Here is a 288358-nt window from a genome sequence, read left to right as displayed (position 1 = left end):
TGGACAAAGCCCTGTGTGGATAGAGCCAAGATACTTCCAGGTGCTATTCTGGTTCCTTCTGATCAAAGTTAATAGCAATGAATCTATAAAGAAACAGACACTGAGCTAAGTGTACACCCTGGATGATCTCATTTAATCCTCACAACTTTATGGGGTAAATACCTCTTGTCTCCACTGTACAGGTGAAAAACCGGAATTTTAGGGAAGGAAAGGACAAATTTGCATTGCAAGTATCCTTTGGTGTGTATGGGATTTGTCCCTTGAGACCCACAGTTTTGCAAACTGGTATCTTCATAAGAGCTTCTGTTTTGTTTTATTTTGTTTTTGCCCCTATGCCTTGGAAAGGGCTAATGGAGTTAGTTACCTGCAGGCATCAGGCCACCCTGGGTGATGGAGACATGAGCTTCTTTAGGTTTTGGACTCAAGAGCTGTCATTCTGCTTGTCTGCAACAAAGCTGCATTTATTCCTTCTAAGTCACAGCATACCTGAAAGCTTTGATCAGAGGCAATGTGTTACAAAAAGGAAACTAAGGCAGAATAAGATTAGTGGTCAGAATTGAGGCCTTCCTTATGATGGGAAGGAAATAAATATTTGTTAAAAAAACAACAAAATTGAATGAATGGAAGAATTTACTTGAGGTTAGGTGAGTCAATGGAGCTTATTATGTACGTTAGTGTATGTTTGTGAATTACTGATCAATTCCTGTTTTTCCAGAAACTGCAAGAGAAATCAAGAGAAAAGGCTGACATCAAGGAAGTATTTGATTTAAGCTATCCCTTTGATTGCATGTATTCATTTATTTATTCATTTGACAAGTCTTTTAAGTAACATCTTCCTCTGTTCAGGCTGATAGAACAATGTATTATTTCTCTCAGTACTAGAGGCTGGTGAACCCAAGGCCAGGGTGCTGGCTGGGTCACTTCCTGATGAGGACTCTCTTCTCGGCTCTCAGATGCCCACATTCCATGTCTTCCTATGGCGGAGAGACAAAGAGACTGATAGATAGAAACATAGAGAGATGGTAGACAGAGACAGAGAAACAGAGAAACAGAGAAAGAGACCTGCACAAACTCCCTTATCTTTTCTTATAAGGTCCCTAATCCTGTCATGGGGACCCCACCTCATAGTCTCATCTCAATCTCAAAGACCCCATTTCCACATACCATCTTATTGGGTGCTAGGGCTTCAGCATGAATTTTGGGGGAACATGATTTGGTATATCCCAAGTACCCACTCGGTGCTAGGCACAGCTCTAGAAATATATCAATATATAAAACAGATATAAAAATCTCTGCAGTCAGGAAGTTTTATCTGTGTGTGTGTTTGTGGTGTGAGTGTGGTGTAGCAGGGAGAGGAGCAACAACACAAATAGACATAATAAAAAAATACGTATTTCAAAAAATAAGAACGGTCAAGAATGAAACTGTGAATAAGGATGATGGTGTGGCACTATTTTGTATTGAAAGCCTGGTCGGGGAGGGCTTGCTGAGAAGGATACCTTATAGCAGAGATGCTAAGGAAGGGAAGGTGTGTACCACACAGCCATTTAGGGGGAAAGTGTCCCAGGCAGAGGGAGCAGCCTGTGATGGGGATGGGGAGATGCCTGGGTATTTTGGTGAGGAGCCAGTGTGGCAGAGAGGAGTGGACAACCAGTGGATTAAGAGACCAGTCAGAAAGGTGATGGAGCAGCATCATAAAGTCTTCTTTGGCCACTGTAAGCATGCTGGCATTTCCTCTGAGTGATCTGGAGCTTGTGGAGGGTTATGTAATGAGGAAAGAGGCGATCTAATGTTTTAGAAGGACCCCTTGGCTGTTGCATTGAGACAGGTGGTAGGGAGTGCATGACATGTGGGTACCACTGTCCATCCTGCAGCTAATCCCCGGTCAGAGAGGAAGGCCCTGCTCCTTGGCTCTGCAAATGTTTGGCCTCAAGAGATTCCAGGCTGTCCTGCAGGTATGGGGGCTCTGGGCCATGCTGCATCTGTGGGGATGACCTGCCCTCTCCCCACCTTCTGGAGGGGATCAGATCTCAGCCTATGAAACAAGACTGCATGGCTGGACCTCATCCCCCGTGGACTCAGGAGCGGGCCTCGCCTCAGGGGCACACGGCGGCTTCCCTGGGTCCTCCCCCCCTTCATTATAGTACTCTTTACACTAAAGTATACTTTGTGATGATCCTGGCGTTTTTGTCTGTTTTCTAAACTGATTCCGCAGAATTGGAAACTTCCTCATTCTTATTTTAATCTCAAGTACCCAGCAGAGTGCCTTACATAAGTAGGGTTTCATTACACATTTGATAAATGAAAGAATGAATGCATAGGGCCTTTCTTAGTCTGCTCATGTTCCTATAGCAAAATACCCTAGGCTGGGTGGCTTCAACAACAGAAAGTTATTTTTTCACAGTTCTGGAGGCTCAGCAATCCAAGATCAAGGTGCCAGTAAGGTAAACTTCATTCTGAGGCCTTATCTCTTGCCTTGTAGGTGACACGGACTCACTTGGGCTCCTATGACCTCTTCCGTGTGCATGTGAGGAGAGAGCAGACTCTCTGATTTCTCGTCTGTAAGGGCACTCATCCCATATGGGGGCCCCAACCTCCCGACCTCACCTAACCCTAATTACCTCCTAAAGGCCCCATCTCCAAATGTCATCACATTGGGTATTAAGCCTTCAACATATGAATTTGGGGTGGTGGGGGTAGGGAGGTACGATTCACTCCATGGCCAGACCAATGGATGAACATTACAGGAAATACCAGTCTATTAAAAAAAGTTCTAGCAGTCAGATCTGTCCAGCAATGGAAGAGACCACCTCCTAAAATAGAGAACAGCCCACCACCATGAAGGTCCAAGCAGGACTAGGTAACAGTTGGGCAGGGCTATTAAAAGTAATCCAGTGAAAAAAAAAAAAAAAGTAATCCAGTGAAGGTTGAGTTAGATCAGGAATGCCATTCATTAATGATGTTTAGTAGGCTTCATTTTAAGGATGCAGGAAAAATACAATGTTTCATCTGTGTGCTCAGAGAGGAACTTCAGGGGTTTGGAATATTCCATTTGGTAGTGAAAATTTGGGGGTAATACTAATGCCACCTATCTTCTTACTGTGAGTCAGATCATTTAAGAAAGCAACTAGAGTGAAACATAGAGATACAAAAATTAGTGTCAAGCTGATTGGAGAAAACCAGCTTTGGATCTTTACCAAATTGACACCTTAATTCCTCCCCTCTGAACTGAACTTCCCCACCCAGTTCTGGGAAGAGGTGGATGGACAATTGCAGGAGGGATCCCCTATTTCATCTGCTCCTAAAAAGTAAAGGATGAGGAAGGAGGTACTGGCATTCTGCCCTTAAGCATTGTGAACGCAACTAGATAGCAAATCAGGCTCTAAAAAGGGCATCCTTTGCTGGCGCACTTGCCCTTAGGTGGCTGAGTCCTGTGAAGGGTTAAAAGCAAGAACTGTGGCTCCCTTGATGGAGAGGGAAGGACTCCTACCACTGAAGCTTTTACTTTAAGACACAATAACAGCCATGCTGCTGTGTAAGCATTGTTCCTGGCGGTAGTCATTCCAGTTATTTTTTATGTGTTCTCCTTAAATGAGAAACATATCAGACACTAACTCAAACACAGAGATACCTATTTATGCTTCAGAACAAACAGTTTAAGGGCATTATATACAGATGTCTAAATATTTAGAAAGTGTCTGTTTATGGGAGGAAAATGAAAAATACCTGTTTTCATTTGAAGGATTTTATGTGAAATTTGCATGGAAAAAGGCAGCCCCAGTGGCAAAGGGGTGTTAGAGAAGAGAAGTGTGTAGGCACGGTGCCAGGGGGAGGGGCCAAGGTGGGATTGTGGGGTGGGGGCTGCCCTCAGTGGCCACAGGCCCTGCACTGGCCCAGAGCTGGAGGGAACCGGCAAATGAAGGCTGGGTTTAGAGTGGGGGCAGGAATGAATACCTTAAAGACATCAGGGTGTTTCAGTGATCCCATTCACAATGTTGTCTTATTATCAGACACTCTACCCTCAAAGGGACATTTAAAGAAAAATGGGATTCTGATTGCTTTGGAAGAGGGTAGTAAACTGGGAGATTACTGGTCTACCTGGGGGTGCTCTGGATGCTCCCAGAGCTGGGGCGTTATGAAAGTACAGATGAAAGAGCTGAGAGATAGTGTGACACTTTATCTTACAAAGAGGCAGGTTTCAGCTCAATTTTAGAGAGAATATAATATTTGAAGACAATGTGTAGTGTAAGGCTTTGTTAGGTGAGGTCTACGTTGCCAGTGGTATTCTAAACTATGATGGACCCTTATAACAGGTGTTTTAGGGGATAGCTGGACGACAATGTATCCTGGTCCTTTTGGGTCTCAAGGTTCTCAGACTGTGTGATTCAGGGTGGTCCAATCCCCTCCTCTGGGACATCAGTTCCCAGAGGCATCCTGCCAGCCCTGGGGCTCCCTGAGCTGGGCCGTTGTCAGCACCTGGCTGGGCCCAGGACTAGCTGGGAAAGCCAGAGCCGTTCGACAAAGGCTCCCTGTGCTGTGGTCCCAGATCCAAAGGTCTGCATTTCCTTCAAAGTGGACTTCCAAGCTCCTGCTTGACTTAGGGGATAGTGTCAGACCTGCTTCCCCTTCTCGAGAGGCAGTGGGATCTTGTTTACAGCGTTCTTAGCAGAACCGTTTGCTTCAGTGTCCTGTGAGATCACAGGAGGTCCTGTGAAGCCTGGGGAGGAGGCAGGATTTCTGGACCTCCTTCTGTTCTGTGACCCATCTCAGAATGTATTAATGAGATAGAGTTGCTCCCCCGGGCATGAGATGGCAATGGGGAAGTGCTGAGTGTCACCACAGCCTTCTCCTGACACCTTCTTCCCAGTCATCACAGCATGACAGTTTAGAGAAAGGCAAGGGGGGCAGCCAAATTGGATGCAGGTGATAAAGGCAGAGGTTCTACATATCAAACAGGCAAATGCCCTGTGCTGCAGCCCCTTCTAGTTCTGGTTGTGAACTGAGCCCTAGGGACTCAGTATAAATGGCTGGGGTATCTTCCCAAGGGCTCTGCCAGTGAGGGCAGGATCTAAGGACGAGGTTCCAGAACCCACCAGATGGGGACATGCCTCTTCAATGCCAGATCCATCCACACAAGTCTTGTATCAGAAAGGACTGGCCTACCTGGGAGAGGCAAGAAAATAGTTGGAGTTGGAAGTAAGGGGTGGTGTAATGGAGAGCGAGGGCTTAGGCTGAGGTGGAAATTGTTAGCATCAGCAATAGGAGCTGATTAGATAGAGCAGAGAATAAGAGACAAAATGGGATTTCAGTCTAAAATCACAAAATCTGTGTTCCCTCTGGTTCCCTTATCCTGCAGAAGATGAACACGGGAGCTAGGCATCCAGCCTTTCTTTTATTCATTCAATGTATTTTCTTTCAGTGGCCCTGTCTGTGTTCTGGAATGAAGTCCCTGTCCTCGAGAGGATTTAGTGGTGGCTGCAGCTGCCAAATCCCAGTGGGGATTTTATACTCAATTTGTCAAAGCCAGAGGTGGCTGGCCTCAGGGAGCAGGCCCCAGAGACCAGGTGGGAATTAGGAGCAGAGCTGCAGGAACTGCGGAGGGCACTGGCAGAAACAAAGCTGGACCCCTCCTTAGAGGAAACTGGAGACTGGAGAAGCCACCAGAACTTGGGACCAAACAGGCAGGTCCAATTTCAGCAGCACCTAGCAAGAAGGCCCAGCTCAGATGCCGAGTTTTACGGAGGTGCCCTAGATGGCAGGAGGCATAAGGGAGGCAGCCCAGAATCCAGCAGGTAACACAGATCACCTCCCAGGCTAGACGAAGGGGGCAGCTCAGTAGAAACAGTGGAATCCTGAACTGAGTGCTGGGGAAATGACTCACAGATGAGACCGATAAACAGGGTGAATGAATGCTAGGCCCCACTGGACTGGATTTTGCAGATGCTTAAGAACATCCTGCCTTGGTTGGATTTGAAGGAACTGGGACAGGGCCAGGCCTGCAGGTGGGAGCAGCATCAGCTGGGGCTGTGGGTCCCTTTTGGCCTTTCTCTCTCAGCCATGGAGCTGGTCACATAAGCTGTCAGCTGCTGTTGGTAGGGAGGCTGAATTCAACTGACATTGACATGTGCTTGTCCTCACACCCACAGGTAGCGATGAGACAGCCTCTGTCCTGGAAGACCCACCATCTCATGGGGGAGGAGGCCTCCTCAACAGCCAGTTGCAGCCCAGTGTGATGAGGGCCTTAGATGGATTTGGATAAAGAGCTTGGGGACCACAGAGAGGGAGGAGTGCCATGGGCACCCATCCAATACTCAATGGATGAATTAACAATTTATTATTAGCATTATTATTATCATCATCTTTAGTCATTTCTGTTTTTAACTTTTGGTCAGGGGAAAGATGGATTAAGAAGAGTGTCATAAAGAAGGTAAAATTTGACCCTGGCCTTGAACAATGAGTAGGTGAAGAAGACAATCCCAGAGGGAGGGAACTCCTCCCACAGTGCTCTTGGGAAGAGGGGAGTTTTTTAGTGTGGTTAGAAGGAAATGAGGCTAGAGAGGGAGGGGAAGGTCAGACCAAACAGGTATCTTGATGGCAGTATTAGTCAGCTTTTGCTATGTAACAGACAAGCACATAAAAAAATTAGCAGTGATTTCTGGCACATGCATCTTTAGGTCTCAGGGATGGCTCTGCTCCACGCTGAGGGGCAAGTTCAGGTCTGCCACATACATCATAGTGTGGGCCCAGGCCACTGGGCAGCAGCTATCGGAGGGTTTCTTCTCATGGAGCAAAGCTCTCAAAAGATTTATTGGAAATACACAGTGCTTCTCAAAGCCTACACTCAGGAATTGAATACTGTCCCTTCTACCAAAGCAAGTCATGTGGCCTTGTCCAACATGAGTGGGGAAAGAAGAGCTTTTTCCCATACAGGATGGTGACAGGAGTGAGTTATTAGCTGTTTAACTATTCTCTAACCTGTCACGAATAGCATACAATTTTGCTTTGATTCTGGGGAAAGTGAGGGGCTGTTGCTGGTTCCCCTATTTAGATGGGAGAATCCCTTTTAATAGGAGTGTCCAGGGACTTGCCATAATGCAAAGGGACACTTTGTTCATACCTGTATGTAGTTGGCATTAACTATTGTTTATGTTTCTTTCTGAAAAACAGGGACTCTGAGTCATTTATTTTGGTAGCCTCAGTGCCCAGCACAGAGTAAGTGCTCATAATAGTAGTTGAATGAATAAATAGCCCCATGGCATCCTCAGTGGGTGGTCAAAATTTAACAGGAAATGCAGATTTCTCTGCCCAATTGACAGTTCAAGGTAAGGGTGGGGTGATGAGTGAAGAGCAGAGATAATCCTCTCAGAGGTGAGAATAAAAATGCTAAGCACAGAAGCCAACAGAGGCAGAAAGCAGGTGGCCCCAACTCCAGCCGCTATAGTCAAAGGACCATTTGATAATAAGAGCCAAGAGAACTTCTGAAGAGTGGACTTCTTCCAGGTAACCGTCAACTTGAAAGATATAGATTTCTAATGATAATGGCTAACATATATTGAAAGCCTCCTCTGTGCCTGACACAATCCTAATACATTTTATATATTATTTCATTTAATTGAATCCTCCCTTGGAGCACAGTTGTTAATAGGGGGCATCACTGAAGAGAACAGTCCGTTGCCATCATGCTGGACTTGCATTTTCACGTGCAGAGTTCAGGGCAAACAAGGAGAGAAGAGCAATGTACATAACAGCCAAGCAGTGAAGCACAGCTGATGAAGTCAGGCAATGATGAAAGCAAAGGTGGAGCGATTGCAGATGAAAGACTGTGAACACATTGCAAATAGTTTCAGCTCTCAGCAAAACTACAGCCAGGTCAGTGGACAACAGAGGATGAGTATAAAAGAATGAAGCGACCGGAAGATTCCCTCGCAGTCACTTCTGATTCAGAATTCCATCCCTGCTCCAGCCAGGAGAGACGGACATCCCAGGAAAGCCCTGCTGTTGCAGTATATCTGATGTCACGTCCCTGGCAGGCAGTGATGCCCCAGAGCACTGCCCTGTGCTTGGCAGATAATCCAAACGCTATGCATTTACAGAATCTGAACGCTGGCCTATCCTAGGATGGAAGAGGCTTAAGAAAACTACCAGCCTCTCAACTAAGTGTGGGTAGACAATGCTATTCCTGTGCCCCCTTCGGTTCTCTCTTTCATAAGTTTTCCTCCAGCCCTGTACCTGCTCCTCACTTCTGGCCCAAGGAAACAGCTGGCTGGCAGAGGCCCCTGGGAAAGGCCTCTCATGTGCTCAGTAGTGCTGGACTGTGGGCACATACATCGGAGGCTGTCGTGAGAATGGCATGAAGAAACACAAAGCCAGTTCTCTGTCTTGCAATGGCTGAATGGTACAGATGCTCAGGGCATCCCAAGAAAAGGTATGTGGTTCTCTTAAGCCATCAGAAATACAGATGTTGCAAACAATTTTTTAAAAACTCTTCTCCTAGATCTTCTAGTTCTACCTAGTTCACCTCAAAAGGAACCCTTGAGATATCCCCGTCCACCTTAGTCTCCCTTCCTCCTCCTTTTCTCCTTGTCTGGTGAAGGGTCTGGGCTTGACTCTTGTGCTCCAATCCACACCTTCTGCTCTCCGATCCACATGTTCTGTCTGAGCTGTTGCCCCTTGACACGAAGTTGGCAAGTCCTATATATTTTTTAATGTAAACACAGAGGGGACTTATTAGACTGTATCAGGTAGCTCACACTTTGAATGAGGAGGACAGAGAGCAGGAGGCTCAGGCAGGAACAGGAGAGGATGGGTACACCAAAGCCCCTCCCCAGGAAGGGCTGGCTCAGAACCAGCTCTGGGCTGCTTCCCAGCACGCGCACTGTGCTGCCGCCCTGGACGCGCACTGCTGCAGCTGGAAGCGATCTCTAAAAGCAAGGACTTTTTCCTTTTTCATCTCACAGTTTTCAGAGAATCTTACATGAGGCTAAAACCTTTCAAAATAGGGATCATCTGGTTCGCAGTAACTTGATGTATTAAAGTGACATAAAACCACTCCCTCCCAGAGGGGGCTGTGGAGGGGGCTTGTAGGCAGCACTCAAGGATGGAGTAAAGGGCGGAGTACCCGCTCTCCTCCTCTCATAAAGCATCCATCACATAGTAGGAGGCCAGAGATGAAGGTGCCTTTCTTTGCTTACAACCTGCGCCGAATGACTCTCCTGGGGGAAAATGGCCCTGTGGGTTTGGATTTTGACCACACTGATCTATCCTTGGCAGATGAGGCTGGTTGTATTAAGCAAGCTGAGCACAGTCTTACATTTAAAATGCTTTTGCTCCTTGGAGCTGCATGTTAGGAAATATCACAGAAGGGGAGATCAAGAAACAACACAGAGCAAGGTGGAAATTGCTCCATGCCTGCTGTGATGTTGAGGCCATGGTGATGGAAGGCCAGCACCTCAGTCCCAGCAATGCTCCTCATTCCTTTATCCACTCACTTACTTCATATCTTTGAATATCTATATTATGTGAAGGATACTGTGAAAAGTCCAGAAAATATAAATAAGACATATAAGTATACATATGTATAAGTAAGAGCCAAGAGGGTAAATCACCCACGGCTGTGTGATGTATTGGGGTATAGACTCCAGAGCCTCATGCATGCACAAAGGAAGGGGTGTAGGATTCGGCACAGTCTTCGGAGAAGAGGTGCCCATTGAGCCCAGTTTAAAAGCAAATGCCCACATTCAACAATTGGACAAGAGTATGAATTGCATTCTGGGTGGAATGAAGAGCAGTTAAAAGGTTATGAAGGGATAAAAATGTCATAGTCAGGGAACTCGGAGTATTTCTGTTTAGCTGGACTGCATGGTCTCCCCATGGAGGAATAGCAGGAGACAAGACTGGAAAGAAAGATAGGCAGAGTCACTCTATAATTTGGGCAAATCATGTGCCACTTAGCACCTTCAGGCAGTTCATTTTATATAATTAGGCTAGAGTTCCTGCCCTACCTAAGTCATAGGGCTTGGCTTTTGAATTCTAAAGGGGATTTAAAAGTGATCTAGTCCAGAGATTGTCAAACTGTTCCCAGTGCTTCCCTCGGGACCTGGGGGTCAGCTGCATTTGGGAAGGGGACCTCAAGGTTCGCTGCATAGGTAGATACCTCTATCGCCAGTTTCAGGCAGAGTAGCTGTGCTTTGCTCTGAGTATTGGGCTTCCCAGTGTGAATTAAGCATTAAAAAGGTAAAAGTTCTGCTGCTAAAAGGGGAAGTTTGGAAATCTCTGGTCTTGTTCAATCTTTCCACTTGTTAGATGTGCTCCACTTAGGAGCAAAAGAAATATCGATGAGGAAAACTGAGAGACAGGAAGTGCAAAGGAAGGGCTGAAGCAGTGGGCTTGGAGAAGAGACTGGGTTTCTTGGTATTGAAGCCACAGGCTTACACTCATTTTCTTAGCCTCCAGCTAACAAGTCCTTCCACAACACTTAAAAGACAAAAGATCAAAGTGGAAAAACAAATGCTAATGCCCCAACCCTGCTGCCTACCTGCTGGGCCCCAGAGGTTCAAAGCTGGCAGACCTGGGAGGGAAAGCCCAGCTCCCTCCCAGCCCCTGGGCTCCCTGCTGCTTCTCTGCCCACCACCCCAACCCCTCCTCCATGTGGCTGTCCGAGCTGCCCAGGTACTGACACACTTGGACTAAAGAGGCTCCCAGCCTGCTCTGTCCCCTGAATGATCCCCCTTACGTCAGGGACTCTGTGTGTGCCCTCGAGTAAGGGCGGCGGATAACTCTTCCAACTGTTCAAGTGTGTTTACAAGGTGTAGGCAGAGAAAAGGACTGCGAAGTATACATACTTCTCGCTGCTGAAGAATCAGTTACAGCGTTCTGTGTGTTTTTAGGCCGCCCGCTTCCGTTTTCTGGGTCTCAGCTCTCCACTTTTAGCAATGAGCAGCTGGAGGAGTTATTTCCAAAGTTCTTATCAGCTGAGGAATGCAGCTCAGCCTTGTTCTTTTCTGTTCTCTTAAGGCCTTCTTTGAAGAGAGTTTTCCCACAAGGAAAGTGCTTCAAAGGGGAAAATATGTCAGGTATGTGTTACCCATGGTTACCTTTAGGACAGTTTAGAGCGAAAGAAATTGTGAAAGATGGAAAAGGGGGAGAGGAAGAGTCGCGGTGAGTCTGTAGGGGGAACCGTCTGCTCCTTTTGGGAGTGAAAAGACCTCTGTAGGGAGAGCTGGGCTCCGAGCCCCCTAAGGAGGTCATGGAGGCCCAGAGGTGGCTTGATGTGCTCAGGGTTCCAATTCCTCCAGCCCAGCCCCTGGTAACTGACACTGGACTTGAGCGACCTTAGCAGAGGGCTGCATCCCGAGATTAAGTAGCAAGGAAGGCAAAGTAAAAATCAGTGAGAGGCCACCCACTAAATGCCTTGTGCTTTTGTAATTCCTGCTTTGGACATTCTCTTTTAATGTTCATTAAAAAATTCAGGTTAGTAACTTTTTTATGCTGTTATTTTAAAAAGCCTCCTCCAAGTAAGGCCAGTGTACACGGGTCCACACAGGTAGGGCCAAATGGGTTATTTGCACCCAATTTCTGATCTAAGTAGTCAGTCCTTATGTGATGCTGGATTGTTATATGTTTTTAATATCATTAGAACCTCCATGACTTTTTAACGTGGAGTGTTGGAGGGAGAGAGTAGTGGATACAAAAATCCTCAGGAAGACTTCTTTTACAACACCCACATTTACGAAGGACCTACTGTGTGTCAGGTCTTTAGATGTGCCTGCCATCCCTAAACATCAGGTCTTCTGCAGTGTGGGGCTGTCAGGCAGGAACTATGATTCCTGGGTATCACCAAATCTTGTAGAGGGCTCCATATGAAAAAAGACTGCAGAAGTAACCCTGGCCAAATCCTAGAATTCCTCATGCTAAACTATTGCTTCTTCTCCACTGCCTTCTGGGTGGAGTCCCCTGGGCGCTAGTCCACCAAAGTGTCTGCAATTCCCTGAAAACTAAGGGGATTGTAAGAGCAGGGAACTGAATCCTCCTAACTGTTGTTTACTCAGAATCCCCTTTGTCACTTATTTTTGGGGAGGGATGTTACCTTTTCTTCAAAGTTTTTGTTTTCATATCTTTATTTAGAATTGATTCCAATCTTTTTCATACTTCTACTGTATTAGTACATCAGCAATTACAATCTCCATAACACTTTCCTATATTTATCTGCTCAAAATGTCTTCCCCAACCAGACTGGATCTCCTCTAAGAGGGATTGAGACTTATTTGTCTTTGCCTTCCCATGCCTAATAGTGCCTGGCACATATTGGGGCTTAAAAAATACTGTTAAATGCAAAACTGAATGACAAAATAAATATAAATGAATGAATAAACAAATCCATTCTTAATCTCCTGCTTCCTGAAGGCAACACTAAGTTGGGTTGCCTAACTGGCTCCTGGTGGCATTTGTGTTCCAGACCCCTGCTGTAGGTGATAATTCATTAGGGTTGGCATCAGCTGGTATGTCACAAAACCCTTGAAATAGCAGTGGCTTATTCAGGATAGTTTCTTTCTCTCCCGTGGGAATGTTTGGGAGAAAAAGGCAGGGATTCTTTGGTGACTCATAGTATATTTCTGTCTTACTGTGTGACCTCCATTGCCAAGGTCACTGTATAGCCCAGGATGGTTACTCTAGCTCCAGCCATCACATTTGTATTCCATCTTGCAAGAAGGAAGAAAGTATGATGAAAAGCATCTTACTTTCCTTTAAGGACACTGCTTAAAGTTGCACACACCATTTCTAGGTAAATCTCATTGGTCAGACCTGAGTCACCTGACCAAACCTTACGGCAAAGGGGGTTGGGAAATGTAGTCTTTATTCAAGTAGCCTCCTAAAACGTATTACTGAAGAAGACTGAAGATTGAAGAGCAACACACAATTTCTGTTACAGAATCATTTAAGGTTTTCTATTTGTTTTTGTTTTTTGGTAAAGGAGTAATTGGATCAAGGCAGTAATTTAGGAATAATAATATGATACTAGGAAAGGAGAAGGGAACAGAGAAAGGAGACTGTAGGCAAGGAGCCCAGGTAGATGTACAAGTACAAGTTGTACAAGAAGAGATGAGGAGGATGTGAACTAGGTCAGTAGCAAGGAGGTGGAAAGAAGGAGATGGATTTGGGAAGCAGTTTGGTCATAAAATAGGTATTACCTGGTGACTATGACTGTGGAGTGAGGAAAAAGGAGTCTAGAATTTGCCCCCGGTTTCTAACCTAGGACCCTTGGGAATGTGGCAGTTATTTACTGATTTGGGGGAATGCAGGAGGGCCTCTGGGTGAGCACTGCGCTGAGAGCACTGATTTTGATTTGGGACTCTGGAAGGGCTGGGCTCCTCCCCCAGAGGAAACTCTAGGGCTTACCTGGAGCAGTCAGCAAGGGATGGGCAGTTAGTCTATTGAAATGAGTCTACTGGAGCAGGAAGCCCAGTGGAGGGTCAGAGCCCTGCCCTCTCCCTGGTACTGTGGTCACCATCCTGTCAGTGAACCCTCATTGTCTCATAGGCTGCCAACCAGTTCTCCAGAGATCAAGACAGAAGTAAGGTCAAATTCCCTCTAATTAAAAGGAGCATATCAGTGAGTGCATGGAGTCCTGCTACTGTGGAGAGGGGAAGAGGCTTCCCCAATCCAGAGCCAAGCCTCTAGGCAGCATCCTGATCCAGAGGGAGGAGCTGGGTGGCTGGGGAGGGGCAGCCACGTGCCAGCTGGCCGTGCCAAGTGTAGGAGCAGCATGCCTGGGGTTCTGCCATGTGTTTGTTTATTTGGTTTGGCTGATGTAAAACATATACACACAGATTCACAGCCTCGGGGCCCATGTGCAGAGCCCACGTTCAATCCTCAACTAAAATCAGAAACAGTACAGGAAATAAAGGAAGCCAAAAGAGGAGAATACAACTGGGTAAACGAGTTCATTCACTTGTTTGTTCACTCATTCATTCGTTCACTCAGCAAATGAATACGAGACACTATGCAAGGTACTGGAGCTATAAAATTCAGTCCCTGAGGAGCCCAAACACAGGATGGGGGACAGAGACAAGGGAAGAGGCCATTTCAGCGTAAAGTGAGAGGTGCTTGATACAAATCATTGTACATCTCTGATCCAGTCATTTCCTGGATTAAAATATGAGCAGGGTTTCCCTCATATCTAACCAGACTTTCACAGGCCCAACAATCCCCCCACCCTCACCTCTCACCCTTGCTTCAAGCTCAGGGAATTCCAAGCAGCTCCAGGATCCCCCTCTTTCTCAGGTCTCCATCCCTCTACACATTCTGTTCCCCTGATGGCAGGTTCTTCCCTCTGTTCTCTGCCACTTCCCACTTAGCCTGGAAGGCCCAGTGCAATCACCTCCTGGGGTAGCCTTCACAGACCATCCTCTGGGTCCTCATTGTGTTTCCTTATCGCTGGCACTTCTCAACTGCTATTTTCATTGTTCACCTGCCCATTTCCCCTGTGGTCTGTGAGCCATTCAAGCAGAGACAGATCTTGTTCACATCTCTATCCTGGCAGTTAATCGATGCCTGGCACAGAAACACTCTTAATAAATGTCTGTCCAAATAAACGGACGTAATTTAGTGCCACTGTGGATCTCCTCAATGTGCCACAATTAAAATGCACTTGGGTGGTGGAGTCAAACCCTCTGCATAGTAACCTCTGACTAACCAAGTCCCCTCTCTGAGTCTCCACTTGCTTATTCCTAAGCTGAAGCCGATGTTACTCCATGAGTGTGACTTATGCGAAAAGCCTTCTATTATGTGAGTTTACCTTTCTTTCTTCAATGTATGTGGAGAGTTTGTTTATTACTTTTATTATTATCATGACCAGAAGACAAGGCTCTAATGAGTGAGGGCACAAATCTGGTAGGGAGGAGAAATCCTGAGTTCAAATTCTCCAGAAGTGCCCTCCTAGGCATCCCAGAGTGCCCGTCTCCAGGGAACTGCCTCTGTCCTTCTATGCATTTCCTACAGGTCCAGCTGTCCTGAGTGCTCCCAAGCTGGCCATCTCCTCTGACCACTGTTCTTGGTAAGCAGAGGTGCAAAGCGGTTAAGATCAGAGACTCTGGAACCAGACGACTTGGGTTCAGATCGCCCTTCCCCTTGACAGGCGTCTCTCTCCCAGTTGAAGTGCTTTCGCATATCTGGACTTGGGTGCAATGCCATGTCACAAGCATGGGATTTGGTTTCCCAGAAGTACTGTCCTCAGACTGAGGGGCAAGGGGATGTGTCAATCTCATCTTCTTGTAGACTATGCTATGGGCATCTGGGACTCCATAACTCCTTGCCTAAATGATGCAGAGTCTGTGTCTAGGCCTACAGTGGCGTATACTCCTTGAGAGGGACCCCAGCTTCAGTGTGCACAGTCCTAGGCCTGAAGGGTTGCCAAGGGTTGGCTGTTCTGGGAGTTATGAGCAGAATTGAGTTCCCATACATGACTGTGAGGCTGACCATGGTGTAAGATCAAAACAGGGCAGGGAAAACAAGGGAGAAGCCCTAGGCTGGGGGCCAGAGGAAGAGCTCTACCCTACCCAACCAGGCATGGCACAGAATCCTGAGAATTCTAAATTCTAATGTGATCTTTCAGGTTTATAAAGGTGCATGTGACAAGATAGAAATATTGTAATTATCAGTTTGATTTCTCGATGTGTAACTTTCAAATGTTTAGATCTATGGTATGTAGGCCTCTGTATTAGTCAGCTGAGGCTGCCATAACAGCTACCATAGACTAAGTGGCTTGAATAGCAGACATTTATTTCTCATAATTCTGGAGGCTGGTAAATCCAAAACTAAGGTGCTGACCAATTTGGCTCCTCATAAGGGATCCTTTCCTGGTTTACAGAAGGCTATGCTCTCACTGTGTCCTCACATGGCAAAGATACAGATTGAGATCTCTCTCCTATCTCTTCTTATAAGGGCACTAATCCTATGATGAGGGTCCCACCTAATGACCTAATTACCTCTCAAAGGCCCCATCTCCAAATACCACCACTTGAAGGTTAGGGCTTCAGCATATGAATAGGTGGCAGGGCAAGACAATTCAGTCCATAGCATAGCAGCCTCCTTTTGTACTCCTGCTCTAGGTCCCTGTGGGTAAAACTGCAATATTTCCAGAATCTCTCACCTGGCTTTAGTACATCTGCAAATTAATAGGTGTTTCCAAGGGGTGGAGAGATGTAGTAATAGGTATTTCAAGGGGTGGAGAAAAGTGGTTCATCTACATATCAATAGGTAATTACAAGGCCCTGGAAGGGTTTTTCTGGACCAGAGAGGTTGGGTGGAGCTCTCTCTGCTGCTGCAGCTTGGTCAAGAGAGAGACAGGATGACTGCTTGTAAGAAATAAATGGGTTACTTAAACTTTATTTCTCCCTTAGACTGATTTCAGTTTCAGAGATATTTTGCCCTGGGATTTTCCCCCGGAGTTACAGTCCCACAAATAGTAGGGAGGCCTGGGGTAATGTAGTCTGCAAGCACAGGGGAGTTAGCTTTCTGTGAGGTGATCCCTGATCGATGGACAAAGGGAATGAGAGCAGCCAAACACATAAACACCCCTTCCCTTCTCCCCTCTGCAGACCACTCCTAGAAGTGGTTTCTCTGAAATGATCCAGGGAAATTCCAAGTGCTGGAATCTACCTTTCAAGCAAGCTTCTGTGACTCAGAGAGGTTCAGGTGAAGAGCTGGCCAGTGGGTTTGTATCACCTCATATCTTCCCTTTCTCACTTCCAGCCCCTGGGCTTACCCTCCATATTCTGGTTTTGTTCCTCCTCCAGTCAGCACTTTAACTCGGGCATGGGTTCTGCTTCCTAGAGGACTCTGGGTAGACTCTGCTATGTAGACTTTGAAGCAGGTTACTTAACTTCTCTTTGCCCCAGCTTTCTCCATGTACACCAGGGATAAATCCTCAGTGTAAACCAGAGATAAATAATAGTAGCCCCCATGGAGCATTCTTGTGGAGAAAAGACTCAATGAGTTAATAAATGTCAATTAACTGCCCTATAACTGTTAGCTCTTGTTACTGCTTTTTCTTCAAGGACATTATTAGTTTGCTTGGACAGCCATAACAAAACACCACAGACTGGGTGGCTTAAGCAACAGAAATTTATTTTCTCATAGTCCCAGAGACTAGAAGTCCAAGAGTAAGGTGTCAGCTGGACTGGTTTCATCTGTGGCCTCTCTGCTTGGTTTGGGAATGGCTGCTTTCTTGCTGTGTCTACACATGGTCTTTTCTTTGTGAGCATGTGTCCCTGCTGTTTCTTTGTGTCCAAATTTACTCTTCTTATAAGGACACAGTCAGATTGGATTCACCCTCCCACATCCAGAGCACCATTTTAACTTAATCACCCCTTCAAATCCTCTCTCTAAATACAGTCAGGTTTTGAGGCAGTAACTAGGATTTCAACACTGGAATTTTGGACAGACACAATTCAGCCCCTAATAGCCATTCTCAAGTGCTTACTCTTTGTAGGGTGACCAACTCATCCAGGTTTGCCTGAGATTTTCCTGGTTTTAGCACTGAAATTCCCACATCCCAGGAAAGCCCTCAGTCCTGGGCAGACTGTAAAGATCGGCGACTCTGGCTCGTCCACAGCCTCACCTGAGTCTCTCCCGATATGTAAGGACTAGAAGGACTAGACAAATCCAAATTCATCCAGAAGTCGTACTTCCTGAAGAACTTTGACATCCATCAACTTGCTCAGCCCTCACTTCAGGCTTGTAGGGTAGATGGGGCAGGAAGTAGGATGCCAGTTACACAGAAGGGGAAATAGGCTCAAACAGGTTCATCTTTGCCCTACCACCGTGTTTCTTTCATTACCAGGCACTTCCTAACCAGAAAACCAAGCAATCACAGGGAATGCCTCATTTCAGCCCTGCCCAAGGGCCCAGGGACAAGTAAGTACCCGAATGAATCAATGTGTGAGTACTCAAATTTCTCTATTCATTTGGATTAAAGAAATCAGACAGATCACCACCCCTGCAGCACTTAGGAGGAAGGTGATAGGTGGGCCACAGGCTGGACCTTGTAGAGCAAAAGCCTCTAACTGGAGAACAGGGATGGGAGAGAGAAGCAGGGAGGAACACTGTGTTTGACGCTCTGCTCTGAAGGCGAGAAGTGAAGCCACTGATTAGTGAGCTTTGTTGGATCTGCCCAAGGATCAAAGGGACAAGCACCATGTGTGAGGTGAAAGTTGACCTGGAAACCCTGTACCCAACCCGCTGGGATGCCAGGCTGCTCTGGGCCCACGGGTCACAGAAGACTCACAGGAACCGTGGGCAGGCCTGCAGGCCCACATCTTCCTCAGCTTGACCCCTGACTCTTTCCCTGCCATTATCTTTCAGAAGGGCTTCCTCTTGCCCCTTGGGCCCTCTCTAGGGTAAGGGGTACAAAGGTCACAAGGGGCTCCAGGGTTATGACTGCAGGGATAGAGGGTGACTTCTGGCCTTTGAAGAACATGGACAAATGATGTGATCATGTGTGATGAACATTATGATCAGGCTGAGCTTGGAGGACTGAGGGTAGACCACCAAGAAACCCCTAAAGTTACCCTGAGGGGCACAGAAGAAGATAGTTCAGCTGTAGATTCAAGGAATAAAGTGATAGCTGAAAGAGTTTCCTGCTTTTCCTTTGGGAGGTAGGAGAAGAGAAGTACATGGCAAAAGTCAGGAAGGTGATAGACACCACAGCACATTAGGGACTAGCCCGTACTAACTGAACCCCAAGTCTATGGCAGGATCTATACTCTCTCGGAGAATCCTAATGGCACCCAATGAGGTAGGCCCTGAGATATGCAATTTCATAAGGGAGGAAGCTGAAGCTCTAAAAGATTGAGTACTTTGCCTAAGGACAGTTGGCATCTAGCAGAATGAGGATTGGAACCCAGATCTGCCTTCTTGACAACCTGGCTTCTCACCTGCAAAGGCATGGTCACTGCCACGTTTAATAATCATCCCTCTGGTCCTCGTGTAGACTGGAGCCGTGGAAATAGAAACTGGGAGACCAGTTAGGACACTATTGCAGCAGTGTTAGACAGCTGGTAAAATCTCGCAAGCCACTAAATGGGGTGTGCAAAAAAAAAAAAAAGGTTAATTTTCTATAAACTTGAATCTAAATCCACTCTTGGCGGAAGTTTCTCCTTATCTCAGGCACCCCTCCCTCTTTTCCTTTTCTCCTTGGTTGCATTAAGTTCTGTGTGGGGAAGGGTGACGCAGCACCAAGCTATGGGGAAGGACAGCACAGGAATGGGGGGCAGCAGCTATCACCTGTTCATGCTGGCAGCTGCAGGGTCATCCAGCCTCCTGTCTGACCTAGGTCACTGATTCACACAGGTCATTGTGTGGCCTTGCCGTCTTCTAGAAAGCAAGGGATATTTGGTCCACAGCTTCTAGACTTTTCTTTTGGAACCTCTTTTGCCACAATCTGTGGGAAATCGTAATAGGTCTGAGTTGGGCCTTATGCCTGGACATCCTAAGTAATTACACCAACCCTTCTGTTTCCTGGTGTATCACAGGAGGACTCCTGAGGTCACATCTTCTCAGGCTGAAGATGGGAAGTGGGGCATAAGCCCTCCTTGTTCTCAGACTCCAGAACTAAAGGGGAGAACTGCCACCCCCTACTCCTGGGCTCCACTTAGGCAGGCAGGACTCAGTGACCCATACAGGCATCTACTTTATTAATTTCCTCTGTGACTCTGCCATTCTCTCAATGCAAGTAAACTTTATACTTTCTGGAAACATTTTTTTCCAGTATTGTTTGGGCTGGGATTGGCTGTTCAACCAATATTAACTTACTTATTTCTGTTTGCATTTCTGCTAGACTACTTCTCTTTGAAGCAATGGATGCTTAGGCTTTATGTTCTCATCTTAATGGCAGGAAAGACCATGGGATGTATAGATATAATAATGAGAACAAAAAACACTGGGATTAATATTTCAAATTAGTGTTCTGTTAACACATAGAAGAGATTTGAGGGCCTGAATTATGACAGTGGCAGTGGGGAAAACAATGAGGGGATGGGTTAGAGAGAGCTTTAAGGATCAGAATCCAAATGTTCTGATGACTGGTTAGATGTGGAGCAAGAGGGAGAGGGGTGGTTTCTGTGTCTCATTCAGTTGTCACTTCGTCCTTTATGAGTTTTCTCAGAATGCCTGAAATCAACCAGGTGCTGGGCTAGGCTGTGCTGAGTTACATTATATAAAGCCAAATCAAGAGTACTGAATTATTGAGGACTTGCCCGATACTCGATTTCTGCTATTTACTTAGCGCCCTGCCTTTTCCTGAGATGGACAGACCCTGCAGTCTGCTGCAAACAATCAAGTTGGTTCAGCCTAGAGTCCATTTCAAGTCCAGGGCTCTAGAAGACCTGTAACGGGGGAAGGACACAGACTGGCCCCCATCCAAGCCACTGCATGCTCAATTCTGCAGTGAGGGTGGTGCTCAGCTGGGGCTGATGAGGGCCTGGAAGAAGAAAAGGTGTATCTAAGCATGGTGGGGAAGCTGTTGAATGGGTGAGGGTAGTAGAGATAATGACTGTGTTCAGAAGAATCTAGATCCCCACATCTGGACCTCCACTGGAGCCTCAGAGGAGCAAGTACCAAGGAGCTTGCCACAGAGCCCAAGGAGACAATTGTCAAGACACATCATAGAAACATGCATGCAGGATAACAACTCCAGTGCATGCAGTGGGCCATGTTCATCTTAAGTCATTGTCAGTGAGACAAGGATCCTGTCAGCCTTCACACCCTCGATGATGCCCCCAAGCTGGAACAGTGGCCAGAAAAGTTGGATTTAGTGACTAACCACAGATTCTACCGACCAGATCTTGTAATGTGAGAGCAGAAATTTGGAGTCGGGGTATCTTTCTAGCTCACAGACTTTGTGTGGCTGGCCGAATGTGTGAATGGATTTGTGACACCCCCCACCCAAAGCACTCTTCTTGGGGGACAAGCCAGCAAGCCACAAGAGAGGAGAGCATTGGAACACTGGCTGAAGTCTAAGGGGCTCTATTTCACACAAAATGTAATTTGTATCACCACCATCTCCCCACTTTCAAAGCACTGCTGATTTTTCTAAGACTGAATTTCTATGCCAACTCCTTGCCTATAGTACTTGACTAATAAATGCTAGTTTCTGAATCCCTCTTTTGTTCTAGAATTAGGAAGTTTTTTCTTCCCATTTCACTACTTTCTTTGCTATCATGGTATTATTTTTACAGTAGAAACATTTGCTGGGTGATTGAAGAGAAGATCTGAAATCTATGGCTTTGAGTAGTCTGGAGATCTTGTTTGTTTGCTGATTTCTCTTCCTGCAGGCCCAATGTTAGTAATTAGAACATGTGGCATGGACATGGCACCCTTGGCTGCTTAGAAGTGCCTTTGAGCTTGCTATAGTATAATGCTAACTTCTAACAACAATCTCTCGAGGTCAGAGGCGGTAATATTATCTTCATTTTACATAGGAGAACAGAGTCTCAAAGAGGCAAAATGTTGCTCGCTGGAGGCCACATCATTAGCCACAGTTATTTATTAATTCATTAATATCAAATATTATATGTCTAACCTACCAAGTGCCAGGCACTAAACTAGGTACTCACCATACTGAAATAAAGAAGATTCAGAAGTGAACACAGGATGTTCACAGTCTAATGGAGGAGAGAGACATGGAAAAGATGATTATAAACCAATTACTTTACTCAACAGGTATTTACTGAGAGTTCCCTAGGTTCCTATGTTGGAGATACAGCAGCAAGCATGTCAAAGCCCGTGCTGTCATGTTGTGAAGACACAGGTTATAAATATAATAAGCTAAGTGGTGATGAGTGCTATGAAGAAATGCCAGAAAGAAAAGGATGCACAGTTTGGCAGATGGGAGAAGATGGCCTTTAAAAGAGGATAGGAGAAGACCTCTCAGTTAAGGTAGCATTTAGGAAACAACCAAATGAAGGGAAGGAATAAGTCCCAGGAGTCCTTATTGAAGGAGGACCATCAAGTCCAAAGATCCTGTGGTAGAAGCAGGCTTGAAGTGTTCAAGGAGCAACAGGAAAGGCAGTGGCGCTGGAGAAAAATGGACAGAGAGGAGGAGGCAAGAGATGACGGCACAGTTGGAACAGAGGAGCCAGGCTGCGGAGGTAGTGCAGGCAAGGTAAGGACTCTGGATTTTTAATTTTTATTATTTTTGGAAAGTCAATGGGGAAGTCAATGGAGAGTTTTGAACAAACAAATGACATGACTGAATCCTGTTTGACAGGATTACTCTCATTAGTGTGGAATAGATGGTGGAAGTCAAGTGCAGAAGTTATGATGACCAGTTTAGAGACTGGTCCAAATGCCATACGGGTCAAAGGGGAGATAATGGTGACTTATACCAGAGTGGTGGCCATGAAGGTGATGAGAAGAGATGAGATTTGGGCAATATTTCTAACAAACTTGCTGATGCTTGGGCATGGGCTGTGAGAGAAAGAGAGGAGTACACAGGGACATGGAACCACTGAGGAAAGATGTTTCCACTGGTCAAGTTTGCTGGGAGACATATTCTGAGTCTTTGAGATTTGGCTGTAGGATGCATTGGGGAATGCTTTCAGGAACAATATCTGTGGGAGAGTGAAGGGATCTGGGGACTGGAGGAGTTACACTATCATGCAGTTGCAACTGAGGCTTCAGCTAATCCCATGGGAAGTTCTAGATCTGGGATAACCCTATATTATTGTCCCATTTGAGGCAAAGGGCCTGGACCTTTATACATTCACATCAACTAGTAATTGGATGGTTATCCAATAACATAACCACTGGTCTGGTGGCTTCCTTCTGTTGAGGGCAATTCCTAGAGAGAGATTCTGCTGTGAGATGTCAGCAGCCAGCACTCCCAGCGGCTTGGCTCGGGCGTGGGTGCCTCCCAGTGGGAAGGCACTCCTGGAAGGGAATCCCCAGTGACAACTACACCATTTACAGGTGCCGCTTCAGTTGGTGGGAGGAGGTCAGGGAGGGCTTCCCAGAGACAATAATAACTGGTTCTAAAGGACCCCATGCTACTTTTTCTTAGTCATGTGATTTTGATATGAAAGAGAGGGTGTTTGAACAAGACTCAAATTCAGGTACCAAAACTACTCTACCTACTTATTTGTTAAATACTCTATGCTGAACTCTGGTGCTGTCTTTTAAGCTAAAGTGTTTTTAGCTCCTCAAATTATAATAAAACCTTCTGATTTATATCTAGGCCATTATGTACATATATATATATTTTAAATCTAATTCAAAGCACATAACTATTTTCTGAAGCAAAATTGATATTTCAACTGGTTCAGATTTCTGGCAGCCAAATATTTCTTAGTGAACAGAATTCTGACGTGCTGATATTTTTAATAGTTCTTCAGCACAGGCAGGCCCTTCCAGCAGCTGACGTAAATCCTGTTTCAATAATTTTGGACATTTACTTCATAGTTTTCTACAGAGATGTTGGAGAAGAGCTGGCATCAAGATCTGTGCAGTAGGCTATTTCTGCACTTAAAGCCTACTTATGAAGATGATTCTCACCCTTCTGATAGGAAAATAACAGATTCAGGCCCAGGTAGCTGGCAGAATATATTATAAAGAGATCATGCTCCTATATGAGTAAGCATGTATACATATATGGTTATGTACATGCATCTGAGGTATGTGTGTGGCTGTGCACATGTGTGCACATGTGTATGTATGCATGTATGACAAGTATGAGGGAGCATGTGTGTATGAATAGAAATATTTCTATTTGTTTCAGTGTGTGTGAGAATCTGCATGGATGGAATCTGTTTATGATGCCTGTTTGTGCAGGTGGGTAATTCAGGTGTGTACATCTTTAGGTGTGCGTGTGTGTGTATGTGTGTGTATATATAAGAGTAAGCGTGAACCTGTGTGGGCATGTCAACAATTCTCCCAGTCACATGAGGTACTCAGACCTCATGACTCCATGTCAGGAATATAAATGCCAAGGTTGGGTTTTCTGCCTGCAGCAACATTCCTCTAGTCATCCTGCTACAAACATTGTCCTTAGGGGCCTCTCCAGTCCTCCCCTCTCTCCTGCCAGGGGTCAATGCCCAGAGAGGCCACAGGCAGCTTCCTGGCCCTTAGAGCTGCCTCTCTGATGTCTGCCCCAGGAGCCTTGGCTGTGGCACTCCTGTCATGTTGGGCCCTCTGCTTGTCTGCCAAAGTGACAGTTGATGATCAGAGCTGGAGCTGCCCAGAAACCCAACTTCTGCAGAGCCCTTTGATGTGCCCAGCCTTGGAGTAGAACCAAGCCTGGCACAGGTACCTTTGATGGGCCTCCCAATGAGGGGGCTGCAGGCTGGCCCACCCCGTCCCCACGGCCTTTGATACTCATCCTGCCCTAAAAGGGTCAGGCTGCAGAAGCAGTAAGTTGGAGTAGGAGGCAGCCATGCTACTCCTTGTACCTCAGCCTCTTGGAAAGACACCGTCTAGGTGCTTGGTCAGGAAACTTGCATCTTGGGAGGCAGAAGCCAGTTCTTAGAAATATTGCCTTTTTTCAGCCACCCATGTATGGATTCAGCTAGTATTTATGGAGCACTTGCAGAGTGGTCAGGACAAAGTCATTACACACAAGGCCCTGTCAAGTCAGACAGCTTGGATTAAATCTGGTTATTAGTTGTTCCAACTTGGGCAAGTTCAGTGATTGCATGTGCCCCTCTGTCTCCATTTTATCATCTCTTATGTGGTTGTTGTAATGACCAAACCAGACAGTACAAACGAAGAGCCTGATACTTAGTAAGCCCTCGCCGGTGTTACATGTACTGTTGTAGGGAAGCTGCAAGGCCGAGTGGTGAAAGGTACATCAGCTCTGAGATTGCATGACCTGTGTTCGAATTCTAGCACTAGGTCCCAGCCCAATCACGCTCATGCTCTATTAACTTACCTCACAGGATTATCATGAGGATTAAATAAACTAATACACGAAAGGGCATAGAATAGCATCTGGTACTGAGGATGTGCTCCATAGAAGTTAGTTTTTAATAATTTGGTGTAAGCCCAGCCTGGGCAGGATACTGTGAAGTTTTTTGTCAACCTCTGGAATAAATCTTCCATCTTCAATATTTTTTCCTTATTTGTTTTTTTTTTTTTACGTGAGAGGTTGCATCCGCTGCTATGGTTTTAACTGCCACTCCCTGACTTCCAAATCCCCGATTCCATCATGTCACTCCTCTGCTTACATTCCTTTAATGGATTCCATTGTCCAGAGAATAGTCCCTCCACTTAACATGGTATTCCAGGCTCCCTAGTACCTGTCCTGTGTTTAGCTCCTCAGTGTCATAACTCCCAACCCCTCCTCTCACGTCTTTCCATGGCCCAGGTCAAGAGGCATGCTGGGCTAATTGCAGACCATAGGAATGCAGGTTTGTATGTCCCTTTATGTGCTCGCCTTTGCTGTCCTTCTGCCTGTGTGCCCTTTCCTGCACTGTTGGCCTATGCACACCTACTATTCCTTTGGGACTTACATCTCAGATCCCTCCTATTCAAAGCCTTCTTTGCTCATTGCAGTAGAGCTGAGTTGGGCACACAGTAGAGCTGGCCATCATTTTTTCTATGCTCTCCCCTAGACCCAGGACATGCATTGGCGGTTACGACATGGCCCACTCCTCTTGTAGACTGCATGCTTCTTGAGTGGGACCCTGAGCTATCCCCCTCTGGATCACCAGCACTGGGCACAATGCCTGCCATGGATGTCTGCTCAGTGGATGAATTCAGTCTCTTTGTCCTACCTCTCAGGTCCACTGACCTCCTGGACATCTTCCCCATGGAGTCCCGTGGGCCTCAAGCTCAGCTGATTTGTGATAATCTATGCCATCCTCCTTCAAACTGCTCCTCCTTAATTCAATGAATGCCACCATCCGTCTACCCAATCATCCAATATGGAAGCTGGAGAGTCATTCCTGAAGCCCTTGCTCATAGTCACTATACACACATCCCAAATGATCATGAGGATTTAGAATTTGACCCTTTAAACATTTCTTCCATTTGTCCCCTCCTCTCCCTTGTTATTTCCATTCCAATGCAGATATGCATATGTAAATCTTACTACATTCCTCCTGAACTTAAAGCATTTCCCATCATTTCTGGGGTAGCACCCAACCTCCTTGGCATTGCCCACAGGGCCCACCAGGATCTGACCCAGCCTTTCTCCACCTACTAGCTACCCTAGGGCAAGTTATTGAGCCTATTTCTACCTGTTCTCTTGTCTATAGAGGTAGTATCAGTACCGATCTCATAAGGCTGTTGTGGGGATTACATTAGATAATGCAAAAGAGACCAGCATTTGGCATTATAGTGAGGGTTAAATAAATGTTAGTTAGCTCTTTTGATTAGTTGCTTGCAGGCTACCCCACCCGCCTACTCCTGAAGACAATGAGGACAAAAAGTGTCTTTGCAGATGAAATTAAGTTAAGGATGTTGAGTTGGGATGATTACCCTGGATTATCCAGCTGGGCCCTAAGTGCCATCACAAGTATTCTCTTAAGAGAGAGGCAGGGGGAGAAGAGCTACACGCAGAAGAGAAAGCAATGAGAGGATGGAGGCAGAGTTTGTAAGATGTGGACATCAGCCAGGGATTGCTGGCAGCCACCAGAAGCTGGGAGAGGCAAGAAATGATTCACCCTAGAGTCCCAGGAGGGAGCACAACCTGCCAACACTTTGACTTTGGCCCATTGATACTGATTTTAGATTTCTAGCCTATAGAACTGTGAGAGAAAAAATATTTGTTATTTTAAGTCACCCACTTTATGGCACTTTGTTATAGCAGCCACAGGAAATGAATATAGGGAAAAAGCACTATATATCACTCCTTGGTTTATTCTTATACCACATACTGGAAAAGAACAACCTACCCCTGCAGCATTGCCCCCAAACTGGTGCCTAGCTGAGTTTTTAATGCACCATTCTATTATTCCATCAGACGTGCAGTCTCTGATTCATTACCAATAATTGTTGGAAAATAATATTTATAGACATTTAGGGAGTAGCATTTCTGAGCTCAACAGATCTGAAGCTAGGAGAACTGATGGGAGTTTACCTAAGGAACCTGGTCCCCCAGGTGCAGAATGCCTTCCCTTAGGCTACAGGTAGACAAAGGGCAAAGAGGCCAGAATTTATCTCCTACTTCTTTTACTTTCTCTTTAGAAGAATGCTCAGATGGAGTGTATTTCTCATTTTTAGCTATAAAAACATACCTGATGGTAGCTGCTTTAGTTATAGAAGTTTACACTTTGCATATGCTCTATTTTCTATGCATGTGTCTTGCTGAATTAAGAAGTAAAAAACATTTGAACCTCAGGAGGACCCTTTGTTTTCCCCTTTTCTTTCCCTCTTTTTTTCCCTCAGTGCAGAAGGATCATTATGGCCTAAACCTTCATCTGCAAAGCAAACTCGGTCAATTTATTCTCCTAGCTGACAGACCCTGGGCCTGCCTTCCTCTCTGGAGCACAGAGCGCATGTCCTCCTTGGCCAGGAGAGAAAGAAAGGCTATTGAGTACATTTTTCCCCATCCGTTTGATAAAAAAGCATGTTTGTTTTTGTTCATAGATTTAAAGCCCAAAATGGGCCAGTATTGTAAATAAAACATGCGCTTTCATTTGAAAAATTTATTACAAGGAATTTTGTTTATGATTTCATCTTCTCCAGTAATAATTAATTGGAGGTCTTCTGTGGTCCCCACAGACCAACAATCATTCAGACTGTGCAAAAGGATGATCCAGCGTAGCCTCTCTTCCGTCTCTCACCCACAGCCAAAGGAGCCATCTTTGGGTGTGCTTCCATGTTGGCCTACATCGGAGGAGGCAAATAGACTTCGTCGGGTCAAATGTTTGAGGCTATTTACTAGGGCAGAGCACACTTTCCAGGATTCCTTAGATAAGGAAACTAGGAAACTCTTCCTTTAAACTGTTCTGGTAGCTGAGAACCACACCCCACTTCACTTTTCTTGTGCTGAAAATGTTGGGTTACTCAAGCAGTTTTGATTTAACAAAGGAAAACACACACACACACCCATATCCACACAGTCACAAGTGATAATAACTGATACTGAGTGAGTGCATTCAGTGTGTTGGGTGCTATTCAAAGAGCTCTTCACATGAAAGATCTCAATCCCTAAACTGCTTCAGTCAGGACAGGTGGGTTATGCTGTGGTTTACAATGATAAGACTTATTTGTCTCTCTTGCTACATATCCATGTGGGTTTGTGGGGGCTCTGCTCCACATGGCCCACATTCTGGAATCCCAGCAGCCAATATCTGGAATGTGCCCATTGTAGCAGAGGACCAGAAAATCCCAGAGGATCTCACATTAGCAATTAAGTGACAGCACATCACTTCTGTTCACAACTTTTGTCCAGAACTAATCTCATGTCACTTCCCACTCACAAAAGGGTCAGAAGGTACAAACCTATGTGTGTCCCAAAAGTGGGGGGTGTGGCAACTGGAAATATTTACTGAAATATAGTCAGTTACCAAAATCACATAACAAACTTACAAGGTAGGTACTTTAATTTTTTTTTCCATTTTATAGACTTACAGATTACAGATTTAGAAACTGAAACTCTTCTTCCCAGAGTACAGAGCAGGATGAAAAGGGGAGAGAGGACAAAAGAGTTTAATGGAAGGATATGTAACTTGCCCTTGGTCATGATCTAATAAGTGGGAGGGCCCAGATTCAGACTCAGGTAATCTGACATCCTACTTCCCTACCCCCAACATGTACACTCACATGTGTGCATGCACACACTTACACACACACACACACACACACACACACACACACACACACACACACACTGAGGTGCTAGTTACTTGAGCCAAGGACAGATTGGTCGGTGTATCCTACAAATGCATCCAGAAGTAGAAATAGAGTGGGGAGTGTGAGCCAACATCCTTAGAGAGAACTGAAGGCCAAAGCAGGAAAACTATGTTTAGTCACTAAGTCCGAAAGGCAGGATCAAGGCCAAGGAGGAAAGAGAAAGAAACTAAAAGCCAAAGGTCAAGAAATGGACACACTGAAAGGGGCCTATGGTTGGCATCCCAGCGAGGATGGCCCAGGGCTGGATGCTGACTGCGAGAGAGGCTTTTGTGTCTCTGTAGTGCTGGCAGACTTGGCTGGGCTCAAGGGCGGAAGCAGAGCATGACAAACACTCTCTCAAGGCTGATCTTCTCACCCAATCCCCACTTTCACTGGGGGAGTGTGTCCTCCCAGCTTGGCTGGGAAGAACCCAAAGATGCTGATATCATCTTCTTTGGAAGCCAGACTTAGCCAATGCTGATGCTCTGGGAAGTTGATTTAGGGGTCAGCCCTTCATCCAGGACCGGGCTGACCCCTTGGCATAGGGTGGTGCTGGCAGGAACACTGCTCCTCTTCCCTGGCTCTACCTCCTTGGCCTCTCATTCTTGCTGCTTGTCAAGTACTTTCTGAGATGTGTCTGACAGGGGTCCTTCCTGCCTGAGAAGGATGATCAAAGAGTTTAATGGAAGGACTCTTTACAAAGGACTAGACAGGATTAAGGCAACTAACAAGAGTGCTCATGCACCCTGAAGCTAGCACCAGTGGGTTGTGTTTTCCTACCCCTAGTGGAAGGGGCAAGGGGAAGAAGAGGAGAACTATGGCTGCAGGAGAGACCTCCTAGAAGGCAGAGGCATCCAGTAGAGGAACAGGGCAAGGAGGGAACTGGGGGAATAAGCACCCCAGCTTCTCTCTTCTTCTACTTTCTAATCTACTCATGAAGCCTCCTACTGGCTGAACTCAACCAGAAGCCAAAAGGCAAGGGAATCTAGGTAATAAGTCTGTAAAGCTCATCTCCCCAGAGTACAGAGCAGGATGAAAAGGGGAGAGAGGACAAATATCTCCAGCATTTTCTGGGCTTTCTGTCTTGATGCTTCTGATGAGCCTCTTCCCATCGACTCACACCCTTGCCACCATCCCCTGTGGAGCCCTCATAGCAGGGTTCCCGGTGATGGCGGCTGTGGTCCTTTGGTGGCCACGCTTGGGCCTGTCTCTTTTTCATCTATTGAGAAAGTTATCCAAAAAAAATGTTAACACCACCTGTGAGCCAGGCCCTGTTCTAGATTCTCAGGATCCGGTAGTGAACAGAACCAAGTGACTGCCCTCACGGAACTGATTTTCTGGTGAGAAAACCTGCCATTTCACACAGAGCTGTATTAGAGAATGCCAGCTGGGAAAACCAGGCAAGGCACGAGGCCAAGAGTGATGGGCGCTGCTGCTCCTAAACAGGGCTATCAGGAGTGTCTCCTCAGCGGGGGGCATGCCAAGGCCCCACACACCATGCACACAGGAGCACAATGGTGCGTCATGCATACACCGTCTTTATCACTTAAGAACTTTCAGTGCCTCAGGGAATAAGCTATTACATAAAAACATTTGAATGGGAAAAAGTTAACTAATAATTCAAAAGAGATACTTCACAAGTTAAGAGAGTGAGGCATTCTTGAGACTTTTGAGTTCAAATGAAGGAAAACTCACTGCCCTAGAGATCAAAGAAGGTTTCCTGAAGGAAGCAATGCCCAGAAGTTCCTTGATGGATGAGGACACTGGTGAGGCAGCAAGGAGCAGGGAGGACTTACTGGTGGCTGGCGAGCCAGTGTCAGCAGAGCTGCAGAGGTGACAATGAATTAGCAACAATGGTGGAGCATGTAAGAGAGCTAATGAGTTTTTCAGGCTGCAGGCAAGGAGTCTACATATGCTTTGAATTACCCTCAAGCCAACTGGCACCAAAATGTGTTAGGGTAGCGGCTGCTTTAGTAGCAGGTTCAGGCCTAGGTTGCAATTTTCTTGCTGCCCATAATGAGCTGTGTAACTTCATGCAAGTTTCTCGGCTTCCTCTTGAACTTCAGTTTGCTCATCACTAAAGTGGAGAGAAAGACCTAATTGGGATGTTTATTGCTATGACTGGAGGTGGAACATTTGGCACAGAATTTGGCAAATGGTAGGCACTAGAAGACTATTATGCTTCTTCTTCTTGGCTTAAGAAATGAACAATAAAAGGCAAGCTGCCTGTTTGAACAAAAAAAGAGCAATTAAGTTTTAGGTAGGGAGCCAACCATCATGGCAGCACTAAAGCACAGACTCTGGAGTCGAATTGTCTGGATTCTAAACTGGGTGTCTCCATTTTTGAGTGAGTGAACTGGGTAAATGGTAAGCAACCTCTTTGGAGCTCAGTTTTTTAATCTGTAAAACAGGATACATGTAGTAAGTATTATGCCTTGTTATGAGAAGTCAATAGAGTGCTGAGGAGTTTAGCAAGGTCACTGGCACAGGGCAAGTGTAGCAATAGTGTCTTTATTGTGATAACTATCATTTTTGACCCAGAGCAATCCCTGCAGGGCTCTGATTCCCATCTGCACTGGCAGAGAACTTCCACCCTGAGTGGTGGCTATGGGGAGGATGGCAGATGTACAGCTCTCACTGAGGAGATGCGAGAAAGACCCTCTTACATGCAGGGTATAGAAGGGTCTGTGAGTGTGTGGTAAGCACGCATCCAGCCAGTGCACAAGCAGCCCCACTCTGCCTTAACTGTTACTGAGCCAATGAATTACAGAGCTGGATGCGCTCTTGGAAACCACTTATTCACATCACATTCACACCCACTTAAAGATGGGACAGCTAACATCTAAAGGTGGGCAATGACAGATGGCCCCTGATTCCAACTAGCCCGGACACTTTGCTGGGATTGTAGGACATGAGGAGGGGTGCATGGCAGAATCAGGGTCAGATTCAGACCCACCGAGCCTCTAGGCTATTCTTTTTTCCACTAGCATTCATCCCTTTGCTCATCTAAAAACCAAATAAATGAATGTACAAGCAAACAAACAAACACAATGGAAATAAACTAATCAATACGGAAAACTAACTGGTGGTTGCCAGAGGGGAGGGAGTTGGCAGGATGGGCAAAACAGGTGAAAAGTATAGAGGTACAAACTTCCAGTTATAAACTAAGTAAGTCACAGGGATGAAAGGTACATCATAGGGAAGTCCCAGGGCGTGCATCACAGCTTGATCTCTCCTTCTCTCAATATTGCTTTCTTCTCCTATCTTCCACCAGGAATGGCTCTGAAGGCAATAAATAATACATGTCCTGTACACTAGAGTGAGGTCTGAAGAGAGCTGTGGAGAGAGAGAGAGCACTGTTTCTGGCTCTCAGGCCATCCTTTCCAGCCCATTTAATAAGTTGTTCACCCATGTGATAGCAGTGACATGTAGTGAGGGCTTGCTATTTATGAGGCACTGCGCTGAGCATTTTTTGTGTTATCTCATTTACCCCTCATAACAGACCTATGATCCACAAGGCAGGTCAAGTTTCTTCCATTTTACAATGTGGAAAGTGAAGCTCAGAAAAGTTAAGCAGCTTACTCAGTTTCATAAAGATAATTATTGGTGCAGCCAGATCCAAACCCAGCCCTGTCTTGTCCCAAAGCCTTTGCTCTTAGCTTATGCTACCCAGGGCTGGGCAATCTCAGCTATGGGAAAATTCCATCCCCCCTTACTTCACCTACAACTTCGGGAGACACAGAAGCAGGATTCAGAATTCTAATACAGCAAGTTTGGGTAAACAGAGGCATGCCTGGTAAACACATTGACGTGATAAAATTGCCCCATGTCCCTTTCCACGCAGTCCTTGCCACCCGTATCCCCAAAAGATAACCACTGCTCTGACTTCTATCACTATGGATTAATTTTGTTTGTTCTTGACTGTCCTATAAATAGAGTCACACTATATGTATTCTGTAAGTTTGGCTTCTTTTACAAAAAATGATGCTTTTGAGATTCATTTATGTTGTAAGAAATGTAAGCTATCAGTAGTTTACTACAATTTTTTATTGTGTGTATCCATTGTAAATGCACACTATTTTTTCAACCTTTGATTAACACTTAGATGATTTCCATTGTTGGATTATTATGTATTAGGCTGCTATGCATATTATTAAAAAAGTCTTTGTGGACATATGCTTTCATTGCTCTTGGATAAATATCTCAGAGTGGAGTTGGAGTAGGTGAATTATATGGTAGGTGTACATTTAACTTTATCAGAGACCAGAAAACTGTTCTCCAAAGTGGTACCATTTTATACTCCCACCAGCAAAGTCTGAGAGCTGCAGATGCTGCACACCCTCAGCATTGACTGATATTGCCAGTCATTTTTTACTCACTCTAGTGAGTGGGTAGTGATAGCTCATTATGGTTTAAAATTTCAATTTGTTATTTATTTTTATTTGTTGAATATCTTTCTATATACTTATGTACCAACCATATGCCATCTTTTGTGTAGATGTTTAAATATTTTGCCATACTTTCATTGGATTATTTACCTTATTACTGCATTGTAGGGTTTTTAAAATACATTCCAGATACCTGTCCTTTATCTGATAAATATATTAGAAATATTTTCCCCCAGGCTCTAGCTAGCCTTTTCATTTTCTCCATAGTATCCTTCAAAGAACAGACATATTAATATTGGATGAAGTCCAAGTTACCAATATTTTTTTCCTCTTGTGGTTCATATATATTACATCTTACCTAAGACATACGTTTCCATTCCAAGGCTTTGAATATTTTTCTCCTAAAATTTCTTCTAAAATTTTAACTGTTTTACTTCTAAGTTTGGGTCGGTGATTAATTTCAAATTAGCCTTTGTGTATTGATTAGGCTGGGAGTTGAGGTTCATTTATATCTATATTGATATCTAGTTGTTACAGCAACTAGATTTGTAAACAAATAAACCAAACATAAACATGCTTTTCTTCCCCATTGAATTTTACTTAGAAGTTTTGTTGAAATCAATTGACATTGAAGTGTTGGCCTATTTCTGGACTCTATATTTTGTTACTATAAGTTTAAAAATCAGCTAGTGTAAGTCCTTAAAATTTGTTTTTCCTTTTTTAAGATTGTTTTGGCTATTCCAGATCCTTTGAATATTTCTATATTAATAATAGAATCCCCTTGTCAATTTCTTTTAAAATGTCTGCTCAGATTTTAAATACGATTACATTAAATCTAAAGACCAATCTGAGGATTGTAAACACCTTAACAATATTATAATTTCCGATCCATGAACATGGTATATATGTATATATGTATTTATTTATTAATTCTGTCATAAATTTCTTGTAGTTTTCAATATAGAGGTCTTACATGCTTTTTTGGAATTTTTCACTAGAAATATTTAATTTTGATTCAATTTTCTAATTTTATGTTGAGGATTTTGCATCTGTGCCCATGATGGCAATTGGTTTTGAGTTTCTTTTCTTGTAAATACCTTTGTCTGATTTTGGTTTCAGGGAAATGTGGGCCTCATAAAATGAATTAAAAATCTTCCCTCCTCTTCTCTTTTCTGGAAGAGAGAATACAGAATTGATGCTATTTATTTTTTAAATATTTGTTGGATTTGCCAGTGAAATCATGTATGCATCCTCATTAGAAGATGCAGATATTATTTACCTAATAGGCATGTGGAACATGTTAAATGGCGTAAGTGATACAAAGTACCTAGTGCCTAGTCAAGTTGACAGCATATTGGAATAGCTCAATTACTCTTAAAAAATTCCAGTAGAAGAGGACTAGTTTGCCAGCAGGTAAAATTTAAGGCCTAGGTCTGTCTAAACTAAATTTTTACTGTTGCCTTTTATTATGGCTATTGTTAGAATCATAAAGGATCCCAATCTTTGGGCTCCCCCTTCTATTAGCCCAAATCCTAGCCAGAGACTAGAACATGCAAATGTTGTTCAGGGACCAGGACTGTCATTAGATCCAGGAGGCAAACACTGCTTCATAGAGTTGTGGTGGGAACTATGCTCTATATCCATGTCAGGTAGCCCTCTACCTCTCTTTGTATATAAAGCTGAGCCCTTTATATACAGCTTTGGGGAGTCCTTTGGAGCATCTTTACTTCTAAATACAGAGATGATGAATTCAGTCAGTGTGGTAAAGTCATATGGAAGCCATTCAGGTCATAAGAACAAAAAAATATTAATAACTCAGAGGTTTTGTAAGGCTGAAGAAGAGCTAGAGGGATAAGATGAGATGAAAGAGGTGCACGTGTGGTCCTTGTCCTGACTAATGAGTTGGCAGTCCCATAGAGAAGTGACTCAGGGCAGACCAAACACTGTTGCAACTAGAGAGTTTCTAGGTAATGATAACCACATTATATACTTAGAGACTCAGAAATAGAAGAGTCAGAAACATCCATACTCTATACTAATCAGTCTTCCTCTTTGAGCCTGTTCATAGCCTCAGAAAACACAACACAGCCAACAGAGATGGGATTGAGAAGAAAGTTATCATTCTGGACCCAAACCAATCCTCCAGCAAGAGGGAAGCAACATTGGGACTGGCATCTAAAGTCTGATTCCTAGTCTGCTGCTCTTTTGCTTGCATCACATTGTCTTTTTGTTCCTAAAAATCATAAATAATGGTGGTAATCCTAATATTGATAGGCACTATATATCCTCTAAAGGAATTAAGGATAAGTTTCAACTCTTCCTCAAAGACCTGTAGGGAAGACAAGGAGACCCTAACCCAAGTGAGGAAAAACACCTTGTGTTAGTTTCCTGTTCCAGGAGGACTTTCTGAAGCATTGAAGAAGACACAGACCCTGATAAGAGATTATTTTTATGTGCCATAGTAACTCTTATGTAACTTGCATAGCCCAGAAAGTAACTGAACTTAATTTTTTATGTGTCAGCATATGTTTTTAATATAAGTATGTGTGAGTGCCCATGAGAATCCATGGCTCTGTACATGTATTATGCCCATGACTCCTGCCCAGTGTGATAAATGTAGGGGCTGTGCTCCCAGGAGTGTATGAGGGCATGAGGGTTGGTATATATGTGTGTATGTGTGTGAATGTATGTGGATTTGACCCATCACGTCTGTCTCCAAAGCTTTAGGTATTGGAAGTGCTGTGGCAGATGCCACCACATTGCTTCTTGGCTGCCTCCCCAGTCCTCATTAACACCCACAATTGCTCCACATCCTTCCCATCACTAAGCTGTCCCAGCAGCTGGATGTCTGCCAGTGAGAAGCTGAAACTCCTGACATTATCCTGGGGATCCACAGGTCTTTCCCTGTCAGCCCTGGGTTCATCTGAGGACCAGAAAAACTCTCTTGAGTCAGCAAGAGAGAATTCTCAGAGCTCAGTTAGTGCCACGTTGGAAATGTCTCTCCTGCCAGGCCTTTTATTTGTGTGCCTGCTAGCCCTCAGGCTTTTGTGCCTGCTATCTTAGCCCTTTACTAAACCTGCACTAAGACTAGACCAGACTATGAATTTCAGCCCATAGTGTGCAAAACCTGTCCTAGAGTATGGGCCCTACCGCCCATGGATACGTAAGAGTCATTCTTGATTTGGAGAGAAGCTGAGAAGGAATTTCTTGTCCAAGAGGGCCTTTTCTCTCACTATAATTTCTAGTGCCTAACACATAATTAATTCTCAATATATGTTGAATAAATTACTGACTGACTGGCTATGTATAGGTAATTTAAGCTGCAATAAAAGTTGGGGTACTGTTTAGGAGCACGGCTGTTACCTCTTTGAGCTGCATGTTCTACTTGAGGCTGGTATATTTGGAGTTAAAAATGAATGGCTTTGGAGAATATATTTGTAAACGACATATCCGACAAAGGGTTAACATCCAAAATATATAAAGAACTCACACACCTCAACACCCAAAAAGCAAATAACCCTATTAAAAAATGGGCAGAGGGTGCTTGCTTCGGCAGCACATATACTAAAAAAAATGGGTGGAGGATATGAACAGACACTTCTCCAAAGAAGAAATTCAGATGGCCAACAGGCACATGAAAATATGCTCCACAGCGCTAATTATCAGAGAAATGCAAATTAAAATCACAATGAGGTATCACCTCACACCAGTTTGGATGGCCAACATCGAAAAGACTAGGAACAGCAAATGCTGGCAAGGATGCAGAGAAAGAGGAACCCCCCTATACTGCTGGTGGGAATGAAAATTAGTTCAACCATTGTGGAAAGCAATATGGAGGTTCCTCAAAAAACTAAAAATAGAAATAACATTTGACCCAGGAATCCCTCTCCTAGAATTTACCCAAAGAAAACAGGTTCTCAGAGTCAAAAAGACATATGCACCCCTATGTTTACTGCAGCACTATTTACAATAGCCAAGATATGGAAGCAACCTAAGTGTCTTTCGTAGATGAATGGATAAAGAAGAGGTGGTACATATACACAATGGAATACTATTTAGCCATAAGAAAGTAACAAATCCTACCATTTGCAATAACATGGATGGAGCTAGAGGGTATTATGCTCAGTGAAATAAGCCAGGCAGAAAAAGACAAGTACCAAATGATTTCACTCGTCTGTGGAGTATAAGAACAAAACAAAAACTGAAGGAACAGAACAGCAGCAGACTCACAGAACCCAAGAATGGACTAACAGTTGCCAAAGGGAAAGGGACTGGGGTGGGTGGGAGGGCAGGGAGGGAGGGAGAAGGGGAATGAGGGGCATTATGATTAGTATACATGGTGTGGGAGGGTTCATGGGGAAGACAGCGTAGCACAGAGAAGACAAGTAGTGACTCTGTGGCATCTTACTACACTGATGGACAGTGACTGCAATGGGGTATTGGGGAGACTCAATAATATGGGTGAATGTAGTAACCACATTGTTTTTCATGTGAAACCTTCATAAGAGTGTATATCAATGATACCTTAGTAAAAAAAAAAAATGGCTATTACACTGAGGTTAGCATTTACTAAGCACCTACCATTGTCAAGCTCTGTGCCACACACTCAAGAGTTACTTCAAAGAATATCACACTTTTGGGGGGTGATTGCTATATTTGTTTGCTGCCATAGTCAAGTACCACTTTCAGTGGCCTATACAACAGAACTTTCTCATAGCTCTGGAGGCTGGAAATCTGCAATGAAGGTGCAGCAAGGTTGGTTCCGTCTAAGGGCTGTGAGGAAATGCTCTCTGCTAGGCCTTGGTCCTTGGCTCATAGGTGGCCATCTTTTCCTTGTGTCTTCACATCATCTCCCCTTCGTATGTGTCTGTCTAAACTTCCTCTTCTTAAGAAGCTACCAGTCATATTGGATTAGGGCCTCGTCTTAACGACCTCATTTTAATTTAATGATTCCTTTAAACACCCTAGCTCCAAATCCAGATACATTCTGAGATTCTGAAGGTTATGACTTTGACATACAAATTTTTTGTTGGGCGGGGAGGACACAATTTAGCCTATAACATAAACACAGATCACTTATTTATTAAATATCACTTTCCCCATGAGGAGTCCTTGGGCTTTCTTCAATAGAATTTGATAGTACCCCTCTGAGCTACTATAACAACTACTGTTTGAATTTTGTCTTGAGTGTTATATGTTTAGACTACTGTCTTCCTTCTAGTTTGAGGACATAGGAGTTGGACTTCAGGGATTTATACTCTATTTCTAGCATCTAGCTTAACACTTGGCACCTAGAAGTGAAGTAATACTTGTTATATGGATGGATGGAGGGAGGGAGGGAGGGAGGGAGGGATGGATGGAAAGATGGATGGATAGATAAAGCTGATAAAAACTGAACAAGAGAAGGAAATCACTAAGAAACGCTTTTGTTCAGTCCTGCTGGTAAGTCTCAGGGAACAGAGGAAAGTTGGACAGGCCTCTCAGAGAGGAACTACTATACCAGACTCTGTCCACAAATTTAACCCTGTCTGGCAAAGTGGTCAATAGGAAGAAAGTGCTCCCAGACCAGGGATCGCCCCTCCAATAGAGACTGCTTTGTCATGGACTTCTTTAGTCAAAATAGTGGGATTGGTCTGATGGCCCATGGCTCTGCAGGTCACCTGGCAGGACAAAGAGACTCTGTGTCATCTTTTGTCCTGTCCCACCCACCCATCCCCAGCTCTAGTTGCCACATCCCTTTCCTGGAACCAGCATGGGGGCAGTGAGACAGATTTTTTCACCTGAAAAATCCCAGAATGGAGGCTGAAAAGAGTCAGTGGTGCTCCCTTCCCCAGGACTGAAGCCCTAAATATGTCAGGGTCATTAATGGGTGGTAGCCCCCATTCTCCCACCCCTGGTCCAGAACACTTCTCTGTCCCACCAGGCTGTCTCTCCACCCCCACTGCCTAGCCCCCCATGTTTCTGGGGTTGTTCTCTTCACTCTGTTCCCTCCTCCAAGGAAGCCCCAAAATCTATGGCACAAGTCCTTCTGAACCCACCCCCTGTCCTGGTGCTATTTTCCCCAACTCTTCCCAGCCTTATTATCAGGGCCTAGTCCTACTCTTTTGTGCTTGTTGCCGTCCCTCTGGCTGGGATGCCCAGAAAGACTGGACACCATTCAATGTCCTCTGCCCCACCTCCGACGAAGCTGTACCCTCATCCCCCACCCCCCACCCCCACTCCTGGGGCGCTTCCCTCTGGGATGCCCAGCCTAGAATGGGACTGGAGCTGCCTCTTTCCAGTTTGGAGTCTCATTTGATTGTTGACTCTCTGCAAACGTCCCTCTCCTGCTCTTCCTGCTCCCACCTCCCTGAGGCCTGGGCCTGCTAGAGCCTGAGATCAAGGGAAGGAGAGGACCGGCAGTCACGGACTGTGACTTCAGGTGCCTCTAAAAACGTAAAGGCACTGGGATCCCCCTGGCGTCTCTCTCAGCCCTGCCCCGGGACCTCACTCCAGTAAGCAGGACTCTGGTCCTGACAAAAGCCATTAGACATCAAGACAGCATCCATACTCTGCCATGTTCCTGGCATAAAGGGCCCGGCTAAATACCTTTGCAAAGCTCTTATTGTGCTGCATCCTGCGCCGCCTTCCCAGCCATCCCTGCACTATCAAATCTTTCTAGGGCCCTTTGTTGTTGAACCAAATATAGCACTACATTGTCTGGCCTTCCACCCATTCTGGTTGGATAAAGGGGCCCAGTCCCTAGACTGGGGGCGCACGGCTCCAGGCGGCCTCCTCAATGCTATCTCACCGCCACAGCCCCACGCCGGGAGTCTGCAGCTCCCCCACCCACCCGCTCTGCTCCTGCGCCCGTGGCTGCGCCATTGATACAGTGCATATTCTTTTCCATAGGTTCCCACGAGCATGTCACTAACCATTTCCTGGGCCTTATCACCGGGAGGAAAAAAAGGAGTGCCTTTGAAAAGTGGAAACAAAACATCAGGCTCCATTGTTGTGTGACTTCCCCAGCCACAATCTAGGCTCTCCATCACTCGACACACGGAGACTACAAACACAGCCTAATGTACAGATACTCCAATGGGCAATTTGACCAGGACATTTATTGTTCTGTATCTGCAATCTCTGCTCCGCGTGTTTGTGGCTTTTAAATCATCCTTTTCATTTCTCTCTTGACTTGCTCAGAGCAAGTCAAAAGCCTCTGCTGGTGGTTGTCACTGAGAGAAGCAACTGAGTCAGTGTGCTGTGCACTCACACACGCCTTCCTGTCCACGGGGAACGCACAGTGGAGGCAGCCTTGCCCGCCTCTTCCACTCCATCCACTTTCTCGTTCCTCTGCTTTGCCTCCTCCTCCTTTCTTCCTCACTTTACTTTTCATGCTTTCTCTTTCTTCCAGTCTGACTCAGTGTCCCTCTCTGACTCCTTTGTCAGCTCTTGCTGTACCCCTAACTCATTGGCTAGAAGTGGCTGTTTAGGGTGAATTTGTGGGAATGACTTTATTTAATATTGTTCCATAGAGCTGCACATATTATGGAGTATTAAATTTGAGGAAACTTCCAAGATGAATCAATCTAACCCTTACTTTTACAGAGGAAGAGGCAGCAGAGGCTCTGGGAGCGAAGTGGCCAGCCCGATGTCACACAGTGAGTTGGTGGTGGCCAGGTCTAGAAGCCAGGACTACCTACTTCCTGACCATACAGGAAATGCTATATCCTAGCTGTGTCTTAAGATTCTGAGAATCCCAATAAAACGTCCCTATTTTAGGTGTCTAACCAAGATGGAGGTCTAAAATTCACCTGTCAGTCATCTTTTATTTTAAAGAATACCAAGAAACTCTTCCTGGCATGGCACAAAGTGGTTAAGAGCACAGACTACGGATACAGAAAATCCAGGGTAGAATATTGGCTCTGTCATTTATTAGCTGTGTGCCCTTGAGTAAGTCACTAAACCCCTCTGTGTCTAATTTCTCATTTTTGAAATGAGTACCATACCAAAGTTGAAGCTACTTCCTATGGACTTTGTGAGGATTCATATACGGGAATGATTCAAGAATGTCCCCAACCTGAGCATCCAGGCTAACAGAGGCCCCTTTAACCCAGAATGGGGATACTGAAGAAAGCTCTGGAGATCAAGAGCTTTAGTTGTGTTTGAGACGTCAAGAAGACAGTACAATAGTTGGATCTGGAGTTTGGAGTGGCAGTCCAAGCTAGAGATGTACATCTGGCTGGTAATAGCATTTTATGTGCTATGAATTTATGCATGAATGAATGAAGTGACACTAAGATTTGAACCCTTATTTATCTCACTGAAAAGTTAATATTTTATATACTATTCGGTCATCTTCCAGTACACTAAATTCAGTAAAATGACTGTTTCAGCATCGAGAGACTGTTTAGTTCAGAACAAAATGCAGTGACCCACAGGGTGAACTGAACAGCCTGGGTTCTCAGGAGGACCCTTGCGAACTGGCAGGACTCCAGACTGTCTCTGGAGCTAGGGAGTCTAGAGATACTCAGATACTCAGGAAGAAATGGAATCCTGGGGGACGGAGGAATCCCATTACATCCCCAAACTGCCCTGGGCCAGAACTCTCCAGATAGTCATAGATTGTTTTGAGATCATGTATAAGAAAGAACCTAGTGCGGTCATGGGCACATAAAGGGTGCATCAATCAGGGGAGGCTAAACTAGATGGCAAGAACAATCCCCAAACCTCAGTAATATAACTCAGCTGAGTGCCACAGGGTCAGGTAGCAGTGGAGGCACTTTTCCAGTGGGGCTATTTCCACCTTTTGTCACTAACATCTTGACGCTCTCCACTTTCTGCACCGTGGAAGGGCAAGAGAGCATGAAGAACTCACACTTGTTCCTAACAGCTTTGTACTGGAAGCAGTACAAATGAATTCCAGTCCCAGTCTATGGACCTGGCTTGCGTCCCTACCCTGGCTGCAGAGGAGACCAGGAAGTGAATGGAGAGGGGCACATAGAGATTTAGTGATGATGGACTGTCACTGCCCACTCAGCAAATGCCATGTACTCTCCTTCTTCTTATGGGAGAACTGAAGTGGGGAAGACAGTTAGAAGGTCCTGGTGGGAGATGATTAGAGACAGTCAAGGCTGGGGAAGATGTGGTTCTATCAACCTTTGACTCTAAGTGCTAGGACCAGAAATCTGCGCTGGAAACTTGTCTGTTTCTATGCACATGAATCCATTTCTCCTGCCCTCTGCATATGCTACTCACTGGAAAATGCTTCTGCAGCTGTGACCTGGAGAAGACACTGAAGTGATTTGCTCTGTCACAGTGTGAGGCCTGTGCCCTCTTGTGCCTGCCACCACCCAGGGTCCACACAGAGGGTTTTTCTAGGAGAGTGGACCGAAATTGCCCTGCTGGAGCAGGATCCTAAGAGTCCACATGCGGTGGGTGGGGGGACTCTCCAGGGGCCCCACCTGCAGCAAAGAAACCTTCCCAAGCCAGTCTCATTGTCTCTGCCTTCAGCGGAGCCTGCCTGTGAGTTTCTGTGTCCTTCCAGCATAGTGATCTTATCAAAGCAGATTAAAAATGAGAATGGGCCCATAAACATATGTTATGGTCTCTTGCAGCCTCATAAAACCAGATAAATGCCCTGCTCCAGAGGCCCCTAGCTGGAGTTTACACCTCTCTCCCTCTCCATAATGCAATCGTCAACAGCAGATAATTGAAGTTAAAACAAATCAGTAAAGTTCAACTTGGTGGGCTGACTGTTCTGCCTGGAGTACAAGCCAATCTTGCTGGAGGACACACACCTCACCTGGACCCTGCATAACTCCTCCACGTGTCCCATGAGGCTGGGGGCAAAGGCACAGAAAGAAACCTCACATTGTTCTCCGTTTCTGGGTGGTTCCGTTCTGTTTTTCCACTTCCCTACTGGTACCTGTGTCCCCAGCCTCAAGGCACAGTATTTTAATTCAGATAGATACCAGGCTTCTTATGAATCTAACTCCAGGATTTTAGACACCCTCCTGGGAACTGGCCTTGACTGGAAGAAGGAGGGCTGGTAATCATGCAGCAGGTTATCTGTTCCTGTAGCTCCAACTACCACCAGCTGAGGCTAAATTACCCACACACTGCATCTCAGCTTTGCCCTCCTGTCTCAAGCAGGGAGGATTGAAGGCACTGGCACTGAACAATGAGCTTGGCCTTTGGCGTACTCTGACTTTGACCAAGATGCCACCTTGTGCCCAGGCTTGGCGGCAGCTCCACTCCGGTTTCCCCTACATCGGAGCCCTTGACTTGATACTGTGTCCTCTGAGTGAGGAGGGTGTCCCAGGGATGGGAATCCTGTGGGGCTTAATCCAACCCAGCCATTGGGACTTCCTCCTAGTCCAACTCCTTAACAGAAGCTCACTTTCTGGGAGTCTGGCTTTCCTATTGTTGGAATAAATCCATCCACCAATCCCCCTCTCTGTGCTGATCTAGGTCCTGCCCTGCCTTGCCCCTTGACCTCCAGAGCTCTGAGACCCCATTATGGCAGGCACAGTGAAAGAAGAAAGGCACTGCCTGGGAGGGCCTTGGGCCCAGATTCTGGGGTTCCCCTTGGACCACAGATGGTAGTTCAGCCAACATAGATGTCAGCCCAAGTTTTCTTTACCAGACCAGACTAGAAAAAGGTATATTCTTCAACTACTTGGGCCCTCTTTACTGAATCTCTGACATCTTGACTCTGGAGATGGGCTGGCCTCTTTTCTCATGTACCTTGTTCTCGGCCCAGAACTGAAGCTTAGACATCTGTGCAGTGTCCTGCAGGCCTGCATCCAAGCACAGCCACAATCTCCAGCTCGGCCCTTAATCCAAGCACAGCCACAATCTCCAGCTTGGCCCTTAGTTCTGCAGCACTTCATACTGACCACAGATTTATCCCCAGTTATTCTTTGTTTTAAGTGTTTGCTTGCACATCTGCCTCCTGACTAAACCATGGGGATGTGGAAGGCAAGGGCCAGCTTTGACTTAGTGTTGTATCTCCAGAGCCTTACACAATGCCTGGCACATGGTATGTGCTCAATAAATATTTGTGGAATGAGTCAACATTTTAATTGTGTCTTCTGAGTCCGATTTTAATCAGGCAAGAACTTTTGCAATATGTTGAGACTATTTGCCCATAAACTACAGAGGGAGGCTCACCGATTCCGTGACCTCCTGGGATGGGCTCTAAAACACAACTGAGACAGAATAAATGTCTGGCTGTTCTGTTTTGACTGGTGACAAGAGTTGCAAGCTGATTAATACATTTAAAGTGGTGATCAATTTGTCTTATTCATATCCTCTTATCCTGATTGTAATGAGTAGATCTTTTAACATAATGAAAACTGCATATTTCACTCAAATTCACAGTTTTGCATTCCAGAAGAGATGAAATGTTGTTTTTATTTCACATTAAAATGAGGTGTAAGCTCTTGTCTTGGGAGGCCAGGAAAGGTGACAGGCAGCCTCTCTCCTTGAAGGCAAGTGATGGGGCATCTTCTAGGACCTTGAAGTTGACTATAATGTCCCCAAACTGTGGAATGGGTTGACACCTTTACAGTTACCTTGTTGGTATCCTGTCCAGTTTAGGAGTGCCTATAAACCAGCCCTGACTGGAGGTTATCTAATTTGGGCTTGAATAGTCTCCCACGATGGAAAGCTCAGTCCTGTCCATTGCATTTTTGAAGCCTCCAAGTGTAAAAATAATTCTTATATTGGTCCAAAACTGACCTCTTCATCATTTCTATTTCTGTGCACTTTCCTTTTTCTCTGGTTCCCTCTCTCTCTTCTTCCTTTTCTAACTTCTTGTTAGTTTTCTCTAGAAATGTCTAATATAATATGCTCTTATAATTTCTTAAAGGCATAGAGCTTTCACTGTGCTTTGTGCCCGGCCTTGCTGAGCTGGATGAGGGAGTGGCTTTCTAGTGATTCCTCCGCTCACACTGCTTCTCTTGGAACAGCCGGTCCTCACTGATGAGAGTGGCTTCTCTGATCCACACACCTTTCTGCCTCATTCTCTGCGGTATTTTCAGCACCCAGAAAGTGACAGGCACACGGTGGGCTCTCAGCCAATGGTTGTTGAATGAATGAGTGTGTCCATGAATGATGAAGCGGTGGTGCCTGGAAGGTGCCTTATCAAATGTGGCCCTGTGCTCCTTCCGTGGTTGGTTGTCTGACAGGCACTTCGCCACTAAGCAGTCAGGATCACACAGGGGAAAAATGGAGACGGGGACACAAAGGGATGATCACATTCTCTTCGGTGGCTGCACTCATGTCTGGAAAGGTCAGGAACTGTGAGGAGGCCCTGCTTTTGTCATGGAGACCTAAGAAGGAATGGAACAGCAGGTGCACGCAGAGAAGAGCAGAGGTGAGAGGCAGCAAGTGGGCTGAGAGCTGACCAGCCCTGGCTCCCAGCTGCTCCTGAGGCCCAGCCAGGTCCCCTGCAGGCTTCAGCACATGATCCATCCCCTTATCCAAATCCCCCTTTATTGCTCAAAACCATGTCCTTTACCTGCAACCAAGCATGTCCACCTACACAAAGGTGGACATAGAGACGTCTGTTTCGTAGCCTTGGAAGGGAGGCTAGAGAAGGTAAGAAACTCTCCCAAGGCCACACAAACAGGAGGAGCAGAGTCGGGGCCAGCCGGGGCCGAGTCTCAAGCCAGTCCCTCTGCCTGAGCTTAGTTCTGTGCAGTCACTGAAGCGCATCCCTGTCCTCTGCTTGAGCTCTCTGCCTGCATCTAGCTTTTAACAGGAGTCATTCCTGGAGCAGCCAGATGTAGCCAAGCAGTGGGAACCCAAACCAAGAGGAATTCGCTCTCCATAAATTATACTTTAATAGATGTCAATTATTAATTCCTAAATAAATATTTGTTAATATTCAAAAGAGTTTGCCTACTAAGAAAAACTCAGGCTACACAGAATAATTAGTGTTTCTCACTGCGCGACGGCTGTGGCCCATAATGATTTTTTTTCCCTGTTCTGCATTTTTATTTTTTCTAAAGTGTGAATGCCTGGCTGTGTCAGGTTTCCTGGTGGGGGGTGGGGATGGGGGTGGGGTGTTGGCTGGCCCTGTGTGCAGGGAAGGATGCAAAGAGCTGATATTCCCATAGATGGCTCCATACTGGCCAGTGGGTGTTTTCTCTCTCTTTCTTTTTTGTGGAGCAAGATTTTGTGAAAAGCTGAAGCTGTCACATTTCTAAGGAAACTGTAGATCCAGCCAAAAGCTGGAAAAATGCAGTTAAATTTAAGTACCACCCCATGTACTGTATCCTAGTATCATGTACTGTGTTAGGACTGGGTGAGCAGGCGTGATTTGCGGGGGTTACAGACAGACAGATGGGTCTCCAGGGTTCAGGGTATGTGCAAACTAGTGTGTGAGAGGGTGCTTCTTTTTAAATTCTTAACACAGGGGCAAGCGATAGCAGTCCATGAGAGAGTGTTCAACAAAATGCCAGGGGAACTTGGAGAAGCTGGAAACATATCAAGTTGGGGGTAATGGAAGCAACAGATTCATGAAGCAAGTAGCATCTAAGACAGACCTTCAAAACCAGATAGGATTTTGATGGGCAAAAATTGGCTTAGCATTTGAGTTTGAGCGGGCATTCATTCATTTTCTCACCCATTTAGGATACATTTATTTGGAGCAATTGGTAGGTGCTAAGCCCTGAGCGGGGTATTGGAGATGAAAAAGAAATCAAACTGGGTCACTGAACTTAGAGTTAATAGTCCAGTGACATAGAATAATACATATAATGTCACCTAATAATATTACATATATATAAAAATAGTTGCACTACAGTGAGATGTGGATACAGCAGAATGACCACCTCCAGCAGGGGGTCAGAGAAGCTTCAAGAAGTACAGACTCTGGATCTAGATCTTGAAGAATTCATTCATTCAATTATTCATTCACAGCAAACACATTTACTGAGTGCCTACCTGTATGAGGAACTCAAAGTGTGTTAGGATAGTGCAATGTACAAAGTCAACTAAGCCTTTCCTCGTGGTATTTACATCCTAACGATTCAACAAATTCAGGAGGAAGGGCATTCCTCTCAGAAAGAGTAGGACAGGTGAGCCCTAGAGCTGTGATGTCGTGGGATGCAACAGCTAAGGGTGCAGAGAGGAGGGGACTGTCAGGAGGTGAGACTGGAGAAGAAATCAGGGGCCATATTTGGAAGGACCTTGCAAACTGCACTAAACACTTAGAACTCTCTCGGGAGACAAGGCAAAGCTAAGAAAGCCTGTTACAGCAGAGTTAGAGAAAGGTGATCCTGAGCATTCTGTGGAAGCTGGACTAGAGGAGGATGAGATTGGAAATGACTGAAACAGCCCAGGATACCCATAAGAACCTGAGCAGGGCCACAGTGGTGGGGATGGAGAAGGGATGTGTTTGAATCAGAAGAATGGTTCTTCACCTTGTGTGTACGTGTGTGTATCTAAACTCTTTGGGAATCTGATGAAAGCTTCTTGCCCAGAAAAGTGCTCATACTCACCTACATATATTACTTTGGAAAGAATTTTAAAGGGCAAATTCCAGATGGAGAACCCCTGAGTTATGGGAAACACCAGGGGTGAATGGGGTCCAGGTGAACACAAAGTGGGAGGTTGCAGCAGTGATTTGGGAGTGGATCTGGCACTCTTCTAATTCTCTTTCAGGGCCTGCCTTCACAAGCCCTTCCTCTGACTGTCTGGCACCCCATTCCTTCAGTGGGCTCAGTCCACAGGACCCTGCAGCTGCCCCAAGGACTTACATGTCCTTCATTCCTACTAGATCTGGCTTGTGCCTGTCTCAGTCACTCAGACACCCACCTGAGCCAAGTGCCAGGGGGGCAACTTCCTGCCCTTCTCATTCTGGGGAAAAGTTAGAGTATTTCCCCAGTGGATATACCCCCAGGACCTCAGGGTCCAGATTGCAGAGCACCTCCTCACAGATGCCAGAACACTAGAGCTGGGAAGGCTAGTAGACATCAACACACCCTATTCCCCCATTGCACAGATAGGAAAGTTAAGGGCTAGAGAGGGAAGAATTTTCTAAGGCCACACAGAACCACAAGCGGCCAAGCTGAAACCAGAACTCCCACCTGTTACTATGTCCCATCCTTTGCCCCTCCCAGGAGGCAATGGCCCCCTTCTCTGTGCTTCAGTACAGTAGCATGTTTCTTGCTAATGGCACCAATCACGTCCAGCCCCTGCACCAAGACCACTAGACAGCGAGCCCCGTGAGTGTGCCCACACCTAGTGCAGGTGCTCCGGGAGTGTGAGGCATAGACCGTGAGAGGGGAGGGGTTTGGGCTGCCCTTGAATGCTCACCAGCTGCTTCTTCCTGCCTTGCCATCCTGTGCCAGAGAAACAGCAGCTCTCACTGTTAACGTCCCTGAGGGTGGAGACTCCTCGCAGAACATGAGAGTGATGATGCCCACTTCCCAGAGGTGTTGTGCGTATAAAGGGGAAAGAGCAGTGCACGGCCTCACACAGTACAATCAGGAAGTGCGCTTTCCTGCCGTTCTTCTTGGCACTTCTTCCCGCACTCCCACTGAGCAGTGCTGTGGGAAGAGCTGGAGTGGGGAAGGCTGGGTCTGTGGCTAGAGAAGAAGGCAGAAGCTTAGTTCTGCCTTTGCTGTGGGCTGAGGCAATAGAGTTTTCCATCTGTTATATTTCCACCCCGATACCTTTAATAGGGTGCTCAGAACCGAAGTCAAAAAGAGCAGTAAGTGCTAGAACGGAGCTGGGGTGTCCTAGGCATAATCCAGAGGAATGCTGAAGCCTGTGGGCTTGCTAAGCTTGGGCTTATCAGACAGTGTAAAGAAAATCACGACCCTGCTGGACTGGGTGGGTAACCTCCACCTGCACAGCCTGCACCCCTTCTGAGGGATCTCACAGGTTCGTGGATAGCCCTGCTGGTGGGCAGGAACAAGAACAGAGACCAGCGTGAGAAGGTGGGTCAAGAGAGGCAGGATCTGGAGCCAAATCAAAGGGAATTGTAACAATTGGTTGCCCCAGGTGATCCTGATCTTTGATTCTGGAGCACAGACATAAAGAAAGAGGACTGGGGAAATAGTCTGCTGGTCAGATACCAGCCAATCCCCTGGTAGCCATGGGCACGTTCCTCAGCCTCTCTAAGCATCAGTTTCTCCAGTTTCCCCATCCATGGGGTAGGGATAATAATAGGAGCCACCTCCATGCTGAGTGGGGGATTAAGTGAGATAAAGCCTGGGACATTGCTGCCACATTAGGTAATGGTCAAAAAATCTGCCAAGGCACCAAAAAGAACTGGAAGGCAGAGTGCTGGCCCTCCCGCAGCCAGCTGGTGTTACCTCTGCCCCAACAGCTGCCTGAGTCCTTCTGCGGCCTTCTTGTTTTCAGCTAAAGTTCTTAAAAAAAGAAAATATACATATAGAAAAATGTGCAACTCATAAGTTGAGATTTTTCTCAAAGTGCACACACACTCATGAAACTGGTCCCAGATCAGGAAGCATCCCTTGTGTGACTTAAGGTCAAAACCTCATCTGCTTTGGCTAGGGGAACCCATTCTGACTTCTAACACCATTGTTCAGTAGTGTTTGTCTTTGGATTTTTTACACATGGAATCATACAATGTGTGCCTTTTTGAGTTTGGCCTCTTACAGTCAGCATTGTGTTTGAGATCCACCCAAGCTGTTGGGTGTCTTTGTAACTTGTTTATTCTCATTGTATGCACTATTCTAATATACGAACAAGCCAGAACTTATTTATCTGTTCTGTGGTTGATGGGCTTTTGTGTAGTGTCCAATGTCTGATTATTATAAATGGTGCTCCTTGACTTTTTATATGACTTTTGATGAGTATATGTATGCATTTCTGTTAGTTGAATCATTTAAATTTCCACTTTTATAGACCAAAATGGTCAAACTGGTAGTTTCATATGGTTCAAACTAGCATTTAGATGTGGAAATATTGGTTCATACGACACGTATACTCAACTTTAGTAGGCACTGCCAAATAGTTTTTCGAAGTGGCTATATCATCTTACACTCCCATCAGTACTGTGTACATTTCCAATTTCTATAGCCTTTTAAACCAAGCTACCCAGGTCCCTCTGCTCAGTCTAGCTCCCAATATCTTCTGTTCTTACAGGCTTTCTTGTGTTATGAATTCTCAGTATTCTCTGCATTTGCTTTCTCCTTTGGAAGATCTTTTTGACAGTTCTAACCCTGATTGAGCCATGTTTTACTGTGTGAAAAATGTGGCATCACACAGGACTAAAGTGACGGTGGCAGACGGGATCAAACCATGAGGAGGAGGAGCAAAAGTCACCCCCCTTCGAACGATAACTTTGGTGAGCCTCAGTTTGACTGGTATTAAGGAATGTGACATCATTTTGCACCAGTGATTTTCAGTCTGTCTGCAGACAGGAAATGGGAAATGAGAGGAGAAGGAAGGAAGAGCTTTAGCTCTTTCCCCTTGTCCAGATCCAAAGAAGCTAGATATTTTCAGGGTGTTGGGATTGAAGACTGGTGTCCAACCACCAAATGAGGCAGAGCAGGGGGCTCTCTTTACCTTGGGCTTCATCTTTGGGCCAATTTGTCTGTTAGCCAGAGTAGGCTCAGTGCTCAGGGTCCACTATACGGTAAGGGTATCATGAAAACATTTACTTTCTTTTAAAATCAGAAAAAAAAAAAACTTTAAGGTCAAAGAAAATGCTCTATTTGATAATATTTTCTTTATAGGAATGTAGTCATAGAATATAATTTAATTTTTTTAGTTTTTAAATATTTTTTTTTCTTTGGAGGAAGGAGTCCCCACAAGTCATAAGGAGGCTCTGGGGCCTGGATCAGAGAACCAGCTCAGCTCTGCAAGGTGGACTACCCACATTCGCGGCCCTCTGTTCTTAGTTCCCCTTGGGAATGACTTTGATAGTTGTAGCCCTGTCTCAGTCTTGCCTCAGATACAAGGAAGAGAGAACCATGTCTGCATTTGAGCCAAACACAGAAAGTGGCACATTGGGGAGGCCTTTATTTCACTTTATGGACAAGAATAGGGTAGGGTCTAAAGTCCCTTAGTCCTGCCTCTGGAGTTGAAGTGAAATCTGAATCTTTAGGCAGCACGAATACAGCTTCCTTGAGGGTGAAAGAGAGGGGAGGGGGCTTTGACAAGGACAGGATTGTGGTCTCTGGCTCCCAAGAGGATGCGAGTGTGGGCATCTCGGGCCCTGGTGATGGCTCGCCCTCAGGCCTGCCTTAGCTCCTTTGGTTTCCTCTTTGTTCTTCCTCCCCAAAAACATACACACGCAGAGACTAGTTTAGGGGCTGGAGTCTGAGACATCCAGATCTTGTTTCTTACAAACACATGTCTCTGTTGGGCTGGCCTTCAAGGAAATAGTGAATGATGCATAGCTGTTGGCCGGCTGGACGACTTTGGAAATGACAAGCTACTTAAAGCCTGTGAAGAACAACATATACTGTATATATACTGTGGGAATATATTTTGTATGGAGAAGACAAAAAAGACATTTTGCAAAACAATACCTATTATTTAAAATATGTCCAGTATGAATCTGATCTATTTTATTTTTATATTTCTATTTGAATTAAAGTAGGAGAGAGATGGACAGGGCAACCAACAATAGAGTGAAAAAGAAGAGAGCAGAGGGATGAAGGCAATCAACAAGTCAGGGTTCTCCATGCAGCTTTGCCACAAATTTGCTGTGTGATCCATAAAAAATCACACAACCTCTCAGAACCTCAGTTCCTCCATCTGCAAAGTAATCCTAAAAATCTCCTCCAGCTGTCACAGGTAGCCCATAGTAAGTATTCCATCAGTAATTATGAGGGAGTGAGACAGCGGGTGTTTATAATGGACCTGATAGCATACACAAGTGAATTCAGGATGGACGTGGCAAGCACATCAACGATAGTGGTGAGGATGGGAAGCTGAGCCCATCTGTAGACAGCATTTGTATTGCTATAAAAATAGCATAACAAGATTATATTGAAATATCCCACTATTTAACTTAACAATTTAAATGTTTGCCTAATGAGGTGGACTTGATTGGATTAGGGCATTCACAATTAATTTTGATAGATCATTTTACACATTGGAGGTGCATTCTTCTAAATCAGGAGGTGGAACGGAAGTGCAAAATGTTTACGTTCAAACAAGCATGTGATTTTGCAGAAAACATTAATCCCAGATCATGCACACTAAGTCAATTTCAGAAATGACTTCTAGATACATTATTAGAAATTGCTCTTCAAATATAAAAAGCTTGTAATAGAGTTCTGTCCATTTTTCCTTTGGCTGATGGAAGTTGTTTTATAAATATGCCTATGATATGATGTTTTCTTCATCCAAGCTTTTCGGTACTAATTGCAACTTTTTAAACAGTGTAAGTAGTAGCTGTCACGAACACTTTGAATCCTATTACAAATACTTTCTGAACAATTTCATGTTTAGGGGTGCATTCTTCAAATATTTTAAACTATTTTCTCCCTATTTTTTCTAAAAAGCATGTCATTTGGAAACTGTGGACCCCTACCCCCCATTTTTTTTCCTTTTTGGTTAAGAGAATGATTTTATTATGTAATAGGAAAAACTGCCATGTCCCTATCTCTATCCCCTCAAAAATCAAAGGGCCAGGAGTGGTCACCTCTGCCCTTGGAGTCAAAGGAATGAGCAAAGGCAAATGGCTTCTGAAAAGACAGACGGGAATCAGGTCATCAGTTCTGTCCCAGAGCTCCAGAAAAACATGTTCTCCAGCACCACTGCTGTCAGATCAGAACTGCATCTGTTTTCTATCAGAAAGTTATCCAATGGACGGTATCCATGGGCAAGATGCTTCTTGGAGAACTCTCTGTGTCTCGGTATTCTCCTCTGAAGAATGGACATAAGCTGCTCATACTGCAAACCAGTGAGGGTTGGGGGTCCCGGACATGACAGTGCTTGGTCAGAGAGCATGCAGTGGTAGAGCCCTGCTTTGGGACCTGCTGACCATGGATCAAATCCTGGCTCTGCTCTTAACTAGCTGGTAACATTGGGAAAGCCACTGACCCTTTCTGAGACTCAAATGCATCATTTGGTAAATGGCGACCATCACACCTAATTGAGAGCATTATGAGGACTAAATGTCACATCCCTGATGCATGGTGGTAGCTCACTAATTTTTGTTTCCTTCTTCTGGGTTCCTTCTCTGGAGCAAAGTTACAAATTCAAGGCACCATTACCATTTGGATTTCTCATGGGCTCCGTGGCAGACTATGGCACTTCATACAGGAGGGCTCTGGTCTTCCTGGTCTTGGCGGGCACATGAGGTTTTGCCCTAGAGGCTTCAAGCCTCCTTTGTTGTCTGAAGCACCTGCATTGGCCTTGCACTTCTGAGGTTTAAACTTTGAAATGGGAATTTCATTAAACTCAATTTTTGGTTTCAGTGACCTTCATAATAAGGCCCAATGCTTTTGCATAGCATCCAAGGACCTTAAGAGCCTGCCCTCTGCTTGCCCCTCTAGCCTGTTTTCTCATTCCCACATTGTCATTCCCTTTATTAACCCACAAACTATAATTCCTCTCCACTCACTATATTCTGAACACACCAACTTTTTTCAACCCCAGGCCCTTTGCTTACATTGACTGCACCCTCATCCTGGGATGCTCTTTCTTGTATTCTTCAAATGAGAAGGGCCTCCTATGTTAAAGGTCTAAAATGCCACCTCCTCTCATATGTCTTCTAGGATATAGCCAGCATGATTTAATCAGATCCTCTTTGGATTCATAATTTGTCCTTGGCAAATAGGTATTATTCTGCAGATACTAAGATGTGACAGGATCCCTCAGGAAACTTCAATGTCTCTTCATTTTTGTGCCCCTAGCTTCCTTGGAAACCAAGCTAAATATAAAACTCTTAAAATCCTCCCAACAACCAGTTGAAGTTTTTTCTCTTGCTACTAGTTGAGAAGCCTCTCCATGGTCTCCTTTAATCTATAAGGTGGGAAGGAAAGCTGTCACTATTGCTTCTTTACAGGTGAGGAAACTGAGGCTTCCACAGCAGCAGTCACTTCCCCAGGCCACATGACTAGACACTGGTGCGGCTGATGAAAGTCGCCAGCTACTGATTCTGAGTGTGGCCTCTGCACAGCTGCAGGCGACCCACTTGCTGTCAGCAGTCCAGGACTCACCTGCCAGAGAGAGTGGGTCAAAACAGAGAACAGGGACCTGGTTTTCGCAGCACCTGCTAAATTCATGTGCCTCTCAGGGCCCTGCTGAACCCCTAACCACAGATGTGACGAATAAGTGACAAGGGGCATCTCTGCTCCCAAGGGATTCCAGTCACGCGAAATCTTCCAATTAAGGCTGGAACGATGTCATCTCCTGAAATAGCATTTTAATGAGTGATGGCTCTGCGATAAATTGTCATCTTGTGATCCCTCGTTAGAGAACTTAATTAGATCCATCATAAAACATATTGATCGATGGCACTGAGCAGGTCCACAGGACATTTGCCATCCACTGGAACGTTCCTGCCCACTGCCTGGTAGAGCCTGTCTCAAGCCTCTGGAAGCTACTGAGGCACAGGTCCTTTCTGAGCACCATTCCCCAGCTACTTTCCTCCCTCCCTTCTTTCCTTTCACAAATATTTATTTAGCACCAACTATATACTAGGCACTGTGTTGATCTCTGATGCTTTAACTCATTTTGTCTTCATAAAAAGCTGTAATTTCCTTATTTTGCAAATGGTAAAACCTAGGCTTAGAACCCCAAGCTGCCACCAGGTGCAACCGAAGCCAACTGAGTTATCTTCCAGGCAATTTCTAGGGGAGTGGCTGGCATAGAAGGACAAGAGAGAATGGAAGGAAAAAATGCTCTGTATTAAACTCCTAATGAGTGCCTGGCACTTTGCTGGGCACATTATTTTATGTATATATATATATATATTTTTTTCTCTTTTAATCTTCATAGTAACCCCAATGGTGGGAATTTTAATCATTTTATAGTTGAGGAAATTTAGTCTCATAATTGTAACTTTCTCAAAGTCACTTAGCCAATGACTCTCAGAGCTGAGACTAGAACATGACTTTGAGGAACCGCAAATCCATCATACATTAGCTGTATAATTTGGGACAAATTACACAAACCTTCCGAATACCAGTCACCACATCTGATACATTGGGAGTAATAACTGGACCCACCTCATAGAGGCATTGTGGGGACTAAATGAAATAATGCTTATCCAGCATTTAGAGAGTATCTGACCCATGGAATGTGCATAATGAATAATATTTTTCAGTGAATAGCACAACTGTTTTCTCTTGGAAAGAGGCTACTTGTTTCCTCATGTATAAAATGAGTATAGGAACCCCTGCCCTGAAACAGTTCATAGGGAACATTTTTTTTAAGAGGTTAAGCACTCAAAGCACACTTATTGATCACCTTCTGTATACCTGTGTGTTGGCCAAAAGCTTGAAATAACTACCTACTTCTGGTCTTCCAGAGATGCTATGATAGAAAATGTTCTCAGGCAAATCTTATCTAAGTCATTATTATTATTAAAATAATGTATTAGCACAAAATGATGGTAGGGGTGTGGAGGTAGATCAAGAGGAAAAGGTGGGAGAGGTTTTATAAGATCAGAGTACTGAAACTTCAAGGGAAGGTAGGGGTTTTGCCCAGGAAGTCTCAGCAATGTGGCTTGAGTGTGTTGAAGCAAGAACCGTGGCTCAGCAGGTGTGTGTATGCATTTGTGGTGTGTCAGTTGTGATTGCAGAGAGTGTGTGTGTGTGTGTGTATGTGTGTGTGCACGCACGCTCATGCATGCACACGCGCTTAGCTACATACTTCTCTCTGTCTGTACTGAGGTCAGTTTCCACAAGAGGGTGACTTCCTTCACCTGCCTGCACTTGGTGAGTTTTCCTGTTTTATTACAGTAAATGTAGCTTGAAAGCTGTGGATAGCATAGCTTTCTCCAAACACAGATCACATCCCAATTTGTCTTTCAGAGAAAAACACTGCAAAATAACCTGCAGATGATGGATCTCCTTCCTTTCCTTCTCTGTCTTGTTCCTTCTCCCTCCATGTCTCTGTTTTTCTCTGAATCTCTGCTGCTGTCTCTAAGGCCCTATTTATAGCTTTAAAGTGCTTTCATATTTTCACATGTAGCATATAAAATGTCTCTGTGTTACAGAAAGTAATGCACATTCAGGTTTGTAATTAGATCACAGTTTCATCCCAAGTTGCACATCTGGTAACACAGGCCATTGTTCCTCACCCCTCACCCCGAGCCCTACCCACAAACACTGCTGGGCCTGAGAATCCTGCCCTAACCCTTTTCCCAGTTTTTTGCTCCTAACTCCTGATGACCATGCTCCAGTCTGCCTCCTCCACGCTCTCTTTCTGGCCCTTTCTTGCTGCCTCTGATGCGGGTTCAGTGCTCTTTGGCAGCAGCAGCTCAGAGCAGCTGGGACCTCCTCTGGATAGAGGCCAAACAGTCACCCAGGCTCCAGCCATTGGCTCTCTGGGCGCAGCCACAAAATTCATCTCCCCAAAGTGCCCCAACATGAATACTGCTCAGGAGGAAAGGGGTGCTAGGTCTCTTTTCCTTAAAATAAGAAGAAACGATTATTAAAATGTTTCTTAAGGAAAGAAACTGAGATTCATTTCTAACCAATCTGGACATGTGTTTCAGAATATTGTTGAGAACAATTAGGGATGCATGAGTGAGGGGTTTATTTCTCACTTGCTTGTCAGGTCAGAAGACAATCTGTTTATTTTCCTGCCACAATTTTATTCAATAAACTGAAAGGATGGGAGTTGGGAAAGAGGGTTCGAACAGGATGCGTGCTATCAATTTGTCAAATAAATAATCGAGCTTAGAAACAACAGATTTTATTAATTAGACAGGATGGTGTATTATTAACATTAAAGTGTTATATTGCATTGATTTTTATATTTTACTTGGCTACTAATTACTGTAAAAGATTTCAGGAATGAAGCAAAATAAAATCATGCAACATTATACATAATGTAAAGAGCGTGAATTAATTTGTCTGCTGCTCCCCACCTGCTGACAGGAGTGGAGGCACAGCAGCAGCCCTCCCTGCAGGACTCCAGCAACCCCTGCTCCTGCCTTGCTGAAGAAGGCAGCCCAGCCAAGAAGACATGGGGTTCAAGACCAGGCTCAGCCAAGCACTGGCTTTGCAACCTTTGGCAAATCACCTCTCTGAAGTCTCAGTTTTCTCTTCTGAAAATGTAAACACCCTTTCTCTGCCTGCCACAGAGGGTGGCTGTAAAGATCTAATGAACTCCCAAGAGTAAAAGTACTTTAAAATGTCAGAGATTGTGAGAGAGAGTTGAGACCCAATATTACTTATGAGGGGGGGACAAGAGGGGCACCCAGTGTTCAGAGCCTTAAGGGACCGCTGAGACAGGTTCATTACTCAGGAGATTGACTCAGCTGGACACTGGGCACTGGGAGGCCACGCAGTTAGGACTTGGGGAGTGAATTAGGGTCTCCCAGAGCCATCACAGACACTCCCCTACTGGACACCACCTCAGAGTCAGCCCAGAGTCATCGCACGGCTGAGACAAGAGAGCTTCACTGCAAACTCAGACCAGAGGCCAGCCCACGTTATACCCGGTGCTGCTTACAAGGGAATCTGCCACTGCGGATTAGCATGGTGGAAGAAAACATGGATTCTCATCAGACAGGTGGGCTTTAGTCCTGCACAGCCACGGACCAGCTCTGTGGCCACAACCAAGTCCCTTAACATCTCTGAATGGCAGTTTCTTCTCCAGTTAAAAAAAAAAAAAAACGTATTTACCCAGGAAATAAATTTCCACGCCAGGCATGCATTCTGGCCAAGGAGGCAGTGGGCAGGGCCCTCAGCAGGGTGCCCAGGGTCCCCAAGGGCCTCCCTTGACAGCCCTGCTGCATGGGGCCCGGAGCCCCAGGGATCCCTCCGTGACTCGCTCCAGGCGCTGCCTCTCCGGTCCTCGCTGACCTCGGCTCGGTCAGAAGCCGCCAAGTCCGGGGGCGACCCCACCCCCCACCCCCACCCCGGGGCGCGTTTCTCTCGGCCGGCGGCCGAAGCCCAGCCACGTTTTTCTCCAGGCTGGGTCTCCGGAGTCCCGGCCCGGCGAGGACAGGGATTTCTCGCGACCCACTGCCACCTACTGTCCACATCTGGGAACTGCAGTGCCGACCGCGGCAGGCCTCTGCCGGTGCTCTGCAGAGGGGCCGACCCCCAGGCCAACTCAGGCCCCGTGCCCCACCTGGCACAGGGACTCAGGTCCTTTTGCCTGGAGCCTCCACTCATGTTTGTCCTTAGTTGCTTGTTGCAGTTGTGTGAAAGCAACTCAGCCAGGCCACCTGAAGCCCTGGTCCTCTGGCTTACACTGTCACCATGGGGACTGGGGCCCTGCCCCACTGAAGAGAAGAGTGCAGGGCAAGCCAGCCCCTTATGCCCCATCAGACTAGCCTCGCTCTAGAGGGCTGAAAGTCCAGCCTCTGGGTTTGAACTATCTCTGGCCACTCAAACTGGCCCAGATGTGGGTCTTGTGGAGAAGAGCTGTTGTCCTGTTTCCAGCTGTCAAAGGGTTAGAACTTCACCTGTCCTACGAGTCTGACCTCAGTCTAGGTCAGGTATGCCCTCAGTCTTCTCTATACACTCTGCACGCCTTACACCACCCTCTCCTAGGGCGTGCATCCTGGGCTCTAGTATGGCCTCACTGGCTATGCCATCTTAGACAAGTCATTGTACTGTTGTGAACATTTTTTAAAATCTTTAAAATAATAATAATAATAATAACAGGTAGGATGCCCATCAAAAGCTGCAGCCAAGACTCTGAAAACAGCCTGACACCTGGGGATATGTGCACATATTTTTCTTGGGCATTCAAAAGATTGTTGATTGCTATGATCTGAATGTTTGTGTCCCCCAAATTCACATGACTCCCAAGGTGATGCTATTAAGTGGTGAAGCCTTTGGGATGTGCTTGGGTCATAAGGACTCTGCCTTCAAGAATAGGATTAGTGCCCTTATAAAAGAGGCCTGAGAAAACTCCCTTGTCCCTTTTGCTGTGGGAGGTTCTAGTGAGAAGAGGGCCCTCAGTGAGGAAGTGGGTCCTCACCAGTCCCTGAGTCTGCCCGTACTACGATCCTGGACTTCCCAGCCTCCAGCAGTGTTTGTTGTTCATAAGCCACCCCAGTTCACGGTATTTTGTTATAGCAGCCTGAATAAACTAAGATACTCGTTGAGTCAAGATAATACAAAGTCATATGGAGCAGAGGTCTACGATCTTCCAAATGGTAGTAGGTGGGTGGCGGGAGGCAGGGTGGTGTGGGAGGGGGTGGAGGGGGTAAAGAGGAGAGTGGGGGAAATGGGATTGAGTCCTCCAGTGTGCCCCCTGCTACCCAATGCCAATTTTCTTTCATACCGAAAATTTTTTTCCTTTGCCTCACAGTACATGCCAGTTTATAATAATGCATTTAAATTCTGTATGTATTTATTCAGTGTCTGACCCTCTGTAGACTGCAAGCTCCGTGAGGATCAGGAGCAGGTCTGTTCTATAAACCACTATGCCCCACTGTCTAGTACTGCGACGGCAAGTGGGAGACACTCAATAATGTTTACTGAAAAAAATGAATGAATGACAATACCTACCCATTTATCCAGAGATAGTTACTATCACCTGGGCCCTTTCCAATTCTTCCAAAATAATCCATCCCCTTACTCTTAACCCACAGACAACTCATCCCCTAAACCTTTCTTCCTCTTTGGGTTCTTTCTATCATCCTCATCTAAAACTCAGGGTCCCCACAAAATTCTTTTCTTTCTCTTTAAACAAACTTCTACAGAAAAGAAGCAGAGGAGGGTTGACGGCCCTGATTTCTCTTTGGTTTTGCCCTTTGATGTTATAAACTACGTTCACCTCACTGAAGTAAACAGGGTAGAAGTGACTATTGTCCCCACTTTCCAAATGGAAATCCATACATTTGAAGAGGTGAATTGACTCACTCTGTCACAGCTAGTGAGTGGAATGGACACAGCTAGACACCAGCTCTCATGGCTTTAAACCGCATGATTCTTCCACCTTCTACGCTGCTCTCTCTGTCTGTGAGTGCCAGCCTCCTGCCCATGGGGTGATGGTCTATGACAAAGCGTGTGAGGATGGTTCTCCAGAAAACAACTAAGAAAAAAGATGATAAAATATTCTCAGAAATGCTACTGTCCCTGCTGTTGGCATTTTCTTCACTTCCAGTGGCCACAGGGCATTTGGACAGCATTTCAACACAGATACCTCTCTGGGTCCCAGAAAAGGTCTCTGGAGCCAGATCTGATAGGCTTGTATATTACCTTGGCTAATTTTGCTAATATTCCACCTTTCTGAACTTGGGCAACTTACTTAAGGTCTCTGTACCACAAGTACCAGATCTGTGAAATGGAGATAATGATGGCAACTGCTTCATAGGGTTTCTGAGGTTTAAATAAATGATTGCATGTAAAATGCTTCGAAGAGTGCCTGTCACATAGGAAGTGCTCAGTGGTTTTTTTCTCTTTCCTTCCTTCTCTCCTCTCTTCTGGTCCCTTCCTCCTCCCTTCCTTCCTTTCTGTTTTTGTTATTCCCTTTTTTTTTGGCATACAACTTCTGTTATTTCCTTATCTTTTTTTCTTTCTTGCTCTCTAACTCTTATTCCCTCCTAAATTCCTTCATCTTCTTTGAATATAACTTACTTTGCTATAGTGCCTCAATAATGTTTGCTGAGCCAATAAGTGAATGAATAAAGAAAAAGGAAAGAGAAGGAGAGAGCTGGCCAGAGGGAAGGATGTGATAAGTGAGGGTAGGGAAAAACAAGGTAACCTGTTCTTTTAATGTCTGTTTTAGTCTTAATGTAAGAGCCAGATGATAAAAGCCCAGAAACCTAACATGGAGCCCAATCTACCCACTCTCAGCTGTGTTATCCAGAGCAAGTCAAACAACCTTTCTGGGCCTACATTTTAGCATCTGTAGAACAGCAGCATTGAAATACATCATCCCTGATGTTTTCCCCATCTCTGACTTTGTGAGCCTACAACTCCGTTGGAATGAAATGTGATGTTGACTCTCCCTAGCATGTGAATGAGGTGGGGTGGGGAGAAGCCAGATGTTCATTTCCTGGTGGAACCTGTTTGACCTGACACCCGTAGAGGTTCTGCCTGGAGTGCTGCTTTGATCGCACCCTGGCACTCGATGCTGTCTCCAGCTCTGCCTCAGAAGAGCAATGGGACTTTGACCAAGATGCTCAACATCTCTCAGTTTCTCTTTCCCCTTCTGTACGATAGGATTAAATGGAATAATATATGTAAAATGCTTAGCACAGTGATTGACAAATAGTAAGTGTTCATTAAATTGTTATTAGTGTGTGTTATCAAAGGATCACAACCCTTGGAAAAAACCCATCCTAAGGCCAAAAATGATAATTTCCCATTAGCTGATATGTTGGCTATTTTTTCCACCAAAGTATTTGTTGAAAATTCACTATATATTAGAACTTGAATGAGGTATAGGGTAGGAAAATGGATGGCCCATGAGCTCTGACTCCAAGTTTCAAGGGATTACATGCACTTTTTAGGTCCTAATATATTTCTGAATACTTGGTCTCTAACTCTTTTGTTATTCCCTTTAATTTTCCTAACAACACTGTAGGGAGGTTTTGTTGGGACTACAGGAATGAGTTAAATAGAGGGAGCTGCAGAAGTGGAGCCTGGAAGGAGGGGGGATAATGGGAAATTCACCTGAGAACTTAACCTGGACCACAGCAGCACCTGCCCCTTGTTGAGTCGCAGCCAATATTCCTGGAGTTCCCAGGGTGGGAGCAGTGCTGAGACTCCCATCAGCATTCCAGGGTGGGAAAAAATATGAGTCCCTCCCAGTAATTTCTCTCAGCCCTCTTCTGGCTTCCTGCCCCTTCCCTTCTTTTACTTCTTTCAGGAAAGTCTTGGGCATAAATAATTATGAATGAATATTGGTAACCACTTCCCTTTCCCAAAGAAAGTTCTGCTTTTGCAGCCTCATCTCTCATCTTTTAGACCAAAACACAAAGTCTTCGCATTCTTACCTGTTAGAAGCCAAAGGCCTTAACCCAGCTCATATGTACTTCCAGGGCCTGCCTCCATCTCTTATTCCCAGTCCAGTCAGTTTACCTGTGGATTATTCTTGTCTAATTTCAGCTCAGAGGCCTTGGACTACTTGTACACATCCTCATATTTCCTATTTCCATGAGTCTACTGATTCTGCTCCCTCTGCTGGAATCTACTTCATACATTCAAATACTGCCTCTGCTTTAGACCCAGTTCAGAGATCACCTCCTCCAAAAAGGCCTCCCAGATCTCAGAGCTGGAAATAATTCTTCTTTCTGAGAAACTACTAGAATTACACGTCACAAACTTTATTTTGAATGTGTTTTTTTTTTTTCATGAGAATCGGCCTAGAGATTTTGTGAAAATGCAAACTCAGATACAGTAGGTCTGAGGGGGTCCTGAAATTCTGCATTTCTAACATGCTTGCCCGTGATCCTGATGCTTCTGGTCTGTGAGCCACATGCTAAGTAGAAAGTGGCCTGAAGCTCTGCCTCTGTGTTAGAATCACCAAGCTTATTAAAACTCCAGATCCTGGGGTAAGAGGTTGGTCCAGGTTCTGTGGGGCCTGAGTTCAGTCTATGTGTATGGCCCTTTTTCAGAAAAATATAAAATTATCAATAATAAATTGCTGGAGCTCCTCTCAGAGCCCTGGAAGTGGCTGTACAAGTGAAGGATCCTGAACTATAAGCTTCATTAGCTTCAAGGTTAATCTTTGCCAGGGTCCACACATGGACAAAATATCAGGAGGGTGGAAGCATGTATATGTTTTCTTTGTTTTCAGAACTGCTCCAGGTGAGTCCCAGTAGCCAATTCCTGGGCCCATCACCCTCTTGGGAAACTGCTGTCCAGAATTCCTTGGTCTCTTCCTGTGTGTCTGCTTATCTCGCTTTATCCCTTTCATGACCCAAGGCCCCCATGGCAGGCTTTGGGCTAGACGCCACAGGCACAAAGATCAGTGCAGGGTAGGCTCCTACTCGAGCAGCCTGTGGTCTGCTGGAGAAGTGGTCACAAAGTGCACATTACATCTGCTCTCTGTCCAAGTTCTGCAGGAGCAAGAGGAGGGAACAAAACTCAGCCAGGACAAAAGAACAAGGCTGAGTGGTCTCCCAGGTGGTGGCATTCAGCTGGATCTTGCCTGATTACTGGGGCTTTTCCAAGCAGAGGGAGCAGCCTGTACTAAGGTGGGGAGGCCTGAAAGAACACAGTGGCTTCAAGAATGAATGAATCAGATCCACATGTGGCAGGAGAGGAGCGCACGTAGTGCAGAATGGCCAGCATCTCATGAGTACGGGCTCCTTCCAGTGGGACAGTGGCATGGAAGGTTTCCAAGCAGGGGAGGAGCTCGATCAAGTGTGTATCTTACACATGCAGTCAATTTCCAATGATGATTAGTTCTTTCTATGACTTATCCTGCTACTGGATCCAGAGATCTTTCTTTTTTTAATCTTTAATTCTTTAACTACTATTTCTTTTGAAATAATCGCTATATGTCAGATAGTGTGCTACACATTTCAATCTCACACAATCCTTCTACCAATTCTGGAAGGCATAGAAAATGATGCCAATGTTACAGATGAATCAACTGAGGATCAGAAAGTTTGAGGTACTTGCTCACCAGAAATAGAAAATAAGAAAAGTTTGGAGACCCAGGGCCTAGCACAGTGCCAGCCACCCAGCAAAGAGGAAGAAACTCAGTGAATTGATAAGATGAATGCTGAGATAGAAGACCTTTACTTGTTAAACCAGTTTTGAAAAGCATGTTTCAAGGAATTTGAGGTATATGGCCCCTTCCTTTTCCCCCTGGGAGTCCCAGGCGCCTTCCTCCTGGACATCCACAGTCCTCTGTGCCTTTTCCAGCAGCTGGGTTCCTTCCTCACATTCTCTGCTGCAGCTGGAGAAAAGGTTCAGTGGTGGGATGGACCATGGGACTTTGTGAAGATAGTTGATTTGGAGATTTTATTTTTTGTGTATGTGGAGGGAGGTGGGTTTTAATTAGGCTCTGAACCCATTCCATTGCATTCCATTTATTCTAATTAAGGTAAATGAACTAAATTTTAACAATACCATGCCACTGGGAGGCAAGGCATAGAGTGAGTGAAACCCCCCAGGATGCTTTTGGCTTTTGGAAACAGGATTTGAACGCGACACAGACCTTTGATTTTAGTTCTCCTGTAATCCATTCCAGTGCACAGCAGCATGTGGCTCCTCCTTCCTGGGTCAGACCTCTAGCCATTTCCTCCAGCAAATTAGCCCCATTTTCCTATCAAAAATGGTGACGGTTGTGGCAGGGCTTTGTGTATGTCAGGGGATCCTAACAACCAAATAAGGAGAAAAGCAGAATGAGACCATTGTGGTCTCAGGTTCAAAATCTTGCCAGGGCCACACAGCTGGGAAATTGGGGCACAAGCTCCAGAACCCAGTGTCTAATATTTGAAGAAGTACAATTTCAATATGACATTTCTGATGAGTCACTTGGCAAGTAGGAACATCCCTTAGTGACATGTTCACTGGAGCTGTTCTCTCCTCTACCCACATGGGTTAGTTTTCTCTTCACAAATACGCTGTGAACAACTGACGAGAGGAACTTTGCTCTTGTTCTTTCATTACTTGCCATGAATTAGTGAGCCTTATATGCCAAACTGTGTGAAGGTTACTGTTATGGGAGATACTAGGAATACAATTATGAATAACATCAATATATTGCTGCTCTTTAAGGATGTACAGTCTCATGCAATATTTTATGACTTTTTGAATTTTCACTGTGTCCTAAGTTTTGTGTTCTCCGCTTTCCAGATAAGTACATCAAAATGGAGAGAGGAAGAAGAAACTTGTACGGGTTGGGAGAGCTAGGATTCCCATGGATTCCCCTACGTGGCCATCCCAGGGCTGAACCAACATGAGATGACAGATTCCATCTCAGCTCAGCCAATTACTTGTGTGATCTGAAGAAGGCTATTTGCTTGTAAACCTTAGTTCTATGAAGTAGGAGAAACAACAATCAGCTCCCAGTTTTTTGTTCTATCATCAGGTGATAAAAGGAATGTAAGGCCCTCAAATAAATAGCTGACCCAGAGCAAGGGCTCAATACGCTGTGTCTGTTACCAGTAATATTATTAGTAAGTGGCAGAGGTGGCCCGGCCACGCATCACCAATACGCGGGTATTTGTTAGTGTCTGCCACCCCTAAGCTCCTGAGAGTAAAATGCACTGAGGGCTCTGAGTCCTCCACACCAGCTCTGCACACGGCCGGGAGCAGAGACCACTCACAACAGGGTCGTTTCCGTGGCCAGCGGATGCCACCAGTCGCTTGCAGGCAACGATGAGAAGCGCAGCTCGGGACCCACAGCCACTAGCAGGCACCGTAGCCTGCCAAGCCCTTGCGCCCGCCGAGCACCAGGGGGAGGCGTGGCCGTGGCATAAACACACGTTTGCTTTCATTTGGCTTAGCTGACTGTGTGTTTTGTTAAACAAATTTAGGTTTGGAAAAGATTATTTTTGGTACACTGCTGCATAATTAGATGAATTTTCATGAGTTTATTCTTGAAATAAACTTTGAAATTGTCCGTGTTTTACTGTTTTTTAATCATCTGCAGATACTGTTTTTTGAGACTTAGCATGAAAAAAAAAAACCTTGTTACATATCAGTTTAATTTAGATTCAAATAAAATAATTTTTTGAATCTGCAGCAACAACAAGTCTGCGAAAGTGGTTGTAACTGGTGCTGAGCTGTTTGAGGATCAAGATAATTACAGTATAAAGGATAAGAGAGAATATAATATCCTGGCATCCAGTGCCTATTCAGCTAATCCCCAGCCCTTGACAGATGTTCAAACACAGTATCTTTAAAAGCTGACTTTTAAAAAAACAGGGCGAGTCCCTTATTAGATATAAACAACATGATAAGAAATTCAAAGTCTGACATCCACTGTGAACTGTCCGTGCTGAGGAGCCCGAGAGACAAGGTGAGGAGTCAAAGGTGCATGCTCATCGCATTCACAGGTGCCAGAGGCAGGGCAGGGGTTGTAGAGACGCTGAGCCCATGCTTGGCCAGGAACCCAGGTTCCATCCGCACTAGCCCCTGCAAGGAGGACCCCAGAGGCAGCTCCATGACGCCGTCAGCCTACAGAGCAGCAGTAATGCCCCTCTTTGGTGCCTGCTTGAAGGCGAAGAAGCTGGCAGCCAACACCAGGACAGTGTGGCTGGCTTTGAGCAATAGTGGCATAGTATTAGGTGGCCCAAAGAGATGGCCAGGCAGATGGAGGAGTGGAGTGATGAGTGAGTTTTGGCTCAAGGTTTTCTCTTGTCTTTGGCCCTGCCACTCCTGTGCTCACTTGCCCCACAAATATTCTGCTGAGCCTGAGTATGTGCCGAGCATATCAAGGCCACCTACCAACCTCCAGGGTTCAGAGATGAATGTGACTGCATCTCTGCCCTGTCTCCAAAATCTCACAGTCTAGCAAAGGAGAGAAGTCATATCCATTGATAATACCATTACTATTATTATTGAGTTCGGTCTATATGCTAAGTTTCATTCTAAGTGTTTTGATCATTCCTACAAATTTATGGAGTAACTACTATTACTATGCCCATTTTACAGATGAGGAAACTATGGCATAGAATGAATAAGTATGTGATGAGTGATTTCTGACTGAGTGGTGGTGGCAGTGGCAGAGGAAAGGTCAGGGAAGACTTTGTGGAGAAGGTGAGATTTGAATCAGGGCTGTAAGGACAGGTGGGCTTTGTAAAAGTGGAGATGCTGGAGAACGGCATTCAGGGCAGAGAGAACTACGAAGGGAGGACAGAAAAAGATTGTCTGGTAAACCAAGACATCAAGTGGCACCAAGGATGGTATGGGATTATCTCTTTTGCCTCTCTGTTTAAGTGGAATTCTGTATGAAAAGTCCTTAGCACACCGGGAAGCACAAACCAGACTCTAAATGTGCTTTCCTTCTTTGCACCAAATCTTTTATCTGGGTCCTTGAAACTGCTTCTGTAACAGCAATGGCTCCAAGGTAGCAAAGTGCTTTGGAGAGCAAAGCTTCCTTCAGGGAACCTTTGCCAGATGCTCCCCTCTGGGCCTGAGCCTGGAGCTGTAGGTCTGGACTGGGGAAGAGCCAGGTTTCAGCACCTGGAGGCACTAGTGAATCTGGAGGCAGGGCTGAGCCCGGGCTGTGGATTATTCAGAATGGCAAGTGCATTGAAAGATAGATTACCTGTTCTACCTGTCTCTTTGTTTTCATCTGAGGCTTCTATTGGGTATTTCATTCTGCTACCTCTAATCTCTTCTCAGCACTGTCAAACATTGCCTTATCTGCATATTACTTTAAAGCAACTGAGGAAAATGATCTTCTTTTATAGAATATTAAGTCTCCCCTGCTCTGTAGCCCCCACTCCTTACCCCTGCTCTGTGAGCCCATCCTCCCATGAGGACCTGCCCCTGTGGCAGCGAGGAAGAGGGGCTTCCAGGCAAGCACACCAGGAGGCTGACGGGCGCCCGTGCTGAGGAGTGGCCAGGGTCTGCCATGCTCTAGGATGGGAATGGGCCCAAACGAGCCCTGGTTGGCTGATATCTTCTCAGAGAAGGTGGAGAGCTGCTGGTGCCACCCACGCTCCCAGAGTTTCCCAAGGGAAGAATTGCATGGGTGTTTTCCGGGGACGAATGGCAGTCACTTGTGAGAGAAAGCCTATGAGAGGTTGTTTTAGGTCTTGCCTGAGGGGGCCGTCTGAAGGGGCTGTGGGAACACACAGCTGGGACACAGGACTAACTCCTCCATCCCATGCTTATTCTGGGCAGAGGCGCTGCACAGGGCTTCCCTCCTGCTCCTTCAGCAACTGCTGAGGTGCCCTCTGCTCCGGATGTCCTTCTTCTCAGATTTCCTCCATCACATGTAGGATTGAGGACCGAGGGCTCTGGTTATTGTCCTCTAATCATTTGTATGTGCACATGGTGTGCTTTCTAGGTACCAGGTACTGATTGAGGATTTTACATATATTATCTAATTTCTGTCTCACCCAAATCTTAAGATGGGGAACCTGAGGTCCACAGGTGTTCTGGGGATAATAAATTCCTATCCTCCCTAATGCTACAGAAATCTCACTAAGGATGAACGTCAAATGAGTGACAGATGGAACAAGTGAATGAATGATGGAAGGAAAGAGGAAAGAAGGCAGGTCACCAAGGGAACAGTGACACAAACCACTCAGACGCTACAGACAGTACTGCTTGTGGATAACTTGGAGCAAATTTTCTTACCTCTCTGGGCTTCTAGTCTATGCTTCATAAAAAGGGCTTACTGGTATAAGAAAAAAGGCAGATATAGGATGTGGAAGTACTTTGATTTGTTTATCATAAGTACTCAATTGTTATTGCTGTCAAATAAACCCAAGCTAACTTCTCTCACCTGATGCAAGGATTAATTCTGCTCTTCTGTGTGGCCTGCTCTGGGGCAGGCATCGGAATGCCTAGCAGCGATATGAAAATTCTGATGTCCTCTCGTACACATAAAATGAGAACCACAGCTTCAGCTTCACATCACTTAAAAAAAATGGCTGTCCAGTCTATGCTTGATCACCTCCCATAACTTCTTGAGGCATTTTAATCCATCATCTCATAAGCCTCATAGTTGCCCAGGTGCTTCCAGCATTGGGCTGAAATTTCCTATCTACCCTTTTGGATAAGGAAACAGAGCTTTCTTGGGCTGGGCTTCAGCTGTCCTTAAATGGGAATGGAAAAGTATAGCTTCATAGAATGTCAGAATTTTTAAAAAGAACTTAGAAACCTCTTATTCCAGGGCCCTAGTTCATAGATCAAGGAAATCTATATACAAGATCCAACTTTACATTTGGCTGGGGAAAAAAGAATTTCGTCATTTCAACTATTCATCCAGGTTGCTGGACTGAATGATTTCTCCTTGGAGTTCCTTAACAGGGAAGTAGCCTTGGCCTCATGTGTACAAGGTGCCTATTTCAGAATGACTTCTGAAGTCATGCTGAAGACAGGTTCTGTGGTGCTTGTGGTAGATTGTGGCAGTAATGGTTCCTGGTGGGTTTATACTGCCCTGCATCCTGCCCTTGGGAAGTTCCCCATATACTTACTCAGGTTTAGGTGTGTATTTTGCTTTGGCCATTGCAACATAGTGGAAACTTAAGAAGTATTTGTGTTTTGAGACTTACTCCATCTTGCTTTTCTTGCAACCCCATGACTGCCGCCACGTAATCAAGTCTAGGCTAGCCTCCTGGATGATGAGAGTGATGTAGCCCTGTTGCCTTCATCACCCAACCAAGTCAACTAACTCCTGGAAACAGAGCCACCTGGCTGACTGGCAGTTGGTTGCAGATGTGTGAATGGACCCATTTGCAACCAGAACTGCCCAGCTGAGCTTAGACCGAATCCAGAGAGTCACCAGCTAAGCAAATGTTTACTGTTTTAAGATTCTTAGGTTTGGGGTGGTCTATTATGTAAGGGTTCTTCAGATTAAATAGCATGGGCCACTCCTCTAACTAACCTCTCCATCAGTTCAAAACAGCATTGGGACTGAGTTTACTGGTTACAAACTCTAAAGCTCACAAAGGAAGAGTTCTTTTTCATTAACAGAAATTCATAGGTACACATTCTATATATGAATTCTACATATGAATGCATATAGTCATATACATTCTGAGATCCTGAGATCTTAATTACGATTACAGAACCAGATGGTCATCAGAAAACTCAGGATTTAAATCCGGGATAACCTAGTTCCAAATCTGAAGTTCTAACCTTTTGATAGAAGTCTACCAGACTTTTTATCAGAGCTTCCCTTAGGGTCTTGTCTCCATGCTGGACCCTCTTATGAAGACTACTTCGCTTACTGCACAAGAGTGGGTGCCACCATATGGGTCTGCCCAGGAAGGAAGAGGAGAAAGAAAACCATGACAGACTATACCAATAATTCTAATCACTAACACTGACCATAAATTATTAACCGGAACTATGTGCTATGTGTTCTTCTAACTCTTTACATATATCATCTGATCGAGCGCTCAGCACAAACAACTATGGCGTTATTACTAGCTCCATTCTGCAAACCTTTAAAATAACTTGACCAAATAGGTGAGAGCAAGGATTCCCAGGACCCCTGGTGCTGGAGTCTGTGATGTTCACCACATGCTGTTCGGCCTCTTGTTATGGTTCAGGGATTAGGAGATTTGCTCAAGAGGGCTTCCAAAAGCCAGGTAGCCAGAAAGCCTGCAAAATTATGGGTAGTTCTTTGGGCCAATGCTTTCTGCTCTACTCTTGGGTTGTTAAGGGCAGCTAAGGGTTTATTGCCTTTCTGTGCTCATTAGTTTTAAAATCACCTCTGTATGTTCTATAGATTGCTTCCCAAAGACTGGAAGAGGAAACAAGATGGCCAGCACTAGCTCTTAGAGCCCCATACAACAATAAAAGCATTATCTCAATGCTCAACTACCTCTGTGGTGTTACTGTGCTAGGTCACCTCTGCATGGGGTACCTTGTGTATTTCTTATCACCACCCTGAAACATCAGTGTGATTATCCCCATCTTACAGATGCCAATTAATAGCAAGTCCCAATCAGTAGAACTGTGGATAAACATATTTTACTGTAATTGGGTACTTTCTTGCTGATGTAACATATTTTGTTCTCTTTAGCTTTGTAAACACTCCCCTCTCTTTTAATTTTTTTCATTCATTTGCTTAACAAACTCTTGTCCACAGCGGTAAAATCCTATTAAGAGTAAACTCCAGATTATCCAAATTGTTTTATTGAAAGAAATTCTAGTATAATGAATGTGGGATTGTGGTTCTTATTCCCAAGCTATGGGATCTGGGAATCCAAACAGGTTACATGTCCTACGCAGAGTCCCAACACCAGTAGTGAGTGGGGCTTCTGACATTTGTGATACACTGTACAGATTCTCTAACACCGAGCACAGAGCGTCTTCCTCATTTCTTGTTGCCCTTCAAGTTCTGCTGGTTTTGTTCAGATGTTTTTAATGAGTTTGTCCTGCGGCAGCCAGGGAATGGCTAACAAGTCTTCTGGGCCCTTGAAAACCCATTAGAATGTTATTTCTTACAAAGTGAAAAACTAACCTCATGCCAGATGCAAATAGGGCTCAAGCCATCAGAAATAAAGTTTGATTCTGAAGGAAAATTCCACTGAGACATGAAAGTTCTTCAGCTTGGAGAAATAGTCTTTGATGTCTAGTGCAACTCAGCCATCTAATATGATTATTAAGAGTAGGAGTGTTAAAGTCAGCTTGGGTTCAAATCCGCTCTGTTTGGTACTAGCTCAGTGATCTAGGGGAACTTGCTTAACTTCTCTGCATTTCAGTTATCCCATCTGAAAAACCTGGTAACAAAAACACCAATACTACCTCATAGAACTGTTGGAGGATTAAATAAGGCATTATAGGTTAGAATTATGTTCATCTTAACAAAAAAGAAGGTGACTTAAATGAGTAGAGGCTCATCAATCTCTCATTTAAAAGAGACCCAAACATTGGCCGTTCATACTGGCATGGCAGCTCCAAGTTGTCAGGGGCTCAGGCTTCCTCTGTCTTCCTGTGCTGCCATCCTGGGCACCGTGTTCCATTCCCAAGGTCACCTCATGAATCTACTGCTCAAAATGGCTGCCAGGCACCAACTCTCAGTCTATATCCTAGACAGGAAGCAGAGGGCAAGGTGGAAGGGATAGAGGGCATAAAGTCATGCCTCTGGAATGGTTCAGTATCTGCTTAGGAAATTTCCTGATAGTTCAACAACAATTTCTTAGATTTTTTGGGGGGGCTCTCTTATCTGCAAAGAAACTGGGAAATGATCTGTGGTTGGGCATATTGCTATTCAGAATAAAAACCTGGGATTTTTTATTAGTAAAATGGGGAAGAGTAGAACTGAATAGTTAACCAGCAGTCTTGGATGTAATATTTAAAGTACTTAAAAAAAGTAATGCCTATTATTTACTTGGCTGTAAATTTCATGCTCAAAAGAGAAGGCAGCCTGTGTGGCTAACTGAATGCAGCCTTTGGAGTCCGGTGGACTTGAATTAAACCCTAGCTCTCTCCTTTATCAGAGATGACCTTTTGAGCAACTTACTGAATTTACCTACGAGCCCCAGTTTTTTTGGATATGAGCTATGTCAAGAGCAGCTACAAGCTTTGACATTTTAAGATTCCTGGGAAAATAAACTAAGAATAAGCATTTGAAAGACCCCAGCACATAGTAGTTGTTCAGTAAATGTAAAATCCATCTGTGTACCCCACCCCACTAAGGTTCAGACTCTTAAGGGCAAAACAAACATGAGAGGACTCATGGCTGCCCAGCAGGGCCCTAGGAAGTGGTCAGAAACCTCCTAGAAAACAAAGCCGCTTTGCCCCCAGGCTGCCTGCTCTCTGCCCACAAAGTGCTGAAGTGAGTGAAGCCAACCCTGTAATCAAACAATACCAGATACTTTAATTATAGTTTTTTGCCATGATCTGAATCACTGTTTTCATGTGCATTGCTGTGAATTAATCTCGTAACAGTGGTGTTAATTCCTTGATGCATAAAGGAGTGTTTCAGCTACTGAGGTATTCCACAGAGAAGGGAATGCAGTTCACATTTAATTAGCTCCTACTCTCTGCCAGGCATTTGCACAGAGTGCTTTATAAACCTTAGCTCATTTTTCTCACAACGACTCTTCTTGGTGGCTATTACCACCCCACTTTGTAAGTAAGAGCACAGAGACTCAGAGATATTAAGTAACGTGCCCGGCTGTACAGTTTGCATAAATCCCAGAACTGGAATCCAAATCCACATTTGTCTGATTCCCAACCTTATGCTCTTGCTGCCATATCCAGCCACCTCATTACTTCTGTAGCCTCAACGACCAACCAGTCTTTAGAACTGGACTATCAAAGGACCCTGGAGAGGAAGGAAAAGAATACTGGGCTGGAAATTGACTTACTACTTCTGAGTCCTGGTTCTAACCTCCAGCTCGGGGACCTCTGTAGGACATTGTCCCTCTACAGCCTCATTGTCTTTCCTGTAAAGTAGGTGGTAGTGAGGTTTGCAGGATCTCCCTTGCACTTCTGAAAGTCTACAGTTGGAGAGTAAAATTCTACACCCTTGTTCTGTGTTTTCCAGATATTAAATGTACCTACTATGAGTTAAACCTCATTTTAGGGAAAATAAAGGACAAGTAAGATATAGTGACTATCCGAGGAAAGTTAAACTGAATTTGGAAGAAAAGGCAGCAGACTGTATCTAAATATATGGAGATACTCGGATGTACTTGCTAAAGACTGCATTTGTCCAAAAGAGTAATGCCAAAGGGTGGTAGGCTTACTGTCACTGGAAGAGGCCTTCCACATACGGCTGGACCACCATATGACACTAGTGCCATTACAGTGTTGAGCAGCTGGGCAAAAGGGTGTCTGAGACCAAACGCACACCTAATGGCATGGTCGTTACATACGAAAGGATTAATGATGCAGACATAGCCAAATTTAATGTCTCCACCCTTTTTTTCCCTCCCTCAATTCTAATCCCTAGGAACAATCAGTGGTTCCCCTTTCAAATGTCTTTTCAAGGTATTATCTTACTAGTCATGTGTCTGAAATTTCTCTTCACTGTGGCCAGCCTTACATGGTGGCTCACAATCACTGCCTTCATTCCTTTTATCAGTTGCATGATGTTCCCCAAATGGCAGTGGTGGTGGTCATCACTGCACATGTAGTTTACACAGTCTGTCCTTCTTTGTACATTCCTCCATCTCCCCTATTCTGCTAAAGATAATTTTTCCATTATAGGCTCAATGATTTTGTAAGCTTAATTATGGTATCTTTTTCTAGAAAATCCATAAACAGCTTTAAGATAAACCATGGTCAAACCTGTATTTTCCCTTTGGTCAAATCAGTATTTTCCCTTTTGACTTCTGGGTTTTATATCTTGCTTTAGAAAATATTTTTATCTTGTTTTATTTAGTTATAGTCACAATAAAGCTGCATAGCAACTACCCAAGTGTAGTGGCTTAAAAACATAATCATTCATGCATCTCTGGATTGAGTATTGGCTAATCTAAATTGGACCTGGCTTTAAACTGCAGCTGGAGTTCAGTTCTGCTCCATGAATCCCTCATCCTCCTTGTTTTAGTGGGCTAGCTGGGGCATGTTCTTTTCATTGTGATGGCAGACATACAAAGTATTTTATTCCTTTGCTCATGCCACACCCACTAACATCCTATTGAAAAGCAAGTAGTATGGCCAAGACCAATGTTGATGGGGATGAAGAATTATATTTAGGTCACTTTGGGAGGAGAGGAGAATATCATCCCTCCAAAATATTTTTTAATCTCATTTTATTTAGCTGTTTAACAGTTTTGTTTTTTGTTAAGTTTTTTTCATTTGTATTGCGTTTTGTGTGTGTATGTGTGTGTGTTAGGGAGGATCTAACAATAAACAGGAAGTGATGCAAAGGTGTGGTGTCAGGAGGTGGGTACTGTGCTATAGCAAGAAGAATGCTAATCGTGGAGGATGATGGGATCGCCAGACTTCTGCTTTCTAATCTGGGAGGCTGGTACTCCATGCAGAGGATTTATTTAGAATTTCATCCCAGGTAGAGTTAATCACAAAATATGTGATGTGGGTCTAGGTCTTGGAGAACTTGTCAGATGGAGGTATCTGTATCAGATTGGTTTTAGGGCTTTGGTTGACAGTGAAGAATTTTACTCAGGCTTTAGCCCCCCAAAATATAGTCATTTTCACAAAAAGCCTGTATGAGCAGGGATAACTTCAGGTTCAAACCTGGAAATATAAAAGCAATAAGGAGACATCATATAGGTTGGGGGAAGTTTTCTTCATGGTGCTTGTTCTGGGAAGGGTGTCTCTATACCCCACCCTCCCTCCCATGCCAGACCCCAGGAAGTGAGGGGCTGCCGAATGTCCATGAATGGCACAGAACGGCAGTATTGTGGCTCCTTGGGCAGGCAATAATTTGGCTTTCCTAAAACCCATCGGCTTGAAATATTTTATGCCACACCTATTTACTGGAGAAGCTTAGCTCTTCAGGGGTGAAGAGTGTGGGAATAAGACCACAAGGGTTGGGCAGCTTCTCCTCTACCAAACTGAACTATTCTGACTGGCCCCAAGCCTGCACACATTCCTGAGCAAAACAAAAGCTTCTCAGTTAACCAAACTCAGCATCCTCAGGACACTGTTAAGCACAGATCCTTGGAATCTTACCCTGAACTAAGAGGCTGATCAAAAATTCCTTTTTTTTGACACTATCCTAAGGTGGATGGCTCTGTTTTGCCATTCCCACTGCAGGTTGCTATCCAATTTAGAAATTTTCTATAGCACCCCACCACCATGAACCCATCACCAAAGAGAGATGGCAGCCTCAGAAGTATAAGAAATCACAACAGTAGCCTTGTAATTGAGCTAATGCCAGGGCTTATTCTGTCTGCACAACACAGTGACTGTTTGTGGCAGAAGTTTAACAAAATGGTAACAAGATATCTTTGCTCTTGCCCCTAGCTTACACACTTTCCTTGTGTGCAATTCGGGTATTCTATCTCTGTTCCCTGACTCCATGCAGAACCCAGACCCAGCAGGAAATCTTCCTGGGATGTTACCATCTATTTCTTTTTCATATATCTTTCTTATTTTGGGGGGAATGCAGGAAGGTATCAGATATAACTCATATTGGCATCTGGGATTTTGTGAGGCAGAACTTATCAGGTTCCAAGGCTTAAGGAGCTTAGGCACTTACTTCCAAAAGTGTGTGTCAGGCCTCATATCTGCTCTGTACCACCCAGTACCTTTCAATCATACACAGTACTCTCTTTAAGAAGAGTGCTCTTAAATACAATCTTCATCTTCCATTTCTCAGAAACTTTTAGTTCTCCTTGGAGACTGGCATATTGGACAAGTTCTCACTGAGCCATGCCCCCTCTGCCTCAGGTGGGACTTACTTGCAGGCTCCTCAGAGCCTGCCAAGCCAAGGCTTCTGCCCTTTCACCATCCTCCTGAAGGCTTGAAAGGAGCTGGGCAATTAGAATTGTGGAGGCTCGGGAAATAAGAGAGGGCTCAGCATTCAATTATTTGTGCTGAGTTCCCCCCATGACCCAAGCTGGGAGAGGAGTCCCTGAGGATGGAAAGTTTGGTGTAAGTCACGCCCGAAGATGAATGTACAATGCAGCCTCATCGCCAATCTGTTCCCTTTAGTAAGAGCAGTAAGTAATCTAATACTTTTCATTCGGCTGTGGAAGTGCTTAACTGTGACACTTTGTAAACACACTAACATCAGCTGAAATGAGAGAAGCAACGGATTATTTCCAGTTTAGCAAGAGGCTGTCTTTGGAGTTATGGATTTATCGATAAAGGCACTGCCTTAATAGTACATCTTCTGGATTCCATTTAAATCATCTTTCTCTGGCCCACAGTTATTTGCTTGGATTGAGTACTGGTCAGGATTCTTTTAGCTGCAAGTGACAGAAACCTAACCCTCTCCAGCTTGGGAAGAAAAGACAATTTAAGTTGGGCTAGACGCAGAGACTTAGGGGCTTCTACAAACCATCAGCATTTTTCTGCCCCCTCCTTGCCATACACTCCCTCCCCTTTGAATTGGCTCCACTTTTCTGTGAGTTGACTCTATTCTTTCCTCCTGCAACTTGGGTTTCCTCCATGTGGCCAGGGATGGTGGCAGAGTGGTGGCTGACATGGCTGCAGACAGTTACTGGCTTACAGCACCCCTACTGAAAGAGAAAGGTTACTTCTCTCTTGAGTTTGAATATAACATACTAGGCAAAGCTCCTAAATTGCCTTGCTCGAGATGGGCTCTTATCCTGCAAATGGATGGCTCCCAGCTCCAAATGCACATTTGTCTAGAATCCGCTTAAAGTGCTAATACTTGAGTCCTAGGCCCAGAGATTCTGATTCAATTGGTCCAGGTGGGGCCTGGATATCAGTATTTTTCATAACTTCCAGCAAGTGATTCTAATGAGTAGCCAGAGCTACTACTTTAGACTCATTCGTTTATTCTTCAAACAAGATGAAACAGAACGTTTTTGAGCACCCACTCTGTGCCAGACAGTGTACCAGGTGCTTACAGAGTGGTGGACAAGACAGATGAAAACAGTCCCATAAGTTCACACTCTACTGGGGAAGGTAGCCAGTAAACCCATCAATAAATAGTGCTAATAAGTAAGTAAGTACTATTCAGAGAATAAAAAGAGGGTCAAAGTTTAGGTACTGGGAAGGAGACAGCCATAAACAGCTCAGAGGGAAGGCCATTTAAGGCAGAGGGAATAGTTAGTACAAAGGCCAAGAGATAGGCACAGGCTTGACCTGTTCAGAAAAAGAAAGGCAGCCAATATGACTGAAATACCGTGAATGAAGAAAAGGGGAACTGGAATGAGGTCCTAGAGACAGGCAGCTGTCACAGAGTTTTATAACCCAGGCCGAAGGACATGGACTTCATTCTATAAGCAATGGAATGCCAGCCATTATGGAGGAATGATGGGCTCTGATTTATATTTTCAAATGTTTACTTTGGCTGCTGTGTGGAGAAAAGTGAAACAGGTAGACCCAGTAGAAGACAAATGCAATTGTCCTGGTGAAAAATGATGCTAGCTTGGTCTAAACTGGTTTTGAGGGAAAGCAGATGGATGGATGTAGGCTAAGAATTGGAGATTGAGCTCACAGGTCACCAGACACTGACAGGTAACTGACCCTTCATTATCCGTTCACATCCTTAGTAGCCAGTGGTGGAGCATGGGGGAGAACGCCCTTCAGTAGGTGCTCATGAAATATGTATTGAATTAATGAAAATAGAGTCCAGAGGCCTGAGAACGGAGGAGAAGGGACAGTAATAAAGCTCTGAACTCACAGAGCCAGAGAGCAGACCTTTTTAATGGAGCCCAGTGCCTAGCACAGGGAGAGGAGTACATGGAAACTCAAATGTCCCTGGAGGCAAGTCAATTTAGTGACCCTGAAACCTAAGTAGGAAAGACAATACGCATCAGAGAGATGGACTGAGACCTCAGCTCTGCTCTGGGGCAAGACATTTGCCATGGAAAGACACCGCGTCACCCTCCAGAAAAAGAAAGGTTTAACAAACTAAACTAGTGCTGGTGTAAGTAGTACAGCTCCACAAGAGCAACTGAATATTAGCTGGTGAAATTAAGCTGGGATATATACACTGGGGCCCAGCAATCCTAGCCCTAGTGTTTTCCAGAGAAATGCTTGTATAGGCCTGTGGTGACCTGAAAAAAAGATGTCTGTCACGATGTTGTTTGGTGTGGAGCAAAGGCAGGCAAGGAGTCCAAGAGTGGAGGAGCGGGTAAGTAAAACAATGCACATGCAAACTATGCCCTAATATACAACTGTCGGCAGCATCACACTCAGTGTGTCCAGAACAATGTGGGAGACCTCAAAAACATAGTGTTGAATGAAAAATGTAAGAATAATACCATAGATCAAACATAGAAGAATACCCTATATGCTAATTAAAATCATATATACCAATGCATGCTTACGAGGAAACATGCATATTTCAGGGTGTGTTTTAAATACGTTAGAGTAGATGCTGACAAGGACAGGAAATGATAGTAAGATAATAGACTGTGGCAGGCAGAATAATTATCCCCGCCACCCCCAGAGATGTCCATGTCCTAATCCCCAGTAACTCTGAACTGTTTTGTTATACATGAGAAGGGGAATTAAGGCTGCAGATGGAATTAATTTTGCTAATCAACAGATAGGGAGATGATCCTGGATTATCCAGGTGGGCCCAATGTAACCACAAAGGTCCTTAAAAGTGGAAGAGGGAGACCGGCCTCAGTCAGAGGGAGATGTGACTATTTAAGAGAGCTGGCAGAAGGTGTAGGCCTGAGGTTGCTGGCTTGGAAGACGGAGAGAGGGGACCATGAGCTGAGCTAAGTGGAATGCTTGTAGAAGCTGGCAAGGCAAGGGGGGCCTTGCCTCCTGGAGGCCCCAGAAGGGAATGCACCAGCCAACACACCTTTATCTTAGCCCAGTGAGAGCCAAGTCGGCCCCGTGGCACACAGAGCTGTACAATAATGCATTTGTGTTGTTTCATGCCACTGAGGCTGTGGCAATTTGTTACAGCCGCAGTAGGAAACGAATCCAGCGGTACAAGAACGTGTGAGCTGATGATGACAAACGTGCCCGGAACAAGGTGTCTAAGTAAGTCCACCCTCCTCATTCAAGGTCAAAACAAGAATGTTAACACTGAAGGGCAAGAAGAAGAAAATAAACCTCCTCCAAATATTACCAGATGTGATGTGAAACAGCAGATCTGAATGAGTATTTGTGTCCCAAACACTTCATAGGCATGAACTCATCTTTGGTTCCTGGTGGATGGGGGACCATGGCTGGCCAATCCGGCTCACTGGTGAGGAAGATTATTATTTCACGAAGCCTGTCCAGTCCATCTCTCCTCCTTCTCCAGAGAACGCCAGCATCCACGTCTTTAAACCTTCCCAATCTCTCCCACAGCCCCTCAGCAGCTCCTGTACCCTGGGCCACACTCAGCATTGAGTGCAGCGTGTGGAGCACAGCAACCCTGTGCAGGAGCTGTTCCCTGCAGATACCTAGGGAAACTCCCAGCTACTGCACTGCCCAGCACACCCCAGAGCTTTTGCATTAGCAGGACCATTCATCAAAGAGCCCTGGGACTTCCATGAGCTATTTATTCTAAACAACTTAGAGCAACCCTCGGGGCCCCAGTGTGATGTTTGCACGTCTAATTTCTGTGAGCTATTGATAAGAGCCCACTCCAACCAGCTAGTTGTCAGCCTCGACTCCAGACTCTAAGGGCCTGTAAAATGTACTATTTGCAATTACTTTAAAAGAAACTAATTAGCTTTAAGGAGGAAACCATAGGTAGAAATGACTGAAATCAGCTGTTCAACTGTGCTTGGCAAAAAATTAAAAGGTGTAGGCAATCATACCTCCCATTTCATTTGTTTGAAGAAAGAGTAGGAAGAAGAGAGAGCCTTGCAGATGGGGTTTTCTGGGGCATTTTCCCTGTAGGGAGAAGCCATTGCACAAAAGCAGTGTCAGCAGACCTGTTGGGCTGCTGAGAGGTTACAATGTGACCTTGCAAGCTACATTTGGACTTTGTTCAGCAGTAGTGATGACAGGTATTTGAAAGAGGGAGCCATGATCAACTCGGGAGTTTAGAAATGTGTGTTAATCTTCATTGTCAGTGTTAGGTTTCTGCATTTGGTAAATGAATTATGTGCTCTCCTTCAGAAGTGGCCATTCTGAGTCATTTCTCAAAACAGATTTAAAAATAATATATTACAATCCCTCAGAGCCTAGCACTTTGCCTGGAAATAGCAGGTTGTGGTGAAAGGAGGGGACAGCACCCTGGCTATGGTCCGGAGGTCACCTTGAATGTGGAAGTTGCTGATGCCCCGTTGAGAGTACTGCGAAAATCCAGAGGAGAGAAAAGAATGAACAGCATCACAGGAGAGAAAAGATGCTTCCAGATGGGATCACAGCAATGACCCCACAGTCTGTCTATAATAATAATACCAGAATTGAGCATTTATTGGATGTTTGCGATGTCCTACGCTTTACATGTATTAACTATTGTTATTTCTATTTTCTTCTTAAGGAAACTGAAATTTAATTACTTGCCTAAGGTCACCTAGGTAGGTAGTTGTAAGGAGGCTGTTCTGAGTTCAAAAGAGGACTCTGGGCAAAGGATGCCGGGATAAGTAATTCACTTGGGAGGTGGTCCCAGGAGAGAACCAGCAATGATGTGAAAAATAAACAGGGAAGGAAAGAAGACAATAAGAGCTGAGTTCTAACTTATTCATTATGGTGAGCCACTGGAGCTCAGCCCTGCTGGGGAAGTCCAGGAGATAGAGTAGAACACTGTCAGTGATTATTTAGCGAAGGAGTCAGGACACTAGGATGTTTATCGACAGACTCCCTGTCATTGGCTGACTCTGCTCCGGGGACATTAACTCCACCCCTCCTGCTTTTCCTCTGCTCCGTCTCTTACCTCGGAGCTGGTCGTACTGAGCTTTGCAGGTGCTTGCAGCACTGGAGGTGAGAACCAAGGGCAGTGAGCAGACCAACAGCATCTGCTGCAATGACCCATGGGTAGTTTACCCAAGAAGGTCCCAATTTGTGCCTTTTGGGAAAAACGATGAATAGTTCCCCCTTTCTCTCTCAAAGGTGTCCTGTTTTGGGGGATGTACATAGTCACTCCCATAAGGGAAGGAACCACTTCAAATCCTTATACATGTGGCCCCAGAGCCTCTGCTTTTGTCTCCTTCTCACCCTCTCTGAGTGCAATCATGGCTTTCCTCATCAGGCATGGGGTGCTAGCCCTGGGTGACATGCAGGCCCTGGCCAGCCACCTCTCTGCTCCCCAGAACCTAGAACACTTCTCCAGGTAGGTCCTGGACCACCCCAGCAGCATTGTAGATGGTGCTATTAACACCTATGCTCCTGAGTCTCTCCCATACTGACTGAATCAGAATCTCTCTGCAGCTTGGGCCTGATGATCTGTATTTTTAGCACTCACCCTGGTAAATCTGCACAGTAAAATTTGAAAACTACAGGCCTAGCAAAGGAAGACAGTTAAGTGTCAACATTTTCTGAGAAGTAGCAAAGATGGGTGGGTGTTACTAGCAGAGCTGCTGAGCTCGCCTGCCTGGTTCAAATCCCAGCTCTGTCTCTGATGGCTGAATGATTTTGAGCACGTTACTGAATTTCTGTGCTCCTCCTTGGAAAAAAATGAGGATAATAGCATCTACTTTATCAGGGCTGTTATGAGGATTAGAAAAATTAATCCATATAAAGCCCTTAGAACAGTGCTGCACACGTAGCAAACACTTGAATTGTTATTTGGTGTTATTACTGACTTTTAGCATTATGCCAGGGATTTTACCTAGGCTGTGATATTAATCCTCAGAACAACCACACAAGGAAGGTATTATTAAGGATCTGGGACAAATAATTTATCTGAGGCTCAGAGATTAAACAACAAACTACGCGTCAGTAGGGGCTACAGTAGAGGATTCGATTCCAGCCAGGTCTGTTAACCTCTGTCTCCAACGTCCCTAGATCTCCCTGACATCAAGATCTCCTAGTAGGCTCATCCCGTGCCTCTGCTGAGACAGGCATCCTGTTTCACCCCAGCCCTTGGGTGCACCAGGGACTTCTGGGAATGGAAGGGAGGGAGGCCGGCACACCGGTAGCTTTTACCTGCTGCATCCAGGCTGCCTTGGCCAGGCTGGAGCTGCTCTCTGGGATCTGGTTAGCAGCTAATGATCAGTGGGCTCCAGCTATAATGATCGGATTAGCTGCGCTTTAATCACTGTCTATTGTTTCAGCAGGGAGAGAATTTCGCAGCTCATTGACTGCTCTGACTCCTAATCTACACGGAGGAAACAATGTTGCAGCTCATCAAACGCAATCAGCTGCTAATTGAAAGGAAATGGAATTTTACAATTACAGGCCACCTTTCAGGGCTCAGGATTTCTAAGCACTTCTCCCCACCATCCTTTGCCAGCTCAGCACTGGCAGGAGCACTTGACAACCTGCTGGAGACTTCCCTGAGAGCTGTATTTAGGACCTGGCCCATTTCTCCCCAGCCCCAGAGCAGCAGCAAAGGGAAGCAGCGTCCTGGCCAATTCCTAGGCTGTCCTTCAAGGCTCGGTGCAAAGGAAAAAGTCCTGGACTGGGCATCTGCAATTGAGTGTGTGTCCTGGCCATGCTTCCCCCTGCGCCTGTGACTGTGTGACCTTGGCATGCCCTCCTTCCTCTCTGAGCCCCAATTTCCTTCCCTCTGAAATCAAGATTTGATGATCAGCAAGTTCTTACCAGCTCTGATGATTCTGTTTGCCCTGTTCTTGAAACTATCCCCATCCAGTGGAGAACATTTCAATTGACACCCTCTTTCTTGCCCAGTATCCACTTTCAGTTTTCCAAATGTTTCCAGGGTGATGGTCTTAGGTCTCCCAAAGGATTTGTCCTGATGAGATTTTAATGGGACAGAAAACGAATTTGGGAAATATGCTCCTCAGCCTTCTGATCAGACGTCTCTTCCCCTGTCCTGGATCCATTCACTCCCTTGGATGAATATCCATCATGATTAATTCTAAAGACGGTCACACAGATTCTTGTGGGTTCTGTCTTTTTTCCCAGTCAAATTCTGTGGAGAAAAGCCTTGGATGAGGGCTACCAGCCAGCAAGAGCCCTGCGGCTTTTGACCCTGTCTCAAAGCTTCACTTCGAGCCAGCGTTTCCTCTGAGAACAGGACAGACTAGCATCTGCTCTGAGCTCTGGTCTGTGTCATCCCACAGTCACACTTGTACTGTCCGGGAATGTGTCTGAGGCTCATGTAACCCTACAGTGCCATTTTCTCTTGGTTCCCATGGTCTGTGGGCTTGTCTGATGTGCTTATCAAACTGACACTGGAATATAACCACTTTTCTTCAGGCAGACAAGTTATGGTGTGTCTCAAAAAAAAAAAAGCACAGTCAAAAATATTTTTGTTTGGCCAGAGTTCATTCTTAGTTCTATTGCCCTGTGTCAGAGCAATGCTGTAGCTGGGGCTCCGGGGCTTAGTCTGGCCGGTACCCAGAGATTAGATTGTAATCAAGGAAAAGAAAGACAGAAATGGGCTGGCTGTACCTCTCCTTTAACATACTATGGTGGGTGGGAAGGAAGCTGGAGCAGGTGACTCCTGATGTCTTCCTGGAACCTGGCTTGGAGAAGTCTGGGGAAAGAGAGGATAAAGCCTGGGGTCTGAATTAGTATTCAGGGGACGGAGTGTGAAAGGAGCTCTGGAGCTCAGGAGTCTGCACTATAATGTGAACAGGACAGAAGCTGGTAGTGAATCCAGGTTGGGAAACAGGATCACTCAGAAAGATTTCCAGCTATGGGTCTATCAGCCAGAGGGATGGAGTTCAGGAAGACAATATGGAGAGGAACAAGAATGCCAAGATAAAGAGCTAAATGGCCTGCAGGGGAGATTAAGAGCATAACAGATGTTAGAGGGCACTGAGAAGAAACTGCTTGTGCTCAAAGAACCAGGCAACTCCACCCCACGTTGACCCCACCAGCCACCACTCAGACACCTGTAGGGAAGACACCATCATCCCTGCTCATAGGACACCATGCAGGTGGGAATGAGGCCTGGACTGCCCACCGGGGGCACAGTGGGCACTAGGAAGCATTTCATTTCATGGGCAGAGTGTGACATCCAGGGAGTCTGATAACAGGCGCCCTGTGGTTTTTCAGAGATGCTGCTGCGTGCAGAGCCAGCTCTCCCTGACATTTGGGCAGCTAGAGGAACACGATGGTAAGAATCAGAAGCAGACCTTGATCAAGAGTCAGCCCCAGGATGTCTTAATAGATACTTTAATTTTTTAAAAAAAGTAACTAACCGATCTTGTCTTTTATAGAGATTTTTATCTTTTCCTGTGTTGATCATAATTCTGTTAAGTTTAAAACGTGGCATTAAAACCTTGATATTTTGACCAAGGTTGGGATGCCTTCAGTTTAGAATACTTTTTATTTAATCATTTTTTAAAAATATAGCTGGGCTATTTTGCAGAGCTACCAAATTTTTTTTAGATGCAATAGACAGAGCCCACGGATAAAATGTTTACAAGTCTGGTCTCAGATCTGGTGTGCCCTCCTTCAACCAACACTGATTTCAGTGCCTCCCACCTATCGGGTACACATCACTGAACGAAACAGGTAAAAAAATCTCCCTGCTTTCTGGAACTTACAAGCTAGCTCTAACAAATGTTCATTTAATCTTCATTTTATTTTATTTAATAAACCATTTAACAATTTTCATCTTCTAATAAGAAATAAATGTATTTAAGTATATGATATAAAACTTTAGATTGTCAACCTAAAAATGGTCAGGTAGGCACATACTTGTCAAAATATTTTAGGGAGTACATCAACTCCCTAAATCGACTGTGGTAGGCTGCCTGCCAGGCAAAGCAGAAATTCTCTCCATGTTGTGCATTTGCCAAGTTGTTGCCTAACTTCTGCTTGGTCTCCCGTGATACTGAAGTTTCACATTCCATTCCACAGAACTCTGAGCAGATAGAAAGTTATCTGGCTACAGCCCTTGTTCTTTAACACCCTCCAGTGGGCTACATCCTTGCCTTGGGGGACCACATAGATCTTTTCTGCTCAGAGTGTGGACCTCAGAACAGTAGAACCCCACATTACCAGGAGGCTGGTTGGAAATGAGAAATCTCAGGCTCCATCCCATCCTGGCAGGACTAGAATCTGAACTTCAACAAGTTTCTTGGGTGATTTGTATGTCCATTAAAGTTTGACAAGTGCTCTTATACTTTATGTGTGCTCTTTATCTCATAAAGAACAGCTTTTCAGCTGTTCAGATAGCTACCAACTATTTGAAGCCAATCATTTTTTCTCCAGGCACTTTATGGTAAGGTAGACCTCTAGTGGAAATAAATGTCTGCACATCCGAGGAGTTCTGCACGAGGGAGGCTTGGACCAGCACTGGGCACCAAGTCGTCCTCCACCTGCGGGCTTCCTTCCTGACCACTGCTGGTTAGCTCCAAGGCCAGCTGTTGAATAGAAAGGGCTCAGGCCTTTGAAATCCACCTGCACTATTTATGGAACCATGTAGTTTGTCTTTGAAATCTCATCATCCCCAATGAGCCCCCTAAATTAAACAGAAGCATTCATTTGTTCTGGTATGATGATGAACTAACAATACAGCTAGAATGTGGAAACCAGAAAGCTGTTTGGGATCCCAGACAATTCTAGAGATCAGCCCTCAGAGACCAGACGTGACAACCTCTGTGTCTTGTTGCTGCTAACCAATTGCTCCACTCTCTATTCCATGTAAATTTCATCTTTGTTTCACATATAACTTCTATCTACTCATAGCTTCTGGTGTTTCATGGTGACCCACTTGGCCTTCTCATTGTGTCTTCTACCTTCTATCCCTGCTATTAACTATCTGTAGTTCAGACATTTGGGAAAGAAGACAAGTTTGGGAATTCATGACCATTTCTCCGTTTATCAGCATTCTCTTGAAAGAGCAGTTCATGACATACTAGCCAGCTTACAGAATGGCTTGTTTAGGTCTGAGCTCCCTAGATCCAATCAGATCCACAAATGGTGCCTTATGAAGTAGGAGCCCTAGAACAAGGGCTGTATCTATGTCAGGTCAATTTAGTACATTCTATATCTCATTTATTTGTTCTTAACATGTTGACTGAGTATGTATTTTATCCCAGACACAGTGCCCAGGATAAATATAAAGATGTTCATTTAAGACATGCTCTACTGTGTTACAAGTTTCATGGTCTAGTGAGGGAGGGAAACAAGCAGAGAAATACTTGTTACACAGGAAAATGCTATAATAGATACTCTATAGGATGCTGTGCAGATGAATAGAGATGGATTCTACATGAAGATGCTGCAGGAAGACTTCACAGAGGTGACAGTGAGTGCACTGGAGACCAAGGAGTGTGTAGGAGATGTTAGGCAGTGAGTTGGGCAGGGTGTGTTTGGGGAGAAAGCTGGTTATGCTCTCTTGGTGTGGCTGGAGGGCCAGCATAATTTAGCAGGGAAGGGACCAGGTCACTGAGGGTTCTCTACTGGGGCATTTGACTACATTCTGTGGAATAAGAGAAAATCCTTTGGTGAGTTTAGTAGTGGACTGTCATGGTTAGATTTATGTTTTGGAAAGAGACCACTTTAGTGGCAAAAGCAGGAATGGATTGGGGTTGGATAACAATAGAAAATGGAGACCAATCAAGAAGTTTTTGCATTGAATGAGAAAATGAGGGTCCAAGCAAAGAATGGCCAAATAAATGCCATACATGCTGCTTATTCTCCAACCCAGGTGCATGGCAGACATCATTAATTGATCATGGTGCTTCTCCACTGAGTCCAGAGGAAATCTCACAATCCTACTCACCTAAGTATACAAGGCAGACATTACCAACAGACTGATGGATGAAACCTCTTTACAAATTGGGTTGACTCCAAGTCATCGACAGTAGAAATGGGGAGGAGGGGAAAAAGGCTAAAAACATTTATGAGCCTCCCAAACCTTCAAGAGTCTTCTCTTTGAGTCATCCCAGTTACCCCTGGCCAGGTGTGGGATCATATCCTCTATTGCAAATCACTTATAAGTGGGCAGTGCTTTACAGCTTACAATAGAATTGTCATATTTTATTCTCACTCTAACCATACAAGAAAGGCAGGGAAAGGAAGTCCCACTTTCTTTTCTTTACAGCCTAAAAAACCTGAGGCTTAGAGCACCTGGACTCCTTTAGCACTTTGTGTTCTTGGAGCACTTTCATCCCTTCAACAAGCATTAATAGAGCAACAGTTATCCCCAACTTTGTGCCACACACTAAGGATAAGGCTAAATATGATTTGGCCTTAGTATTTCTTTTTATTGCTCCATATTGGATTTATCTGAATGCATTTGTTTTATACCTTCTTCCAGATTATCAGTTCCCTGAGGGCAACGTCTCTGGAAAATATTACTGTTCCTAATCACAGCCTGGATGCTGCACATGAGAACACCCCAAAGAGACCAGGCATGCAGCCTGGATTTGCCTACCCTTGGCTGAAACATCAGAGCTCAAGGATCCAGTTGCAGATCATCAGCCCAGAGGTCTGTTTCTGATCAGCTCGGCAGCCATCTTTAATGCCTGCTAGTCATTTAACCTGGCAGAGAGTAAAGGCCTCTCCCCCAAACAGAGTGTAAAACCACAACCACAACCCGCAAGACCTTGAGACGTGCAAATCCAGCAATTACCCAAGTACGGGTGTGAGGGGAGGCAATCTTTTCCAGATAGTCTAAATCAAGCCACTTGGATCATATCACACTGATGCAAGAGGGACACAATGGGGCAATTGACCTTTCAGCTTCACCAGTCCTGACAATTTCAGAACCCTAAGGATGACTTTGAACCTGAATGCTTATTAGGTCTCAAATGATCAAATCACTGGGAGATTTGGCAAGACACAAAAGCTGTGGGATTGGCTGGTGGTGATGTCACAGCCAACCTGTACAGTCTTCTAAGAGTCTTTCTGCCTCTTTGACTAGCCCCTACCCATCTTGATTTACACATGATATTCTGCAATAGCCACAGCAACACTCAAAGAAATTTCCTCAGCTTCAGCCCCCCACCACCACCCCAGGCATGTAATAATGTCCCAGAAATGCATGGCCTGTCATGTCTTATTACTTAAATATAGGCCTGAGAAGCTTCTGTATGTGACAGCTTGATGTGAGAGCTACCCCAGAATGGCCTCAGGGAGGAGGGAGACAGAACACTATCTCTCAGCATTCTTAAGAGAAATTATTATCTCCCATCATCGTTCCAATTAAAGTTGGAAAGCATGGAGCCATAGTGCCCAACTCTCCTTTCTGGCACGTTGGGGTAGGAATGCAGAAAAAGATATGGACCCAGAAATCTTGCATTTTCCCCCAGGTCCACCATTCACTGCCTGGGTGTCAAGAAGTCCCCCATTCTGAGTGGCAGTTTCCTCCTCTCTAGAGAGAGAGTAATGATACAACTTTCCAGGTGTGTTTTTGTCACAATCAAGTAACACAATAGGTTTAAAAAAAGTGAAAATTGTAAACTAGAGCTCTGCAAATTTTACTAAACAGTAGTTCTAATAACTATGATTAATAATGATCAATTTACATTCTTTTTGGTCTCAGTGAAACACCCATTTTATATGGAGTGGTAATATCAACAGTAAGTATGTAATACTTTACAACTTCATAAGGGACTTTGATCCACATTCTTGTGCTTCATTATTCCCCATTTACAGAAGAGGTAAGTGCTTCTCACATAGTTCTGTGAGCTGTCCAAGTCCCACAGGCAGCACATGGGTTAGAGTATAACCTTAATTCCAATCTCTTGAACCCAAACCCCAGGCTGTCTTTCACATGCTCTTCACAAGGAAGAATGGGAGCAGCGGGGGCCATTTGTGTGTGTGGGTGCAGGAAGAGGTGGAAACAAGCCTGGCCAGCCTCCATCCTAGGTGCCTTGGACTCTGGTTCCTCCATGCTAAGCAAGCACTGTCTTGGCTCACTTATATGAAAGCAACTGCTCTGCCTGAGGCTGCTGCTCAAAGTGATTGTGTTTGCTGGTCTTGCCCAGCTCAGGCTCTGTTCCCCTGTGCTTTGCTGACTGCGCCATCTGAACTAATTACACTACAGTAATTCTGATTGCTGGTTCTTCAGTCTGGAAAAAATAAAAATTGTGTCAAGCAGACCCCTTGTGTTGAGATAGCTCCGCTCCCCGGTCAGTCATTCTGTGCCCAAGCAACTGGGTCACCTTGTCCTTCTGCGCTAAGGTGTCTCTGACTCCATTCCTTTTGTTCTCAGGAATCTATGTGCTCTGGTCCTTCCAAGGCCACTGTTTGAGGGCCTGAAATCTTGTTGAGCTTAATCCTCTGGGTAGGTAATTCCTGAGCTCCTGAGCATCAGCCTGAGGCAGACGCACTTGGTGCAGGAAGTTATTCAGGCAGTGAAGTGCTGGAGAGAGGCCCGAGGGAGTGACACAGCATGTGGGGAAAGGCCACCTGGGTGGGTGTGCTCAGGAACTGGCCACTGCTGGGAGCCACTGATGCTCACCCCGCCAGGGCCTTCTGAGGAGCCTCAGAAATGTGTCTTGGAACTGAGGTCCAAAGGCTACAAAGCAAGAACGTACATACCCGTTAACTTCCCTCTCCCGTTGCCTGTGTGCCCGCCTGCCCCTGTGAGTGGCTAGTGGGCTGCATGGTTGCCTCACGCCTATGTCAGATATGTCCCAGGGCTAGAAGAGGAAGGGATGTGATGTGCACTAGGCAGAGAAAGCAGGTAACCCTGTGAGACTCTGTCACAATCCAAGCAGAGCCAGAGGAGGTAGCCGTGGCTGAAGTAAGATGAGAAGTGGAGATGAGATGCCAAGAAGGGGTGCACAGAAGTGTCCTAGACCTGAATGGCATCATACAGTCCTTCTGGAGACCAGAATTTCAAGGCAAATGCTCGGCCAGATCCTCCGTGTAGGACTCTGAACTGACTGATGTGAGGCCATCAGAGGGCACTGTCCCCTTGGTTGTCTGCCCTTAGAGCTATGGCTTGGGAGGAGTCTGCCTGAATTGATGCAGACACAGAATGGCTTGTCATTCCAGGTTGACCAATTCTCTCCATGACCCGAGTCTGACACCAGGAGCAGCACAAGCCACTAGGCCTTTAATAACACGATCGTGACAATGAGACAGTGTGGGGAACAGAGAGGCACTCAGCAGCTGCAACAGCATGCTCCAGGCCTCAGCAAGGGCCACTCTCTCAAGTGAATGGGGGGGTGTTGAGAATGCAGAGCAGAAAGATTGATAATTATCTGAACAAGCTGAAACATTTGGATTGCTCCAACCCCCTTAAATCACTCTGCCATATTTATACTTGGAACTAGTGTTCTACATAACAACTTCCAAATCAAAGACTTTTGAAAAATTTCAATCACTGTGTTTTGAAGTGATTGAGAACTCAGGGCGTGAGCAGTGTAGAAATAAGGCATATTAACATTATTAGTGCAACAAATTTCCTGAAGTAGTTACATTAAGAAATGATCAAGGCCTTACCCTCTATAAAGGAGAGGGAGCGGCATGTGGCTCAGGCATTTGGGTTTGAAAGGATCTTAACTCTTTTGATGCTGAGAGGAGATCAGTGGTCTGAAAATCGATCATTCCAAATGGATTGTGTTGTCAGGAAGACATGTGTCATATCAGGACAGTGGAAGGAAAGGAGATGGAGGGTATGAGGAAGGAAAGAAACCATAAAAACAGCCAACTCTTATATAGAACTTATGTATCATGTGTTCTAAACACTTTACATATATTAATGATCTCTATTTTTTTCTAAGTATCATTGATATACAGTCTTCTATTGGTTTCAGGTATATAACACAGTGGTTCAAGAGTCACCCATATTATTAAATCCTCACCCCAACTACTGTAGTTACTGTCTGTTAACACAGGAAGATGTTATAGAATCATTGACTATATTCTCCATGCTGTACTTCTATCCCCATATTATCTCTACTTATTCATCCCATGATTAATCAATCCCATCAGTAAATATTATTATCTCATTTTACAAGGTGAAGGGGCTGTTAAGTTCCTATATTTAGAGAGTGAAGAAGCTGTGACATAGACCAGACTCGCTCCAGAGTGCCTACTTTTGAAAGAGAGGAGGAAAAGTTATATTTCTAGATTCACAATGTGCCAGAAACATTTTCTCATTTAAACCTTTTAAGAACCTTCTAATAATTCCCCTTTCATTCAATAAATAAGGGAGCTGAAGCCCAGACAGACCGGCCAAAGTCACATGGCTTATGAGTGACAAATACAGAACTTTAATTCAAATCTATCTTTCTGACCCTCTAGTTTCCATTTGGATATTTATTAAGGGGTGGGTAACATAAATGATCAGAAAGAATTAAGTAATCATAATATTTTTTGTTGAAGGTAAAAACTTCTAGTCTTTCTATGTACTAGTATCAGACAACCATTAAAAGCTGTGGGAAGCCAGAGAAAGCCAGTTACATGAGCAGACCTGAGGCTGGGGGATCCAGGGGGAAGCAGACAGGTTTGGTTCTGAATTGCAGATCTACTTAATAGCTGCATGACCTTGGGTAAGTAGAACTTCCTGAGTTTCACTTGGAAAATGGAGGAAATGTTGTTTCTCTTACAGGTTGATGTGTGTATAAATGAATGAAAGTATGTATATAATATGCCCAGCACAGTGCCTGGTATACAGCAAGCGCTCAATAAATAGCAAGTGCTCAGTAAATATCAGATGCCAGACTGCCATGCAAATGGACACCCTACCAATAGTCATCATAATAATTTTAGGCAATCATACAAAGAACATCACAGCATACATCTCTATGTCCCTGGAGAAAGTTGAAGTGAAATGTAAACTGCTGACAGACTCTCAGGAGGTTCTTGCCATAGGACTCAGATAAAGTACCAGTTCAAACTTGACTCAGAAGGTGAACTTTCCCCAAGGTTTCCAAAAGTGAACATATGGGCCCCTCCCATCAGTTCTGCCTATTCTCAGTGCATTGCCAGAGTCACTCTCTTCCTGTTGGGGTTGGTAGGGAGAGAAGGGGTAGAAAGCTTGCAGCCTCCACCTTAGTTCTGAGACACCTATCCAGGTGTGAGAAAGGGGGTTTCCTACTATCCCTGACCTCTTCTGCTATTCAAAAAGGGTTATGGCAAGACTTCTTAACAGTTCAGACCATCCACTTCTAAGTAACCGTAACCTGGATTTTAAAAATACTAGGTAGATGGAATACGAGTTCTTTGTTTTCTCTACCTCCTTCTTGCTTAAGGCAGGCTATAACTTTAAACAAGGCTTAAAAACCTAACAAAACTATTGATAATTTGCTTATATTTTCTAATTTGAACCTCACTATAGTCTCATTAGGTCAGAATTATTATCTTTGTTTTACGGATGATAAAACTATTGGGACAACTGACCCTTATCCACATAGAGTGATTTAATTTAGGCAGATAATAATAGTTGCACAATATTATATTGGGAGTGTGTCAATGATTGATAATCAGATTAATTCCAAATTGTGCTTCAGTTTACAAATCTGTAAGCTAAGAAAAGTTGGATTAGATGATCTCTTGTTCTCTTCCAACTCCTTCTCTCTAGGCTCTCTCCCAAGTTTAGGAAAAGGGAGAGGAAAAAGAAAAGAAGAAACATTTTTATAGCTTTGACTATGTAGTGATGGTGTGCCAGGCACTTTATACTCAATTTACAAAAGAAACTGTGAGAGGGGTATCTGCATACCCTTTGGAAGGAGAAGAGAATAAAGACCAACAAGTTGAGTTGCCCAAGACCATAAAGCTTGCAGTCAGCAAATCTGGAACTCCAATCCTCTGTCTGCAAACTCTTCTCTAGATTAAAGCCAGACAGGCTCTCTAATAATGCCTAACCTGCAAAAATGATATGCTTCAGAGATGGTACTTGTTCTGCTTTTCTGAGTCATTTGCAGCTATACTGGATTTGGGACATGAGGGCTCTCAGTGGGCTAGGCAGCCTCACTATATAAAGACCTCTGCCAGAGACAATCATGTGTTATGAACATTGGCATTGTGTGGTCAGGTTCTGTAGAATCAATGCCAAGGACTTCCCCTACTGACAGATTATATTAGTTACCTCTAATGTGAAGAGTACCCACTGAAGTTATTCCATGTGATTATACTATCTGTAACATTCTCCAAAAGACTTGGGAAATCTCTGTCACAACTACCATCCCCTAGAACTATGCTTGCATGATTAATGTATGTCTTCCTTGATGGATCTGAAGTATCTTTAGTGAAGGGACCATGTTTTATTACTTTTAAGTTTGAGTTGTATCAACTCACCTAATGATGGGTAGACTGGCTAGCCTACCACATCTAACAGTTCCAGAGCTCACTTTCGCCAGTTTCTCTCTTTAGACTGTGGTGCTCTTTATCAGTGGCCCTGCAGGAAATCATGCCAACCTGTGGATTTATGAAGCTTTTCTCAGAATTTTGCACTTTTCCCCCAAAAGACTGATATACTCATCCTTTGGTTCAAATTGTCCTTTAGGCTAGGTTGAATTAGAAGAGAATGATAGTACAATAAGCTTTGGGCAGGGTAGCTAGGTTGTGGATGACATTCACCAAGAGGTCAGGGTTGTAAAGCATATCTTGGTGGGGCTATGGGAGAATTTTGTGGGGAGGAAAGAAAGGAAGAACCAGTATTGTAGCAGGTGTCCAGGACATTTGAGAGCTAGGTGAGCTGAAGACCATGGTTTAAGACCAACCCTGTGAGTAGAGACTGTGCCCCAAGACTTTTACTTAGTGACCACTTCATGCAATGTGTCTGGGTATGCCAAGGTAAGGTGGTATCTGTCTGGAAGCTCACAGTTATGAAGAGTGTTATTCTATCTTTCATGCATTTTGCCAAATATTAGTGTGGTTGGCTGTATTCCAGTGACTGTAATGAGAGTTTGTATTTGTAGTGACTCTAAGTGACCATGCCTGTAGGATTTGTTGGACTTTGATCAAGCCATCCTGTGTATCACTTATAAGCAGGATTCCTGGAGTGAAAATGGGATGAAGAGTTAGCTGGTAATCAATCCTGGGCCCCTGGAGCACAGAGACCAACCCCCACCCCCATCCTACCAGTAGCAGGATGAATGAGATGACAAGTGGGAAGATGCTTTGTAAACTGCAAGGTGCTATGTAGATATGAGGGTCTTTATGGTGAATGTCACACGTGGTTTAAACAGAAGTGTTTAACACAGTGCTACTTGGACAGTAAATCCATTCCCTGGGCTATGACTGTGTGAATTCTTAGCATAGAAAAACCAAGACCAGGCCCTTGAACTTGTAGCTGTGTCTAGAAATGTGAGGGTTATTCAACTTCACCTTCTCTTCTTTTGAGTTTTGTGAGGAAGGCTGGCTGTGTAAGGGAGGAAATGCACAGGAGTATTCTGATGAAGGGAGCCAAGGACACTTGCAGCCCTCACCTCTTCACCCTCATTTGTCATGGCTTCAGTCTGCTTAGTCAGGCCTTTTCCTTGGTGAGTTTCCTGGGGTGACTTCTGTAGAAGTTGGATGACTATTGGAGTATTGGATCCCTGTAGCCCTGGACAGAGCCCAGAGCCTGTGCTGCTATTCATGGTTGATCTCCCATTCAAGTTTCCAAAAATGTTGGCTGAACAGAGGATCAAAGATTTCTCCACTGGCCTCTTCTTCTCCCCTATGATAGCCGTGCTAGCAGTTTAGCACAGCAGCAAATTAACTCTTCAACTGATCACCTGCTCGGAATTTCTCCCATGAATTTCTCCCTTGTGGAAAGGGCAGTTAGATGGAACCAAGGTTGAAGTGAAGGGGATTTTTATTTCAGTTTGAATATACCAGCATGTAAAGATTTTGTTAGTTTTCTTCCATGCTAAGGGACCTCTCATGGAGCCTGCTTACTTTTGCCAAGTGATTTTTGTTTGCTGACAGAGCTTCTTATAGGGAGATTTCCCATAAACACAAAGAACTTGGATGCTTCCATTGGAACATCTTGGTTTCTGAAATACTCTGATGGAGACTTAGCAATTTTAAGCAATGAATTGGGCTCTCCAGGGAGGAGTCATATTCCTGCACAAAAAACACACAAGCAGAGAATCTTATTTTCTGGTAACAGCACTCGGCTAATTAATTGTGCCACTTGTCCCTCCTTCTAGGCTTTAGTTTCTGAAGTTAGGCCATCCTTCAGGAAAAAGATGCTCAGTTGCCTACTATGTGTCTAGCTCTGTGTTTGTCTTGGTCCTCAAAGAACTTGACCTGTAGAGCTTTACTCCTCAGTCTTTACTGTGCTTACAAGTCCCACAGGGATTGTGTTAAAATGCAGATGCTGATTCCATGGGTGTGGTGTGGGGCCTGAGCTTCTGCATTTTTTACAAGCTTCTGTGTAGTGCTGACAATGCTTATCCTGGGAATCCACTTGGAGCAGAAAGGGTCTGGACAAGCTGCTTTGCTAGTGCAGACCAAGAGAACTTTTAACAGATTTTAGCATCAGTTTAAATGGAAGTCGAATATGATAAAAATGGAATTACTCTGGTTGAGGGAGAGCAACATGGTAGGCTCCTTCAGTACATGCAGCTCGGGCTTCCTCCTTTGCCTCTGCCTCTGGCCCGGTCCACCGATGAGGAAAGCCACAGGCCCCTCTGTGGTACCCCTGAGTCCCTGCCCAGCACAGCTTGGAGCCCAGATCTCTGGATGTGCTGCTGACGTTTTGTCAATGAGGATATTGTACAGATATGTCACTTGCATTTCAAGGGCAGGAAGGAATCTGTGATGGTTAATTGTATATGTCAACTTGGCTGAGACATGGTACCCAGATATTTGCCCAAACACCAGTGGAGATGTTGCTGTGAAGATTTTTTTTCCAGATGAGATTAATATTTAAGTCAGCAGACTTTGAATAAAGCAGATTACCTTCTATACCTTGGGTGGGCCTCATCCAATCAGTTGCAGACTTTAATTAAAAACAGACTGAAGTCTTTGAGGAAGAGGAAATTCTGTTTCCAGACTGCCTTCAGATTCATGCTGCAACATCAGCTCATCCCTGCGTCTCCTGATGGCCTGCCCTGAAGACATTGGGCTTGCCAGCCCGATGATCACATGAGCCAATTACTTAAAATGAATCTCTCTCTCCATGTCCTATTGCTTCTGTTTCTCTGGAGACTCCCATGATACCCCTTCAAACACAAAAGAGTTTATTGAAATAAAATCTCTTCTTCTATCTGAAAATCTATGCCCATTTGAGTCTGCAAATGTATGATTTGTGGTCTGTGATGCTATGTGTGGCCCTTATGGCTCAAAACTGTTGAGGCCCCACAACTGGCCCTCTTGTTATACTCTCCTTTGTTGTAGTGGAATCTGGTATGTGGCCTACAACTGGACTCATAACATCTGGTTTACTCTCTTCACCTTATTACCATTCACACATTGTGACCTGGGTAAGTTACTCCCCCTAACTGAGCCTTGGTTTCATCCTCAGTAAAATGATATGATGATCTCTACCAACATTTTCTAAATTATTTCTGAAGACTATCAGGATCCTTTAGAAAAAGATCACGAAATAAGTTTGGAAAATGATGCATGCATGCACCATCCCCTTAGAGAGTCACAATGAACATTCATGTGACAGGCCCTGAGAAGTCCCACAGTAAAGAATTCTACTTCATTTTTTTCTCAAGCTTATTTGATGCCCAAATACTAACACCTATTAAATCTAGCTGAAACCTGTTTGGGGACATGTTATACTGGATGGTTGTTTTGGTCCTTTCCAACCCTCAGATTATTAATTCTTTTCACAGCATTCAAAGATTTAAAGACAGAAGCCAAGAGAAAAGTTGGTCAAAATCTTTCCCATAATACTTGAAGGCTGTCCTGCCTTTTACATCCTTAAAAGAGGAACATTAGTAGAACTTAGCGCATTGGGTTGTTGTAAGGATTATGTTAAATAATGCATGCAAAGCACTTTGCACACAGCCTAGCACCTAGGAAGCAGCCAATACCTTTTTTTTTTTTTTTTTACCTTGAGCCAAAAATGGTTGTATTTGAAGAGCTCAGTTCTAAGAGGAACTCAGGCATTCAATCCTTCAAACCAAACCCAAACCATTTTCTGCTTGGATTATTTCACCATGGGTTAAGGGCGATGTCCAGGCATTTGAAAGCACTGACATCCCTCTGGCAACCCAGGAGCATTCTGGAGCCAAGATACTAATGATTTAAGCATTAATAAATCCAGCGACAGGTCATTCAAATTTCTTTTAAATGCAGATCATAAAAGAGGAAGGAATATTTGGGTCAAGATGTACTGAGGATTTTACTGAATCTGAAGGCTTTGGGACATTTTTGTAACAACTCACAAGGCCTAGTACTACACTGCCTTTCCTCTATCCCAGTGCTTGGAGAAAGGGGTTATCTGAACCTTGGGAAATATCCTATTTACTTTCTGACTTGGGAAATACTCAAAAAGCTATGTTACCCTTGCATATCACTTTCAGCCTATCCAAGGACTTCCACATCTATTTTCTTTCCACCTCTCAAAACCCATTAACTTAGGTAGGACAGGTAGACTTGCCAATTTAAGAGATGTAGAAATGGAGGTTCAGAAAGTTACAAGAGTTGTTCAAAGTCCCGAAGCGAATTGGCCAGAAGGCCCGGACTAGAAATGCCATCTCCTGACCTGCAGTACTGTGCTCTCCTCACTGGACCTCACACCTGCACAGGTGACCCACTATAGCAAGGACAGAGCCCTGAGATGCGAGCAGCTCAAGTGTAAGATGCAGCAGATTGGTATGCAAGCTTGGTGGGCTTTGGCTAATCTTGCTGAGGGAGCCCTTCAATCTGAATAACAATCAACAAGATTTTAAAGAAATTTGGGCCAATTTCCTGGAAGTCTATGATTAATCTAATTGCTGGGTTTTCCTCTGTTTTTGTCTCCCACTGTTAATTTCATTTATTTTTCTCTTTCTTCCCCGACACAGACTGCCTTGTCTCTGTGCGCGGTTTTGTCACTGTTGTTATTTGTCCGTACATAGTTTATCGTTGGCAATACATTCAATGGGATTGTTGTACTCTGTGTTTGGGGAAGAGGTTTTCAATAGAGACAACATCATGCAGCAGGAAGAAAGAGCACTGGCTGAATTTCAGAGACCCCTTTTCAAAGCCTAGCCCTGCAGATACCTGGTACGCCTCGCTGGCTCCTCGATACCCCATTGCTGAAGAGGCCCTTGGCTTCTCCTAGCCCCTCCCTCCAATAAAGAATGCCTAGCATTGCATGAGAAACTTCAGGAACTATGCCATGCTGCCAGCTGATGGGAACAAAAAAAATTCAAATTAGATCAAAAATAGATTTTTTTTTGGCCAAATTTAATAGAAAATGCCTCCTTTCAGTAAGGGGTTTCAGTTCCCTAGAGACAGAGGGATGGCGATAATACTCTCAGAACCCCAGGGGCAAAGGCATTCCAGCACTCGGATCCAGACAGCAGTTAGGGCATGAGCTGGGGAGAGATCAGAAGAGTAAAGAAAAGTATAACTATTGGCTGTGGCCAGACATGTTAGAAGAGCCTGAGGTAGTCAGAGAAGTCTGGAGAGAGATGGAACATTCTAATTTATCAACCAGGTCGAGCAAGAGAGGAACCAGCTCTTCTGTCACCTGTTCCTGTTACCTTGGATGTGCCCAGCTGGGAAGTGCAACCAGTCACTGACTCCCAGACATGGGACAGCAGCAATGAGGGACTGGTCTGGCAGAAGAACAATAGAAACATTCAAATCAGTAGACCTGGCAGCATGGTATTGCTGCTGAGGCAACAAGCTGACAAGAGTGTGAACTTGGTTCTTGAGCGGCCTGTTCCCCAGGTGACCACTGGCCAGCTCTCCACAGCCTGCCACGTGTAGGCTTACAGAGTGCCTAGTGGGTGCTTTACATGTAGGGACCACTCAAGAGTATCTGCTGCTTCTAGTACTATGGAGTGCAAAAAAGCAAGCTTCGGAGCTAGAATGACCTAAGTTTGAAACCTGTTTGTCTCACTAGTGTTATGCTCTTGGAATGACTGCTTTACCTTTCTTAGTCCCACTTTCATCATCTATAAATTGGGGATAAAAGGGTTTATGAATGGAAAGATCTATGGCACACAGTTAATAATCATTCCACATTCCATTTTCCTATGTCCTAAGGATTTTTTAATCTGTTTGCAAATTCAGCCTAGGTTTCAACATTTGCAGCAATGGGGGTCTTAGTGCAAGCAGCTGGCAAGCCTCTCACCATCCCTTCTAAGGAGATGACGGATCCAGCCTGGAAGATGCAGAGTTCCCATGGTCCGCAATGTACAAAGCCCATTTATATGCTTTGCAAACTGCAAATCTCAGAATGGTCTCAGAAAGGGGCCTGGAGGCAGAAGTTATCATGTGCATTTCATATAGAAGAAAACAGAAGCTCTGAGAGATCCATTTACTCCTCCAAGTCTTAAATTCTGTAACAGACTCAATACTCAACCCCATACAGGAGAACACACCCATTTATCAGCTACAAAAAAGAAAGGAAGAAAAGAAAATTGGAGAACAGCCTCCTAGGATGCTGAGGTACATAGATGGAAAAAGTCAAATGACGTTCCTTCAAATGGCCTCTCAAGAGGGAGCAGTCCGGGGTACATGCGGACCCCAGACTGGAGGTCGGGGTAGCTAGACAGGGAAGGGGGAGGAATGTGCTACATGGGGACTAGTTCATATTATGCAGCACTCGCCCTTCGGAAAAATACAGTCCCAGAGAAGCTGGAAGGCCTAGGAGTGCCTGTGGAAGCAGGCAGATGCCGGAGGAATTTTCTGCCGCAAGAAGCAACCGTGGGCCCAAGACACTCCTCCTGGCTCCTCCCTCCCTCACCAACAAGAGCCTTCTTTCCAGCTGATCCCCGCGGGCTGCTGCTCACCCTCCCACCTGGGCTCCCTCCAGGCCTGCTCTGCTCTTGCCAGTAGCTGGGGAGCTGGTGGCCAGCTCCTCCAGCCCGCCTCCAGCGAGTGGCCTGAGTGCGTCCTAGCCCACTCTGGATATTAGAGCATTCTCGCGTTTGAAAGGCTCCTTTATTTTTAGTGCTAAATCAACAAAGCTGTTACTGTCATTTTCCATCAGAACGTCGTCTTCCACGGATTCGAAATTACACTCAGCTGCAAACTATTGACACTCCTCTTAACAAAAAAATGGTTTTAATAAATCTTTACATTAGCCTATGAGATAAAAAAAAAATCTTTACCATGAAATATACAAGTGTATAAGTGTTTTATGAAAGTTTTATTAACTTTACAAAAGAAAAATTGGCAGTGGACCATGAACATCCTGTACTCCTAACACGTGGTTATAAATTACATGTTCTTTCCAATAACATCTGAAAAAGAGACTGTAATTTAAATTTCAAAACCACTTGGCATACCTACTATATAGTGCTGACATGAAGTAAAAGGAGGAACTAGAGAGGCCCAGACAAAGAAGGGAAATATAAAGACGTCCTTAGCTAAAAAGCTGCTGATGGGTACAGTCCCCCTCCAGCTGGACAGGGATCAAGTACTTGCTTGTCATATCATTCAATGCACTGTTCAATCTGGGATTCTTCCTTTCAACAAAAAGAGAACTTAAGTGCTAGTAATCATCGCTTGCAGAACTTTATCTCCCAGATACCTTCTTTATGTCAGGATTTCTCAATGACCTCTGCCGCTGGCAGAGGGATCAAAGTTGTTATTAAACACAAATGCAGTCCCCAGTCCGTGTAGGAGGTGAGAGCAGTGATGCGTCCTCCCTGGGATATAAGCCCACTACTGCCTTAACGATTTTTCATGTTCCTTCCCCACTTCTTAGGCTTCTAAATAAAGTTCCTACAGGATCTGTCCAGTATGGGTTTGGGACCCAGCTCTTCTTCCCAAGTGAGTGCTTGAGTGGAACACTTTGGGACATTAACCGAGTAGGATGTGGAATTGGAGAAGCGCTCCGGAAGTGAGCAAATGGCAGGAGATTTGGCTATAACCTACAAAGTTCACTCTTTGGGGGAACTAAATATCCACCAGGATCTCAGTAGCTAAGCCTACCTCCTAGGTAGTAACAGAGCAGAAGGGCTCTGTTTTGGACCTGAATTCATGGTCTAGTTTTGAGAGTCACTAGCTGTGTGACCTTGAGCAAGTTACATACCCTGTCTCCATTTTGATTCATATTGAGAATGTTTCAGGCAGCTTCCTTTGGTGTACAAGCTTACCATTTATGCTTGAAGATGTGACCTACAGGTCCTCCCTTCCAGATGCAAGAACTTAGCATCCATCTGTCGAAAAGATTCATGAAAGGTGCAAGTGGGTAGAAGTGGGTAACACTCAAACAGGGATCCCTGCAGGCATAATCTGCTAGGGCCTGAGATTTTCGGCTTCATTCAAGGTCGAGAATCTTCCAGTTTGCCACCGACAAAATATTAACCTCTAACAAGTGTTCCCCCAGTTGGGAACTTCAGGCCAGGTTGTCCAGCACTAGAGGCTAGAAAACCACTGGGAAGCCTTCTTAGTTGGGGGATGGGCAGCCCTGGGAACTCCAGCAGGGTATCTGAGGAGAGAGCTGGGGTCAGATGTTGGAAGGAGCCCTTCAAATCATTTCTTTTCACGGTAGAAAGAATTTGGATTGATTCCCAGGCAGATGAGGGACATTCTTAAGGTTCTTTCAGAGGCACTGGGCAGAGGAGAATCCTGCACACTAACCTGTCTCTTTGCCTCTCACCTTCATTTGTGGGGTTATTTCTGAACGCATTATCTTAGCTGTTGGATAAATGCACTGACATAAACTGAGAAAGAAAGGCCCACACTGGAATGACTTGGAGACTAGACTCTGGGGGGATAGAGAAGGCCCTACAAAAGGCAAATATGTGCCCTTGATGGAAAAACACAACTTTTGACTAAATAATTTTCTCCAGTTCAAAATAAGTGATGGTCTTTACAAAGCAGAACTTGCCCTCTTTCCAAATGTGTTGAAGAAAAGTGACATGTGTCTTGGATGCAGAATTACAAGGACATCATGGTAATCTGCTGGGGTCGCATGGCCTCCCAGTGAGAAGGCAGACAGACGGAGGCAGGGGACCTCGTGGCGCAGTGCCTGGAAACAGCTGTGTCTGCGTGGAGGTCACACTCAGGGACCGGGCGGGAGCTGGCAGTGGCCAGCCAGAGCTGCCCAAACTTCATTATGAGGGGAAAATGCACCCGGTGGCAAGATGCAGAAGATCTGAGAATCGGTGAGAAAAGTTCATTTGGACTGACAGGAACTTGATTAGTTTTAAGCCTGGTGTGTTGCTACAGCCTCCCTGGCTTAGTCTTCAGAATATTAATGACTAGCTTGAGGAAAAGCAGCACAGAAGGCATACCTGGAGATGCTGTGCACCCTTTTGACAATGGCGGCAAGAATAGCCCCGAGGACAGCCATAGTGGCAAGAACAAAGTTTACTTTTATTGAGACCTCACTATGCACCAATGTTAATAATACCCATTGCCTAATCTATTCCTCAAAACATTTCTCTGAAGTGGTTATTATGTGTTCTTATCTGTACTTTGCAGAAGAAAAACACTTTGGCACAAAAAGGTAAAGTGAGTTGTCCAAAGGCACATAGCCTGAGGTTTGTACCACACATAATCTTTCATTTTCCATGGCCTGATCAAAGCTGAACACCCACCATATGTGCCCACATCCGGGCCTTCACAGAAAATGGTCTCCAGCCTGGACTGCCTTCTCCCAGCCCATCTCTGCATTTAACTAGGCATGGCTGGACTGTCACTGGCAGGTAAGAAGAGGCTGGGCACTGGTCTGGGGGTATTTTAGCATTTGACCCAGAAGTAGGAGCTGACATCAATGCCCCTGATGCTGGGTAAAGCCTGGCACATGAGGACATAGCCCTCTCCTGGGTATAATGGGAATTAAAGGAGGCTGATCTAGTAGAGGAGTGGGACACAGAGATGGGGAAACCTGGCTGTAATCATAATCTGAGAGACCTGTCCATGAGCAGCAAGGAGACCCTGTGACAGCTAGCCAGCTAGGGTGGCAAGTGCAGGGAGAGGTCAGGAGCAGAACTCCTTGGCCTGAAAACAGGCCTTGCTGGCACAAGAGAGGGCCTGTGTCCTCCACTGCGGCTGGTGGCAGAGCAGATAATTGTCACAGAGATTTATGACCAAGCTCCAAGGCCAGTTCCCAGGGTCAGACCCAGACTCTGTGGTGTAGGGATGTGATGCTGCGATCACGAAGGCCATTGATCCCCATGGAGACATGAAGCCAGCAATGGAAGAACTGCAAGAATGACTGGTTCCTAAGTCAGAGAATGTGAAGCCAGAACCTAGCCAGATGCTGAGCACCTTCACTGATGCTGCTCCTCCCCTCTCTCCCCGCCTCTCCCTTCTTCTCTTTCTTCATTCATTCATTAATGTGGTCATTCCATCAGCCTGATCTGAGCAAGTACTGTGTGATGGACCATGTTATAAAGATAAATGAGATACATGAGCGCTCCCAGTCTACTAGGAGACAGAACTGTAATCACTGTACACACCAGGACACCAGGAGCAGGGTCCTAGCCGCAGTTTAGATGCAGGGCCATGGGAGAAGAGTGGGCACTTGGCTCTGCCTGGAGTCATCTGGGATGGCTTTCTGGAGGAGGTAAAAGGTGACCATGTGTGATCTTGGAGTGTTATTCATCAGGGAGGCACAGGGTTGATGAGGGAGGTGGTGGAAATGGAGGGAAGTTTAGGCAAAGCTACAGAAGACAGAGGGCATATGGCCCATTCAGGATTGGCCCTCGAACCTGGGTGCAGGCCTGGGGGATAAGGATAGAAGGGACTCTTCTCATTTTCAGGAGGGAAGCAGGCTGTAGTGCAGCAAGCCGATGGTGAGCTGGTGCTGGGATCCAGAGCTCTTCACCCACAGTGCCCAGTCTGCCCACACTGGGAGTAGGGTGTTGCAGAAGATTCTGTGCCTCCCAACAGTCTTGATGGCACCTCAAGCCTCTGCCTCAACCCAGGCTGAGGATCCTTAGGAAACTGCTAATTTCTCTGAGCCAAAAGATCATCATTATAGGAAGAAGGCAAAGCTACTGGTATCAAACCTAAGTGGAGAATTAAATTAGATAATACTTCAGGAAGCAGGAACCCAGAAACTTGTTGTTAGTGGGGCTTTTTCATTTGCCTTATTTGCTCGTTTGTTTGAAGATTAGAGAGACTGCATATGTCAGGGAGATAGGAACAGGTGTCTGGGATGCAGGTCCTTCTCAGCGACCAAGTCAACAACCTAGCCTTGAAGAAATCATGATGGCAATGGCTATAAACATGCTGTGCAGGAGAGCATGCAGAGAAGAGAACAGCTACTAAATACCTACTGTATACCAGGAGTTGCACAAGGAATTTGATTTACACCATTTCATTCAATCCTTTCCACAACCCAATGTCTTAGTCTGGAGTATGTAGATAGAGTAGCTGGATAGGGAAAGGGGACTGATGGTTATTCAGTGGCAGCTAATTTGTATCTATTGTTTTTAATATGCTACCTTAGGTACATGTTATAATATGTATTTTAATATACATTATTATATATTAAATATATACACTCATACTTAGTTCTGTGAGAGCACTACTATTCCCACTTTGTAGATGAGGAATTGAAGACTGGGAGAAGTTACTTATTTGTCCGAGTCATGGAGCTGGTTGGCAGCAGGCTCAGGATTTGAACTCAGCTCTTCCTGGCTCGAGAGTCAGTGCATCTGTTACCTCTGGGTGTCAGATAGGAAGGCAGCTGCCTGGAAGAAGAGTGTTTCCTTTCCACCATCACTTGTTCATTTTTAACATTTTTCTCTGCCTTTTAGTAGGCCCCACTTCCTCCCCGCACCACTCCCCAACGGGTCTCTATCCCACACCAGCCACCAAGACTCCACAGCCTGAGTTAGGACAGAAAACATCAAGTAAAGGCTGAAACTCAGGTGGCAGCTTCTCTGTGTGTGTGGTGCTTGGAGCACTGGGCCCTTAGCTCATCTTTCCTCTTGTGACTGGTCTCCATGGGGAAACCTGGCTGTAATCATAATCTGAGAGACCTGTTCATGAGCAGCACTGGTGGGGGTAGCTGGGCTGTTTCTACTGACAAGGGTTGGGGGAAAGGAACGTGAGGGGAAAGCCACCCACTCTGAGATACAAAGCTCAAGTGTTCAACTGTCACTCTCCAACAGGGGTTTTTGACTTCCTGTTTTCAACACTTGCTCTTATTCTCAAAATGAAGTTCTGTTTGGAAGGTCAGCTAAAGACATGCTGCTCGTGTTGACTGGGGGCACGGAGGGGCGTGAAGCCCTGACTCCCAAGTACCATACCCTTGAGCCACCTCCTGAGACCTCAAGGCTTCTCTGAACTCAGTTTGCAAACCACGGGTCTGCATTGTGGTTCCATACAGACTGTCCAATGCCTGGGTAATTACCACGCAAGGAAATGCCCTCATGTTGCTGGGATGCTTAGGTCCCTGGGGGTGACGTTAGCCCCACATACACCCGACAAGGCCATGCTTCTTTGAAGGATAAAGAAAAGGAAAGTGAACTCACATTATAGAATACCTAATAAGGAGCAATGTCTATAAAATTATGCATGGAAACATTGCCCTAATGATTTGCACCCAAATCCTATTCGGTAGGACTTCATGCCTATGCGCCATTTCTCAGATGACAAAACTCTACCAGGTTAAGCAACATGGTGCAGTGTCACATAAGCAAGAAGTGGTCAGCACAGAAGTTCAGAATCACACCCCTTTTATAAAAGGGATGTGTTTGCTGACAATCCTGTGCTAACTGGCACTTCATCTTACGTGAGGATACAGAAGGCACCCAGGAGCTACCAGGCCGTCAGGGCTTTGCTTACTTACAGCCACAGTGACACAAAAGGAGAGAGACAGGGGCAACACTGGGGACACGCAGGGAGCACTGAAATGGGAGCCAAGAGCCCTGGCTCTGCCTCTGGGATATCAGACCAAAGGCTTCCCTGCCCAAGTCACAGGACTGGGGCGAGGACTGGGTCGTAGGACAGTGCTGTGGAGACTTGATGCCTTGTGGATAAAATGAGAGCTCCTGTGGACAGGATTCTCACCTGGCCCTGTTTGACTAGCTCACTGCACACCTGTGGGCAATACATGGCTGTTGACTCTATAAAAAGAGCTCCGCCCAGTGCTCTGCACATGACATGGGGGCAGGGCTGCAAGGATGCAGGAGAGCAGAGCAGAGGCTGGAGTGGTGGCAGCGCCGCGGACAGAGGCCCAGAGGACAGCTGTGTGGGAAGACTGTGTGGACAGAGGGGCCCAGAGGCAGAGACAGGCTTGCTGCATGCAGACTCGCTCTAAGTGAATGGGATTTTAGTGACTGACCTGCCACCTGGAAATAAAGTTGGGTATAACCCTTTCACCCCAAGAACGTTTTGCTGTCATTTTCTTTGGTCACACTGAATCCATAGAGAACTTACCTGGAGTTGAAACCCATTGGCAAGACACGCCTCTATGAACACATGCGATTTTGTTAGGCTAATTCTGAATAAGACCATTTGCTAAATCAGTTGCTAATTATTTAGCATCATTTTATCTCAAAAAGTACACATTTTGCCACAAATAAACTCCACTCATGTACACCTTCTGGAAGCTACAGAAGCCAGCTGCAGGGAAGAGCCAGGGAATCAGAGCCAAAGGCCCTGGGATGGGTTTCTGGCCCCAGAGCTTGCTGGCTGTGTGCCCTAAGGTAAATGACTCAACCTGTCTTTTTTATCCTATCTCCTTCTTGTGAAAATCCCATCTCACATGGCTGTCATGAGAATTAATATGTATAAATGTGTACAAAGGGCCAAGTGCAGCCTGGAAAACAGCATGCATGCAGTATGTAGATGTCTTCTTCCCCTGCTTCCTCCTTTCTGCTCTTTAGACAGAAAAGTGAATTAAAATTAAATGGTAGTTCCTTAAAAAAAACACCTCCTATTCATCCTTCAAAATCCAGATTAGCTGACATTTCTTTTAGCAAATTTTCCTTGAGCCCCCAAAAGAGAGCTATGGCAACCTCCAAGCTATTTGGGAACTTTGTACTTGCTTCTGATATTCTTTGTTGTAATTTCACTAACATGGTGTAATTTCCTGTTTTTATATTCAGCTTCCCCAGTAGGATGTGAACTCCTACTGGGAGCCTGGCACTTGGGAGTCAGCTATCCACATTGGAGGGGTTGCATTTACAATCGGTAACCTCTGAGCAACTCCTACCATCAGTGCAGCCAGCATTCCACTGACTGGGAAAGTTAAAGGCCCTCCACCCAAAACTTGACAATCCATTTGATCTGCTCTCAGAAGATCCCTGTGCCATTAGCCCTTTTTCGTCAAAATCAATTCTGCCGGGCCCCCAGGGAAAAACTCTGAGGCCATGTGTGTGTCTGTGCATGTGTGTAAATGAATGGAAAACACTCTGGAGCCATGATTTTTGACATTGAAGTTCTTGGGCTTTTAAGAAGAAGGATTTTGCTCTTCTCGACAACTGCACCTAGTATGATAGAAACATAATAAAATATCAAGCAATGTTACTTTATTCCAGACCTACTGGAATGAAAAGATCTGCCCCATGTCAGGAATCAGCAGAGAACACTGGAAGAGCAGTGACTGAAATCACACAGTCTCAGTTTGAGTTCCGTTCCCTGGGACAAGTACACTCATCTGTGTAATGGGATGTGGGTACTGGCACGCAGGCTTGTGGCAGAGATGTGCGAGGTCAGGTATGCTGCTTGCTGTGGACTTGACAGCATGTTGTCACATTGCTCCCTTGCCCTCAATCTGTTCCCAGGTTGCCTCCTGGAATTCTCTTGGCAGGTGACTTGGAGTTTTGTCCAAGGTCCCCAGGTTGGTGGGCAGCACAGCTAAGACCGGAAGTCAGGATTGTTGGGCTCCAAGCCCGTGTGGAATATGTCTGTCCTTCATTTGGGAAGTCTGAAATTTTTCATTCTGATTTTTATCTTCAGTTTTATAATGGACTTGCAGAGTTCCTCCCAGCCAGGTCTCCAAGCACCTGCATTCGGCTCTGCTTGAGCTGCCTCTGCTCCCCTGACTAAGCTCTGCAGGAGGATCCCTCAGACCAGAAGACGGGCTCAGGCACTGCTTTACCACAAGGTCCAGATTTGTTCACCACAAAGCAATGGGCTCCTGAACTTTATCCTCATCATGCAACGTAGAGGCGAGGAAAGGAATCAAAGTGTGCACCAGCGACTGTTGTGTTGAGTGAGAAATGCAGCATCAGAAATGACAGCACAGGGCTGACAGGCAACACCCCTTACTTCCCTGCCTGGCCATGCAGCCCCCTCCTCAGCCATTTTATTCCAACAGCCTCTGTGGTGTCAGGGAAATGAGGTCCAGATCCCAGCAGCTGCTCAGGAACAGCCAGGCCCAGGGTGTGTGGACGCTGGGGTCATGACCACTTCCCTTTTCAGGAGCCAGGCATCACTCTCTCAGTGGGCAGAGGCTCAGCTCACCGCTGGGGCCCCCTCTGGGATTGTTCTCAGCTGCAGGCTATCTCCTCACCCAAGGTCACATTCCCACCCCCTCACCCCAGAGGCACAGAGCCTCAGCTCCCCTGTCCTAATTCAGGACAGCTTTGATGGCTCCTCCCGTGGGATCAGAGGAGGCCACTGTGCCTGGCCCACTCCTGCTGTCTTCCCTCAGTGAGTACTTGCACACTAATCTGCTAGTGTCCGAGTCTGTTTGCCAGGAACTGGGCCTAGGACCTGGGGCACCTCTGGTCTGGAAGGTTGAAAAACTTAGTTCTATACCCTGTTTTGTAACCATCGTGTTGTGTCACCTTAGTCAAGTCCCAGATTCTCTCTGGGCCTTCAACTGCAAAATGAGCAGGTTCGCCTTCAAAGTTTCTTTCAACTGTTTGAAATGTCCTTGAGTTAGGATGAAACATGAGCTCAGGGTAAAGGTGTGAGAGCTGGTCTCTCCAGAGTAGGGGGATCATACATCTGTTTCCTGCAACCACTTCAGGTAATCTAGTTGTTTAGGGAAATTGTAAATAATGTGTCTTACACTCTCAGTGCTGTCCTGGTTTGGATAAGTTTTTGGCTGTCCTACTAGTTCTGAGATACACTGGACATGAGGAGTCAGGATAGGGTTGGAGAAGAAAGCATGAAGTAAAGTCAGAAGGCTCAAATCCAGGCTAGTCCCAGACCTGCAGAGAAAGCAGCTCCATCTGTCTCCTCTGCGGCCCCTGTGTCCCCTGGGGCCTGCAGACAGAGGACACGCAGTACAGTCAGCCTTGATGGGGGCAGCAGAGAGTTAATGCAACTCCCAGGGGTCAAGGCAGTGACCTTACCTGGCTGGGCTCCTGCATTTCCTGGTAACCTCTGCCTGACCAGATGTGGGACACAGACTTATGCCTTTCTGCTTATTCAGAACCCATTTCCAGAATGTTCAGTACATACTCAAGTGGCTCCATAGATAGTAATGATGTCTTAGAAGAGGAGAAAGAAAAAAATCAGCAGCTTTTTTCAGCAACCTCATAGCTGTTGGAAGAGTCCAGACCTCACCATCTCCTACTTGGGCCATTTCGACCCCACCTCTGTCTGTTTCCTTTCCACACCTCCCTCCACCATGTAAGGGCCAGCTGGTTCTGTTACTGCCCTCAGGTGAGCCACCCCTAGCTCCACCTGCCTCTAGGATAGGGTCAAAACTCTTTCTGGGGGTCAAGGTCCTTCCTATTCCAGCCTGGACCTGCCTTTCCAGGGGAATCCCCAACTGCAACTCTTCAGGGGCCTTGACATGAACTCCCGCATACGGGCAATTGCATTCCTCCATGCCTCTGAACAGACTGATCTCGGCCTGGGAATGCTTGTGCCTGCCTTCTCTACCTGTCAAATCATGCCAGACCTTCACAGCCCCACCGATGGGCTTTCTTCTCCTTAAAATACTCCTAGACTCCCACAACCACAGACAGAATCACTAAAGCTTATCCTTTGTTCCCCTCTTGTTTTCCATGCAGGTTGCTGACACCCATGTCTTGTCCAGCCTGTGTGAGCCCTTGGAGGTCCAGGATCTCAGCTCTCCCATCTCCAGCACTCCAGGCCCTAGCAGTGGCAGACAGGAAGGGGGTGCTAGGTCAGCATTTGTTCACTTTGCCTGCATTTTTTGTCCCATGTCTGGGCTACAGGGACAGCAAGGCCACTGGGCTGGCTCCATGCCCTGGAGAGGATCTCTCCCAGAGGCATCATCTCCTCTGTCCCCCACCCCCAGCTCATCAGGGATGCTCTGCCTTTGCCCTCCCTTGAGCTCAGAGACAAATATATCCCCTGGAATGCTTTGGCCTTGTTATCAAGACAAAGGTCCGGCCATTGCCAGTTCTCTTGTCCACAGGCCCAAATGCCCTGGGAGGTCACAGGCTTTATCTTGTTTATGTCTGTGACTTTGCTGAGGCTCCTCACTTCTTGACAGGGTCACAGAGAAGGCCTGTTGCCTGGGAAGTGTCTGGAAAGAGGCCCAGCTCACTCCTTCCTTCAGAGGCAGGGAAGAGCAGCCAGTCATTGACACTGGTGGGAATGTCAGGCCAGCCTATGATCAGTCAGTCTTCTGTTTTCTGACTGTTCTCTGACTTGAAGGCTGGATCTGAAGCTGGGACTGACTATGAGCACAAGGCAAGAGTATTGAGGTTAAGCTGGAACAGGGAGGGAGATAAGCCACCGGCCACCTTGCTTCTTCTTTGATCCCATATAATGACTAGCTCCTAAAATTTTAGATAGTTGGTGGGGATAGGAAGGGAAAGGAAGACAAGAAAAAGGAAAGGAACTAAAAACTGAGTCCATGCTGTGTGCCTGACACTAGAGAAGAGAGTAAGTGCAAAGACCCTGAGGTAGAAACATTCTTAGTGTTCTAGGGATGCAAAGATGCCTATGAGGCCAGAGAGGATCGGGCAAGAAGAAGAGTGTTAGGAATGGACATCAGGAAGGTAACAGGTAAGCTTATAGAAGCCACAGTAAAGACTGTGGGTTTGATTTGAGTGCAAATGTGTGATCTGCCTGATTTTTCCTAAAGGATCATCCAGCTGTTTGGGGGATCACAGATGACATTTCCTCCAGAGTGGGCCCTGTCTGTCTTGTTTTCACTGATCTCCAGCACCTCGCAGGACACCATGCACAGTGGGCACTCAGTAAATACTCATTGCACGTGTTGGCCAGAATTCAGGTGCCAGCTTTCACGTAGGCTCATTGTGCGTTTTGAGGGCATTGTGACTATCACCCAGCTGGACACATTGTCTTAGTGCCATGTGAGAGTCTATTCTTAGGGGGGCCCTGCTCTCCAGATGTCCAATGGTAAAAATTGCCATATGTCACCTCCTACAGCTGGGGGCAGTGCTGTGCACATCTGGTATCCACACATCTCACTGTGGACTTAATAGTTAGCCAGGTATCTGTGAGCGTGTTGTAGAAAAGTGGGAGAAATGGGGGGTCCTAATTGTTAGCATTAGGTGGCGAGGACAAGGGGATTTCAGGATGGCCTGAGGCCATTTTTCCAGAGTGACCTGGCTCTCTATGGCCATGGCCAACAGGCAGATGTTAAGCCCAGCCCTCTTTAGGTTCCCCAACACAAGCACAAGTTTATACAGGTGTCAGGATCCTGGGTGCCTACTTTCCTCAGCCTCAACTTCCTCATCTGGAAAATGGGAAGAACGTAAAAGTCATTTGGCCTGAAGGGCCTCACTGCACAACTGGAGATATGTAATGGATGGATCTTTCCTTTCTCTGGGCCTCTGTTCTTTGCAACATAAGGATGATTACAAGAGGATCACTTCCTGTGAACCCCTAGGCAAAAGGTGGGGAATCTCGCCTTCTGAAACTCTGGCTGGCCCCCTTCTCTTCCTGGGAATAGACTGTGCCTTGCACAGTTTGGTTTGGAAAAAAATATGACTTCTTTCTCGTTCTTTTCTCATTTGCAACCCTTCCCATTTTATTTACAAAGAGGCTAGTTTCTTGAATGAAATGTAAACTCTAAGGCACAATTGATATTGTGATTTTAAAATGCAACATTATTGAAACTATTTTTCCCCAAACTGCTACTCAAGTATAGGCCTTAGAGAATTTGTGGGGCCTATTTAAGCATTGGAGACTCCAGTACATTTTAGAGCCATTCTTATAAGACATGAGCAACACGAAATTCCCAGATGTTTTCTCAATGCTCTCAGCATCTCTAGCTGAGTAGAGAAAGCAAGTATCAGCCAGGCTCCTTTGGGGAAGGGAAAATTTGAACTGAAACTTCTCATGCTACTTTGTTATGAATTAACCAGGAAAGAAAGGTATTTCCCTCCTGGGAAAGGAGACTGGAAATCCAAAGATCCCTGACAGAGGAAGCCTTTGGGGAAGTAAGAGAGACAAATGAAGGGCAGGAAGGAAACTTGCCTTTGAGCTCAAACCAGCTGGACTGGAATTTCTTTCAGTCATTTCTCTGAACCTTTGGAGGGAGATAGTGACATCCTTGCTTCTTAGATGTGGAGACTGAGGCTGAGAGAGGTGCTGCCTAGGAAGTAACAGAGCCAGAACTTGGACCCAGGCTCAGGATCTTTCATTTCTCTGGCCTGCCCAGGCAGTGAGCAGAGCGGCTATGCCACAACTTCTGGGGCATAAAAGACCTCAGCTAAAAGACCTTGGCCAACTTACTTATCCTCTCTGTGCCTCAGTTTCCTCATGTAAAGCACAGCAATAACTGGAGCTGCTGCAAAGGGCTTTTGTGAAGATTAACAGAATTAATGCATAGAAAACCTCAGGTGTGGTAGATATCTGCATGCTTGGCACATGGTAAGAGCTATAAAACATGAGCTCATATGATTACCCTAACATGAGCTGGAGTTGTTAGCCTGGGAATATGGGGAAGTGGTAAAGTTGTCCTCACCAGCTGCCCTGTGCTCCTCCCTCCAGGCGCCCCTGAGGCCTGACACCTCCCAGGCCTTCTTTGCTGCTGCATCTCCCTCCACTCCACTCTCCTCCTTTAGGACCTGCGGTCTAGCCTCCCTGCTGTGCCCCTGGGCCCTGTATCTTTCAACACTGAACATGAGCTCAGGAAGCCACAGTGGATTCAACTGCCAAACTTGCCACTGAACATCTAAGTTGATCATGAGCATATTTCTTAAAATTTCAAAGGTTTGATTTCTCCATCTATAATATGAAAATAACATTGCAACTGCCATAGGACTATTGTGATAAATGTCATTAATATATGCAAAGGTCTTAGATGATTAAGTTTCAGCAATTATTGTTATCATTGCCTAAAATGCACATTTGCTTTACCTTTTCTAAATTCGCCTCATCATTTAAGAGCCAACTAAAATTCTTCAGTCAATCCCCATCCCCCTTGCAGCCTGCCCAGAACTAACCTTCTATCTCTCCTAAGTTTCCTTGGCAGCACCACCAGAGAGACTGTGTGCCTAGCAGATTCGCCTTTCTGCTTCCAGGGCAAGGCTTGCTCATGTCCCTCTGTGAGTGAGGGCTCACTTTCCTGGCAGGGCTGGGATCAACCAAGAGGTTTCTCTTGTCTTTATGGGTACAGTGGTCCTGGATCATTAGTCCTAAAGAAATATAACTGTAGTGGTACAGGGGATTCAAAGATGATTGAACCAATTTCTCCATTGCACTGGAGAGGCCAAGGAGTCTGGAAACAAAAGTAATTTTCCAAAGTCACGAAAACACAAGGAATCAGCATGGCAGATGAGAAAGGGCAGAGGATATGGAATCAGAGTATAATCCTTATGTTTGAGCTTCTCTACTAATTATTATGACCTCTCTCGGCCTTGGCTTTGGTCTCTATCAAATGGGTACAAGAACACTTATCTCACAGATTATTATATTTAGTGAACTGACATAAGATTTTATAGCACATAGTAGCATAACTATTTCTACTACCCAATGGGGTTATGGTGTAGTAGATGAAATAGTTTTCCTTCCGTTGCTCCTGGCTAACTTGTTTCTCCCTGAACAACTGTTCCAGTAACACTCTTCAGGGACCACTGGGAACCAAGCCTTACCCCAGGCCCTGGTGGCCCTCCAGCACTTGAACCACAAACCCAGCATCAGCCCTGGGGAGCTGAGATGTGCAGTGCAAACACCATACTGGCTCCTGCTGCAGTGCTCCGTCTACCTCTGTCTGGTTTGGTTCTCAGCTCTTTCACAGAGAGGATAGGATGCTCCTGCCCAGAATATTTATTGTCTTTAAAAGCAAACAAAAAGTATCTTGCTCTGGATATTCTATTAACTATAATAACAGTCACTACTCCATACCCAGGGCAGAGGCTGGGGGAAATGATCTGTTGGAAGCTTTGTTTTCTAAATTCTTTTATTATTAGTACATGGCTGGAAAATCAAGTGGCTCTGGCTGAAAGAAAATCTCTATGTTGAGCTTCCTGGGTGTGCACAAATGGGCTGCCTTCTTACTCACCACCTTCTCCGTCACCAGGACCTATACTGTGGGGAGGGATTGACCACTGGTGGGTCTATTCGACCCAAGCCTGGCACCTTCCCCCTTGGCAAAGGGAAGAGGCCTTCTAGGGTGGCAGAATATAAGCCTCTCAAAGTGTACACATCCACACAAACACTGCTGGCAGGTTCCAGTACCTATATTTCATTCCTCTCAAACTGGGAGATGCCAAGAGAGAAATCTGGACTTGCTTTCAAACCTTTGAGCTTCACTGATGTTTGTGAAAAAGAAGTAATCAGTGAACATTTCTCAGTGGCAGCCACAACTGAGGACCCACTGGGCACAATTTATTTATTTCACAGGTAGTCCAAGCCCTTTATCGGTTACTTATATATTTATTCTTGTTCAGAAGTCAATTTGTGATGATATCAGTCAGAAGACTTCGGTTGCAAGCAACAAAACCAACTCCTGCTGACAAAGTAGAAGGAAATTCACTGGGCGGTAACAGGAACTAAATGAATCAATGGGAAATTTAGAGAAGAAGGCTTGGAAATTGGCTAGAAGTAAATAATGTAGAAGTAGAAACTGTATTATCACAGCAGGTGCAACCAGATCAGGGAGCTGTGGGAATACGTGAACTCTGACCACCTCTTTCATCTTTGCATCATTTGCTCAGAAATCAGATGCCTCAGAGAAAGCATCGACTGGCCAAGCTCGGCCCCATATTTACCCTCGGGTCTGGCTGAGAAGTCCTTAGGGACCCCTATGGCTTCCATGGTAAGAGAGCAGGCATCTGGGTTTACCATCCTATCAAGACTGCAAGTAAGGGGGGTGGGAGGAATGATTTCTCCAAAAAGTCAACATACTGGTTGGAATAGGGAAAGAGAGTTTTACAGCCAAAAGAAAAAGTCTACCTTTGTTTTCACAGTTTACAATGGTGTGCATGCATGTATGTGTGTGTGTGTGTGCACGCGTGTGTGTGGCTTTGAACACCTAATCATTCAACATTTCTGAACACCAATCCTATGCCAAGTGTGTGCTAACTCACAGGGATGCAGCAGGGAGGAAACCAACTGTGGAGTGGGGGAGCGAAATGCCTGAACAGATGCTTAACGATCCACTGTAAGTACACAGTACTAAGGGAACACACCCCTGCTCTTCTTTCTTCCCAGAAGAAGTGACACAAGCCAGACCTTTAAGCTCTAGAACAATGGAAGTAGAGGTGGCTCATTTGTAATGCTAAGCATTCATACATCCTCCCGTTCATTCGTAAATTCATTCAACAAACATTCATTAGGCACCTAGAGTGTGTGAGACTGAGTTTAGCTGAGTTGAAAAAAATAGCTATCACTACACATATGTAAGAGCCAGGAAGCAAGAGGTGGCAGAAACTTTGAGTAATTTTCTCCTCATTTGTGTGTATCTCACTGGCCAATGTCTGACCCACCCCAACCATAGTTCTGACTACCTACCCAGGAAAAAAATGAATGAGTCCAACCGCAGGAACTCCCTTTGTCCCCGACCCACAGCTGGATTTTGGAGCATCCTGTCCTCTTCCCACAAAACTGTTCCCTCCTCTCACGTTGCCCCAGGATGAGGCCTGCAGGTGCAGACAAAAGAGGGAAATGTGGGACCTGTGTGCCTCCTTTGTCCTGTGTCCCCAGACTCAGCACAAATCTGTTGGCAGCATTTTCAGGTTTGGGCCTGATAGGTTCAGAAGACCAGAACTCTCACCCAAGCACATCTGAATGTCACCACAGTATAAGGCTCTGGACAAGTCCCTCTTCTCTGGCTCCTTGTTTACCATCTGAGAAATGAGAGAGAAGACCCACGCCTGCTATGTACCTTCCATCTCATGGATTCCTCTGGCCTTGCTTTCTCCTCTCTCATGCTGTCCTGGACCAAGTTTTCATCTCAGATACCCCTGCTCTCTCCACCTCTCTGGGATCCAATCCAGGTCACCCCTGAGATCCATCCCCAGGGACTCAGCATTTGCACCCCACATGAAGCTCAGGCTTCACCACTGGCTTTGGTGAAGGAGCAGAAGCAGGGAATGGCACCACACCGTCCTCAACCCACACAAATATGGCTTACCCCCACAGCAGCAAAAGCCATTAGAAACTTCAGAAGAGGTAACTTCAAGGAAAGGTAAGAAGCATTGCAATCCTACAGAAGTCCTGCAGAGAATGAACTGCATCCTCTGTTCCCTGGCCCCACTGGGACCCTGCAGAGCATTTAGCCCTGCCAGGGGTTTTCAAAAGAGTCTGACTCAGCCCCACCTTGCAGAAACCCTCCCCTCTATGTGCTCTTTTCCTCTGTTGTGACAGATTCTGCTCTGATAACTTTGGTACCTAGCTCCCAAAGAAGAAAACAGATCACCCATCACTGGGTAATTATAGAGCAACTGAAAGGCCATTTAGCTACTGTGTGATAAGCAATAGATGATTTTAATAATAACCAATTACCATACATTATAGTATACCATTTGGCATTTGATGATCTACTGGGGTCTCACCTGTTCCTTCCCTTATGGAGCATTTCACGGCTGTTCACACCTTCCCCAACAGAAGTTGTGTCAGTTTTGAATTGAAGAACTATTTTTAGGAAACAGTTAGGAAAAGTTTGTAGAGGTGCTGCAAATTTTATCATGCCAAGTAAAAGGATGTATCCTGCCAAGTGTCTTTTCTGACAGCTCTGCCATTACGTCACACTCGGCAAGATGAAGAGTGAGATTTGTGTGCTCTTGAGTTAGCCTTTTGACATTAAAGGAGGTATAAACCTGGAGGCCTGCTGTCCTGGAAGACTTGTGGGCAATCCGAACAGAAGCCCACTCTTTACCACTGAAAACTCCTTCCCCTGCTGAGATGTCACTGCCTGTTTGAGATGGAAGCCATGGGACTCAACACCCTGCTACAGGGTCTGCCACAGATGCTAGAGCAGGCCTGCCTGGACAAGGTGCTTCTGCAAGGGGCCAGGGCAGATGACTCCCTATCTCCTAAATCTGCTTAGCCCGTTCCCCTGGCCTGGACTACCCTCTTTAAATTCACCCACCCAGACACTTCTGGGGGTACAAGCCTGCCAAGGAAGTAGCCCAGTGAGTTTTGGGTCCAGTGTCTATCCCCGTAGTCATGAGTTCATAGTGTCCTTTCATGATCTATGCCAGGCTTAGCTCTTAGTTTTTTCTTCTGAAGGAGGCACCTAGAGTATTCATGAAAAATTTCAACTCTTTTACAGACACACACACAAGCATATGCATGTGTTCAACCTCTAATAGACCCTTATTTCCAATTGACAGACTTATAAGGTTTAGTGGTTTCTACTTAGAAAAGGTCTGTGGGATTTCCCACAAAGCCCTCTGCCCTTGCAAAGCAGATGCAGTCCAATCCATCAGACAGTATCATCTCTGCAACATGCAATTACTTTCCCCTTGCCCACTTTGCCACCTGGGCTGTCACCGTCCGCTACCTGGATTACTGCAAGGGTCTCACAACTAGTTTCCCTGCTCCCACCCTATGCCACTACAGTCTATTCTCAATAAACCAAGGAGACAGAATTGTTAAAACTGTACTCAGATCTCCCCAATGGCTTTCCATCTCATTCAGAATAAATATAACAGATTATCAGAGTAAAAAACAAAGTCAAAACTCTCACTAACTGTAGAGCCCTATGTAATCTGTTACCCCCACAATTACCATTACTCATCTCCCATTGTCTTCTACCAGTTCACTTCACTTATTCTGGTCCAGCCATACTGACCTATCTGCAATGTCCCTGGACACAATGTGACAGATTTATTTCTTAAAAAATCCTTAAATCATCTATGACAACTTTAATAAAGTAAACAGAATGAGCTTTCTTCTAACTGTGAATTTATCTTCAAGAATTACCTTAAAAATCAAGTGGAATTTAACCTCATCTTTTGAGTCTTTGAGGTGTTGTAGGCAGGAATTTCTCACCTGCAGTAACAGAAACCTACTCAAAATAGCATCTAGCAGAAAAGGAGGGTCTCAGACTAGGAACACAAACCTCCTTATAGAACATGAAGACACAAAGCCCTTCCAAACTGAACAGAATTTAGGAGCCTATCTAGACTTATCAGCTGAGCTTTGTTACGGATGGACAAGTTAAATGAAAGCTAAGTATTTCTTGCCCCCCCCTTAGGATGACTCAGGAGTGGAAAAAGATGGAAACAAAGTAGAGGACAAAAGTGGGCCTAGAAGGGAGGTGGAGACCTTGGCAGAAAATGACCAGAGGGGTAGAGCTGGAAACTTAAGCAAATTTCTGCAAGGAGGAGATAAAGGGACAGCAGCTTCAGAGAAAGGAGAGTTCAAGGTCCAGGGCAACAGGAAACTTGGGTAAGTCTTTTAGGGAGAGGGTAGACCTTGAACCACCTGTGATGGTTAATTTTCTATGTTGACTCAACTGGGCCACAGGATACTCAGATATTTATACCAATGTAATTCTGGGTGTTTCTGTATGTTTTGGAATGAGATTAATATTTAAATCAGTATACTGACTTCAGCAAATTGCTCTCCCTAATGTTAGTGTGCACTACCTAAAGAGGTGAAGGCCTGAATAGAACAAAAAGGCTAAACCTCCCATGAGTAAGAAAGAATTACTCCTGCCTGACTGTCTTTGAACTAAGACATCAACTTTTTTCCTGCCTTCAGATTCTCAGCTCTCCTAGGTCTCTAGCTTGCTAACTTATCCTGCAGATCTTGGGGCCTTGCCAGCCTCCATAGGTACATGAGCTACTCTCTTATAATAAATACACATACACACACACACACACATTATTGGTTCTGGCTCTCTGGGGAACTCTAATATGCCACCTTGAAGGATGGATTAGATTTGGATAGAGGTGGAGGGAGAGAAAAGTGAGGACAAGAGAAAATGAGTGAAAATCATTTGGGTGTTTTCACAAAAGCAGAGTATTTGACAAAATACTCTGAGTAATATTAGCCAACATTATTGACATATAATATTAGCAACATATTAGCATATAACATGTGCCAGGTTCTGCCTTACCTGTACTGCCTCACATTACCTCTTAGTCTGATGAGACTGGTATGATGCTCTCTCCATTTCACAGGTGAAAGAGCTAGATCCAGAGAAGTCAAGCACAAGATTCCACATCTAACAAGCAGCAAGAACAGAGTTCAGACCCCAACAATCTGACTCCAGGGCCTATGCTCCTTGTTGCTATGCAGATTACTGTTTGGGAAGCTTGAGTGGGTGAAACAAGGTAAAGTTGGCACAAACACAGGTGAGCCTTAGATGCCAGACTAACTAGGTTAAGTAATTGCGGAACTTACACCCAACATTCTCATTCAGTTGAGAAGGAAATTGAACTTCAGAGATGGGAAGTGGCTTGTCAGGCTCATCTTGGCCATATGACCCAACCAGAACTTGACCATGGTTCTCCTTTGAGCTGCATCAGCTCTGTGACTTGCCCCAGGCAGAATCCCTGCTTCTCTTGGGCCTCACAGTGATGTGGACCTCTCCTAGGACTGGGCCTCCCCAGCCACCTCTGTGGGTCCTTCCAGCCCAGCCTTTCCCCTGGAAGCCAAGAGGAAAGGGCTATTGGGCTTCTTTGTCACCCACTGTCAGCCTGTGACCGTACAATTCAGACCCCCCTCCTCCCTCTGGCTGCTTTCTCTTGCTTGCAGACCTCTCTGTCTTTGGGACCATTGCCCACTCTGCTTTAGTCCCAGCTTCCATAGTCTTAATTTTTCCACAAGGGGTCACATGGTACCAAGTCTAGGTTGGCTCCAAATGAGTCCGAGGGGCTAGTCCTGTCCTCAGTTAGAGGAGCTTTAAGCAGCTTTTGTTGGGTGCATGGGGAGATGCAGCATGGGCTCTCTGCCCCAAGTCTGATGCTGACCTCAGTGCTTAGCACAAACTGGTTCCAGGCCATGACCTGGGCCTGCCTTCCTGACCATGTCAGTCCAGCCTGGGAGCAGGCATTGGGCCCAATGCCCCAGGCCCTGTGTTGCCTTCAGTCAAATGAAAGGGTATTTCTGCCTGCTCTGGACAACATCACTATGGGAGGCTCTTCCATCCTGACCATGACACAGACATTCTCTGGGTTATTCTGCAAAAGAAACCATCTCATGAGCAAAACATGGAGGCCACTCAATCATTCAGCAATGCTGCTTGGACACTAATTGTGTGTCAACACTACTGACACAAAAATGAAAAAGACAGAGTGCCTGTGCTCATGGAACAGAGCATGGAGGCCCCCCACATCCCAGTGAGCAGTCACATTCCAGGGAGCACATGCTGTGCTAGGCGACATGCCAGTTGCTAAGAGGAAACACAGCAAGGGCACTTGAACTTGACCTGGCCATTAGGATTGGGGTGGCACCATCTAAGAATGGCTCCACATTGGAGCAATATCTGAGCGAAAGAATAAACAGCAGTTCTCCAGGCCATAGGGAGTGCAGGGCCGTTGGTGGAGAGGTGGGGATAATTTCCAAGCAGGGCAGCCATATGTACCTGGTGTGAGGTGGTGGGAGGAAACTTGATATGATGTGGACTGAAAGTTGTATTGTGTTGATGGAACAAAATTTAGCAGGAGGCGGGGGCCAATGAGGCTGGATTATGGAGGAATTTGTAAGTCATTTCAGAGAGTTCATCATTTATCCCATAGCCTTAAGGAGCCACTAAAAGATTTTAAGCTGAGGAATGACATGGACAAATTTGCAATTTAGAGAAAGTATGTGCGGTAACAGGGATGTTGGCCATGTGCTTGAGAACCAAACGAGGGGGTTCCCTCTCCTGGTTTGGGAGCCAGACCAGAAATTTATCCTTGGGACTCAAGCCTTCCTGTGAGTGCATTTCTGATTCTGGGTTCAGAATCCAGCTCTGGGCTCTGGCTCCACCTGCCCACCAATGCTCATGTCCTGTGCTCATTAGTTAGGCAGGGGCTGCAGCCCCACAACATACGCCCAGGCGTCAGGCCCTTCTAACCCTGCTTCATCCCACAGCAGTCTGGTCCCCAGCTGTGGGTACTATAAACTGTAGCTGGTTTAAGAAGTTCATACCATGAGAAAAGATACTCTAAAAAAGGCAGCCCTCTCACCTTGCCCTTTGAGAGCTCTAGCTTAGTGGCTTTGGTGACCTAGGATAAGCTATTTAACCTCTTGGCCTTTAATTCCCTGTGTGAACATGGATTTAATAACAAGACCTACTTCCTAGATGGTGGTGAAGATTCAATGACTTGTGCCTGACGCACAGGAAAGAGCCTCTGTGGTAACTAAGAGCACTTCCCGCCTCCTGCACACACTCAAGGAGCGTCCTCCAAGGTACAGGTAAAGCAGAAGGTAGGAGAGGACAGGGCAGAACAAGGCAGGAAAGGGGAAGCTAGTGGAATTCCCCTCCAAAAAACAAAACTGCAAAATGTCTCCAGAACTGAGCAAAATTCTTAAGAGAAAATGCTTCCATTAAGAGGGCAACTGCTCAATTGGTCTGCTACTGTTGGCTTCAGAATTTTCCTGAATCCCTGAGTTCCCTCACTTTGAACAGTTGAGGGCAAAGGAAAAAGCATGGCCTTTGTTTTTCTTTGCTTTTTGCTTTTTAACTGACCTACAGTTGACATAATAATGTAATAGTTTCAGGTGTGCAGCATAGTGATTCAACATTTATTTGCATTACAAAATGCTCACCCATGTAAGTGTGGTTGCCACCTGTCATCATACCATGTTACACAATGTTATTGACTATATTCTGCATGCTGCTCTTTTCATCCCTGTGACTTACTTATTTTTTACCTAGAAGTTTGTACCTCTATCTCCTTTACCTATTTCACTCACCTCCCCAGTCCCCTCTCCTCTGGCCACCACCAGTTTGTTCTCTGTATTTATGAATCTGTTGCTGGGTTTTGTTTGTTTGTTCATTAGTTTTGTTTTTGAGATTCCACATGTAAGTGAAATGATATGGTATTTGGATTTAGACTGAACTGAGTGTGCACCCTGATTCTGTCACCTCTTGGCTGTGTGACTTTGGGAACCTTGCTCAAATATATGCCCCAGGTTCCTCATCTATAAAATGGGCACAATTTTTCCACTGACCTGGAAGTGCAGAGATGAAGAGGAGAGAGCTTCTAACTGTCCTGGCATGATGTGTTACTCAGGTCGGCAGGGGTGGGGGAGGGCTCTTTTCTCTTGGAGTCACATCTTCCAACACACTTAACGGGTATATTTTGCAAGCAGAAGAAAGTCCAAACCTTGCACTTGAGCAGAGAGCTCTTGGGGTAAAATGTAGGGGGAGGGCACTAAGAATACCTTCTGTGTCCTCTCAGTTTCTCTGCTCAGTCCTGGGAGGATTTGGGCCGTTGTCATCTTCGGAGCCAGGTCCTTTCCAGGACTGTGAGGGTCGAGGGATTCATAGGAGAAAGGCACACCTCCGTCAGCGTTCACATCCTGCTGCCCCCCAGCTGGGCTGTCAGCCCAGGAGTCATTAGCAGGTGGCAGCGCTGAGCGTGGGTCCATCAGTCAGAGGAGAATGTCTGCTGCGGTTCCTGAGATGAAATGGTGCCCCGAGGAGCCATTGGCAGTAATGATGATGGGTATTTAAGCAAATGAACTGTTAATGACCAGGCAGAGGTGAGCTGCCTCCCAGACCAGCTGGAGCCCAGAGTTGGCAAAGGAGGGCAAGGTAGGAATGAGGAGAGAATGGAGGGGAAAGAGACTTCATTTCCTTCTCAGAAACTGGTTTCCCTAGGGAGCTATGGTTGGCCAGGGAGCGACCCTCCTTTATCTGCTGTCCCCTACCTCAGACCTCACCATCACCTCCAGGAATTACTGCCAAGAAAGTCCTGGCCACTCTGCCAGGTACACCCTACCCCCATCTTTCTAGCTCAGTCATTCCTGCTTCTTAGCAAAAAGAGCTCTTGCAGGCCGCCCACATCAGCAGGGATACTGGTCAGCTGGTTCAGGTCCCAGAGGTCCTGGGGGCTGCAGACTGAGCAACTGCAGTAGATGAAAATAGTAATATTAACAACCATACCATCCACTGATAATATTACCCCTGTGATGACTGGGCACAGAATATCAAATATGTACCAGACATGGTTCCTAATCCCTAGTTAACATTGTTTACTAAATTACCCATTCAATTCCTGAAGTAGAAATTGACACTCCCATTTTACAGAGGAGAAAACTGAAGCTCAGACAGATGTGACTAGCCCAGAGATCAGGGAGCTAGAGAGCTTGTACAAAAAAACTTGTCCAAGATCAACAGAGAAAGTGGAGCTAGAAAATTTAGTAATTTCAATCTTTAATTACCCCAAGTACAATGTAGGGAGAGTAAAGTATACTTGGGTGAGGGCTGCAAAGATGGCTAAGAAGAGGAGGTGGAGCCAGGATCAAGGCTTTGTGCCCTTCAGACCCATACAGAGTCTGATGGCCAGGAGGCGAACTGCCTCAGCATCCTCCAGTGGGCTACTCTTTTTCCTTTACACTCTCACTTTGCCCCTTACCCATGGTTCTGTCCAAACCCAGGTTGGTGAAATAATGTGTTCTCTAGCAAAAAAACAAACAAAACACCTATCAGCTCTGTTCTTAGAGTCTGCCACCTCTTTTGCTGTGTGACTTTGGGAAAATTACTTAGTTACTCTGAACCTGTTTTGTCTCACATGTAAAATGGGAGAATATTTTGTAATTATTAAGTAAATAAACAGACAAAAACAACCTGGGAATCAATGTGGTATAAGCAATAGATAACTTTTGATTTCTTGGCTCTGATTCCTGCCAGTGGGAGAGATTTGATAAGGCATTTAATCTCTTTGACCCTCTGTTTTCTCATCTGCAAAACTGGAATAATTATTCCTACCAAAAAGAATCATTTCAAAGATTAGAAGTGATATAAATTTATTTATATCACATAATTGATCACCTGGCACATAATTGATCAACAAAAATTATAACTGCAATTAATCTTTTTATCAGTTAGGTATACATGGCACCTGTCCCAATGCTTGCATCCCACAGTTAGAAGGTCCCGTTCTCTCCTTCTTCTCTTCTACTCTCATCTTTGAGAAACTTCCATTGCACCTTCTCCAGAAACACTTCTCCTGTCACCTATAGCACTGAATCTCCTCTGAACTCGAAAGCTTCTTTCAGTCAATTAGTGATTAAAATTCATCTTGCATTGTCCACTGATACTCCATGTGTTGGTGAACTACCACTCTGGAACACATTAGAAAACTTTAATTTTGACTGTGTGAATTTAGATACATAACTTTCCTTCTCTGAACCTCAGACTCCTCATGAACAGATGAAGGCCTGGACCAGAAAGCCTGGTCTTCTGTTTCCAAACCATAGGATCTTCCAGGACCCTGAGCATAGCCCATCACCCTCCTACTTCCCAGCCTTTGCTTATATGATCCTCTCTTCCTCAAATGCCTTTTCCTCACCTCCACATCCTAGTATCCATTTTAAATGCCATTCTTGTTATACAGTTTCCTTAATCCCCTCCAAGCAGAGGCAATCTACCTTTGAAATACCAGAATCCTTGGTTTTAGCCAATGCCCCAAATGAATCTTACTGGATATTGCCTGAAACTCACTCCTGCTATGGGATCAGAGAAGTCTGAGGAGTGTCCCCACATCTCCTGCAGCACCAATGCTCTCAGCTTTGCGCAATGAGTGCCCCCTGGACATGAGGGTTCTGTTCTGGGCACTGTGGAGGAACCTGAAGATGCACTATGTATCCCTTAGAAAGGAATACACATCCAAGTCACCATTTCCGCTAAAAAGGAGACAAACCCATGCATAGGGCCCCTGGGTATCACTTTTGCATGGATAGAAACCTGTACCCCATCTTTGTTCCCTGATGTCCCTCTTATTGCAAAATCATCTTCACTTCATCCCCTTTCTGCTGACACCTGTGCTAGGAGCTCTAGACCAGAGCAAATTCCCTGACTCCATGAGATGTATTTTTCTTCTGCTGTAACTGGCATCTGTTCAGGTAGATCAGTGAGTATTTATTAGATCTCAGCAGGTTTGGGTCACTTTAATTGTTTTCTAGTGAGATGTGTCCATTGCTGAAACCAGACCTTGCTGGCCATTTATCAGGTCAGCTAAGTGAAAGGGGAGCTGCACAGAGATGGGAGTTCAGGCAGGCCCAGGAAATTTTGGCTGCAGAAAGAAGTCACACCAAAGAAAAATGAGCCCCCAGATGGTCATTGGAAACTGATGGATTAAGAGATAAGCACCAGAGCTGTGATCTCAACACACAGAATCACTGGACCAACCATTCTCATAATTAGATGCATTCAGTGTTCTTTCTATTTTTTTTTTAAACTTTAAAAGTGCATGGAGCAAAAGGCATTGGGAACAGCAATTGCCATTTTTTGAAAAAGAGGTTAGGGAGGAAAAGCAGTACTTTTAAGTGCCTAAGATGCACTAAGCACTTGACATAAATTGGTGGTTTCCAGTTTATTTTTTACAGGGAAACTTTCTTTTTATGAATAATTCCCTGAAGTTCAACATACAAAAGAGATAGAAGAGGAGCTGCTCTTGATGCTTGGGTTACAGACCCAAAGCCCACCTACTCCCTCAGTGGCTTCCTACCCCAACCCCCACCAAATTAGCCTTTGAAGTCTCTTTGAAAAATAGTGATTTTCTCAGTCTTACAGCTACTCTTCAGTGATGGTATTTTTCCAAGTGAGACTCAAAGAGGTGTAGTGGCACTGCTGGGAAGTGGGGACAAGGCAGATTTAGACTCTGCTCTCCCAATTCCAGCGAAGGACACCTCCCATTGTTTAGAATAGGAGAGACTCTGATGGTGGAGCTCAGAATGAGGCCGTCCTTGTAATCCACCTGAGAGGGTCAAGAGATGTGGAAAAGCAGGGCAGAGACCCACAAGACATCGGAGTGGACCAAGTGGTAGGTGTCTGGCCTGACCAGGAGGCGCAGTAGCAGAGGCAGGCAGCCCATTTTGCTTCTGTCCAGATGGTACTCCCTCCCCGTGTTGGAGACTGCCCTTCCCTTGGCCTCCTCATGTGAGAATGCTCTCTGCCAGCTCGCTGCCCTCCTCTCTGCCTGTCTGTCCCTCTGCCATCAGCAGCTCCCTGAACCAAACAACAGCTTGGAACCAGTCCTCACAGTCAGAGAGTGACTCTGAAAGTAGAGCCTTGGCAAAGAGGAGGCCAGTGTGGTCCCTCATGGACAGTCATCCAGGGCTAGAGATGATTCGGTGACCCAAGGTGCTGGTGTGTTTGTGGGTGTGTTGTGTGTTAAGCCAGAGCTCTGAGCTCCAGATGGAAATGTCCAGCAGCCCAGCTGGGGTGGGTGGGGTAGGGTAGGGGGAGATGTCTGTCCCCCGCGAGTCCTCAATGGCAGAGCTTGCCTCGCTCACCAGGTAGCCCTGGTTTCCTTACCAATGAAGTCTCCTGTGTGAGCAAGACTGGCAACAAATATTCCAGGTCCCCAGGAAATGACCAGCAGCTCAGCCCACTTTTTGTCATCTTGTCAACTCCACCATTTTCTTTCTAATCCAAAGCTTCTGGCACATTCATAGGAGTCTTCAGGAAGAAAATAAATGAAAATGTACATTCAACACCAAGAAAGTTGTGTCCTATTATAGAGGCTTTATGCCAGCAGACATAGTAGGTTGACAATTCTTGACTTTTTCTTCTTATCAACTTCCAGCAGCTTGAGGTGGCTGTGACACAGCTCTGGCCATGATAAATCAGTGGAAGCCCATTGTGAAATTCCTTGGAAAGCTCTCAATTTCCTGACAGAGCCACTCTATCTTCCCCTTACCATTTCCTACTGGGTTACAGGTGTGATGGAAGAGGTTACAGCAGCTATACTGTAATCATGAAGAAAAGGAGAAGAGAATTGCACAGACATCATCCCACACAGAGTGGAACTGCTAATGAGTGATTATTTGCCTACAGATACCTCTTTGTGCGATAAAGACAGAAAGTCTTTTGAGACTTTTTAAGTCTCTTTGGGTTTAAGTCACTAGAGCTGAATATTTTTCAGAGCCAGAAGCATTCCTGACACAGTGCATGATCTTAATGATCCCCACAACAACCATAGGAAGTAGGTATCATTATCCCTCTTCTATATGTGAGGAACTTAAAGATGGGAGAGGCTGACTACACAAAAGTCACTCAACTTGTAAATGGTAGATAGACCAAAATTTAAATTCAAGCTCTTCACTTCATGCTTACAAACCTATAGTGAGTGAATAAGAAGTTGATATGTATCTATCAGATGCTATATATGTCTATATTACATATAATTTTTTATAAATATGCTTAAATGCATACTTTTAAATATATACACATTTACACAAATAGTTCTTGATACACACATGCACGCACACACATACACACACACACGAGCTCTTCAATCCCATTGCCTAATTTCCTTTGAGCTCATGATGACAATCCTCTTTATCTTGACCTGGGATGATTTATCTCACAGGCTCATCCCACTGGATACAAGTAAAAATCATCCTAGAGAAAATACAGATGACTTGGAAGTGTTGTGCTTTCTAAATATTAGGGGGAAAAAGCCTGAGTGGGAGGCAGTGTGGAGAGCAGTGAAACTGGAATGGGAGGAAGTGAGTCATGGCCCAGCCCCACCTGCTGCTGACTGCTGAGAATGCTAGAACAGGGCACTTCCCTTCTCTGCACCTCAGTTTCCCTACCTATAAAATGGAATGTGTCTGGTGGCTGTGCGGTGGGGTGGAGGGATTATGTGTTTGTGTGTGTGTGTGTGTGTGCATGTATAGGGAAATAGATATTATGTGATATTTAAAATGATTTTAATGTTGAAAATGCCATGTCTGGGACTTGTATATATATATATATATATATATATATATATATATATATATATATATATATATATATATATATAGGGATATATAATATAAATACTGAAGTACTATATGGCCACTGGCCACCCTGTCGCAAGCAGAATTACAGATTATTTGATGATCTGTTAAGTGACGTGATGGGGATGCACACACAGTAAGTATTAGCACAAGGGCATCTTTGTTATTTTCTCAGAGGCTGCCTCATCTTTTGTCTGTTTTCTTTTCTTCTTGCAATGCGTCTCAGGGTTCATTTTCTGAGACTCATAGCAGCAAAGCAGTCCCCTTAGCCATCAGCACGTCAGGGGGCCCATCACCCCCCAATCTCACAATCTGAGGGGTGGAACGGGCTTTGGGTCTAGTCATGCCTGCAGGGACAAATGGGTTCTTGCCCAGACTCACTTCCATCCTTCTTTGTCACTGAGCCACATGGGGAATAAGCCTCTCACAGAAGCTGCTTGACCTTGGATTACCCTTTCCTGAGATCAAAATGTTTGCTGGGATTACCCAGGATAGATTGAGATTAACATGTGGTGTTTCACTGAATAGCTTCAGGCTCTTGGCTTCCCTTCTGCATTTGAGCTGCCAAAATAAATTCCCACCCACACATGTCCTGGGTCTGTCTGGCTTGCATAAAGCAATAACATAGAGGCAGAAGAGCTGTTCATAGCAGATTTTCTCCACATTCACAAAGAGAGCCCAGTGCTCTTCCAGCCAACGTGGCCCTCAAGCACTACAGCAGCCGAGTTTCTTTCCTTCCCATCTTAACCAATGGCTAAGAGCCAAATAGTGATCACCTTCCCCTGGTAGAGACCGTTCTAGGATCTCCACATTCTTTTACTTAAGCAGCCCAGCACTGTTCACTCATCCTGCATTTAACAAACGATCATTTAGCAAACTTCTTCGCTCCACCAGGCATGGTGCCATGCCATGGGGACCCAGTGGTCAAAGAGACAACGGAGTCCCTACCCTTGGTTCACACTGTACCCTTTACACCATAGCAGTCTGGCTTCCTTCCTCTGCAAGGTCTGCTTTGTCTGCAAAAAGAGAATCATGGAGGAAAACACCAATTACTTAACCCATGAGGTGATTTCACATTTAAGCTTATCTAACATTTGGTGAAATGCCATGTGACAGACTCTGGCTATAGGCAATTTCACATACATTCAGAGTGCTCAGTAAATATCTGTGAAATTGAATTATTTGTTAACATCATCGCAGCTGTGAGAGAGACATCTTGTGCCCAGTTTTCAGTGAAGATAGGACAGAAACTCTCCAATGCTGTTGGTGCTATCACCATTGGCACTACTATTTCTTCACCACCATTAGCGCCACTATTCCTATGCTACCATTATTACTTCCCCACTACTTCTACCACCTATATCACTACTAGTAGCTAAAATTATTGGCTCTGAATGCCAAGCCCTATGTTAATATTTTAAATACATTAATTACTTTAAACATCACAATAACCCTGTCAGAGAGTATTATCTCCTATTTGAAGATGAGACAGTTAAGTGATAGCTACACAGCTGGAAGTGACAAATCAGGCTCTAGTCTCATGCAGTCAGACCTCAAAGACCATGCCCCTGAACGTCACCTTCTACTTCCTCCCTAGATCTATTCTAGCACCCAGAGCTGTTTGATTCCACAACCAGGCTTCTAAACATGGTGTCTGTAACCACTGTGGAACCAGGGGGCACGTCCATGGGACATGCAGGTGTCGGGGGATAAGCCTGAGCCTGGTACAGCTTCAGAAATCACTCTGTACCTCACAGCCAGGAGCATTCCAGAACAAGGAGAAGATGAGCATGGAGGTTAGGCTGAGGAAGTGATAACCTCTGACAAAAAAGGGAGGGTAAAGGCTCCTTGGCAGGAACAGAGACCCACTGTGAGCACCAGATCCCTGAGCCGAGGGACTGCCCACACTTCCGAAGGCAGCAGAAACCGTCTAGCCATGCTGAGGATCAGCTAGCAAGGCCTGAAGGGACTGACAACAGATCTGGGCCAGATTCCCTGCCACACCCCCATCCTCTTCTTGAGGCCACACCTTGCACTAAATGTTCATCCTCAGGCTGCCAGCCCTGAACACGATGTCACTAAGGGTGCCTAGCTAAGTGAGCCCACTCTCCAGGCCCTTAACCCCACATTCCCTACAACAGACAGCCTGTGAGAGGGCGAGCCCAGTGACTCACGCCAGGTCTGAAATCCCTGTCCCCTTTCCTCCTTTTGTAAGACCTCTGTATGTCCTTCATGATTTGTCTTGGTGGTCACCTCCCCTACAAAACCTTCCTCTACTCACCACCCCAGCACTCTGTACACCCCACTCCCAGGGCAATAATCAAGCTGTTTTGCTGTGTTGGAGGGCTTCGTTGCTTCTGGACTAGGCTCACTGAGGACCAGGAACTTGTCTTGTTCACCTTTGCATCCCCCTGTGTGCCCAGTCCAGTGCCCGCCTTGGAGCAGGGGTTCAGTAAGCGTAGAGGAAAGGAGGGAAGGAAAAGAGTCTCAGGCATTGAGTGTGTCACACCTCTGCCCTCTCCTCAACCCAGCCCCCCCGAATCATGCAGACCACTTTTCTGTACAGAGCCAAGAGAAAAATAGGGTCCTGATCTTGTGCGCATTGCCATAGATACTGAAGGAAGCCAATTTCTCAGGGCTTCTTACCAACCAGGGAGCTGGAGCGAGTCACTGGAGCAAAGAAAGGAGACCGCTGGTGTAGGAGACGGGCATGGAATCTTAAGTTGCAGGGCATACATTCTAGTCCCACCAGTTTTTACTTTGGATTTGTCTTGTGGCCTGGCTGCTCCTCAGCTTCCTTCTCTATAAAATGGGAATACTGTCATCTCTTTCTAGGGAGTATTGAGAGGATGTAAATAAAAACACAATGCATCTGAAAGTGTTTTGTGGATGGGAGCTTGCCATGTGGACGTTATTTCTTATTTTGGTCTGAGTGTCTACACGAATTCTTACTGTTCAGGTTTTCTTCTTGCCCATAGCAGCTCTGACCCAGGGGTGCAAGTTTGTCTGCCCCAGGGGAGTCTGGCGTGGGGTTCATCACCAGCCCCCTCCAGCACCTACCTCCTAACGCCTCCCCATGACGGCCTCAAACGAGGGGGCCAACCCAGATGTGTGCTGCGTAGTGTCTGGAATTCATCTCAGCAGACCAAGGAGGAGAAAGAAGGAAGGAGAAGAAGGAGGAGATGCAGCCGCAGCAGAAGCCTCGTGGGGGGTGAGCCACTCTAGAATGGCACACTCTTCCCGAGCTCTGCAGAGGCCTCGCCACCGAGGAAAATGCCGGAAAAGTGCCGGCTAATTTCAGAGGCTCCACGTTGGTGGGCCAACAGCCCAGGGAGAATGAGCAATTATGATTTCCATCTAAGCAACATATGCTGTTTGCTGGCCTCTTTCGAACAGCTGTAGGTTAGATGCTGTTAAGATTAGTCTCCTTCTCTCCTCCATATTTCAGAATTCAAATTAAACTAAAATAACAGCACCTGCTGAACAAAAAACCCCATTGGAAATGTGTCCTCGTACACAATTACTGCAGGGAGGCTGGTCACCATTGTTACCCGCCTATTCTTCCTGAATGGGAACGGCAGCGAAGTTTCCCAGGCAGCTGCAGCAATTCAATTGTATAACTGGAGCTGGCCCGGCGCCAACCCTCAAGAACTCAAGTGGCACCAAAAGATACTATATTGATTTGCAATCGAACATAATAGGCCATCAGCTTAATTATTACTGAAGTGACAAGGTTCTGGGTATTTCATATTTATATTTCAGGGCCTGTGAAGGATGAATGTAAATCTTTTAAATGCACAGATTTGCATATCTTCAGAAGGGTTGAGTGCTCTTATTACATTCATAGCCTTTGAAAGACCAAAAGGACTGGCTATTGAACTCAGGTTGCCAGATCCTACCGGCATTTGCTTGGATGAAGAGACAAAAGGCATAAAATGGAAATTGCTTTTAGTCCAAAAAGAGAGAGAGAGAGAGAGAGAGACAGAGAAGCCCACTACTCAACAGCATGAAGCTCAGACGTCTCTGGGGTCCTTTGAAGGGAGACTGGTTATAGGTCTTATTGGGACAAAGGCATTTGGTCATTGAGAAATGAAACCAATGAGTTCTCACACCCGTGATGACCCCTGTCCCCTGCCACCACATCTCCTTCCAGCCTGTTTCTGGCACCTGCAGGTCAGTAGAACCTTACAAGTTGCTAAGATGTGGGCAAAGGAGGGATGGAAAGACAGAGGCTCATTCTCCAAGTGTCTGCTACACATCAGCACCATACTGAGCCCATAGATACAAAGAGAAGGGTCTCATCTTGATCCCTCATCATCGACCCTACCTCTCAAATCCTTTCTAATGGGCCCTCTCACCCTGGCAAGAAACTTTTGAACCATTCCAAATTTCTCCTGACCCCTCACTCTCCAGATCCAATGTAAATGAATGTTACAGATTCCCCCTGTTAAGTCCCCATTGACCTTTGCTGTCTGCCCCTTTTAGGTCCTTCTACCTCCTCCTTCTGTCAGGTTTCAAGACAAAGCCTGGACTCATGAGACACTGCTATTGCATGTTTGTGCCTCTATCTTACTGAACCCAGTCCTTTCTCCATCCTGCTGTCAGACAGCCTTTCTGAAAATGCTGGGAATATGTGGTACTCCTGCTGAAAAACCCTTCACTGGCAGCCACAGAATACAGCTCCACTCTTCAGGTCAGGATTCAGCCTCCCCTCTAGCCAACTGTTCCCTAGGTTTATCTTTTACCTTTTACAACATGGCATTTCAATTCTCTTGCCTGAATCCCTTCATGTCCTTGTCAATGGAGAGAGAAGAATTATCTCCCGAAATTCACTTGAAATCATTGCATCCTACCTTACCTGGGCCCCCTCATCAGCAAGCCCATTTCACTTGGTTCATCTGCGTGTTATAAAATGGATCACATTGTGCTTTACTTAAATGTTTCTATGCCCTCCACTCAGAGGGCCTCACAGGAAGAAAATGTGCCTTTAAATCTCTTTTTCTCCAGGACCTAGATCAGGGCCTGGGACAGAGGAGATGCTTAGCAACTGTTGGTTGAATCTTCACCCCTAGGAAACTTTAGACATGTATTGAACCTCTATTATGTGTGAGATTTGTTCAAGGCAGTGAACCCAAAATAGCCCTTTCCATATGGAAATATACAACCTAAGACCAGGACACTGTTATCAGCATAGTAGTCTATGCTCATGACCAAAGGAATGGTTTAGGCATCAACTGTTCTCAAAACAAAGAGAAAAAGGAAAACTGTGGCCTAGAGTGTTTGTGAGAAAACAGAGCTAGAACTAAATCTGAAGTTCTGAAATACTATAACTTAAGAAGCAGCAGGTTCTTGGAATTCACTACTTGGACCTCTACATTTTATACATGAGCAATTGAGAACCCAAAAGGTAAGATTGATACGTTTACAAGAATAGTAGGAATTCTGACTCCTAAATCCATATTCTTACCCATTGTGCATTATGAGATAGGTAGGACTTGATTACACAAAGTAGGGAGAATATTCCAGGTGATGGCTCTAATCTGTTCCCCGATTCTCAGCATGTCAAAATCACCACCACTGCCATCACCCCATTCCCAGTACCACCTATGTCACCATGATTGCCAGTATCTCCCTGACAGCGTTCCACCCCATCCCTGCCATCATTCCCACCATCATGATCCATACCAGAGAGGCCTCTGGGTTGAGGAAAAAGTGGAAAGAGAGAAGGTGTTTTGTTCTTGTTTCCATCATCTTTACCACTTTTATTCCTGAGAATCACTATAGTGTTCTACTCCATCTTCCTGCACCATTAAGACAGCTCCTGCTCTTCCATATTCCGGGCTCTGTCACTGTCAAAGGGGCACTGTGGTGACCTCCCTTCTCTGGTAGCATTTGTGTTTCCTTAAACTGAGAAACTGTTTCCAATGGGGCTAGATCAAAGAAAGTCCAGGAAAGCAATCATTGGAAAATTTGGGAAACTGGGATTTTCTCTACAAAGATAATGGGGCAATAGGAGTTAAGATCTAGTAATTACTGAAGGCTCACAGACTCTGAAGAGGGAGACCGTCATCTTTACCTAGGTCAGGAAATTTTGAAATGTTCTCCAGGACACAGTGGAATCCCTCTCTCTGACTCCTGAGATCCAGATTCGCAGTCTCCATCCCCTATCGCTATTTCCAATCTTTGCCTTTTTGGGGGACCCCATTTAGTCACACCTCCCTGGCTTCTGTCTTTGGGAAGACCCAACACCTCCATTGGAATCACCCAGGAGAGAACTGAATTCCCAGGCTGGCAGAGACTCAATCCCTGTAGTCCTAGGCAGCAGCCTCCTTGCTCTGGCCACTCCTGGCAGGCAGAGCACAAACGCAGGCATTATCCTGCGAGAAGCAGAGAGCCCCGGAGGACACCTGTGCTCAAGCAATTCTGCAATAAAAGCAAGTGAGGATGGAAATTGGACAATTGTTACTAAGTAGCTGAGGACCCAGCTGAGTGGGGTTTTCTTTAATAAGGATGATAGAAGCCAGCTTTAAAGACAGATGGAGGTTTTCCAGAATCTAGGGTTTCATGGAGAAGAGCAGGAGATGAAGGTGGGCTCAGAAAAGGCCATCTCTGCATCCTTGTAAAGAGGACAAAGGAGTGAAGTTCTTTCCTACAGGATCTGAAGTATTTCACATGGGTCAGTGTGAGTAAAACTGCAGTATTTCCAGAATCTCTCATCTGGCCTTTATTCATCTCCATATCAATAGGTGTTTCCCAGGGGTGGAGAGAAGTAGGTCATCTCCATATCAATAGGTGAGTATGTGCAGGAGTGAAGACATATCTGGACCGGGGGAGGTTAGGTGGGACCCCTTTCTGCAGCTGGGTTGTGAGAGACATGGGTGAGTAGAAGTGGACGACTGCTTATTATAAGCAATAAATGGATTTCTCCCACTTTATTTGTCCCTTTGACTGATTTTGGTTTCAAAGGTAATTTGTCTGGGCTGGGAAAATATTATCCCCCCAGAGTTACAGTCAGTGTTTTATTCCCTGTCCTCGTATTAAAGCCATAGTCTTTATGAGCACTTGGAAGGAAGGTAGTAATCCCTGAGCCTTAGTGAGGGCTCCCTAGGAATTAGCTACAAAAGAGCAGACTCAGTTCCTTCTTTCACTGCTTCCTAGGCTGGCAGACTGTGGAATGTAAGAGAGCAAGTATATCTGGATTACAATGAAACATTTGACAGTCTTTCATTTTATCTTTTTGGAAAAGATGGATGAAGAGGTAATTAGGTGGCTTTAGCACTAGTTAGTACCTATAATTTATTGAGTAGTTAGCATGTGCCAAGTACCCATATTGGGTTTTCCATTCACCCTACTGTCGAAGTACCCCATTGCCCTTTTACAGATGACAGAAGTGGGGTTCTGGTAAGCTCTGGGTAGCTTGAGTCAATCTGTGCCACCCTGTTCTATAATGTTGTCTCTAGGCTAGAAAGGTTGCCTACCAGCTCACACTCACTGTGCACTGTTCCACTTGTGCATGGGGAGACACCAGTAAACATGCTCCTAGTCACAATCACGTACTGCTCCAAATCCCACACACTCCACAGGTATGTATATGTACACACACACCCTATAGGTACAAACAGCCCTCCACACTACAACTGCCTGTAAGTGGTCTTGTCCACTTTTACTTCCTGTCTCCATCTAATGGATAGAGCTCCTCTCAGCTTGCTGCTGAAGTCGAGCCAATTATCTCACATCTCAGAAGGAGACATTGATCATCTAGGATAACACTCTAAACTCAGTAGGCTGAGCAGTGTCCCAAGGGTGTGGCTGTGAGGCACTCGAGGCCTCCCCTCCCCAGGCTGCTGCTGTGGGGTGCAGGGAAAGTGAGGCAGAAAGACCCTAAGGGATCCATGGGCCAGGTCTGCATTCAGATGCCCAGCCTGGCCCTGTATTAGCAGTGTGGCCGAGTGACCTCCCTGCATTCTCCAAACCCTAGTGCTCCCTCTGTTGAGGTGGGACAGAAATTCACATTGCAGAACATTATTCTGAGGGTCAGAAACCCCTGAGCCCAGAGCTGGCTCTGAGTGCCTGTGAGACAGGGACCATGGATGTAGTCAGAGTAGGGTGAGGGCCTCTGGAGGGGGCAGGGCGGAATATTTGCAGTCAGAGCAATGTAACTACATGCAAGGAAACCCCCCTACTAAAACTCTATGTTAAACATTGAGCTCTAGAATCATTCTTCAGTGAGATCAGTTAATGTTCCCCAGATAAAGAAGAGTAGCACACGTTTTGTTATACTAAACATTTGTAACCATGTGGAAGATTCACTTTAGCATACTAAAAGGCCCAGGCCTATGTGCTGTCCTTCCTCCTTCAGACTTGACTAGGTGATTCTGCAAAGTGAACAACTAACTTAGCATGCAGACCCAGCTGTAAACAGCATAGTAAAGGGCAGGAAGAATTCCATCTTGAAGATAAGATTGCATTTTAACAGCCAGGAAGTTCAAGAGGCAAGATTCCTTAGCAAGTAGACAATACCTCAGCCCACCTTGGGAAATGAGCATCAGCCTTTTGATATGCTCCCGGACCCAGGTGCCAGTGTCCTGGAGAGAAACCAAGGCAGGAAATTCCTTATGTTAAGTTAATTTTTAATATTCAGGGCCCACTTAAGAAGTCCACACCCCTAAACTCTTTTTCACGTTCTCGAAAAATCCTCAACTGCCTATAAAACCCCTAGACAACGCACCAACACGGACTCTCTTGTCCTCTCCTGGCGTGAGCCGGGAGCTCTGTCCTTTCACTTTATCTCTAAATAAAAGCCTGTACCTTACTCTCCTACCTTGGCTGTTTGTGAAGCTCATTCTTCGGCTCCGCAAACAAGAACCCCAGCATCACCTGTGCCTGACCAATAGCGGCCCCAGCCCATTCTGCCACGCTTCCCTGCTGCCGCCTTCTGATGCCAAAGCCATCTCTGTGGCAAGCTGCACCACACCCTGTCAACAGCCCCCAGGGAAAGAGAGGTGGCAGAGAGTCAGGGGTGTTGAGACCCTCAGCTGCTCCAGGAGAAGCAGGGCTGACAAGGCGAGGATTGTTTTCTCCCCTGGTGTGAAGCATGTTGACTTGCTGTTGATAGATGGTGGTATGATATTAATTAAAATGCAGGCAGGTGTGAGGTTGGCTCTTAGCCTCTCTCTGTGGGGAAGGGGAAGGCATCAGAGTTCTGTTTTGTAGCCATAATGGGAAAGAGAAGAGTGTCCTTACCCTCCCTCTCCTTCCCCTTCTGAGAGCGGGTACAACTTAGGTCACTGGAAGAGGTAGCTCACAAGCTCACTGGGCTCCAGGTGGAAGCACACCACATCCTCCTTCCTAATGCGTGAGGGGAAGGAAGGGGCACAGCCTCTTACCATCTGCATTATATGTCACAATAATGAGAAAGTCTGCCTGTGGAGAACAGCTCAGGGAGCACATGCCTTCTCTGCTCTCCACCAGCTCTGCCTTCCCACAGGCAGGGCTCGGGTGCAAGGCACTTCCTGAGAGGAAGGATCCCTACGGCCTAAGGCAGAGCCACAGGGGAGGGCTGAGGTGCAAATGCCAAAAACCCCGGTGCAGGTTCTAGGTCCAGAGGTCCAGGGACTGGACTTCAAAGTTGGAAGAACACTCAAAAGATCAAAGGAAGAGCAGGAACAAGAAAGCCAAGTGCAGGGTGGCTACTGTCCACAGCCATTGGGCATGCCCAGCCCAGCTCTGTGGCCAGTAGGTCCCTCACACCTAGGCCAAGTTGGCTGCAAGAGGACATGATGTCGTCTAATTCCACCTTCTCACATCCTGCAGGAATAAGAAGTGAGTCCCGAGGACTCCTAGTTCTGAGTTACTAGTATGGGAAATGGTAGAAATTACTGAGAATCTCAGCAGTTGGGTGGCATGATTAAAATGGTACAACTGAGATTTGAACACAACTCTTTTCTGCATGGTAGAACCCTGAGCCACTCCATTTTCTTAAACTGCCTTTGCACAGGAGCCAGTGAGACTTCCTGAGAGAAGTCCCTTCATTTCCCTACCTCTGCCAAGCCCTCAGAAAAAAAAAAGGAAATTACCTGTAAAATGAAGGAAGAGCAGGTAAGGGGACAGCTGGAGGCGAGGCCCAGGACTTGCTGGTGCCTGACTAACCACAGAGCTTGATCTTCAACAAAATGGGGCTTTGCACACTGATTTGTAGAAAGGAATAAATTAGATTAGGAAACATCCCTCCCTTCCATCCTTCCCAACTTTCTCTCCTCCTCCTCCTGCTCCAGGGACAATTTGACAGTCTGCATTTGGGGTTCTTAAACATGTGTAATCATTTCTCAGCCATCTGACCTGTAAATAACAACTTTAATGAGGATTGTTGGGAAACATTCCCCAGGGATGGCAATGAATTATAATGCAAATTGCACCAAGCTCTCTTACAGGCCTAATAGCTAGAACTGCTAACAATGAGGATTATTTTGGAAATGTGCAAGAAAAGACAAGCTGAAACCATACAGAAAGCTCTGTAGACTCAAGAGTCCTCACCTGTCAACACATTTCCTGATCTCAAGAAATCAAACTCCTTCACCTAGTCGTACATCAGGATGTCCCACATCCTTGGACTCTAATCAAGAATGATATCCCAAACTATGCTTCTAGAAAGAAACAGTCTATGAAAACAGACAGAACAACATTTCCAAATATGACTTTAACTTTGATTTAATATTGGAAGACTCTGCTGCTTCTTTTTTTCATTTCCACTTCCTGGGTCAGATTTTATCACTGTTATTTTAACTAACTGGTGGAATAAAACTGAACAAAGCAAGGAAAGGCCCATAATCTCTGGACCATAAAATCTCTGAGAACAAAGATTTCTTTGGTAGCTGGGTGAAGCTAGTCATTTTTAAAGTTAGTATTCATACACTTCTATGTATCTGATTGTAGTAATATGCTGCCTCAAACCATGCATGAAGTATTATATAACATACGGTATGTGTCCTGTGTTAACTTTCTAAAATAAATTTGTAAAAAAAAAAAGGAATTCTGAATGCATATAGTCCTAAGGGTATAAGACAAGGGGTTGTGGATTTGCACTGTGTGATCTTCAGAGAGAGATACAGTTTTAGTGAATTTCTGAGAAATAATAAACGGCAAAGTTTCAGCGTTACTTTCACTAAAAAATTATCAGACCACTATGGCTTTTTGTAGATTGTTAAAGACTTTTAGTCTTGTGTTTTAAACAATTCATTTAACAAGAAAGTCAGTAACCATCCATTTCCGATAACAAGATAGTCTTTCTTCCTGGAATTAAATGGGAAGAATTGAACTGGCCTATGTATATACTAATTAAAATTTTGAAGTAGCTGTTGGGACTAAGAATCCACATATCGGTAAGGAAATTGGACACAGTTGTTGGCTTGAGTTGTCTTGGAAAAAATTAACAGGAAAGCTGAGGCTTTGCATTAACCCTTGAGAGAATCAAACTTTTAGAGAAAGTATGAAAGGACAGACAGGGCCTGGAACTGAGCCGTGAAGGAGAGAAGCATTTCAGATAAATATGCCATAGTGGGTCAGGTACGTTCAAGGCCAGTCAGGTCTGGGGCTAGAGTGGCTTCCTGCTGAGAGTAGAGGCATGACTGGACCCACTGCAGTTCTTCCATCCAGTTCTCCATCACAGTTTTGCTTTCAGCTATAATATAGTGTTCCAGGATCTTGTGTACTTTACTTATTCTCAGTGGCTTCCAAAGAGAGCACCATGTTCTTCCTTTGTGTACTTGACATCTTTAAAAAATTAATAGGTTAAACAAGTATCATTGGCATATAAAAAGGTTCAAATACAAGGGGATCATTCTTAAGAATCAGAACTAATATTCCCTTTTGAAATAGATACATTCCATTAACTAAGAAGGAAATTTAAAAGGTGTGTACTTCATACTCTCATTGAGATTTAAGAGAACAATGCACCTGTCAGAAGAAGTTCAAACAAATGGAACTCTTGAGCTAAATGATAAGAGAAGCAAAAGATTGATGCAGGAGATAGTCTATAGATGGCTATAGACTGAATGTGTACCTCCAAAATTCATACGTCGAAACCTAATCCCCAGTGTGATGTTATTATGAAGTGGGTCCCTTGGCGGTGACTAGGTCATGATGCAGAACCCTCATGAATAGGATTAGTGCACTTAAAAAAAGACCCTGAGAGCTCCCTGTCCCTTCTGTCATGTTAAGGCGCAGTGAAAAATGCTCATCCACAAACTAGGAAACAAGTTTTCAAGAGACATTGAAACTGCTAGTACTTGCTTTGATCTTGGACTTCTGAGCCTCCAGAACTGAGAGAAAGAATTTCTGTTGTTTATAAAGAAGCCATCAAGTCTGTGGAATTTTGTTATAGCAGCACAAATGGAGTAAGATATTTGTAATAGGATTCCTGAAAGCAAAACACAACGGAGATAGAAGAGAAAGAAATAATGAAAGACAATTTCCCTACACAGAGGGAAAAATTTAGATCTGTAGAACAAAATCCTTGATTGAGCATCCAGGTTGAACTGATAAAAAGAGATATACTCTAAGGTATATCCTGATAACATGTTTGAATTTCAAGGCCTAAAAAAAAAAAAAGATCTGAGGATTTCTGATTTAAAAGGTGGCAGATTGAACACATGCCTTTAGTTTTCTTTCTTCTGAAATCTCACTAAAGGGAGAGTCAAATAAGGTTTAAAGACAAAAATTAAAATTGAACAACAGTAAGGAAAATAGTAGCAATAAAATTTGGGAAGCTGAAAAGTTGATAGATGAGTGAAACTGACACAGCAGTTAAAGGAAAGCAGGATCCTAAGCTGCCAACAGAGAAAGTCAAGAAGATGATTTACATCACAGAGCCCACTGAACTCCCAGGAATCAGTAGACCCAGTGACAGCACTAAAAAAAGACTAGAATAAGGACTAAACTCAAATAGCAATATAAAAATACAATTTAGAGTCATGAATTACATTTTTAAAAATCAGCTAAAAAGCTGGATGTGCCTTTGTGGAGCAGAGAATGGGAGAAGGATGGGGGTTATATTGCTTTGTTATGTTTTAGATTACAAGTCTTTATTTATATGCCAGGCCTTGTGGACACCAGCAAGTCAGTCCCTGTCCTCATGGCTACTGGAGTTGATGGGTGGCAATGAGGTAGGGTAATCAATAGATAATGATTATGTGTTTCACTATAGAGAAATAAAAGCTCAATATGCTTTAAGAAAAAACAAGGTAATCATTATTAGAATAAAATATATTGGGAAGTTTCCTAATAAATATAAAATAAAAAAAGAAAATATAATAATATGCAGAAAATGACAAAACTATTTACATACTGTGTATAGGTAATGTCCTAAAACTAAATTGATCTGGAAATGTTCTCAGGGGTAGAGACAGACAAAGCAAATGCAAAAAAAAAAAAATCAGATATGTTTATAATATGATTAGAACTCAAATGAAGAAGATTTCATGTAAACCACAAAGAAAAAAGGAAGTAGGGTGTTTTTAATATTGATTAGACTATAATCTAAAGTAAGGTTATCATAATTACTGATTTTAATCTATTAATTAGCACAGTATTATAATACTTTACAAAGCTGTTAGAATTATGAAGAGAAACTGATGAAACTTCAATTGTATTGTAAGATTCAAAATACATTTCATTTTTACACAGCACAAGTACTTAGTACTTAGCAAGTGAATGAAGTAAGAAATAAATTGAGTAAATTGCTTTAATCTAAATGGAGAAATTGCATGTACTACAAACAGAAGACAAATAATTCTCCAAATTTCATGGCATTTTCACAAAACGTTGTTTATATCTTAACCCAATAATAAAACCTCAACAAATTTTCCACATTTGAAACTACACATTCTGCATTGTAACAGTGCAATCAGTAAAGCAAGACATCAACAGATCTTGTCAGAAACCATGCAAGCAAGAAGAAAGTGGAGTGGAATATTTAAAGCATTGAAAGAAAAAAACACATTAATATGGGATTCTATAGCCAGCAAAATTATCTTTCAAAGAGAAGGAAAAATAAAGACTTTCTCAGACAAACAAAAACTCAGGGAATTCACTGCCAGCCGGCCCACCCTGTAAGAAATGTTAAAAGTTGCTCAGGGAGAAGGAAAATAATAATAATTGGATCTACATGAAGAAAATAAGAGTACTAGAGATAGAATAAATGAAGGTAAAATTAAATGTTTTACTCTTTTTTTTAATTGTGCAAGTATATACTTTTAATGACTGATAAAAGCATTCATATATTCATATAATTATAGACTTTCTTCTTTAGTGTAACATGCAAGGTTTGGTTGAAGATTTGTTCATACATATTATCTAAAGAGTCTTTGGATTCATTTTTGGCCCTTGACAGATATACCTGGTATTATGGTGACAAGCTTTTATTTTTCATTACCATTGTTATTCTTATCCAAATTAATCTAAAAAAAGACAATTTGTTTAAAGTAATAATAGCAACAAATTTTTTTAATAATTACAGAATGAGAATAAGTGAAATGAATGGCAGCAATGCCTTAAGGAGTGGGGGTGGGAGGGAAGAATTAATCAATTAAAAGTTACCTTATACTACATGTGATGTGGTATGGTAAATAATGAAAGAAAAGTTTAAGGAAATATAACTGATACACTAAGAGAAGGGAATACAATTAAATTGTATAACATGCTCAAAACAACAAGTGAAGGTATAAAAGGAGAGGGGAAAAGAAACAAAGAACAAGTGCAATGAATAGAAACAATTGCAAACACAATAGACATTCATTCAACTATATCAATAATGGCTTCAAATGTGAATGGTCTAAATACATGAATTATTGGGCAGAGATGTTAGAGTACATAAAAAAATCAGGACCTGACTGTATAATGTCTATTAGCAGCCCACTTTAAATATAAAGATTCAGGTAAGTTAAAAGTAAAAGGATAAAAAAGGATGTATACCATGCTAACAACTGAGGAACCTAAGAAAGCTGAAGTAGCTTTGTTAATTAGAAGCAAACCAGATTTCAGAACAAGGAAAATTATCAGGGATAAAGTTATCAGCATTACACAATGATAAAGGAGTTAATGCCCCCCAAAAATACAATAATCCTTAACATGTATGCACCAGGCAACAAAGTACCAAAATATGTGAGACAAAACTAATGGAACAACAAAGAGAAATCACTGACCCACTATTACCGTTAGAGACTTCAACAACTTTTTTTAGTAATAGCTATATTAAGTGGGCAGAAAATCAGTAAGGACATAGTTTACCTTGAACAGTGTTATCAATCAACTTGATATAATGGACATTTAAAGAATATTCCATCAGCAAAATACACATTCTTCTCAACTGAACGATCTAGTAGACCATATTCTGGGTTATAAAATAAACTTGAAAAATGTTTACAAAATAGGAAGTATATCAAAACATGTTCACAGATTATAATAGAATTAAGCTAAAACTCAATAGCAGAGAGACAGCTAAAAAATCTCCAAATATTTGGAGATTAAATAACATACATCTGAATAACATATGGAAAGAAAAGGAAAGGGAAAGGGGAAGGGGAAAGGGTGGGATGGGGTAGGAAAGGGAGGGAGGAGGGAAGGAAAGGGAGGAAGACAAACCTCTTAACAAACCAGGCCTAGAAAGGAAAATCTTCAACTTGATAAGGAACATCATGTCACAAAACCTTACAGCAAAACAGTGGTATCTGAATGCTTTCCCCCTAAGTTCAGGAGTAAGGCAAGAATGCCCCCTCACCTCTCCTATTCAGCACCATACTGCAAGTCCTAGCTACTGCAAAGTATACTAAAAAGGAGGAAATGAAACTCTTTGCATATGATTTTGTATATGTAGAAAATCCCAAAGAATTGGCAGAAAAACCCTTCTAGAATTAACAAACAAGTATAGAAAATTTAAAGGACTCAGAAAAATATACAGAAGTCAGCCAGTAGGGAACAAGTAGAATCTGATATTTAAAACAGCACCATTCACATAGCACCAAAAAGAATGAAATACTTAAGTATAAATCTAACAAAATATGTGCAGTATCTATATTCAAAAACTACAAAAGTCTGATGAAAGAAATCAAATTAGACCTAAATACATATGGAGATATGCTGTGTTCATGGATTGGAAGATTTGATATTCAGATTTAAATTCTTCCCAACTTAATCTGCAGATTCAATACAGTTCTAATCAAATACCAGCCAATTATTTTGTAAATGTTGACAAACTGATTCTAATAATTGTATGGAAAGGGAAAATATCTGAAGTAGTCAATACAATTTCGAAGAACAAAGTTGGAGGATTCACACTATCCCACCTGAAGACTTATGCTAATGCTATAGTAATCAGAATAGTATGTTATTGGTGAAAGAACAGACAAATAGATCAATGAAACAAAGTGAGTGTATAAATAGACCTACACAAATATAGTGAATTGATCTTTGACAAAAGAGCAAAGATAACTCAATCAAGAACTTTTTGAACAAATAGTGCTGGAACAATAAAACAATTAGATGTGCAGATGCATAAAAACCAAATCAAACCAAAACAAGCCTTAACACAGATCTTATACTTTTAACAAAAATTAACTAAAAATTGGTTCTAATTGTAAAACTCAAAATTATAGAACTTATAAAAGAAAACAGAAGATAATCTAGGTAACCTTGAGTTTGGTGATTTTAGATACATCAAAAGCATGACCCATGAAAGAAAACATTGTAAGTTGGACTTTATTAAAATTAACTTCTGCTCTATAAAAGATACAAGCCACAGACTTGTAGAAGTTACTTGACAAACATGTATCTGATAAAGGACTTGTCTATACAATATAGAATAAAGTCTTAAAATTCAACAATAAGAAAATAAACAGCCCTGTTATAAAATGGGCAAAAGATATGAACAAAACCCTCAGAAAAAAAGATACACAGATGGAAGCAAGTATATGAAAAGATGCTTAATTTCATTTGTTATGAGGGAATTGCAAATTAAAACAAGACATGACCACAATCCTATTAGAATAGCTAAAATCCAAAATACTGACAATGGCAATTGCTGGCTAGGATATGGAGCAAAAGGAATTTCCATTCACTGTTGATGGGAAGGTAAAATGGTATAGTCAGTTTGGGTGACAGTTTTGCAGCTTCTTACAATACTAAATAGAACCTTACAATTCTGACAATCACAGGCATCAGTTTTCACCTGATTTGAAAACATGTCCACACAAAAATATGCACACAAATTTTTACTGTAGCTTTATTAATAACCATGTAAAACTGGAAGTAACCAAGCTATCCTTCAATCAGTGAGTGAATAAACAAACTGGTATATACATGTATTGGAATATTAGTTGGCAATAAAAGGAAATGAACTATTAAGCCATGAAAAGACAAGGATAATTTTAAATATATATTGCTAAGCAAAAGCAGCAAGTCTGAGATGATTATATACTGTATTACTCCAGTTATGTGACATTCTAGAAAATGAAGAACTACGGCATTGTTCAAAAGTTCAGTGCCAGGAGAAGAGGCAAAGGGGTAGGACTGAATAAGAGAAGCACAGGGGGTATTTTAGGGCAGTGAGACTAGTCTGTAGAATACTGTACTTGTGCATATCTGAAACAATGTATTTGTCAAAACCCATAGAACCCAGAATGAATCTTAATAAATCTTATAAATAAACCTAAATAAATCTCAATATATTAAAAAAATCATTTAGGAGGCTAGGGAATCCCAGCAAGAATATAAAATGTGATAGAACAACCTGTTTTACAAATGTATGAAACAACCTCAATAAAAGGGATAAGTAGAAATGTTCTGACTTGAGCAACTTTGGAAATGAATAGAGTCTGTAAGACTAAAGACAAAAGAAATGTAACAAGCATTGTACTGTAGTTGATAAAATCTGTTTCCATGGTGTGTTGGGTTAACAATTCTGCTACTGTTATGCATATATAGAAGTGAACAGTTAAATAATAGATGGCACATACCCAAGTTTCTCAATGTTGAAGTTTACAGATAAAAGCAAGAGAAGGGAGCTAAATGATTCAAGTGGTAATGGATGAGCACTGGAGACTTCGGGATGAATGCATATTTAACTTACTAGATGGTGGAATATAGAAATATTGTAGATATGTGTATACACATAGTTTTACTCATCTATTCCCTTGCTGTGCCAGCTGAGAGGGCTGATGGAGCAATGGCATCCCTGTAGCAAAAAGGACACCTGTTACCCAAATCTTAGGTTCTCATACGATCAGCAACCAAAGGACTAGGGCTCTTTGGAGAAAGGACTGATTCTAGGACTGAGACAGGATGTATACAAGATGAGCCTGGAGCAGCTTGTATTATCAGAAAGTAAGGAAATGCTAAAAAGAAAAAACAAACACACACAATGATGCAGGTGTGTCAAAGGGACATAGGAGCTGACTGGAAGAGTTCCCAATAGGCAAAGGTGGAAAACATGAGCAAAAAAGTTAGTAAATTCAATTATAACCCAAAGTATAAAACAGATATCCGTGAATCCATGCTGATAGAAAAATGACTGAATGAATCCATAAATGGAGAATAGACAAATCTCTCTTGCAGAAGACTTCCATATAATTTATGTAGATGTTCCACCCTCAAGGATGTGGAGCATAATTCCCACTCTGTAATTATAGGCTTCTCATAGGGACTTCCTTCCAAAAAGTACAGTATGGGATGGGAAATAGAAGAACTTTATGGTAAAGGAATCTGACATACCTTACCTCAGCCAGGTGACCACAGTTAACAACAGTGATAAGTCATGTTGGTGGCATATGTACCCTTGATATAATGTAATGAAAATTGTTCTTCTTCTGGGATCTTCCTCCCCAAGACCTATAAACCCAGCCTGATCATGAGGAAAACAACTGCTAAATCCCAGTAGAGGGTGATTCTACAAAATACCTAATCAGTACTCCTCAAAACTGTCAAGGTCATAAAAATAAGGAAAGTCTCAGCCAAGAGTGTCTGTCACAGCCAAGAAGTGCCTAAAGAAACATGATGACTAAAGGTGATGAGGCATCTTGGTTGGGATTCTAGACAACAAAAGGATGTTAGGTAAAAACTAAGGATATCTGGATCGAGTAGGGACTACAGTTGTTAATGATGTATCAATATCTGTTTATTAAAAGTAACAAATGTACCATACAAATATGGGGGGTGGCAAGGAGAGGTATGGAGATAGGGAGGAAGAGACAGTGGAAATTGTGGCAACTACAGAAGGGAGAACCTTTGAAAAAGTGTAGGAACTTTAAGGGTATTTGGGGAATTTTTTACCACTTTGTTTCTCCATGAAACTACAGTGAAAATACATCTTAATCATCAATGATTCTGGAGTTAGATTTTTCTTTATTCACTATTCATGGTTTCTGATATGAAAACATGCCAAGACTGCCCTATTAATGGGTAGCAAGTGCCAAGCAAAAGCAAGATTTTGGAAATAAGCAAAATAATACTAATAAAAAAACAGAAAATGTTTGTTGAGATCTTACTGTGTGACAGGCCTGTATGTGTGTGTGTGCGTGTGATCCCTGCAACAACTACCTTAGGAAGGTACTATTACAGATTTGGAAACTACTTCCAGGTACTGAAATAATTTGCCCAAAGTAATAATGACTAATAAGTAACAGGCAGGAATTGAACCTAGACAGTCTGGCTTCAAAGTCCACAACTTAAATTACTTCAGTCTCAATCTCTAGCTCTCTTTTTCCCATTGTTAAAATATTTAAATGATTAAGAATAAAATACAGTATTAAGTAAATCCCCTGTAATTAAAGTGGAAGTTCGGGAAAGTTTAATGGTCAGCTGAGCCTATTAAAGACAATACTTACTTTAAAAAGAAAATGATGATGACTTAACATTTTATAGAATAATGATTTTTTCAAAAATTTCCCTGCTCCGAAAGGGCCCACATATTAAGACGTATGTCAAAATAATTACTGAACCAAAATAAGTTCCATGAATATTATGGAGAAGACAAATTAATGTTATTTATTAATGATTAAGATTGTCTCCCTAGAGAAAAATAAGAATCCTCTGAAAACTAGAATAAAAGCATCTTAGTTTCCAGTTATCAAAGTAACATAAAAATCAAAGCTTTTCTATATAGTAGAAATAACTATTAAGCATATCAGATTTAAGAAATCAGATTAACCATAGCAGCAAAAATGTAAAATAACTAGGACTAATCTTAATAAGAAATATGACACATCTATCTCAGAAATATAACTAACTTAACTTAGGGACATAAAAGATGTTAATAAATCAGGAGACATTCCATGTTTCTGGATTAGAAGCTTCAATGTTTTAAAGATGTCATTTCTCCCCAAATTAATTTGCAAATTTAATGCAATCCCAATTAAAATTTGATGAGATTTTTGTTTGGAACTTGACCAAATGATTCTAAAGTTCATTTAGAAGAATAATTGTGTTAGAATAGTCATGAAAAGACCAAGAAAAATGAGTAATGAGATTGACTTGCCCTCTTAGAAATTAAATTATCACTGTGGTATGGTACCAAAGTAGTAAGACAGATCCATAAATTAAAAAGAAAAGCCAGAAGCTGAATTAAGTATGTACAATAATTTGGTATCTATTAATGATGTCAGTTTAAAATATTAGGGAAGAATCAACTATATATTAAATGGATTATTCAATAAAATCTGATAGACAAGTAGATATGCATTTGAAAAAATTAGGTTTGGGCCTTATGCCATAATTTGTACAAAAATAAATTCCAGATGTTTCAAAGTTTTGATTGGAAAAATTGAAACATTAAAATGTCAGAATATATAAATAAATATTTATGTACTCTTGTGGTGGTGAGATACTTCAAAATGTGTGGGCTCAAAAGTAGAAAAGAAAAGCTTAATAATGCTTTCCTACATAAAATTCCATAAGATGTGAATAGCAAAAATAAGTCCCGATCCACTCATCCACCTAAACACCATAAATACTACTAAGAGACAAACAGGGAAAATATTAGCAAGAAATATTATAAAGAAAAGTTTAGTTTCCTTAATTTTCTCAGGACTCATTTAAATCAATAAGATAAAGAGCATATTGCAATAGAAAATTGCCTAAGGACAGGTCAGGTAATTCATACAAGAACAGATACATATGTTTTTAGGATGAAAGACATGCTAAAACCTCACTAGCTATTAAGAAAACACAAATTAAAACATCAGTGAGATGTCATTTCTTGCCTATTACACTGAAAATGATAAAAAAATATTGATAGTATCCAATGTTGGCTAGGGCTTGAGTAAAACAGTCATTCTCATATGCTTTGGTATAAATTCAAATTGATGCAACAAACTTTCTAGAGAGCAGTTGAGCAATATATTATCAAAATTGAAAATACGCATTTCCTTTGATGCAGCAAGGCAATTTCTAGAATTTGATCACAGGGAAATAACAGGACAAGTGTCTAAAGATACAGGTCCAAAGAGGTTTACTGCAGCATCAATAAAATAGGAAACATTAGAAACCCCATTAATTTACAAAATAAGATATTCATTAAATACATTATGGTATCTTCATACCAGGGAACACCATACGGAAGTTTCAAAAGACGGTGGAGATCTATATTCATTACATAATATCATGCCCAAAAAATAGGATGTGAGAAAATTGCATTAAAAGCATTTTGTACAGTATCAGACCATTTATATATGTATTTGTCTGCATGTATGCGTGTACAATTGTAAATACCAGTTATGTCTGAGGATATCTTTCTCTTCCTGTGTGTGTGTATAAGAAAAGTCAGTTGTTTCACTCAAATTCTGTAGAATACTGTGTCACAAGCAACCTTAGGCAAGTTATCTTCTCTGTTCCTCAATTTCCCAGGGTATCAGCCCCTCATAAGGTTGTTATGGGGATCAAATGAATTACATGTAAAGCACTTAAAATAGTACCTGGTACATAGTAACCAGCATTCAATAATTCACCACTATCATTATTACAGTCAAAACCCTCCACAAAGTACCAGAGAAAAGAGGGGAAGAAGCATCCTACACAGCAAAACACTGAGCAGCGCTGGCATCATGACGTTCATACCACCATGGCTGCTGCATGTGATGGTAGGAAGAACCCTGTGCATGCAGGGAGTGGGATGCAGAGCCAGGGCCCAGTGACAGGGGGCTTACTTGTGAGTTTTGCTTAAAACGTTCTCCGGGAACTCCCGGAGGAGCCACGTGAAATGCAGGGATGCTGGAGGCAATGTGCCACAGGTTGGGGCCAGATCCAAGGTAATTTCTATGACATTGTTTCCAGTTCTGGCTTGACTATGTACAGTCTAAGAAAACTATACAGGTAAATTAAAGGCAAATACATATTGTACATGTTAAAGTTTTCTATTTAGGGAACCATCGTCTCTAAATCATACTTAGTCCACCTCACCTAATTCTGTTCTAGTGAAGTTTGAATAAAGATCCACTGCAAGTCCTGCTAGAGATTCTTCCACCAGGCTAGTTAAAACCAACCAGACTTGGCATATTCGATCCCTTTTCATAATGGTCAGTTTCTGTTTTGGGCAGTTGCTCCTAAACATGCCGAAACTGAGCTCCTGACGGGAAGCAGGGCCCTCTTCTGAGCGTCTGATTCCCTTGGAGAAAGGGAGCAACATGCAGGATACCCACCAGCAGCCAATAAACAGTGGGATCTTTTTACCACAGAGAAATATAGATTTCATATTGTCTGCATGTGTGAGATGAATGCTGGGCATGATTTACTCACTCCAGAAAGTGTGTCCTGTAACGTGGAGACACAGGACAGTTTACAAGGAAGAGCAATCACAACACACAGCTATTCATCTCCTGCCGTCTCCGGGTACCGTCAGCTGATTAACTCTTGCAGGGGCTGGCTGCAGGGAGAAGCTGTCAGCTCCCACCTCCTATGGCTCTGTCCTCCCTAGCTCCTCACCAGCATGAGGCTCCCTTATCCTTCATTCCTCTCCCTCAACTCCCAAACCCCTTTCAGCAGGGTCGAGAATTAAGTCACTCTGTTTTCTGAGTCAGGAGTGATGGGGGTCTGTATTGTTCACCCTCAACAAACTTGCCAATTGCCATCAGATTTGGAAACCTTTGTGTTCAGGGTTGATTGCTGGTTAGTTGTCTTGCTTACAACAAACCTTCTATTTCCTCTTCTAGGTAGTCTTGTTCATTCCAGAATTCAACCTTTTTTTTCTCCTTAGTTCTGATTGATTCCTTGCCTAATACCAGTCTTCCTGTTGGCTGAGACTGTAATCCCTAACCCAGAACAGGGATCCTGTCACTTTTTCTGGTTCATTCAGGACCCCATGCCTCATCCAGGTAGCTGGAATCCTGTCACAAATGAACAATGTTCCTTGGACAGCCCTTCTGTGTCTAACCTTCCAATTGAAATCTTTGCTGCAATTCTAGTTGTTCGATTTATCCTTTCAGTGCCAACCAGTTTAGAATATAGATACGTGTGCTTCTAGAACAGCATGCATTGTCCACCCCGGTGCCATTTTGGGAGACTCTGCTAAGTACCAGCCATTATTCTAGGCACTGGGACTGCAAGCATGAACAAGACATACAAGCCCCAGCCTTTATTATGATGACGATCTAGTAGAGGAGACAGATATTAAGTAAATACACAACTGTTAAGATCTTTCAGAAGGATAAGTGCTATGATGAGAATAAAACAAAAGTGACTGAGCATGTGGATAACATTTAATAGAATGGTCAGGAAAGTTCATTGAAGAGGCATGACATTTGAGTGGGGACTTGAATGACAAGGAGTCAACTATAGAGAGGGTCTAGGGGAAGTAAATTTCAGGGACAGCAATCAATAAGTGAGAGCTCTGAGCATGTGGGAGAGTAAGAGGGTTAGGAAACAGAAAGAAGGCAGTACAGCTGAAGCCAAATGAATGAAGAGAGCAAGTGGCAGACAGGAGCTCAGATTTTCTGTCAGGTGCCATGGGAAACCTCTAGAGGATTTTACATGAAAGTGGCTTATCTGATTGATCAGCTACATGCAGGTTCCCTCTCTTCTTTCAGCCTGGTTATTACTATCATCAATGCTCTTCACCCAACCTGGGACAGCTGTATATTTTCACATATGGACTTGAAGGAAATAGAGATATCCCCCGGGAGGGTGGGTGACTCATTCTAGCCCATCAATCACAGGGCTGTCACATCCATCAATGCCAATCATGGTCTTCAGCTGGGGCTTAGTTGGCACTCAGAAAATCTTCAGAGAGGATTGTGGTCAGACAGGAGAGTCAAGACTGAGGAAGATTTCTGGCCTGAATTCCAGCAAGGGGGTGGCCATTAGAGGAAGGCCATGGGTCTGTGGGCAGCACTTCTGTGCAGAGGGCATGGTGGAACAGCCCAGGAGGCCCAGTCTTGTGTTGGTGGTGGAAACAGAGCCAGGGAAGGGCTGCAGTGGGCCCACCACTCTCGTAAGAACTTAGAGAAGATTCCCTTCCTCTAACTGGGGCAGCACATTTCCCAGAACTGTCCCCATCTGACAGTCCATTACAACTAGGTGTCCATGGTTGTACTTACATCCCCATTTCAGTTGTCCAGTCACATGCCAGGTCACACTTCCCGGCCTGCACTCAGGGTGTGTAAATACTAAGTGTGAGGTGGGGATGAGTGAAGGTTTCATTCTATTGAGAGCTGACAGAAGGTGGATTTTTCTTAAGTCAGAATTTTCAACTTTTGTACTATAAGGAGTTATATAATTTCTGGTAGCTATACTCTGGTCTGTTGTTTCTCAGTCCTTTCATCCTACATAAAGTCTCTGCAGTCCTAAAGGTTGGAAGACAACGTAAGGGTAGATGGAAGAAAGTGGGTAACACTTTCTGAATGTATATTGTATTTCATACTTTATACTAGAAACTTTACATAGTTCAGCAATCCTCAATAATCCCTTGATAATATCCATAGGGTAATAATCTTATAGGTAATACAAACTCATTTTCTTTCTAAAGAAAAACAAACTCATAAATGCTAATAAAACAGGCCCAAGAACAGGCAACTTGCTAGCAGCCAATAAGTGACAGGGTGGGACCAAATTTGGATTTGAAGACTGGTCTTCTGAAGGATGTGGGCCATCTCATTGATTCAGTTACTCTGGCTTGTGAGGACAGAATGTTCCATTCACCCCTCTCTGGCACTTTTTGTTCTAGTATTTCAAACTAAGTTATGATTTTTTTTTTGCACATGTAATTTTCCACATGATTATGCTTTATCTCCTCAAATCAGCTCTGATCTCCTTGAGCATGGTAACGTCCTCTTGAAACATCTTTTCATTCCTGCCTTCAATGAGGTCTCAACACCGTTTCTTGGTGATGGAACAGCAATTTGCAAGTGTGATCGGTGAGGTCGATTTGCTGGCACATCTGGGGTAGTGGAGAAGGACCCTCGGTTGTAGAGAAGACAGGGACCAGTCCCCAGAGGTGTCTAACGCACCACAGGCAGCAAGGCCAGGGAGCTGTGCTCTCCACACGGAATACCCAAGATTCCAATTACACTTCCTCCACACTAAGGAAAGTGATAGAAAAGCAGAAGCGAAGGAGAAATTTATTTTCCTTTTCTTTCTGAATTGCCATCTTAGGTTCCTATTTTCTGGCCTTTTCCTGGATTCAAAAGTATCCTCTCAGAACCCCAAGAGGTCTTTTCACTTTCCATTAGTCCTACTGGATTCTGGGCACCAGGAAGCTTTCCAACATGTTGTTCTCTATGGTAAATGCTTGTACAACAGTAAAGCTATGCTCATATCCAGACTGCATCTCATAATTTATTTTAAAGGTTTACTGAATACGAATATACATCTATTAGAACAGAAAGGCCTTTTGGAAACCAAATGCTAGCAATATTAGGATATGTATGTAATTCTTTGAAAAGGAAAGAAAACAAACCCTTTATGCCTTTTGTGTATGATAACTAAGTGATTTCAAATAGTACCAGAATTTCTGTTTTTAAGATCAGTTAGAATGTTTTCTCTTTGTTATTCTGATAGCTCATTTAATTACTTACCATGGTTAACCCTATGTATGCCTGAAATTTTTTATTTGGTTGGTTTTTTTATCTGGTCTTTGTTTTCACAAGAAACTTTTCATAGTTCTGAATAAAATTACTGTATGCCGTTCCACTTTTTAGAAGGTTTCACAAATACCATTCTAAACATTATAATCTGGCTTTTCCCATGATCCAGGCAACTTTGATATCAAAACTTCTTAAATTTTAGTCTAAAAATTAATTTAGCACTCTAGGAAAGATGAAGGGCAGAGAGGAGCCACAGACTCATTATAAATGACTCTTATGTTCCAGCAATGAACTCATAATTGCTGGAGCTGTGAACTCATACATTGTTCTCTGTGAATTCAAGCACAGAGTGGTCAGGAACCTCAGTCCCTGGTGTATGAGTCTAAGCCAAGGCCAGAAGATTCATTTCCAAGGAAACTGAAGACAAGGAAAGACAGAATGACTTGGAATAGCCCACATGGGGAGCTGGCACTCAACACTCATTGACTCCTGTAGTTCTACCTACATTCTAATAAAGAAGTGGACTTCTGGACAAGAACAGGGAACGTCTTCCCAAAGTTACTCTGTAAGTGAGGGTTTAAAGAACATGAGCAAGTTAGGGAAAACAGACATGGGGAAAGCCAGGTGAAGTTTTTAAGCAGAGGCAGGCCTTGAGAAGACTTTTGACTCACTCAAGAAATCTGTTTCTGTACCATCCTCCCATGGCTGGAGTCTCGGGGCCCACTCTGTCACACATGCAAAACCAATCTGCTCCCGTGACACGGAACATGAAAGTTCATCTCCTAAAACTTTACACCCTATTGAAAGAACATAATAGTGTTAAAGAAAAGCTAATTCTGTGATCCTTTCGCATCGGGCTACAGATGGGATGCCATTTTCAAGGGACATTTTTTTGCCCCAGTTCCCATCAAATAGCTCCTGAAATAGGCATGATACAGCCCCCTTGAATAAAATAAAATACCTTATTTAATTGCCTGAATGACACTCAGGATTGTGCTGCCAAAGCAAGCCCAAACAGGCCCAACCAGAAGCAATATCAAGGGGGTAACTTGACTATGAGGCAGCTCCATCCCTAGCCCCCACTGACTGCCAGCAGAGGCTGATGGAAATGTAAACAGGTCTGGGGAAATGCAAATGAAATCTGCAAAGGAGCTGAAGGGAGATGAAACCATTTCCCAGGGTAATGAGCTCATTGATTGCAGGGATGGCACCTCAGCCCAAACTCCAGGGCTAAATGCACCATAATAAAGGGTCAGGGACCAGAGGGACAGGAGGGGCAAATGAGCAGCCACCAACTCTACACATGTGCCAGCTGCCTGACTCTGACCCTCTGGCTCCAGATTTCAGGCCCCTTTCTGGCCTCCTTTGTATATTTCTGCCATTTGTGCAGACTTGCCGAGGGTTCCACTGGATTCTGACTCATTGTGAGAACAGCAAATTTTGGATTTTCCAGGAGACCTCCTTGAATCCAGCCCAATTTTAAACATATTAACCAGGTACATGGACACTGACTACGTGTTCTGTCTGTCCCATCTTTGCTGGTTTCCAAAGAGCTTAGCTGAAGAGGTTTTGAATTATCCTGCTTTGTCGACGATATGTTTTTTTACTGGACGTATATATTATACCAAACCAGGTGGTACCCTTTCCCCAGCACATAACTTGCAAGAGCTACTGCAGCAGAATTACATTACAAAGATTTATAACCAAAATATCCAACATTTAACATTACCTCAGCATATAATGCTGGTAAATTCTCCACTCATCCCAGGCTTCTTTAGGAAAACAGAAATTATGAAACATTTTCAACATGGGCTTCTTTCCCGGCCTTGCTTATTCCAGCAAGATGCTCGGCCCCATCCCAACTCCTCTCTAATCCAAAGCATCTTCCATAGTCACTGATTCAGAGTGGCTATTTCATCTGCTGTCATGTTTGGGACAAGGTTTCAGGAACAAGTACCTCATTACAGTGGCTATTAGGGACTGAGTTATATCATACCCTCCCCCCTCCAAATTCGTATGTTGAAGTCCTAACCCCCCACAACTCAAAATGTCACAGTGGTGGAGGTAAGGCCTTTAAAGAGATAGTTAAGTTAAAATGAGGCCATGAGGGTGGGCCCTCATCCGATCTGACTGTTGTCCTCATAAAAGGAGATTAGGTCTTAGGGCATACACACAGACACCGTGGATGCTCACACAGAGGAAAGACCACATAAGGCCCAGCGAGAAGGTGACCATCTGTAGGGCAACCAGAGGGGCGCCAAGAAACCAACCATGCTGGCCCCGTGACATTGGGCTTCCAGCCTCTGGAACTGAGAGAAAGTAAATTTCTGTTGTTTAAGACACCCATCCTATGGCACTGTGTTCTGGCAGTCCTGGCACACTAACACAAAAGGCAATCCAGGATACAAAAATAAAGGAAGTGAGACAAGCAACAGATGAGGCCAAGAAATGGTGACAAGTAAGTTGCCACTGTAGGGAACTGGCCTTCCTGCTGGGGAGCCCTGGGGGCCAGCCTGAGGGCTCAGACCAACAGCCTGCTTTGACACCAATTCCTGTCCTATCACTCATTGGTGAAGGGCTGCTGAAGAGGAGCATTAGTTCTCCAGCCCTTCTGGCCCAATGTGCCTGAGGGCGTAGCATGGCTCTCATCACCAGTGAAGGCCCTCTGGCAAAGAGATGCACATGCTGGTGACTGGCTATCAGTCTCTACAGGAAGGCCCACGGGAATGAGGGTGAAGCACTGTAACCCGCTCTCACAAACCCATCAGAATCCTCTCTGGCATAGAAACAAAGGCAGCATGCTCTTACCTTTGGCTTCTTCCATATCTGACATCCCTTGCTGTGCAGAGACATCATCTGAGGAACCTACCACCAGGCCCCTCTAACAAAGGACTGTTGAGAAGAGGTTCTGAAAGAGAGGGTCACAATGATAACCCAGGAAAAGTCCCTGGCTGGGCAGATGGTCTCAAGGGTCCCACTGACCTGTGCAGATTGACATGATCCTGAGGTGCCCACTGGACTGGCAAGTGGGAGCTGAGCTCCAAGTGTCTCTGACGCAGGGCTGCAGCCACTGCAGGGAGGTGCACATTGTTGCCCGCTCATCAAGCTGTGTCCAGAGGAGGAGCTTGTTGTGATTTGCATAAAGTCATTACAGAATCAGCTGCATGACTATGCCACTGCCATCCCTGAAATGAATGAACAAGTTCTTATGGTACCTATGTCCAACTGCAAGGTGCCTTTTCCAATGGGGTCAGTAGAAACCAGGAATAAAGGCTCCAGGATATTTGCACAGCCATTAAAAGTATCATAATTCTTGCCCAGACTGGAAGGTCTCCTGCAGGATTTTACCTGAAAAAGTTCAATGGCAAAGACCAAACAAGATAGTAACCTCAAAGGGTGAGGCAAGTACAGTCCAAGGATAAACCAATAGTGTGGACACCTGGGTTTTCCAATCAGGACACGGGGGTCTCAGAAGGTCCATTATTGGGGGATTCTAAAGAGACTTTCTGGAGTATCAGTGTCTTCAGCTGTGTGCTACAGAGGATTCTGTGCCAGTCTGGGGAAAGAAACCATCCATGATTTTTTTTACTCATGCATTTTGACAAAGGAGCCTAATGATTTGCTTAAGTAGAAAAATCCCAGCAATAGAAGTCAAGGGACAGGAGTATTCCTAGTTTGCCTTTAAAATATTCATACCTATGAACCAATGATTTCACACATAGGTATTAGTGCTAAGGAAAGACTCTAAAATGCAGACAAGGATTTATGCACAAAAATGTTTATATCATCATTATGGGTAATAAAAATCCTAGAAATAGCCAAAATGACTGGTGGTTAAGGTATAGTTAATTAACGCAATTAAATTGAAAATAATTTTTAATAAAACAGGAAAGTAATGGTAAGGAAAACAGAATACAAGCACAGTATATAAAACTTGGGGGTGGAAAGTAGAAAAGTGACTGAGACGAAGGGTGCCAACACATTAGTATTTTTTGCCTCTAGGTAGTGGGGTTATGGTTGTTTTCTTCTGTTGTAAATTTTTTGTTCTTCCACTTTTTCTACAATCAAGCATCTTGCACACTGAAAAAATTAGCAAAAAGAAAATTGTATTATTCTAGCTGTGAAATGCCATCTCTAAGCACTGATATGTGTGGAAGTCCCTGAGCCTTTGCAAAGATGGCCAGCACATGCGTGAGCCCAGACTGCGATATGTAGTGTAGGGCCTTCGAGGAGAGACTAGTGCTTCATCCACCTCAGGAAGGGGCTAAAGGCACTGAGAAAGGAAGAGCCTTAGTAATAACATGTATGTAGATAGAGACGATGTCCAATGATAGACCATAAAAGTCTACTAGGCTCACAGAGGCACTCCTTATGAATGCAGTCAGCTCTAGGAGAGCTGAAAAAATTGAATTTTGGATTCTTGGGAAGACCTCTCAGTAGATCATAATGAACTTACCTAAATACTACTTCACACGGAGGATCTCTCTGGGATACCACCTTGTGTGCACCTACGGCTTCTCTGTTTTGGCTCACTAGTTCACTACAGTTGCAATGTCGGTGTCTGTGTTGGGTTTTGAAGAATGAATAGGATTTCCCCTATTCAATAGAGAAGCAGTGGAGAACAAGTTTTTCAGGCAGAGAAATGCATATGCACAGACAACAGGGTATGTGAAAAAGACATTGGGGGAGCAGTAAGGAGTTTCATGTGGTTGTGTAGAATAGGGTAAGACAGTTTGGAGAATGGATGGGAGTGGCTCCAAAGAGTAACACTAGTAGTTGTTTCCAACATTGGTTATTCACATTCTGTTATCATGAATTTTTATGGTATTTACATCCCATGTTTACTCTAATGTCCTTTACATGGGCTCACTCTTTACTTTAGCCTCATCTTAAATGATACCTATATTATCATAGGTTTGATCAAACCTAAATGATATATATAATATCATAGGTTTTATTTACTAGCTATATTTTCCAAAATATAGTAACATATCTACTAAAGTAAAAGTAATTCACCCATGTACGACTTCAAATCACTTTGCATATACACATACTTGGGAAATGCTGTTATTGTTCTTTCATTCAACAGTCATTGTGAATATCTACTATATATTGAGAGATGGCAATATATAGCATTAAAGACAATGAAGATGATTCTTACATCATGAAATTACAATTGATAAATGTATTGATAAAGGAACTAGATTTTTAAAAGATTCATGTAGAAATACTGTACAAAATGGTTTATAAAATAAAACTATAACAGAAAGACTTGTCAGAAGGAAGGCTCTTGCAGTATCTAGGTCAAAATATGGTAAAGATCTGATCTAAGGCAGAGGGAGAAGAAAATCAGATGCAGATATATATGTGAAATACTTTTTTGCAGTAGAAATGCAAAGATGGCCAGTTTGATGTATGTTCTCTACTGAAAGGCAGGAACAGAGGAGGATGTCAGGGCTTCAAGGGTTTAGTTCACATGTTTTCTTCATGGCCTGACATCCCATTTCCCCTAAGGGAGACTGTCTGGCCCAGCTTCTTCCTGACTTCCTGTACTGTGGAGACCTGGAAAGCTAACAGCTCTATGTTCTAGACTGCTTTGCAGTTTGTGATTTAGGTTCCAACAGTGAAATGCACTCTTCCAAGACTAAAATTTGGAAATGGGTTAACTAGGGAGAAAGATATGGCAGGGAAGCATCCACTTTTTTCTGGAGTGGACCTAGATGCCACAGCATGACTTTGGAGCTCACACTCTGGCCAAGACTCATGACTCACAAATCACCAATGTGGGGTGTGAGCCTAGGGCCAGAAGTTGGCCCAGCAATTTCTTTATTTCCTTTCTTGCCAAACAATGCAGAAGACATAGCAGTTCTCTTGATGCATCAGTTTGGCAATGATATTCCAGAATCATCTCTAGAGGCCTAGCCCAGAGCTGCTCCTTTAAACCTTCCTGTGATTTTGCAAGCACCCAATTCCCTTTATTTAATCCTTCTTTTCTTAAAATAGCCAGAATTGTTTCTTTTCTCTACACTTTCTCCCTGGCTGATACTACCACTCAAATTCATATTTTGCTAAAGACTGCCTTATACAACCCAATAAACATGTGTTTACATTCTCAAGCATTTGTGTGCATGTGATTCCTTTATTACTCAATTAGATTTTAAGTTCTTTGGGATTTGCCTGTCTTAAACTTCTTCTATATCACACATTCTAGTCTTCATAGGTGGCAACTATTGTTCAATTTATTTTGAAGAAAGCACTACTTGTCTTCTCAGTTCTGATTGTAAAAATAAATCAGGATCACGCAGCCATAAGAAAAAAACAGATCCTACCATTCACAACAACATGGATGGAGCTAGAGGGTATTATGCTCAGTGAAATAAGCCAAGCGGAGAAGGACAAGTACCAAATGATTTCACTCATATGTGGAGTATAAGAACAAAGGAAAACTGAAGGAACAAAACAGCAGCAGAATCACAGAACCCAAGGATGGACTAATAGTTACCAAAGGGAAAGGGACTGGTAATGATGGGTGGGAAGGGAGGGATAAGGGCAGGGAAAAAGAAAGAGGGCATTACAATTAGCATGTATAGTGCGTAGGGGACACGGGGAGGGCTGCACAACATAGGGAAGACAAGTAGTGATTTTACAGCATCTTACTACACAGATGGACAGTGACTGTGAAGGGGTATGTGGGGGGGACTTGGTGAAGGGGGGAACCTAGTAAACATAATGTTCTTTCTGTAATTGTAGATTAATGATACCAAAATAAAATAAATAAATAAACAAACAAACAAACAAATAAATAAATCAGGATCACACAGGAAAGAACAAAAAATGTCCTGCTGACTCAAAGGAAAAGTCTCAGGACACCTCTGTGGGTGTAATTTTATTCACACAAGAAAAGTCTCTGTTGTTTAGCATCATGGGTGACATTAGATTTACCATAGTGGAGATGGGGAGGCACACGACAGATTTTACTGTTCTGAGTTCTGCTACTCATGTCTTGTTGGAGGGAGGAAAGGGGCCCTTCCATGGCTGTTGCTGCAGAGGACTAACACATCAACATGGAGGAGCTTCTCTACTGAGCCTGTAACTGCTTAGAGCAGTGGCTCTGGACCCTGGCTGCACATTAGAATCCCCTGCTGGAGCTGATGACCTGTCTGAACGTCAGAGATTCTGATTTAGTTCATTTGGGAGGGGTCCAGGGATCACTATTTCTTAAGACTAACTAAGTCTAATGGAGCAGGGTTGGGAAGCATTGACCTTGCGTGTGAATGTTTTGATTCAGGCAGCCATTGGTCAAAGAAGAAATTAAAAGGGAACAAAAACTCTTTTACACTGAATGATGATGAAATAAAATGTACAGGAGCCAACTAGAGAAGTGCATAGAGATAAATGCATGCATTAAAATGCCTATGTTGGAAAAGAAGATTTAAAATTAATTAACTAAGTTTTCAAATTAAGAAGCAAGGAATGAAAAACAAGCAATTACATCTGATGATTAAAAAAATAAAGATAAGAGCAGAAATCAGTGAGATAGAAAAAAAGAGACACTATTATCAAAACCCAAATTTGTTTCTTAGAAAATACTCTTAATATTAGCAAATTCCTTCAAAAATGAATATGAAAAGAAATGGAGAAAACACAAATTAACACCATCAGGAATTCAAGAGTGGATATTATTGCAGATATGATGGATATTGAAAGGATAATAAGAGCATATTATAAACAACTTCATTCAACAACACAGAAGAGATGGACCAACTTTTTGAAAAGCACAATTTACCGAAACTTCCTCAAGAAATAAAAATTGAAAAACTGAACAGTCTATATCTATTAAGGAACTTAACTTCATAACGAAAAGTTCTTATCCAAACAGAGCCAGATTCACATGGTTTCAGTGATGAATTCTATCAAAGCACTTAAAAGAAAAATAATAGCAATCTAACCAAACTCATTCAGAAAATAAAGGAGGAGGGAATGCTTCCCAAATTAGTTTAAGAGATCAACATAAATGCCAAAAAATGGCAAAGATATTACAAGAAAAGAAAATCAGAGGCCAATATTATAAAAATCAGTAAAAAAAAAAAATGCTCTAGAAAATATTAGCAAATTTAATTGATCAATATATGAAATATTTACAAGATGTGGTTTATCTCAGAAATGTGAAGTTGATTCTAAAATTAAAACAAAACAAATAAGAACCCTCATAAAACTATAATAGAGGAAACATCTTCAATCTACTAAATAAAATCTACAAAATTCCTAATAAACAGAGTTTTGTAGGTCATTGTAAATAGTTACATATTAAAAACTTTTTCCCAGGTTTGGAAATAAGGCAAAGATGTCTGCTCTTGTTATTTCTATTACACATTGCAGTAGAAGTGTTAGCCAAAGCATAAGGACAATAAATTAATTACTTAATGACATAAAAATTGAATTGGGAGAAATAAAAATGTCTTTTATCCAGCTAACATGATTGCCCTCAAAGGTGCTTCTCAAAGCATTGTCTAGGGACTCCAGATAGGTCCCTGAGTCTCTTTCAAGGAGTCCATGAAGTAAGAGCTGTTTTCATATTAATATTATGATGTTATTCACATGTGCAGCTGTATTATCTCATGAGCATGCAGCGTAGTTTTCCAGAGGTGGGACACATGCCATTATAGGAGATGGGATGCAAAAAGAGATACAAGAATCCAGCCACCGCTATTAACCTAGACAATGAGGAAATTTACAAAACTAAGAAACAATTTCAGTCTTTATTTTGGAAAACAGAATTACTTTCACAGAACTGTGTTATTTATGTTAATATATAATGAGTTCATTACTTGGGCAGGTGGAGGTTACACATACATGTGCATGTTAAAGCTCATCAAATTTGATGGTGCACCTAAAACCTGTGCATTTATCATATGTAAATTTTAAAAGTTGATTTTCAAAAGTTATTAAGATCATTTTCCAAGATAAGAATATGTAAGGGATCTCAGTTTGCCAGATATTAAAAAGAATAACAAAGGTATAGTAGACTAATTAACCCTGTGGAACAGAATAGAGAGCCCAGAAACTGATTTTCCCTCTTCACTTTTCCTCATGGGTTGACTCAAATATATTTTGAATGATGTAAGGACTTTCAATCTCTGCCCTAAAGTTTCTCTGATCCCATGTGCCTGGGCAAACCCTTCATTTTTCCATAGCTAATTAGGAAGCCTCCTGATTACACCAGAAGTCAAGGTTTTCCTTCAGTGACAAAGATGGGAGGTGCCTCTTGCCCACTCTTCTCATCATTATAAGACTGTACCTGTGTTGCCTGCTACCTGGCCTAATTCCCCCCAATTTCCCTTTGGAACAAACCTTTCTGCCAACATCCAACATCCCAGAGAAGTGTTACAAAAAGAAATAGAAAAGCCCAAAGTGAATTAAAATACCAGGTTGTTGACAGGAGAGAAAAAAAATAGCCCCTGCTAATAACCTGATTTGACATCTGATTTATGTGGTCCTAAAAGGACAGTCGTAAAAAATGTTTAAGTGAAGGAATAACACCAAATGATTTACAAAGGCCCTGGGAGTGTGGGTGGCAGGACGCAGTGAACGGGAGAGTAATAAATCTGGCAGGGACGCCCCACTTGCTCCCCTCACCTGCCAAGGCCTGAATACCCAGGGATTCTCTACTTGCAGCACTTGCCATTCAGCCATTCATTCAGCGAATACTTCCTGAGCCTCCTGGCCGTGGGCAGCACTGTGCAAGGCAAGGCACCTTTCTGTGCGTCTGGTAGGAACGGGTCCACAGGCAGAGAAGCACAAGGTCTGACCCAAAGTGGTGCTGAACTAACTGTATGATAAACCGAACAGCTAAGCTGGATATAAGATGCACTGGTGTGTAATCAGTGGAAGCAACTAAAGAAATTTAATTTTAAGAAGAAATTCTAGGGAGAAGTGATTGCTGCTTTCAAGTATCTCAAAAGCTTCACTGAGAAGAGGAAGAAAACTAGGTGTCCAGAGGATGTTGAGACCAATGAGTTAAAGAAAAACAAATTCCATCTACCAAAATTTATTGAGCACTTTCTTGTGCCACACACTGTTCTAGTAGCTAAGCATCCAGAAATGACACAAAAGACTGACAAAGTCCTGTAGCTACTGGAAGTTACATCTTTGAGGGAGAAAGAACTGTTACATGTCAAATAAACAATTAGGCAAACAGATGCTATTTCAGATATTGGTAAATCTTATAATTTTGTTGGGCACGGCCTTTGTCTTCTCACATGTTTGCAGGCAGAATGGGAAAGCACCTTCCCCCATGTCTGGATGCAGCACGGGAAAGCACCAGCTTGAGAACAACCGGTGTAGTCCTTGGAAGTTATCTGCCCACAAAAACATATCTTGTCTTCGAAGACCAACCAAGACTCCTCACTCTGAAAATAGGGAGACCTTGAGGATGTGTGAAAACACCGCCCCTGCTTCTGGCCTGCCCCCCCTGAGAAGGGAAAAATGAGTATAGCACTTGGCTGAGGTCCGAGAAAGGCAGTATAAAAATAAAGGTGCTGCGCCACATCAGGGCTGCAGCCATTGCCTGTCTATCTGTGTTGTCTGTGTTTTTTGTTCTCTCATCAGGCACCCAAACGTGGGGCATCCTCTCAGAGTGAGTTGTACATATATTCACCTCCACGCCTCCCCTTCAGACTGTTCAACTTTGACGGCAGGCACCATCAAGTGGCGCCCGAACAGGGACTTGAAGTACGGAAGAGAACGTGAGAGCCGCCACGAGATAACAGTGCGCACGAAGCAGGTAAGGGGCGGTGAATCATCTAACCTCTGAGAGTATCATGGGGGCTGGAAACAGCCGAGTCCTATTTGTACAGATACTTAAGCATATGCTGCAAACGTGCGGCGCAAAGGTAGGACAACAACTAACAAAATTTTTAGAATTTATAGAACAAGTATGTCCTTGGTTCCCCGAAGAAGGTATCTCATTTAAAAGATGCTGTTTTTCTCAGTTTAGGAGGTAGTCCTGCAGCTAACAGGATGTAAATAGAACCTACAAAATAATCAAGCTACACCCTCACACCAACATGTAAATAGCTCTATTCTATTAACTCCTTTCCTTAGAGGCAGTTGTCCTGGAGCTAGGCATTTCCTTGTCTGCAGCCCCAAGGAAGCGAAACAAGCTTGTAACCCGAATCAAGGCTCTAGCAGTGAGAAGTCACACAGTCCCTACACTTATTAGACAGGCAAGGGGCTCTCAAGAAATGATTAAAGCTGGGGCAGAAAAAACTAGGAAAACTAACTGGAACTAATTCAATCCCTAAACTCTAAAAAAGAAGTGTCTTGTCTTGTGCACACAAACCTGGCCTCAATACAAACTCCCTGATTAGAGAGGCTTAGCCCCTGAAAGAGATATGCAATATAATGTTATGCAGCTAAATATGTTTGCCACAAAGAAAATGGTCAAAAGTCCCGTGAACTACTACAATATAGAACTAGTTTTCTAAATTCTTTCAGTGAAAATCTATTCTACTTACTAGGTTCATCATTACCTTTGAAAATTGGGAAGTTTTAAACTAGAGTCCCTGAGATAGAATAAATTTATCTTTTACAATACAGCCTGGCTTTAAATAACTCATGCTAGAATTGTACATGCATTTTATTTCCAGCCCCCTGGACTGGGGCTATATAAGCCTTGACCCAGTAATGTAAACTGCTTGCCCTTAGAGTGTATTCTTGAAAACTGAAGTACTTTTAATCAAATAAACTAAGAAGAAAGAAGGCAACTGAATACTAGAAACTCAAATCTTTATGTCAGTTTGTCTGTGTATATGTTTTTATATGAAAAGTGTTGCTAACTGTAGTCATTATGTCTTGGTCTGTATGTTTGTGTGTCTAAGTGTGTAACTAAAAAATATTTTCTACCTCCAGATGGTATTAATAAAAATTGATTTAAAAACAAGTGCTTGTGAAAATTGAGCATTCTAAAACTTCCAGAAAATCTAATAAAAAATATTAAGCATTAATGCTAATTTAAGCTTAACTGAAATGGACATGTCCTTATAGTTATCAGCTGCCAAAGTTTACTTAAAGTCATTTAAGTTGATATTACCTATTAAATATTTCAAGAAGATGCTTAAAGAAAAGCTTGACTTTGATGTGTAGTGAAAGTTTTGTAATGATCTAGCATGGTTGCTAAAAATAAGTAAACAAGTGCAGCAAATAAGCTTTTTAATAATAATACTGTATTAATGTGTAACAGTGTATATATCTGCAAACAGCCTGAGAATTTTTGTGGTAACCAAAATTCTTAAAGTTTGCTAAGTTATATAGACATACTTTGTGCTTAATGAGAAATTGTGCTGTAAGACAGTTGCCAAAAATGATTAAATGTTCATAAATGTATCAATCTGAAGGATGCTAGTGTAACAGTTTACAGTGGCCTAGTTTTCAGTGTTCTCTGAAAGTTAAAATATCAAATGGTTTTAAGTTCTAATGAAAACTACTTAATATAATAAGGAAAATATTTTGGTATGCTAAAGATGTGTGTTTTAATAAGAGAAAGTATAAAGAATGGAAATTCGTTTTGTTGAGGGTAAAAGAAGGTAATTGTTCTAAAGTACAGCTATTTATTTAAAGGGGGAGAACACTGAATGTAAAAAGAAAGTTGTAGAAAGCTTGTGGAAAAGTTGATATAGTCATGCTATGTGAAATTAAAGTGAGTCTTGATATCGAGTATACAGCAAAATTAGAATTTTGTTTTCAGTTAAAAAGACAAAGATTTCTTTAACCATTAGTCTGCTCTTAATATTGAAAGATTGCAAAGGGTTCTCTAATTGTTTTCAAAACAGTTTCTTACACTTAAAGTCTCAATGAATTGTCTGAATATTTAAGAAAATGAGATCTTAATATTAAAAGGACTGTAAGCTAAGTGTTGTTAACAACTATGTAACCTTCTGCATTTGCTTTTAAACTTTCTTATTATCATTCTGGTTAAATAATTAGTTTATTTAATAACTATAACTCTATTTAGGCAAGTGCCTTAAAAACTTTTGACAACTTTCCAAGACCAAATTTAAAAAGTATTTTTGCCTCTCAATTAACTCTGATATTTTCCAGAGGGCCCCTGGAACATATCAGTAGAATTTCTTCTCTTCATCAAGAAAAATATTTGACTAATTTGGCTTATTTACCTGATATATATTTACCTGGAAAGCACTGTCAAAAGGAATAATACTAAACTTTATTATTGAATCTTTCATGTTACATAAATATCACTCTTCCCCCTAAAGTGCTTACTCTTGATGCCCAATTAAATTTACCTGTTAGTACTATTACAATTACTGTGTATGTATTAATTGTACTCATGTACCCTCTTACTGTAATTTTACAATCAATGTAAAATGGTCTTCTGGATATAGACTTCCAAATGGTTGGGTATTTTTGTGTAATGACAAAAGATATCAAGCCCTTTCTCCACACTATCGAGGTGTTTGTGGGGTGGGACGCATTCTTCCTGCTCTAATAGACCATCCTGGATATAAGCACAAGAGGCTTCTCCAAGCTCTGCCATCTGATTGTCATGAAAACTTGAAACTTTCAGATCCTGCTGCTATTGCAGTTGCAGCTGCATTCCTCCTGCCGGTTCCTGGACTTGTCGTTGGAATGCTGAAGGAGATAGCTAAGGTGGCCTGTGCATATAGCAAAACAACAAATTTAACTGCTTCTGTATTATCTGAACTCCACCAAGAACTGGGAGAATTGCGAGCTGTGGCTTCAGAATCGCGCTGCTATAGACTATCTGCTGTTAAAAGAACATGTAGGATGTGAACAGTTTCCAAGAATGTGCTGTTTCAATTTGTCTAATTTTTCTCAAATTACCCAAAATCAATTAGATGATATCCATCATATTGTCAATAAGTTTTTACAAATGCCTAAGCTATCTAACTAGTTTTCTTAATTTCATTAGATATAACTAGTAATTGTAAGTCTGCCTTTGTTATGTATCTGTATTCCTATTCTGTTAATGTGTGTATGCAATTTAACTAGTAGTTTGTTAAAACCTATATATATATATTCAAGTTATGTTTGTCTTTCAACATGTTCGATCTTAGCCATGTAATGCATATTTCCCACAAAACTGGGATACCATATAATCCACAAGGCCAAGGCATTGTGGAACATGCCCATGGCACCCTTTAAGCTCAATTGGAAAAAACAAAAAAGGGGGAGTTATATACCCGGTCACCACAGAACCATTTAAATCATATCTTATTTGCAGCCAAAACTGCATCTAATATATTAAATCAGATAAAAGACATGTTCAAAGAACCCCTGAATAGTCTCTGGCACAGTCACACCTCTCTTAACCCTAGGCATTTTATGTCTTCTATTGCTGTTACTAGGGCCTTGTGTCCTTCACAGCATGTGGTCTCCTCTGTACCTCATTTATTCAATCTTTAAACTTTTTTTTCACTCGTAATAAATAGGACTGGGCAGCTACCATACATCATGCCCCCCAGCCCACAGGGAGCCCATAACCCCATGTGAGATGGGACCTGTTCACCCTGCCTTTGTCTCTGGCGCTCCACAGGGCTCACGTACAGGCCAGTATCTTTGCTCAGCCTGCACATAGTACCTATGATCTCATTCCAGCCCATGGCATGACTGCAGCCCATGACCTATGTGCTGTCTGTAGGGTAACCAACCAACATGGTTTGTCCAGGACTGAGGGGTTTCACAGAGGTGGGAATTTCAGTGCTAAAATTGGGAAAAGTCATAAGCAAACTACAATGAGTTGGTTGCCCTAAGCTGAGAGCCCCCATTTACGTATCATGGTACAGACACATGTATCCATCTGGCTACTAGACACCCTGGCTTGATGGTTTATGGTTATCTTAAGCTCAGTCTGTCCAATCCTGAACTCCTGGTCTCTCCCAAACCCCTCCTCCTCAACCTCCTGATCTCAGTGAATGGCACCCCCAGCTACCCTGCTGTCTAAGCGAGAAACCTGAGAGTTATCCTCAGGACCATCTCTTTCCTCAACCAAATCATTCATCTTGTGGACATTTCTGACTATGTAACAATAAACATAAGTCTGCTCTCAAGAGGCTCACATTGCAGTTGAGGAAAACCGTTGATAGACAAATGCAAAGCTATTCAACATGCCAGTGCTAGGAAGATAAAGCAGGGTAAGAGGATGCAGAGTGGCGATGGAGCAGAGGTTCTTACAGGATGGTGAGGGAGGATATCTCTTTTAAGCTGAGACATCTGAGTAGAGCCTGGAAAAATTTCAGGGAGCAAGCCACGTAAAGATGTGGGAGAAGAGTATTCCTTGAAAAGGGAACAGCAAGTGCAAAGGTCCTAGGCATGGTGGGGGAAAGGAAAGGAGGTCAGTGTCACTGGACTAGAATAAGCAAAGCACAGGTGCAAGAGATTTCAGAAATAACAAGGCTAGATCAGGTTTGGCCTTGTGAGACACTGTTAGAACACTGGTGTTCATGCAAGTATGAGTGAAATGGGAAATTGTTGGAGAACTTAAGAGTAATGGTGTAATCTTATTTATTTTTAATAGGAGCACTCTGTGAAGGGGAGTAAAGCTAAATATAGGAAGAAAAGCTAGGAGGCTACTGAAACAATCCTGACAAGAGATGATAGGGCCTTGTACTAGAGGGAAAGTGGAAGAGATGGTAAGAAGTGACTGGATTGTATATATTTCAAAGGTACAGCCGACAGACATTGCTAATGGGTGTGACATTGGCTGGGTGAGAAATAGAAGAGTGAAAGACATCTTCAACATTGTCTTCAATATATCCACCTCCTACAGTTTCCACAGCCTCCAGTCTTATCCAAGCAACTCTCATGTCTCTCTGGAATCATTGCAAGAACATGTAACTTCCTGGTTGGTCCATCTTCATCCCTTTGCTCCTTTCTGAGTCATTCTATACAACAAAATCAATGTGGCCTTTTTAAAAAGTCAAGAGTGATCACACTGCATCTCTGTTGAAACCCCTCCAGGGATTTTGCCTTGCGTTAGAACTTCCACCCTGAATGAAGCCTTCGAGGCTGGCCGTTATCTGCCTTTGCCAATTTCACCAGCCACATGCCACACTATTCCTCTCCCTGCCCTGCACATCCACTACACTGCCTTTCTTTCACATTCCATCCAGTCTCAAGTCCCTGCATGTGCTGTTCCCTCTGCCTAGAATTTATCATCTCTTCCCAATAAAAACACCTTAGGTCACTCAGTCATTTGTTGGGTCTTTGTTTGTTACCCTTTACAAGAAACTTTCCTGTGTCTCCTTGCTCCCCTCCTGCTAGAACTCTGTTAATTTCCTTTGTCACCATGATCACCAGTAATTAATTGTGGAATCAACTGTTAATGTCTGTTTTTCCCACTAGAGTGTAAAATCTATAAAGCAGCAACTGTGCACATTTTGCCTACTGCTGTATTCCTAGCATTTAGCACAGTGCTTTGCTCAGGTTAAGTGTTTGATTTTTTTTTTTTTTAGGTAAATGATTGAATACTTGAAAATTGTGGTTCATATATGAAGTCAACAGACCAATAATCTCAGTTACGCAAGGACTCACAAAGTATTTGACTCATGCATTCTTCCTGAAAAATTACTCCAAGATCTACTTCAGCCAGCTGAAAAAAAAAGAATCAAAATTTAAAACTCATAAATAGTAAAGTCATGGTGTGGAAGAACTGGTAATGAGCAACTGAAAGCATGTAAGCACATAATTTATTCTAAGTAACTGTGGTAAATATGGTTACAAAACAGAATGAAAGTGTCATAAATAATTCTGGAAAGAGTAGATTCTTAATTTATAAAATTAACAACAATTAACTGGATAAAATCATCATCTTACAGCAATTAGAACTGGTGGTAGTAGGTAAAATAAGGATGGGAAAAGATATATTGTCCATCTTCACTGAAGGGGGTAAATCATTATAGATGTATTCACAGCATAGACTCAAGCCTATTTCTTTGACACAAATAAAAATAGTGCCTTTTGCTTCTGGCTATGACACAATATCCTGTATTAGACCAATTCTGCCATTAAGAACAATTATAACAACTGTTTAAGAGCCAAAATAAATAACTCAGTCATTTGAAAGAATAAGAGATCGACCAAAACAAGCAGGACCCAAGAGTATAAGATTTCAGAATGAAGAGAAACACACTGGAGCTTCATAGTCATTATTGGTTTTTCCTCTTGGGGCATTTTTTGATTCAGAATGTGATGCACAGACATTGAGCAGAAAGTGACAGCCTAAAGTTTATGGCAGTTTCATTGTGTTGAAAGAGAAAAATTAGAGATCTAGGCAATCAGGGTAGCCAGGATAGAGACATTGAGATCCCAGAAGTAAAAGGAACATCAGAGAAGTGAGACTAATTTCCCCCATCAAAGCATTTGCTGAATCTTTTTAAAAAAATTTACTGAAATATAGTTGATATGCAATATTATATTGGTTTCAGATGAGCAACACAATTCAATAATTATATATCCATTATCAAAATCAAATCTTACCACTGTAAGTGTAGTTATCATCTGTCACCATACAAAGATTTTATAATATTATTGGGTATATTCTCTGTGCTGTACTTCCATCCCTGAGACTAATTTATTTTATAATTAGAAGTTTGTACCTCTTTATCCCCTTCACCTTTTCACCCATCTCCCCCTCCCACAAGGTAACCAACAGTCTAATCACTGTGTTTTATGAGTTTACTTTTGTTTTGTTTGTTCATTCATTTCTTTGGTTTTTCAGATTCCACATAGAAGTGAAATCATATGATATTCATCTTTCTCTTACTGACTTACTTCACTTAGTATAATACCCTCTAGGTCCATCCACATTGTTACAAATGGCAGTATTTCATTTTTTTCTATGGCTGAATAATGTTCCATTATATATATGTACCACATCTTTTTTATCCATTCTTCTTTGATACTCACTTCAGTTGCTTCCATATCTTGGCTATTGTAAATAATGTTGCAATAAACATAGGGGTGCATATATCTTTTCAGATTAGTGACTTTTTTAAAATTAAGATATCATTGATATACAATCTTATGAAGGCTTCACATGAACAACACTGTGGTTTCAACATTCACCCATACTATCAGTGGCTTTTTTTCTTTAGGTAAATATAAGACCTAAGACCATAACACTCTAGAAAAATTTGCTAAGTTTTAGGCTGCACATACCCCCAGAAAGAGGCCAAAAAAAAAAAGAGACAAGGAGAAAGTGACTGCTAAGAAACTGAAATGATGAGGAGAGTTTCACCATCATCATGGCTCTAGAAACACAAAAATAATTGAGTTCAGACCTAGCAATGAAATCCCAGGCTGTCACTGACACACTTGAAGAGCTATACTGAATACAGCTCATAAATAATCTAGCCCTTGCAGTTACTGAAACTGCCTCCCTCAAATAATGTTAATCTGTGGTTGGCTACAAGTGATTTACTCACAGTGCTTCAGAAAGAAAGAAAAAAATAGTAGAGGAAGATAAAGCATCCAAAACCTTTACCATTTTTTATTTACCAAAAATAAAACATGTCTAGTGTTAATAAGAAGTTAAACTGCATTTTAGGAAACAGGACTAATGACTAAAAATGAAGAGAAAAAGGCAATTAAAGCACACCTTTTGATGACCTAGTTATTTGGGGTTATCTAACATGGGCTTTTTAAAAAATCAGATATGACTAATATACCCAAGAGTATAGATAAAAAGAAATTGATGTGGAATCTATAAAAATTCACTAAATAGAAATTCTAGAGCTGAAAAATACAGGAAGTGAAATTAAGAACTCACTAAATGGTTTTGCAATATATTAACTGTTAACTAAGAACAAAAGAAACAAAAGAGAGGAATCATAAATTAGAAGATATATCTGTAGATGTGGAATGAAGAACAGAGAAAAAGGAGATAGAAATGGAAATTAATGAAACAGTGAAAGAGATACATGGGAACCTGAAAAAGGTCTAGTATAAAAGAATTTGTAGCTTTGGAAGGAAAGGAAGGAGAGAATTTGGAAGAAGCAATGTTTGAAGTAATACTGATGAGAATTTTCCAAAACTGAAGAAAGCTAGCAATCCATAGATTCAAGAGCCATGAATATGAAGCATTTAAATATGAAACATTTAAAACACACACACACACACACACACACACACACACACTAAGGTACTCAGAGTTAAATATGCACACTGACTTCTCATCAGAAGCAAAGCAAGCCAAAACACAGAGAAAAAACACCTTTAAGGTGCTAAAAGGAAAAGCTGTCAAGCTAGAATTCTATATGCAGACAAAATATCTTTTAAAAATAAAGGAATAATGAAATTACTTTCCAGTAAGGAAATTCTGAGAGAATTCCTAACTAGCAGACCTGGACTACAAGGAATGTTAAAGGAAATTCTTGAAAACAACACCAAATGGAAAATTAAATTTACATGAAGGGATGATGAGCGCTGAAAATCATAAACATAGGTACATATAAGACTTCTTTTCCATTTAATTCCTTTGTGATATAATTGACTGTTTAAAGCAAACGTAATTATATATTGTGCATAATAACATATTTAGAAATAAAATATATGACTGCACAAAAGAAAGGTAAATTAAAGGCACTCTTGTAAAGTTGGTACAGTATATGAGAAATGAGATATTAACTCATGGTAGATTATAATAAATTACAAAAACACATTGTAATCCCTAGCGAAACCACTAAAAAAATTGTAATAAAACAAAGAATTACAGTTTTAAAAAAGGAAAAAGAGCAAAGTGGAATTAAAAATAAACTTCAATTAGTCCAAAAAACATGGCAAAAAAGGAAGAAAAAATGGTCAAAAATCAGATGCGCTAAATAGAAAAAAAGATTTATATATAATGATATTAACAATTATATTAAATATAAATGGTATTAACAACTTAATTAAAAGGCTAAGATTGTTAGATTGGAAATGAAAGCAATATCCAACAATGTGCACATTTTAATATAGAAGCAGGAAGATTAGAAGTAAAAGATGGAAAATGATATATTATGCAAATACTAACTATAAAAAGTTGAAGTGGCTATATTAATATCAGACAAAGCTGACATTAAGACATTATTACCAGTAATAAAGATGTAATTTCATAATGATAAAAGTACAAATCTATCAAAGAAAGCATAACAATCCTGAATGAGTATGCATGTAGTAACAGAGCTTTAAATGCATAAAACATAATCTGGTAGAAAAGAGAGGAGAAATAGAAAGATCTTCAGTGACTGTAGGAAATTTTAACATTTCTCCAGCAGTCACTAGTTGAATAAGTAGACAAAAAATTAGTAAGAATAGAGAAGATCTGAAAGGCACTATCAATTAAAGCAGCCTAATTAAAATTTTCATGCCATTATACTCAATGGCTGCAGAAAATATATACTTTTTTCAAGTTCGTATGTGACAGTCACCAAACTATACCAAATGCTAGACCATGGATAAAATCTAAGAAAATTTCAAAGGATTGAAATGCTATACCATGTTATTGGATTACAATAAAATTGAATTATAAAACAAGAAGATGTCTAGAATATCCTCAAATATTAGAAAATAAAGCAACACATTTCTAAATAACACAAAAGTCAGAGAAGAAATCACAGGAAAACTAGAAAATACTTTGAATTGAATAATAATAAAAATAAAACGACAAAATTTGTGTATTCAACTTATTTAAGCAGTGCTTAGGGAGAAATTTTTAGTTCTGTTTATTTTAGAAAAGAAAAAATTTAAACCTATGGCCTCAGCTTCTACCTCAAGATGGTTAAAAGAACAAGTTAAACTCAAAGTAAAGAAAGGATATGCTAATAATAATGAAAATTAATATAATAAAAATGAATACACAATAACCCACAAAACCCAAAGAATCACCATAATAAATCTGACAATGACCAACAAAGTTGAAGAATTTTTACCACCTAGTTTCAAGACCTACCAGAAATCCTCAAGACTTGATGGTATTTTCATAAAGAGATATATATATATATATATATGAACAAAACAGATTTAAGCCCAAAAATAGAACCATGCACATGGTCACTGATTTTTACAAAAACACTAGAGTAATTAAATGGAAAACACTTTTTAACAAATGCAAATGGAACAACTGGATAACCATGTGGTAAAATAAAACAACCAACCAAAAAAAAACAGCAACCTGGACTCATTTCATGATATATACAAAAATTAAATCAAAATGAATTATAAATCTAAACGTATAAAACTTTTAGACTAAAACTTTAAATAATCTTTGTGACCTTATGGCAGGCAAAGACAACGCAGAACACTAAAATCACAAACCATAAAAGAAAATAATGGATGAACTGGATTCTATTCAAATTAAAAACTTCGACTCTTCAAGCAAATCATTAAGAGAAAGTAAGTTACAGATGGGGAGAAAATATTCATAAAACATATATCTGATGAACAACAAATATCCAGAATATATAAAGAAATCTTACAGTCAATCATAGTAATGTAAGTAACCCCATGATAACTGAGAAAAATACCTAAATTGGCAATTCACACACACACACAAAGATATATGAATGGCCAATAAGCAAAAGAAAAGATGATCAGCAGCATCAGTCATCAGGAAAATGCAAAATAAAATCATAATGAGATACTATCAGATGTCACTAGAATGTCACTAGAATTTTAAAACCTATGAATATCAAATGTTGACAAAGACACTGAGCAGCAGTAACTTTCAACAGTGCTGGCAGCAGTATAAAAGTACAATAACATTACAAAACATTTCTAATTTTCTTATGAAATTATATATATGCACTTACATATTACTGAGTAGTTCTTTTTAATATTTACCTAAGAGAAATAAAGCCATATGTCATGAAAAGGCATGTACATGGCAGGTCCATCAGCTTTATTTGAACAAAGCTGGAGGCATCACATTCCCTGATTTCAAACTACATTGTGCAGCTATAATAATTAAAACAGCGTGGTATTGGTGTAAGATCAGACACATAGATCCATGGAATAGAATAGAAAACCCAGAAATAAATCCATGTATGTATAGTCAATTAATATATAACAAAGGAGCCAAAAATATATAATGGAGAAAGAGTAGTTTCTTCAATAAATGAATGGAAAAACTGGACAGCCACATGCAGAAGAATGAAACTGGAACAATATCTTAAACCATACACAAAAATGAACTCAAAATGGATTAAAGACTTGAATGTAAGGATTTAAACCATAAAATTCCTAGAAGAAAATACAGGCAGTATTTTTTTATGGCTTAATAATAATCATATAATATATGTATATTTGTGTATGATATATATATTGTATATATGATATATATACATATTTGTGTATGATAATATTCTGTAATGTTGACATAGGTCTCCATGATGGCCTTTTGAATCTGACACTAAAAGCAAAGGCAACAAAAGCAAAAATAAACAAGTGTGAAGACATCAAACTAAAAATTTCTTGCACAGCAAAGGAAAACATCAACAAAATGTAAAGGCAACCTACCAAACAGAAGAAAATATTTGCAAATCACATATCTGATGAGGTACTAATATCCAAAATATATAAAATACATGTACAACTCAATAGCAAAAAAAACCAATATGACTAAAAAATGGGCAGAAGGTCTCACAATTTTTCCAAAGTAGACATGCAGAAGTCCAACAGGTACATGAAAAGGTGTTCAACATCATTAATCACCAGGGAAATGCAAATCAAAATCACAGTGAACTCAACCTGTCTGAATGGCTAGCAAAAAGACAAGAAAAGTGAGTGCTGGCAGGGATGCAGTGAAAGGGGGACCTCTCTGCACTGTTGGTGGGAATGTAACCTGGTGCAGCTTCTATGGAAAACAGAATGGAGGTTCTTCAAAAAATTTAAAATAGAACTACCATATGATCCAGCAATTCCAAATCTGGGCATTTATCTGAAAAAAATGAAAATACTAACTGAAAAAGGTGTATGCACCCCCATGTTCCTTGTAGTATTATTTACAATAGCCAAAACATGGAAACTTCAAATAATTCACCATTAAGTACTAACTTTAAAGGGAAACATTTAGTAGAGTTAAAAATAACATATATGGCTTTAAAACTACCATAAGAAAAAATAATGAGAGGATGGCCCAAAGGAAACAGTAAGGAAGGATCAAATGTAAACGTAATAGAACAAGAATAAATGAGCACATCAGTTATGAAAATAATTAAAAATAATTTTAAACTTCCAATTAAAAACAGATGTTTCCCTCAGCAGTATTTATTCTGCAAAAATACTGGAAACATACATGTCCATACATAGGGAAAGGTTATGTGTCCAATGCTTTCAGCCCCTCAACAGAATATCATGCCGTAATTAAATTTCATATTCAAAAACTTTTAAATAATATGGGAGATGCATATGTTACACTCTTTTTAAAAAAAGGATTCTCAAATGTTATACAGTATCATGACATTTAAACAGAGTTTAATAAAAAAAGTAGAATAGAATGTCAAACATAGATATATAAATAACATCAGTTATTTGTAGGCAAGAGACATACTTTCTTCTGTTTTTTATTTATCTTTCCTATAAATATACAAGAGCCCAACAATGGGAATGTATTGCTTTTCTTTATTGTCTTTATTATACAAACTATACATGGATATAATAGTGATATAAATGATGTAAGTATCTAATAAAATGAAAGTTCAACCTTCTGACCCACTCTCTTCTGATTCCCATCCTAGTCCCTTCTATAGGAATAACTGCCAGTATTTTTTCTCCTTCCTTCCACACCATTTTTATGTATTACTTTGATAATCAGAGGCCATGAATAATAAAAATGGAGACAACAAACTTTCAAGAAACTCTGAAGCCAGGCTCAGTGATTACAAATGGGGACTGTTACATGGGGAAGTCTGCAAGGTGGGGAGCTGGGGTCAGGAGAACTCTGATCTTCCAGTTTGAGTTCCTTATACAAACCTAAGAATTCTCTAGAATAAGGCTTATTAAGGATGGATGGAGGAAATGAGGACTGGCCTGTATCCAGAAATTCAGGTAGCAGGTGGGCATAGAGAGAGAGGATAGGCTGAGATCCTTAACAGTTTGCAATGAGCACAATTATAACATTAGGGGAGACGTGGTGGAGGTCAGTTCATCTGGGGAAAGGGCTGATGTAAAGAATAGGGAGAGAGGAGGCTATATGAAGACATCAAAATTAAGTTTTAGGAGGCCTTGAGTGTCTGGCTTAGATCCTGGAAAATACAGCCTGGTGCTTCTCTAGAAATTCTCTGGTCTTATCAAATCAGGTACACTGAATCCTGTCTGAGGTTTAGTTTTCTGATTTACAAAATGGGGGTGTAAGTTTGGTGATAATTACATTAGACAAAGAATGTGAGAACACTTGGTGGGGTGAGCTGATAATCACAGTAGAAGGTTCAGCAGGAGGGGACACAGCAGTAGAGGCTGGGGTTGGGCCCTGAGAAGCTACCTCAATGGCTTCCCTGTTGACATTTCTGGATATCATGCAAAGCTCAAGCCAGCTAGCCTATGCTGGCATCCAAATCTCTGGGGAATAGCAAATTCAATTTTCTGATGCTGCAGGGCAGATATTGTCCCTGCATCCCTAGAGAACTGCACATATGGCTTGGTGTGGTTTCTATGAAAACACAATTGCTATACACTTAATCATTTCTTTTTCAAGGAAAACATAACATTAGCTACTGTACATGGGTATGTAACTCATCTCTTTTAATTAGATGCTAATTAATGACTCACTAGCTTTAATCATATCAATCTGGTAATACTATTTATGCCCCACAGAATAATGAACTACTTTCTAAGAAATGAGTGTGGCACATGTTGACATAGGAATGCATCCAGCCATAATTCGCTCTGGGTAAATATCCCACCCAGACTTGGATTCAGAACAATTTACAAGGCAATGCTCACATGATACACAGGGGAGAGAGGAGAGACTTAGACATGGAGAAAGAGACAGAAGACAGAGGCAGAGAGATACCTCAGGGGAGCCTTTCCCTAGGAAAGGGTCACTGTACTGGTCAGATTTGTCCTGAAGGTGAAGGAAGTAGAGACAACGTGGCTTTGAGGGAGTCTGAAGATAAGCTTTGCTACTTCTGCAGCACCCGGATGAGAAAGGATGTGGCAGGCAGGTGACAGGATTCTGCTAAGGCCTGGCTACAAGTCCTACTGATGTGACCAAGCTTATAGTGTGGGAATGGGGACAAGGCAGGATAGAACTGAAGCGAATGTAAATAAGGCAATTCCAGGTTGTTCCCCAGTGAAGAGGAATGGCCAGCAGTCAAATGTTTCATGTCCAAATATATATGGTGACCCTAGGCATATCTGACAGGCTTAAATAGCTTACAGGGTCCAATTCAGCATGGGGGTAGGAATGGAACAAGGGCGATAAAGGGCAGCCAAAACCCAGGTGACTGATGACCCTGCAACTCCAAGTACGCAGCAGCTTTGTGGCTCTGAGAAAACAGGTCCCAGCCAGTGCCTGAAAGGGTAAATAACCCAGGAGGGGAGATATGCAAGAAATATCCAGGATAGTAACAGTAATTATTTAGTGAGGGATTATTCTATGATGCATTCTACATACAATCTCATATGGTGCATTGTGGAATAGGTATTCTTGCTGGGTGGTGGTGGTGGGGCATGTAACAGATGAGGAGAAAATGAGGCTCATAGCAAATAAATAACTACCCAGTGCTACATAGATAGTGAGTGGCAGAGCCATGGCTCAAACCTGGCATTCTGCCTCAACTCAAGACCCTGTACTTGAACATTAAATTCTAACCACCCCTCCAGCCCTCTTCAACCTCCCCATCCCTGACCACCACCCAGGAGCTAAAGGCTATGTCAAACATATCAGAGTCTCAGCAGAGCTATCTGGTCAATAAGAATTGTTAATAGGCTCACTGAAGCAGAAGTCAGCTCTCGTAGCCAGGGGTACATTAATGAGGAGCAGGTAGTAATGTGGAGAGAGCCTAGGATTCCTGCATCAAATCTAATCCCAGACATATTTTCTCCATAGGTTAACAATGCACTTTTGTCCAGATAAGGATTGCTTCAGGACTTGGGTAGTAGATTGAAGAGTAAAGACTTAAGTCCTAATGATGGCCTAGTAGGCCCCCCATGGTCTGGCCCTCGTATCTTTCTGATGTCACCTCCTTCTACACTTCTTCCTAGCCACACTATTCATTTTGTGAATCTATTAATGTGTCAAACATACTCCTACACCAGGTCCTTTGCACTGGCTATTTCTTCGGTGTGGAATGCCCTTCTCCAGATTTCTTCCACAAACAAAGGTATTTCTACCCTCGTTTTTCACTAGTTTAAAATTCCAGGCACCTGGATAGTATCTGGCACATAGTAGCTACTCAGTAAGTACACATTGAGTGCTTTTGCTTTGCCAGTGCCCTCCTACAAGAGCCAGTTACTTTGCCATCTTTTTTCTGCTTGTTTCTCCAGTCCTTAGTCAACTCTTCCACTGTCCTTTTCCCTAGCTTGGGCCCATGTTTCCCTTCTTGCATCTCACGCAGCAGTCTCACAGAGCCTGGTATTCCAACTCCTCAGTGGAAGTAAGCATCCCAGTGCTTTGTACTTAACAGATGCTCAATAAATATTTGTTAGAGAGGATGAATATTATAGGTTCTGGAAGAGAGTATGTTTTAGTACTAAGAGTAAAGAAGTTAGATAGGGGTTTGGGAGGACAAAGTGAAGAAAAGTTTTTTGAACTTGGTCTTGAAGGATATGCAAGGACTCACCACACTGACAAGGACAAGAGATATTCTGGACAGCAGGAACTGTTTGCATGAACACATTACAGCAAATGAGTCTCTCCACCACCACTTCCATTGCATATTTACCCTTCGCTAATAACAGGAACAGAATTCTTCTTGACATGATTATCCCTTTCCCACTCTCAGTCTATACACCACAGGTTTAGTCAACTTTACCTAGGACTCCAAGGGTGGATGTGGCCCCAGTCTAGTGAATCAGAGCATTGCATGCCTCTGCCTGCAGTGATGGGTTCAGGGTGGGCAATGACCTGATTTGGGTCAAGGAGAGCCAGTTTCAGTTCAAAAACACACTCATGGTTTTTATGCTACTGAATTGGAGTAGAAAGGATGTGCACAAGGAGTGTAGCCATCACCAAGAGTGTTTGCAAATGGACTCAACACCAAGGGAGAAGCCAAGAATCAGAACAGGATCCAGTTCTAAAGACAATGTCCATCACCAGATTTGTCTCTGAATTTTTTTGGAGGCTGGGGGGTGGAGAGCAATAAATTCTCCATTGTTCCTAAGCCATTTTGTGTTGGATTTTCTACTGTTTGTGACAAAAGTGGTCCTGACTGATACAGGGATGGAAACAAAAAGAGCATCATGTTCAAAAAGTACCTAACATTTACCTTTGAAGGACACAGAGACCACTTGATTTTCAGAAGAGAAGACTGAAGCTCAGAGAGAAGTGACTTCCTTGGGTTTCAGATTTAGAGAAGGACAGAGCAGTAGAACAGAGAAGAGGCAAGTTTTAGGGGGAAGGAGGCAAGACGTGACAGGCATTTTACTGTCCTCATTTGGCTTGTAAGTAAAGGGATTTGAAACCACAGAGCCACACTGAGTAGTATGTCCCTGACGTCACCCAATTCCTCGTGAGAAGGTTCCATGACCATCTGGTCAGTGCGGCCAGTAATGGCCTGGTGGCCAATGCTAACGTGACTCTCAGACTACAACTTGCTTTCAGACTTGCTCTGTGGAATAAGGACATGAAACTACAGACCTTTGCTTTACGAAACATTTTTTTTTTAATTAGACCCTCACACAAATCCTGCACCAATGCTTTCAATAATATATATATTTAAAATGGCAAATAGAGACCCAGGATAGCTTCCAGAGCTCAAAGCTTTTTTTTTCAATAGATGGATAGACAAGTGACTTATGCAGATGCGGTATATACATTCCGCACAATTTGACCATGGTTAAAGGGTATTTATATTCTGATGCAGATAAAATTGAACGTGTCAACACTAATGCATTTTTCGAGGAGAATCACTACTTTCACCATAATTTCCATGGAAAATTTGTGTGCACACGCAGTAATAGACACATTTATAACATCAAAAGGATTCAATTTTCTTTTCAATCATACCACAGTATGAATCGCTTTTCCTATTGAATTTAACAATGAAGCACATTACCAGAGTCTAAAGGATGGGACACTTCGTCTTGCTCTTATGAAAGTATGTCAAACAATGGGTAATACATCACACAATGTCTCGGGTTAACTGAGCCTTTACACAAGCTGGCTGCTAATTTGCTTGGGCCAGCAGAATGTCACTTGTATTTAATTTTTCCAATAAGATCAGCAGGGATCCAAACTCTGTTTAACTCCCAGTTATTAAAAGAGGTTTTTCTTGTTACATGAAGAACTCATTAATTCACGTCTCTCCTAATTCAGATTTTGAGGTCTTTGGAACAGGAGGTGGGAGGTGCTTTATCTCTGCAAAGAGGAAGCAATTTCATCCTGAACACAAGCTTCTGTGAAGACTGCTTAAGCTTCAGAAGAGACAAAGTCTTTCAAGGCCTTAGAAGAATTTGATGTGTTAATTACAAATTGTTCCTAGGTAGTTACCAGAGCAGATCATCTAAAGAACCCCAGTAGGGAGATCTTTGTTATCCTACTGTCATTCATTTGATTATTCATTCGGTCTTTGAATCATCCATTCATTCACCATACTTAAATCATTCATTTACTCAGAATTTATTAAGCTCTTTCTACTTGTCAGGACTTTAGTTTGGAGCTTGGGCTGTAACATGAGAAGCATCCCCCATTGAAAAAGCTCTTAGAGTCTAGTAAGGGAAGCCATTTATGCTGGATGTTCCATTCACCCGTCCTCCACCCCTATACCCTTGAGATTCATTTTCTACCCTTCTTGACCCCACTCTGTGCTCTGGAAGGCTGCTGAACTTCAATGTGTTCCCTTGCCTACTGGCTCCTGGTTAGGTCTGGTCAATAGAAGGCACTGGGAGATCAGAGGGCAGAAGGGCAATGAGTTTAGAATATTCATTCCCAGTTCCCACCAAGCAGAGACACGGAGGGTTAGCTGAGTCACTTTATCAGAGGTCAAACTCCTATTAAGTAACCATTCCCTTCCCTTACTCCTTCAGACCTGGGGTGGTAAGAGCTCCCCATCATTACCAGTTCTGAGGGACTGCATAATTCTTGTTGTTTTCCTTCAGCCCTACCCATATCTAAGTAAATGCCTGTTTTTTTGTGAAACTCTCCTTCAATCTGAAATGTGTCATCTTTTCCTTGACTGATACACAGGTGAACCAAAAATCATATGCAAAAATAATATGGCTTGTGATAAAGGTGAGCCCAGAGGCTAGGGGAACCCAGGGGAGAAAGGAGCTGAGATTACAGTATTAGTTTTCCAGGGATCATTCCTATTCTGCTCTGCACTCTAAGTAATCCAAATTCATTTGTTTAAAAAAATGGGTTAGTAATTTAGACCTCCTAGAAATTTCAACTGCTTTTTTCTAGCTAACCTAAGAAGTTGAGTTCTCTATATTTCATATAAAGGATATCAGTTCTTAAAGATGAGAACACTCAAATGGGCAATGAGATTTGGAACTATGGCTGAGGAGTGAATAGAGATCAGAATTTGTTTGAAGGTGTCTAAAATCACTGGCTTGTGTCAAAAACCTAATTGTTTGCTAACTGGGAGGGAAAGAGTTGTTGTTTGGGAATTCAGAGGCTGAGAAGCTGACCAGTATCTGTATGAGTTTGGTGTTCTAACTTCTCTCACAACTCTAGCAATCTCTCCAGCATTTGCATGAAGAAGGTCAATTGACCTGTCACATGTATAGAACCCAGATTTTTGTAAAGCAGCCAATTTCTGAAAATCGACGTTTTCTGGTTTTCCATCGTTTTTATTATGCAGACAATGTAAATTTGAAGGATCATTTCACGCAAATAGTTAAAACTTTCATTACAAATGTTTTTAGCTTTTTGATTGTTAAAAAATAAATAAGGTTCATGATTTCAATGCTAATTAGATCAACTTGACCAGAGATAAAACTCAGATATAAATAAGATTAAACATACACTAACCTAGGAAATAAAAAGTGTGGCTTCTAGGTGCCCCTGCCCTGCAGTGGAATTTCTGAGATCACAATAAGCCATTTAAGAAGGTCATTTCAACAGCAAATGGGGAAGTTGCTATGTTGATGTGGCTCTTTTGACACAGGGAAAAGTTTGAAATTTTCATTTGAAAACAGCCATTTAGAGGGGAAATAATTTTACACAAGCTTAAGGTCTACATGAAATATTTATCTTTTTATCCTGATGCACATTTGCTTCCAAGTGGCCATGCTTTGCTCTGTGAACATCTGGGTCTCCCTCCTCCAGGAGACGTGGCTGCAGCACGAGGAAGGGGCAGTGTAAACTATGACAGTGTTGGCGTGCTTAGGGAATCAGTAACCCCTCGCCATCCCCAGCTCCATCTCATACTACTCTGCCTGGCTCACCATGTTCCAACCACTTTGGCTTGGGTCCCTTCCATGGATGAGCCAGGCACCAAGTGAATCAGGGCCTTTGCATGTGCTACTTCCTCTTTCTGGAATGTTCTCTTCACTTATCCCTTTGACCAACTTCTGTTTGTCCTCCAAGTCTGAGTTTAAAATGTCACTCCTTCAGGGAAATGCCTTAAGTAACATCCCTCCTATCCTGTCACAACTCACTAGGGCCAAGACACCCTAGTTTACACTTCCACAGAGCCCACTTCTTAGTATTTATCACAACCATACTTGAAAACCTGTTGGTGTGTTGTTGTGTTTAATGCCCATGTCCCTCATTTGATTATCAGCATTATTGGAATGTGCCTGTCTTGTTCACTCAACTTCAATACCTAGCATAATGTCTGCTGCAGAACAGTTGCTCCATAAATATTGCTGAATTACAAGAATGGATTCTTGTCCTCTGATTTCCACAGTTCACCATTACCCTATAGCTTAGAACTGGAACTCCACTCCAATTATATTCTGCCCTACATGGGAAGAGATATGTCTTACATGGACCAACTCCATATGGTTTGACAAACACCCAGAGAATCTTCTCCAAAGTCAAGCCTGACTCACATTTAAGAAGATCCTAATAACCTCTTTTCAGAGGTGACCCATTCCCCACTTCCCCCACCAGCCTCCTAGATCCATTTCACTCACATGTCTATCTCCATTAAATATCTAGAAGAAGGAGTTGACAAAAAATAAGGATTTCATCAAGTATAAAAATCAAACGAATATTCATATTTGACCTGATTGTTTATAGTTCATAATGCATGATCAAAACTGAAAGTTTCTGTGATGACTGCCCTTGTACTACTGTTCACCATGTCAGAACTTACTTACTATGTAAGAATTTGTTCACCATGAAAGAACTTGTTCGTTATGCTTCAGAAGATTGGAGACTGACGAGAATTAGGCTTGGGGTGGATTAATGATTATGCATTGAGCATTGACACCCCTATACAGAATTTTATTATTGTTAACAACCATTTGATCAATAAATATGAGAGATGCCCTCTCAAAAAAAAAATAAGGATTTCATATCCACTTTGGATAGAAGTAAAGACTTAATGAGAAACAATAAAATCATTGAAGCAGCAAAGTTCAACTTGCTTTTTCACCACAGGTCTTTCTTCTAGCACATGAACTTGAAATAATGGGGCACAAGGACAGTAGTCAGAAAGAATGATAAAACAAAGAAGGTACATGAGAACATGTGCATATGTCTCTAAATGCAAGAGCATGCATTTCCGTCCACTCACGGGAGTGCATTCAAGGTTAAGGATGGCCACATTCACCTGGTGTCTTTCCAGTTCAAAGACAAGACTCTCCATAATGGCTATTTATGATTGAATGGATGAGGGGATGAGTGAAAAAATGAATGAGTGAGTAAAGAAACAAATAAAGTAATAGTTTGTATGATTTGAAACCAGAACATGAGCTAGAGATTCCATCTCTCTCTCTGTGCTCTTGTCTGGATAGGCCCAGGGAGACTATGCTGGGAGCCAGGAGCCCATCACTGTATGGCTCCATGACGTAGATTTTTTGCTTCTTGGTTTTCCCATACCCCAAGACCATATGATCCCTGACTGTGCATCTTAAACCCAAGATCACGATCCTCAAAACTGTGCATCTTTTAATTCCTCCCCAGCACCTTGGAAGAAGGGCTCTCTCCTCTGTCTTTTCTGGCTCAATGTCTTGCCTGTGCTTGCCCCTCATCCCTCCTGGGACTGTCCATCTTTCAAGGCCAAGCACTGTGAGCTCCTTTGAAGAATGAGAGTATGGCTGCAGTTGTCCCAGGTGACACCAACTCATTATTCTCTCTCACATTATTAGTGCTTGGCTCAGGTTGATATGTTTCTGATTAATGAGGCGTTTGTTCTGCACCACAACACAATTGAAGAATACCCTTCTCATTTCAATGAATTGTGTCATAAAGTTAATTATGAGATGACCTTCCCGGGTTCCAAGCAGAGGAGACCAGGTGTCCAAGCCTCACCTGACAATTGACTTCCAGAAATCTTGGCAGAAGGAAACAAAGACTCAGAGGTACTGCAAGGGGACATCTAAGACCCAAGTCTGACATTCAGAGTCTCGGGTCTCATACTGCTGCCTGTTCCCTGCCCTGGAATCAGGAACCAGTATCCCTTTCCTCCCCATCACTTCAGTTCCCTGTCACCCCTTCCCATGCGGGGTGGCATGGTAAAGGAGAAAGCATAAGCCTAACCTTCTGACAGATCTAGATTCAAAACTTGTGTGACCTTAAGCATGTCAGTTAAGGTCTGAGTTGCTACCTTGGCAAAAAAAAAGGGGAAATCACACACCCATACAGCCTGTTTTTAGAGCTTTGGGGGAAAATGTAGGCAGTGAGGAATATAGAACCAGGCACAAAATAGTACCCAGTCAGTAACAGTCCCCTTCGCCTGACTTTCCTTCTCCTTTTTGGACCTAGCTAAGTGCTCTTCTGGCAGGGAAACTTCCTCAGTTTCTCTGTTCTCAGCCTACCACCTGTACTGAGCCAAGAACCTAGGAGACATCAGTCTGTGCAGATCATTAAGTAGGCCAGGGTAAGAGCTGGCAAGCACCTGTGAAGTCCTTACCTGGGAGCTGTAGCAGTAAGGGAACATCTAAGAAGTGCCTTCCCTCTGAGGGCCACAGGGTGGTGGAACTGCATACTCAGAAAGAAGGCTCTCTTCTCTACTTTAGAATTTCACTTCAACATGGGTTTGGCCAAAGATCAGTAAGCTCCATGCTCTTGCCACACCTGAGACTCAGGTGAATGGTGGAGAGAGTACTTTTTAAGGTTGAGTTCAGTCTAGCAGAGAACCAACCTCATGTTCACTGGGACAACTCAGAGTCCCTAGAAACCATCATTTCATAATATGGGTTCAAGGGAAACAATGTTGGTGAGTCCTCTAAGCACCTGGTAAGGGGCCATGCATATACTTCACCCTCACCTACAACCTGTGTTCTGTCTTAATCCTTTAATTGTACTCAGTTTTCAAATGTGGCATCAGAGTACCAAAGAAGATAGGTAACTTGCTCAGGGCACATAGCAGTCAAGTCAGGATCTGAACTCTGGAACTCTTTCTTAGACCCCTCCTTTGAGCTATGCACTCCTCAGAGATCCTATCACTTCACTCCTAATGATGCTGTAACTCCCCCTGCATCCTGATTCACCAGTATCAAAGGGTTCTCTGCCTCCCCTTTGCTTTTCCATTATGCAGACATAAAAGAAGCTTCATGAAAAATTGTAGCTATTGAACAATGTGTCCAGAAGCCTAAGAGAACCTATGGTTGTTAAGGTAAACCACAGGGGTAGACAAAGTACAAAGTACTAGTCTCGGATAGAATTTCAGAACAAAGACTCCAGGACCAATCACTAAGAGTCATTTGAGTACCCACATTGAAATGAAGGACACCAGAAATTGGGAAAAGGAGCTGAAAGGCCAAACCTGAAGGGCTTGGGGGTGGGATGGTGGTGCCCAGCAGTGTGCAAGTTCACAGAATGGCAATTTGTGAATTTGGAAATGGAAGACAGTATCTCTGCTCCCCCTCCTTCCAACAATATAATCTGGATAAGATAACTTCTTCAAGCATCAACTTCTCCATTTGAGAAATACAGGTGATACTGATTCCTGTCCATGAGCATTCAAAGACACCATGTCACAAAGTGCTTAGCACAGAACCTGGTACACAGGACGTACCCAATGCATTAGCTGAGGCTGTGATTTCTGAGAAGCTGGCTGAAAGGCACCAGCTAGGCGTGGGTTGTAGTGTTGTCCTATACCCTCCCTCCATCGCACTTACATTTTCCCCTATAATGCTTAGACTCACCCTGACACTAGTGCTATGCACACTCTGCTCGAGTGAAACATCTGAGCACTAGATCTAGTGACAGACGGTGGTCAGAGGGCCTCGGTGGAGCGGCTGGGAGGACAGGTAGGCGACGCTGATGGATGCAGCCTGCTGCCTTCCCTGCCTCCAGGCCAGTGCACTTGGGATCCATAGCACGTCATCAGTAGATTTCTCACATCCTCTCTTCAAGCTTCCTCCAACCCTGAGCTTTAGAGGGATTTGTTGAGGCACATCCATCAAAGCAGCGGAATCACTCCTGTCTATTTCTGATTGGATTCATAAATTTGTTTTTCCAGTCATCTCGCTCAGAGAGTTGACAAGCTCTTCCTGAATTCATGAATTTGGGAGGAAATGAGCCAAAAGGACTGAGGAGCCCACTTTTGAACTGAACTGTGATATGTTTGTCTACAACTTTCATGAACAATTTCAGGAGAAGGACTACAGAGTTGCGAGAACCACATTGCTGAACTGGAACATCTACAACAGGCCTTAACCATTTCAAAACTCTGACACAAAAACGAGCAAACAGAATGAGAGACTTACCAATTTTTCTACTGTTTTGCATATCCATCTACCAAGTAAACTAATGAATTTCATTCAACCATTTGGCAAATATTTCTTGTGGTTTGTTATGTACTAGACACTGTTCTAGGTATACGATGTGCATGAGTAAAAAAATACAAAATCCCCTTCCCTTCAACTGGATTGGAATGTATGTGTGTGTGTGTGTGTGTGTGTGTGTGTGTGTGTGTGTGTGTGTGTCCTATCTATCCCCTGTCTGATTTCTTACCCTTTCCAGAAATTACCACACTTTTGGGCTTTTCTCATGCAGTATATTGGACTCTACAGTGTCAGGTGGTGCAAACCTGACTACCCTTCACACATTCCTGGGATGTTTGTTAAGCATATATTTGAAGGACTCAGTCCAGTGCTACCAAGACAGAATTTCCAAGGGTAGATCCCAGGGATCTTTATTTTTACCCTGCCTCTAGGGACTTCTGACTTGGATAAGGTAGAAGCCAGTTAAGGATAGACATTTAGGAAAGAATGGGGTGGTGGAAAGTCCAGAAATTTTGGAAACATAATCATGAGTGTGAATTCTAGTTCTATCATCTACTAATGGTGTGACCAGGAGCAAGCCACATGTTTCCACGTCTCTGTTTCCTCATCTGTGAAATGCAGGCAATAATGCCTACCTAATGGTAGAGTTGTAGAGATTAAATGATGTGACACATTTTAGGCAGCCTATCCACCAAAGAACTTGGTAAGTCCCTTCCTAACTTTGGCTGGAAAAAAACCCTTGTCTGTTATTTCTTAATTAGGTAACACTTTATCATTCAAGTGTGTGTGTGTGTGTCAGAGAAAGAGAGAGAGACTATGTGTGATAGGTAAGTGTGTCTATATAGTTACATGGCTGATAAAGAAAAAGCACAAAAGAGGCAAATCCTGATTTCATATTTCTTAAATATCCACTTAGTTATTTGTTCTAAAATTTAAATGCTAGCTCAGTATCAGCCAATATTCCCAAGATATTTTCAGAAGTCAGAATTTTAAGAATTAACTGGTAATGTTAATATCTGACCATTAATTAAAATGGTTTGTTTCTCTGTACCATTTTAGTTCTTAGCCAATTACTTTGATTAGCATTAAATTTAATATGAACATCATGCATTTGTATGTTACTTTATAATTTTTTGAAATATATTCACATATCTTTGGATCTTCCCAACTATCCTGGGAATTAATCAAGGCAGATATAATTATTCTAGTGACACAGATGAAAACACTGAAATCTATAGTAAAATAATATACCCAAGTACCGTTTAGTTAGAAACAAAGCTTAGACTAGAACCTGAACTAGCCTAGGGCCATTGTTAATATTGGATACGACTACTAGAGATCTAGGCCTTATAATGAAGACAGACCCTGCCTGTCATGTGAGCTTCCAGTCTTACTGAGAGTGCTGAGAGCCTGCAGACATATTTACTTTCTGACAGCGAAGGAATGGTTGTGTGTGTGCACCATGGCAACATATAAAATCTACACATAGAAAATTAAAAGACATGAAAAGTACAAAAACTGTAAGGAAATACATGCAAGTGGCATTAAATCTTAGAAAGGCTATCTAGATGAAAAGAGTTCCTTGTATAGTTGGGTCACCAGTGGTAAAACATCAAGCTCGGCTGGAGAATGGGCCACCATGGGGCAGGTGCCTTTTACCCGTGGTTTCTGTGGGTGGAGCCAATGAGCGGCTGGGTAAGAGAGGCGTTCTGATGGTCTAAATAAAGGGACTTAATCCATGAGATTAACTAAGAAGTAGAGTCAAGGTGTAAGTCAAATAGATATTTCAAATATTGGTCACTAAACCCAAGGTGTCAGTCCAAAAACTGGAACCAAAACTGTAAACCAAAAAATATGGGTAACTTGGGAAATTAGTGAACGGGAACATATCTAAAAATATAAAAGGTCACTTCCATGAACAGGCTGCCTTTCAAACAGCTGAAAGAGGCAGACATCAGTTGAACAGAGATTATTCCTGTGCTGCTCTCTTCAAAAGAATTGTTTTAAGAGTCAGTGAAACAGTAGTTATGAAGTCATAATTATGATCAAAGTATATAGTATATTATATATTCTAATATATATTAGTATGCTACACATTCTAATATATTTTAGTATACAGGAAGTATATGTTATGAGAGGGATTGAAGGAATACTAATAGGGTGTTTCTCAGTGTCATAATGGCAGAAAGAGATGGATGACACCAACTCCAATGTACTGAGCAGGTTTTTAATGCATTATCTCATCCAAGCCTTAGTACAACCCTGTGATAGGTCCCATTTCTATTCCCTTATTACAGATACTGAAATCTGGAGAGACTGAGTCACATAGCTAGAGGTAAAGCAGGCTCTCACCCAGTTCTTCTGGCTTTTGAAAGTCTGTGGTCCCTCGTCCCCTGTGTTTGAGCTTAGTCCATCTTAAGAGTATTGTTTGTGAGCTGAAAGTGGGTATGCATGGGAAGGTCAGATCCCCCCAGAGGTCCACTCTGCAGAGTGAGCAGAGGTCTGGACACTCAGACGCCAATATGGCAATTTCCTAAAACTAGGACAGAAGTGGAACATCTTGGATGAAGAGAGGCACTGCAATAAATTCTGCGAATGAAAGCTGGTGGCTCCAAAAGGACCCCACAGATGGAGCTCAGTTGAGCTGCTGGGAATCACGGTCCCAGACCACGGAGGCAGCCTTCAGCTGGTGCTATTGCTCCCTTATCTGATGGCTTTAGCTCTTCCAGTCCCACTTCTCACCTTGAACTTTAAAGGCTATGTCGCTCCTGACAAGAATCTGGGCAAAACATGAACGTGGTGAAAGGCAGGGATTTGGGGGTCATTCCCAATCCAGGATAATCCAGGAATTGCAATTTTAAATGACAATAGAACCTTGGCATAATGGAAAGAACATGTGACTTTGCACACATTCTTTATCTTGCTGATTCTCAATTTTTTAAATGAGAATAATATTGCCTACCACATAGTATTATGAAGATGGTGAAATGAGGTTAAATTGCCTGTTTTTTGGGCAGAAAACAAGGTACAGCTTCTAGAGAAGCCCCCACTAGGATCATCATTGGAAACTACTTCCCTTTTCTCCAGCAAGGAACCAAGAGGGTCATGGTTCATGACCTCCCTAGTTTTTGATGACAAGTCACCAAGAGTGTGAACTAAAATCAGACTTCAGAGGTTCAAATCCAGCTGATCTGCGTACTACCTGTGTGGACTTGAACCAATTCAACTGTGTGCCTCAGTTTTCTCCTTCTTAAAACGGCAATAATGAAAATATTTCTTAGACGTGTTGTGAAAATTAAATAAATTAAGGTATGTAAATCACTTAGACCAGCCTAAGACCAGCCAATCAAGACAGATGTTCTATAAATGAAACCCCTTTTACCACTTGATTTCAATTTCCCAGATAAATCCTTTGTTCTCTAGCATCAAAGATAAAGCTGGCAGGATGAGAAGGAGGGATGGAAAGTAAGATGAATAAAACACTATTTTTGCCTTCTGAGAACTCAAATAGAGAAGAAACCCCCACCCACTATGGCGTGCTACATTCTAATACAGAAGTCCAGACCAAGTGCTGTGGGAACACGGAGGACGAAGTTTTGCTCCCTGTAGAAGTCACAGAGAATTCCCAGAGGAAGTGACACTCAGAATGAAATATGGAGAGTAATAAATTTTCCAAATGTAGAAGGGGCAGGAAGGTCTTTGCACCCACAGCAAATGATGTGAGTAAGGTAGAGAAAGGAACAAGCAGGGTACATGCAAAGACAAAGAAGTTCAATGGAAGGATGTCAGAGGCAGGAATATTAGCTGGAATCAAATCTTGGAGGGTATTGTGTTCAAGGTTATGAAGTCATGTTTTACTTGTGAAGCTATCAGGGTGCAACAAAGGATTTTAAATAGTGAAAGACTTGTATTTAGAAATGATAGTGGAGTTCTATGGATCAGAAGCAGCTGAGCCTGTATGCAGAGGAGTAGCTATTCTGATAGTGTCTAAGGAAATGAAGAAAAGACGTGATAAGTGTCTCAGAAAAAGCAGTCTCAGTGGGACTGGATAAGACACTAAAGGTCTGAATGAGGCAATATCATCAAACATGGGACATTCGCAAAATCCCCATGGCAGGGAACTGGGACACCCTCATGAGTCCCTGAGAAACTTATAAATGGGGGTTGTATATTTGCTCCAACCTTTTCATCATCACTGCTCTCTCCAGATGATTCTTCCTTTTGGAGATAAGACCAAAATGAATCTTTTATTTATCAACATTTTGTTAATACTGTATTTATTAAACCATTTAATGAAGTCACTGTATATCTTAGTTGTTTGTTTTTAGGTATATTGCATAATTCATTAGTAGCAAATGCTTGGAGGATGAAGTTGCTACAGACTCAAGAGAAATATGTTGGGATAAAGAATTAGATACTTCTTTCAACCAGAAGATTCTATTAGACCTCCTAGACTGAGCCTCCTAGACTTGTCTATAGAATAGACTTGCATAACCCTCCCCACTACTCCATTTCCACTGTACATATAGAGATGAACTTTTAGGTGTGGTTTTCTGGCTGATTTCTGGTGACACCTAGCCCAATCTGTGTTATCCTATGTGCTCATTCGATTTGCAAAGGGGATGCTCAGTGGGATGAGAAAGGTCAAAGAGACATGATGTTTGTCTGACAATTTCCATCATATGGAATAAGCAGGAGTGCAGACTTGCTCTTTGGTCCCCAAAGAAAGAACAATAACCAGTCGGTACGAGTCACCTGGAGACAGATTCCAGCTCATTCTCAGACTGGCTAGGGAACAGGGAATCCATCAAGCAGGAAACAGATGGTGCCATTCTTCAGAATAGGCTGTACTTTACTGAGCACCTACTGCATTCCAGGCACTCTGCTAGGACTCTTATAGCCATTTTCTCTCTAAAACCTCACACCTCCTCTATGGGTTAGAGATATTATTCCACTTCATGGATGAGGCACCAACACTCAACAGGGGTTAAATGACTTTCCCACAGTCACACAGCAGACAAATGATAGCTCTAGGATTCAAGGCCTACTCCAGGCCCCAAATTAAGGCTGCCTCCTGTCAGCTTGATGCTTCCCCAGTAAATGTGTGGGTGGCCTGTCCCTGGAGCTATGCTACCAGAAGCAGAGTGATCAAATGCCTGGGAAGCTGTGGAATAGATTCAATTTGGACAGAATATCAGCCCAGATGAACCCACACCTTCCTCCTAACTTAGAGTATCTCTGCTTCTCAAACAGCAAAGTGAACCTGAAATGAATACACTCTGGAGTCCCAAATGCAAGGACTGGCAACAATAACTGGTGCAAAGGGAAGTTACCTGCCACATAAATGACTTTTTTCTTAAAAAGAAAAAAATTACAAGGGAAGCAAACATATTCATAAAACATGTTTCATTACCAAAAGTTCTGTTTTAGGTATTCTTCTTCCATGTTTTCATGCTGAAACCTATTTGAAAATTATTTCTACTTTTTTTTTCCACATGAAATGTACCCTCGATTATATGACAAGAAATTATATGGTGCTAATAATTTATTTAAAACCAGATCCATGTCTCACATTCATTCTGTGTTGTGAAATCAAGTAGATGCAGAAGGGGATTTTTTTTCTCTGAACTTTCTGACCATCTCTATTGTGGAAGAGAGAGTAATAGCAGGTATCGAGGGTGCCAATTATGTGGCGATATGCAAACCCGCTGGAGAAAAATCTATATGATATTTTAATGCTAGTCAAACAGAACGATGAAGTTTAAATTAGCTTGAAGCTACTAAAAATTCTAACTATGGCGCTGCCTTTATTGTATGGGAGGGTGAAAATAGCTTTACAGAAAAAAATGTCTATCTTTTCTGTGCATGGGCTGCCTGATGCCTTTTTATTTTACTGAAGTGCAAGGCTCTGTTTTTTCTTTGTTCATTGCTCTGTTTTTCTTTCCATTTCTCCTTTTAATTATTTTTCCCTCCTGTTTGTTTTCTTGCTGACCATTCTTCCTTCCTTCTTTCAATCATCTTATCCTCTACTTTCTCTTGTATTAGTTCATCTATCAGTTTCATAAGCTTGTAGAATCAGAGAATACTAGAATTCAGAAAGCTCTGGTTTAAAAAAACAAAAAGCATTAGGCTTTGGGGGAAAAAAAAATTAAATCTGACCTCTTCATGGCACAGATGGGTAGGTGGGAATCCAGGAGAGCTGAGGGCTAGAGAGAAGAGATGGCTCGTTCAAGGCCACCAAACAGTTTTGTAAGGGAGCAATCCCTTCAAGGAGTGAGTCACAGAGGAAGAGAGTTTGGAATAGAATAGAAACCAGAATTCTCACCTCTCTAGACTCTGTCCATTATCAAGAAAATTCAGATGTAATAAGCACATTGCCAAAGGACATTTTTCTTATAAAAAAAAAATGTAATAGGTTCCATCCAAAACCTCATGTAGCCCTGTCAGAAGGTGAGGTAGGTAGAAACATCTCCATTACGTGGGCAACACAACAGAGTGAGGCAGGGGATGATGTTTCAGCAGCACTTCCTGTGTCTCACATGCTTTAACATGTTATTCAATCCTTACCAGCCGGGTCATTAAATACCGCTTCATAGACAGGAGCCTGAGGCTCAGCAAAACTGGTCGCACAGCTGGAGATTGAGCTGAACTCAAGCTTTGCTGGAAGCCTGGGTCCCTGGTGCGATGTGGCCAGGCCCCTCAGGTGTAGGGATGTGCCCAGGAGGGGGACCCTCCTCCAGGCCAGGCTGGAGATCCTGGCTTCTAGTGCAGAGCACTTACCAGAGGTCCTTAGGATAAAAGCCCAGAGGGTGAGCATGACCTCACCAAAGGGAGACAGAGTTAGCATTGATTCATTATTGATGTTGATGCTCATGACCAGTAGGACAGACCTGAGGAGCAGGGTCAGAAGAGTCGAGCTGAACTTGGGGATTTACGAATTGTTCATTTTGAAAAACTGACTAACAAAAAAAAAGTGTAAGAATCAGGATTTGAAAAGTAAGCTTTGTTTTGTGTTCCAGATGGTAGGGTTGTAGAGGATTTCTTTTTTGCTCTTTCATGAAAATACCTGTACTGTTCATAAAAATCAAGCACTATAGAAGTTCAAATAAAATGGTGAAACTCATACAGAATGTCACCACAAGTGGTAATCGTTAACAATGGTTGAGCGTCTATCTTACCAGACTCTTTCTTTTGACCAGGAAATATACTCATGTTTCTTCTTTGTAGTTTCCTATATGTTCCAAAATTTCCATACAGTCTATCTATTTATTTTATAATACATTAAGAAATTTAATTAGAAAAGTCATTTGGGGCTAGATGATGAAGAACTTTGAAGTGACAGGATCAGGGGTCTGGTTATGTATCTAACATGTCTGTCTGTCTGTTCCCAAACTCTGCCTCCTTCCAAAAATGATTGGAGATGAAAGGATAAGATATGTAGACTTCATTTCTTAAATGACTGGAAAACTTTGAACAGATGCGAAATAAGGTTACATTAACAAATTAAGAAGATTCCTCTAACACAATGTGCTCAGATTTAGTGCCTGGACCACCACCATCACAGACTTGTTTGAAATGCAAATTCTCAGACCTCTCCTCAGACTTAATCCTTAAGAGTCTGGGAGTTGGGGACCCAGATACCTAGTTTCTAACAAGCCCTCCAGTGATTCTGATGCATGCTAGACCCTGATAACCTCTACCCTCTGAGTATTTAGAGAACATTTCAGCAGGGAGGAGGTGGTGGTGAAAGTAGAAGCCCCCTCAGTCATCAGGGTGAGATATGAGAAATGGCTGAACTTAGATAGGAATCAGAGCTCCCCAGAAGGTATAAGCAGAAAAATGGTTGTCAGAAGCCCAGTCTGTCCTCACCCAACGTCTAGGTTTGGTTGAGCTGGTGGTCCTGAGCCTCTGAATTTTCATCCACAATCTGCATTTATTTTTACCACAGCAGGACTTATAAATCAATTGTTTTTTGCATCAATGTAAATCTTGTAACAAGGCAGATCAGGTTTTCAATCAATTCATTTTTAAAATTGGCTTTGCCTATTAATTCCTAAATTAAATCTAAGTACTTGCCTTCTTGTGCACATCAATATAAAAAAAAAATTTTAAACCTCCCCAGCTTGTCATTCAATATCCACGTTTTAGAAGGAGAATGTATTTATGTGTGTGTGTACTTTCTTCCTTTTATTTATTTTTTCAGTCCTCTAAATATAGAAGTGTCTGCGGATCAATTCTGAGTCCTTCATCAGCTCTGATATGGGAGCCCTGATTTTTTGTTGAAGTTCACTTCCCAGACCCCTCCTGCAATTTGAAAGATGAGATAGTTCACCACAATGATTCCCTCAGGATTCTCCCACATCATGCCTGCCAAGCCCCAATGACAAGATATAGGGGGCAGTTAGACTATTACATACTCTCCCTGCCACTTTCAATCAAGCCTAATGCAATCAGAAACACATGACTACATCAACACATCTCCTTTAATCAAATGTGATTAAGTCAGTCATTAGTTTTTTCAAGACAAATAAAGGATACAAGTGCTTGTATTATAAACGTAACCACCCCCCTTCTTAAGTGGTTTGTTAGAAAGGAAGCCCCCCTAGAACAGAACTTAGGACCTCCAGAAGTCTTTGTACTTTCTCTGCTGGTGTTTATCATAATAAAGCATCCTGGGTTTGTATGCAAGACTCCTGCTTCCCTGTCCCCTCTCACAAAGCCCCCATGTTGTCAAGCAGAATTTGGCTTCAGCTTGATCAGGATGATTTCATTATCCCATTGTTACCATTATGACTTGGGCAATTAGTAGTTTATAAGTATAAATTTATGGCAATCTGTGATCCAGGCACATTGGCAGTAGTCAGGGCATAATAAAAACCCAATCAATTTCTTTCATTTAATATGTAGGCTGTGACCCTAGTTTTGATTAGAACTCTTAGCTATTTCATCTTTAAATAAAAAAGAATGTCTGCAAGCAATTATCTGGTGTGTTAATTGGGTATTCCTTTTTATCTCTTATACTACTGAATGCATTGCTAACGAAATCCTTGTTTTCTCTTTCTGTCTCTCAATACTCTCTCCACCTTCCTGCCTCTGACACTCTTCCTGGCTTTGTCTCCTTGCTTCTCTGTCTCTTACCTCATTCCTTCCTTCTACCTCTCCATGTGAATCCTCACTGACCATGCGCCACCTGGCTAAAATAAGCAGGGGCCTTCCGCCCATTCTCACTGTGTTGTGTTCTGTATAACCCACTTTCCATCAAGATATTCAGGCAGTTTGGAGCCAAGGCCACCAAACTGTCTAAAATGTCTGGCACACAGCAGATGCTCAATGATTGGTAAGTGAATGAATGAAGCCACTACATTTTCCGGGTTGTTAAGAGTGTCACTTTCTGTCCCATGATACTTTGCTGAGACCTGCTCTGTTTTTCCAGAGTAATATTTCCTGGAGCACCTGCACTCTTGGGTTCGCACTTTAAAATGGCAATGTTGGGGGAAAAAGAGGCTTCTAGTCCTACAGAATTCAGGTCTGCCAGTCTTTCTGCCATGCAGAGATGGAACTTATCTTTATCACATGGAATATGCCCCCTATGGAATGATTTTGTAAGCTGGGATAATAGTACCTGGAAAGTGGGCTCTACAGTTTGTGTATTTAATTTCTTTAACAAATACTTAGTACTTGACTTTAATGCTGTAGTGATTAAAATCCCTCATTCATTCACAGACAGAATTCTACGCCTCTTTTCAGCATACACACATCAGAAACCATCATACCACTCTGGTTCTCTCTTAGTCATCCCTCTCTGAGCCTCCCAGCTTTCTTTCCAAGCTGTTCCACAGTTACACAGGCCCTTGTTCCTGGATTATATGTTTCCCTCTTTTTCTGTTTTACTCCTTTGCTTCTACAGTATGTTCAGATGTAGCATCCTGAGAAAGGGCACATAAGACACAATTAATTTTTGAAACATGGTCTGAAAATACCTTTGTTCTCTCCTTGTATACAAGGATCATTTGGCTCAGTTGGTCAGATTTTGCAGTTCTTTTTCCTTAGAATTTTCCGGGCTTCTCCGCAAGTCTTTTGTATTCAAGCTTCTGTTGAAAAGTCTGATGCCCTTATTTCCAGTCCTCAGTATCTGACTTCCTTCCCTTTCTCCCATGACCCCTGGAGCTTCTAGAATCTTCCCTATTCTTGTGTCCTGAGATTTCACAATGAAGTACCCTCAGGTAGGACTTTTGTTCATTCTATTTCTCAACCCTCAGTAAAGCCCTGCAATCTGGAAACATATTCAACTGTGAGAAATTTTCCTGTATTATTTTCCTGATAATTTCCTTCCTTCTCTTTTCTCTGTTTCCTTTCTCTGCCACTCATATTAACGAAGTGTTAAACCACATTTTTCAGTCTGTAATTTTCTTATCTTTTATTTCTTAATTTCCATTTCTTTGTTTTGCCTTTTCTTTTGAGTTTCTCATAAATTAGAAATCTTCCAATCTTTTTATTTTCCAACTTTTTTACACAGTTTTCTGTTAGTCTTACTACATTTTTTCATTTCTAAAGTTTCTTTCTCTTGTGACTACTCTTATTCCTAGCATGCTGTTCTAATCCAGATGCAATAATTTCTCATTTCTATCCTAGGCAGGTCAGACCTGCCTGACCCCAAAGATCATGTTCTGATAATAACATTCTGCCTAAACAACCATCTTTTCTTGGTTTTGATAGTCTATTCCTTTGACAACCTGGAATCAGTTGAAACTGCTTCCTGATAAAGATCATAAAGTGTAAGCTGCACAAGGGCAGGGACCACATCTACTCTATTTACCAATATATATATACACTTAATATAATTCCCCAAATGAGTAGGTATTCTATAAATATTTGGCCGATGAATGAATGAATGAATGGTATTGCAGAACTGGAGCTCCCTGATTTTAATAGAACAGCCAGATAAGAGGAAAATAGATGCTTTCTAATTCTTGTGCTGTCACAGCCAGTCAGCAGCTCTTGAAGTGATACAACAATTTTTGAGTTAGTGTGGCCCTGTCCCTACATCTGCCAAATAAAAATGGAATCCTCTAGGAAACTGCAGAAGCAAGAGGTGTGAGGTATTTACCAGGGCTGTCCCATGAGCTCATTTATAATGTTAACAAACCAAACTCGTGAACAAGTTCAGAGGCCCCTATTGAACCTGTCACCCAGGAGAGACAGCTGTCGGTCAGGATTCATGGCGGGCACTGCCTGCAAAGGGCCAGCCTGGCAAGGGGGGCTGGGGGAGGCAGTGGGAAGATAACAGAGATAAATCTAAATTCATTCGGGAAGCAGTCACACTCAATGACATATTCACTGACTTCTTCAACAGCTCATTTGATAATGTTCTCTCTGCACTATTCATTTTTCTGAAAGATGAAAGCTGGCTGAGGATCTCATCTGCTCACTGATGCAGGGAAAGGATTTGAAATTAGCACACACGCTCACACAAAACAACTGAGCAGGGGAGCGGGTGGGGGAAGGAGGAAACGTTCTGACGGCCAGTTTTGTAGTTGGTCCTGACACAGGAGACCCAGCAGCCTGGTGTGAGGTCACCTTTAATTTGTTATGCATTATAATCCAACAGTATGCCAATTGGCAGATACAAGGCTTAGCAGGGAGGGGGGCATCTACCATGATAATTAATTACTTGAAGAATGCGCTCTGCCTGGTGAAGGGCAGGTCATGTCTTGTGTGCGATTGAAAGAGGTCAGAACCTTGGGGCCAGGTGCTACTTTCTTTTTTGGTGTGTGCCAAGTCTCATTGTGTTTATGGCATATATAAATCCACAGGGGTTTGCTGAGTGCCAGATACAATGCAGAGTCCAGTGATACAAGAGAAAATGAGATATATGGGTCAGGCTTTCTGATAGCACCTCCCAGGGAGGAAAGCAAACACAGAAACATTGAACTCAAATGCTTACATTTGTTGTTCTTCTACAGCGCAGGCTCTCCTTTGACAGCACCCATTGACAACTCTGTTTTAATACTGACTTCTTAGATCAATGACTCTTATGGCAGAGTATGAAGAGTACAGGCTGTGGAATCAGGCAAATCTGGGTTTGAATCCTGACTCTTGAATATTTTACAACTGTGTGACCATGAGCAATCAACTTTATATGTTTAAGTCACATTTCCTTCTTGGCAAAATGGGAATAAGACCCAACTTTCAGGATTAAATGTTATGAGGATTGAAATCTGAACTGCTTTTTCTAGCTTTTGTGAGATGTCACAGTGCATATCCCCTTGTCCTGGCAAGCAGGGGCCCTGCTGGGAGTCGGGGGTGATGCAGAGATTGGGGCAGGACATGGAAGAGTCCTTCCTTCTCATTCACAGGGGAGTCCTTGACACTCTAGGGCTTCGCTGAATAAATAATGTGCCAAAGATTCACGGCACATAGTAGTTGCTTGATCAAGCTTGTTCAATGAATGGAATGTGTTCTTCAGCAAATTCTGTGTAAATTTTCTTAAAAAGGGTCATCAATCCAAATAAAGCCATAGAAAGAGAGAGACCATATATAAAAGCAAACAAGACAGAAATAGAGAGCAGACCAAATATAAGAGACCTGTAGTAAACACATAGGAAACAGTCCCTTAGCAATCCTTAAGACAAAGTTTAGATGGCTATGGCAAACTTTTTATCAGATCTCTAAAACCACTGCTGTAGAAGTTACATGTATTTGAAAAGCCAAACAAGAAACCTACACTTAGTAGGCACCCTGTAAAATGTTACTTCTTTTTCCAAATTCACTTGGCAACCCATGAGCTGACTCAGGAGATACTCTTGAAACACACATGGAAAAGTCATTACTGTGTTTCTAAGGATAAAACCACATCTACAAATATTCAGTTTTCTTTTTGCTCTTCACAGTGATATCCATCGCCTTATGCCTAAGATTCTATTTACTAGAAACCACAAATTCAGGAGGGGGCAGGAAGAAGGAAGCATATCAGGTGTTTATTGTTTTTCAAAATATGAGCACCAACACTTAGTGATAACAGTAAAAGCGCCAAACAGTGGCAGGAAGGTGGAGAGAAGAATGGAAATAGGGACCAGCTCTCCCAGAGTGAAGAGGCCATTTAATTTCAAAAGTCATTTCTTTGTTAACATTACAATCAGATGGTTCTTACCTCCTACAGGAGGAGGGCAGGGCAGTCTGAGAATTGTTACTCGGATTGCTATTTTTTTATCAGGAACTTTTAACGCACTTACATCTGATGTCAGTCCTGGTAAATTTTACATCACTGATGTTATACTACTTGTCGCTTTCATGTCTCCTTGCTTTTTCTTTTGCCAACAGTGAAGCTTTTGTCTTAAAAATCTATTTATAATGAACAGGAAACTGTATACTGTCTCAGAGTTGATCTTGTTTTACTTTGTGGATATAGAAAGATGATGGCCACAAAGGCACTCATCTTTTACTCCCATGTGCCTACTTCATTCATACGATGCCCTTGGCAAACCACCCTTCCTATTTACACACAACCTTCTAACCTCTTAATTCCAGCTCACTTGAGGTTTAGATGACCCATAGAGATACTCTAGCAGGAATGCTGACCAGGGTCTTCATGTTTTACTGTTCACATTCCCAAGCAGAGGAATACCGGTCCTTCAGGTCAGCCTCCGACCTGCCTCCCTGGCTTCAGTAGTCACCGTGGTGTGGGGGTCGGATGGTACATTTCTGCTGTGGGGGCTCTGGGCAGGAAGCTGAGTCTCACGGAGGGAATGTGTACAGGGAAACTCTGGCTGATGGTGGATGTTTCTAGTACTAAATTGAAAGGCCTTTATTTCTTTTAATTCTACTAGAAATTATCTTCAAGTTATGTTTTATTTAAAACCCTTCATCAGCATTGAGAATGAACCAGTGCTCTTGGTTCCTGCCTATATTTGATGAATAACTGAGTATATCTTACATTGTCCTACCCACTTCCCTTTGCTGATAGGATAGTGAATTTCAGATCCTGATTATTATTGGTAGTATATGTCAATTTAAGATAATCTCCTGTCAGTATATGTATGTATACACTACATACTACACAAATCTATATTGCAATGATTATCTTTGTTCACCACCAGTTATTTCATACCATGACATTTCAGTTTCTGAGTTCTTTATATTATGATTCATATCTTGGCTGAAACTCTTCTTCAAGTTATAACCATCACCCCCACTTACCCACCACACATTTTTTTTCCCCTCAGAGAGTGTTCAACAGTGGTTTTATCTACTCAGCTGTTTCAGAACCAAGAATATCTATTTTTTGCATTTCTATATAGAAGACTTCTTTATTTGTTATACATTCTCCAGTCACAGCCCTCAGGTTTTTTCTCATACTCTGTGGAAGTAATTTTTTGACTACTGAAATTTAATGGGGTTTTGTTGTCCTCTCAGAAGTGTCGGAGTAACTGGTTCTGTTTCCCTCCTTTCTGGATGATGTTTTTTCTGTCTATCTGCCTGGGGTGTGCTTTGTTCACTTCTGAATTTTCTTTTAAGTCATCAGAATAAATCCAGATGTCTGATTATTTTACTAAATTTACCTCGTGCACAGTGAGCCCTTTTAATCTAAAGATACATTTCCTTACATCGTGCGCACTTTTGTCTGTCTTCTGTTTATTCAATTCCCTCCTCCTGGTATTACCTCTTGCTATTTTGTACCTCTAGCATCTGCTTGCCAGGTCTTTCTTCCCCTTATTTCATTTTCACAGTAATTTTCTTAAATTTATTTGTTATCTCTGTTTTTTTTTTTTTTTTCCAAGTTGAAGGATACGGCATTTCAACAGTTCGCAGAGTAATCAAAGTTCGTGAAAAAGATCCTGGAGACATCAAGTTTCTGACTGAAGGAAATAATATAGAAGTTGATGATTCGAGTTCGTGTATGATGATTGGTGCTCTGGCATAAAGAAGGCCGGAACTGGTCAAAAGCAGCATGTGGTAAAAGAACAAGAGGATTTTTGCTGTATGTTGGGTATCGACATCACAATAATGAATGATGTCCAGAATTCAAGATAAATTCAGAAAAGATACAGAATTGCACTCCTTTGGCTATAATGGTTGCATATGTGTTCCTAATATGTGCATCCTAAAAGGAGAAGCAGTTTCTGAGACCAGATTGAAATAAATTATGTTGAAAAAGACAAAAACTAATATATTTGAAATGTTCCACTTTCTGTTTAAAAGGACATACTGTAGAGATGTTTTTGTTTTGTCCAAAAAAATTATTTATCAGTTTAAAAAAAAAACTGTCTTTAACTCTTTGTGTCTGTCATCTTTCCATAATTACTAGCATTAATGCTTGCTTTTTTAAACAAAAAATATTTTCATTTATCCTATTGATTATTTTAATAGGAAAACAGAAGGGCAGGGAGAGTTAGATTCATAATCTAGCCATTATTTGATCTTTCAATCCTTTCTGATTTCCCCTGTTGTTTCTAGGTAATTGCTGCCAAAACTCATGTCAGAGGAGGAGAATAGGACTCCACATGGAAAATAATGCTGACAAAGCAATAACAAAGCCAGCACTGGCTTGGATTAAACTGCTTATTCCAGAGGGGTAAAAGTAAGGGACAAATTTAAAACAGAGACAGAAGGACAGGTCAGATTAACGTGATTTTTCAAATAAGAACCTACCGCCTGAGAGGAGAGCTGAGGCAGGGTCAGTGGCAGCTAGAACAGAACCAAGAAAGGGGAACCAAGAAGAAGGCATTGTGCCCAGTCCTGTGTGAGTCTTTCTTTTACTGTGCTGGCACCCGGACCACTTAAAAAGCTGACAACACAGGAGTCATCTTTTGTGTTAAATGTCTGCTGCCTTAAACCACAGTATTTGGAGTAATTTGTTATGGCATCAGTAGAAAATGAATACATGGGTGTTTGGGTTGTGGGTATGCATGGATTTGTCTTATCTGTGGTGGGCAATCTTTCTGGATTTCATTTCATGCTTATTGTTAAAGGGAAGGAGATGGAGCCCCAACATCTGACATTTTCTCTTCTCCTCACCCCTTTTTAAAGGCAATCTGGGCCTGCTGTGTTGGCATTTACCTCCCACTGCCTCTCCTACCCAGCACATTCAACTAATCACTCGTTCTTATTGATCTCAGGTCTTGCACAGTAATCAAACCCATCTTGTTCTCTTCATAGTCTATTGCTACCATCCTACTCCAGGTTACTGTAAGTGCTAAACTGGTCTTTCTACCTCCATGGCTCCTCCTTACACCTAAGATGCAAACCATAGCCCTTCTCAAATTAAAACCTTCTGCAACTTCCTCTTATCCTCAGGATATATACAAACTCTATATGGTGCCCTAAGCCCCGTTTTATGTAGCTCCTCATTTGCCACAGTCCCTCAGTGCTTTCTGTTCCCCTTCTCTTTTTCCCTCTTCCAGATGGCTACCATCCCTCATTCTTCCCTTCAGGCCTACTCATAACATGATGTAACCTCTGACAGAAATACTCCTTCACCCATTTTTCTGAATGCAAACTCAGCTCTCCCTTGACCCCTAACTTTTAGCAAACTATATCTTTTGATTCATCTTTGTGCCACAGACAGTGCTCTTAAAGGACTTGCACAAGATGAACTAAAAGCATAATGCATTATAGTGGGTTGAGTGGGAACCCCTAAAAAGAAAGAATGTATCTATACTCTAATCTCCAGAACCTGTGAATGTTACATTATTTGGGAAAAAAATCTTTGCAGATATGATTAAGTTAAGGTTCTTGAGATCAGTCTGTATAATCCAGATGTGTCCTAAATCCAATGATAAATATCCTTATAAGATAGTAAAAAAGACAGGAACACAGACATGGACGTGGACACAGACACAGATGAGAGAGCAGAGGCAGAGACGGGTGTGAGCTGCAAACAGCCCAAGGAAGTGTGATGATACCAACACTGCAAGAGGAATGCAGTCTCCTCAGGAGTGTCTGGAGGGAGTGTGGCCCTGAAAACACCTGGTGTTAGACTTCTGTCCTCCAAAACTCTGAGAGAATAAATTTCTGCTGGGTTAAACCACAGTATTTGGAGTAATTTGTTATGGCATCAGTAGAAAATGAATACATGGGTGTTTGGGTTGTGGGTATGCATGAATTTGTCTTATCTGTGGTGGACAATCTTTCTGGATTTCATTTCATGATGATTTTTAAAGGGAAGGAGATGGAGCCCAACATCTGACATTTTCTACTCTCCTCACCCCTTTTTAAAGGCAATCTGGGCCTGCTGTGTTGGCATTTACCTTGGGTATTCATATGATTTTAAGTCAACAAGATCCTTTCAACTATTACCTTCTTTCTGCCCAGCCAATGGTTCATTCTAGTCCATTGGCTGATATCTCCTGTTTCCTATGCTTTTCTCTCTCTCTCTGAATCTACTTCTCTTTCTCTTTGTCTCATCTCCATCCTTCTCCCATTTCAGCAGCTTCCTTGAAATTAAAGTACACAGCCAGTGTGCCCTGTCTCAATTGGAGAGCCAAATTTCATTACCACTTGGAGCACTTTAAATCAATATTTGGGCCTTTAATGATTCTGCTCATTTTATTTGAATATATTAGAGAAGTCTGATAGGCCTATTAAAGTTCCTATGATTAACATCTTCGAATCAGCAAAAGGTGTCAATTTTTAAAAAATTAACTTGTTTCAAGCCCACCATAAAAATCTGCATAATTTAGCAATTATTTTATCATTTTGAATATATATTAAAAAGTAGTTTTCAGTGTTTAATTAGAAGATATAGTCAACATATTTTAAAGTGAGCTACCTCCTCTATGTACTTAGAGTTGAAAGAAAGAAATATTTGAGGCTGGCTCCAATTTATAAAGTAGTTTAACATCATATTTCTTCCCAAGGCACACATGACCCTCACTCATCCTGTGTGCCCCTCACTAGGAGCAGATGTGCAACTAATCAGATGAACTACAACATTCCCTAGAGGGTCTGGATAGTGACCCCACAATCAAGGAACGGCAGTGTCCTCAAAACTTAGTTACTTCTTTAAACCTTAACCCCAGAACCAGAAATGCTAGAGGCTTCTGGGATGTGTTTTGGAAGGCCCAGGCTTAGCCATGGTTCTATAGTCTTCCTGTGAGAATTAGAGCTTGAGATGATGGGTGCAACCTATGCATTTCACCCTTTCTAGCCTCCCTAACTCTGGATCCATGGTATAGTGTTATCTGTCAAGTACAGGGTCATAACTAAGTATTAATATATAGTAATAATTATCAATATAGTAATTATACTAATTATATATTATGTAATAATATGTATATACTGAAATGATTGCCATTAGTAGTTGTCTGGACTCTTATTCAAAGATCCTTGGACAAGTCTAGATAGGACATCAATAAAGCCAGCTAACCACTGACCAATGGGGAGGTTGGAGCCTTAAAGCTAGAATAGGACTCTGACCTGGTGTGACACAGACGTTGAAAACTGGAAAATACTGTAAAGAGACACAAAGGGGATATGTAACCATTGAATGCTGGGAAGAAAAAATACAGTACTAGAAATAGGAAAAACTGGGCAGAACCAGTGCCAAATAGCAACAACGCTGGAAGTGGTGGTTGTGAGCTACCTCAGAGGCCTTAGGCATGGGTTGGTTACACTTACTTAACAATCTGGGAAAATAATAAAAGCAGGCAAATCTAGCTCATCTGATTTAATCTCAGGTCCAGGTCCTCCTTCACCATCTCCATTCTTTCTCTAACTTTGGCCTAGCTTCCATAATTCACCCATCATTATGGGCCCTCCTGTCTTTGCCCACCCTTGTGGCTTGTTTTGGCAGCAGCTTTCCTTTCCTTTGCACCCTATTCAGCACCCTGTTTCTTCTGTTATTTTATTTATGCTCCTTAGCCACGCCTTCCTCAGAGGTCTAGCACTCAACAGCCATGATAGCACAGAAGAGCAGCGCTTTCACATAAACACTCAGGGCAACAGGAAAACAGAAGGAACTGGAGGCTGCCATGAGACCATTCTAAGGTGAAGGAAGAACCAGGAAGCAGAGCCAACAGGCAGAGTTGCTTCAGGTGAGCAGATGAAGCAATGTCTAAAAGGTTTTGAGTCTGGCTCACTGACTGGTGTTAATGTGCTAGTAACAGAGAGATCTAGACAGGTAAATACTATGCAAGCATCACCTTAGAATGTTACAAGCATTAAAAACGCAGAGCAAGGTGGTTAGGATGACAGGCAGGTAACCAAGGAGTCCTCTGGGAAAAAGAGAGAGATGAAAGACAAGGCTGAGAAGGAGAAGTCATAGAACTTCATAGAACTAATGAGAAGACCTTCTAGAGTTGTGATACCTCCAATTTCCCTTGACCAGTGACTCCCTCACTAGGTAACTGACCTTGTCTATCTCTGGGCAGAGGACACATCAGCCAGGGCTTCCTCACCTACTTCAGGAAAAACACTCTAAACAAAGGCATAAACAGATAATTGTAAGCTTGGATAGCACCACAGAGTCTGGTCATTGTGCAGACCTCTGCATTTCTTCCAAAATCTGTTGTACCACACACTGTTAAATAATTTGAATTACATTTTCCAAATGTCTCATTTGAATCAGATACCAGCCTGTGAAAATATAAAGCTGAATTCTATTACCTCTTGAATTCACTGATCTAATTTTGACCTTTGGATGTTGAGTACTAGGCATGTACACTGAGCATATCTCTACCTCCAAAATCTCTCAACACAGAACGGGTAAATAATATCTGTGCTTCCATTATATTTTTGGAAGCATCAGATATTAAGCTGTGCCTACTGAGCACCAGACCATAATCTGGGCACTGTTACCAAGAGATAAACAAGAAATAGCCCTTCTGTTTTAATCTTTATCATGGCATCATTATAGGTTCTGGTCTGTAATTATTTGTTTTTATCACTAGAATATGGCCACCTCAAAGTCAGAGACAGCATCATCTTCTAGACATAGTATAGGTCCTAGCTATGATTTAAGATGTAACTGGGTTCAAATTGCAGTGCAGCTAACTGCTATCTTGGGAAAGTTGCTTACGCCTCACCAGTTTGGACCATCCTTCCCTAGTCTTTATTAAGCCATTCTCAACATCCTTCAATATACACACCAGGGAGAACTGGACTTCTTCAGTGAAGGACTGATTGTCATGAGAATTGTGTTCCCTCTATTAACAATTAGAAAACTAGATAAAATATATGTTGCAGTGGTTTTCAGATATTAGACAACAGGCAATTTATGGTGATTCTTGAAGGAAGAGAAACAAAGATCAGCTCTGTGATTACACCATCTTAGTACCTGAAGTGTTTCCATGTTATAATGCAAAGAGAGGAATCCAAAGCAAACCTTAGCAGTCTCTCTAAATTGAGGAGACAGATATTATAGTTTGAGGAAGGCCAAGTGTCTGGGTTTTTCAGGGAAAAATACTGAAAAGAGGGAGCTACACAGAGAGAGAGTTCTAGAGATCTTCAGTGGGTACCCACCAAGTCTTCAACTTAGTGTTGACTGACCTATGACAGCATGGAAAGAACTACCCAAGGTGGGGGAAATAAACACTAGGAGGCAGTGGGCCAAAGAAAAACTCTGGTCTTATACAGGCTAGGAAAAGTTTGGTTTCCTCCTAACCAAATGGAGAGACACTGGGTAGTCTTCCCTGGAGTTAAAAAATTAGTCTGCATCTGAAAAAAACAAAGCCAAAGGGAAAGCCTTGAAAGTAACAAACTGATTTTAAATCAAAATCTAAAATACACCAAAAATATAAAATCACAAGGTCTGATAACTAAAACTACAAAGCATGTAAAGAAATATAAAAATATGACCCACAGACCAAGAAATAACAGAGATGATGGAATTAATAAACAGTTACCTTAAAGCAATCATCATCTTATTCATATGCTTCCTTATGTAAAGTAAAACATGAACATGATGAGGAGAAAATTTGAAAATATTTTTTAAAAGGGCCAAGTGGAAATTATAACAACAACAACAAAAAACAATTTGGGGGATGAAAAATATACTGAATAGGATTAAGAGAAGATTAGAATATTGCAAAAGAAAAGATCATTGAACTTGAAGTCATAGCAACAGAAACTATCTAACATGAAGCACAAAAAGAAAATACAATTTAAAAAAATCAAAAAGTGCTTCAATGTCCTAAGAAAACATCAAGTGGCCTAACAAGCATGTAATGGTAGTCCTAGAAGGAGGAGTAAAAAAAGAGGCCAGGAAACATATTTGAAGAAATAATGGCTGAAATTTGCAAATTTGATTAAAACTATATACCCAAAGATCCAAGATATTCAATGGATCTAAGCAAAATAAATAAAAGATAATTTAAGCATATCATAAGTAAAGTGCTGTAAATTCATGATGAAGAAAATATATTAGATGTAGCCAAAGAAAAAAGAGGAACAAATATGAGTGAAAACAATTTCTTGTCAGGAAAGATACAGACCAGAATATATATCTTTAAGGTGCTAAAAGAACAAACTAAGTAACAAAAAACTGTCAGTCTAGAGAGACTATATTTCAAAAATGAAACCAAAAAATTATCGCTTTCAAACTAGAAAAACTTTGAGACAATTTATCGCCAGCATTTCTACAAGAAATGTTAGCAGTAGGTCTTCAAGAAGAATAAAATGAATGCCTGATGAAAGTCTGGGTCTGCAGAAAGGAATTAAGAAACTAAGTAAGAAATTAAGTAAATGTGTATGCAAATATATCTCTGTTTTTTCTTTAAAAAGATTATGAGCTTTTAAAAGCAAAAGTAATAAAAATGTATTTTGGCATTGTAGAATTAAAATGTATGGCAACAACAGCACACAGGACAGTCACAGGGAATTAGAAGTATAATATAAGTTCTTATAATATATATGGAATGATATCATTTGAAGATAGGTTGTGATAATTTAAAAGTATGTACTATAAATCCTAAAGCAACCACAAAGAGGTATATCCAATAAACAAAGACTAGAAGCAAAGGAAATCATTAAAAATATCAAGTGATCCTCAAAAATGTCATGACAAGAATAAAAAAGAATCAAATAACAAATAGGAAATTGGACAAATAGGAAACAAGTAGCAAGAGAGTAGATTTAAACTCAAGAATATTAATACTTATATTAAATGTAAGTGATCAAATACTTGAATTAAAAAGCAAAAATGGTAATACTGGACTTTAAAAAAATCAAGAAACAACTATACAATATCTACTTGAAATATACAGCCAAAGACACTATACAAGTAAAAGGATGGGAAAAGGCACACCCTGTAAACACCAATCAAAAGAAACCTGCAGTGGTTGTATTAATACCAGCAAGAAGCAGATTTCAAATTAGGACTATTTCCAGGGATAAAGAGGGATACTAAATAATGGTAAAGTGGTCAGTTTACCAAGAAGATGTGAGAACCCCAAACTGCTACCCAACAGCTGAGTTTTGAAATATATGAAGGAATGACTGATGGAACTGAAAAGATAAAAAGGTAAATCCATATCTACAATGGTAGCTGGAACGTCAATACCCTCATCAGTAACAGATAAGATTAATAGGCATAACATCTGTAAAGATACGGGAAACCTGAACAATTCTTCCATTTGTTTTAACTGACATTTATATATAGAATACTCCATCAAACAATGGTATGATACATATTCATTTTAAGAGCACATGAACATTGACCAAGATAGACCATATCTGGGCCCCTAAAACAAACCTTAACAAATTTAAAAGAAAAATCATACCAAGTATGTTTTCTAACAAAAATGAAAATAAATTCAGATAAATAACAGGAAGGTAACTGCATAATTTCCAAACATTTTAAAATAAAACAACCTATTCCTAAATAATATGGGTCAAAGAGGAAGTCTCAAGAGTAATTAGAAAATACTTTGAATTGAATAAAAATAAAAACACAACATATCAACATTTGTGTTATACAGTTGAAGCAGTGCTTAGAACAGAGGCCAACAAACTATGGTTGTATAGGCCTCAAGCTAAGATTTTTATTTTTCATTTTTAAATGGCAGCAAAAATGAGAAGAACAAGAAGGAGAAAGAGGAGAAGAAGAGAAGAAGGGAGAGGCGAAGGAGGGAGGAAGAAGGGGAGGAAGAAGGAAGAGGTGGAAGAGGAGACCATGACTATGCAACAGGGGCCATATACAGCCTGCAAAGTCTAAAATATTAACTATTTGGCTCTTTACAGAAAATATTTGTCAGCCCCTTGCTCCAAGAAAAATGAATATCATGAACTACTTATACTAGAAATCAAGAAAGTTCTCAAATCAGTAATCTAAGTTTTAATCTCAAGAAGCTAAAAAAAAAAAAAGCAAAACTCAAAGCATGCAAAAAGAATGAAATGATAAAGAGAAGAAATCATCAATATTGAAAGCAGAAAAATTATAGAGAAAGTCAATAAACCCAAAGTCTGGTTCTATGAAGGGATCATTAAATTAACAAACCTCTTGGTAGACTAATCACATTAAAAAAAAAAAAGGCAGAAGACACAAATGACCAATATTAAGAAAGAGGAAACACAACTACAGTACTAAAAAGATAATGTAATGATAGGTTATGAAAAAGTGTAGGTCAATAAATTTGATAATGTGTCTAATAAATAGACACATTCCTTGGAAGACACAAATTACTAAATCTCACTCAAGTAAAAATAAATAATCTGAATAGGCTATATCTATTAAAGAATTATATCTGTAGTTAAATCACCCTGCCAAAAACAATGCCCTCGAATCTCAGTGTCTCTGTGAAATTCCAGCAACCAGCAAACGTTTAAGGAAAAAAATTATACCAAGTCTACACAAACTCTTCCAGAAAGTAGAAGAAGGAACACTTCCCAACTTCTTTTATGAGGACAGTATTATTCTGATATCAAAATATGACAGAGATGCCATAAGAAAAGTACAGAAATATGAATCTTATAAAACAGGGAAGCAAAAATTCTTAACAAAGCATTAACAAATCAGTACTGTAAAAAGGATAATATATTCTGACTAAATGGAGTCTATCTTAAGAATGCAAGGTTGGTTCAGCATCCAAAAGTCAATTAATATAATTTACCACTGTATTAATATTTTATATCATCTTATACATTAGATTTTAGAGTAAACAAACTCAAAAAAAGATCATCTCAGAAGATAAATAAAAGTATTTGACAAAATTCCACATTTAATTATAATAAAAGCTATAAACTACAAATAGAATGAGACTTCCTCAAAGTAAAAAAGGCATCTATATAAGACCTTCACATATTATCATACTTAATGATAAAAAAACTGCATATTTTCCTCCTAAGATAGGGTCTCTACCTTCAGCACTCTCACTCTATATAATATTGTACTGGATGTAGTCAAGAAAAAGAAAGTCATGTAAATTAGTAAAGAAATAAAAATATCTTTATTCATAATTGACATCATTATATAGAAAATCCCAAGGGATCTTCAAAATATTATTTGAACTAATAAGTGGCCTTAATAAAGTAACAGGATTTTAGCTCAAGAATATTAATCAATGGCATATCTATAGCAATAGCTAAAAATTGAAATTTAAAAAATGCTGTTTATAATAGCATCAAAAAACATAAGGTTAAATTTCACAAAATACATGCAGAAGCTATATACAGAAATAAAAAAATTGCTGAGAGAAATTAAAGACCTAAATAAGTGGAAAAATAAATATGCCATTCAACACTGTTAAAATTTCAGTGCTTCCGAAATTAATCTACAGATTCAATGCAATTTCAATCAAAAACCAGTATAATTTTTAGAGAAATTGACATGCTAAATCTAAAACTTAAATAGAACTGCAGACATTGAGTTTTTCAAATATTGGCTCCACCACTTGCAAACTTGAGCAGACCCTGAGAGTTCTTTACCAAAACTCCATCTTCTCTACCTTGCCTTTTCTGGTTTGCAGTCCATTCATTTTTTTATTTTTTTTATTTTACCAGCCTACCCTTCTCTGGTGACCCCATGCCTGGTTCCCAGGTAAACCTTGAGTTATGACCTCATTCTTCATACCACTGATTGGTTTAAAGGGGAGCTGATGATCCAGTATGGCTAAGAGGTGTGAATGGGGTTCTACTGGGTGACTTCTGAAAAGGCTGCCTTGTTGATATAAAAAATAAAGATGATTTATTCTGTTTCTTTATATCAGTTTGCTTTTGGGTTTCTGATACTTGCCGTCAGAGGCATCCTAACTGATGAAACTAAACTTACTTTATAGAGGTTTTAGGAGATTAAATGAGATAATGCAAATAGGCATATAGTGAAATGTATAGTAAGTACTTAATACATGTTGGCTGCTAGTGTTATTATTATTAACTAATACATTGGCTTTCATCCCTGAAAATGAGGGAAACTCATTAATAAAACAAATAAATTTAATTAATCAATAAATCTCTACTGCTGCCTGCTGTATGTCAAGCCCTGTTACCATAACTGTGAATGAGTCACTGCCCCTGAAAACTCACATACTGGAGGAGAATAGAGTCAAGAAAAGAGGCAGTTACAGTACAAATCTTTTTGCAATTTGCAATTTCTCTGACTGGTTAAATATAGGGTATCAAGGTTACACAGAGAGAGAGCATTTAACCATCGCTTTGGTAAAGGGTTAGGTCAGTAAGACTTATTGGAAGAGGTAACGTATAAACTGGGGCCTTGAGAACATAAATGAAATAACCCAGATGAAGGGCATCCAGTAGAGTAGTTGGAAGGTATTCCAGGCAAAGGAAAAAGTATAAACAAAGGCTAGGAGTCAAGGCCAACCAGAGGGCATTCAAGGAGCTCCAAGTGGTTCAGTGTGGCTTAGCCAAGAGTTTTCAGCTCATGCACATAGAGGACACGCATGTAGGGTCTTTCTAAGTCATGAAAGGGAGGAACCTGCAGGCTCCTTGGAAGGGCTCCTAATTTAGAAACCAGCATAAAGTAGTTCTTAGTAATGAAAACTGTGCTGCTCCTGGTTCATGACTCTAAATATGAATTTGACCTGTTATTTATTTAAGATGTGAAGCTCTTGCCTATACATCAAAGACCTCAGTTTAAAAAAGAAAAAACACAGAATCTGGCTCAAGTTAAGATTAGAACTTTAAAGTGGGGCAAGTTATAATTTAACAAGTTTCCCACTGTATGCATGAATTGAAGGCTTATACTGAACTAGGTCACAGACCCGGACCAAACTAATTGGCCTTCATTTTTTGGGTCCCCATCTGTGACAGATATTCTGGGAAAGGCAGAGAGGAAGACTGGGGAAACTGAACAACTAGTAAGTGCCAGAATTACAAAAGCAATCAAATTTGGGGATAGTCAGTTTGGAAAGACTCTTAGAGATGATCTGGTCAGAATTCTCAAACTTTTAAAATACAGCACCATTTCTTCAAATGTTCAAGTTTATCTTGGTAGATTGCAAAAACTGGACAAAAATCCTTCCAATCAATCCCTATATACCTGTCATTTATATTGTGACTTCTCAGCTTTTCCTATCAAGACAGTTTGTGTCTCTACCTCTTAAATCTCAGGATGGGCCTATTACTTATTTGACCAATGGGAGGTTGGCAAATATGGTACTAGCAAATGTTTGAACAGTACTTGCTCACTGCAATTTGTCCTACCTTTCTACCTTATGGGACCCTAAGATCACCATGTAAATAAGCCCAGGCTAACTTCCTAGAGAAAAATAGAGCATATAAAGAGAGGTCTAATCACTTCAGCCATCCCAGTCAAGGCTCTCATAAACTGACCAAACAGCTGCTCTCAGTCTCAAGAGGGAGCCCTGCTGAGAAAAGCAGAAGCACCACCCAGTGGAACCCAGCCCAAACTGCTGACATTTAGAACCATGAACTAAACAAATTTTTACTGTTTGAAGCCAATTTGGTACACAGAAAAAGCTGATACATTCACTAAAACTTTCAACATCAAACCAAGTGAAATATGACATATTTAAAACAATATAAAGGAAAGGGAGTCTTGGCCACTCTCTTCCTAAAAGCCAGGAACACAGCCCCTAAAGGGACTCTATAGAACCACTAGATCCCTGAAGAAGACTTTGATACATTTGTTCAAGTTCAAAACCTGTTTTATAGAACAGGACACTGAAGCCCAGAGGTGACCCTGACTGACTTAAGTAAGTGAGTGCACTATAAAGTCATGCCATGCTTTATAGATGGGTATATGAAAACAAATTAGACCCAGTCAAATGTTTACTGAGATACACTGAGAGGATATAAGATGAGGAGCAATTTCAGCCAACCACAAGAGACAAGCCTGTCTAAGAAGGGATTCATCATAGCATTTGGCAGAGAGGAGAGCTGATGAAAAGTCAAATCTCAGTGACATCATATGGACCCAGCTGAAGTTAAGCAAGATCTACTTTAAGAGATTCCAGAAAAAAAGTCACCCTTTATTTCTTAAGCCAGTATGAACAGTATTTTCTGTCACTTATAACCAAGATTCGTAACTGATTCATTTACTCTGATATACTTATTCAAGTTCACTTGGATGGCCAATACTCAAATTGAGCCACTACCCACTTGATTCCAAATCTACTCCATGCTCTTCAACAAGACAGAATAAAATGTAATAATTCCATCCCTGTGTGTCTTCCTGAAGAGAATAGGATTCTGGAAGCTTTTTCACATGAAGAAGGTAGAAGTGGAGATCATGCAGGCTGAACCTTAACAGTGATACACCTTGTATCAGAAATCCATGGAGATCCATGAGGGTGACTGGCAGTACAAGGAGCTATATCAGAGGTAGAAAAAGTAACCTGAAGCTGAGTCCAAGCACTTAGCCTGACTTTAAATAATGGATCTTTCAATATCTTTCATATGGGATCAGAAATGGTCTTAGGATGTGTATGGGAGGACAAGGACCTTTGCTCCTAATAGGGTTGGGGTGATCTTAGGTATAAGGTGATCGTGGCTTCATGGGACAGGAAGCCAGATGGACTAACACCACAAAGTAGACATGAACCATTACAGGCAGAACACTGTCACCAGCTCCAGATGTCAAGACTCAGAGAGAACCCTGTCTCTCTGATGTGAGCCCACACCACAGTGGGACAAATATCTACTCTATCTAATCATCAGAAAGTAAAAATAGGCCTTTCCTTCTAGTACTTGTTTGCAAATTGAAAGTCTAACAACTTTACCACTCAACTGCTTGATGATTAGTAGGCGGTAATTTAAACTATACACATTATGCTAAGTATCCTTATATTAATTCAGTCTGAGTGAGTTTTTATAAAATGCTTTGTTCTGCTCAATAAAGTTAATTATATGTTCTATGTTTCATAACTGAGTGTCTTGATTTTTTTAAACATAATGGCAGCTTCAATTGCATTTCCTTATAAACTCGGGTGTGTAACAAAAAGCAATCCATGTAAGGAAGGAGAGCTGTCCACTCACCATCACCCTGCCCATTTACCCCCAACAGCCTTGCAGAGGTAGGGAATGTCCGATATGCTTATAAGGGGCTGGCCATACCCAAGAGATTCAGGAGCCAGAGCCCTGAGCAAATAGGCCCCTGGGAAACCTCTCTAATGGGGAAGGGGAAGATGAGATCTGGTCCAGTAGCTATGAGTATAAGCACCCAGGGTCAGTTCTACTGGGCTTTGAAACAAGAGGTTAAGAGGTGGCACTTAACCAATTGTTGAGCAATTCCACAACACATAGTCCTGTTCTGGAAAGTGTAGCTACTGATGGTACTCATGGTTCCTGTACAGATTGCCTCCCAGATAAGCAGGGATGTGTGCTGCATTCGGCCTGGGTTTAAGATCCTAGGAAGATATGGAGGACAGATATCACTTATATGAAGGTTATAATAGAAGTATGAATGGCTAGTATTTATTGAGAACTTATGCTAAGCATTTTACATGAATCAACCCATTTATTCCTCTTTAGAATCCTATGAGGTAGGTATTGTAGGACCTAAACATTCAGTGAAGACAGCAGGTTAGCCTGAGCACAGCCATCTTAAGAAACCCAGAGGCCATTTTCTGAATATGTTCAGAAAGCCCTTGAAAAACAAGGTGAAAAACAAGTTAATCATGAACACCAGGTGGTGGGCAGCTGCGGCCCCCAAATCACTCACGAAAGGCGTCTCTTGATGCAACAGTATTACTACCCCCGATGTAGAGATGAGGAAAACTGAGAAGCTAGGTAACTTGGGCATAGGGACAGTTTATTAGTATGTAGACTCAAGAGGGGCAATCAGGAGTCAGTATCCTGAAGAGACAGTGAAATCAAAGCCAGGTCAACATTAGAGAGAGACTGGGCAGAAACAGCACAGCTAAACAGCTGCGAGGGGAATCGCAGTGAAGTGGGAGGGTTAGAGGAGGTGGAGTGTGGGGAAGTAGAACCTGAATGGTTTTCAGGGTGGATCATTCTCTATGTTGAACATCAGTGGCTTTAAGCATGTGCAGGAAGGAAGTCATTAAGGAGCCAAAGGATGATGCTAAAGAACAAGAAAACATAAGGCCCAGGAAATTGAAAGGGGGAGCTAGTTGTTTTTTATCTCATTTTTACAGTAAGAAACTAGCTATGAATTTCTTTATTTAATCAACACAATTTTCTCAGTGTACTGGCTTATTTAATTCATGATTTAATCACACCACATCTAGCACAAGGTTTGGCATATTGTAGGAACTAAATAAATATTAAATAAATAACTTTATTGGTGGCTACCACGAAAAATAATAAACATGCACACTGATGGATGCAGTTTAGGTTAGCGGAAAGATGATAGAGTTGGTTGAACAGTATTCAAATATAGATTCCAACTTTTTTTTGTCTGTGTGCTCCTGGGAAAGTCATTTCACCATCCTAAGTCTCATTTTTTATGAGACTAAATGGGAATAAAAATAACAGTAAATTTACTCTCAGACCTATTTCTAAGATTCAGTGAGATAATGCATCTGAAAGCATTTTAGATACCATAAAATTCCATCTCCATATTAGGTTCCATTAACCTAATTAACCTTCCTATTTACAAATACATTACATTTGACAGTTAATGTTTAATTTGATTTTCCACTGACAATGACATTCAGAGTAGAGCTACCAATCACCAGCCAGGGGTGGTTTCATACAAGTATCTGCTTCCTGAATCACTTGTGGTGGGAACACCACTGGACAGGTATGCAGGAACTCACATTTTATCCCTTGGCTTTTCCATTCAACTGCTATGTGACAAAAAACCAGTTAAAAAATTTTCTGAACCTTAAGTTTCACCCCTGAAAAAGGTGAGAATGATATCTGCCCTACTCACTTTGTAAGGTTGTGGTGCAGAAATTGGGACTGTAGAAAATGCATGTATTGCAAGATATCTTCTAGCTCCTCTGATTCAGCCAATACATGCTATATAAGGACCGTGCAATATTGAACAAGCCACATCACATCTCAAGTTGGCTGTAGGCACTGGAAGAAGCAGAAACAATAATATATCAAGCAATAAATGAATGTTCTGAGCATCTGTAAGTTCCAAAATTCAATTAGAAAAATGGAAATACATTTCACAGAGGGAGAGGTACTATAATCAATCCAAAATATTAGATAATCCCCTTCACCACCACCAAAAAGAAAAGTATGCTTTATCTAGGTTTACACATATCTGCTGTCAACCTATGAAGGGTTGGTGTTAGATTCCCCTGGCCACATTTCTGTGCATGCTTTCACTAATTCTCCTAATAGCCTAGGAAGATCTAGACCTATTGAAAGGGAGGGAAACCAGTTCAGAAAATGTAAGGGGCACATATCATGTTCACAAGTCTCCAGGGTGATGGAACAAGTTCAGTGCAGTGCATGATTCTCAACCTGGAAGTGGGGAGAACTGCACAGTCCAGCTAGCCTTTCCTCTCTGAGCCTCAATCTACCCATCTGTAACATCAGGGGTAAAAGGCTTTTGCTCATGTCTGTGATGGCCTGAGAGTCTGAGAAAGTGGCAGCCTTGTTTTTATTCTGCTCATGTGAAGAATCCTATGAATGATTTATAGATAAAGCCCTTTCTTCTCTCCATCCCTCTTTGAACTTATTTTTAGATATTTGTGCATTTGGTTATGGGTTTTATTGTGAGCTAACGTCATCAATCATGCCTTTCAAACCCAGGGAAAAATGATTCAGACTGATTGTTCCACTCAATTCTCTTCTCCGAGGAGAAACTCCTTTTTCCTTCACCTTCTAAGAAAAAAAGGTAGTTTTAACCACAAATCAAAACTAATGGAAGATGTACTCTGCTATTCTTGACTACAATAATTTCAGGCAGACCCCAGGAAAGTCAATATTAGATCAACTTGCTGGCAGAGGCTAGGGAAGGTGTGAAAAGCTCCCGCCATGGGTCCATTGTAGAGCTCTGTGAGGGCTGCACTTGACTGGGAAACATTTAAATCTATTTTCTTTTGACTTCTGATAATTCATAAATAAAGAGAAAAAACCCCTTGGCAACAGGTCTGGTGTTTCAATATTCATTTCCCAGGACACAGGGTCATTGTGAAGAAGGAGAGGGCAAACACTTACTGTTGATGGAAGCCATGCTGGGCAATTGGTGTCCCCAGAGTCCCAGGCTGAGCTCAAATGTAGAGCCAGAAAATTTGAGGAGACTCTGGGTTGGTATGAGATCACACCCCCATGGTGAGCCAGGAGAGGAAAATTAGAGAGAGAGATGAATTCTACCAAAGATAGTGTCCACAGAGTGGAAAGAGCCCTTGGAAGTAGATAAGGACACCTTGCTTCCAATTGAAGCTAGCATTTAAAAAGCATTTAGTATGTGCTTGGCACTAAAGGAAAGAATCAGTGCATTTTATCTCACTCAGTCACCCCAGTAACTCTGTATGCTAGATATTCTTGTTTATCCCCATTTTAAAGATAAGGAAACTGGAGTCTGTTGAAAAGATGGCTGTGTGAGAAGTGAGGTAGAAACCTCCTCCCAAAATCACATACAACATGAAAATATAGCAAATACAACCCAGAAAGAACAACCCAAAGACTGCAGAACAGACTGCCTGCATCTGGGGAAAAGAGAAGACCTCACAGAAAAGGGTAAAGTAGCAAAGCCATGATCTGGTGGAACCCAAGCCCTCTCCCCAACCCAGCTTATAGGGGGGAGAAAGAGAAATAGAATGGGGATGGAGTAGAAGCCCAGGACTGCTAAATACCCAGCCCTGGAGATCTGCTCTGGGAGCACGAACCCACATTACATAGTGCTCTGGAGATTAGTGGGATTGGAGAGCAAAGACAAGCAGAATACTTGGAAAGACTGATATTCAAGTAGCTTATGGAGAACAAGAATGCACGACTAGGCTACTGGGGACAAAAGAGGTAGGCACTTCGAAAGACTTCCCAACAGCAAGAGGGGTGCTAAAGGGGCAAAGACTACAGAGAGCTTGCTCCTGAGGAGAAAGGGCAAGTGGAAAAAAATCTTCTGGCATTCTCACCCCAGCAGGTTGGGAAATTTAAGGAACTTCAGACACTCCATACACCTGGCTGGCAGCAGCAGTGCTGAGGCCCCCCACCATGATATTCAGCCTGCCTCTCCTTCCTCCCAGCAGGCACCTAGTCTCTGCACCTGCTGCCCATACCATAGTGTCAGGCCAGCTGGAGGGTGGCCCCACCTGTGGCAGCTACAGAAGGATAACTCAAAAGCTCCTTCCTGTGCACTCAGCACACTGGACCTGGCAGTGGAGACAGGGACTGCAGCTGGGAAGCAGGAAAGAGCTCTTTCCTCCTGGCAGGTGCCGATGCTGCTTGCTTGAAATAGCCACCATTGCTCCAGGTGCTCTGCAGCTCCAGAGAGTAGAGCTTCTGGGCACTAGAGGGTGTTGCCTACACAAAGTTATTCTTCCATAGTAGTGACTAGAAAAATGAAATTGCAAAACACTTTGTACAAACAAAAATTCAGATGTCAGAAAGAGGGCTAAGTGAAATTGAAATCACCAATCTTCTTGATAAAGATTTCAAAGTAAAAATCACAAATATGTGCACAGCGCTGCAGAAAAATACTCAAGAGCTCAGGGAGGACTTCAAGAAAGAGAAATCAACTTTGAAAAATATAGTATCTGAAAGTAAAAATACAATGGAGGGATTTAAAAGTAGATTACATGAGGTAGAGGAGAAGGTAAATGAAATAGAAATTAGAGAACAGGAAAACAAATAGGCTGAAGCACAGAGAGAAAAAAGGATCTCTAGGAATGAAAGAATAATAAGAAAACTGTGCAACCAATCCAATGGAATGATATTTGCATTATGGGGATACCAGAAGAAGAAGAGAGAGAAAATGGGATAGAAAGTCTCTGAGAGGAAATAATTGCTGAAAACTTCCCCAATGTGGCGAAGGAAATAATCTCTCTGGTCACGGAAGTGCAGAGATCTCCCAACACAAGGGATTGTAGGAAGACAACACCAAGACATATAATAATTAAAATGGCAAAGGTCAAGGATAAGGACAGAGTATTATAAGCATCCAAAGAGAGAAAACAGATCACATATAATGGAAAGCCCATCAGACAAGCAACAGACTTCTCAGCAAAAGCCATACAGGCCAGAAGGGAGTGGCATGATATGTTTAATGCAATGAAACAGAAGGGCCTTGAACCAAGAATACTCTACCTAGAAAGATTATCATTTAAGTTTGAAGCAGGGATTAAACAATTTTCAGATAAGCAAAAGTTGAGGGAATTTACCACCTACAAATCATCTCTACAGGGTATTTTAAATGGGCTGCTATAGATGGAAGTGCTACTAAGGCTAAATAGCTGTTACTAGAGAAAATAAAACCACAGTAAAGGAAGTAGATCAATTAATTACTAAGCAGATGCAAAATTCAATCAACTACCCCCAAAGTCAGTCAAGGGATACACAAAGTGTACTGAATATGACATCTAATATATAAAGAGTAGAGAAAGAAGAAGAATAAGGGAGAAAAACCCCTTTAAATTGTGTTTGAAATAGCATAAAAAGTGAGTTAGGTTAGACTGTTAGATAGTAAGGAAGCTGCCCTTGAACCTTTGGTAACCACAAATCTAAAGACTGCAATGTCAATAAGTACATATCTATATCTATCGATAATCACCCTAAGTTTAAATGGACTGAAACACCAATCAAAAGACATAGAGTTACAGAATGGATAAAAAACAAGACCTGTCTATATGCTGCCTACAAAAGACTCACTTTAAACCCAAAGACATACACAGATTAAAGTAAAGGGATGGAAAAAGATATTCATGCAACTAATAGAGAGAAAAAAGCAGGAATTGCAGTATTTGTATCAGAAAAAGTAGACTTTGAAACAAAGAAAGTCACAAGAGACAAAGAAGGACATTACATAATGAAGGGTCAGTCCAAGAAGAGGATATAATCATTATAAATATCTATGCACCCAACAAAGGATCACCTAGATATGTGAAACAAATACTAACAGAATTAAAGAGGGAAATAGAATGCAATGCATTCATTTTAGGAGACTTCAACACACCACTCACTCCAAAGGACAGATCAACCAGACAGAAAATAAGTAAGGAGACAGAGGCACTGAACAATGCATTAGAACAGATGGACCTAATGGACATCTACAGAACACTCCATCCAAAAGCAACAGAATACATATTCTTCTCAAGCATGGAACATTTTCAAAAATAGACCATATACTAAACTAAAAAAAAGAGCCTCAGTAAATTCAAAATGATTGACATTGTACGAGGAAGCTTCTTCAATCACAAAGGTATGAAACTAGAAGAAAATCACACAAAGAAAACAAAAAAGCCCACAAACACATGGAGGCTTAATAAAATGTTCCTAACCAATCAATGGATCAATGACCAAATAAAAACAGAGATCAAGTAATATATGGAGACAAATGAAAACAATAATTCAACACTGCAAATTCTGTGGGACGCAGCAAAAGCCATGCAAAGATGGAAGTATGTTGCACTACAGGCCGACCTCGGGAAAGAACAAAAGTCCCAGATGAAAACTCTAAACTCACAATTAACGAAAATAGAAAAAGAAGAACAAATGAGGCCAAAAGTTAGTAGAAGGAGGGTCATAATAAAGATTAGAGCAGAAATAAATAAAATCAAGAAGAATAAAACAATAGAAAAAATCAATGAAAGCAAGAGCTGGTTCTTCAAGAAAATAAACAAAATAGGTAAACCCCTAGCCAGATTTATCAAGAAAAAAAGGGAGTCTATGCACATAAACAAAATCAGAAATTAGAAAGGAAAAATAACTACCGACACCACAGAAATACAAAGAATTATGAAAGAATAACACTATGAAAAATTATATGATAACAAACTGGATAACCTAGAAGAAATGGAAAACTTTCTAGAAAAATACAACCTTCCAAGGCTGACGCAGGAAGAAACAGAAAATCTGAATAGAGCAATTACCAGCAATGAAATTGAATTGGTAATCAAAAAACTACCTAAGAATAAAATCCTTGGACCAGATTGTTTCACTGCTGAATTTTATCAAACATTGAGTGAAGACCTAACACCCATCCTCCTTAAAGTTTTCCAAAAAGTAGAAGAGGACAGAATACTCCCAAAATCATTCTACAAGGCCAGCATCACTTTAATACCAAAACCAGGCAAAGACACCACAAAAAAAGAAAATTACAGACCAATATCCCTGATGAACATAGATGCAAAAATACTCAACAAAATATTAGCAAACCAAATAAAAAATACATCAAAAAGATCATCCATCATGATCAAGTAGTATTTATTCCAGGGATGCAAGAATGGTACAACATTCAAAAATACATCAACATCATCTACCACATCAACAAAAAGAAGGACAAAAACCACATGATCATCTCCATAAATGAAAATGCATTCCACAAAGTTCAACATCCATTCATGATAAAAACTCTCAACAAAATGGGTATAGAGGGCAAGTACCTCAACATAATAAAGGCCATATATGACAAACCCGCAAACAACATTATGCTTAATGGCAAGAAGCTGAAGGCTTTCCTTTAAGACCAGGAACAAGACAAGGATGCCCACTCTCCCCACTTTTATTCAACATAGTTCTAGAAGTCCTAGCCATGGCAATCAGACAACACAAAGAAATAAAACGCATCCAGATTGGCAAGGAAAGAAGTTAAACTGTCCCTGTTTGCAGATGACATGATATTGTACATAAAAAAAATCTAAAGAATCTACTCCAAAACAACTAGATCTAATATCTGAATTCAGCAAAGTTGCAGGATACAAAATTAATACACAGAAATCTGTTTCATTCCTATACATTAACAATGAACTAGCAGAAAGAAAAATCAGGAAAACAATTCCATTCACAATTGCATCAAAAAGAATAAAATACCTAGGAATAAACCTAACCGAGGAGTGAAAGACCCATAAAACTGAAAACTACAAGACACTCATGAGAGAAATTAAAGAAGACACCAATAAATGGAAACACATCCTGTGCTCATGAATAGGAAAAATTAATATTGTCAAAATTGCCATCCTGCCTAAAGCAATCTACAGATTCAATGCAATTCCTATCGAAATACCAACAGCATTCTTCAATGAAACACAGCAAAGAGGTCTAAAATTCATTGGAACCACAAAAGACTAGCCGAAGCAATCCTGAGAAGGGAAAATAAAGCGGAGGGATTACTCTTCCAAACTTGAAGCCCTACACAAAACCAGAGTAATCAAGACAACTTGGTATTGGCAGAAGAACAGACCCATAGACCAATGGAACAGACTAGAGAGCCTGGATATAAAACCAAGCATATATGGTCAATTATATATGATAAAGGAGCCACGGATATACAATAGGGAAATAACAGCCTCTTAAACAGCTGGTTTTGGCAAAACTGCACAGCTACATGCAAGAAAAGGAAACTGGCTTATTGTCAAACCACATACACAAAAGTAAACTTAAAATGGATCAAAGACCTGAATGTAAGTCATGAAACCACAAAACTCTTAGAAGAGAACATAGGCAAAAATCTCTTGAATATAAACATGAACAACTTTTTGCTGAATGCATGTCCTCAGAAAAGGGGAAAAAATTAAAAAATGAACAAATGGGACTACATCATGCTAAAAAGCTTCTGTACAGTAAAGCAAAACAAAAAGGCATTCTACAGTATGGGAGAATATATTCGTAAATGACATATATGACAAGGGGTTAACATCCAAAATTATGAAGAACTCATGTGCCTCAACACCCAAAAAGAAATAACCCTATTAAAAAATGGGCAGAGGATAGGAACAGACACTTCTCCAAAGAAGAAATTGAGATGGCCAATAGACACATGAAAAGATGCTCTGCACCACTAATTATCTGGGAAATGCAAATTACAAACACAATGAGATATCACCTCACACCAGTTAGGATGGCCAACATAAAAAAGACTAGGAACAACAAATGCTGGTAAAGATGCGGAGAAAGGGGAACCTTCCTACACTGCTGGTGGGAATGTAAACTAGTTCAGCCATGTGGAAAGCAGTATGGAAGTTCCTCAACAAACTAAAAATACAAATACCATTTGACCCAGGAATTCCACTCCTAGGAATTTACCCTAAGAATGCAGGAGCCCAGTCTGAGAAAGATATGCACTCCTATGTTCAACACAACACTATTTACAATAGCCAAGAAATGAAAGCAACCTAAGTGTCCATCAGTAGATGAATGGTTAAAGAAGATATGGTATATATACACACAAGGAAATATTATTCAGCCATAAGAAGAAAACAAGTCCTACCATTTGCAACAACATGGATGGAGCTAGAAGGTAATTTTCTCAGTGAAATAAGCAAGGCAAAGAAAGACAAATACCAAATGATTTCACTCATCTATGGAACACAAGAACAAAGCAAAAACTGAAGGAACAAAACAGCAGCAGACTCACAAAACCCAAGAAGGGACTAACAGTTACCAAAGGGAAAGGGGCTGGTGTGTGTGGGTGGGACGGGAGGGAGAAGGGGAATAAGAGGCATTATGATTAGCACACATAACGTAGGGGGGTATGGGGAAGGCAGTATAGCAGAGAGAGACAAGTAGTGACTCTATAGCATCTTACTATGCTGATAGACAGTGACTACAATGGGGTATGTGTTTGGGACTGGATAATGGGGGGGACCTTGTAACCACAATGTTACCCTTGTGATTTTATATTAATAATAGCAAAATAAAAGAAAAAAAGAGGCAGCAATGTTGGATAACAGTTTGGTGGTTCCTCAAAATGTTTAACATACAGTTACCATATGATTCGGCCATTCTATTCTTGTGTCTACACCTAAGACAAATAAAAACATATGTCCATAGAAAAAAAAAAGAATCAATCAATCAATGACCAAATAAAAGCAGAGGTCAAGCAGTACGTGGAGACAAATGAAAGCAAAACTAAACACCCCTAAACCTGTGGGATGTAGTGAAGGCAGTTCTAAGCAGAAAGTGTATTGCAGTACAGGCTTACATCAAGAAAGAATAACAATCTCAAATAAACAGTCTAAACTCACAATTAATAAAACTAGAAAAGAAAGAACAAATGAGGCCCAAAGTCAGTAGAAGGAGGGACATAATAAAGATCAGAGAAGAATAAATAAAATTGAGAAGAATAAAAAAAATAGAAACAATCAATGAAACCAGGAGCTGGTTCTTTGAGAAAATAAACAAAATAAATAAACCCCTAGCCAAACTTATCAAGAAAAGAGGAGAGTCTACGCACATAAACAAAATCAGAAATAGAAAGGAAAAATCACTTAGGACACCACAGAAATACAAAGAATTATTGAGAATACTATGAAAAATTATATGCTAACAAATTGGATAACCTGGAAGAAATGGACAACTTCCTAGAAAAACACAAACTTCTAGACAATAAACTGACCCAGAAGAAACAGAAAAATCTGAACAAACCAATTACCAGTAATGAAATTGAATCAGTAATCAAAAAACTACCTAAGAACAAAATTCCTGGATCAGATGGCTTCACTGCTGAATGTTATCAAACATTTGGTGAAGACCTAATACCCATCCTCCTTAAAGTTTTCCAAAAAGTAGAAGAGGATGGAATACTTTGAAACTCTTTCTATGAGGCTCACATCACTGTAATACCAAAACCAGCAAAGACACCACAAAAAAAGAAAATTACAGACCAATACCCCTGATGAACATATATGCAAAAATGCTCCACAAAATATTAGCAAACCAAATTCAGTCAAAAAGATCATCCACTATGATCAAGTAAGATTCATTCCAGGGATGCAAGGATGGGACAATATTCGAAAATCCATCAATATCAACCACATGATAATATCAAGAGATGCTGAAAAAGCATGTGACAAAATTCAACATCCATGCATGATAAAAACTCTCAACAAAATGGGTATGAGGCAAGTACCTCAACATAATAAAGGCCATAGATGACAAACCCACAGCCAATAACATACTTAACATTAAAAAGCTAAAAGCTTTTCCTCTAAGACTGGGAATGCCCACTTTCCCTGCTTTTATTCAACATAGTACTGGAGGTCCTAACCATGGCAATCAGACAACACAAGGAAATAAAACGCATCCAGATTGGTAAAGAAGAAGTTAAACTGTCCCTGTTTGCAGATGACATGATATTGTACATAAAAAAAACCTCGAGAATCCATCCAAAAATTACTAGAACTAATTAATAACTGAATTCAGCAAAGTTGCAGCATACAAAATTAATTCACAGAAGTCTGTTGCATTCCTATATACTAATGATGAACTAGCAGAAAGAGAAATCAGGAAAACAATTCCATTCACATATGCATCAAAAAGAATAAAATACCTAGGAATAAACTAACCAAGGAGGTGAAGGACCTATACCCTGAAAACTACAAAACACTCATGAGAGAAAATAAAGAAGACACCAATAAATGGAAATACATCTGATGCTCATAAATAGGAAGAATTAATATTGCTTTAGCCATCCTGCCTAAAGCAATCTACAGATTCAATGCAATCTATATCAAGATTCCAACAGCATTCTTCAAAGAACTAGAACAAAGAGTTCTAAAATTCATATGAACCACAAAAGGTCATAGCAATTCTGAGAAAGAAGCAAGCTGAGGAATTATGCTCCTCAAGTTCAAGCTCTACTACAAAACCACAGTAATCAAAACAATTTGCTACTGGCACAAGAACAGACCCATAGATCAATGGGACACAATACAGAGCCCAGGTATAAACCTACATATATATGTCCATTTAATATACAATATACAAAGACAGCCTCTTCAACAAGTGGTGTTGGCAAAACTGGACAGCTACATATAAGAGAATAAAACTGGATTATTGCATAACTCCATGCACAAAATTAAACTGGAAATGAATCAAAGACCTGAATGTAACTCATGAAACCATAAAACTCTTAGAAAAAAACATAGGCAAAAATCTCTTGAATATAAAGATGAGCAACTTTTTCCTGAACACATCTCCTTGGGCAAGGGAAACAAAAGCAAAAATGAACAAGTGGGACTACATCAAACTAAAAAGCTTCTGTACAGCAAAGGACACCATCAGCAGAAAAAAAGGCATCCTACAGTATGGGAGAATATATTAATAAATGACTTACATGATAAGGGGTTAACATCCAAAATACATAAAGTGCTCACATGCCTCAAAACCCAAAAACAAATAACCCAATTAAAAAATGGGCAGAGGACCTGAACAGACTCTTCTCCAAAGAAGAAATTCAGATGGCCAACAGACACATGAAAAGATGCTCCATATCGCTAATCATCAGGGAAATGCAAATTAAAACCACAATGAGATATCACTTCACACTAATTAGGATTGCCAACATCCAGAAGACAAGCAACAACAAATGCTGGTGAGGATACAGAGAAAGGGGAACCCTCCTACACTGTTGGTGGGAATGTAAATTAGTTCAACCATTGTGGAAAGCAATATGGAGTTTTCTCAAAAAACTAAAAATAGAAGTATCATTTGATACAAGAATTCCACTCTTAGGAATTTACCTGAATAAAACAAGATCCCTGATTCAAAAAGACATATGCACCCCTATGTTTATCACAGAACTATTTACAATAGCCAAGATATGGAAGCAACCTAAGTATCTATCAGTAGATGAGTGGATGAAGAAGAGGTGGTATGTATACACAATGGAATACTATTCCGCCATAGGAAACAAATCCTACCGTTTGCAACAACATGGATGGAGCTGGAGGATATTATGCTCAGTGAAATAAGCAAGGCAGAGAAGGACAAGTACCAACTGATTTCCTTCATTTGTGGAGTATAACAACAAAGCAAAACTGAATGAGCAAAACAGCAGCAGACTCACAGTCTCCCAGAAGGGACTAGCAGTTACCAAAGGGGAGAGGGTGGGAAGTGTCAATAGGGAGGGAGGGAGAAGGGGATTAAGGGGCATTATTATAAGCATACACAATATCGGTAGGTCATAAGGAAGACAGTATAGCATGGAGAAGACTAGTGACTCTATAGCATCTTACTATGCAGACGGACTGTGACTGCAGTGGGTGTGGGACCTGATAATATGGGTGAATGTTGAAACCACAATGTTGTTCATGCGAAACCTTCATAAGATTTTTTTAAATTAAGGTGTCATTGATATACGAAGATAAGGAAACTGAGACCTAGAGATCTGAGGTGTCTTGCCAATTCACACAGCCAGAGACTAACAGACCTGAGACTCAAACTTGGTACCCATGCTTTTAATCATTATTTTATCCTGCTTCCCTGCTTTGTCACTAATGCTTTGTACATATGGAGCAAGATTTACCTTCCCTAAGCTTCATTTTCCCAGTTTTTATGGCGTGCCCAAACTACACATTATTTCTGGGTGTGTCTGTGATTGTGTTTCCCGATGAGATTATCATTTGAACTGGATTCAGCAAAATGCATTGCCCTCACCTGTGTATAGAACAAAAAGAAGAGGAAGGCAAGATTTGTTCCCTTCCTGCTTGCTGCTTGAGCTGGGACCTCAGTCTTCTCCTGACGTTTTCCTGGGATTTACACCCTCAGTTCCCCTAGTTCTCAGGCCCTCAGACCCAGACTGGAATCACTTCACCTGATTTCCTGGGTTTCTGACTTACAGATGGCAGACAGTATGATTTCTCAGCCTCTATAATCATATGAACTGATTCGTCATAATAAGTATCTCTCTCCTCTGTGTGTGTGTATGCACACATATAGATTGATCTAGATATATAGATAATACCGATATTGATATATACATACACATATATACATATACACATATGTTCTAAATCTCTGGAGAACCTGACTTCCTTCAGTTATCTGTCTGTAGGCTGAACACTGAAATCCTACGCAGGAGCCACTGGGTTGGGTCTCTCTGGATAGAAGATGGGAATAATGGGATATGAATGAGGACAGACACTAGGGATTTTTTGTTTAATTAATCTAAGTCTGTCTCTGGTCAATAGCACCTCCCTCATTTGGTTAATCTATAAATTAAGATCTCCAAGGACATAGAGTCTATTCTAGTTCAGAGATGTAACCTAATTTCCTGAGCATCTTTTAATCCTGATGAGAAGACAGTATTAGAACTCAACAGGAAAGGATGGGATGACTGTGAATCTAGTTTTCTGGATTCCTTGAGAGACTGAAAAATGGGAAGAAAGTCTATAGAATCCAGATGAGTATCTTGGAGACAGCTGCTTTTTAGGATAGAAATAAAAAGAAGCAATACAGTATAGTGGTTAAGTACTCAGCACTGTGGACTTAGTAAGACCTGGGTTCAAATCCTCTTTCCATCCCTAAGTAAATGGTGACTATGGACAAATTATTAAATTTTGCTGAGCTTCAATTTCTTTCATCTCTAAAATGGATGTCTGTGAATAAGACCTCTTAGAGATTTGTGAAACTTATGAGATAAGGCATATATATATATATATACTTGATCTAGAATATAACACATGTACTTAATCCTTATTGTTCATCTCCACAGAAGAGCAGCTTTGGAGAAGGAGACTGTTTTAACATGAGAGAGCATTGGCAACAAAGTGGTAGCAAATTTGGCAGAGCTCAACTGGAGTGTTTGGGATAGCTTGGTCTCCACAGAGCCATCCGGCAAGGAGGAAAGGCTGGGTGACTCCAGCTATGTTTGTCATCTTTCAGCAAGTATTTCCTGGCACTTGAACAGAGCTGCCTAGAATAACAGAAGACCCGAGGAAGAAAAGGACAACACTGGGAAAAGTTGGGATGCAGATGGGGTCGGAGTGGAACTTTCTAGGGTATACACTGAACCCCAACTAGGACTGTAGAATGAGAGGACTTTGGAACACAGCCCACTCTATGGAGGTGAGAAACACTTGCATGAGTTGAACTTGAAGGATTTGTTGTCAATGCAAACATCAGAAAAGGAAAATGGGTTGTAGAGTATAGAGTAGAGGTTTTCTCCACCGTATCCACTCTCTCTGTTCTATAGCAGCTTTAAGGTTTGGATAGGACTGGCTGTACCCCAGCTCCACAGTGGGGTCTGATCAATCTGATCAAGCCAGAGACCAGCAAACTTTTCTATAAAGTGCCAGATAGTAAATACCTTAGGCTTTGTGAGTCAGATGGTCACAACTATTCGACTCTGCTGCTGCATCATAAACACAGCCATAGGCTAAGCAAACAAAAGGGTCTGGCTGTGTTCCAATAAAACTTTATTTATAAAAACAGCAGGATGAATTTGGCCTGTGACCACAGTCAGCTAGAAAAGGCCAATCAAGGGAACCTCAACCACCATTTTCCAAAATGATGCCTAAACCAAATGATATATGATATTCCAGTGGCTACAGTCATTGGCTCTGGGATGGTCTAATCAGAGTATCAGGAGTTCCATTGGATGGTCATCCAGGGTTGGAGGGGTGGGTAGAGGAGCAATACACTGGTTCCCTCTACATATAAGTAATAAAATGATCATGAGGAAAGCCGGGTTGGGAAAGAAGCCAGTAAATGGAGAAGAAAGCTAAGAATATGTCAGAGAAACCAAACTGAAGACATGATTGAACAATGCCTGAAGCCTGTTCCATACCTTGGTTTCATAACTGCAAAAGCAAATTCCCATTTCCTTAGACGTTCTGAGTTAGATTTACTAGTACTATCAACCTAAAGCATTCTAACTGATATAAATTGGAGATCATAATAACTAATAGGAGGAAAGAATCTGTACTTTTTCCACACTAAAATAAAACAATAAAACACTGTGTGGTGGTTAATTTTAGATATCAACGTGGCTGGGCCCATAGGGTGTTCAGATATGGGGCTAATCATTATTTCTGGGTGTGTCTGTGAGTGTTTTGGATGAGGTTAAGATTTGAATTGATAGACTGAGTAAAGCAGAGTGCCTCCCCAATGTGGATGAGCCTCACGCAACCTGACCAGAGAAAAGCTGAGAAAGAAAGAATTTTCTCTTTCTGAATAACTGGCTTCAACCTGAGACATTAGTCTTCTCCTGTCTTCAGATATGGACTCAGATTGGAATTTATACCATTGGCTCTCCTGGTTCTCAGGCCTGCAGAGTTTGACTGAAACTTAACATCACCGGCTTCATGCTTTACAGGACTTCAGACTCAGACTGGGAATATACCATGAGTTCTCCTGGGTCTGGACCTCTCAGCCTCCATAACTGGGAGCCAATTAGTTATAATAAATGTCTTTTACACACACACACACACACACACACACACACACACACACACACACACACACACACACACACACACACACACACACATTGGTTTTGTTTCTCTGGAGAACCCTCATACAAAATGAAACTGCATTTTATGTAGCTCAGGATAGGAAATCAAAGTGGGCCAGGCTCCACTCCCACCCCTCCTACCTACCCCAACTGTTCCTAACATATCTCCCTTGTCACCTCAAGTTCTGAAAGCATACTTGGAGAACTAAAAACTCTATGGAGTTATTGAAATTATCCCTGTTGAGCTTTTTGTTATGTTAGAAGACATCCCCGAGAAAAGGAAATCGTTAGACCACAGAGGTTCTGGAAAGCATTGGTTCCATATGTTCTGACTTTTTCTGGGAGTGCCTTGTACACCTCTGTTTCCTCATTTGTAAAAAAAAAAAAAAAAGAAAGAAAGAAAAGAAATGATCATCAGAAAGGCTCTTCTCCAATCGTACCCAGTATCAGAGTAAGAACACATTGATCATCTCTCCCACAGAATGAGACCCTGGGTATTTACATTATTTTTATTCCCTACACAAAAGTGGTACAAATTTCCTGGAAATATTTAGAAATATATACTAGAAATAAACCCAAGCAAAAGAGAGAGAAAATACAAATCAGTCATAATATTGGCTCTTGAAAATTGGCTCTTTGGTGTGAATAAGTTCAAGCTTACTTTCTCTCTCTTCCTCTCAATCACACACATACACACATAGGAAATCATACTGTGCATGCTATTTATAACCTGTTGAGTTATATTAAAAATATAATAATCTTTCAATACAAATAAATATTCTTTCATGATATAATGTTTTAATTGCTATAAATAATTTCAATTGCATAGTGATACCAAAATTTATTCAACTAATTACTTTCTGCTGGAAATTTAGGTTTATCCAATTTTCTGCTATTTTAATAGGATGATGAACATTATTATAGCTAAATTTCTACACATTTGCATTATTATATCCTTAGGATTTATTTTTAGAAATGGAATCACTAATTCAAAGAGTATAAACATTTTTAAAGTGTTTGATGCATTTTACCAAATTATCCAGAAAGTTTATGCAAATTTAAACACCCTTTCCCTAGATATGAGAAAGCCTGTTCACTCACACTCTCAGCACTATTTTTTAAACTTTAATAAATCAGACAAAGTAAGAAAAACAGGAGCTTTGGTTTCTTATGAGAAGATACCTTGGTGTGTGTGTGTGTGTGTGTGTGTGTGTGTGTGTGTGTGTGTGTGGTGAGGAGGGGGCTACTAAATCTCTTCCCAGGTTTGATTGAAAATTGAACCCTGGAGCTATGTTAGGATCTAACTCTAGTTATATGCCTGCAATAAAGAGTGGTGGTACATCAGGGCAATTTGTTACCTCTTTCAGAATCTAACAGTAGAGCAGAAATAGTTTCATGGGACAAGGAGAAAAGTATGCTTCATGGGCCAGAGGAAGACAGTGGCTAATAGATATTAAGGGCAATTCCACGTTTGCTGGATCTTCCCACATAGCCCCCTCTAACTCACAGATTCTAGATCAGTGCCATCAGTGACACAAGAGCTGAACATATTCATTCAATAGAGCCATCCTGAAATTGGTTGTCTGCCCTGTGTCTCTTCAAGGTAATTTTTTTAAAGCACAGGTAAATCTGGGAGCACTGTATGACTATGCACTAAAAGAAGATAAGGGCAAAAAATCTGGTACGTCATTCTCTTTATTTAAGCAATCCACTGCTTTTGGAAGTGGCCACTCCATTCCAGAGTCATGAGTTTCCTTTTCTACTGCTTTGTGGCAGTGGCAAATGGCTTTTAAAGCCTTTCCCTTGATGGCCACATTACTGAAGATGAGTGCAGTGAGCACTGCCCCATGCTATGTGAGGCCCCACTCCTTCATCCTTGAATACTGACAGAGTTTTCATGCCTTCATGCCTAGTCCAGCCTGACCTTCCTGTTGTGACAGATCCTAAGATGAGCACCCAGTGATCACTTGGTTGTCCATATTTTTGTGTGACCATGAGTGTGGGCAGAGCTGTGACGGACTTCTGACCAACACACTGTTGCACAGGTGACAAGATGCCACTCCCCACAATAAGGTTACCTTGCACAGCTAAGGCGATGGGCCATCACCTCGTGATTATGCTAACACTATACTACGCATGCTATACACACATATATGTGCACACATGACATGGAACAATCTGTCTCACTTGCTTACTCTCTCTTGCTGGCTTTGAAGAAGCAATCCTCCACGAGTTCCATAGGTGCAAGGAAGCGAATTCTGTCAACAACTTGCATATGAGTTTTGAAGGAGATTCTTCTGTAGTTGAACCTCTGAGGAGACCTCAGTGCTGGCCAGTACCTAAATTATAGCCTGATGCGACCTCAAAATAAAGAACCCAGATAAGCCATGCTCAGACTTGACATATGGAAACTGCAAGGTAATAACTATGTGTTATTTAAAGCTGCGAAGTTTGTAGGAATTTTTTGAGCAGCAGCAGAAAATAAATACACCCGTACCTGCCTCTTTCTGTATCAGTTTCTATAACGAGGTTCTCAGTTACAAACCAGCTCCATCTGATTTAGGCCCAAAGCAGTTCACAGGAAGATATACCAGTCAGGCCACAGAATCAACAGAAAGCCTGTAGAATTAGTCTTGCTCAGTGGGTGGGAAGTAAAGGAGATGAGCAGCAGAAACCACAGCCCAAGTGCCTCAGCACCAGTCTCGTTGAGACACCAACCACCCCTGCGAGGCAACCCTGCACTGGGCCCTCTCTCTAGTGCCTGACCTGGGTCCACGTGGGCTGCCACCACTGGGTATGGTCACCATGCAGTTCCACCACTGCTTTCTCTACTGCCTTGCATCTTTGCAACACTTTGTTGAGATTCAAAGTATTAGGTGAGAACAACCTACTGGCTGAGTTTAAGACACACATTCATTCCCAAGTTACCAGGAGGTAATGGGTTGGAGTATCTCCCACGGCCACAGAATTGCTTAAATCTAGAGTACATGCTCATGTTTTATGTTTAGCCCATTTAGGCAGCTATAACAAAAATAGACTAGATGGCTTATAAATAACAGAATTATTTTTCTTACAGTTCTGAAGGCTGGGAAGTACAAGATCAAGGCACCAGCAGATTTGATATCTAGTGAAGGCCCACTTCCTGGTTCAGAGTTGGCCATATTCTCACTGTATCCTCACATGGTGGAAGAGGTAAGAGAGTTCTCTGGGGTCTCTTTTGTAAGGCCACTAATCTCATTCATGAGGACACCATTCTCAGAAACTAGTCACCTCCCAAAGGCACCAGCTCCTGATACCACCACACTAGGGATTAGGCATCAACATATGAATTTGGAGGAGATATAAATATTCAGTCTTTAGCAAACAACACACCTTGGCATTTTACATAACTCAGCTATTCACAGACCACGGTGTAACTGATGCTCTCTAGAATAAGGCAGTGCACCATTATTCATAGCTATTATAATGAGAATGAGAACCCCTTGGAGTTGCACAGTACAGAACCCTGTTTTGCTCCCATCCCACTTTTGTTGTAGAAGCAGAAAGTTCAATCCTATCAAGACTCAAACTGTGGAATGTTCTCCCCAATAGAAAGATGTCAGGATACAGGGCAACCATGAAAACTTTTTAAAGATAAATGACTCATATCAGTAAATAAATGGTAATTGAAGAAGCCACATATGTGGATAAGACTGCTTAATCCAAGAGGAAAGCATGAGGATAGAAGAGAACCATGGAAAGAAAACCAAGGAATGCCAACATTACATGGACAGGGAGAAAATAAAAGTTTGCAAAAATGTAATAGCAGTACATGCATCTTCCAGGTGTGACCCTGAAGAATTTCCCAGAAGGGCTTCAATTTCATGTAACTAATTACTTTTGATAAAGAAATATCACTAAAGGTCTAATTAAATATGATTTTATTCTTAATTTTTTTTAAAAACTGTTAAAACCAGGAGAAACAATGACTTTTCTCTTAGACTCTGTGTCCTGATTTGGGACCCAGAAGTTAAGGGAACTTCAGAAGCAATGTTCAAATTTCTACTTGTACTCTAAAGTTAGAATGAGGGCTCAGGATCCAGGATTTGTGACTCAAACATCTTTGTAGGGCCAAAATAATTTCAATCATATTGCAGCCTATCCAGTCCCCCAGTTTCTAACGTATTGAAAAATGCAATATATTTATAATGTTGAATGAACTCTTTCCTGAAATAACCAAAGTGAATTTTGTTTAATCATTGAGAACATGATGTGGTCATGATATAAACCAGAGAACTTAATTAAGAAAAGTTGCAGAATTTAACAAATTAGGTATGGCAAGCAATCACATTTCTCTACAGAAAAGCAAGGATAGTATCAAATTTTAATCAACCATGTCTGACTTTCCTGGTTCATAGAGAGAGTGGGAAAAATCTACCTGTAAAGTTCATGATGAAGAAAAGGACAGAAATGAAATAGATACCTATTCATTTGAAGGGAGATCATTAGATGGATTAAGAATATAATATAGAAATTCAAGAGAAGGTGAAGGAAGTTGGAAGAGAGGAAGAACTTGAACAACAAGGCATGATGGGATCCAGGGAAATAAACAACATACAGGACAGGGGTAAATGAGGTAAATGCTCTAGCCAGCTATCTGGCTCTGGGTAAGATGTAAGGATAGACTATTCTTAAAAGATATATTATCTTAGAGCATCTCTGTATTGGAAAATCCTATGGATACTCAAGGCTAACATCTTTCCTTTGTCCTGGAGTAAATCAAACACCTTTGTCTGACCTTCAGCACTCTCTAGACAGACTGTTTCTCTCGCTCTAACCACTCTGTGACCAAATATGCTCTTTTCCTTCCAGATCACTACTCATACTAGGACCTTGTCTTGATTTCCTATTCCAAACTTGCATTAAGCAACTCCCTGCCACTGGAAATTTTGCTCCTGTCCAGCTTCCTTCCAAAGATGGCTGTCACCAAGCCTTCTGCCCACTGTCCTGGTAGTTGGCACAGACTTCCTGGAATTATTTGCCCTAAACCAGTTAGGGTTTGTCACAAAGAAGGGAGTGGTTTTCACAACAGGAAAAAGTAGGTAAGGGCTGAATACATAACCTGGTAGGATCATTTTAGGAGAACCCTGCCAAATGTGAGACTGGTGCTCAGCTAGGTTGTCTAAAAGACCCAAACAGCACATGCAAAGAGGCACAATGAAGTCAGGATTGATTAAGGCTAGTGTTGACCATCAAGTAGGAGCAGAATTGATGCTCTGACTGGTCTTTTTGGAATAGGAAATCAAATTTTGTCTGAAAAAGATATATTTGACCATAATGAGAAGTTGGAAAGATCATAGACCTGATAAGAGGCCTTATTCACCAGAGCAGGAATCCATTCCTTGTGGGAAAAAGCAGCTACAACTATTTCAGCTACTGCTACTACTAATACCAACAGGCAGGACTAGTAGCTATCATCAGTTGAACCTGTGTTTCAGGCTCTGTAGCCAATCACCTCATTAATTTCTCACAACATCCTTTAAGTGGCATATTATCATCTCCTTTTTGCAGAAAAGAATTTTGCAATTGGATCAACACAGAAAGCAGCAGAGGGACAATTCAAACCAGGACCACCAGACTCCAAAGCCCACAGACTGTCTTTAACTCACACTACTCTGCAGAAACTGTCAAGCTGAAGCTAATCTATACTCCAATGGAGGGGTTGGGAATAGTTTCAACTAAAGGGCAAACAGTGGTTTGGGTAATCCCCAAGAACGCTGGATCTTGGGCTGTTGGCTGCACAACTAAATCTTTTCCTCGCATACTCAGGGGGCTGAGCCTTTACTCATATTGCTTTTCCAGTGGGGATTGGGCCAGGGACAGAGCATGGTTGAACCTGTAGTTAACAGTGACTATGGAAGACAAAGCCTGGCTTATTCTATCATCTTCCCAGCCTGCTGAAGAGTCAGCCCATTGATGACAGCAACTGTGGCTTGGACATCTGTACCCATCCACAGAGTTGGCCTACAGTAGGTCCTCAGTTCATGCTTGCTGATGTATTGCTTGGTTGGTTGACCTTTAGCTCAAGTGACTGAATAAAAAAGCATTAGGGAAATCAACAATAGGTTTAGTTCTTCCATTATCCGTTATCCCTCCATGCTGCCTCAGACCTGCCTCACTGAGATGTGACTTATTGCTTCCCCTCTTCCCCTTCCTTCTCAGAGAACATGACATGACCTTTCTAGTCCCATAGAATATATTTACTTTCCCCCTGGGCACTTTTGATTTGCATTAAGTGAAACAATGCTTACTTTGCTTTCTCCTCTGTCCTTAATAAACGGGGGCCCTGACTATCTCCAGTGTCCCAGACAAATAAATGGTTGAAATCACATGAGCTCTGTTGGCGCAACTCAGCAACAGCAATGGCAGTACACACATCCCATCCCCCACCCCCCATCACCACCTCTCCCCCAACCCATGCTGCAACACTGTGGCCAACTCATTTAATACATGAAGGATGGTGAATGAAGCTGAGTTCCTGGAAGACAACACATGCCAATCTCCAATACTGGCCAGTGGAATTAGTCAGGCACCAGTGTACAGGAAGCCAGACAGCTAATGGGGCAGACCTTCAGCACAAAGGCCTGTCACCAGTGCTACTGGGCATCAACAGCATGAACTCATGTGAAAAATCAAGTCCTTGTTGGTTAAATTCTGCACAAACCCTGACCCTGGGCTATCTCATTCACTAGGATGCTGCAAGGGCCCTCCCAGGCATCCTGAAGTTCTCTAAATAGAAGTATGACTTCTTTGTCCCAAGCTCTTGGAGGATTTTGTGTTATCCTCCTTCAGAATATTCCTTTATGAATACTCTCTAATATTAGCACTGTGATCATTAATTTATTTTTCAAATAGAGAAAGTTCTTAGAATGGAAGAGGTCACTATTAATAAGTATACAAGGATAAGAGGCAAAAATTGAGACTGTCCCAGGCAAACCAGGATGTGTGGCAACCCTACTACTGGCCTCTCAAATTACATGAGCTCCCTGAGGGCAGAGTCAGTGCTCCGTTCAACAAGGGTGGACCCCTCATCTCTTTTCCATTACTTTTACCTGTCCCCTTCTAAAACAACCCCTGAAGAGAGATAAAACAACCAACAGCTCTTTTGCAGCTAGGCTTGTTTACAGAAAATGAGACAGAGCACCAATACCTGCCACAAGGCTAAAACCGCAGAGCAGGTTAGAACCAGACAAGTACAAGATGACTACCTGGTTCCACCTTTAACCTACTTTTAAGCTCATTGTGGCTTTATAATACATCACCATACGAAGATCCCCATGGTAGGGGGAATGCGTGTGGGGTGGGGGATGGACACCTCTCTAGACACAATCAGTTCCTGAGAGACTGTGCCGGCCCAAGGCATCCCTGGAAACCCCCACCACCCCTTTCCCCAATCCTGACGCCTCTATCACCACCCCTGCCCTCTTGGACCCTTAAGAGTCTCACACAAACCCACTTCAAGAAGATATCTTTAGAGCATGAACTCTCACCTCTCCATTCATCAATCAAAGAGCAAAGCTTCTGCTCTGCTGAGCTGAACTCTTGTCTCAGTCTATTGGTGTGAGCAGCCTGGGCAAGAGACCATTGTTGGGGCCTGGCCTTTCAAAGAGGGTCAGTAACAGTCCTTCCTCTTCTGCTCCCCCTGCCTCCCCTTAAGTTCTAGTCCTTATTTAATACAGGTGGAGTTGCAGAGCTCTCTACTCACTGTTTCTAGTGGCCCCTAATAATCTGCAGGTTCAAGTGTACTGGAGTACTATCTTCAAGCTTAGTACCATTTATTCCTGACAAGGCCTGAGCATGAATGTGCTAAAGATTCTCAGTGTTGTTTCTCCTTTTCCTAAGGTCCTGGACAACTTGGACGAGTTTATTTTTCTTTCCCTGTAAGCAGGAGGACTGTGGTCAAGGAGTAGTAGGTACAAGAACTGCAACAGTGGGCAGCTGGGATGCCAAAGCACCAGCTGGACCTTTCTGAAGGATCGATGTTGAGCAGTAGATGCCAAAATCAGACAAGACCCAGAACCTGCTGGGTAAATGCCCAAGACTCCCTTCCCTACCAAGCTGGTCTGGGCATCCCTTGAATGGTGCGGGCATTGTCCATTCCTGGCCCTCCTCAAACGTGGTTCCTGAAGCCCAGCCCTCTATCTGTGCTGACACACCACAGCCTTTCTCTATTTCACACTCAGAGCCAAAGCCCCTTGCATTCTGTTTCTGGGGCCCTTGCACAGCAGTAGGGCTTAAAGCATCAATGTGGGTCTCTCCCTGCCTTCCCCTCCTAGGAGAGCCAGTTCTTGCTGCCTTGCTCTGAGTCGTCCCTGGGTACTCTCTGTGCTGGACCTGCTGGTCTCCCCACCCATCTCCCGAAGCTCCACTCTATCTCTCTTTCATCCCATCTTCAATACAAGAACAACTGTTGGTTGGCAGAAGAAGATATCCATTATCTTTTCATCCCCATCCCTTGGCTTCTATGGGGATCTTTGCACCCAGAGGCTGCCTGCGCTGCTAGGGAGGCAGCAGCAACTGACTGCTCATTTGGGTACTGCTGTAGGCATGATGCCCACATGATCCCATGGACCCCTCCTGCCAGCCATGTAAGATAAGGCATGACAATCTCCAATACTGGCCAGTGGAATTATGCCTTTTGTTTATGCCTGGGGAAACTGAAGCTAAGCCAGTTTAGGTAATTTGCCCATAATTACTGGGCTTTCTGCTCCCCTGTAGATTAAGGGGAATACGTGCTGAAAAGACGCTGAACATACTTGCTGAGACATAAACATGAAGTAAAATAAAAACACTAAATAGATCACTCCAGAATCCAGGGAAGAGGCCTGAAATGGAGTCACAGTTTGGGAATCCTTAACAGAAAGACATATTTTACTGTGAGGACATTATTCTGTATCTGTGGTCATTATTTTGCAAACAACTCCCCAAGGTTTGCTAAGACCTGGTCAGAAGGTCTCCAGGTAGAGAGATTCCTTAATTCTTGTCCTGCACTCAGTAAATGGAGGAACTGTTTAATCCTGAGAATTCCAGAAAAGCTATTCCTAAGAAAGTATTTCTTTAAGGATTTTCAGTATGATTTTTCAAACTGCACAATTACAAAACTGCATCCAAAAACATGCATATGGATAACAGAGCAAAAAAAATACATCAGAGAACTAAGAGTGGCAACAGACAACTAATTTTTTTATTAAAAAACTACCTTTTTATAAAATTAATCTAGTCTAATCTTTTTTAAGTGTGATGGAGAGGAAAGAACATGAAACGTAAATAAAAGCTCTACTCGCCCTGGGGCTTGTGGTTTTTATTTCTCTGAACCTCGGTTTCCTCATTCTGCAAATGGAACACGGAATGGCTTTGTAATTCTGGACATAAGTTGTCCAGCCCACTGTCTGATGCTCAGTGTTACTCTCCTTCCCTTCCTAACATTGAGTGAAAATGTCCATCATTTCCCAGCCTTTTCCTACAGAAAGTTACCCCGAAGTCAGCAGGTGAGCCTTAGGACCCAGCCCTATGTCCATCCATCCACCTCCTTCCATCACATGCCAACCAGCAAAGGAACAGCTCTGTCCATGAAAATCATATCATCAGGAGGAGGGAAATCAAACCCCAAATTAATCAAACAGGATGTAATTCACAGAGCAAACATGCATCAATTAGGGGAAATGTTACCGTCAGGTGCTGGGCTCAGAATTTCATAAGGGACTCACGAGGTGAATAAACTAAGCTCTGGCATTGATTATGGAAAGCAGCGGCTGTATGATGTCAGGGCTGCTCTGATCAGTTTAGCCAGAAATTCGCTTTTCAGTGCCTTGATTCCTGGGATTCCCTTGGTGCTGAATGACAGCCAAAGAAAAACTGTACTGTTTAATGGAAAACTTTCTCTGATCTGTTCACTAACAGACAACTGACACACCAATGCTGATATTCTTTGCCCATTTTTCAGCTATATGTGTTCTTTAAATCAGAGCAAAGCAAGAAAGTCTCCATTGCCCCTTCTGTGTACAAGGCACTACTATATTGATACAGTGGAGGATATAGAAATTGGATAAAGCTCTCTCCTCTCGGGGAGGAAAGGGAAGAAGAGCTGATTGCTACTAAGCTTTGGCTCGATGCCAGGCTCTATTCCCCAGGATTTAGGTCTATCATCTAATTTTTTCTCACAACAATCCTATGAGGTAGGTGTATTGTTCCCACTTTCTGGATGAGGCAATAAGGCTCAGAGAGGCCATTGATCTGAGCCCTGGCTTGTTGAACTCTGAAGTCCCTATGCCTCATGATCTCATAATCTATCCCCAGATCAACATCCAAAAGTCATCCCTTCTCTGTAGAAGCCACAGAAAGGGCAGAAAATGGGGAGGAGCATCAGGCTGTTATATCAGGTTCATTTGCACCTCCTAGACACCCAGGTCTCTGCCTCCAAAGAGGCTGAACTGAGAGTCAGAGAGTTCTCCATCCACCTGTCCAAGCCTGCACAACCTGACCCTGTCCCTGAAAAAGTGCCCTCATCTCTCCAGTGAAAATCACTCTCTTCCTTTGTGCTCCCACTGCACTGTTTGAACTGCTCTTAGGAAAGTTTTTTTTTTTTTACCAAAAAGAAGCCCTGGTTGATTACATATCTATTCACTCCCCAACTATTCAGCTTTTTGGAATATTATTTATTCTCTAAGAGTCGACCCAAATCACAAATTTAGTGACCAATTGCTCTCCACTATGAGCATACACATAACTTTATTCCTATTTTTTAAATCGGATGTGTGTTTTAATCCATCAAATCAGCTGTATAACACAACTTTATTCTTATAATTCAACTATTCTTTGAAACTCTCCTGATCTCCTTTGGTCCTTGGCAATCTCAGCTCCCCCCATTCCCCTTCTGCATGGTCTCTTCCATCAGCAAGTCACTCTTTTACTTCTGTGCCATTTTGAGGTTTGGGACTCTCTTTGATATTCTCCTCATCCTTCTCTCCCTAGATGCACTGAGCAACCACTTCGTCTCTGTGACCTTGCTGCTTCCCTGCATATCTTCCAGAGAAGTAGAGACCCTCTGCCTCAGATCCTATAGACCCATCTGTAATAATGTCTTCAGGGTTTCTCCTGCCTGGGGGTCAGAATCCAGAAACTCCTTCTCCAGGACCTATCATCGTTATTCACATCATTTTTTCCTTGATTTTTCAACACTCCCAAGACCAGGAGAATCCTTCCTACTTGGGAGTCAGGAAGGAGAAAGAATCTTTTGCCTCAAATGATCTAGCATTTGGCTAATACCTATTGTCTTGTCCTTCTCCTAGGAGCACCGGCATTTGGACACTAAGAATACTCCATTTCTTTCTTAAACAAATGAGCACATAAGGATGGCCAGTGTGATTAAACAGAGCAGGAGAAGGCCAAGGAGAGGAAGCAATCTGGCAGGCAGCAAAAACCAAACGTCATTGCTTAACATCTCAATATTTTGCTATCCTCTTTTACTAGCATTTAGCTCAGGACATTATAGCAATTTACTTTTGGCTCTGCCGGCCCCAAGAGGGGCAACCACCGTCTTAGTCATCGTTGCAAAGGTTTGGTGACACAGCCTGGATGGTGGGCAGAGCTTTGCTTTGGGTATTGGGACATTTGATTCGTATTTTCTGCTCTGATACTAGTGGGATGTGTGACCTTGAGAAAGTATTTCCTCTCTATTTCTTCTGTGCATTAAGCCCTAAAATCAGAGGATTGCGCCAGCTTAATATTCCTTATTCTTGGTCATCGTCATATCATCTTCATAATTGGGCCATATCTAATTATCATCCATATTATTTTTATTTCATATTTTCTCTTAAATTGACTCACCTTTTTTTTTACTTAATTAAATTTACTGTGAAAGGAAATTATATTACGGGCATATCACTTAACAAACCCACAAAGTCACTGAAAGAATAAATAAATTTAATGAAAACAAAACAATGTCATTAAATTCAAGCTGGCTACTTTTGCCTGCCAAATGCTCTTTTCTTTGTTATAAAGTTGTCTTGTGTGAGGCTTTCAGCCCCTGGCAAGTTCACTATGGATTCAGTGAGACCAAGAAATGACAATGGAATGTTCTTGGGGTAAAGGGTTTATACCTGGCTTTCTTCTCATGGCAGTAGGTTGAGCACTAGAATCACATCCGCATCCAGGAGTCTGCAGGTCTGTCATCTACCTCTGTCTCTGCCTCCGCCCAGAGCACTGGACAAGAGCTCTTTATACAGTGACTCAGTCAATAATAGCTCATCGCCTATGGCTGTGAAAGTAGTAGCCTAGCAGCAGGCCAATTACATTACTAAGTAGTTTAGGGTCAGGGAGGATCCAGGCCACAGGCACTTTAATTTTCCCCACAAAAGTGAAAATAGCACCTGTCAGAGAGTTGTTAAAGGTACAGTAAGTATAGTAACCTACAGCTTTCTTCCTGTTAAATAAAATAATTGCAATAGATTTGAAAATGAAGTAACTTCCTGGTGACTGACTCAGTGTTACTTAAAGGTATGCCCTTGTACTAGATAAGAGCCCCTCCTGCCACCAGAGGGGGAAGTCCTGGGTTGAAAACACTAGACTGAATGGTACTTAAGTCTCTTTATAGCTCCAGCCTTCTGTCAAATCCTGCTTTCTTTGCATTCTTGGGTTATCTGTACAAAATCTGTTCCTTGTCCAGATCTTCATATTTTACTTTTGTTCTCAGCCAATCTGCCATGCCTCAATTTCCTCTAGTTTTAGTGCCCCTTGAGTGTTTGGAGTGTTAGGGAGGTCCCACTTTTACCTCCTAGGTCTAATAATTTCTTCATTTCATCTCTGCGGGTCTGTGCTCTCTCTCTGTGCCCCCTCCATCCCATTTCCAGCAGGAAGAGGCCAGCCTCCAGGGGTTCAGTGGCCAAATGAACTCCTGACACAGCTGGCCATGCTGTTGAAGCCTGTATTTTTCATATCTCATACTTGTCTGCCTGTATCACTCACACCTGCGGTCAGCATCATCCTGAAAACACACCTGCCCCAGAGCCAAGCCTGCAGAGAAGGACCGTCAAGCGTGGCTAATGTCCCAGCAGGCTCTAGGCCACAGCTTGTAGGAACTTGGAGGAATTGGTTTTGGTCCTTTTCTTTCCAGGGCCAGCCTGAATTCAGCCTCCCAAGAAAGCAGAGGAAATGGTCCAGGATATCCTTAGTGGCAGATATGAGAACACAAATCCAGTCTTAAAATTCATATCTAAAATGGGATCAAAGATATATTCCACCATCTCTTGAAGTTCTTCTTTGACCACCATAATTCTCAGCCTTTCCAGTTTCAAAAGAGAACAGAAAGAGCTTCTCAAAATATGGCAATCAGATATCCAGAAGTGCTCTCCCACTGCACACCAACTATGCACTGTATAAAAAAGACTTCTGAATGCATTGCTAGACTCTCAAAAAGAGAAATCTCCCAGCACTAACCCTCTCACTTGAAGAAAAAATAAAAGATCAAAACATGAGTGTGACCTGTAAGCAAATATGGAAGGCAAGATTTTCTGAACTAAATGCTAATATTAGTGCTATATTCTGGTGAATATGCCTTGGGCCAGCTGAAAAATGGAGTTGTTTACCCTTAGACACTCAAACTAAGCTGGAAATCTAGGAAAAAACTTAAAAGAGGACCCAGGTAGGTAGTAACCATTTGGCACCTGGAAGAAGCAATTTTTTTTTCCTGAAAAAAAGCACCCTTGACTTAGACTACACAGGGTTCCCCAGAATTAAAATCAAGCAACTAAGAATTATAATAAAAGATCAACAAGCGTACAAGGAAATAAACTATCATACATAAGAATCAGCAGAAACACACATCACATACAGACCCTGTACCAGACATCTCTTTGGTAGCAGTTGTGATGCACCTGACCTCACCTCTTTCACACTCTGGTCACTGCTCTCAGGACCAGCTATGTGTGGACTCAGACCAACCTCATGCAGCTGTAGCCTGGAAGTGTCCCACCCTCATGCCTGCCCTGCACACTTCTCACATCCTATCCCGGGCTTCCTTGTTGCTGCAAAGGTGAGAGATGCTGAGACCCTGCTCAATGTCCACACATGTGGAGACTGGAAGTGTGGGTGAGCCCATGAGTGAAACTTTAACTGATAGGGGAAGGAACTAATGGACAAATTCTTCATCATACCTATCTCTAGATTGGTGATCCTGGGAATTAGTTTATACAGGTTCTTGAAAGGCTATTGCATGGTATAGTCCTATGCTATGGAAATACTCAGTTGCATTTAGTGGTAGCTAGCTAGTAACAAACCCCATATAGACGATCTCTCTTTGCCTGCCTCACTCCCTTTTGTCCTCACTGCTGCTACCAAGGATGGTACCCCTAAAAAACAGTTACATATAACCTCTGATTTCTGTACAACCTAGACTAAGTCAGTAAGGAACTTTAGTTATTACAGTTAACAGATAAAATATATGATACCTGCATGTGAAATATTTTTTAAAATATTAAAAAAAGCAAGCAACTAAATACTATAAATAGCCAGCAAAGTAGAAGTTATAAAATAGAAATGCAAAATGTAATTTTTGAAAGTAAGATTTAAAAAAAAACTTACTGGATATGATAAATAGCAGATACCTAAAGTTAAAGAGAGAATAAGTGAAATAAGAGTGAATGGAAAGAGAATTGGTAAAGACTTATCTGCACATCTGAGACAATTATTCATTGTGTCACACAAAGAACAAGAAGGTTAAAAATACAGGGAATTAGAAGATATGGGTGACAAAATGGAAGATCTAACATATATCACATACTTAATCAGTCCCAGAAAAAGAAAATAGAGAAAATGATGGAAAATAAATAGTTTAAAATTGGTTAAAAATTAGGCATAACTCATGAAAGACAGAAATACATAAATGGAGGAAGCACCACATTTATCAACTAAGACAACTAAAAATGAATCTCACTAGGTAAAGCAAGGTGCTAAAAACAAAGTACAAAGGTTATCAAGATCAGCCAGAGGAGGGGGTGGAAACCGAAAGGCCACTCATAAAAAAAATGAGTTACCCTAACTGTATTAGGGTGCTTCAGAGAAAAATATATAAATATATAAATAAGAGAAAGAAAGAGAGGGAGGCATTATAGTGAATTGGATCACTTGACTATAGAGGCTGAGAAGTCCTGAAACCTGCAGGGTGAGTCACAAGCTGGGGACTCGGGAGAACCAACCGTGTAAGTCATAGCCAGTCGGCTGGCAGGCTTGAGCCCGATGAGAACTGGTATTTCAGTTTGAGTCCAAAAGCAGGGAAAGAACCAGTGTCCCAGTTCAAAGGCAGCCAAGCAGGAGGAATACTTGCTTACTCTGGGGAGGGGGACCATTTTTGTTCCAGTCACACCTTCAGCTGATTGTGTGAGGCCCACCCACATTGGGGAGGGCGATCTCCTTCACTCAACCTACAAATTTAAATGTTAATCTCATCCCACAGCACCTTTACAGAAACACCCAGAATAATGTCTGACCAAATATCTGGGCACCATATGGCCTAGTCATATTGACACATAAAATTAACCTCACAATAACTGTAACTTCTTGACAGAAATGATGGATGCTAAAAGACAAGGTAGTATCTTCATTGTTAAAATGAAAATAATGGTGAACTTACGTTTGTGGAAGCAACAAAATTTTCTTTTGAGAAGGTAGATAAAATCAAGATTGTTATATTAAACTTACAACCAATAGATACTCACTTTTTAAAAAGCCTCTAGAAAATATTCATGTATCTTAAACAGGAAAAGGAAAACTATCCCACAATGAACAGGAAAACTGTCCCAGAAGGATGATCTGAACAGCAAGAAGGTACAGTGAGAAATGAAATGTTAAACATTAGGTAAATATAAACAAATCTGTTTAAAATAATATTAATAATAATATCTAATTCATATGTTTAAAAAGAAACAAAATACTTCACAGTAATGCCATGCAAGTAGGAAAAGTGTCAAATTAAGTATCACAAGATTCTTACATTGTTCAGAAAGAGAATTATTTATTAATTTCAGATTTTGCTGTGTGAATGGTAAATATCTCAGATAATCAACAAAAAGAGGAAGAAAATTTCTAAGTTTCATATTATTAGAAGGAAAAAAGAAAAAAGAAAAAGAATTTTAAAAATTCTTTAAAAAAAAGGAAATCAAAATGAGAAAAAAATGAAACAGAAATACAGGTCAAAAAGTAAAATAAAATAGTAAACACAAGCCCAAATATATCAGTAATCTTGACAAGCATAAAGAGGATAAACTTCAGTTAAAGACCGCAATTCTCCGTTTAGAAAACAAAGTAAAATCTAGTTCTATGCTCTTTGCAAGAGGCATACCTTAAACATAAGAACAGGGAAGTTTAAAGTAAAAGGACAAAAAGTGAGATACCAGGCACACAATAACCAAAAGAAAGAAAGGGTGTCTGTGTTATTATCAGACAAGCTAGAGTGACTGGCATCCTCAAGGATGGCCTCTGCCTGCTGGTGTTCACACCCTTGTGCCATCTTCTTTTGAATAATTTGCTTCTAACCAACAATGTTACCTCCATGACATCTCCATGATTCCATCACAAGAGATGGTAACTTCTGTCTTGTTAATAGACTCTATTGCTCTCCTGGCTTGCACACCTTGAGGAAGCAAGCTGCCATCTTGAAGACGCCCACAGGGCAAGCAACTGAGAACAATCTCTAATTAACTACCAATGAGTGAGACCCTCAGTCCAACTGCCCGTGAGGAGTCAATTGAATGCTGCTGACAATCACAGACCGACCTTCCCCTTCAGATAGCAGCCTTGTGGAAGATGGTGAAGCATGGACCCAGTGAAGCCATGCACACATCCTGGCCCATAGAGACTGAGATAATAAATGGTTATTGTTTTAGGTTTGGGGGTTATTTGTTACTCTCATCAAAGAAAACTAATAAACTATAAATATTACTAGATGGGGAAGCATTATTATTAATCACTACTTAAAGGTTCAATTCACAAGGAAGGCAGAAAATTCTAAACTTATATGAACCTAATGTAATGGACTCAAACTACAAAATGAAATTGAAACTGAGGAAATGCAGGTGTGATACAAAGAGAACTGGGTCAAGAACGACAAACCAGACTTAAAGATTGACTCTGCTACTAGTTCTCTGTGTAATTTTATGCAAACTATATATCATTTTCCTAAGCCTGAAAATCCTACATTTCTGTAACTGTGCCCAATATACTTTGTTTTCTTCTCTTTCCAGGTTTTTTTTTAAGTCTGTAAAAACTTACCAAATTAAATAACTTTTAAATGTTATTACAAATGCATGTAGTTTTCATCAACTAACACTGGTGTGGAAGTTCTTTAGGGCTCCTGGACCAGTACAAGCAAACACTCCATCTTTCTAGCTAGAATACACTGAATAGCAGACCAAGAATGCTGCAGAGAGCCACTATAGTTCTTTTTCAGCCCTAAATTATGTTTTAGCTAAAAAAAAAAATCAAACAAGCCCCTTTGGGACATGTCCCACTCCTCCACCCCAAGTATCACAGAAGAGCTTTGTGCAATTTGCTCCCCCTCTTTGTAATCAACAGGTTAAGCCATCATGACTAAAGAACCCAAGCCAGATGAGCAGCAAGTAAAATAGCCACATTTGTGATAGGGCAACATACTCTAGAGAATTTGCTCCCACAGGTGAAGTAAAAGAATCCTCTGCAGGAATTTAAAGACCATGGAAATATGATCACATTGAGGCAGATAGTACCATATCCTTCCCAAAAGGTAAGGCCATTAAATAATGCAAAAGTTAGTCTGCCAGGTATTGATTTGGCTTAAAAAGTCTCACTGGTGAAACTATATATTTATATATTAAATATATATAAAAAGTGGCAATACAAAAAAGAAGTGCACATTCAGAAAAAAAAAAATATATATATATATGTATTGCTTTTTCCTTCTGTTTTATAAATGTAAGCCCTGATTCTTTGTCTTCAGGCAGAAATTTAGCCATATTCTCCTGCAGGTAAGTTGTCTACAAATTCTAGCCTGAGGGTAGACTTTTTTACTTTGTATTTAATGCTGTTTGAAGATGCCTGAGTGGAACTTAGGAAATTCCCAGGATCACAGAAGAGGTTTGTATTTTCCATTTAACCCCTGAGTTCTGCCTGCTTTTCACAAATTGTCTCTGTGCTGCAGGCGGCCCCCTCCAGCCCGGATCTACCGAAACCAGGAGAGGCCTGAGTCTTCCAGGACAGCTTTGAGTTTGGCATAAATATTTTCACCACATCCAATCCCAGGTGGATGTGAAATTTGGAAATATTTGTATGAAGTCAGAGCATATTTCTAACCCAGAAACAGAAGCTGATCTTTATATCCAGAGCAAGTAAACAGGCTGTTTAGCTTCTGGCATCAAACAAGCTTGTTTTCAAATCCTGACTCAGCCTCTCAGTGATTGACTTTGGGTAAATTTCTTAATCTCTCATACCCTCAGATACCTCATCGGTGAAAAGGGAATAATGATAGTGCTGCTTTCAGAAGTTTTCTGTGAAAAAATAAATAATAAAATACAGGTGAAGTGCTTAGCATGGAACCTGATGTACAGAATGTTTACTACATACTAGTCATTAATAATAATATAGTTATTAAAGAAAGAAAAACATATGAGAGTTTTGTGTTAGAACTCCCCAACCAGTCTGAATCAGCTAATCCTGAGTGGCAGGGACCATAAAGAAACTCCTAACCCTATTATTTTATAGACCAGAAACCTGAGTCTCAGAGAGGTCAAGCAAATTGCTCAAGTTCACACAGCAAGGTCATTCATAGTCTTACAGATAAATAGCAGGATTTGCATTAACCAAAACAGAGCCAGTAGGAATCCTGTAAAGTTAATTCAAATAGCTCACCCCTAAAGTTAATATATTTTTAGGACAATAAAGCTCATGTAATAGGGAATGCTCCAGAATCCAAATCTACTTGGCATTCTCAGAAGCGTCCTTGGGCTGCTTGAAGATTCGCAGCCTATAGCTTTTGGCAGTCCCCAAAGAGGGAGCTCTTTCCACTAACAAAATACAAAATGCAAAATTAATAAAAAGACCCTTTGAAACTGACAAATGTGCCTGAGGCAAACTATCGGCCCAGCAGCTGGTTAAAATTTAATCAGTTTTTTTTTTAATTTTTTTTCAGACCTGTACATCTTTTGTATGGAACTCCCCAGTCTGAGTGTGGTCAAAGTTTGTTAAACAAGAAATAATAGCCAAGGCCTTTTAATTCTGCAAATAAACAGTGGATGCTTTAAAGTGGCTCTGTAACATTCCAGAAACTAATTGCCCAGGTCTCAACAAAGCTGGATAATTCTTTAATAATTTCCATTTTTTCTCTTAGAAAACCTAAATTGGCAACTATACACTGTGCAGTGAATCTAAACATTGATTTAGGCTTACGAATTACACTGTGGCTTTTTCTGGCAAGTTGATCAAGCCCTAGATAGAGAAGAGAGGTAAAAGATGATAGGAAGAGAAAGAAAAAGAATGAATATGAGACTGAATTGACTGGCATAAATAATAATGGGGGTTTCATATAAAAAACTGTAAGAACTGATGAGTCAACTGCTGACACTAGGACACTGGGGACCAGAGGATTTTCAACACTTGGCCAATCAAGTATCTCCTATCAAAAGAACTGACTAAAGGGCCTAGCTTTAATTTGATTTGTTTTACTTATTCTTCTCCCATAAACATGTATAAAATTAAAGACCACAGTAAAGCCCAGATAACCAACCATCTAGGATGTTAACTGTTGACCAAGAAGGAAGTTAGACAAGTCCCTGGTTGTCCACAAACTATAAGAATAATGACAAAACTGTTCCAGTTCCGAATGTTGTTATTCATACAGGAGGAGAATGGGGGTCAGAAGAGAGGGGAGTTACAATGGCTGGTGAACAAGAGGAGTTAGTTTTGCAGTGTAGTCTTGCAGAGATGAAGGAACTTGAAGCTAAAATATCAAGACTTCAGAGCTGAAGTCCTAGGATGAGACAGGTGTGTGTTGGGGAGTTAAGGGATTTATCAGGATAGAATGTCTTCTAATGCTGCTGTGGCCTGTCTGGGAGCAATTGAGTCTTGCAGTGAGCTTTCTGAAGGAAAAGGGGTTTCTCCCTCTCAATTAAAAATAGTGAATAATTGCTAATAAATGCTTTATTCTGTCATGCAAGTCATTTATATGTTTGTGGCCAGAACTATGTCCCATGCTGTTGCATTTTGAGATAAGATGCGGTGACTCTCCTAATAAGGAGAGGAGTACCACCCTTAGGCTCAGCTCACAGCAGTGTGGGAAGTAGGCTAATGGAAAGGGATAGCTATTGGCTTAAGAACTGTGTCTATATCTTAGTCTCAGTTTCCTTATACCAACTACTTGACCTAAGCTATTGACTTTACCTCCCTGAAGCTTATTTTCTTCATTATAAATTGAAATAATAATACTTGACTTTTGGGGTTATTGGGAAGATTGCATTAGACAATGGTTAGAAAATGAATACTGTAATGTATGACCTGTTACAGATGCAGAGTAAATGAGTTTTTTACACATATTCATACGTACTTACTAACCATATACCCAGGAACTCAGATAACTGCTGTTCTGTCAAGTTTTGAGTCCTATTAACTCACCTACTTTCCTGGTTCCAAATTCTTGACTCTTCATTCCAGTTTTGGCCTTACTTGGCACTTCTGCTCACTGGAAAGTCCAGTAATTAATTCTTGACTCTACTCTGTGATTCCACTGTTTGCTTCTAAGGTCATACTTGATAGAACTCTGGAAAACTCTGACAGTAAAATACCAACAAAAATAATTTCTGACCCTTACTTGATGCTAAACATACCAGGAGTTGTTTTAAAGTTTAGGTAGTAAGCCTCAAGACAAACACATAAGCTAGGTATTATTTTACCTCCAATTTGCTAATTAGGAAACTAACAGAGAAATAAAGTGACTTGTCTTAGGTCACAGAGCAAAGCCAGAATTAGAACTGAGGCACCTGAGTTTCAGAAGTTTGTTAATAAAACTAGAGCTAAAGTTAAAACTGAAGGTAACCTGCAGCAATTGACACTGGTTGAGCACTTAATATATGCTACTTTTTGAATTAAATGCTTGATATTTTATATATTATATAAAACTTTGCAATAACCCTGTGAAATGGGTAACATTACTAACTTCATTTCAGATGAGAAAACGGAAGCTGAGATATGTTCAGTGATTTACTCCAAGCCCATCTGACTTCAGACCCACTTAACTGAAATTTTGTCACAGCCTGCAAATGCATACATCGTCCAAGATGTCCTCAGGAAAAGTCCTAATATATTAACACTCAGAATATGTAAACACTTCATATTCAAAGATTTCCATCCCAGCCTCTAATTCCCCAGTTTGGCTGAACCAAACAAATAAAAGGCACCCAAATTGTAAAAGAAGAAGTAAAATTGTTTGTTGATGACATGATATTATACATAGGAAACCCTAAAGATCTCACCAAAACTGTTAGGACTATAAACAAAATCAGTAATGTTGCAGAATACAAAATCAATATACAAAAATCAGTTCCATTTCTGTACACTAACATTGAATTAGGGGAAAGATAAGTTAAGAAAACAACACCATTTACATTCACATCAAAAAGAATAAAATGCTTAGTAATAAATTTAATCAAGGAGATGAAAGATCTGTACACTGAAAACCATAAAACATAGGTGAAAGAAATTGAAAAAGACACAAATGGAAAGATATTCAATGTTTGTGGATTGTAAGAATTAATATTGTTAAAACATCCATATTACTCAAAGTTATCTACAGATCAATGCAATCTCTATCAAAATTCCAATGGCACTTTTTACAGAAATAGGAAAAGCAATCCTAAAATGTGCACGGAACCACAAAGACCTAGAATAGCCAAAGCAATCCTGAGGAAGAAGAACAAGTCTGAAGACATCGCACTTCTTGATTTTAAACTGCATTAAAAATCTATAGTAATCAATACAATATTGTACTGGCATAAAAACAGACACCTAGATCAATGGAACAGAATAGAGAACACAGAAAAAAACCTTAAATGGTCAATTAATTTTGAGAAAGGAGACATGAATATATAACAGGGAAAGGACAGTCTCTGCAATAAATGCTGATGGGAAAACAGTATATCCACATGCAAAAGAATGAAACTGGACCCCTATCTTAGACCACCATATTTGAGTTACAAATATCAATTAAAAATGGATTGTGGTCTTGCATCTAAGACCTGAAACTATGAAACTCCTAGAAGAAAACATAAGCAGTAAGCTCCTTGACCCTGGTCTTGACAATGCTTTTTTGGATTTTCCACCAAAAGCAAAGGCAACAAAACCAAAAAGAAACAAGTTAAACTAAAACTAAAACTAAACTAAAAAGATTCAGCACTGCAAAGGAACCCATCAACAAAATGAAAAGGCAGTCTATGGAATGGGAGTAAATATTTACAAACCACTTATACCAAAAGGGATGAATATCCAAAATATACAAGGAACTCATACAACTCAATAGCAAAAATGACCTAATTTAAAAATGGACAGAGGCTCTCAATAGACGTTTCTCTTTATGTAAATGAAACCATATAGTTTGTACATTTTGGTCTTTTTTGCACAACATTATGTGTGTGGAATTCATTCCTGTTATTGTATATTGTGGTTTATTCATTTCCATAGCTGTATCTACCCCATTGTATGAATAATAATATAATTAATTTATCAGTTACACTGTTGATATACTTTCGGATTATTTCCAGATTTTGGCTGTCATGAAGAGAGCCATAATGAGTTTATTTCCATATGCCTTTTGGTACAGAAAAATCTATAAATTTCTGCCAGGTATTAGTAAGGTTCTTTTCAAAACCTTGTAAATGTCTTCCCTTTACAATGCTGCTGTGGCTTTCAGAACAATATTGACAGGGTTTCTGAAAGATGCCTTTATTTCTTCATGCATGTGGAGAATGCTCCAGGATTCTCTATCACACAAGTTGCGAATGAAGTTTCAAACAGCAAGAGGTCCCCATTAACCCACTAATCTACATATTTACCAGAAACAGTCATCACAGTGTGAAAATTTCCAGAGGGAAAAGCCCAATTTTCTTAGTGTTGGATGCCTTAAGGATCAGAGGCACATATGAGGTGCTAATGATTGCTCGTCTTTAATCGTGTGAATATAACGATAACAAGGCTGCCAGTTTGGGGTTGTTCTGTCTAGATTTCACATTATCCAGACCTCCCTGGCTATCTTCCAGAGTTCTAATGGTTTTACTCCTGCTTTTCTACTAGGTTGGGTTTTAAAATTCACAGGGAACTCTCTCCTATGTGCTCCGTGTTTCAGATGATAGGTTCTCTCCCCCACCCATCCTACTGCATTCACCTATTTCAGTGCCAAGAAAAGGAAAGTGTGAAATTCTACCCTGCTGGAGTTTCTCTAACTACACATATCAGATATCATTAGATGAGGAAATAAGTCCTTGGAGACCTACTAGTCTATAGAAAATTCCTAGTCTGGTGTTCAAGCCTCTCTACAATTTGGCTCACACATAATTTTCAACATCATTTCCCATTGGTTCTAATATGCCCTTTTCTGACACGATTGTACTGCTTTCCTCACAGCTTCCCATTCCCTGAAGACACATTCTACCTCACTGATTTCTTCCTATTATTCTGCTTCCTAGAAAGTCTTAATATATCCCTCCTCCTATTCTATCTATTCTGATGTTTCACCTTAATTTTGCATATTCTCCCTATGCTTGAGTCACTCTGCTAGGTGTTCGGGGTATAAATGAGTGAACCATAGACCTTCTTTCAAGACACTTTCATTGTGAGGGGGGAACAGAAGAGAGATCAAGTGATCCCTATGACTGGAGAAGGGAGGTACCTAGATAATACCAGGAGGACAGCTGTGCGCCTGCCTACACGGGAGCCAACCAGAAAGCTCTTGTTGACAAGACCGACCACATAACTTAGAGGGTATAGTGCAAAATGAATATGTGGGGCTTCTTATTTTTAAATTATTAAGAAAATTTAAAGATGATGACAAGAGCATGAAACCAAGCAGAACATCCTGTGAAAACTGCCTCAGTTGCCCACAAAACTGCCCCACTTGTAGGGACTGATTCCGGAACACAAAACAGAGAACACCTCCCACGTCTGCCTGCTTGAGGGGAGAGTTAGACAATCAGTCAAGATGGGGACTGAATTAGTGATGAGTAAACAGAAACTAGGCAAACAACTATCAACAACCAAGTAAGACAGCTATTCCTCCTGGGAAAAAGAAGAAGTTGGGCAGAAAAGGAAAAGTAATTGTTTATTTTCATGGCTCAGATGTGAATACTTTTCACAGAGTTTATTAGTCAATGTTCACCAGAGAAACAGAACCAGTGGAACACAGAGACTTACTAATTGTTTCCCATGATGGTGGGTCTTGGCAAGTCCAAAGCCAGCAGGCTGGAGACCCAGCAAAGAGTCTATGCTGCAGCTTGAGTCTGAGGGCAGTTGGAGGCAGAATTTCCTCTTCCTTGGGGCATGTCAGTCTTTTTTTCTATTAAGGCTTTCAACTGATTGGGTGAGGCCCACCCTCATTATGAAGGATAATGTTTTACTCAAAGTCTGGTATTTAAATGTCAAGCTTACCTAAAAAATAACTTCATAATGACATCTAGACTTGCGATTGACCAAATATTTGGGTGCCATGGCCCAGCCAAGTTGACACACAAAATTCATTACCACACATAGTCATAATAATTAAAACACTAAATACTGATCTAACCAGTTATAACAAAGAATATTGAAAGCACGGGGAGGACGGGATGTGTGCCTGTGTGTCCAGTGGTGGACTTGGGGGAGAAAGAAAGCTAAACTCCATCTGCCACACAGCAGAGGGATAAGTCCAGGAGTACAAAACTGGTGAATCAAGAGGAGACAATACAGCCATATTTTTAGAGAAAGGGAAGTAGATGCCAGCATGATTGGCTAAAAGAGGTGAAAGGGATGCCTCTGGAGAAGGGGAAAAAGGAAAGGAGGGTGTGGGAAATGTTCTTTTACATTATACATCATGTGGATATATTTGGGTTTTTAAAGTATGTGCGTGTATAATTTCAATTTAAATGTATAAGCACGTTAATAAAGGAAAAAGAAGAAGAAAAAGACATCCACAGCAGAAAAACAAATCAATTACAAAGGAGTGAAATTTATGTACAGAGAATAAGGAAAGGCCCACTGAGGACTGATTCAGAGACAGAGAAGTTTCCTTAAAGGACTCACTTAAGCTGAGTAAGAATGCAGAACAACCAACCCTCTTGGGAAAGGCATCCCAAACAGAGTTCTCACACTGAGGTCCCACTTCCGATGAGTACCAGTTTGCCCCTGCACAGAGCCTTACTCGGGTCTTCCCTCGTCCTTGACATCTTCCTGCATTCTCTAGAAAGCACATACTTCCTTCCTCTGAACTCCTACTGCATATGAAGTTCACCCATCATCTATTGGACGGTTTAGTGAATAGATCTTCTTGCCTTGACGAGATCCCAAGTGCTCTGGGGTCAGGATCCTGTCTGATATCAATGGCCACCATTTACTAAGCATCCGAAATTGTCTGGTCCTTGGCTAAGTGCTCCAAATGCATACCACTTCAATCTAAGAGTTGCCCTGTGAGTACAGTGTTGTGATTATTTCTGCTTTATGGAAAAAGGAAATAAAGACTTAGAGAGTTGACTTGACTTGCTGGCTAGGAAGTGGTAGAGACAGGATTCAGAATCCAAACTTTCTGACTCCAAAGCCGATGCTTCAAGCTTCTCTGCCATATGCTTTCCCACTGCCTCAAACTGCCTGTTTTATTGCATGGCCTTAGGATAGTGTCAGGAACGTAGATGCATGTAGAAAAGGGATGTTTGAGAGACAGCGGCAGAGAGAGAGCAGCTATTTGGAAGGTACCTTGCTTCCTTCTTGCAGAAACACATGGAGTCCAATTTCCATAACCAAACTCAGCTGTCATGGCGACAGAATATAGCTCTTCTGACCCTGCATATGCATCTAATGACAGCTCACTGTGTATAAACAGATGTCAGGTTTAAATCAATCTTGCTTCCTGACACCTTACTTAAAAACAGTAATTATGTGCTCATTTTTGAATATGCAGCCCTAGGTAAATTTTATATCTCCTCCCTCCTACCTAAGTTTTAATTTTTTAATATCAATTAAGTTTTTTTTAAGGAACTCACAGTGGGGGACTCACACAATGAGGCCAAAACAAAAGAGTGATCCTCTGCAAGAAGTGGGACTAGAGGGTAGTGAGGCCTCACCAGTCATGGCAACAGAGCTGGGTGACAAGAAGAACAGAGGTCATCAAAAACACATGAGCAAGCACGAGGGAATGGTGAGAGGAGAAGGACTAGCAGGACTCAGTACAGGACACCCAGGCCTGGTCGGACACAGAAACATGAGCAGCTCCAGTAGGAATACTATGATTCTGCGCAGAGAATCCAGGGAGGAGTTGCTCAGTGGTTCTCTGATCTCTGTGGACTTGCAGATTCCAGGCCTGCCAACCTGAGACTCATCAGGAGCCCATGCGTGAGACAGAGATCAGTCCGCTAATGATAAATGATGCCTCCTCCTCCACCTCCCACCAGAAGATGCTACTAAAGCAGGAGAGGCACCCTCTTGTCTCTCAGAAGAAAGACTTTTGATTTATAACTGGGTTTGCATCTCAGGTCTATTAGCTGTGTGACTGCACACACTCAACCTCTCTGAACTACCCAAGATTAACTATGGAGCCTGAGAGGCTGAATTTTAATTTAATGCTGCGTAGCTTTATGCAAGTTGCTTAACATTTCTAAGCTTCGCTTTCTTCAGCTGTACAATTGATATATTAATTGTTGCAGAGAATAAATGTAAGCTATATAAATCTCTTACCATGTGGTCCACGACTCATAACAAAATGATAATTTATATTTTTTAGGACTACAGTGATTATTAAATTGACAAGGATATATTTGAGGGACCTAGCTTAGTACATGTCAGCTTCCTTCTCCTTTCTCTAGGTGGATTAGTGCTTAACCAGGGACTTGAGATCTGTTAGACAGGCAGTCTGAGAGAGAGGAGTACCTGACCTCGGCTGCCGGTGTTTTATCTTTGGCAAAGAGGACCAAAAATGGAAGAAAGGGATCCTAATAGACAGAAATGCAGTTGGACAGTCTGACCAACGGTGGTGGGATGAGGTAGATCTGAGAAAGACCAAGGGCACATGCCCAGCCTGAAAACTGAACATCACAGGAAAAGGAGAGATGATTTTCCAGCTGTACACTACTCACACCAAGATCCTCCACCTCTTACCTTGGCTCCAGTTGTTTCCTTATAGCTGATGGGACTCCATCTCTGCCTTCCCAAGTCCCACCAATCCAGATGCGAGGGTGGCAGGGGCTTCTGTACCCCTGCCATACTTTAACTTACTGTAAGACTGAGCTAGGAAAGGTGCAGGCCCTCAGGGACAACCTCTTCCTTTCCCTCTGCCTGGTGCTTTGCGTTACCCTGCACCACCCCCTTGGTTCCAGCACTGGCACCATCTTAGGCCTAAACCACTTGCTAGGCCCCTTTTTACCTTTTACTTTGTGCTGTTCCCCACCTTCCGAGCTTCTTACACGCTCCCATGTTCAGCCCTGACTCATCTCCCATATTGGGCCTTCTGCTGATTCAGGGACTACAACTTGGCTTCCAAACCAAGACAATCACAAGGGTTCCCCCTCTCCATTTCACAAGCTGGGAACCCCCTTGTTTCCTCCAGGATCCTCTTCTAGGCATCCCTGGGGGGTCCATAATCTCCAGGTCTAAGAGTGAGTGCCCCCTGCTCATCAGATGCCTCCCAGACTAAAATGCCTCTGGACCGCAGACACGCTGCTCTTCTGCTCCTCAGAGCAACACAGCCATTCTGTGAGATCCAGGGCTTTTTTTTTTTCTGTGGTATGTTTGCTTTGTTTTATTTGTTTTAGGGAGAAAAGCCTTGAGATACCACTTTAACAGGAAAAGGTGACCGTGGAAACTCAAAGAAATTAAATGTAGGAGTGAACCTAAGAGGATTCATCCAGAGACCTCAACATGTAGGAGCTGGAAGTGCCCATGGGGTCTAGTTTTCCAGTCTCTTCATTACGTAAAACAGGGTGGTACTCATTTGATCAAAGCCCCAGAATTAGTGGGATACAATGACTATACTCAGATTCCTATTTGCTGGCCCACTAGTTACCCATCACACACACCCGTTTCTTCATTGCAGGTTTTAGTAGAAATCTCTGCTGGTTGCCAATTACCCCTTGCTCCAGTCCATGTCTAGCCACTAATTAAGCCATGGCTCCAGCTGTCATCGGTTATCTAACTGGCCCTGTGAGTTTGGATTTCATTCCATGCTTTGGTTCCTCCCCAGCACTCTGCTGTAGTCTCTCTCTCTCTCAGACTCTCCTTGTGCTATCTGAACTGACACATGTCCAGCCTGGGCCTGCCTGATCTTCAGGAAGGGGGCCCTTTGATGCCCCTTTAAATGGTTCTCCACAGGTGTTTAGCCCAATTCCCCCTGAGCCCTAGGCTAATGGCAGGAGCAGTGTCCTGAGCAGGAGGAGGGGACAGTTCCCAGATCCACACTTAGTTTGAAACTCTAGTTGTGAAAGTATGGAAAGTGTCTCATTAGTGCCAAGAGGCTATGGTTTCTCTTCATAGTTTTCTCTTCCTTCATCCTTTTGAAATGCCTCTGAATAGCTAGGACTAGCATCCTGCTTAAAGAATCTTCAGTTAAGTGGGAGTGGCTTTGCAGATGTCCACAGAGAGATGAGGCATCCGGGACTCTCTCGGACAAGCATGGGACGCCTTCCAGGTACTAAACAAACAGCTTTATAAACACCCCCTCTGATACCTTGAAGGGTACTTAGGCGCAAAGCCAGGCTTCTCTACCCTGTGATGAGAAAGCCATTATCACTTCACAAGCCTTCTGTGTGCCTCGAATCCATGCCCGAATGCTGCACTTTGACCAGGCAAACCCAGCCCTCCCCTCCTTCCCACTTTCCTGAAGAGCAATGACAGAGAACCTGCTAAAAACTTTCTGAGAGAGTCAGGTAACTGATACATGCTCTGGGAACCATTTTTCTTCTCTAGTCCTTCACCAGGCTGCAAAACCATGGCCTGGGGCTTTCCTCTGAGGGCCAACTGGGACCTGGGGCGGGGGGGGAGGGTGGCACAGCAGTCTCTCTTGCTCTTCCCTGGCAAAGAAGGTTCCTGATGAAGTGATTGAGGTCCATCAGGGCTGCAGGGGAAAAGCAGCTCCCTAGGGGATTTGCTCTAGTTCAGTTTTGCTTTCAGAAAAGGCTACTTTAAAGATTCACCAGAGATCAAGCTGTCCTGAGACCAGGGCAAACAGAGACATGCACTTGACAGCATCCTCTTCATGTCTTCTGTCCTGCCTCTGATTTATTTGGGAGACTGCCACTGCAGCAGGTACTCAGCTAAGACTGGCAGCCAGAATAGTGGGCAAGCTCAGTTTTGCTCTGGCTGCGTCATCCTGGTACCTAGACAGCAGGAAGCACACAGCCTGTGCCTGACCTATGGCTGATCCTCCAAAGGAGCTCCAAATGCCAATGCCTAAGACAGAGCCTGACACATGATGCCTGCATGCATTCATTCATTTGGCCTCAGTTTACTGAGCCCCTGGGCACTGGACATGCAATGGTAACCAAAGCCTCATCCTTCTCCTGGACTTTGTTTCATACAAATAACCAAATAATCATGCAAATAAAATTGTTACATCTTCAGGGGTCTATGTATTATGAAGTTTTGCTGTGAGAAAATAAAACATGTCTAGTATTGAAACCACAGAACCCCTCACCACTCCCTGTGGTGAATTTGTGAAAGCGCCTGTAATTTGTGAAAGGGCCTATAATTATATGCTATTGTGATAAATCAGATTTCACTACACTGTCATTCTGCAGAACCAAACATAAGACCTCTTCCCCAGGCCCTTCACCCCTGTCCTGTGAGCCATCACTCCTGCAGTCCTGGGATATAATACCCTCACCTTCTGAGTCTCAAGATGGCTCAAAACAGGGCTATAAGAGGCCAGTGCCAACATTAATCAAGTGCAGTGGGCATCTCAGATGCAACTGCTGACCATCCAGTGATCTGTAGCATTAACTCCAATCTTTAACAACACATTCTAATCATGAGAAGATTAATAAAAAGCAAAAGTAAAAACAAAAACCTTGGCCTACCCTGGCCAACTGAAGCAGACTCGTCAGGGGCAGAACCTAGATACTGGGTTCTCAAAACATCCCAGGTGATTCTAATGTGCCACCAGGACTGGGAATATTACAATTCTACTTTCATCACCAACGCAGTTTAAAATAGGCAACCCTATCTCCCAAAGATCCTGACTGTCCAGTTTGATTACTAACTGCTGGTTCTAGGCCACAAGAGCATAGGCCCAGCAGTTGGAGTTGTGAAAAGTGATAGAGAAACAACACAAGATCTAGTGACAGAGACTTTTTAGATACAGAGGTATTACTTTAAGAAAAGAGTATCATCTTAATAGCATTTAAGAATTGCCTTATATTTGAAAATTTTTAAAAACTCATCTTTGAGAGCTGAAAGGACCTTTGCATATTACCTAAAACCATTTCAAACCCTCATTTTTAAATGACAGAATTTAAGATCTATAGACTAGGAACAAAGCCTGGTCCTTTGGTCTCCTATTCCTGTGGCAAAACCTGGAGGTACCAGCACTCTCTGACCACCAGCCTAACAGCTGTCCTTTCCCTGCCTACCTACCTTCCTACTCCACACTGCATTCCAAAGCATAGGCACTGCCTTTGGCTTATGAAGCCTGGCCTTTGCTGCCTTCTAGAAGAGCAGGTGTGTCTTGCCTTATAAACACTCGTGACCATTTCGTGGACAACTGCTCCTTACATGCATGCTCCCAGTCAGGTCACTGCTGGCCTACCAACTGCCCAGCTGCTTGGAACACCTGTCTGCTGACTTGGCCTGTCACTGGTAACCCATCGCCTCCAGCTCTCTCCCCAGGAAGGAAGCGATAAGGCTTCCTTTGCAGCTTTGCATACCACACATTTCTAAAAGGGTTGGGTTGTCATTCTTCAAACACTTTATAATTTACAATTGAAACAGTATATGATTTGGAAGCCATGCCTAATCTTTCTTACAAGTAGATTCTTCCCCAAAACACAAAAACTCACATAGTTGAGGTGTGTGGTCTGACTGCAAGTGAAGCAGAGAAGTGAGAGATGTAAGCTAAGATCACATATGGAGTCTGGGTAATAATAACTTGTTAGGTATGAATCTGCGATTCTCCCTTTAAGATTTGTCCCCTCTGCTAATTACCACCTCATTCACTGGCCACACCAGCAGCCTCCTGAATTACTACCATCATCTCCTTGTTCAGCTCACCACCTGAAGTATTCACCTCCTTCATCCCTCATACAGCTGCCAGAATATTGTTCCTAAAGCAGAACTGTGCTCACCAATGTTACTGGCAAAGGCACCCTTCCTCAAGTAAAAAGCAAAAAACAAAAAACAAATACACACAAAGTTAGTAGGTCATTGTGTAACCCTAAGTCTCTATACAGCCTTGCATGACAGAGTCAGGGGCATGAATCAGACCTCCAAGGCAGGTAGGCTTGAGAAGCGAACTCAAGGGACATCTGCTGAATGGCCAGCCTAGTGCACAACTGTGGACATATGTGAGTACTAGTGAATGGCTTTGAAGCCAGTGTGGGTTTATGGAGGCAGGGCTCTCCATTGCTGCTCCAGGATTCAACAGAGCAGACTGCCCCCTCCCTAAGGCTCCCACCTAAATTATGTCTAGACATGAATGGTGGCCACATAGACATGGCACCTTTGAGACACAACCTAAACATAACACAAGGTGGTGGTGGCCTTGTCAGTGACTTCCTGCTGTGTCCTAAATAAAGTCCAAACTGCAAGTAAGTCCCTTCTCTTTTGACTCCACCTGCTTGGTCCTCCCTTCACATACCTTCTGCACCGGTCAGGCTGAATTCCTAGTCTGCCTACCTCTCCAGTGCTGTTCTCCAGCATGCCCTGCTCAAGCTGTTCCCTCTGCATGATACAGCCGTGCCCCAGGCCTCACAGGCCCTAACACCTCTGTTCCAATGCCATTGCAGCTGGAAGGCTCCCCTCGCCCCTTGGGACACCCTCAGCATTTTCTCCTACAATACTGACTCAGCCCTGATACTGATATTCAAGATGTATTCTCCTTAATTCTTGACCTGTCTTGAGCTCCTTGAAAACAGATTTCTTGTCCCATCTAAGCTTATAACACCCAAAGACTCATGGTCAAACTATAAACTACCAAGACAATCAATCTGGCCTCTATCCTCTAGTGTTCCAGAAGCTCTCACCAGACTTCTGCCCTCTGGCTTTGCTGCTGCCTCATCATTCCCTCCACCTCTGACATGCTTCGTGCTCTGATCTGACGTCTGCCCTTTAATTCTGGTGAGTTCTTATTTAAGCTTTAACCTCTGATTTTGTTTTCCTCTGTGACTTCTAAGGAGCCTCCATCTCAAGTGTCCTCTATCATTCCTTGTACAGGCTTAGAGCAGAGAGATCTAGGTTCCAGGCTGGCTCTCTGATGCTCCAGCCACATTGCCCTGGGCAAGTCACTTAACCTCCATAGGCCTGCCTTCATCTATAAAAAGAGCAAATTAACCCAGATGCTCTCTACAGTCCTTCTCAACATTCAATATTTCCTGGTTCTAAAATCCAAACAGTCTATGTGCTAATCTTCTCTACACACACATTCACAGTGTCACTATGTTTATATTAAAGGGGGCATGCAGCAAAATGCAAGCAGCCGTTCTAATAGGCCCCAGAGATTTTTCTGACCTCCCTGTTCCAATGGGCCCTTTCCTCAGGGAGTGCTTGTTTTTCCCCCAGTCTTTGAACCCCTCACAGTCCTGATCATTATTTTGTTGTCTGAAGAAGCAGGAACATGTCTGTGATTAATTAAGCAAAAGGCCCCAGTGCTGGTTGTGTAAGAAGGTCAGATAATCACACCTTTGGGGTACCCACCAGACCTGGGAGCAGCTGGGCTGGAGTCCTCAGAGGATTGATGTGCTCTGGGAATCTCAGGCTTGCCCTAGACACGTAGCTGCCTGAGACACCATCCTACTTTATAGGAACAATGGAAAGCTAGCCTTGCGGGGTGTTGCAATTCAGCTTGGGTTCAACCTGTGTATTAAGCTCCTAAGACTGCTGTAATGAAATACCAAATTTGGATGGCTTAAAGCAACAGAAGTGTATTCTCATGCATTTCTGGAAGCTACTCATCTGAAATTCAGGTGTCAACTTTGTCAGTCCCTTCTGGAGGCTCTGAGGGAGAGTCTGTTCCAAGCCTCTGTGCTCCTGGTGCTTGCCAGCAAGCCTTTTGGCATTCCTTGGCTTGTAGACCCACCACTCCAGTCTCTGCCTTGGTCTGGCCTTCGTTCCTGTGTATCTGTCTCTGTCTCTGTATCTCTGTATCCAGATCTCCCTTTCTATTCTCTTATAAATACCAGTCATTTGATTTAGAGCCCATTCTAATCCAGTATGCAAAGACCATATTTCCAAATAAGGTCACATGCACCCATATGGAGGGTTGGGCATATGTTGAACATATGTTTCTGGGAGACACAGTTAAACCCTCTACAACCTGCCCTTTGTACTGAGCACATGCATAAGATTTTATTTCAAGAAAGTATTACACAACTAAAATAAAGTTAGAAAACAAAGTTGTAAAATATTGGCAGGATCATGATTGAAATCTTCTTGCTCCGGAATCTCCATGAAGCCCAGATGCTTGGCTCCCCAGTCAGAGGGGCTCTGTGGGCAGAAAAATGCCCCTCTGGCAATTCTTCCCCTCGGCCATTGTCCCACACTTCGGCCTGACGTATAAGTCAGTTCAGTCAGAGAAGCAGAACCTATGGGAGCTGGCTAAGCGGTCTCCATGAGGTTGTCCTCTTCGTGTCTGGTGCTGGTGCTTCAACTCTACTGGGCAGACAGGAAGGGGGGATGGATGTACAGTGGGAGAGAACAAGAATAAACCAGAACCCGCAGCATAAGCTGGAGCCCATGTGGACAGACCAGAACCATTAGAGATCTTGTGACCTTGTGGAGGTGGGGGTCCCGCAAAAGCAAGGGCTCTTTGTCACAGAGCTAAGTGACCACATGTGGCCCAGGAGTCTGAGACGCTGAAGGAAGATCCAGGGAAGACCGAGCAGTGGCAGGCCTGTCTATTGCCTCCCACCCAGGTAAGCGGGCAGATAAGCAACAACGGGTGTGAGCTACAAACGGCTGCTTCCCCAAAGGAATTTCTCTGGCGGGCCCTAACTGGAAACAAAGGAAAAGGAATTTAAACCAGCCTAGCCAAGTAGACACATTACAAAGCTGCCATATCTAATTAAGGCCCCCCTCTGTCTGTTCTTTCAAACTCCCTCTCTCTCTCTTCAAGGATTATGAATCCAGAACAGAGACCCAGTCTCACTCGCTTCCATAACCCCATGATGTGCACAGTACATGGGATTCAGCATTAGGCGCTCACCAGATGGTAACTGAATTGCATAGACCTGAACCACAAGAAGATAGACCTCTAAGGACAGATCCTAAGAGTCCTGGCATTTCAACTCGGCATGTACTGAGCACTGACTGTGTGCCAAGAACGGACGGCACTCTCACAGGCATTGCCTCTTTGTTCTATGGCAATGCTGAGAGGAATGCACATTGCTCTCTCTTTTCAGATAAGGAAACAAAGCTTCAGGGAAGTTAAGTCTTGTTTGAGGCCACATACGTAGGCAAAGGCAGGCTTAGATTTACATCCAAATCTTCTGATGCACATCTACTTTGGTCTCAAAACTGGCTAAGGGACCTATGCCATCAGCCCTGCTTTCAGGCAGTATCAAAAGTGTCAGTAGCATAAGTCATAGATAAGAAAATCTAATTTGACTTTGAAAGGGTGGGCCCAGCCCTCAGCAGTGCTCTGGAGAAAGTGGAAAGTGTGGTGCCAGAGTGAATTAACCCTAATGAATAGGAGCGTTTAGCAAACCTAAAAGGTCATTTTCCAAGGGAAAATGATGAACTTGCAAATGAGTTCTGGTCTCCCACCAACCTCTTCAGAACTGGCTAGGATCCTCCCCTTCCAGGAGCAATCTGTTTACTAAATTAGCTAATGAGAGGAGTTGATCTAGAGGACTTCACCTCTAGATGAGGTGAGAGAGGTGACAAGCAGCCAATGGAGAAAAAAGCAGGAAAAAAAGCCAGAGGAACATATGTGTCCCTGGAAGGCTTCCAGGTGCAGGGACTGGATTAGATTGAGGAAAGGGAATGAAGATTGGCCATCATGTGCCAAATGAGCCAGGCAGGCTGGGAGGCAGTCTGAAGTATCAATTGCAAAGGTCATAGATTCTCTTCCCCTCAGCGGAAGGAGGTGGTAGGGGGTTATCAGGAAGTCCGGGCCTGGGGACTTCCTGAGATTATCTGTGGGAGTAACAGGTCTAGATCTTCAAATAAATTCAATTAGGAGAAAATGATAAAGCAGAAGCAAAACAAGGAAGGCTTGTCAGAATGATAAAATCACCTGTGAGAAAAGATACGTTTCTCTGGCAAAACCAATAAATAAATGTAGATCATGCAGAAAAAAAAAATGAAATAGAAAAACTAGCTAATTACAGCGTGGGGGGAAAGAAGTTGAAACATTTCCAGCCTTACTTGATCCTGTTTGCAGAGGCATCTTTGGACAGGCCATAGTCTTCTGCAATCCGGGGAAGCTCTCGGCCCTGCTGAGCCCCATGGCAGGGCACAGAATGCCTTTGAAGTACTGCTTCTTCCCGAGCTTCATTCTTCATTAACTCTTTCACTAGATCTAATGTCTGTGAGTATATGTGTACCAAAATCTGTTTTTATTTTTCCAGATGATATTTTTACATCACACTCACTTTTGAATAGTAATTTAGAAGTGCACAGAATTCTATGCTGATGCATACTTTTTCTCAGTATTTTGAAAGTAGTATTTCACTATCTTCTGGTCTCTAATTTTGCAGTTGAAAGGTTTGACATTCAAGTTATCATTTCTTTGTTTTCAAAGGCTTTTCTTTGTGATGACTTTTAAGATCATGCTCTTGATTTTGGTCATCTACAGTTTTAGTACCAAGTGGCTAAGGTGATTAACTTCTATTTATTCTGATCAGAACTTCTTCAACCCAAGGTTTCATGCCTTTCTTCAACTCTGAATTTTTTTTTTACTATTGTTATCTCTTTGGACTTTGCTACTCTCACATTCTCTTTATTCTTTCTAGAACAGCTGTTAGTTGCCTACTGTGCTTTTTAATTACCTATGTGTGATTCTGAATTGTGAGCTCATCTTCAGTGGCCTTGGTAGTAATGCCATGTGATGTGAGGTGTGGAAGTGTTTCTTGTTTTTATTTTTGCTTTCCAGAGAGGTTTTGAATTTACTTTTGCCAGGCATCACAGAGATATATTAACTGGGATATAACTTCTCAGTGTCATAGTTATGGGCTTCATGGGTAGTGTGAATTTCAACCCCAAGACCACACAGAGAACAAAGTCAGTATTTCTCAGGGGAAAATTTTTCTGCCCTAAAAACTCAGTTAGTGACTACTATCCTTATTCTCTCAATGAGCCCCTTTGTGAGTAAGCTTAGGTGCTTATGTTTTTTCCTACTTCAACCCTGGCACTGAGGGAGATACCCTTCAAGGGTCCCTGCTTCCTACAGAATTCTCACTCTGTACCTCACCTCACCTGGGTATAAATCCCCACTGCCTGGGGCTGCAAACAGGTTAAAATCCAACATCACAGTTTATAGAATCCACAACCCTGAATTCATTCACTAACCACAGGGCACAAACAGGATCTGTTCATCTGATTTTCAGTCTCTTCTTTATGTGTCACCTGGGGATTTTCTTTTCTTTCTTGAGAATTAAGCTAAGAATTGGCATTGCCCTCTTTATATTTAATGTGGCATTTCCAAGTGTTTATAGCAGATGGAATTTCAAGTATCTTTGTTTACCATCTTGATAGAAAAAGAAGTCCATTATTTTCTATATAGTAATATAGAATATTATATACATTGTATGTATATAATAAAAATATTATATGCATCTTGCTAAATGTATTTCCTTTATTTGGTTTTTTTGTTCTATTTTGTTAGAGAAATAAAGTATTTTTCATTTTACTTTAATTACTGATATGTAGAAAAAATACTGATTTTTACACATTTTTAAACCCTTTATATTACAGAGTATAATGACTAGCTTAAATAGACTATGAGGTGATTATCAGGGAGCTAGATGAATTTAATTAAAAAATGAAAAATGGATGTCCTTTTTTTTTCCAAACAGTACATTGCGTATTATTTTCAGTTTTGAATTGTACAGCCTGAGCATGAATACATTATAAAATAGTTAAAATTATGGGGATTCTTGGCTTCATTTTGTGTATAATTTTTTTCTGCTTTTACAAAGTTTCCCATATTACCTGTTTGAGGGAGTATCTGTTATTTTAAGGATGAATTCTCCAATTCCTAGTATAGAGAATTTAAAAGTCAAGAATGGGTATTGAACCATCCTTATATTTTTTATAGCAGATTTTTCTCAACACATACGCCTTAAAATATGTTGCTGGGTTTGATTAGCAGTAATTTTATTTTGAGATTTTTGCTTTTATATTAGAAATGATTTTGATCAGATGTATTTCCCTTCATTCTCCTTCCTTTCCTTCTTTGCAATGTGCCTATCAGCTTTCTTACTTTCTTCCTTGTTTTATATTTAAAGGGTTTCAGACAGTGTCTGATCAGAGTGAATTCAACAGTATTGATTCACCTACCCCCTTTTGTCTTTCTTTTATATCTGAGATTTTGACTGGTAAATTGTGATTATTTAATTAAATCAATTTGAAAATTTGTCACTTTTTTCTGTTCAAGAATAATTTGCTGGAATAATTTGACAGTTAGATAATCAGAAAAATCATAATGGCTCACTGTTTTTATTAAGACTAAAACTTTGACAAATGACCAAAGATGAGATTCCTAACCTGACCCAAGATCATTTAAAAAAAAAAAATTTAATGTAGTCACCATGATGTATATATTATTGCTCACTTTTAATCAATATGGTAAATGTTTCGTTTTTCCTTTTGTCTCTATTAGGTTTTTTTCCTTAATAATTTTAAACATGGTTGGCAGTTACAAAATAGGTATCTTAAATTTATAGAAATAAAAATACTTTTCATTCTATTTTTCTTTTGATTGTTAAAAATAATGCAATCTCTGATTTTCTTTTATTTGCATTCATTTAACCTGTATTTTCAGTCAACCATTTGTTTTGATTCTAAGTGATTTTTTCATATTTTTTTTCTATTTTCACAATTTGAGATTATCACTCAGTATAAACATTTAAGCAATTTGCATTTGTTGTACTAACTACCATACTCCTATTTCTTAAATGTTTCTGCATTTTTTCTTGTGCTCCATGTTCATTTACGTATTTTAGTATTTGAGCTGAGTTCTTTTATTGTTTTAAAACAAAACAAAAGGATTACATTTTATACAGAAAAATAACTTGTGTGTCTCTCTCCAATTGGCAACATTAATAATCCACAGTTATTAGTTCTCCTTATGAAGATAATAAACTTCACACTTTCAATTCTTCCTATCCTTCCCTCTTCCTATTAGAGGCTTTGGTTAAGAGCTGGGTTTTACATTTAGTTCATTACCACCTCATTTTTACATTATATGTTTAAATTTATCAAGGCTCATGATATATGAGTTTCATTTTATAACCAAATCATAGACCTGATTTGGGATTTAAATAATCCTTTTACAGAACACTTTTCTATTTGTAATTACTTTGAGTAAACTTTTGGTTGGCAAGAGCACAGGTCTTCCGATTAGGTTATGTGTACTTTGGGGAACAAAAAGATTTCAAGGGTTGTATAATAGGGAGTTTGAATATAGTCATTTTTCAAATCTTCATATTCCACATACACTTCTTTCCATAGTTTATCTGCTTGAGAATATCCTCTCAGTAAGGCTTCGGATAAGTTCCCCTTCCCACCACCCTTTTATATGCATCTTTAACTATACTTTCACACATCTAGTATCTTCCTATGCATTCCTTCACAGTAGAAACCTTCTGGGGATAAAACATATGGATAATTTGAAATATTTGACTTGAGGGAAGCCCATTTAAGAAAGAAACCATAAGCTTACCACCTTCTGTCTATCTTATTAAGATACTTCTCCAATAAACCTATTTTTGCATTTTTTCAAATGTTTTAATATATGTTTTTGGACCAGGTGCAGTGCATACTAATAATTCATTATAATGATGTCGATTCAGAATAATTCTTTTAACCCTTAGAGACTTATATCTCAGAAATTACTATAAATATATTTATATTTATGTATACCTTTTTGACTGCATAGAATTATAATAGGGAAGTTTTATATATAACTCTAGTAGTGAACAAGAAGTTATAATAGTCAAAAGACTCTCAAGTATAAAAATATATTACATCAGTGTTTCTTCCGGAGAACCAAGATGGCGGCATGAGTAGAGCAGCAGAAATCTCCTCCCATAACCATATATATTTTTGAAAATACAACAAATACAACTATTCCTAAAAGAGAGACCAGAAGACACAAGACAACAGCCAGACTACATCCACACCTGCAAGAACCCAGCGCCTCGCGAAGGGGGTAAGATACAAGCCACAGCCTGGCGGGACCCGAACACCCCTCACCCCAGCTCCCATCAGGAGGAGAGGAGTCAGAGTGGGGAGTGAGAAGGAGCCCAGGACTCCTAAATAGCCAGCCCTAGCCATCGACACCAGAGCGCAGACACAGTGTGTGCGTGGGATGCTGGATACTAGGGAAACAGGACAGTAAGACCTGTGAGCAGGTCCCCGCAGCCAGCACACCCGTGACAAAGAAAAGTGAGTGCTTTTTGAAAGTCTTAAAGGGACAGGGACCCCACAGCTGGATGGAAGTGTCCCAGGACACTTAGCCCAGCAGCTGGGAATCCCAGGGAACTCCGGGTGCCCTAACCCCCTGGGCGGCAGTGCAGCTCAGAGGCCCCTCACAGAGATAAACAGCCTACTGCCCATTCCCCCTCCTATGTGGCTCCGCCATATTGGAGAAGCAGCCTGAGGCTGGCCACACCCACAGCAACCATGGAGCTCCACAGCGGCCGAGCAAGAATTAAAAACCCAAGCACAAGCTGCTAGAGGTTGCTGTTCTCCCAGGAGAGGAAGGCCATGAACCAGCAAGAAGGGACTTTCTCCCAGCCAACACATGCGCCAGCTCCCCACAAATACCTCTATCACCATGAAAAGGCAGAAGAATTTGATACAGACCAAGATCACAGAGGCAAACCCTGAGAAGGAGATAGACCTAACCAATCTCCCTGAAAAAGAATTAAAAATAAAGCTCATAACCATGCTGATGGAGCTGCAGAGAAATATGCAAGAGCTAAGGGATGATGTCCAGAAGGACATTACAGAAATGAAATAATCTCTGGAAGGATTTATAAGCAGAAAGCATAAGATGCAAGAGGCCATTGATGGAATAGAAACCAGAGAACGAAACGCATAGAAGCTGATGCAGAGATGAAAGGATCTCCAGGAATGAAACAATATAAGGAGAACTGTGTGACCAATCAAAAAGGAACAATATCTGCATTATAGGGGTACCAGAAGAAGAAGAGAGAGAAAAGGGGATAGAAAGTGTATTTGAAGAAATAATTGCTGAAAACTTCCCCAAACTGGGGGAGGAAATAATCGATCAGACCATGGAAGTGCACAGAACCCCCAACAGAAGGGACCCAAGGAGGACAACACCAAAACACACAATAATTAAAATGACAAAGATCAAGGACAAGGACAGAGTTGTAAAGGCAGCTAGAGAGAGGAAAAAGATCACCTACAATGGAAAAACCCATCAGGCTATCATCAGACTTCTCAACAGAAACATTACAGGCCAGAAGAGAATGGCATGATATATTTAATGCAATGAAAGAGAAGGGCCTTGAACCAAGGATACTGTATCCAACACGATTATCATTTAAATATGAAGGAGGGATTAAACAATTCCCAGACAAGCAAAAGTTGAGGGAATTTGCCTCCCACAAACCACCTCTACAGGGTATTTTAGAGGGACTGCTCTAGATGGGAGCACTCCTAAGGCTAAATAGATGTCACCAGAGAAAATAAAATCACAGCAAAGAAAGAAGACCAACCAAATACTAACTAAAGGCAAAAAATAAAATCAACTACCCACAAAAGCAGTTAAAGGAAGCACAAATGGGCACAGAATAAAACAACCAACATATAAAGAACAGAGGAGGAGGAATAAGAAGAGAGAAAAATAAAGAATCACCAGACAGTGTTTAAAATAGCTCAATAAGCGAGTTAAGCTAGACAGTAAGATACTAAAGAAGATAACCTTGAACCTTTGGTAACCACGAATCTAAAGCCTGCAATGGCAATAAGTACATATCTTTCAATAATCACTCTAAATGTAAATGGAGTGAATGCACCAATCAAAAGACACAGAGTAATAGAATGGATAAAAAAGCAAGACCCATTTCTATGCTGCTTACAAGAGACTGACCTCAAACCCAAAGACATGCACAGACTAAAAGCTAAGGGATGGAAAAAGATACTTCATGCAAACAACAGGGAGAAAAAATCAGGTCTTGCAGTAGAATCAGCAAAATAGACCTCAAAACAAAGAAAGTAACAAAAGATAAAGAAGGACATTGCATAATGATAAAGGGCTCAGTCCAACAAGAGGATATAACCATTATAAATACATATGCACCCAACACAGGAGCACCAACATACGTGAAACAAATACTAACAGAACTAAAGGAGGAAAGAGAATGCAATGCATTCATTTTAGGAGACTTCAACACACCACTCACTCCAAAGGATAGATTCACTGGACAGAAAATAAGGACACAGAGGCACTGAACAACACATTAGAACAAATGAACCTAATATACATCTATAGAACTCTATATCCAAAAGCCACTATTTACAATAGCCAAGAAATGGAAGCAACCTAAGTGTCCATCAGTAGATGAATAGATAAAGAAGATGTGGTACATATACACAATCAAATATTATTCAGCCATAAGAAGAAAACAAATCCTACCATTTGCAACAACATGGATGGAGCTAGTGGGTATAAATAAGCCAGGCAGAGAAAGACAAATACCAAATGATTTCACTCATTGGAGTATAAGAACAAAGAAAGACTGAAGGAACAAAACAGCAGCAGAATCACAGAACCTAAGAATGGGCTAACAGTTACCAAAGGGAAAGGGACTGGGAAGAATGGGAGGGAAGGGAGGGATAAGGGTGGGGAAAAGGAAAAGGGGTATTACGATTAGCATGTATAATGTTGCGGGGGGGCATGGGGAGGGCTGTTGCAACACAGAGAAGACAAGTAGTGATTCTACAGCATCTTACTATGCTGATGGACAGTGACTGTAATGGGGTTTGTGGGGGGGACTTGGTGAAGGGGAGACCCTAGTAAACATAATGTTCTTCATGTAATTGTAGATTAATGACAACAAAATTATATATATATATATGTGTGTGTGTGTATGTATATATATATATATATATATATATATTACATTAGGATATAATTCTGGAAAGACAAAGAATAAATATACAAGGGAAAGGATAAAGAAAAGTAATGTAAAAGTTCTATTGGCTAACAAAAGCATGTTTATTATTTTATTACAGACAATAACAGGCAGCAAATCTCTATGGTTTTTGTATTCCATTAGAAGCATTTTAAAAGAATGAAGTAAAAAGTTCACTTTTAAAATATTCATATGACCCAACCATCCCTCTACTCAGTATTTATTCAAGAGAAATAAAAACATATGGCTATAGAAAGACCTGAATGTGAAAGTTATAACTTTATTCATAATCATCAAAAACCAGAAGCTGCCCAAATGCCCTCATCTTGTGAATGGATAAACAAGTGGTGATACAGCCATACGATAGAATACTACTAAGCAATAAAAAGAACAAAATCCGGATACATGTGATGACATAGATGACTCTTAAATGCATTATGCTAAGTGAAAGAAACCAGATGTTAAAGGCCATTATTATTTCATTTATATGTCATTCTGAAAAAGTCAAAACTATAGAGAAAGAAATCAGATCAATAGTTGACAAGGGCTGGGATGGAAGAGAAGTTGATTACAAAGTTCATGATGTAACTTTCTGGGATGATGAAAATACTCTATATCTTGATTGACATGGTGATTACATGGCTATATACATTTTCAAAACCTGCCAGACTGTACACATGGAAAAGGGAATTTTATTCTATGTAAATTATACTTCAATAAAGCTAACTTTTTAAAAAAGCTATTTTTTACTTTCTATATAATTTGTAAATGTTATAACTTATGATGTAAAATTTTAATGACAAGTTAAAATATATGAGGATATTTTAGGCAGTATTGTTTTTAAACAGCAAATAAAACAATTGAGAACTATTGGGCTTCATAAAAAAATGAGTATCTGAGAATGTATTTCTGTTGCACCTGTAGTAAGTGACAACTTAGCTGGACATAGAATTGCTGACTCATAACAAGTTATCCTTCATTATATCACAGTTATTTCTCCATTGTCATCTGAAGTTAATTTTGTGGTAGAGAAGAATGCAAACAGGCTAATCCATTTTAGAGAATTTTCTTTTGTTTGTTTTCTACATGGATATATGAAGGATGTTTCCTTTGCCCTCAAAATTCAAGTTTTCAATAGGAAAAATCTGTTAATCATTTTTTAAACTGATTTTTCCTGGAGTTCTCAATTTGAACACTTTTTAAAAATTTTGTGCTGTGTTATTGCTTCAGTTCCATTTCTTCTGGTTCCTATTTTGGAAACCCCAAATATCTTTCCATTAGACTTCTATTCTCTTCCCTCCAATCTATCAGTTTAGGGCATTTAAATTGTTTTAATATCTTTTATCTTATTGCTTCACAATTTAGAAGGGATTCTCACATTTGTCCTCTACATAACTGAATTTCTGCAATGCCTATTTTGTTCTTTAAGACTTCTATTACACAATGTAAAGTCATGGCATTATCCACATTCTTTCTTTATCTTTCCAACTTCCCTTCTGCAGTTTTGTCTTTCTATAGCTTCATTAGTTTCTCGGTCTTGTGTCTTACCATATTGAATTTTATTAAAAACCCAAACCAGAAAGAGTAAAATATTTTTCCTCTGTTCATCCAAAGCTATGTTCTTATTTTTTATATTGTAGATAATTTTGAATAAATGTGTTCTGTTGTGGTTATTTTCTGTATTCTCATTCTTGAATGATAAAAGCTGTTTCAAGACCAGATGTTTATCAAAAGGAAGGGTGGTTGAAGATATTCCCTTTGGATTGTCTGACTCTGCACCTGATATGATAAGAATTTTCCTTTCAGATTGTAAGATGTAGGCCTCATAGGTGTCATTGTGCATGATGTGTTCAGTGTTACAGCAGCCCGGGAGGCTCAGTGTAAGCACCCCTCCTGAAAGCACTACCAGGGAGAGGACGCATCTCTTCCCCAGCGCTGCAGGGCCACCAGTCCATATTAGGCTTCCTGTTTGAATTGACCTATATTCAGGCACCCCTGACCCATGGCTTTGAGCCAAAGAAGCCCAGGTACCCACCAGCCTTTTCTGTGGGAGCCTCCTACTGTATATTCAGATGCTGATGATCAACCACTGCAAATGTGATCACAGATCAGTGCCCCCCAACTGTAGTGAACATCGTCCTCACAGTCCACCATTGCCATTCTACATTAGAAGAGCACAGAAGTTTCTTCAGTACTCTCTTGACAAATCACCATGTCACTTCCTTGGAAGGATATGTCAGGGTCACACTTTGTGCCCTCCTTAACTCTGGTCCCAGCTACAATAACTGCACCAGAAATTTCTTGAAACTTGTGTGGATGATACTTACTCTAGTTTCTCGGTATAGGTTTTTATCTTTTTTTTTAAACAAAACATTAAAAATACTTCTTAAAGATTTAATTCAGGACTTGAAAACGGGGCATTCAGTGTCTAACTACAGAACTCCCTCTACCTGAGAAATCCTCTTCTGATCTTAAGCATAGCTAATTAAAAGGTTCGGTGAAAATCAGAAGAGAAAACAGTAACCAGATGAGACCTTGAAGCCCTGCTGTGATAACTGTGACAAATATGTGACATGCCATGTTGAGAAGAGCTACACAGACCCCCAAGCAGGCCCCCAGGCCCAGGCACGCTCCCTGTGTAAAGTGCTTTCATCCGACCTCTACTTAGCTGACTCAGTGGATTAAGACACCTTCTAGTCCCTCTGAAAAACATTGCCTATTCCCCCACATCCTGAGTTCCTTGCAGCCAATAGTCTGCTCCCTGGCATGCCGCATAACACTGTTCCCATCACTTGGGTGTGCTTAAATGCAAACCTGTCTATACCAATTCCCTTTATTTTTAATTGCATACCTAATAAAATATCAATCAGTTATGTACAAACATAAGGAAAGAAAATTTTGTTTTTATGAAAACTAAGTTTAACACTTTTGAAATGTTGGGAAGAAGAGTTGCTGGAAATGTATATTGCTGTGAATTAAAAGCAAGACAATTGTAACAAATCTAGAAAGTAAAATAGTAAAAATCAAGGATTCCTCTTTCAGACTTCTTTGAACATATCATTAAGTTGTAGATACACTTTAATAGAGTCAAAACTGAACATCAGGACTGATCTTATGGAAATGACTTATGCAAGAAACATTCAGAAATCTAGTCAAATGAACATACACAAAGAAATGTCTTGCCATTAAAATTATGAACTAACTGCCTTAGTCTGTTCAGGCTGCTATAACAAAAATTCCACAGACTGGGTGGCTTATATAAACAACAGAAATATATGCCTCATAGTTCTGGAGCCTGGGAAGTCCAAGATCATGGTGCCAGCAGATTGGGTGGGTGGCTGGTGAGGGGTCATTTCCTGGTTCATAGCCAGTGTCTTCCCACTGTGCTCTCACATGGTGGAAGGGCATAGAGATTTCCCAAGAACCTCTTTTATAAGGGCTCTAATCCAACTCATGAGAGCTCACCTTCAGGTCTAAAGCACCCAACCTCCTAACACCATCTCCTTTAAGGGCTAGGATTTCAACATACGAATTTGGAGATGGGATACAAATATTTATACTATAGCATTAATGTATATTTATTTTGCTATCATTATTGCAATATAATAGAGTCCAAAGGCAATTCCTTCTGTACCCACCCCTACCCCAATCTTTCTCTCTCCCTCCCATCCTTACCTTCATCTCTGTCTCTGTCTTTCACAGTCCATCTTTGTGTCACTAATTCTGCCACCCTTGCTCTGGATATCTCTGTATGTGACTTGTGTGTTTTCCCTCCTCCCACTTTGTTCCTCAGATACATGAGAGGACTGCCCTTTGTTTGGGATGCTACAGAATGACTAATGAAGCAAGAGTCACAGACTACTGACAATGTAGTCTTTGAGGTTGACAAGCTCTGTCAAAGCCCACCAGCATTTCCTGGTGACCCACTGTTAAGCCAGGCTCCACCTTCTCTGTATCCAATATCCCAGCGATCTTACTCAGAATTAGACCTTCACCTTGTGGTCAATACCTGGAATTCAGGCCTGGAAGTTTTGAAGAGTGGACATACACTAGAAACTCTGTTATCAGACTCTTCATTGGTTGATCAAAAAATCTATTATAGTGTGGAATAATAAAAAAATATATATATTTACTTCAGTCTGTTTTGATCATGTGATTAGATCTGGTGAATGCTCTCTTTAAGGAAACACTACCCTTTCCCCAGGGGACCTAGTTGGAAACAGAATCCTCAGCAGGGCAGACCAGGCTTTGGTCTATTCCTGAATTTCTAATGTGTTGAAACTTAACTCTAGAATCCAAACACAGTTTCTCAATCAAGGTTTCTGGCATTGTGGAAAGAGTGCAGATGGGCAATAGTGGAATTCCAACAATAAGGCCTTGGGGAGTCCTTTTATTTCTCTCACCTTGCATTTTCTCGTCTATGAAAGGGAAATACGTTATCTCATAAGGTTGTTGTGAGGATTGAATGAGATTAAGGTATGCATGATGCTCAATTAATTGGTTTGGCCACCCAAGCAATAAATACCTTTGTAATAAATCTTGAGAGAATTTTTCTTTCTTCAGGATTATGGCTACTGTAGATCCCAAACCATATAATCATAGTATTCCAAATGCTGAGAGTCACTGATAAGGATATGAGCAACATCAAAAGGTACTGTGCGTACAGGAGCCTAGCCACTGAGTCCAGGTTATGGCTGGAGCCCGTATTACATGGTGGTGTCTGGACTGGCCACGCTATCATGGAATTTGCCCTTCAGATTCTTTCAGGGATAGGAATAGTATAATGGACACTGCATCTGTTATACAGTGGTAGGGATTTGGGATGGAACCTAACTCTTTCCCCTTACAACTCTTCACAGAAATGGTGCCTCAGAGAGAGAAGAAGGATCATTCTTTTGTCAAGGGCATGTGAGTAACTGTGCTGCCTCATGCAAAATTCCAGACCTATTCTCTGTCTTCCCTATCTCAACACACAGGCACACACACACACATGCACACACACACAATCCTGCCAGTTGTAGAAACAAAATGCCTCTTAAAAATAAATTTCTGTGACAGTACAGTATAGTTAAATGTATGAGTTTAGGAGTCAGACACACTTGGGTTGAATCCAGATACTGTCACCTAACTAGCTGTGTGATGTTGGAAAAACCAGTCAACCTCTCTGAGCCCCAGTCAAGTGTCACATACGGCTAATCATATCGACTTTGCAGGAGTCTTGTTGAAATGAACTGATATCACAGCACTTGGTATATAATACCTGGCACACAAAGTAACACTCAAAAAAGTCATAGTTATAGTAGCAATATAGTAGCAGCAGCAGCAGCAGCGGCGGCAGGAGTCCTCGCAGTAAATGCAGTTGCCGCCCCTTCCTGACTCAGGATTCAGGCCCCCTTCCCTGGGCACTGAGGGCAAGGAGGAAACAGGTAGTACCAAATATGACACTCCGGAATGCAGGCTTACCTGGGCTTTCTGCTTTCACCCTCTTTCAAAAGAGACCAGTGAAGGTTTTCATGGTCTCCACAGGACGGACATGACCCCGCAGCCATGCCCCGTGCCTGCGGCCCAGCAGCCTCGGGGGCTCTGCGAGCCTCACGGCAGCTCTTGGCACTCTGAAATAGGGATGGTAGGTGACTTTACTCTGCGCCCTGGCGATCTCAGCCCTTCGAGCAGTTCCAACCAGCTTCTAGTCACAACCCTGCGATTTGAGAACAATGAATCTTAATATAATTGAGTTGACTGTATCATTTTTAATGTAAGACAATCTTGATTACAGCCAAAGGGCACCATTAATACGCTGAAGGAATAACCAAGATTTTAGCATGTGAATGTTGTACAGAAAATAGAACTAATTAGCACTAATTTAATTCGAAGATTAAAAAAAATTCTGCTTTTAATTTTTAATTTAAGACAAACCATTTTACTCTGAACAAAGAAAGAATAATAACTACATTTTTTTCCATCTGAAAGGCAATTTTTACTTTTGCATTATTACACTAATATGGGACTGTGGGAATCCTGACCCCATTAGAGATCAAATAATCAGCATTTAATTATTGACAGCAAATTAATATTTAATAAAGACACAAGGGTTTCAGTACATGAAAAAAGACACCAAGGTTCTGATGACCCAGAAATGTCCAGAAGGTCCCTTAGTAAGAATGTGATCGCCTTGCTGAGTTGAAATCCCCAAAGGGTCATGGCAGTTTATTTCCATCCCAGCTATCAAGACAAGGAGCAGAAAGACCAGAGTCTGAGCGATTGCCCTTTCCAGTTCCTACTCTACCCCCACCAGTTCTTCCTTCATCAAGCTCTTAAGCTAAATAATACATCGAATGTCATAACCAAAAGGACAGTCATAATAAAAAAATAATAAAACAAGTGGCCAATCCCCCTTTTTATTCTGTGAAATAATACTGACTTTTCTTTGCTATGGGACTGCTTGTCAGGGATAATATCTAACCAAAGAAGACATAATGAATTTACAATGAAACTCATGCTTTCCCCTGGCCTCACAAAGATTCTGAAAATAAGCACAATTACATTAACAATCCAAGGAAAGCCAAGAAAAAGCTGTTAGTTGATTTCCCCAAGAAAGCCGGAGCTGTGCAGAGAATGTCCTGTGGGTGACCTGGTGTGGCTCTAAAAACCTGTCTGCACACTTTGGAACTCAGCAATGAAAATCAGCCCAGAACTTCTTCTGACCTGGGTGGAAAATCCTTGAACCAGGACACAGGGCTGAATATTCACCATGGGTTGCCTGGCTCCAGACCTCAAACCTTCAGATTACTTCTCAGGTGGCTGCCTTTTGGATCATCATTTGAATATACTTGGCAGGTCCAGCCTGACTACTTGGAAATGCCAGGTCAGACTGCGTGCCGGGTCTGTGTTAATACTGACCTAGGGGAGCTTTCCCTGGGCCAGTCCACCTAGACCTCTGGTTCCATTCCACAGGGCAGCTCTCCTGAGTGCCGCATCATAGACCCCTATTGATATCTCCACTCGGTGAGCCCTGGGCCCCTCACATTTGTCATATCCAAAACTTAGCTTGACCACCTTGATTTACTTCTGTTAACCGCAATGTAAATGTCATACTCTCTCCCTTCCTATTGCAACACTTCAACCTGTCTGTGGGAATTACTTATATAGGACAATCAAAAGTTTTAATACTGTCTCTTTTCCATTACCAGATTATAGGGGATGGAATGCTGTCTAGAAATGCAATTTCCTCTAAAATACAACATTAAGTGGTCCCTTCAAGGCTTCTGCATGGAGTTTGTGTGCCCTTGGACAGGCAGAGTCTGAAAGAAACCTCTTTAGAGAGTTAATAGAGTATTGTCCAGAGGGCAGAGCACTCTGGATAAATGTCCTTCCTGTCTCACTACTCACTGAGTGATTTGGCCAAGCCACTCAACCTCTCTAAAGCTCACTTGTTCATCTATACAATGGGGATATCTGTAGGTAGATTAAGTGAGTAATCCATGTAAAGTGGTGACATAGAGTGTTTTGGTTCGCATATGCAAGGTGAAGAGGAGGCCCAAAATATATTCTATAAACCAAAGACAGAAGAAAAGCAGCCTGATGCTACTTGGTATAAGTACATAAATTTTATTCCCTTTGGGGCAGGAGTCTGTGCAAACTGCATTTCATTTAGAGAACTGTTTCCCTCACTAGGCTTCTTCCTCCAGTAACTAATGTCAGTATATAGGAGATCTTGGTTTGAGTCTGAATCTGAGTCAAGAGTAAACTGCTGAGTAACCAGCAAGAGGCCTTCTGTAACTGAAAGGGGGCCAGACGCAGAGTTGACAAAGTCCACCTGGATTAACCTACTGTAACCTCCCTGGGTCTTACTCTAGACTAAAGAATCCATACAGGGAAACTGTCCAGTTTAGGATCACTGCATCCCAAGTATTATCTGCTGGGGAAAAGAATGGATTCTAGTGCAAGGTCAAACCTCCTATTAGGAATGGAGGTTTACCTAAAAAGGAATATCTAGTCACATGGAAGGGAATTAAGAACTGAGGCACCTTCTCAAATGAGGGAAACCTTGGGGGCAGGGAACAAGGCCAGGTGCATCCATGAGGGGACCTTCTGTGGAGGACCTTCCTTCTTCTGAAGTCAGATGTCAGTCAGAGGTGAATGGAGCAGGCAAGGGGACAAACTGATGGGGTTCAGAGAGAAGAATCAACACGCTTGGTGGGTGCTAGGCAAGAGGGGCAATCCTTCACGTGAGGTCACAGTTTATACTCTTTCTTCTCAGGAGTTACAAAATCACCTCCTTTATTGCTTCCAACTCCTCAGTAAAGTCTGAGAGGACCACACAACAGTGTGGGAGTCGGTGATGAAATAATGTTGTGTCAGATTGGGAAGTGTGGCCTAGCCCCATTCACCCATGTAGGAGAAAGTATATATTGTTTATGGTGACCAGCACCATAGGCAGCAGTAGCACCAAGTGGAATAGAAAGCAGAGGCAGGACCCCTGAAAGGAAGAGTGGCCTTCAGAGGGATGATTCAGAAGTGGACATAAACACACAGCTCACCTGGTGCACCCCAGACAAAGGGGTCCTTGAGGGAGAGGAAGGGGAAGCTGATTGGGACTGTATTCCTCCTGTGATTTGCTTCTGAATGAATGGACACCCACACCCCCCAGGCGGCAGGTCAAGTAGCTGGGACTCATCCATGACGCTGCTCTCCCCAGCTGGTGTCCACACCTAGCCATTAGCCAAGCCTCACTGATTGTTCTATTTTATCAGCATGCATCTGTCCCTCTTTTTTCAATTCACCTCTGATCAAACATCAATGTCTTTCACTTCAGTTTTATCAACAACTTCTTAATTGGACACCCTACATCTAGTCTTACCCCTGGAGCCTACCTGCCATACGTTTTTAACCGTGAAGCTGGAGTCCAATGTGTCTGACGGTACTAGCTACCTCATTCCCCACGAAAAGCCGAATCCTGACCCTAAGCTGGTACCACCGCAGTGACTGGGTGAAGGAATGAGTAGGCAGAGAAGCAAACCAGTAAGTGAAACTCTCGAGGGCTGTGTGCCCATACAGAGCTTCCAGTTTACCCCAAGAGGGAATCTCCATGACAGCAAGGGTCACATGACTTTGAGCGAATTAATGGCTAAGCCTCAGTTGCTTCCTCTCTAAAAATGGAATAATAAAATATGGACTTAGAGCTGCCATGAGGTGCTGAATTGGACCTGGAAGGAGGGAACAGCACATACCTTTTAGAGTATGTGCTGAACCCATAAGTCTCAAAACTGATATGCTCACTCCTGCCAAACTTCAGATACTTTGTGTTCTGTTTCTACAATATCCTCACTGATAAGCTATACAAGGAAAGTTAATGATAGGCAAGTACTTTAATGAGATACTCTCTGCCAGGGCTGAGTCCTTTTTGTAAAGAGTTAGGAAGGAGTTAGTTACACAGAATCACACAGCAGGCGAGCTAAAGGAGTGTGCATGTCATGGCTGTTTGAATTAGGGGACAAAAGATGGATGCCTGAAAGTACTTTGTCTGCATCTCAGTGTGTTGAATTTATAATGTTTGAATAAATCCAGGATGGGATTTAGAATTCGAAAGCACAGGCCCTGAAATCCTGGGGTTCTCTGATGGATCCAGAATCTGAGAGTGGCCTGTAGTAGAGGTACAACCTGCAACAGGCAGCTGCAAACAAGACCACACAACTTAGGAGAGTCCCCTGGATCAAGACTCAATGAAACAAGGCATGGAAAATTCTCAGCATGTCAGTGCTCAGTAAATCACAGCTATTGATATCATATTTATTGACCAAGATCTTTCTACTCCTTGTGCATTGGGTTGACAGAGTTGTAAGTATCCACAGTTGTGACCTAAGCCAGTACCCTCAGAACAGGGAGATGGAGGTCCACAGAGACCACCTGCTCGCATGAAGGTGCTCAGTGAGAGTGAGGCAGAGCCAAGGCATGATCTGCATGGCTTCTCAGCCTCCTGGGGTTTTTACTGGGAACCTTGCCCTTCCCCAAACTGCAACTTTAGGGAGTCAACCGATAGGAGAAAATGAGGCAACACCTACTTTGGATGCGGGATTATGCTCTGCCTCCTCTGGGGCTGGACTCCATGTTCTCTAGTGACACCCTCAACCCCAAGGCTCTCTCTCTGCAGAGCTCCCCTAACACGTTCCCAAGGGCTCCAATGACAAAGACCAAGGAGAAAATGGGAAATGCCTCTAGGAACTCCCAAAGGACAGTCTTCTGGATCCAGAGAGTGCTGCTAGTGACCCACTCCCTAGAGCCCCCTAACCACCAATGCCTTTTCCCACAAAAACCAGCTCCAGAGCCGAGAGGAACTTCCCATTGCCCCAAGACCATTCTCTCCAATTTCACTCTTGCATGAAGTTACAGTTATGTACACGGAATAGGCACAGGTCTGAAGCAGGAAGTCTAGAACTCTGCAGATAATTACCACCATTTGCCCATCCACTGCTAAAGGATCTGCAGGTCTTGCTAAAGATAGCAGAATATCATAACTCCGGCTTCATTTGCTTCTTACTCTAACCCAGGGTCTAATGGAGTGTGGCTTATACAGCCCATTGTATTTTTTCCCATTGTCAACATCCTTTTAAAGTGTCCTGGTCCTGCGCACCCTCTGATCTATTCCTTTTGGGGAACTCTGGTCTTGTGTCACATGGATGCTGACCCTTGCAAGCTCTTGCCAGGCTCTCTTAACATCTAACTTCCACATGGATTCAGCCATTGGGAGATTCTCACAGGAGCGAGGTTGGAGGGCAGGAAGAAAGAGGGTCTGGGTGTTTCTCTGCCTCCAGTGGCTTCTCTTACAGCAGCTGCATTGCCTCTGTGGCTGCAGATCACAGTCCTGTGGTTTCAGATAGCAAGAGGTGAAAATGCTGCCGCATCCTTTGTCCCTCCAGGCCCAGAGCAGTAGTGACCTCCTGACTTTGCTAATCTCTCGTTATCACACTGTCCTCTGGCTTCTCAGCTCCTCCAAAATTCCCAGCACTAAAACCTATCTACCATAGCACTTGAAATTGTTCCTTTTTTTCTGAGTAGGCCATTACTGATACACACAGAGCCTAGAATATGGCCTATCCACAATATTTGTATTCATGTATATTTAAGTATATAGGCACCTATGACATCAATCAAAGATGATTATAATTGCCCAGCCCACCTCCCTAAGAAA

Source organism: Manis javanica, chromosome 11, assembly GCF_040802235.1.
Source record: "Manis javanica isolate MJ-LG chromosome 11, MJ_LKY, whole genome shotgun sequence".
Classification (NCBI taxonomy): domain Eukaryota; kingdom Metazoa; phylum Chordata; class Mammalia; order Pholidota; family Manidae; genus Manis; species Manis javanica.
The sequence above is the reverse complement of the archived record's forward strand: the minus strand, read 5'-3'. Positions refer to the sequence as shown.